The sequence below is a fragment of the Phoca vitulina genome, unplaced genomic scaffold (assembly GCF_004348235.1).
Source record: "Phoca vitulina isolate PV1807 unplaced genomic scaffold, GSC_HSeal_1.0 scaffold5, whole genome shotgun sequence".
Lineage (NCBI taxonomy): Eukaryota > Metazoa > Chordata > Mammalia > Carnivora > Phocidae > Phoca > Phoca vitulina.
In genome coordinates this window covers 22151000-22439357 of record NW_022589708.1, presented here as the reverse complement: position 1 = coordinate 22439357, position 288358 = coordinate 22151000, and positions in this window count along the sequence as shown.

Below are 288358 nucleotides of genomic sequence, written 5' to 3'. Positions count from 1 at the left end.
TGATCCTGGAGTCCCTGGATCGAGTCCCGCATCGGGCTCCCTGCTCGGCAGGGAGTCTGCTTCTCCCTCTGACCCTCCCCCCTCTCATTTGCTGTCTCTCTCATTCTCTCTCTCTCAAATAAATAAATAAAATCTTTAAAAAAAAAAAAAAAAAAAGAATTTCTCATCATAATTATCTGTGGGAAAGTATAAAATTATACTGATAATTACCCCATTAGTTAAAGATTCTTAATAAGGAATTCTGGAATTGGGGAAACCACACAAAAATTCTGCAGGTGTCTTTGTACCTGTCCTCAGTTCAAAGCTACTGGTAAATATGATACAAATCACAGTACTTAATTTTTATGTATTTGTTTTAATTTATTTCTTTATTAATTTTAAAGACTTAGTTTTTAAGTTACCTTTTCACCCAGTGTGGGGCTCAGACTCACAACCCTGAGATCAAGAGTTACATGCTGTACTGACTGAGCCAGCCAGGAGCCCCGTTACCTAATTTTTAAATGAAGAAACTGACGCTCACTTCTACCAAAGCACATCAAGTGTTACCCCAGTCCGTACCAAGACAGTGTGTAGGCTAGCAGTTGCTTTCAGATGTGTGGGCAGCTAAATACAGTGGCTTACACACTTAATTATTTTTCTCACATAAGGAATAATCTGGATGTAAGCAGTTCTAAAGAATTTATGTTCTGTAAACCGTATTTCCTCACTGTACAGAACAAATAATTTCAAAGTAAATAATTATGAATTACTCGCAAGTCATATTTCTAAGTAACTGAAATACTAAAGACCAAATTGTAGTTGGAAAGCTTAAAAAATAAAATTTTTTGCATATCAAATTAAGTAAGTTGCAGCTAAAAGGATACTTGGGGAAAAATTAGTAGCTCTAAATATTCATAGAAAAGGAAAAATCTAAAAATACCCAGACTGACAATTGGGCTTTCTGTCCTGAACAGGCAGACATTGGGGCTTCACCTCCAAGATGGTTCCTCAGGGAAGTCATGGCCAAGGGGACCTTGTAAGTCTAGCACTAGTGGATTTCTGCAGCCACAAGGCAATGGAACAGCTGGAGAAAACCAGCGCCTTTACTGCCTTCACTGATGTTCTCTATACTGGGTGGAGCCCATGGATTTATTTGGTAGTGGAGGATAGATGCCTATACCTGAGATCCCACAAAGTGGTGGAAGAAGTACTCCAAGACTCTCCATCGGGTGGTGGAGAAGTGTTCAGAGTATACTATGATTTGGGAACTCTTAACCTAGAACCATCCACCATCACCCAAATTGATTAAATGCAAAAAAGAATATTAGCCACACCTGGAGTTTCTCATTCTAAAAGGAATCCTTCTATTTATATAAAATATAATATAAACATTATATTTATATATATATAGCGCCTTTGGCTGGGGACAAAGACTCCCCTCCTCCAGTAATTGTTGAATTGTGATGAACCAAAATAGTGGGTTTTTTGTTTTTTGTTTTGTTTTGTTTTGAGGGAGGGAGGGGCGTTCAAAAAACAAAGATAGGAGAGAAGAGATTTAGGGGTAAAAGTAACAAAACAAAAATTAAGGATTCTTTATTCTAATCAATGTGTCAAAGTTGGTTTTGGTTAAGAATTCCCCAATGATTTTTGTGTTGCTGCTCATTTTAAAAAGTCTGTTTTTAGTTTTTCCATCCCCTTCCCTTATCTGCAGTGTTCCCAAAAGTTCTCTTTAAAGCAGCTTAATTTATAAGCTCGGCCTTGAATTATAAGAGAATCTTGAATCTGCCCTTGGGATTGAAGTTTTCAAATCACTGTTATAAGAACTATTATTATCCCCACATATATTAACCCACTTCTGGTGCATGTGTATGTGTATATTTTGTAACTTCAGGAAGCAGAAAAAGAGAAGTAAAATAAATCTTTGAAAATGGAGGAAAGGCCTAATGTAGTTCAGAACATGCCCTTAAAAAAAAAAAATGCCCTTTTAAAAAAATACTCTTAACCCTTATTATCTTTTGCAAAGGCTGTATAAACTTGATTCTTGAAACAAACTGGGACAGTATGTACAAGGAAAAACAACAGTGAAGCAATTACATTCACAGACATACATGTAAAAATCCTAAACATTTGGTATTGAGCGCCACGTCGGGCTCTGCGCTCAGTGCAGAGTCTGCTTGAGATTCTCTCTCTCTCCCTCTGCCCCTTCCACTCATGCTGTCTCTCTCTCTTTCTCTCTCTAAAATAAATAAATAAGTCTTTAAAAATAAATAAAATTCATCATGAAAAATTGATTAATTCATTCATGTTTTGACTTAAATTTTCTATGAATCTGAATCAACACTTTAACCTATTCATTTAACAATACATATTCAGGATTGATTATATTCTAAGTAGTGAAACAAGAGATGAAGAGTAATAGATTAACAGAGATTAACAAACTACAAAAGAAATAAATGATCATCTAAATATAAGAATAATATTAAAAGACTGTTAACACCTGTTGATGAAAAAACTCAGCAAAGAGGAGTAGAAAAGACTCATACAGGGGCGCCTGGGTGGCTCAGTTGGTTAAGCGACTGCCTTCGGCTCAGGTCATGATCCTGGAGTCCCAGGATCGAGTCCCACATCGGGCTCCCTGTTGTCAGCAGGGAGTCTGCTTCTCCCTCTGACCCTCCCCCCTCATGCTCTCTCTATCTCATTCTCTCTCTCAAATAAATAAATAAAATCTTTAAAAAAAAAAAAAAAAAGACTCATACAATTCATTAAGTTCAGCTACCAGAATGTATATCAATAATCAGAATAATCCAGCAGAGTGATCATAGTCATGAAATCTTCACTATATTGAGTTTATAGTAAGAAGTATTTTCATTAAGTTATTTAAAAACAAACAAAATAAGGAAAATAAATATGTCATGGACATAAATGAGGATCAAATAGTGCTTCTGTAGAAAAGTAAAAGCATACACAAAATGGTGTCATATAATTGAGACCATGAAAAACCATATTTTCATATATATATATATATATATATATATATTTTTTTTTTTTTTTTTAACAAAAGCTGAGAGAACAAGGCTCAGCTCACAAAGAGTCTTATAGCTTACGGTGAGAATTTCCATTCTTTTTACAAAAAGAAGCAATAGCAGGTTGACTTTTTAAAGGAAAGAGATTTAATTTAATATAGAAAAACCATTCAGGCCACTTGTATCTGTTCTTTAAAGCTGTGTATTTTCTGACTGTAACATGTTTTATTATTTGTAAATCTTGAAGTTGTTATCACATTTGACATATACCTTGATTTTATTGTTGTGTTTTATTTTTCTGTTAATATAATGAGAAATTTTATTTTAAATTTAACACTTTCTTCAGAAGTGGATAAGCTACACTGTTCAATAATGCTAAACTACCAAGGCATTCAGATAACATAAATCAGCACATTAGAGAGATGATTACATATTTTTGTTTGTTAAATATATGGCTCCAGGGATCTAAGCATTACCATTATTTGACATATTAGTCATCTGGAATCATCATGAATTCATTAAAAAAATGTCCCCAGGGTTAATTTTATAAGCCTCAATCGTTCAGTAAGTCTTATCTTGTCATATTTTGTATGGTTTTAACACTTATCATAGAATATAGTTATAATTGTTTATCCATTTAGGGCAAAGTAGAACCCAGAGAAATACAAGAGTTAGAACCTGTATAAGTAAAAAAAGAATAGTGTTTTGAATAAATAGATATAAGCATTTAATTTGTCTTAATATTCACAGAGAATTCCATAAGCAACAAGTAAGAATATACTAATTTTTCAATTGCTACCCACAAAGAACATCAAAAATTAAGAACACATAAAAATAAAAATTTAAAGCAGATGAGTAATAATATTAATGATATATTTCATGTAAAGTTTGTAAGAGTTTTTTTTTTTTTTTTTTTTAAAGATTTTATTTATTTATTTGACAGAGAGAGACACAGCGAGAGAGGGAATACAAGCAGGGGGGGTGGGAGAGGGAGAAGCAGGCTTCCCACCGAGCAGGGAGCCTGATGCGGGGCTCGATCCCAGGACCTGGAATCATGACCTGAGCCGAAGGCAGACGCTTAACGACTGAGCCACCCAGGCGCCCCAAGTTTGTAAGAGTTTTAAAAATCCCTATTGAAGGTAGGTTTTCTTTTTGTATCTTTACTAAGTAGTGGAAGATAATAAATTCATGTCAGATGCATTTGATTTGCAAAGATAAAGGGTCAAAACATTGAACCTCTTTCTCTCCCCTTCTTCCTCCTTCCTTTCTCCTCTCTCAATCTGATAACTGTAGTAAGATATCTAGTTGAGACGGAGATTTTGCTATTTACAAAAACTACAAAAAATTTACAAAAACAAAAACTAGTGCATTTATTTGGAGGGATAATCTGATAAGTGGATTGGAAAAGAATTTTGAAGATATGCTCAAGTCAGCAAGAATGATTATTAAGTCGTTCTTCTAATGATCTCACAATGGTAGCAAACTGACAGAACAATAGCAACAAACAAAAAGACAAACTGGATTTCTTCTAAAAGGGAGGAGAACCAAGGAGAGAGGATTGAATAAAAAAGAAAAAAAAGTGAGAGAATGGGGGTCAGAAACATGGCAGAAACCCCACTTTTGGTGGGCTGTTACCTCTTCTTGTGCTTACCTGAAATTTAGTTACACATGAAGAGTTGTGTAAATCAATGTTTAATTTTATGAGTCAATTTGTGGGTCGTTATACTTGGCAGTATTTTTGTTTTAAATATTTGCTGGAATTCAACAGTAAAGCCATATCGGCCTGGAGGTTTATTGGAAAAATTTAACTACAGATTTAACTTCTTAATAAATATATATATTTTTTCCTATCCAAGAAATAATTGAAGTTACTGATTGTGTTAGTATACCTCTTTCATCTCCTTTAATTAGAAAGGACACACTGGTGTTTTTGTTTGTTTTTATGACATTGACCTTTTTGCCTATTTTTTTTTTTTTTTTTTTTTTGTAGAACGCCCCACCTTTTAAAAATATCTGAATGTTTTCCTGTGCTTAGTCTTTTCATACATTTGGTGACAGTAACTAATAAAGTTGCTTAATTGTTGTTGCATCATATCAGCTGGTGCGCGATTTCAGTTTATATGCAAAAGGTGAGGCTAATTTTTCCACTGGACAAAAATGGTGTCTGATCTTCAGTGTGTGTGTGTGTGTGTGTGTGTGTAAATTGTCCTTGTTGTTGTTATAAAATAATGTGTGAGATGATATTTTTAAACAATGTGAATAATCTCTGCCCCAGTATCTTTCTATTTATGCTATTTGCTTCCATTTATAATCATTGCACTAATTAGTTATTGCATTAAAATTTGCAAAAGAGTGATCTTCAGTCTTTCAACTACCTGAATGAAATGGCTTCTCCTGTAAAATGTGTTTCCCTAATGTCTCTTTCCTTCTTTCCTTTTGAGTATTTCTTTGAGCTAGTAAATTGGTGTGTGAAAAATTACAGTATTTGCTGCTAATTTCAGGACAATAATAAAATTCTCACCACCTCTACTATTGCAATGAAAACAGTAGGCAACACAGATACAAAACAGAACTCCACAAATAATTCCATTTTATCTAATATTTTAATAAAATTTTGCATATTATCCTTTCACTTTTAGTCTCACTTTATTTTGATCATATTTCTTAAAAATTACTTCTGTATTTTATTTTTTTACATTTTAATTTGATGCAGTTTTCCAAAATATTTATATACAAATTTACTTATATTACTAATTTTATAATTTTCTACTTTTAGCATCTATACTATTGTATTTTGGAGCATTTCCATAATTGCATTATGAATTAACAAATTGTTTATTGCAAGCTCACTGTTGAAAATATAATGGTAACAAAATTAAATATAGAATCTGCCTTCTTTAAATTTCCGTCCTATTGGAATAATAATCTAATCAAATAAGTAAATGACTCTAATATATGCTATTTGGAAATAGCACGTAAAGATCTACATGGAAGTAAAATAGAAGGAATTGACCTAGGAGGGATTATAAAGCAGTTGTATTTGACATAATTCTGTAAACAAGAAAATCAGAGTTTTTGAAAGAGATGGATGAGTTTGCACAGTGATCCTATTGTAGGGAGCATTGGAATTACAAAAGATGCAGTAAAACCTGTGGAATTACACTAGACAGCAGTAGCATTATGGAAGATGGTACTAGAATCATAGACTGAATAAATCTGTGGAAAGGTAGTCATGGCATATACTTTTTTCACAGTTCTAAGAAAGCTCAGAGGCATTATATAACATAGTCATAGCTTAGATTTTGAAAAAACAATAACATCAATGCTGAAAACAGGACATCAGATAAAGATTATTTTTAATTTTGTCACTGTGATGATGGTAGTAATATACAGTACAGTTAGCAAGTTGAAGCTAAGCTTAGAAGTAAAGACTTAAATATAAAAGGTTGATTGTTAAATTCATATAGGAAAGTGTTTAACCAATCTTCCTATAACAAAGTTCATTAAGAAAAGGTCTGATGTATTCATCTTTGCAAAGTGTCAAATGGCCAACATAGCCTAAGATAGCATATACATAATTACAGTGACACGATATTGGGTGAAGATAGAGAACATATACTTAATTAGAAAAAGAAATGTATGAACAAAAAATGCAAAAGAAAAAAGCTATTTTCTAATAAATATATGAAAACATTTTCATCTCACTAGTATTTTTCCTTACTCTGCTACAGTGTTCTTTTAAGTTAGTTGTATAACTTCAAGGACTAAACTTCCATTAAAGTAGAAATCTAGTAGCTGACCCTTGTGAGGCTTGGTGGGGAATGACAGAAATCTACCTGTTCTGCTTTCTTTTCCAGTAGAAGAAGGCGCTGATTTAAAGAATCACTACACCAGTGCGCTCCAAGTGGCAGACTACTGTGTTTAGTAAAGTCAGAAATAGAAGTCACCCACGATTTTATGAGAACTTTCTAATGATTGCTGATGAAAATAAACAGGATGACCATTCTTGTATCCACTGGTCAGCAATGTATTCTGCAAATAGGAACATCAGTGGTGGGAAGGGTGGTACAATATATTCAGAGTTGTACAGGTTCTGTATTTCAGTCATCAGGAATATTTTATCTCTCTTGCACCTCCAAGTGTTACATGCTCCCTTTTTTTTCTTGTCTGGGATAATTTAAAAGTGGCATTTGTTAATCACAAATCTGTGAAGATTTTACCACACTTAGTACCTTACCTACCTACCTACCTCTGATGGTAATAGAATAATGGCCCCACCAAATATGTCCACATCATAATTCCCATAACTTGTGATGTGTTACCTTATGTCACAAAAGGGCTTTGCATATGTAATTAAGTTAAAGACCTTGAGATGGGCATATATTCCTGAATTATCAGTGTGGGCCCAATCTAAAGAAGTGTCAGAGACATTGTAATGTTGCCTGCTTTGAAGATAGAGGAAGGAGACCATAAATCCAAGAATATGAGTGTCTTCTAGAAGTTGGAAAGTGCAAATAAAAGGGATTCCCACATAGAGTTTCCAGAAAAGAGTGCAGATGTGTCAGAAACTTTCATTTTAGCCTAGTTAGACTTCTGACACACAGAATTGTAATAGGTGTATTTTAAGACACTAAGTGATTATTTGTTACATCAGCAAAAATAGATTGGCAGATGAATGTGTATATGTACAGAGATACGTACACACAAACACTGAATCTCTGGGTCGGAGATCAGATTTCTTATTATTGTTACTTAGAGCAATAACAGCAACCGTAACAATTCCAGAGCGCTAGCTTTCCCTATCTCGAGCCTCCACCGTGCGGTATAACGTGAGCCAGATGGCACCCGTGTTGGCGCACTACAGGAGAGGAATCCTGGAATTATGGAAGTAGCTTATATGGGACAGAGAGCACATTTATACTCCTACCCTGTGAGGAGAGAGACATCTTTACTGTAGAATGTAAACAGATTTGTTCAGGAGAGAGGACAAGGTCTACAGCTTTCCCACACTACCCAGAAAGCTCTGCAAAGATAAATTCTCAAATCTTACCAGAGTGTCAGGCAGTTAGTTAGGCAGGAGTAGGAGAGGTAAAGCAGATGCCGGCCACACCCTCGGAGCCACCCCCGAAGGTTACCAGGCGCGCCTTCAGAGCCCCCTCTAAGGGCCCCAGAACAGAAAGGCCTCGCAACAGAGCAGGCTCAAAAACCGCAAGGGGACTTAAGAGCTAAGCATGCGCACAAAAGGTGCACCTTGCCCTTGGGTACCTTTAAGGTCACAGCAAAAGCTTATCAGACACTCATAAATACACGATACATAAATAAATACAATTATAACAGAAAGCATCAAGGGTAGGCGCATGCGCAGAAGCCAAAACGTTATATAACCACCAGCTGTCAATCAAAAATGTCAATCAAAGCCAAATTTACACATGCTGAAAGCAGACTTAAAAGGATGTAGCTAGAGCTTCTAGGTGCCATTGCCACTCTTGCTGCGGCAATGGCCCACTTTCTCTTGAAAGTGTACTACACTCATCTACTCAATAAACTGTCGCCGCATTCTGATCTTCAGTCTCCAATTCTTTGGTACATCTGGGAGAGGAACCGAGTGACCCGGTAACAAGAGCAATACAAAATCTATAATTTCCAAAGTATGTTTGTCATTCAGATATTCTTTAACCCACATGCTAGTGCTCTTTGAAAAAAGCTGTTGATACAAAGAAAAAGACAGAAAGACAGAAAGAAAAAGAATGGAGTATAGCACCAAGCTAGTAATTAGCCTTTTTCTGATTTTTAATTTGTATTCATGCCTCTTATTTTCCAAAAATCTCATATTCACAGAAGGCATTGTGGATAATAGAATTTATAAATATATTTGGGGATTAGAGGAAGATAATATAACCTATTTTTCAGAACCTTCTCCATTGAGGATTTGATTTTTATATTGCTTTTATGTTTTGTTTTGTTTTTTTTTTAAGATTTTATTTATTTGACAGAGAGAGACACAGTGAGAGAGGGAACACAAGCAGGGGGTTGTGGAAGAGGGAGAAGCAGGCTTCCTGCTGAGCGGGGAGCCCAATGCGGGACTCGATCCCAGGACCCTGGGATCATGACCTGAGCCGAAGGCAGACGCTTAACGACTGAGCCACCCAGGCGCCCCAATATATTGCTTTTATGTTTTAGGTCTTTTATCCCAGGGTTTCTTACTCTCCAGAAGGAAAACTAGAATTTCAGTTTCCCTTAATTTACTGTAGAAAAAAATTAACTTCCAATTACTAAAAAAAATTAACTTCCAATTACTACTACTATATTCTCAGAATTTTTTGTACTTGTAACACATAATATTTGACACATATGAAAAAATATTTGTGATTTATAAAGAGTTATAGTATAATTAGCACACATGACCCAATCACTCAAATCAACTCCTCTCACATTCCATCCTCTATCATGAATGTTTTGCTTACCATCTTCTTTTATCTTACATATTTTAATCTCATATGTTCATAAATGTAAATTAATTTTCTAATTTTTTTAAATAATGCTAGTCTCGTACTATACGTAGTGTTCAAAGACCTTGTCATTTAAGTATCTAATATGAATTTGTATTGTGTGGTGAAAGTGCAGTTTATTTTCTGTGTATAACACATTCATTTTCTCTGTATAATATCTCATTGAACAAATATACGGTTCTTTATTTAATCATTATCTTTTAGATGCATATTTGGGCTGTTTCTTAGTTTTCCCTATTATAGATGTTGCTTTTTATGACTATTCTGGCACATTTTGTTAGTGTTCATATGCAAAGTTTCTTTTTAAAATATACCTTAAAGTATTGTTTTGTGGGTTTTGGTATGTTAAGACTGTATTACAAAATTATGGATTTTGTTTTGCTTTAGTAAAGGCTAGTACATTAGTTCTTCCAGCAGTTAGTATCAGTCTTCCAACCATAAAGGAAGAAAGAGAAGAGGAAAGGAACAGAGAAAAATTACAAAAACAGCCAGAAAACAATTAACAAAATGGCAGTAACTACATACTTATCAATACTTACTTTAGATGTATATTGACAAAATTCACCAATCAAAAGACATAGAGTAGCTGAGTGGATAAAAAAAAAAAAAAAAATAAGACCTATCTATATGTTGTCTATAAGAGACTAACTTTACATTAAAAGGCGCATGTTATTCCATGCAAATGAAAATAAAAGAAAGCTAGCATAGCTACTATACTTGTATCAAATAAAATAGACTTTAACTGGAAGACTGTAATAAGGGACAAAATGGGCATTACATAATGATAAAGAGGTCAGTTCAACAATAAGATATAATATTTGTAAATATTTATTTATCCATCATAGGAACATCTAAATATACAAACCAGATATTAAGAAACCTGAAGGGAAAGACAAACAGAAATACAATGATAGTAGTGGACAATAATACCCTACTTACATCAATGAACAGATCATCCAAATAGAAAATCAATAAGGAAACATCAGCCTTAAATGATGTGTTAGGCAAGATGAACCTAATAGATATATTCAGAATATTCCATCCAAAAGCAACAGAATACACTTCCTCTCAATAGCACAAGAAACATTTTCTAGGATAGATCATATGTTAGGCCATAAAACAAGTCCTAAGAGAATTGAAATTGTATCAAGCATCTTTTCCAACCACAATGATATGAAACTAGAAATTAGTTACATGAAGAAAACTGGGAAATTCACAAGTATGTGGAGATTAAACAACATGCTACTGAACATCCAGTGGGTCAAAGAAGAAATCAAAAGGCAAATTAAAAAAATACCTTAAGACAAACAAAAATGGAAATATAACCTACCAAAATTTGTGGGATGCAGCAAAAGCAGTTCTAGGGAAGTTGCTAGTGATAAATTCCTACCTCAAGAATATTTTTAAATACGCAACCTACCTTTGTACTTTTTCTAGTTCCTTGAGGTATAAACAAGGCCCAAACTTAATAGAAGGTAGGAAATAGCAAAGATTAGAGAATAACTAAATGAGACCAAATTGATTTGTCCTTTAATTTTCTGATGGTTTTTAAAATAACTATAATAATATTTAGGTACTTGAAAATATTCAAATCTGGATCAGTTAAGGGAAACATTGTGTTGGAAACTAATAAATTGTGGTCCAAAATATGACACACTAAAAATTACAGTTATTTTTATATTCCTGAAGCAAGATGCATACTTAACAGTCATTTTGTTTGGATTGAGGAATTTGGATTTATTAAAGAGATCTTTAAGTATGTCTCCCTGCCAATAGAGGATAGGAATAAGTTATATCTTAAAGACTTAATAAAGCTATGATCACATTGTTTTGGACATAATATAGCTAAATTAAATGAAGACAGTCAGGGTCTTTTCTAGTGGATTTTTTTTTTTTTTTTTTTTTTTTAAGCTCTTGGTTCTTCCCTAATTTGCCCAACACACATTAGGGCCTGATGTCCTTCACGCCTGAGTGGGTGTTCTAAAAGAGTTGTTCTGGTATTTTAGTTGCATCAGAATTGCCTGGAAGACAATAAAACACAGACTGTTGGGCACAACTATAAGTTACAGGACTTCTCATTCAATAGGTCTGGGCGGATGTTTAAGCATTTGTTTCTAACGAATTACGAAGGGACGCCACTACCTCTGGTCTTAGAACTAAATTTGGAAATCCACAGTCCTGGAGAGACCCATCACTTCCATTTGTACTGAATCTCAAGTGTGTATAATAATTAATGGATGTTAAGCCAGTTCAATAATTGATCTTGAGGTTGTAACCCTTTTGACCAAATATAAGCACCTTCGATTATTCTTCTGCAAGTATCCAAAATATGTGGGCAAAATCAAACACCTCTGGGTTCTGCCATTTCATATGTTCCTCTTAGGAAAATCATTTTTTCATTTCTTTTAATCCTAACATACTTACATGAACAGCAAGAATTTGGGGTCCATGCCCTACTGAGTTTCTAACTAATATTTTGCTGTAAGTTGATCCTGTAGCATCTTGCATTACATTCCCAGCATTTCCAAAATACCTATAGGGACAACTATTATGGCTTAAAAAAAAAAAAATCCCTTGAATTATAAAATATATGTATGGCATTTTCCTTTCTCTCTAATTTTTCCTTCTAGTTATAGATCTGTTCTCAGAAAGGTTGACAGATATAGTCTAACAACTATGAATAGCATCAAATATCTGTTCATATTCTGCCAGAGAAATGTGTACAATAATATCTTTGAGGGACCTATAAAAGCTAATTGATGCCCTCTAATCTTTTTGTTATTGCCAGTGAGTCTCAAACTTTAAGGTGTGCATTCATATAGCAATTCAATAGCATGTGATATATGAAGTTTCAATAGCTCTGCCCCTTGAGTATGTTCTGTCTTATATGTGATAGTTTGTAACTCTGACTAGAAACTTCAATGTCTACTTGATTGCCAACTCCCTTATGGCAATCTGGTATCCAGAAAACTCTGTCTCGGTAGGTAAATAAGATCCAAGATTAGTTGCCTCATTTCTCTTTTTGTGTTTTAGGATGTGGCAGAGACTGGTAGTTGCCTCTCATATGAATAGAATTATCCCTGTGTTCATGGCTGTCAGCGTGAAGAACAAATTGATAGTCACGTGACTAAATTTTGCCAGTAAGGTTTTGTCAGAAATGATGTATGCAACATCTAGGTCATGCCCTTGGAAAGTAACTTTCACTTCTTATTTCCCTGTCCTTTTGGGACATATATGCTGGTGAGCCATCTTAAACTACATCATGAATGGTGACTAGCCATTGAAGAGCAGAGCCACTTATGTGTTAAATATTTTATATGGCAGAGAAACATACTATTCTCTTTAAGCTTCTGTGATTTGGGTTACCTGTCACAAAAGTAAAGTACATATTCTGCTCGATATGCAGGAAAACCTCGTGCAAACCTATATATATCAGAAATAGTTTAAAGAAAAACATAGAAATAAAATTCCATGTTGAATTATGAATTCAAACAGAATGGGAGAAAAAACTTAATGTCTAAGGTATTTTGTTCCTAAATTACTTTATGTTAGAATGTTTTATATTTTTATAGTAAATTTAGTAGGATGAATATATTGCCTATCAAATCTCTATAAGTTAATCTTGTAAGATTGTGGAGCTCGTGGCAAATACCAGTTTCTGGAGCCATACTACCTGGATTGAAATCCTAGTCCCAAATATTTAAGGTCTGTATGACCTAGGAATCATTATTTAGCCTATCTTGCCCTGGTTTCATTGTCTATAAAATTAAGATTATTGTATCTTCTTTCTATAGTCATTTGATAATTATCAACACATCAATACGTTAGTATGTGGCAGGTACCAACATATTAGAATCATCATTTACAATAAAAAAAAAAAAAAAAAAAAAAAAACGTTCTCTGGTTGTGCAGTGACATTACAAAAGTTTGTTTTGGGGGCACCTGGGTGGCACAGCTGGTTAAGCGTCCAACTCTTACTTTCAGCTCAGATGGTGATTCAGGGTCCTGAGATCCAGCCCCTTGTCAGGCCCTGGGCTCAGCGCGGAGTCTAAGACTGTCTCTCCCTCTGTGCCCCGCCCCCGCCACTCTCTCAAATAAAAAAACAGATCTTAAAAAAAAAAAAAAAAATGTTTGTTTCAGAATATTAGAAAAATATTGTCTCAAACATCCAGTTGCATATCTTACGATTCCCATGTCTTCCCTACAATTTCAGATAATTCTTTACCTCAAGTTCCATGTTTTCAGTTCTGAAATGTGTGCTTTAATGTTAATGCTAGCCAGTAAACCCATTTGAGAATATTCATTTCCCTAAAAAAATAGAAGTTAAGCTCAAGGCACCTCACTAATATTTCAGGAGTTTTGGGGAGAGATTCCCCTCTTTCCAAGTCTTTTAGCACCCAGATAGCCCTGAACCTTTCATTCTGTTTCCTTACAGGAGTGCATGCTTCTGACCCATGACACTTCCAATAATGCATTCATCACCAGGTTGGTTATCCAGACAGCCCACAGTGGTTGGTTTTGTTTTGCCCTGACGTCATTTAATCAGGCTCTTCTGACTTTTCCAACCATATCCTGCAAATCCATACATGAAAATTTGAAACATCATCGTATTTATTGAGAGAGGAATTCCTATTTTTTATAATTGACTCTGTGATCTTTGATCAGATATTTAACTTCATTTCTTCATCTGTATATTGGAAATAATAGTTGTGGAGAGAATCATATAAGTCAAAATATGTAATATATACAATAAGCATTATATAATTGCTATTATCATCATTATGCTGATCACCATTTTACAAAAAAGGACATTGAAGCAGAAATACATTAGCGATATGTTCATGAGTCTATATTTGAAAAAAGTCTGGCCTCAGGACATACTTTTAAACATTGTGTTGTCCAATAAAAGTGTATCTTCTCGTTAAATTAATATTTAACTTTCTTAAAAAAAAACAGTGCAATATTTACACTGTAAAGGCAGGTGAAGTAGTTGGTTGTTGGTTATTTACCTGAAAAAGGTACTCTCTACTTAGTATTATTGATTTGTCTCACACATGAGTTTGCTTGCTTCTTGCTTTACAAACCATGTTATCAGTCACAAATGTCTTAATTTTTGTATTATTATGCCCTTGATCAAAAATGTTGTAAGAATCTAAAACAATATGCTGCCTCTATCAATAGATGTGGTTTTTTTAATATGTCACAAAATAGTATTTTATTCTATTTAATTTAATTCAGGCAAAGATTCTAGATGCATTGCTGCAGCCCTTTTTCTTATTATGATGAACTCTGTGTCAAAGGCATATTTGTTGTGTATAACTTGTGCTTTCTGTATGTGTAAAAATAAGACTCTGTTTTAAAATGCCAATGATAAAGTGTAAAGGTCATCGTTTATTCTGTAAATAACAGTGTACCAACTTCTCAGCATTAGTAAGTTAGTACCTTAATAATAACCTGCCAGTATTGAATGTTTATATTTGGATATATTTAAGTAAATCTTCAGTGATAAAAGACTAAACATCTTTTTTTATTTGAAGTAGAAATATTTCATTATAATTTGAAAAGGAATTTTAATTATAACATATAAAAGAATAGTTTGCCTGAGTAAATAATCATGTACATCTTAACTAAAATGAAAACTGGCAAAATAAACTCATTTATTTGAGGCGAGACTGCTAATTTTATTCAACTCTTTATAATATATATTATATACTTGAAAAGAAAGTCTAGTACTTACTTTCATAGTTTCAATATTGAGATCTGCTTTCTTCATTTTCCTTCAAATATTACATTTATATCCATTACTGTTTTCTATTTTTACATATATAGTATTGCATTTTTATATTTGGGGAGTTTTTTTCCTTCAATACCTTTCAAACAAAATTTAACTCTAAACAAATTATAGCTCATAAGTAATCAGGAAATATCAGGGTTTTGTTTATTTATTTTTCATATGTTCGGTTACCTCATTCCCCTTTTTCTCTTAATTGTGAATAAATTTTGAGGGTCAGGTTTTTTATTTTTACCATTTATTTCTGATTGATCTTTTTATATTTGTGTTTTCAGGTACATGAAAATATTCTGTGATATATCAATACGTTTTCATTTTTCCTTTTCATTTGGCTCTAAGGAGTGATTGCAAAATAAAGTCCCTTAAATTCTTGAGACCTTACTTTAACCTTACTTAATCTTCAGTTCACCATATGAACACCCGAATGATGGTCTAGAACAGAAAATTGTTAGATTCGATACCCATTGACTAGAACCTGAAAAGAGAAGTTTCTTCCTTTTTTAAGTTTATTCAAAATCCTGGAAAATCCTGGTGAGTTAATTATACACTGTTATATCACACTGTCCTAAATTCTCTTGTGTCTACATAATACAAAGAGCTAACTACATGCATGTGCATGCACCTCTTTCCTTGGAACAAAATATATAATATTTACTAAACAGATTCAGAAATCACATGATAGTTTCAACAATAGAAACGTCCTCAACAGTGTTAAATGAATGACACGATAGTCCATGACATGGGATACTCAATTTAGAAGAGTAATAGAGTTTTAAATTGTCCAGTGTAGAAATTGCATGTAATCTCAATGAATTTTGTTCTTTCAGATATAAGTGCTTATTTAAAAAAAAAATAATAAGTAAACCCTTTAAGAAATTACTGGATTCTCTGAACTCCAGTTTCATGTCCTGTATATAAAGAGTTCAGAAATTTTTACATCCATTCTTATAAGAAAAAGTTGAATAAGCTGAAAAATCAATGAATTTCTCAAAGTCATGACAGAATTGAGGTAACAAGGAAAACTACCATCCCCAAATCTGTAGAAAAAAGCATCTAGAAAGTCACAGCTTAGATCTGGTTACCTGGAGAAGAATCCTTTGGAACCTAGACTGGGAAGAACAATTTACATGTGATTTTGACAAAATGCCAGAAAATAATTGTGGAATAAGTGGAGAGTGAAAAATTTTGGAGGCAGTCTTAAAGGAGCACCCTCAGACTTCCTGTGGGTTTTACCTTCTGGTACCTTACCAGGGTCTCACAGTGAAAAACCAACAAAAATGTCATCATGGCCCTAGTATGGGGAAGAGGAAGAGTAATTACTGTGAAATGCTACCAGAGCATTCTCCATAAAGTGACAGACTCTCCAAGGAAAAGGACTTTATCAGTTTATTATAGGACTAGAAGGTCAGATATTCTCCCACCCTAGTGCTCTCAAATTTTTTATGTATCACCTAACAAGCAAAAGAAATGTTAAAAAAACACTGAAGGTCACAGCTTATAGACTAAAGCTCAGTGGATATGGAAATTGTATCATAAGACTGTAGAATATTTTCCCTTCTCTCCCCTTATCACCTCATCAATAGAAGTCTAGAATCAGTGAATTAACAGAGGTGAAAGAGTGGTCAAATGCAGATGCAGGCGTACTTAAGGAAGCCCTAAGTCAACAGAGGAGAGAAAAACAGAAATGAGAGGATTTGAGGCCTCTGGTGTCTGTATCTAAAGCAAACATTAAACATAGGCCAACTCCTTGCCAAATAAATAGAAAGCCTTTGACTAAAAGTCTATTTATATCATCTCTTGTTATCTAATATATCATGTCTAGCTTGCAACAAAAAGTTTAAGGCAATATGAAAAGAGAGGACAAAAAATAATTTGAAGGAACAGTAAATATCAGAAACAGATTCTGATATGATATAGATATTGAGATTGTGATGAAATTTTAAATAATTTAAAATTTAAAATGATTACTATGTTAAGAACCCTCTTGGAAAATATATACAACAAGTGCATTATGTGAGCAAAAAGAGAAACCTATCAGAAAGAATCAAAGGGAAATGCTAGAAAACAAAATCTACCATGATGAAAATATGTAAAAATTACAGTAAACTTCTCATGAGAAGTCATGCAAACAAGAAGAGAGGGGAGTGAAATACATGATGAGTTGTATTTTATATCCAGTGAAATGATCCTCAGAAGTGAAGGAGAAATTAAGACAATTTCAGTCAAACCAAAGCCCAGTGAGTACATTACCATCTGATCTGCCAGGGTGAGAACAAAACGGTGGTACAGCCACTTTGGAAGACAGTTGGCAGTTTCTTATATAGCTATATATAGTCTCATCATATGATGCATCTTCTCTACTCATGAATATTTAACCAAGTGATTTGAGAAGTTATGTCTACACAAAAGCCTATCTATGGATATTTTTAGCCACTTTAGTCATAAATGCCAAAAACTGGAAATAACTATGATGGCCTTCAATAGGTCAAAGGATAAACAAATTGTACAGCCATACTATGGACCATAATTCAACAATAAAATTGATAAGATCAAGCCATGGAAAGACATGGAGAAATCTTAAATGCCTATTGTTAACTTTAAGAAACAAGTCTGAAAAGAATTCAAGACTACATACTGTATGATTTCAATTATAAGACATTCTGGAAAAGGCAAAACTATAATGATGTTAAGATCAATGGTTGCCGGGGTTACAGGGGGAGCAAGGAAGTTTGAATAAGTGAAGCACAGCAGAGGTGTTAATCCTGCCAGCGGGGCAATTCTATTCTATAATAATAATAATAATTCCTTAATGGTGGATAAATGACACTATGCATTTGTCAAAACTCATGGGACTTTACAGCAGAGAAAAATCTTAGTTTAAGGAACATCTTAAAAAAAATGTTGGGGGATCTCAGGAATGAATGAAAACTAGGAGAAAAGAATTTATATTACAAATTCAAAAAATAGCCTTATTGAAGGGGTTAGGAAAGGTGTGGACATAAGTAATTTTGGAAATGAATGGAATCTAAAGCTAAAAACAAAAGAACTCTAATCTAGTTGATACAGAGATTTACTATAGGTGTATAAGCCAACAGTTCTGATACTACATACGGACTGGAATCGAACAGTTTCATAAACGGATGGCCTGTGGTGGGAGACAGGTTTCCCAATATTGGTGTCAAGATTTACAAAAAAACAAAAGGAGTGGAGGCTAGAGTAATCCATGTAGTCATGGATTCAAGCTTAATTCATTTGTATAAACTTATCTTTAGGTTAATATACATATAGATGTTTAAATATAGTAATATTAATATATGTGTATATGTACATTTTAGATCATACACATATCCCATTGCTCTCTCCTCTGAGAATCTAGAAGGAATGATAATCCCATAGCAAGTCTCATGCCAAGCACACGGAGCACGTAGAGCCCCTACATCTTAGGTTTCAGTACCGTTCTTCGTTCAGCCAATTGAAGGGACTCACAGAACAGAGGCTATAGGTACAGCAACAAAGTAAGAATTATTGGATTATATCCCAGAGTATTAAACAAATGCCATGGCTTTATGCATACCCATATATCAGGTACATGCCTTACATTCCATTAGAGGTGTTTTCTTCTTTTATTTTATAATAAATGTATGTTTGTGGGGGAAATAATTTAATACAATTAAGATTAACACTGATTACAAATGTAAATAGCACTACGCATGGGAAAGTACAAGAATTAGTCAAAATAGCATCGTGTATTCTAAGTAATTAGGACCATTTAAGAAATTAAATTGCTACCAATAAGCTTTTGAAATGAAACATATTCTCACAATTTCCTTCATGTTAATATCTAACACACCTGCTGAAATAAAAATCCTGTAAGCTGCCACAAACAAGTTATGTTAATTTTAAAGAAGATATTTTCCAGGTGTCATAAGACATTAAATATTTATACGAAAGTAACAATTGTTATGAATAAATATCCTTGATATTAAGTATAATTGAAATATTTAATGGAGTAATTCAAGCAACTTTATTTTTTTAAAAGCTGGACAAAGAAAAATAATTTTTAATTAGTTAAGTGTAGTAATTTAGGCATTTAGCTTTAAGTATTTAAAAGTTTATCTAATTAAAATGCATGTATAAATTTCAACCTTGTTTTAAAAAGCTGTAGCATGCTTATTTGAAGAGATTAAAATGTTAAAAGGAAGTTACTAAAAAGTAATATCCTTAAACAGAATAAGAAAATACTGTGTTTTGGAAAATTTCTCATTGCTGAATATCTACTTGACTACAAGAGTAGATAATACTGAAAACTGTAAGAAATATTGAAAGCTTGCAAACACTTAAGTTTCAGGCAACAGTGTCACAGAGACTAGAATTTGCACTTGTCTAGGATTTAATACATCAAGTAGCATCAAAGAGTTATACTTAAGAAAATAACACAATAAGACCAAAAATGATCTCTGTAAATATTTAAAGTATAGAAATTGTAGCATCCAGCAAATCTCAACTCCTTTTTCCGTCTTGTTAAAGGTTTGGTTTTTCATGAGGATATGTTGAAATGTAGACAGTATTCAATCTTTCAATTTATCTTGATCATTTTCAAGTTTAAATGAAGTAAAGGAAGAGATTAAGCATGGTGAAATGAGACCAGGAAAAAACTTCATATTAGATTTAAACCATTGGCTCTCACAATAATTTAGATTCTAGTATGAATAAAATTGGTGCAGATTTAGACTATGAAACAAAATAAAAATTTGAATACTGTATGAGCTGGAGTTTATTTTTCACTTGAGGGATTTGAAATATCTGATCAGTGCAGTTTCATTTCATTACCTAAAAGATATATGCATTGTACTATTAAAGATAACTATTCAATAAAGTATCCAAAGTGATGCAGCAGGCTTGAATTCACTAAAAGAGACAGTGTGAAATGTATAAAAATTATTATGATATCCTCTTGCAAGGTTATTCTCCTTTCCCCCTCTTGTTGAATTTAATATCTCAAATACTTTAAGTGCCCACATCAAATTATGCTGTTAAATAAATAAGCAAGCTCCATTTCTATAATATATTTCAGTGCAGTCAAATATGATATGTCTTTGATAATAGGTTAATAGAGAAAATAATTTTCAGTGAATTCTCAGAAGTAATAGTGATTTTTGTTTTACCTTCTCTCTTTCCACTACATACATTTTTGTTTTACCTTCTCTCTTTCCACTAAAAGTGTGAAAAGGACAGAGGAGAAAGTAGTATCTAGAATTACAAGTTATAATTATTGCCAGATCTTAATGTGTAAATGAGCAAAGATTGAGAAGTGCTCAGAATACTAAATGAAGATGGCAAATACCTCTACCAGCTGTCTAAACTAAAATAATTATAATGTGAAGCAGCATATAAGTTAATGAGTCCATCAATCTAGGAATATAACCATTTAAACAAGAGTGCCAGAGAGGCTCAAATGTTAGGAATTCATAAAAGGTATTTTAAAATCAGACCAAATTTACATAAAACAGAACAGGAAAGATTTGAGAGAATAATAATGTTTCAGAAGAGTTATAAGTAGGAGTGAAGAGTAAGTCACTTAAAGATCTATATACATATATAAGGGTGATTTGTGTCAGAGCATCTATTTGGACATACAAATCATGTTGTGTTTTATGGTATGGTATGGATAGTAGTTCAGGTTTTTCCAAGCCAGTGGATAATTTTTGAAGATGTCATCTGTTATCAATGGAAAGCTACAGAGCAATGAATGTGAACAAACAACTTTAAAAAAGCAAAATGATGCATCTCCATACATTCTACTAAAAAAAGAAACCATGCAGAAAAGATTACTTACCATATAATTTCATCTTTAAGAAAAAGAAATGTTTGCATTTTTGCAAGAAACAATACATGCAGAATTTTCATAGGAGCGATAATCCTAGTAACTTGGGGTGCACCCCAAGTGGATTTTTGGATAAAATCAACCAAACCAATTTCTCAGGAGAAATTTTTGTGGAAAGCAGGAAGGCTAATCTAATATTAATATGAAAATGTAAAGGAATGCAGATAGCTAGAAATATTGTCAAGGTGAAGAAAGATTTAGAGTGTTTTACAGGGGGAATTTCAGGGGGAAAAAGCCCTTAGATATGACAATACAGAAATTAAGACATGATTTTGTGCAGTAATTGGCAAGTTAACCAATGGAAATGATACACTCATAAAATAACTCTGTTTTTGACAAGTTGGCACTGAAAAACAATAGGGAAATGAAAAGCTATCAAATAATGTTGGATTGATTGGGTTATCAATATTAGGTAAGAGGGCAACATGATATTGTCCATAAACAAAATCAATTCCAGGTAAATTGTAGATCAAAAAGTGTAAGGTTAAATAATAGACTCTGGAAGTTAATGTGGGAAAATATCTTCCTTATTTTACCATTTTGTGATATTGCCTAAATAGGTCATATAAAAATAATAGACATAAAAAATAAAGAATACCTGTTCACTAGAATAAAAAGAACAACATACAACAATTTTTATAGTGTAGAATTATATCCCCCAAATATCAAGCCCTTGAAGAAGAAAAATAAGTATATATTCATACATTTTAAAAAAAACATTGACTTCAAATGTATTCTTTTTGGGAAAGAACTCATTTTAAGACACCCTCTAGCAAAATGAAAATAGAACCTAAATAAGAGGTAGTCATGGTTTCAAGGAGAGTATAATTATATAAAGAGGGCAGTGACAGTCATTCCAGAATAAGCATCCTTTCTGCTGAAAAATAAATCAGAATATATATAATTCCACATATAGTAGTACTAAAGGGTTGGAACTTACAAATGATATGTTCATGCAGATTGAAAGATGGTGATCTAAACTTGGTTAAGGGAACTATATAAGAAACTAATGGCTCAAAGATGAAGCAAACTAACTTATAGAATATTTCTGAGATTTTTTTTGACATGGGAGAGAAGAGAAAGCTTTTGATATGTATGCTTTGGTTTTCTCCTCTAAAAGTCATTTTTCATGATATCACTTTATTTACAGATCCAGTAAAACCATGTGGTAGTTGATATTTTCATAAACTGATGCATGTAATTATTATTAATTTTTGTAATTGACATAAAGGTACAGCACTGAAGAATTAATCAATTTGAGAAGAATGTAAATATAATAAAAATTAATAAGGAAAATTAATATTATAGCTAATAATTTAGAAATAGGGGAGATACAAAAAGAAAATTAAGGGGGAGATGAAGAGCAAAACTTTTCTGGTATATATCAGGATACTTAAATGTTATGGTTTGCAAATGCAATTTTAAAAGGTAATATGGAAGTATAGATATAAATATCTCTTTCCAAAATAAATATATATGTATATGTGATTTATGATAGCATGTAACTATCTCTTCACAAATAACCTATATTTTATGCTACGGTATTTTATTTGAGTTCTCATTTCCAAGTGCAAGGCTTTAAAGACATCAGCGGATTTTCTATAGGAAAAAATCTGTGTATTTTCTCTTGTACTGTTTTGCCTTAACAGTCTAGCTCCACAGCAATTTATCCAAATTCAAAGTTAGCCAGAACACCTCACAGAGTGAGGGCGACTTTGGGGTTATATTTCTTTCACTGTGGCATTCTATTTCTGAGAGCTTGTAATAATATGTACCTGAAGTTATTTCATTTAATATGATGCTGTTCTCTAACTTAAGTCTTATTTTCAAATTTTTGCTGAGTTTAAATACAGTGCTCTTTTTAATCCTCCTTTAATTTCCACTCTTCTCCCCATGTTTCAGATGAGAAGAATGCATTTTAGTGGTGTTAGTCCCTGAAATATATCAGTCATAATCCTTCATCTCATTGTTCATCATCATTATGTTCATCATCCATCTTTACCCATAGAAATACATTCTATGTTTGCATAAAATGAACAAAAGCACAAAATATAATCTTCAAACTGTTTCAAAAATAACATGTCTTTTTAATGAAATGGGGATGTATTTTTCAGGCTGAGCAATTTTCAAGCCAAAAAAAAAAAAATTCAAATTTCTTAATTTGAAGCCCTGGCTGTATTTATTCTAGGCATTGGTGGAATTCAGTATAATTTAAGATTGTCAAATTGTTTTTGAGATGGAAGTAGATATTATACTTTCAATTTACATGCAAGATTCTGAGAATCCAAACTCAGAAATCAAGTTTTTTTCATTAGAAGGTGCCATTTCCGCAGGTGGCATGGGATTCTCTCAGAGTCATTTGCTTGAGAAGCACATGATGTTATATTAACAGCCATCATCAAGACATGAAAAGTAATTGTTTTTTTTTTTTTTTTTAGAGTGTCTTTCTATTAACATAAAGTAAATGGCTCCAGGTTTATTTAAAACAAACAAAAATGTGATAGAAAAACAAAATGTTGCCACCACACTGTATGGTTTTGTTTCATCATAGTTATTTCTTACTTTGATGGTAGATTGAACAGTTCCCCAATATGACTAGTTGGTTCATATTTATCCATAAGGGGGGGGGAAGAACTCCCTCTGGGTGGGGCCATGCAGGAAAATTCCCCTAGACCACTCTGAATCTTGAAGCCGAGAATTGAATAAAGCCCAGAGTGAGCCATGTGCACAGGTGGAGGAAATTGAAACGCACACTGGATGTTTTTTTGTTTACAATTTGTGCGTGCCACTTCTGAATATGGTGTGTTTCTACCTCCAAACAATGTGTGTAGTCATGCTGCTGTGACTATCTACTGATTCTCTCTGCCTGAGGGATTAAGCTCAGTTACAATCCAAAAGCTGTATAATTCAGGAAGAATTTATCTTATAAAACTAGAAGTTTCTTTTTTTGTAAATAACTATCTCATTAGTTTATTATAGGAATTATATAATATTATGTATAAAGTGTCATTATATATAATAGGTAATTAATACAATTTTATACAGAATAGCGAAAGTTACAAAATGCAAAACATGGTCTCTAAGCAGAAAGTGATATATTTCTGTATGTTCATAGGAAGAATGTGTTAATAAATAAAATATTACATATCTAATGGGCAATTATAGTGGGTAATTTAAAATTACTAGTGTTACTTTATTCTAGTATTGTAGTATAAAGAAACAATTTCCACTCACTCAAAGCAACACTTCTCCCATCCATATTCATCTTCATCCTCCCCAAATGACAGCAATAAGCTCATTACATTTCCTCCTATGAATGCTTCCCTGGACTATAAGTCTTATCTTGTATTTTATTCTGCTGGTGAGTTCTTTCTTCTAGTGTCATTGCTGTATCCTATAATTATGACTACATATCACAAAACCATTTACAAACACTTATAATATGGAAAGTCTAGTTGTTACTCTACCTACATAGTGTAATCCTAGGATCAAAATCAGTCTACATACCTTATTATGTTGATTTGAATTCGAAGGGAAAAACGGATAGACGGAGGAGAGGAGGTATGTATTTGTGTGCTATGTATGGGTTGTAGATGGACCTGTAATTTTCTTGTATAATTAAAAGCAATATGGTAGAGATTCTACAATTTAGTAGTTATAATTTATAGATTCATATTTCTAATAGAAAGGATTAAGTGTTATATTTGTAATTGAATTAACATCAATTGTGAAAAATTCTTTCTGCCTTATTGTATATTTTTTCTTTTAATAACATTGAATCTAATATACCCCCAAATTAATTAGCAATATTGAAAAATCAGGACATATTCAAGGAACTTATTCTCATATGATGAGAAATACAGAAGACGATTTGGTGCCATTTAGGACTATATTTGATTTGGCTGATTAGAGTATGGCTGGCATTCCTAAACATTTTAGATGGAAAATCCATTTAGAGGTAAAGTATATTTATTATTAGATTTTTTTTTTTTAAAGATTTTATTTATTTATTTGAGAGAGAGAATTAGAGACAGAGAGCATGAGAGGGAAGAGGGTCAGAGGGAGAAGCAGACCCCCCGCTGAGCAGGGAGCCCGATGCGGGACTCGATCCAGGGACTCCAGGATCATGACCTGAGCCGAAGGCAGTCGCTTAACCAACTGAGCCACCCAGGCGCCCTATTATTAGATTTTTTTAAAAGGAGAAAAAGAAAAGTAAGCTCATTCACATTTATCATCATTTATGTATATTTTAATATGCATTATGTTGAGTTTCAAAAAAGTTTCAGGAGTATTAACATATAGACATAAGTCAAATAAGACATTAGAACTACCAAAAGTAAAGTTCTCCAAGGTTTAAAATTGTATCATTCAGAATACTACTTCAACATTTATTCTCCATCAAGTTTAGTAACAAATTATATGAAGAAAGTAGGCTTTAACCATCTTATTCTTCCATAATTATGGATGTCTGTGCATAAATTTATTCTGTATTCATATAAGCATTCAATCACTAACTCAACTAAGTCTGTTGAAAAATTCTCTGGAAATCATTGCATAGAAAGTGGTACAAGAAAAATTTCTAAGTTCAAGGAGCATACCAGCCCCCCCCAAAAAAGAGAAGTATTAATAAAAATTTCATTAAAGGATTTTAGTACCTTATCAAGCTGATTTTGTTTTTAAATCATGGAAAATGAACTTGATTGAAAGTTGCTATATTTTTTTTATTTTCTGAACTCTACGCTTACAGCTTTTTAGTCAGTTATTTCTTAAGTATCTACACTTGACCATTCTCTACACAGACAAAGCATAGGGGATGCTGAATAAAAGGAGATAACTTATGAATTCATCACCTATTGAGGAGATAAAATCAATAGAATTTGGTTGAGAATTAATTTTGGCCAGGGATAGAGTTGTGATGAGCAAAATAAGCAGGAAGGATGATTTCTGTGATTTTTGTTTGTTTGTTTTTTTGTTTGCCAAAATGGATAGGGATGCCAGTCAGTCATGTGGGAGACTTTGGTGATGAATGGGCTCATGGAGGAAGAACTGAACTTGTAGGAATGGCAGTAGACTAAAGGAAAGAACTGGAATCAGAAACTGCTGCAGTGTAACCAAGAGTCTTTTAGTGCACATTTCAGGCATCAAAATCAGCCTGTGTTTTTCAATTCCTGTTTGAGCACCCACAGACATAAACTAGACATCTTCTCTTACCAGGGGTTCAAATACAAGGGGAGTGGATGCACTAGTAGAACTGGAGCAGGTTTTGTCAACCAAAGTGAAAACTAGTTAATTTTTGCACTTGCTGGACACCAATGGAAGAGGGATAAGTTAAGGGCCTCAGAGAATGGGAATGGTCATGGCGGGAGGGCCGTAGTTATCCACAAAACAGAGTATTCTGAGGGTTTTGTGAGAATCGAAGAATACACAAAGTGAGACCAGTGAGTAAATAATTGTTTATTTCACAGTTCTGATCTTGCAGTGTTTCACGTTTCGCTCTCATTTAGTATACCTGAATTTTACTCTGTTGTTGTTTTCAACCATTGTCTATACCATCCTAGGTTAATGGATTTTTATTTCCCTATTTCCCAAACTTTATAGTATTTGTTGGAGGTCCTCCACCTTTCACATCCCTGCATTGCTCCACTCCTAGTTGAACAGGCATCGTTCAGTTGATACTTCTATATGGAAAATCTAATATAGCAAGGATGCCTCCCAGTTGAAACATTTCAAAATATCAATACAATATTATGATCTATCCCCTACTCATAATTAAGGTGAAATATGTAGAATATTTTTTCTTCCTGGCCAACCCTACTCCCATCTATTTGCTTATCCTAAGGACAGGTAGAAATAATTGAAAATGCTATTATGATTTCCCTTATGAGAACTGTTTGTACTTGAGGAATTTTTCTAGCACTTATATTACAGTGCACACACTCATTGTTTTAATTTTTGTTCATTTTTAGATTTAGGCCATAATATTAGAAATACTAATCCTTTTTATGTATTTTTGTCTTCAGTTAACTTCTTTTTCTGATTTGATCTCCATTTGATTATAGTATGACAAGTAATTATGTAGCTTAGCTGTCTGATACTTGCATGTAACAGAAGTTTCTTACCTCTGCTCTGGCAGATGAACAATACTTTGGCTGAATATATTTCTTGATAATATTTCTTTTATTTCAAAAAACTGTAATGTTTTTACATTTCATCCTAGCCTCTCTCCTTTCCTCCCTCCTTCCCTTCCTTCCATGCTTCTTTCCTTTCTTCTCTTTCTCTGTAAGATTAGTGGGACAATTACCAAAACTTGAATGGGATTTGTAATTAAGAATGTATCTTGGATCAAATCTAATTTCCTCATTTTGATGCATTCTGATTATTTAAATCCTCCTTGTTTGTTGAAAATGCACACTAAAGAGTTGGGAAATGGCAGGGCTTAATGTCAATGACTTATACTTATATTGCTTAAGCATGTGGAAGGTCCTTTGTACAAATATTGCAACAATTTTTTATGTTGGTAATTATTTTGAAATAAAAACAAAACGTTGTGACATTAAGTTCTAGTTTTCATTTTTTAAAGATGTAACTCTACATGAGTTTGATTGTCTTTCTTTTGTAAGTACCACTATCTATGGACACATGCTGTAAGAATTCCTTTTTATACATGGAATTCAGAAATGCCATCCAAACAATTCTAGAACTTTGTCTTTTTGCAGTAATTTTGCCTGGGTCTCTGTGCAGCATTGTTGCAAAGGAAAACTCAAGCCTTTATTTATGTAAGATTTCTGATATTTTCTCTTTTCTTTTCTCTCATGGAAATCATAATGTGTGTCTCTTATAATCCTGTATCTGTTTTCCATATCTCTGCTGATACTAGTGGTTATGATTTTTCTTCAATCTGTCTCTGTACATATACTACTCTATAATTTAAGCACTAATACAAGTTCATTATATACAGCATCAAATGCATAATAAAGCAGTATTTTTTTTAAAAAATGATACATTCGGTTTGAGAGGATACTATTTTGCAGCATTTAGCTCTTTCTGTCATATATATGTATCTTATAAAGGCCTCTGGTTAGGACATGAAACATGAATAAAATGAAAACTGTAATTTTTTCAGCACAGAAGATTTAAAAAATATAGCTGAAATTTCCTTTTAATTATTACTCTCTTTTCACATTTACAGAGCTTTGAAATATTATCTCTCTTATTAGCCCTCAGTGATGACAGGAGCCATATACTGATTTACTTTTCAAAAGGTTTGTGGATTATCAACAACATAGTAATTCAAAATGCTATTACAATGCACTACGTATCATGAAAAGATTATGTAAACGATCAAAATATAATAACTGTCCACTCTTCCATATAATCAGTTTACTGATTTGACCTTTTATTGAATGTATATGGCTCTTACTCAGAGTAAAAATTTAATACACACAGTGTTTAAAAATTCAATTATTTAATCAGAGGTTTTTTTTAATGTAATTGTTCTTTATTTTTTTTCCTTTTTTATGATTTTCTTTCTAAAACCCTACTCCCAATAATCTTTGGCTTACTGTTATATATTAAAGGCAGTTATAGAAATAAAACTGCTATTAAATGAGGAACAGGTAACAGTGTTAATGCTAATGGTAGAAGTCCAGGAAACAAGATGATGATTTTATATGCTTCCATTCACTTAATTGTCCAGTGGGTATTTGTTACAGGCACTGTTGTAAATGGTGATGACATTGCAGGACCTCAAACAAAACGCAGCCCTACTTTTCTTAACTGACATAATAATAATAATAAACCAATTATGACATTAAAAATAAAGACAGCTTTAAATTGATGCTATTCATTCAGTAATAACGAGAAAAGTATTGAAATAAAGTATGGAAGCTTAAAATATAATTTAAATGCTAAGCAAGACCGTAATAAATTTCTCACCTTTATAAATTAACTCAAATTAAATTATTATTTATCAAATTTCACTTAAAATGCATTATGTATTTAATTTCATATAACATAGTTATAATATTCCTTCTTTTTCAAATGTAGCATTAAGGACTTATTTAGGTCAATACATGACCCAAAATGCACACACTTTCCTTCATCCCAGTTCTTTTCCTTGTCCCTTTCCTTCAATCCCTTGCTTCCAAGCAGGCCATTAGACCTAAATGAGTTCGGGGAAGACCTCTGAAAAGGTTTTAGTTGCATTATAAAAGGGATGGACTAGAGTAGAAAATGTGTTCTTACTGCAATCACCTTCTTCTTCCTGTCTTTAGTATGAATGAGACACAACACAGGAAGATAATCTTAAGACCATAAATTTATGTGAAAAAAAATACAGTCAATATTTGAAAGATGAGAAAAAGGGAAAGATCCCAAAATATTTTTAAAGAAACAATAAATGTCCTTTAAAAAAATCACTATTAAAAAAATAACTATCAGACTTTTTTGAGATATATTAGAAAATTATATATAACTAATATAAAATATAAATAATCCATTATATAATTAATCATTAAGTATAATATGTGATTAATATATAATTATAGCTAACATGTAATGCAATTATAACAATAATTATATATATATATAATCATTTTCCATAAAATTTAAATATACTTGATCAAATTTATTCCTTGCAAAGAACAAATAAGAAATTAGGTCAAATTTGATTTTCAAGGTGAATTATGTTTATTTTAGCAAAATTTACAGTTACTTATATATATATTCATGTGTTTGCAATAGTAAAACAAATCCCCAAAGTATTTGAAATAAACATTGGACTATAGCTAATTTACATTTTTCTTCAGAGTTTTGTCTCAACATATCTTCATTTCTCTGCACAGCTTTGATCGCTAATTTTATTTTATTTCATAAAATAGCATTATTTTAATTTTTAGTTAATCAAAATGAGGAAACATGCAACAATAACATAAAGTGGAAGTTACCAGTTATGTAAAATAATATAATTTGGCTACAGATCCTCTCATAAGAGTCTAGAAAAATATCAAAAAAGAGGGTTTTTTTTTTTTCAGGGCACCTGGGTGGCTCAGTCATTAAGTGTCTGCCTTCGGCTCAGGTCTTGATCCCAGGGTCCTGGGATCGAGCCCCTAATCGGGCTCCCTGCTCGGCGAGAAGCCTGCTTCTCCTCCCACTCCCCCTGCTTGTGTTCCTCTCTTGCTGTCTCTGTCAAATAAATAAAAATCTTTATTAAAAAAAGAAAAGAGGTACTTTTGTCCCACCAGATTTTGTATTATATTTACATGCTTTTTTTAATAGTCTTCGCTATATAAATATAATTGTGGTCATTTTCCAGTATGCAAATTTAACATACACTATTTAGGGCCTGGATATAATTCCATTGTATCATATTTAATTAATTGTATGTATTTTTAGATACCAAATTTGTGTCCAATTTTGATGTTACAAAAATTAAAACAACATTATTGCAGGATATTTTCCCAAAACATGTAGCAGCTACACAGTTAAGAATGAAATTGTATTACCTATCTCAGGAGAAACGTTCAGAGTTGCATTAGTAGTAGATAAGATATCCAAGATGTAAGTAAAAATAGCAAATCAGAAATAACAGTAATATTAGCACAACAGGCATTTCTGTTGAAGATGTGAGCTTACTCCAAGGGCATGTGAGTCTTTTCAGGAATGGCAAAAGTAATCACAAATTAATGGGGTAACATATAGGGTCATATAGGGTTTCATAAATAAGTTGAGTAGCAGTTTTTCTCAGAAATATCTTTTGCAGGTTCTGAGAGTGATTATAGGACTTTTGAGGACCAACTAAGTTCTTATAGAGGTCCAAGATTCTTGTGGATACTCAGGAAAAAAAGTGACACAAAATCATTGCTCATAATTTTTATCTATTTTAAAATGATTCAGTGCAGCAAAACCCAGAATTGGTTTTCAATTCTTAATATGTTTTCAAAAGAAAGCAATATGAACAAAATTCTACTAATAACAAGTTACTTCATTTCACCCAGGTAAGAATCAAGAGACCAGAGAATATCAAATATGGCATGGCTCCTGAGAAAAGCTCATTTTTCATGTATTTCATGCTAGGTTCCATTATGAGAAATAGAAAGATTTTGAAAGTCTGTTTTTAAAGCAAAATGTTTTAAGTTGAAGGAAACAGAGTGTCTTCAAATAACCCCTTCATTCCCAAAGGGAATTCCATCCTGAGAGAGATAAAAGAACCCCATTAAACATGCTGGTAACCTTCTGCTTGGAATAGAAAGACTGTGTGGCACTCTATGTGACTTCCTGGCCCATGCATACAGATAAGCTTATTGAATGAACTGAACTACATAGGGGGCCCACATAAAGCAACTTTATTCTTTTTTAAAATCATGTTGCCATTTACTCTCCCAAGTTGTTTTTCTCACCCAGGACGGATTAACTGTTTTGTCAGTCAAGAGAAGACAATAAATAGTATATAGTTCAAATAATAAAATATAGTCTAGAAAAATATGAAAACTACACACTTGTTTAATTGAAGTTCAAGGCTATCCTCAGCCAGCAAAATCACAGTGTGGGGAAGAACATGTTTGGACTTTTTTCTTCATTTAAGATCATTTTCTGGTCTAGCTGTTGTGGGGTTCAGAACATTTGGAACAAGAGGCAGACAGAGGTAGGGGATATAACTGTCAGAGATACTTGACTCTTCACCGGTGGTTTCTAGTTATGGCATATTTGAAATAATGATGTGTGTGTACATGTGTGTGTGTATGTGTGTGTGTGTAGTATTTTCTATAGGTTCTTCAGAGAACCCCCACCCGTGAGAACTCTCATTTGTTGTCTCCTTGATGTACGCAATGTCTTTCAAAAATGGGATGACTCTTTAGTTCCTCAGATGGTTCACAGGAAATATATCTTTGTTCTGTTGCAATCTAGAAGCTGCCTTCCTCAGAACAGCCCCTTGTTCTATCTAGGCTGACTAGGAGGCCAATAATCCACTTTTATTTCAATATCCTGCATTTCTCCTCCATAAATATATTACACAAAACAAAATAAATTAAAGAACAGATGCATTGATGTGCTTGTGCTAATTATGTCTATTCAACATATATATCACAGAAAAAGTAAAAAAAAAAAAAAGTGTTGAAAGGTGATAATTGCAACTCATATAAACACAAAGCATAGGTATCCAGTATCTCTCTCTCTCACTCCCTCTCTATCTCCATCTCTCCAAATCTCTATCAATAAAGTGGGGGTAACTCATTATAAAGAATGAAAGAATGGATAGAAGTTATAAATTGATAATGTGTAGAAGATAAATAACAATGAATATAATCTACCTCACTTCATTTCAGAGAAATGAAAATTCTATTAGTATATAATTTCAAACATATAAAACATTAAGGTAAATGGTAAATTTAAATGATGACCTCTTGGAAAAATTAGAATTGTCATACTTGATAGGTATGTAAATAATAAAAATTGGAAAACAATATGCCAACATCTCGTAAATGTGAAGCCATGCATTATCACTTGGTCCATTGTTGTACTCCTTTATTTATACATAGGGATGCCCTTCCATATGTGCCAAAAGAGGGTAAAACCAAGTATGTGAATATTCATTGCAGCATTGTTTTCAATAGCCAAAAATACTGAGACAGTAGAAATATTCATCAGTATAAGATGGTATAGCCATATTATTAACCGTGGATCAACATAAATGGAAGCATATCTACTAATGTATATGCTATCAAATGATATAGTGACAGATAAGAAAGTTTTGTTACATATTTAGTTAAATGTTAAAATACACATTAGGGTAGTGAACACCATATTCAAAATGCAATGCAGGGAAATATAGGAGGGAAATTAGTTTGAAGACTTCAAATATATCTGGAAAACCTTCATACTTAAATTATAATAAAGGAAATATGACAAAAGTTAAGATATGGCAAAACAAGGTGGTGGATACATAACCATTCTTACATTATTTGGTTATGTACAGTATGCTTAAAAATATATCAAGATAAAGTAAAAAAATGCATATAAAATGCCTAATGAAAATTCTCATTTATATATTTTAAGTACTTTTCTTGTCTGATTGTCTTTCTCCCTAAAAACCTATATTTATTTTAGAAATGAAAATTTTCTTAAATATATCAAAGAATATTAGCATGTTTTCTTATTTAGCATCTTGTACAGATTACCACATTTTATTTTGTTATGAGTATATGCATTAGTTTTTTATTGTTACCATAAAAAATTACCTGACAGAGTACCAGGATATTTTTTGATTAAACATCTTATACAACCTATCACATTTGATTTTCTCTGTGGATATATGCATTAGTTTTCTATGGCCATTTATTATCTCACCATTCTCTAGGTTTTTCCAGATGTTCTGACTTGGGTCTCACTGGGCCAAAATCAAGTTGGTGGCAAGTCTCCTTTTTGGAGCTTCTAACTAATCTATTCCCTTGCTCATTAAGGTTGTTGACTGACTTTAGTTCCTTGTGATTACAAGATGAAGATCCCCATTCCTTCTGGCTATTGGCTGAGGACTGTTCCTAGCTTCTAGAGACCAGAGCATTTCTTGTCTACGGCCCCCCATTCTCTTTGTATTTAGCCCACAACAGAGATAGAGTCCTTCTCATGCTCCCAATGTGTTTTTGAATCTGGAAAAACTTTACTTATCAGAACATCCATGCAAAGATTTGTGGTGTGTTGTACACTCTTCTATATTTTCGTGGACTGAATGTTTGTGCCCTTTATTGATATGTTGAAGCCCTAATTTCCAGTGTGATGATGTTTGGAGGTGGGGCCTTTGGGAAGTAAATATGGGATCATGGGGAGATTGTCCTCCTAATGGGATTAGTGTCCTTATAAGAAGAGGAAAGGAGACCAGAGCTCTCTCTCTTTCCCTCTGTCTCTTTTCTTTCTGTCTCTCTGTCTCTCGTTCTCTCTCTGCCACAGAGGGCACAATAAGGGGGCTATTCAAAAGCCAGAAAGAGGGTTCTTACCAAGAACCAAATCTGCCTGCACCTTGATCTTGGAGTTCCCAGCTATCAGAACTGTGAGAAATAAATGTCTGTTGTTTAAGCCATTTGGTTTATGGTATTTTGTTACAGCAGCCTGAACTAAGACAATTTTCCATTTCTGTCCTATTCCCCAAATCAAATAATACCTTTTTCCCATACACTTTCTACATTTATATGATGATTTCCCTTATTTGAAGAGGCATTTGGGTTTGCTGAAGATATCTGATCTTTCAGTTGCAACTTTTAATGAAACTGTTTTAGCTATTGAAATTGTCCACTTTTCTGTTGGTGTTGATGCTCATATTGTTACTGAATTTACTGAAGCTGAATTCTATCTCATACTTCAGAGACTTGCTAAAGGTTCTCATGTATAATTTCAAAAGAAGACCTTTTATGCCTTAAACCTCATCCTTTCTGTAAAATACAGTGGATAAACTGAGGCTGACATTTTACAGTTATATTGTAGAATATTATCACTATAATATGAAATATTTATATTCTCATTTGTAATCAATATTTTGTATTTAAAATTATGTCTGATATACTTAATCTAAAATATATAGTTTTGTTCTTCTCTTATACTACATGAAATTTTACAAATAAATGAGTATTCAATTAATGATAAACTCAGAATTAAAATCACACAGGATATTTGATATTTAACTTGAAATTGATAACCTCAAGAAAGAATCTGTGCCACTAACATAGATCCTTCACTTTTCAAATAAATTATATTCTGGAAGAAAATTATTAGGTCATTTTATAATAAATACATTATGAATGAATGAAGTTATTGCAAAGACAAAAAGTATATAATTGGTGATACGTTGCATTTTAATTATTTCCTAAGAAATGCTGATTACATTGGGTTTCCTTAGTCTTGCATTTTTTTTTCGATTTTGTAATCTTTTTTTTCTCTCTTTTCTAAAATGGAGACCATTTGAGTGGCAGTTCAATTGAATCTTCTGCCAGATAATCAAATAATACATTTCACATGATGACTGGAAGGATATTGCACGCATGACATGGGAAATCAGACTTGGGGTTATGGGAGTACAGGGAAATAATGAATTATATGAGATGGGGTGGATGGTACTGTAATAGTTATTTTGTGAACAGAAACTTCAATAGATCAAGGTACCTTATTCATTCATTATAAAACATACTGCTCCTTGACTTATTTAAGAGCTATTTATTTTGAATTATATGGCTAATTTTAAGTAAGCTATTTCTTTTTTTTTTTTTTTTTTTTTTTTAAAGATTTTGTTTATTTATTTGACAGAGAGAGATACACAGCGAGAGAGAGAACACAAGCAGGGGGAGTGGGAGAGGGAGAAGCAGGCCTCCCGCAGAGCAGGGAGCCCGATGCGGGGCTCGATCCCAGGACTCCGGGACCATGACCTGAGCCGAAGGCAGACGCTTAACGACTGAGCCACCCAGGCGCCACCAAGTAAGCTATTTCTATAGTATATTTTTGAGAACTTATTTGTACAAGTAGAATCCATTAATATATAAACTTTATAAATATTTTTTAGTAAAACATTTCTTTCCAAAATTCTGATATTTTCTTGATAAAAAATAGCTTTATTCTAAGAACCAAATGAATGCACAATCATATAGGTACCTACTTGAGAAAAGTTAACTGAATAAAAATAAGTAATAAATATAAACATAAAAATTCCAGCTTCTCCTATTATTGTCCACATAGAAATCTGATTGTATTTACCTATTGAGTCATTCTTTATTGTCAAAACTTGTAGAAATTTTTTACTTTACTTCAGTCTTCCACAAATAATATTATGTGTCTTACTAAGTTTAGTTATTCAAGTTTTGAACTAAACTGCTATATGGGAAATAGGAACATTTAGTGTTCTATTTGATTTTGTTATATGTTGGAGACCTAATCTATATTAACAAATAATTATAAGGATCTAAACTATCCTTTTAGTTCCGTATTCATTGGGAATACATTTTATATGAAATTTTCCACAAATCTGAATATTTTAAAACTTGTACTGTGTCATTAATAACTAATTTTTTTTTACACAATTTGAGAGTGTGGTATCATTTTAATTTTTGGTAGGGCATATATTCATCATTTAAAAAATAAATTAGAGACAAATAAATTAAAAATTATGTGTTTGCTCTACTGGGATATAACTCAACCTCTTTCATGACACAAGTACAGATTTAAATCTCTTATCTTCACCAAGACTTAAATTCTCCTTTAAGAATTAAAGATTGCAGCAGGATAGTAGGAATTTACTCTAGATTATGGGTTTTTCCAACTGCATTTTTAGTGATTGATCAATAATTCCATGAGTCTGATGCCTTTGCAAATAGATTTATTAAAAAGTTTCTGTAAGTATCACAAAATAAATAATTACAGTACACCTATCAGTGTCTCATGAAAAAAAGAATAAATATTAAATTCTTTTTTAGAAATAAGCAATAAACAATAACCAACTTAGGTGATACACTTTTAAAAAGAAAATTAACAATCTACAATGTTGCATGGAGCTTAGAAGTTGCATCTACTCGGGGCGCCTGGGTGGCTCAGATGGTTAAGCGTCTGCCTTCGGCTCAGGTCATGATCCCAGGGTCCTGGGATCGAGTCCCACATCGGGCTCCCTGCTGGGCGGGGAGCCTGCTTCTCCCTCTGCCTCTGCCTCTCTCTCTCTCTCTCTCTCTCTCTCTCTGACTCTCATGAATAAATAAATAAAACATTAAAAAAAAAAAAAAGAAGTTGCATCTACTCCTAGATACCACAGAACATATCCATATTTTGAATTAATTAGTATAAAAATATTCATGGCATATTATTTCTCCCTACAAAGTATAAAAATGTATTTTGATATGAAGGAACATTATTAAATGCATTATTTTCATAATATTATGAATTTAGTTTTACATATTAAATTTCATATTATATTTATAAATGCATAAAAGCTTAGTTTTTAGAGACCATGATGTAATGTTTGGTTTTAAACACAAAAAGAAAACACAGAAGCAAAAATCAAAGAAGTACACTTAGATTCAAAGGTGAAAATTTCTTACAATTAGAGTATATAATAATATTTTTAGATACTCAAAAGATTCAGTAATTCTTCCAAATATAATGACAAAGATTTGTAAAACTTGGTTTTGAATAATCTTTATTGGTTCTGTTTTGAGACCTATATTTTTTATAGTTTGTAAATTAATTTGGGCAGTTTTTAAATACCTTAAAACCCAAATAAGAAATTATCTTTGAGGCAATGTAAAGAGAGAATTTTCTTCTTATATGTCAATGAAGGAAACTACTAACTTTTTGACCTATCTCCTGATCGGAGGTAGGTAAACCACATTCTGTGGCCAAATCCAATATGCCACCTGTTTTGTGAGCAAAGAATGTTTTGTTTTATTTTAACATGTTAAAATGTCTCATTTTAAATGGCTATGTAAACAGTTATATAATATTCTGTCTCTTGGCCTCTTGGCCTATAAGCCTGATTTTTTTTTTTTTATAAGTCTGATATATTTAATGTCTGGCTCTTTATAGAAAATGTTTGTTAACCCCTGGATCCCTAAGCATAAAGTGATGCCCTGTATAGAGATTGAAATCCATATGTTGACATATTGACAATACAACTTTCTTAGATATTTTTTTAGTTCCTATAAAAAAACTGCAAACAAGTATTTGCATCTCTCTTTTGTTGTTGTTGTTGCTTTTTACTATTACCATTATCTGAAACTGATATCTATTATAATATATATGAAAGCAATCTATATTATAATATTACCTGTTGTAAAATTGCTAGCAGATTAACATAATAAAAATATCATTTATAAAAGTAATTAAATGATACAAATATATGGAATGATTAGATTTGTGTATTTCTTTTTAATAAATAATTTTTTAGTGACATCTAGAGATTAAAAAATACTTAAGCCATGAAAATGTATCATAATAATCCAATGCAATGAAAAAAATGTACATAGTAAAATGATGTAACCATAAAGTCAGTGATGATGTATCATACACAAATTCAAGAAAGCGTAGGCTACATTATCTCAATACATACCTGAAGTCCTTTGGAAAAGTTATACACTGTATAAAGTTGGGTTAATTCATGGGTGCATCAGAATTTTCCATAAAAACATGAAAATATTATTCCAATATAGCATATGTTATAATGTGTGTAACAAAAAGTTATTATTCTTATTCTTGAAGGTACTTTCAAATATTAATATTTTATATGCTATATAGAGTCATGAAAATACAAAGAAGGCTAATAAATTATTTTTAAGGATTATTATAAAATAATGAAAGTTAAAATGTTTTGCTATCTTAAGCTCCAGTGCATAATTTATTTCTTTTTATTCTAGAAGATGTGCTAACCCCCTTTTTGTCGCCTCTATACCATTTTGTACATTGACATGCTTGTATGCAATTTTAGTTATTGGCTTTACAAAGGAGTAAAGAGATAGTCTTTTGAGACTGTATTCAAATCCAGAATCCAAAATTTCTTACCTATATAAGCTTGGAGAAGTTATTTAGCCTCTCAGTGCCTCAGTTTCTCATCTATAAAATAAGATTATTTACTGATATATACCTGAAACAGTTGGTACATAGGTTGAAGAATTGACACACAATAATCACTTACAACATGACCCTGCCCAGAACATTAGCCAAAAATCACAAATTGAATTTCAACAGGTGTGTATGTGTAATTATTGTGAAATGATGGTATATCATGTGGAATTCCTCTTATGTAGTAACATCCATGCTACTAATAATATAGCCATTTCACTTATGATTATCTTAATGGAAAGAAAACTCTCTTGACTATCAGTAATAATGATTAATTAAATTAAATGTGATATACAAATGTGATTCTTTCGGCAAACAAATGTTTAGCAATGGGAGAGCTTTTAAAAATTCATTCGAAGTTGCATTTCACTTTTAATTTCTCGGTTTTATATGGAACTTGAGCCTCTAGCAAAACAGCTGCTTCCAGGAATAGACCATACCTGTAAATGTTAATCTTTTTCCCCCACTAATGCTATATCTTTAGGTCAAAACATCAGTAGGAAAATTGAAAGATGAAAGTATCGGATACTTATTTTTTTCTAAAATTTTCTGATATATTTTATTGCTGGAAAAAATAATTTTATGTCTATAAAATTAGCATTTTTCCGCAGTACATTTCAATTATCCCAGTGAAGTCAAAATGATTACTTTCTTTGTAAATATGAATTCAATGATAAAAGTCTGAAACAAATTATTAGATATATCCAGACATCTGCTTAGATAAAGGCAATATACTTTTAATACTTGGGGCAACATGATTAATTAGAGTATTGAGAGTTAGTAAGTTAGAATCATGGTTGTACTTTTTTTTTTTTTTTAATCTTTCACACTGATGCTCCTGTGCCTACCCAAGTTGGTATGCAATATTTGTTAAAGAGAAGACTGAATGAATGAAATAATGAATTAATTATACTGTTACACTGTTTGGAATCCAGTTTTCTGTGTTTTTAAAGTAAAACACAAAATGGAAACCAAAATTGAAAATTCCCTGAGCAGATAAAACCATTTAAGACACATAAGCAAAACATAATGTGGCTCGGTCTGCAAAAACAAGAGAAACTTAGGCTGCATCTTATAAATGCCTCTGAGAATCATTAACAAAACTTAATCTGTTCCTCAAAATTAACGTGCGTTAACCACTTTTAACCAATCCACAATCATTAGGAAAATTGTAATGCTATAACCAGTCATTGCAAAGAAAGAACAAGGTCTGCATTCTCACTGTATAGCCTCATTCTATTGTTAGTTTGAGAGCTCTCTGTTTGCCAGACAGCTCTCTGTTTGTTCTTATATGCACAACAAACTCTTAACTAAATACTACTTTATGTATCTGGTGGTTTTAATAGTGCTATTTCTGGCCAGTGTTAAATTATTTTATGTCATAGTTTCTGTTTTAAATTTTCTTACATTTTACTTTTCACATCAAAGATAAGAAATTAAAGCTATCATACTTGTTATAACCACATTAACTTTTTAATTAGAATAGCTTTTTAATCAACCAGTGGTCATTTAGGCCAGCACAATTTCAGTGCACCACCACAAAATAATACACTTGATGTACACATAAGAAACACAAAATAAAATATTATTAATTTTAATACAATAATATATGCTATGTATGTATTTATAGTTCCCATGAGTGTGGTTAATGTGACTTCAGATATATCTTTCTATTTCTGTGATAAACTTATTTTTGATTACAGGGGTATTAATATTTATGTTAATATTATTTAATATTAATGTGCAAGAAAATACATTTTTCTTCTTTGCATTTATAATCAAACCTCTAAGGATTGCATTTTTGTTCCAATCCACATCTCTCTACCGTTTAAACCATGCATTTTCAATTCTGTTGCCCCTGCTTCCACCTGCTTTTATTTTTAATTCAAGTATAATTAATAAACAGTGTTATGTTGGTTTCAGATACGTAATGTAATGATTCAACAATTCTATACATTTCTCAGTGCTCATTGAGATAAGTGTACTCTCAATCCCCTTCATCTATTTTACTCATCTCCCCGCCCACTTCCCTTCTGGCAACCACAAGTTTGTTCTCTGTTATTTAAATATTTTTTTGGTCTCTTTTTTCTTTGTTTGTTCCTTTGGTTTGTTTCTTAAATTCTACCTGCTTTTATTTTATTTTTTTTTAAGATTTTATTTATTTATTTATTTGAGAGAGTGCGCGTGAGCAGGGGTGGGGGGAAGTGGCAGAGGGAGAAGCAAACTCCCCGCTGAGCGGGGAGCCTGATGTGGGACTGGATCCCAGGACCCCGGAATCATGAGGGGACCAGGACCTGAGCTGAAGGCAGCTGCCTAACCAACTGAGCCACCCAGGCACCCCTACCTGCTTTTAAACCTGTTCCTTTCAATTCCTAGTAGCCAACTTCTTCATATCTGTTCTCAATATGTTTTCATTCAGGAGTTTCTTTGTATCTAAACTTTGCTATGTTTCTGTTTCTCTGCACAGTCTTCACCTAATCCCAGATCAGGCACAGACTCAGTAGTTTGCTCTTCTGGCTTCAGATATTTACTTTCCTATGTATATACAAAATAATATTTGTTCTCTTACCTTCTTCCTAACTAGATACAGATATTGAGTTATGGGTGGTTTTCTTCCTCTCCTTGTAAATGTGTGTGTTTTGAAGTATTTGTGAAAGGATTCAGATTTGGCAGCCACTGCTCTGCTGTGGAGTTGGCAGCTTAGCTAATGATAGTCCCACCAAGACTGTCCACAACGTAAACCAGGTAACTCAACAAAGGAAGATCAACCTGTGTTGTCGAGAAATAGCAAAGAATAGATATTTTTGTCTGAAAATACATAATTAACCACTACATATATTACTTCACCATTGGCATTTCTGACTAAAATACAGATATAAGTCAATTACTTAAACTGGGACTCTGCCATTTGACGGCCATTATTACTTATGTCTGACACACTTCACTGACTTCTTTGGAATGCAGGTTCCCATCTCATGGGCACTCTCTGCTGTTAGTAGGCTACTGGCCCAGAATAATGAATCACTGGCTCAACCAATGGCCATCCTTATGAAGTTGAAGCTATTTTACTAGTCATTTGCTTTTTGTCAGGTGATTTTGATTCTTCCCTCAGGCCTCTGTGAAAGTGGTTTCAGTGTATCACATGGAGAAGCTATTAACTCATTCTTTTAGTGTAAAAATTTAGAAAATCATAATCATGAATTACTTATTACTTATACTGTATAATAATAATAAATCTGAAAGTTGGAATGAACTAATCCCCTAACTGCCACTCAGCTTTTAAAGGTGAGGGCTAATTCTCATTTATCTGTTTTACTGACAATCCACAAAATCCACTTTAAGGATATTTGTTAAATTTAGAGTAAAATTACATGTGAAATGACTTTTCTGCTCTTCATGCAGTATGAAACAGAATGGAGCACCATAAAGCTCTGTGTGTTTTGATTGAAGTATTTCCCAGAGAAGACAGTAGCATAAACCAGTTCTTCCACTTTGACATTTTGTTGTTGTTGCTGTTGTTTAAACTCTCCTATTTTACCTCTACTGTGTATTATAAGTCATTTTTTGGAATCTGATCCAAGTGGGCAATGTATCTCAACATTAATAGGCTAATTTTCTGTAACTTGCTGTTTTTCTTTTCTAATGATTTCATGATACTCTCCACTTTCTTATGAAAATAAAAGGTATAAGTTCAAAGAAGAGGAACAGAATTAGCCTTGAAGAGCATGCAGAAAAGGAGAGATCCTGGAAAGGAGAAAAACCACAGGGTAAAAATTGTGGATATCAAAAGGATAAGCTATAAAAAAGAAGATACAAATAGAAGACATCTCTGTGTTTGCTTGGAGAGTAAGATTAAGGAGGGGAACAAGAGATCAGAGTTGACCAAGCATTTGGAGGATTTTGTATGTATCAGCGGATAATCGAGTAAAAGAAGAATAAGCAGGATCTATTAATTTTGAATATAGATATGGTCCCTCAGTACATGAACTAGATTTTAGATTTTAGAACATGAATTTTCTATTCTCTGCAGAATAGAAAATGCTATTCTGCAGAGAAATTGAGTCCAGGAAGATAGCAATTGTATAAGCAATCTAGATGGCTTTAAGGCATTTGTTTCATATTTGTAGAAAACAATGAATTAATAAATGGCAAATTGAAAGTAAGATTTACAAGATTTATACCTGTACTTAAAAAAAAATTGAAGCTTCTCTCTGTCTTTGTCTCTGTCCCTGTCTGTCTGTCTGTATATTTTTTTCTGCTGCTAGTTTCACTTTAATTTTGTTTCCAGCTGTGAATCTGTTGTTTTCTCTTCTTTATAGACAGGATGTTTCTCCTTACTTGCATTGCCAATACAGGATTTAAAATCATTCAAATCCTTGGACATCAGTGAGCCTCAAAGATGGAAAGATCAGAATTAGGGAGAAAGGTAAAACTGTTGTTTTTGAAAATTTTAAAAGCTGAATCTGAAGCAGCAAATTGTAGAGTTATAAAGAAGCATCATGATCATCATAAAACCTAGTAGCATTCATTTGTGTTACAGCACTAATGAACTTGGGTAATTTATATTAATGTATCTTAGATGATTAACAAATGTGAAGATACTCTATTCACTCACTTTTCAACACACAAATATATATTGTGTTCACATAAACCCTGCCCTCCCCAAATTCACAGTACAAAAAATAGTAGCATTTAATCAACCTAATTTACAGGAATATTGTGAATTTTTAATGAGATAATATATAGAAAAAGTGCTTTAAAACCTACACGGTGGGGGGGCGCCTGGTGGCTCAGTCAGTTAAGCGTCTGCCTTTGGCTCGGGTCGCAGTCCCAGAGTCGCTGATCAAGTGCCAGGATCAAGTCCCTCATAGTGTTCCGGGCTCCCTGCTCAGCGGGGAGTCTGCTTCTCCCTCTGCCCTTCACTCCACTTGTGCACTCTCTCTCTCTGTCTCTGTCTGTCTCTCAAATAAATAAATAAAATCTTTTAAAAAATAAAAAAAAATTTAAAAACCCACAAAGGGTACAAGACAATGTTATAGATTATTATATTTTAGGAATTATCTTTTCTTGAGAATAACTGTACTAGTAGCAGCTATATAATGTGTAGGACGCAGTGCAAAATGAAAGTGTGGGGGACATTACGTTTTTCTTTCTTCAGTCTCTCTCTTCAACTGTCATTTTGATTTTTTAATTTATTATTAAGTGTCATGCAGTCTTGCATACGAGGACACTCACTCAGGGTGAATGTAGAACCTTCACAGATGGACTCTGGTCCCACCCTATAATTCCACCTGTGCCAGCACGGGACGTGCTAGTCATTCTCTCTAATAATTCGTGGACCCACGATCCTAAAGAGTTTGCAGCCTCCTTGCTGAGATACACTCAGAACCTGAATCGGAGGTGGGTGAGAGGCTTACCTCACCTAATTGTTTGCTGAAAGCCTTTGGCATTGCCAGTCAGGCTTAGGACAGCCCCTGGAATGCCCCATCCAAGGTATTCTTGCCAATCCTTCCTGAGCCCACATGCACGCCCCAGGGATGGCAGAACATGAGCTAACTCACTATCTCTTCCTCCTTCAACCTTTTCCTCCTGTGTCTCTTCATTCATCAACTCAGGGTTCACCCAGGTGCAGGGCAGCAGAGGTGATGGGCAGGAGGGAGGCATGAGGAAAGGGTGGTGGGCCTGGGTGTGTCCATTCGCGCACCAGGATACTGGGAACAGTCCCAACCCTTTCAGGGAGACAGGGAGGAGTAGGAAGCAGGACGCGCAGGAGGAAATCCACCTGTGCATGCAACATCTTCCCTTCAGACTTCACTTAATTAATTTTTTTTTTTTTTTACTTTATTATGATATATGGTTGTTTATCGTATATGTTTTCAAAAATGGATAACCAGTATATGGCATAAAATAACTACAAAAACTGGAATATATCAGGTAAATGTTATTTGATATGTGCCTAATTTGAAGTGAGTTTTGAAATACATCTAACAAATGAATTTAATAAGTTATCAAAATGTAGGATGTGTCCTAGTGACTAGAATGTAAAAGGCATTCCAGAAATATTTGATGAAAAAAATTAGCAGGAAAATGCTATTCTGCAGAGAAATTGAGTCCAGGAAGATAGCAAAATATATACATGGAGATCACTATGCACTAAAAAATAAAGTGGATTTTCTTTGCAAAATGTTTAGGGGAAAAAAATTCAGTAATAACATTAACTACAAGAATATTTTCTTTTAAGAAATTTAAAATCTATCCAAATCTCAAAAAAGAGCTTGGAAGTAAGTTATTATTGCTGTTATTATTACTATTAACAGTATTTTAATTATGAAATATAAATGAGTAGTGGAAAGAACGTAAGATTCAAAACCCAAGAATTAGTTCTGAATCCTTATTCTCTCATAGATTTGTCTTCTATGATATTGAACAAGCTGCATACTTTCTCTGTGATTTAAGTACTTCATCAGTCAAAAAGTATTAAATGATATAACTTTCAATGTTGTTATGAAAAGAGAATGAGATATGTTTTTAGATTTTCAGATATACATCGTTGAATTATTATGCAGTTTTCCCCAATTAGAAGGAGTGCCCCTAAACATGGTACTTAACTATAAGAATAAAAATCAGTAGTTGCATAAGCTTAGGAGAAGATAATCTTGAAAACCTTCCTTTTTCACCTAACCTCTCTCCCACAAAGCCATTTTGACAGATATCTCAAAGATGAACATCTTATTAGAAGACATATCTTCATGGGACATAAAAAGGATAGTCAGCAAATGATTTAGTATATTTTCTTCACACAGAATCGTGGCCTATGATACAAGGAAAACTTGGATAGAAACTACTAAATCACATCTTGACTTTGTCCTTGTACATGCCTCATAACAAAAAAAGCATTTAAGCATTTATTGTTTGGCATTAATTCTCAAAACGGACATTCTGGGAGTTTTCAGAATTTCAGCACTCAGCCCTAGTAAACAATGAAATTAATAGTTGATAAATGAAGATCTGGCATGATCCTCACTATTTTCAGTTCATTGTTATAAGCATGGTCTAATATTCCTTACCAACAGAAATAAACTAAGTAGTTATTTGTCCTAAGTCAATTAAGATGTGTCTAAACAATGAAATAGCTTTATATATGTTTAAACATTTCTTTGCAATTCAGTATTTGCTATAGGGGTATGTTTTCTATCACTGCCGATTTTCCTTACCTTTTTGATTCCTAGATCAATCTTCTAACATGTCCAAAACAAAGCATTTATTTTCCTCCAAATTTGTTTTACTTCCGTTGTTCCAAACCTAGTAAAAAACAACAAAAAAAACCCCAGAAAATCTCCAGTTGATTATGCCATGATATCAGAAGTCATTCCTATTTTGTCCCTTACTTTCAGATGCCCCAAAATTAAGAATATAAATTCTGACTCAAAATATATTGCTTGACTCAGCCAATCCCCTCCCATTTCTTTTGCCTCCTACTTCATCTAAGAAACTAGCATGTCTTCTAAAGTACAGCAAAATAAACTCGGTTGGCCATCTTACTTCCAATTTTGCCTTGCAGCCACTATAATATACTTTCCACAAGCAGTTGGAGTACCTTTGTAAAGTGGCAAATATAGGTATGTAAATTTACTACTTAAAAGCCATCTGTAGATTTCCACTGTCCTTAGAATACTTCCCAAACATCTTGATCCTGAAAGTGAATAGCATCTGCACCTTGACTACTGCTATTCCAGTCTTCCTCTTTCCTGGTTCTCACATGATCAATAGCCTCCAGTATTGCGAGCCTTGTTTTATTTCATTCAATAAACCATTTTCCCTGCTGCTGCTGCCGCCCCTTCTCCTCCACCACCTTCTCCTCCTTCTCCTTTCTCTTCTTCCTCCTCCTCGTCTTCTTCTGGCACACAGCCAGGGCACTGCAGGCTCTGAAGGGAACTAAAGCCAAGCACTCAGCCCTCTCTGTCAGGTCATGCTCTTTTGCATATTTGCATTTCTAGCCCAGACACCTCTGTTCCTAGGTCCCTTTATCTGAGGCGTTAGCCAGAGGTCTTCTTCAGACACCTCGACTGAAGTTAATGGAAGGATGGGGGAACCGTGAAGACATTTCCCCACTCTGACTTAGCGGACAGCATTTTTCCACTCCTACCTCTTTCTCTCCACACTCCCTGCAATTCCAGGGTCCATAAAACTGCCAGAGACCATAGTCCTGGGCTCCGTTAAAGGGAGAAGGCTCCCAGGTTTTCACGGACCAATTGACCCTCAACCTATGCGCCAGCCCATGGAGGAAAATGGGACGAGGTGGCTCAGTGAGTCATCTGGTTTTTAGCTTCTTGCTTATGCCATCAGAGTAGGAGTCAGAAAGACAGCAGCTTCACTTTGGTCTTTAACTGGCTGCCCTCTCACCCAGCAGCTCAGTGTTCTCTCTTTGGTGAAATGTCTGCTCCTTACTTTCCCAATTTCTAATTGAATTGTTTATTGCTGATTTTTTTTCTTTACTGGTGAATGTGGAGAACTCTTTATATATTTACTGAAGTCTTTTTCAGATATGTGATTTGTAAGTATTTTTTCCCAGTCAATAGCTTTCCTTTTTATCCTCATAAAAGGTTCTTTAACAGACATTATTTTTGTAAGTTCCAACCTACCAAAATTTCCTTTTATAAATGGTACTTTGGGTGTCAATTTGGAGAATTCTTTGCCTAGACTTAGATCCAATTTTTTCTCCTAATTACAAAAAAAATTAGTTTTAAATTTGCATTTATGTGTATAATCCATTTTAAACAATTTTATGTATAACATGTGAGACTTAGATTAAGGTTCGTTGGGCTTTTTGTTTTGTTATGTTTTCCCTGTGAATGTCCTATTGCTCCAGAATCATTTGCTGGAAAGTTTATCTTTCCTCTGTTGAATTGCCTTGAAAAAATAGATCTAAAGTTAGAAAGAGATAAATCTTTCTCACCAAATTTTGGGGGTGAATAGAAGGAAAATATCTCTGTACTTCACCTATTAGTTTATGCAGAATTGAACCTTTATTTAAACACTTGAGTGTCCATAAGTCTACTCTGTGCAGTAAGGTGAAGGGCTGCCCCTCGCAGTAATCTGTAGACAGACTGCTTATTGGGGGTGATTACGCACCTGATAGTGAACAAATGCATGGGGAGAAGCTCACTCTAGGTGCCAGATTAGAAAATGGGCAGCAAGAAACAACTAAGTGGAGGAAAACTGCATAAAAGAGTAAGCATCCCAAATCCCTCCTTCACCGGAGTGCCCAGTTGTCCTACTACATAGATTACAATTTTAGTAATTATATTTTCAAAGCAAAGTTATAGCAGAAGTGCATCCATGTGTGAGTGTGTATGTTTGTGTGTTTCTTTTTTAGGACAAATAAAGTATACACAAGGACTATAGCAGCATAGTCAAACCCCCCTGTCACAACACTATATACATTATAAGAATAAGAACAGAAACGGGGTGCCTGGGTGGCTCAGTCATTAAGCGTCTGCCTTCGGCTCGGGTCATGATCCCAGGATCCTGGGATCAAGCCTCGCATCAGGTTCCCTGCTTGGCGGGAGGCCTGCTTCTCCCTCTCCCACTCCCCCTGCTTGTGTTCCCTCTCTCGCTGTGTCTCTCTCTCTCAGATAAATAAATAAAATCTTTAAAAAAAAAAAAAAAGAATAGGAACAGAGACTAATTTTCATTGGGAACCTAATACCTAGCTCAATGACATATATATATTAAGATGCATTTTCTTAAAGACATTAGAGTCCTACTTTGAATTTTTGTTTCCTTATATTTTGACATAGTCTATGTTGCATAAACTCTCAAGGAAGAATTACATAGTGTTTTTTTTTTTTTTCATTTCAAGAATGGGTGCATAAACTTTAAACTATCATCATAAAGCTCTATTTTACATGACCATAATTACCATAAGGAATAGAAGAAAAGTTGGCTTTCTTTCTAGATTTCAAAGCATCCTCAAGGATGTTAGGACCTTCAGAATTATCATTTCTTGAATACTTGCAGCCTAGGTATGGAGGACATTTTGTGAGTTAATTTTTCCTTCTTTTTCCTTCTCTTCTCTTTCTTTCTGATTTCTTCTGCTTATAGAAGCAATTGCAATACCTCAAATACATTCCAATATTTAGGGTCACAAAATGTGTGCTTGTATTTTTCTTAATGGTAGTCCAATAAATGATATCTGATCGTCTTTTTGCTGAATATACATTTTTTTTTAAATTACAGGACAAGGTAAAGATATTTCCTATTACATATGAGTGTAACTACAAATATTTATGAGCATGTGTGTACACACGCTCATATGCATGTACATGTATGTATGTGGATGTGCACAGAGAAAGAGTTACCAGGCTACCACGGGCATGAGAATGAAATAAGAAAAGCTTGGCTTTGTCAGTTTATACTACAGGGTAATTGAGTGAATTTTCTTGGCTTAAATCTTCTATCAAAGGCCTCATTAGCTTTTAAGAGCTCTCCACAGATTTTAGAAGATAATTTGAAGTAATGATAGATGTGATTTAAGGCACAGTGAACAGAATTTACAAAATAAGGTCATTGCTTCTAAATATTTTTTCACCATTGGCACCAAAAACAGTCCACTTTATTTTTAGTTATATTGTCTTTTAATTGAATAATATTTTAAACAGAATAATATTTTAACAGCTATTTGGTAGGTCTCAAATGAAAGAATTTCAGCAAAGGTAAATTTATTAGGATTGAAAATTAAAAATTTCAAATATATTATGTAAGCTTTTTTCCCCAAACGTTATGTTGTTGTTGTTGTTTTTTATGTTATGTTAATCACCATACATTACATCATTAGTTTTTGATGTAGTGTTCCATGATTCATTATTTGCGTATAACACCCAGTGCTCCATGCAGAACATGCCCTCTTTAATACCCGTCACCAGGTTAACCCATCCCCCCACCCCCCTCCCCTCTAGAACCCTCAGTTTGTTTCTCAGAGTCTATAGTATGTAAGCTTTAATACAGATAAAAACACTGAGCGATTTTGAATGAGTTTACTGAGCAAGTGAAGTGGCAAATCAAGGGAGTTATCTGGGAAACATAGGCTTTAAAATGTTTAATAACTTTTAGTTTAAAATATCTAGGGCTCCTAGAATGTTTGTCAGCTACCCCAGTATTTCTCAAATATATATATATTTATATATCCCAAGAAACACAGGAAATTAGTGGATCTGAATTTTCGTTAGTAGAAATATGCAATATTTCCCCCTGAAGGGATACAAACCCACACAGACAGGTAAATAGATAGATATACAAATGTGGTGGAAAACAATTAAATCTTGGTAATTATGGTAAAGCTATTGTTATATATAGACTATATATAAAGAGTGTATATATATGTGTGTGTGTATATATATATAGAAAGAGAGAGAGAGAGAGTCCTACTGACTTAGCAGGATCCACACTTTATCATCCCCTGGTTTTTAGTTTCAGAGTTGTCTAAGCCTTCTCCTTTGCTTTCCCATGAAGTGAGTGTGTGTTGATGGTGTGAGGCTGGGATCTCAAAACTATAAAGAATACCTTGCAGTAATTTGCCTCTCTCTTCTGAGCTCCTGCACATTCTAACCAAAACCAGACACCCAGTCTGCATCTGACTAATTTAAAATTCTTGTGACTATAGGAAATATTTTCTCATTACATTTTCTATCATTTATTATTGGCATAAAAGAACAGTGGCTACTTCTGTTGTATTTATCATTTATCTTGACAATTTCCTAGGCATTATAACTAGCTTAATTATTGTTTTTGTTTATCTTCCTAGATGTTTAAGGTAGAAAAATGATAAACATTGTGAGATTGTGAGTTTTTATACTAGTATATTTACAAATTTTTTGTGATCTTATTGCAATGAATAGGACCTACAAAGGAAGATGTATATTAGCTGTGATTGTAAGCATTCTTGTCTTTTTTCTGACTCTAGTGATATTGGTAATATTTAATCTCTGATACATATTTGCAGTAGAAATCTAGTATATTTTTGACAAATGTGGAATTTACTCTTATTTTTAAGTTTTACGTATTGGATGGATGAAGTGCTTGTTTTTCCTTTATTGGATGGATAAAGTACTCGTTTTTCCTTTATCTGCTTAATTTAAGGAAATAAAACATTATAATTTATACTACTAATCCACCCTTGCATTTCTGGAATACAGCCTACTTATGAACTTATTAATCAGAAATCTTAATAACAGGTAACTCTGTCAGTTAATTTGAACACTAATGAACGTAATGTGCTGCATTATGCAGTTGTTGAAACTTCAGTGAGAGCGAGAAAACCAAGCTGCGTGCTTCTTTTCCAGTAACAATGCAGCAGGAAGAAACACTTAACTAGCCCACTGTCCTCTTTAGTAGAAAGGCATTCCTACTGTTTCCTCTTTCTTTCTGACATGATATTAGAGACTGGGTAGTAGTCCCTTTACCATAGGTAGCCCAAGATCACCAAACACTATTTTTGCAAGAAACAATCTCCCCATATGTGGCCACCAATCCATATTGCTCAATTCTATATTTTTAATCTTTCTCTTGTATTTCTGCTTGGCAAAACCCAGATCATGTGAACTCAAGCTACAAGGGATTTATAATCAATACCAAGTGAGCCAGTCTGCAGTAATCAACAATAAAGCCAAACATTTGCCTTTGAAACCTCCATAGATAGACTACTTCCTACGTCACAGTTTCTCACTACAAATGTAGAAACAGCAGCATGCTCCCACAGGTATATCATCTCATTTCTTCAAGTAATTATAAGCATATTAGCTCTTTAATAGTGAAAATCCAAGTATTATCAGTCACCACACTCATCTTTAGGCAATGCCCATACCTTATCTGTTAAAAATCACAGTCTAACATGTTGGAATCTATGAACTAAATTACAGTCTTTACCAGCAAGCCTTAAGTTAAAGAGTAAGTGAAATGAAGAAGGAGTCACGAAATTGAATGTAGTTACAGTGCCAAAAATGTTCAAAAACCATCAAGCTCTTTCTTACTGTTGGGGATACAAGGTGTATTTAGTCAACTTTTATTCTTTCAGAAGGCATCCTGATGTACTCTAAACAGCTAGATCCTCCATAGAGGTGGGTCATGCAGGTGGCAAGACCCTAAATTTCATGGGGTATATATCCCACCCTCTAAGACAAAGATGTTTTATGGAGGCACCCTGAGTAGCTTATACTTTCTGCCTAGCAGGCTCTGCAAAAGTCAATTCATCACTTAGTGGACCAGCATGATTTCTCAAAATCCCTGTGAATAAATTATAGCACATGCTGGAGCTGTTGTGGCACTGAGACAAAACAATTAAAGTATACTTCCTGCACTGTTAGGTAAAATTAACCTTATTTTACTTTTCACTGAAAGAGGATTTGGCACTCAGAACTGCAAAGCAGAGTCCTGGGGACTGTTTTGATGTTCTCCAGCAAAGAGAACCTAACTAATTATGGGAACTACTACAGTTGGATACACCATCTGATTAAGATTATAATAACTCATTGCCAGAATCTAAGGACCATCTGATATCAGAACAGGCCAAATTGGAGCAAAGTAATCAGGTAAGAGATAGAAACTGCCACTTCTGAATCCTTCATGTTTTTAATAGTGAGGCTTACATTGGAAGTTTCTTTAGGGATATGATATTGCTTCTATGGTAGCAAAGATTTGGATGTAATTCGGCTTAAGCTAATATCTTGAAAACAGGGTATAAATGTACACGTATTTATAAATTGTGGGGTGGCCTAAATTTAGTTTCCTGATCTAGTTTACTTAGCAGAAATTATAGAAATATCGAAGTTTTTTGGAACATAAACTTTTAGTTCTGAGTTTGCTTGGCCATTAGTTGTCTGTGCTAGGCTGAGATTTATTTATTTGAATGGGTCTGCAGGAATGAGGGTGGTGAGGTTGTAAGTGAGGAGTTAAGCATCTGAGGTGAGGTAGCTAATGATTTTTTAGGAAAGATAGCAATATCATTATAGGAGAGAGAAAGCGCTCCATTAGTTCTCAATTGGATCTTATTAGTGTGAGGGGAGGTCTGGCTAGTCAAAACCACCTGAATTTTAATAAATTTCTCCATTTGGAATTCCAAATTCTTTCAATTAATGTTTCAAATTTTACTTACCAGTTTTGTGAGGCTTTGAATATAGCTAGTTTAAGTCAGTACCTTTAAGACTAGGCTCTCCAGAATCAGATTCTTAATTATGGAAACTCAGTGATTTTAAATGATATAAGATATTTTGAAGCAGCCATTGGAAATGCCAAGTTCTCTGGCCAGGGCTTAAGCAGAAATTTTAAATATTGAAAATAGAGTTTCTTTCTTTTTTTAAAGTACTATTTTAAATTATATAAATTATAATACACCTAGGTAAATTGTATAAAATGTAATAAATAAAGCAGGTGTGTCCAAATGAACATTTTTGCCTCTTTAAGGATTCGTGTGTTCAGGGGATGATTAATCCGTACCCTCACTGAATATAATAATAATTTTCTTCTGATCCAAGCCATATTTTCTTGTAAATATATATTTTATTCCTAGGAAGCATATACCTTTTATTCCAGTGCTCAAGTAACAAGATAACATTCATTATCCTTATAACAGAAATTATATTAAGCCTTAAGAGAGCTCAAGCAGTGAGAGAGAATGTCTAAGTTATTCTGTGTGAGTGTCTGAATAGTATATATGTGAATAATGCATATGTGTGAATAATATATGTATGTATGTAACATAATGCATATATCTAGTTTATTAAAGGCAAATATTCATTTAATAATTTATAGCAACTTTTTTCAGTTAGATTTAGCTAATATAAAAGTATTATCTTTCATAATGTCATACTTTTTTTTAAAGTTGTTGCATGCATATAGAATTTCATATTGATTGATTGATTGTGAGATATCATTTACATATAACATTATATTAGTTTCAGGTGTACAACATAATTAGTCAATATTTGTATGCATTGCAGAATGATTACCACAACTCTAATTAACATCTATCACCACACATAATTACAATTTTGTTTTCTTGTGATGAGGACTTTAAGTTTTTATTTAAATTCCAGTCAGTTGTCATGAAGTGTAATATTAGTTTCAAGTGTACAATATAGTGATTCAACACTTCCATACCAACACCTGGTGCTCATCAGGACAAGTGCACTCCTTAATCTCCATCACCTATTTAACCTGTCCCCCTCACTTACTTCCCCTCTGGTAATTTGTTCTCTATAGTTAAGAGTCTGTTTCTTGGTTTGCCTCTTTCTCTTTTTTTTTCCTTTGCTCATTTCTTTTCTTTCTTAAATTCCACGTATGAATGAAATCATATGGTATTTGTCTTTCTCTGACTGACTTATTTCGCTTAGCTTAATACTCTTTAGCTCCATCCATGTCATGCAAAAGGCAAGATGTCATTCTTTTTTATGGCTGAGGAATAGTCCATTATATATATATATATATATATATAAAATATATATTTATATATATATATATATATATATAAAATCCACCTCTTGTTTATCTGTTCCTCAGTTGATGGACACTTGGGCCGTCTCCATGAATTGGCTATTGTAGATAATGCTGTTATAAACATCAGGGTGCATGTATTCCTTTGAATTAGTATTTTTGTATTCTTTGGGTAAATACTAACTAGTATGATTGCTGTACCTTAGGGTAGTTCTGCTTTTAACTTTTTGAGGACACTTCATATTGTTTTCCAGAATGGCTGCACCAGTTTGCATTCCTACCAACAGTGCAAGTGGGTTCCCCTATTTCCACATCCTCACGAACACCTCTTGTTTCTTGTTTTGTTGATTTTAGCCATTCTGATAGGTATGAGGTGATATCTAATTGTACTTTTGATTTGTATTTCCCTGATGATCAGTGATGAGGAACATCTTTTCATGTGTCTGTTGGCTATCTGTATGTCTTTGAAAAAATGTCTATTTATGTCTTCTGCCCAGGTTTTATGGATTATTCATTTTTAGGGGTGTTGAGTTTTAGGAGTTCTTTATATATTTTGGATACTAACCCTTTATTAGATATGCCATTCGCAAGTACCTTCTCCCATTCTGTAAGTTGTCTTTTAGTTTTGCTTATTGTTTCCTTCACTATCCAGAAGACTTTTATTTTGATGAAGTCCCAGTCGTTTTATTTTTGTTTTTGTTTCTCTTGCCTCAGGAGATATCTAGTAAGAGGTTTCTATGGCTTATGTCAAAGGGGTTGCTCCCTGTGTTCTACTCAAGGATTTTGGTGGTTTCCTGTCTGCAATGTAGGTCTTTAATGCATTTTGAATTTATTTTTGTGTATGGTGTAAGAAAGTGGTCTAGTTTCATTCTTTTGCATGTGGCTGTCCAGTTTTCCCAACACCATTTGTGTTTTTCCCATTGGATATTCTTTCCTGCTTTGTGAAAGATTAGTTGACCATATAATTGCAGGTCCACTTCTGGGTTTTCTGTTCTGTTCTATTGATCTATGTGTCTGTTTTTGTACCAGTACTATACTGTTTTGATTACTGCAGCTGTGTAGTATAATTTGAAGTCTGGAATTGTGATGCCTCCAGCTTTGTTTTTCTCTTTCAAAGTTGCTTTGGCTATTTGGGATCTTATGTGGTTCCATAATTTTAGGATTGTTTTTTCTAACTCTGTGAAAAATACTATTGGTATTTTAGTAGGGATTACATTATATGTGTAGACTGCTTTGGATAGTATAGACATTTTAACAATATTTATTCTTCTAATCCATGAGCATGGAATGTCTTCCCATTTTTTTGTGTCATCTTCAATTTCTTTCATCAGTATTTTATAGTTTTCAGAGTATAGGTCTTTCACCTCTTTAAATTTATTTCTAGGTATCATATGGGTTTTGGTGCAATGATAAATGGGATTGATTTCTTAATTTCTCTTTCTCTGCTTCATTATTGGTGTATAGAAATGCAACAGATTTCAGTCAACTGATTTTGTATCCTGTGACCTTATTGAATTCATTTATCAGTTCTAGCGTTTTTTGGTGGAGTCGTTCAGGTTTTCTATACATAGTATCATGTCATCTGCAAAATGAAAGTTTTACTTCTTCCTTGCCCTTTTGGATGCCTTTTATTTCTTTTGTTACCTGATTGCTGTGGCTAGGACTTCTAGTACTATGTTGAATAAAAGCAGTGAGAGTGAATATCACTGTCTTGTTCTTGACCATAGACGAAAAGCTTTCATTTTTTCCCCATTTATGATGAATTTAGTTGTGGGTTTTTCATATATGGCCTTTATTATGTTGAGCTATATTCCCTCTAAACACACTTGGTTGAGAGTTTTTATCTTTAACGGATGTTATACTTTGTCAAATGCTTTTTCTGCATCTATTGAAATGATCTTACAGTTCTTATACTTTCTTTTATTAATGTGATATATCACATTGATTGATTTACAAATATTGAACCACCCTCACCACCCAGTAGTAAATCCCACTTGATCGTGGTGAATGATTTTTTTTTAAAGATTTTATTTACTTATTTGAGAGAGAGAGCCAGAGATAGAGAGAGCACAAGCAGGGGGAGCAGCAGAGGGAGAGGGAGAAACAGGCTCTCTGAGCAGGGAGCCCGATGTGAGGCTTGATCCCAGGACCCTGGGATTAGGACCTGAGCCAAAGGCAGAGGCTTTAACCAACTAAGCACCCAGGCACCCCTCATTTTTTAAATGTATTGTTGGATTCACTTTGCTAATATTTTGTTGAGAATTTTTGCATCCGTGTTCATCAAAGATATTGGCCTGTAATCCTCTTCTTCTTCTTCTTTTTTTTTTTTTTTTTTTTTCTGGTGTCTTTATCTGTTTTGGTATCGATATTCCTGGCCTCATAGACTGAATTTGGAAGTTTTCCTTCCTTTTCTATTTTTTAGAATAGTTTGAGAAGAACAGGTATTAACTATTATTTAAATGTTTGGTAGAATTTGCCTCTGAAACCATCTGGTTTTCTTTGTTGGGAATTTTTGGTTACTGATTCAGTCTCTTTGCTGGTGATCAATCTTTTCAAGTTTTCTATGTCTTCCTGTTTCAGTTTTTGTAATTTATATGCTTCTAGAAATTTATCAATTTCTTCTAGGTTGTCCAATTTTTTGGCATATAGTTTTTCATAATATTCTCTTATAATTGTTTGTATTTCTGGGTATTTTTTGTTATTTCTCCTTTCTCGTTTGTGGTTTTATTCATTTGGGTCCTTTCCCTTTTCCTTTTGATAAGTCTGGCTAGAGCTTTATCATTTTTATTAATTTTCAAAGAACCAGCTCCTGATTTCATTGATCTAGATTGGGTTTTTTTGGTTTTTTGTTTTGTTTTGTTTTGTTTTGTTTTTAGATTCTGTATCACTTATTTCTGCTCTAATCTTTATTATTTCCTTACTTCTACTGGCTTTAGGCTTCTTTTTTGTTCCTTTTCTCAGACCTTTAAGGGTAAGGTTAGATTGTTTATTTGAGATTTTTCATGCTTCTCAAGAAAGGCCTGTATTGCCATATGCTTCCACTGCAGGACGCGTTTTGCTGCATTCCAAAGGTTTTGGACCACAGTGTTTTCATTTTCATTTCTTTCCACGTATTTTTTTTAAAATTTCTTGCTTGATTTCCTGGTTGACCTCTTTATTGTTCAGTAGGATGTTCTTTAACCTTCACGTATTTGTAGTCTTTCCAGATTTTTTCTTGTTGTTGACTTCTAGTTTCATAGTGTTGTGGTCAGAAAAGGTGTATGGTATGACTTCAGACTTTTTGTATTTGTTGAGGCCTTTTTTTGTGACCTAATATATGATCTCTTCTGGAGAATGGCCCATGTGCACTTGAAAAGAATTGTATTTGGTGTCTTAGGAAAGGATGTTCTGAATATTTCTGTTAAGCCTATGTGGTCCAGTCTGTCATTGAAAGCCATTGTTTTCTTGTTTATTTTCTGTTTAGATGATGTGTCCATTGATGTAACTTGAGTGGTAAAGTCCCCTACTATTATTGTGTTATTATCAGTTAGTTCCTTTATGTTTGTTATTAATTGTTTTATATATTTGGGTGCTACCATGTCAGGTGCATGAATATTTACAAAGGTCATATCTTCTTGTTGGATTGTCCCCTTTATTATTATATTGTGCCCTTTTTTGTCTCTGCCTTTACAGTCTTTGTTTTAAAGTCTGTTTTGTCCAATATAAATATTGCTCCTCAAGCTTTCTTTTAACATCCATTTGCATGATAAATGTTTCTCCATTCCCTCTCTTCCAATCTGCAGTGTCTTTAGGGCTAAAGTGAGTCTTTTAAAGGCAGCATATAAATGGGTCTTGATTTTTATCCATTCTGACACCCTATATCTTTTGATTGGAACATTTAATCCATTTAAATTCCAAGTAATTATTGATAGATATATATTTATTGCCATTTTATTACTTGTTTTGTGCTTGTTGCTGGAGATTTTCTCTGATCCTTTCTTGTTTTTCTCTCTTTCATGGTTTGATGATTTCCTGTAGTGATATATTTGGATTTCTTTCTCTTTATTCTTTGCATGTTTATTAGTGTTTTTTGATATATGGTTACCATTAGGTTTGTATATAACCTCTTCTGCAAATAGCAGTCTATATTAATTGATGGTCATTCGAGGTTGAACCCATCCTTTTCTCCTCTCCTCCCCATGTTTTAGGTATATGTTATTATATTTTATATCCTTTTTTGTGTGTGTGAGTTCCTTGACTTAATTTTACAGATATTCATTTTTACTACTTTTTTGTTTCTGCCTTTGTAATGTCACTTTGGTCTCTCCTTTCTACTCAAGAGTCCCTTTTAATATTTGTTCCAGGGTTGGTTTAGTGGTTACAAACTCTAGGTTTTTTTTGTCTGGGAAACTCTTTATCTCTCTTTCTGTTCTGAATGATAGTCTTGCTGAATAGAGTATTCTTGGCTGCAGAATTTTCCCATTCAGCACTTTGGATATATCATGCCACTCCCTCTGGCTTGCCAAGTTTCTGTTGAAAATCTCCCACTAGCCTTATGGGTTTTCCCTTATAAGTTAATTACTTCCTTTATCTTGCTATTTTTAAGAGTTTTTCTTTATCACTTCATTTTGCAAATTTAATTACAATATGTCTTGGTGTTGACCTGCTTTTGTTGAATTTGATGGGAGTTCTCTGTGCCTCCTGGATCTGGATGTCTGTTTCCTTCCCTGGATTCAGGAAGTTTTTCAGCTATTTTTTCTTCAAATAAATTTTCTGCTCCCTTTTCTCTCTTCTTCTAAGAGTCCTACAATATGAATGTTATTATGTTTAATGGAGTCACCGAGTTACCTAAGTCTGTTCTCGTTTTGCATAATTTTTCTTTCTCTCTTTTGTGCAGCTTCATTGCTTTCCATTACTTTGTCTCCCAGCTCATTAATTTTTTTTTTCTTCTTCCAGCCTGCTGTTCATTGCATCAAACATGTTTCTAACCTCATTTATTGCACGCTTCATCACAGACTGATTGTTTTTTAACTCTTTTATCTCTGTGGTAAGGGTCTCACTGATATCTTCTATTCTTTCTCAAGCCCAGTGACTATCCTTATGATCCTTGCTTTAAATTCTCTTTCAGGCATGTTACTTATATCTGTTTGACTTAGATCTCTGGTCATGGCCTTATCTTGCTTTTTCATTTGGGATAAATTTCTCTGTCCTTAATCTGGATGCCTGTTTCCTTCCCCAGATTAGGGAAATTTTCAGCTATCATTTATTCAAATAAATTTTCTGCCCCCTTTTCTCTCTTTTTCTTCTGGGATTCCTATGATATGAACGTTATTACATTTGAGGGAGTCACTGAGTTCCCTAAGTCTATTGTCGTGTTCTATAATTCTTTTTTCTCTCTTTTGTTCAGTTTCGTTATTTTCCATTATTTTATCTTCTATATCACTATTCATTCCTCTGCTGCTTCTATCCTTGTGTTCATTACATCCAGTCTATTTTGAATCTCAGTTATTGTATTTTTCATTTCTGATTGTTTTTTAGCTCTTTTATCTCTGTGGTAAGGGCCTCCCTGAAGTCTTCCATTCTTTTCTCAAACCCCATGAGTATCCTTATGATTGTTGCTTTAAATTCTCCGTCAGCTTATTATTTACATCTGTTTTGATTAGATCTCTGGACCTTTTCTTGTTTCATTTGGGATGAATTCCTCCATCTTGGCATTTTGTCTAAGTCTTTGTCTTCTGTGTGTTAGAAAAGCCTGTTATGTCTCCTGCTCCTGAACGTAATGGCCTCATGCAGAAGAGGCCATGTAGCGTCCAGGGCCTGGTGCTTCAGAGCGTGTCCATAGCGTGTGCTGTGTGGGCTCTGCTATTTTGTTTTGGCTGCTCTATCCTTCAGGCCAGTCATCTGCAGAGGTTCTCCTTTCCTGCTGTGGGTAGTGTTTAATTCTTGGCTTGAATGTGATGAGTTTTAAGTAATTGCACTCTGGTCTGCTTGTGAAATGAGTCATCACCACCTCCACTAAAACTGAGGCCCTGCAGAACTCTGTGGTCCAGAAACTTGGTGTGGGTGTAACATTTGTGCTGGTCTTCTATGGGAAGGGCCTGCTGTCCTGGAACTGAGGCAAGCTGGACTAAGAAGGGCAGTTCCACAGGAGTGCAGGGGTGTGTTGCATGTTGTAAGGAAGTTAGGCAGCCAGCGTCAGTGCTGCTCTACTTCCTGCAGGTCGCTCTGTGTTTATGCTGAGGAATGGGGGGCGGAAATGGTGGTGGCCAGCTTCTTTGTTCCTGGAGAAATGTATCCGTATCCATGAACACTGCCTCTCAGAGATGCACTCTGAGAAGAGCAAATAATCTCCCACTGTGTGCCCCAGGCACTCTTCAGATCCCTGTTTCCAGACTGTCTGGCCCCTTGTTGTTTGCCTGACTTCTCTCCAAGAGCAGTGCAGTACTCTCTGGACACTATCCCTGTGAAGCCTGCTGACCTTCAAATCTCTAGGCTTTAAGCCCCGCTGGGTGCAAGAACTCACAAAATTCAGCCTCTCGCATTTTCCAAGCCAATGGCTTTGGAGAAACCTTCTCCTTGTGTTGCCCCTGTGTGCTCCTCTCTCTTGCCCTTCTTCAGGACCATGGTTCCCTCCCCTCTGCAGAAGCCACTATCTGTTTCTCCCCTAAACCATATGTCCATACTTTCTACCTTCTTCAGTGTGGCCTCTTCTCTCCCTTTTGTTGAATTTGTTCTATCAGTCTTCAGGTTGATTTCTGGGGTATTTAAGATGATTTGATAGTTATCTAGTTGTGTTCATGGGACAAGGCAAGCTTAGGGTCTTCCTACTCAGCTACTATCTTCCTGCCCCTGTAGCAAATTTAATTGTAATCATTTTTTACTAATTTCAAAAGAACTTTAATTTCTGGTAATCCATTTCATAAATGGGTGTTCTAAAAATTCTCTTTAAAATCTGTAGATGTATATATACTAAATAAATGGTTGTTAATAAAATTGTATAAGTTCACATATCCAAGGCTTAAAATATTTTCGAATGTTTATACTATGTATGTTAAAAGCATTCTGACCATATTTTAATTTAATCATTAATCTCTTATTATTTAGTAAGAATGGTATGTGTGACTGAGTTATTTTTTTCTAGGAGAAAGTCAGGCCCCTCTTGGTGAGTTACATTCTTTGAAGCAAACACTGTGATGTGAGAGGAGAGGAAAGTCCATGTCTAAGAGATGCAGTCCTATTATCTTTGGGGTAAAGGATTTAGATTCTTCCATATGGAACAGATATACAATGACTTTAATATTTCTTTGAGTTAATATATGCTGAGTGAGAAATGTACTTGTTTAGTAAACCACCTTATATTTATGTCAGCCACTTCTAAGTAAATTTATAGGAAGATCTTCAATGTAAACTATAATATTCTATTTGTCCAAGGTATACTGCCACCATAAGCAGTGTTTTCATATGTCGCTCGAAGTTTTCTGTCTGTGAATGTACAGAAATAAAGACAGAGTAAAGAACTTATATAGGCGAGACTGCTTTAAATCCCAGGTTTCCATTTAATAGCACCCTGTCAGGTCATGCTAGGAGAGAGTGAAGGACTGAATTGGGATGGGAACTAAGGAAAACAGGAATATTTCAAGAAATATTCAAGAAATCAATGGAATGAATAAGTCATGGGAGTAAAAAGCACTGCAGAGGGAATATAGAATATAGAGATGTATGGTTGACAGGGTAGCCTCACATAGCATAACACATAGAGAAGTTGAAGCACTATGCTGTACATCTGAAAATAATGTAACATTGTGGGTCAACTATACTCAAAACAGTATAGAAAAGAAATCAGTAGAAATATGAAAGGTTGATGAGAATATAAAAATACAAATAGATTTATAAGTTATACAATAGATATGCTTTATTTATTTTATTATATTTTAATCTCCTTTAATTTGAGAGATTAAAGTCTTGGAGATACTCTAGTTCTCATGTTATTAAAGGAAAAGTTTCTGTTCTAGTACAATTCACCTCTTGGTCTTGCACCATACACTGCAAACTAAATGCCCCTTACAATTCACACCCTTTACCATCTGGAAGACTTTCTCTTCATTTTTCCAAAGTGTCAAAAATGATTACATGAATCTACAGTTACTTCATTAAAAAATGCTCAACATTCACACTTTGAGTCATTACTTTTTTTTGTTATTGCTGTGCTTACTTTACAGCTAAACAAATGTTGGGATTGAAGAAATGTATCAGTGTTTAATGTATCTAAAAGTTGCCACTTTTTTCCTCTGGGGTTTCCATTGAGTGTCAAGAGTTCTATAATACTGACATTTTGTGGGAAAAGAATAACTTCTAGTCAGATGCAGACAAAATACTCCTGAATTCTAGTCTCCTACATTCAAATTATTGATTCAGATAATGCATAATTCTTGTCAATTTATTAAACAATTTTCTTGTTGCAGCTACTTGGGGTTCTTAATGCCATTGTGCACGTGTGTGTGTGTGTGTGTGTGTGTGTAATCTCACTGGGTGATGTAATGGGATAAATAGCTCATCATCAAAAGTATATAAGTAAATAGTATTAAAAGGAAAACTAAAACTTTATCAAGAGAAGCTGTGTGTCTTGGTTCTCAAGACTCTGTTTCTGAAATCAAACTGAATGGTTTTAAATTCTGTTTTTAGAAATTCATTAGTTACCTGAACTTGGCCAAATTACTCAAAATTTTTATTTTTTAAATTTTTTTAAAGGTTTATTTATTTATCTTTAGAGAGAGCATGGGGGAGAGGGTTAGAGGGAGAGAGAGAAAGAAAATCTCAAGTACATTCCCTGCTGAGTACAGGGGCTCAATCTCACGACCTGATCCAAAATCAAGAGTCAGACACTTAACCGACTGATCCATGTAGTCTGTATAAATATTTGCAGATAATTTTTCGTTACATAACCTTAGTTATGTACGTATAACAGATATAATCTGTTCTTATACACCCCCTCCTTTTGTGGCTCCTTGGTTCATATTTGCATCTAACAGAAGGTTCCATACATTTTTGTCAATAACTCTACTAGAGCTTTTTAAATTTTTATGTTACCTTGCAGTGTGTGAAATACTTTCACACAAAATCACTATTTCTCATGACAGCCATCTGAATTTGTGAGATTATTGATATCCAGTTTTAAAATTAGGCACATTAAGACTCAGATTTACTGGATTTTCTGAGTTCTCAGCACAGAAATAAAAGGAATCCACAATTCTAATTCCTAATTAAATTCCTTTATCATGGGTGGAATTAATAAGCAAATTCATGCTAAGTAGTGGCATGGTTTCTAACACATGTAGCTCTTATGATGACTATGATTCTATATTCACTACCATTACTTTTACTATTTTTCCCATTCTTGTAAAATGAAATATTTTTCTTGGATAATGATTATGTATGATAAAATACTATACCACCACTTCACCTTTCCTACCTCATAATATCAATTGTTTATGAATAGGGAATATCTTATCCATATGCATATTTCTAATATATTAGAGCATATCACATCATATGTATATCACGAGTAACAATAAATAATAACTGAGTCAAGTACTTAATATGTGTCAAGGATTCTAATTACTATTGTTTCCCAGCTAGACTTTAAAAAGCATGTTAAATTACAAAAACAAGAAGATAGCATAACCAGGCAGAGGATAGCAAATATATGTTTCTGTGCTTTCCTGGGGTTAAAATTAGAAAAGCAAAAGAAAAGTTGAATCTCAGTATTTTTCTACCCCAGTGCATTAATTTTATATGCAGAAAGGTTGAAATGGTCTTAATAAACATCTCAGGCCAAAGAGCAGTAAGAATAGCTCCAAGGACATTAAAAAAAAATTAAAAACAGTTACTATTCACATATTCAAAAAAAAAAGATATCAATATAAATGATAATGATTATAAAAAAGTACGAACTATTGGAAAATAATAAAAGAACCCTAAGGAAAAGAATAAAGAAATGATCACAGTCTTCCATTTAACTCTGTGTTTGATTATTGGAAGTTTTAGAAATCATGTTACAAAGGTGATTTTTTTTTTTTTCTTTTGATATGTTCCTAACCAGCTGGGACAGTAAAACTATTAGGACAGTAACTGCTGAGTAATTGAATGCTTTGTTTTTAGAAAAAGGTCAGGAATTTTGCCCCACAGTAGTAAGGCTGGGTGTTCATTCAAAAGGGGACAGAGGGTTTCACGGAAGTGAATAGAGATTAGATTCCTTGTCTGGCTCTGACAAATCATGCAAAGATGTGAAATGCTCTCAGATTCTCAGATGAAGGGCAACGCCAAGTGAGGAGGGATGCTTTGAAAGTGAATCTTAATTTGTATTATAATTTTATAGTTTAAAAAACACTTTAGGGGAAAAAAAGTGAAAACTGGAATAAATAGATATTTTTCAAGCTAATTTTTATTTATATGTTTTGACTAATTAAAATGAAAATGACCATTTTTAGAAGTCCTTTAATATTAGTTCTCCCGTTTATATACATTTATATAAGACATTTTAGAAGTGATTTACATAATCCCCGGGCATGGTTTATTTTTATGATGCTAAATGAGACAGCCACTATTTAAAAAGTGTGGCAGAACTTCAAGGGCCTTACAGGTAGTCTAGCTTATTTCTCACTTTATAGATGAGAAAAGCAATACTTAGAATGTTTCTCATATTCACATAGTTATTAGTTGCATAACTGATAATCTTTCAGTCACATCAGTACCTGTTTCCCTATACCTTGGATATTTTCCTGAATTAGTCTGAATGCAATGGTGATTTTAATGATTTGAGGCCATAATATTTGTCCTCAATGTTCTGACATATTTTTCTTATAGGGTATATTTAGCCAAATGAGTAAGGACAGAAATCCCTTATACCCATGATTTGAGCAGATTTCTACATCCGTTTCACCTAGATCTCATTTCCTTAGTTAAGTTCACTTAATGTGAGTTTAGGTGAAGTGTTTTTGTTTTCCATCAAGGAAAACCAAAGAAATGTGGAATAGCCCCAAACCGTCTAATATGGGTTTATGACCCTTTGTACATTTAATTCATGCCAATTTTAAATAAGATTTTGAACTACTCTTACTAAATTATCCAGTTCTTAAGCTGTTTTGATTAAAGTGTTAGTCCTTTGTCTCTGTATTGAATCTCCATCAATCCGTGTTCAAGCCAGTTGCCTAGGAACTATCCTTGATTCTTCACTCTCTGACAACACTTTCTTTTCATTGTCGTTAGATAACAGGACTTGGGAAGACTATCTAAAGTTCACTAGTCATACTAACACTATATCTAAATATATAATAATTATATATACTTCTTTCTATTTCCACAGCTATGCTATAGAAAAATCATTAACTGCAATACTAAAATAGCCTGAAAATAAATTATTTTATACATGCAACCCAAGTGATACACATAATGCATGTACATGAACACACACATACACACACGACAGCTTTCTTAATATGTTTAAATATAAGTTTTATTTAACCATAACTTTGTAGATGTTGAACTTCACAGATTGGATTTGAAGGTTATAACCTGCATGTAGGAATATGTTTTGGTTTCCTATTGCTTCTGCAATGAATTACTACAAACTTAGTGCCCTAAAACAACACGTGTAGATTATTTTACAGACACCTAAAATGGACTTTTCTAGGCTATAACTAAAGTGTTGGCAGGGCTGCACTCCTTTCTGAAGGCCTAAGGGTGAACCATCTTCTTGCCTTTCCCAGCTTTTACAGGCTGCCCACATCCGTGCCCCCTTCGATCTTCAAAGTCAGCAATGGCCAGCCAATCAACTCTTTCCACATCACATTTTCCTGCCACCCTCTTCCACATTTAAGAACGCTTTTTATTCCATTGGATCGACAGGATAATCCAGGATATCTTACCTATTTTAAGGTCAGTTGACAGCAGGCTAAATTCCATCTGTTACCTTAATTCTCCTATGCCATGTACTGTAACATATTTACAGGTTCCAGGGATTAGCAGGTGGGCATTTTTGGGAGGCTATTGTTCTGCCTATCATGGCACATATGATTAAAACCCACAAACCGGGGCGCCTGGGTGGCTCATTCAGTTAAGCGTCTGCCTTCGGTTCAGGTCATGACCCCAGGGTCCTGAGAACGAGCCCCATGTCAGGCTCCCTGCTCATCAGGGAGCCTACTTCTCCCTCTCCCTTGGCCACTCCTGCTTGTGCTCTCTCTCTCTCTCTCTCTAAACTAAATAAATAAAATCTTAAAAAAAAAACAAACCAGAAACCACAATATGAAAATGTGAAGTTATTATTCTCAATGTTCCCTTCCCAGCTACCTATGTGACTTTGTCCCATACCCCTTTAAAGTTTTCCTGCTTACTAAAATATAGGAAGAAATGAGAGATAAAATCTTCACTTTGCGATAGGACTGTAGAGTTAGCAGATAAGAAGAGAGTAGCAATAATAAAACTAATAATAAAAAAAAACTGCCAATGACTAAGTTCAGACTCCTTTTTAATCTTTCCCCTACCTAGAAAGATGGATAAGAGAACTGTCAAGAACAGTGAAGTGCCTAAGACACATTCAGGTGTCAAAGCAACAACAAAATTACATTTAATTAGCCAAAAAGAAACAACACATAAAATCATATTAACCTCCTTTTCCAACTGTGAACGCTATTAGTTAAATTTGAGTAGTTTGGACATTAGAGTGTAGAGTCACATGCTAAATTCTGTTCCACACAGAATATTATATTGGGTATCTTGCCAAGTAAATGCAAGCTGATTGTCATCTTCTATTGCTAAGGATATGATAAAGATATTGGCAATGTCCAAAAAACCCAAGGACCTTCCATTTTTTTAATGGTTCAGTTATAATCACAGTGTCTAGAACAATCAGAATTATAATAGAAACAAATTAATTCAGTAGGAGATAATCCACTGTAATCCGTCAGTTCCTGTTAGTCTTTCTTCCTAGCCACAGAGGCGTGTGAAATTAACATACTGCATCTCTTATACCCCTATATATTTTAAGTCCTGGTCAAGCCTGTGAGTTTCCTTTCTTCCTATGAGAGTCTATATTAATTTTGTTCGACTACCTGGGTGGGGACAGGGAGGAAGTTGGGGAGCAATTCATGTCTCACCAGCATTTCTTTACGTAGGACTCTTCCCAATCAGAATTCCCTCTGGCAGTTATGGGACTGGGAAGTTCACACATATAACACATCAATTACAACTACACATTAAGATGTAGAAGAAATAAAAACAGTACATGGAATTTGACCATGGGCCCCACCCGCAAGTTCTCCCTAACTTTGTTTCCCCACTGTGACTCATGCACAAACCCTATTAGCTAAATGCTCTTGCCTCTTCCTTCCATAGTCCTGATTTTTCTGCTCATATGCAATGGGTCCATATGTTTGAGTCTGTCCCTCCTTGAAATTCCCCGATATACTCAGATAAGTCTGTGTGATCTTTAATCTTCCTTGAGCACAGAGGAATCTCAGCCACAGTTCTAATTAATTATCTTTGTCCTTAAAGTGGCTGAAATCAGGATAGAGGGCAGGCGAGGGATCACGGGTGAAGAGAGTAGCTCCATGCCCTGAAACAAGGCTTTCAGATACACTTTTGGTTGCAAGTGGTGGGATGGACCTTTGTGACTTAACCAAATAAACTTCCAAATATTTTTGACTTTCCATTCACTATTCATCGGGAGTTAAGATACTCATGCCCGTCACCATCTGTTTTTAACTTTGGACATCAGTAGTTTGGACGTTATTTTGTACTTGTGAAACAGCAGCTATGGTTACATTGCTCTGACCGAAGCCACAAGGTTAGTGCCTTGTAACTTACATGAACTCGATTCACACTGAAGGAACTTCTTGAACAACTACTAAATCCAAGGCCCTTGCAGTCCCATTACCAAAGTGGTATCTCTTAAGTTCTTGCCTGATAACCAAATGATTGAGGGAGTGTTTCTGGGCAGAGGGACTGACTGTAAAATTTTATCCATATTTCTTTGTGTCAGCTTCTCATTATTCAGTGCGTCAGTTTAATCAGCATAGTAAACCTGATCTGGGGCAATAGGAACAGTTACTAGTCAATGCCTCCTCTATATTTCCCCACAGGAGTTCATTTTGTCTCAGGGGAAGTCAAGAGAAGACAAGACCTCCCTTGTATCAACTAGGTCCCTCTGGGAAGGCAAGCAAGCAAACGAACACCACCACCAAAAACACACAGAAGAACACTTAAGGAGAAAAAAGAAAAGTGAGATGTTCACTCTCGCCTTTTAGTTGGTAGACTGTTGGTGTGATAGACTGCAGGAGAGATGAAGCAGTAAGATTTCCCAGTTGTTGTATTTTTCTTTAACACACATCACACACTCTTCCCCCTTATTTCCCAAACTATCTAAAGTGCTAATAACTGGCCTGGTTTCTGCCCTCAGCAGTCATGGATTTTCTTCCTTTTGCATGCAGTATAAGTGTTATGTCTGTAATTTGATCTGAAAATCGGTCACAGACTTCTCACTTAGGATAAACCTGTGCCCTATTTGATAGAATGGGGTGGACCTGAGACTGACTGCCAGACTATCAAGAAAGACCTCAGACCCCAACGAGAGTGAACAGAGCCAAAGTGACATTTTGCAACATTTGTGTTGCACCTTCTTCCAATAATCTGCCACATCCATTTCCCCCATTCCTGCTCACCAGAAAACAAAATATTCAAGGACAATGTATTGCCTGGTTGAGGATACAACTTGATCAATATGTTCACTACGTGTTCCCTGATTTTCTCTCAAATCCCAATAATTGGCCTAGAAGGCCCTCAAACTTGCTTTTCTGGAAGGCCATATTTCTTACGGCATCCTGTCATTATCACCAAACTGTCAAAGACTGTGAAGGATTTGAGACCTTACCTACTTATACACTAACAATTCAGCCTCCTCTAGTCTCATGAATACTGGTAGAAGAAAGAGGTCTCCAGGGTCAGAGATGAAGTTCAGTTTATTATTTGCCACACTCGCATAGCAGTGGGTGGAGTATATCAGCATTTTAGCCTGGTTTCCTGAGCCCAAATTCCACATGGCTGTAAGAGACGGGTCAGATGGCACCTGCAGACACTTGTTTGTTACAGGAGAGGGAGATGAAGCTTAGGGAACTTGAATCTTTTATAATGGGCAATATACATGTCTGTCCTTTCCCCTGGTGGAATATTTTACCTTTATTAAGGTAAAGTAAACCACCTGCCATTTACTCTGGAGAGAGGTACTCTTTCTTTGCTCCATGGCTGTTTGCTCTAAAAACATCTTTCAAAAAAAAAATTTTTTTTTAAGATTTATTTATTTGAGAGAGAGAATGAGATAGAGAGAGAGAGCATGAGAGGGGGGAGGGTCAGAGGGAGAAGCAGGCTCCCCGCTGAGCAGGGAGCCCGATGCGGGACTCAATCCTGGGACTCCAGGATCATGACCCCAGCCGAAGGCAGTCGCTTAACCAACTAAGCCACCCAGGTGCCCCACATCTTTGAAAATTTAATCTGAGACAAAGGACAGTCAATACCTCACTTGCATGATATGAAGAAATGTAAGAGTCCTATGGAGAATTGCCTCACATGGACTCATAAAATCACAGAGCAGGAGGGAAGCCTCACTGGTGATGAATATTTGTATACTGTGAGTGCAACACTGTTTACCTGAGTGTGAATACTTGTTAAAAATTATAAAATAGTGCTCTTAAAAAGGATTAATTTTCCCATATGCAAATTATACCTTGGGAGTTATAGTAAAAAGTTGTAAGTAGATGAGCTGAAGAACTTTTTGTAATAAAGCTTTCAAATTGGAATCTCAGAACAACAGAGTTCAGCTATCACTGTTTCAAACTTGCACTATATTGACTTAAGTGATTATTAATAGAAGTGTACATAGAATATGTCTAAAGTTAGATGGCTCCAATAATTCATTTATTTAATTTAAATCTAGATGATCCGGTACTTTCAATACTTCTGTGATTTTTTTAGGCACTGCTTCATGACATTGACAGGGCACCCATCCCACCCCTTATCTCCACATACATAATTTATATTCATCATGTAGAATGCAGGTTACAATAGTACTTTCCAGTAAAAGAGTTTCTTTACAAGCCTGTTGCATCTTCCCTAAGGCTATCTTAGGTATGTTCTCAAAGAATATCTCATTTCTTCTTTACATCACTTATTCTAATGGTACCTAATTCTTTTTTTATTGTTGGCTTTACAAAAAAAAGTCTTCTGCACCTAAAGTCATTCCTGGATCATACCTAAGACTCAACAAATAGTTTTAAAATAATAAATTGGTACCACACTATATGCACACTCTTAAAGCCTTTTCTGATTAATATTTTTGCCCTGTTAACGATTGTTTTCTCCTGGAAAAGTGTTGGCCTCTATGGCCATGGTGTCCAGAGCCCCTGCTTTGCAGGATTGCTCATGAATGACCTACTCAAAGTTCATGTTTTAGTAAGAAGAGCCATTTATATCAGAACATAGCAACTTGGAAGACATTTATGAGATCATTTTCTAAAAAGGGAAACAAAAATTCTCTCTTACTGATGACCTTATTCAATGTAGAATTCTAAATGACACATTTATGGTATGACATTTCCTTGTCAAAAGAACATTATAGTCATTATCATTGTCTGCATAATCTCTGAGATTCTTCAGGGAATATTACCATTACCTAATGCATGAATACCTTACACTTGAAGGTGGGTGTTAATGAAACTTAGTATGTATATAAACAAGATATCCTGAACATTTGACAATTAACTGTAATATAGAAAACGTAATATATAAACTCCTTTAAGGCAACTAATTAAACAACCCTTACAACCATAATAAAAAAGCATATAACTGATAAAAATTTAGGCAGATTTTTTCTTTTTCTCCTAAGAATTTAAAAATATTTCTAAAAGTTACATTCTTGTGACACTAGCAGACAACAGTTTACTGCCCCAGTATTTGAAGCATAACAAGATAGTCATGTGCTTTAAAATAATTAGGTTAATTTTATCACTTTCCAATTCCATTATTCCCTTGGTGATGAATCACTTGAGATTAATAATTAATTTCTACATTGAAAAACAAAAAGGTTTATGTCAATATGAACCAGCAGATTGATAACTTTTTACTTTGATTTGATGCTGTATAATAATGTATTACACCAACAGATGACACAAATTATGTATATTTTACAGCCATTTTTTTATTAGCCTTAAAATGTAAGCTATTTAAGATTTTAATTGGAAATGTTTCCAGTTTGCATGGATTTTAATTAATTCCATATCAGAGAGTGGAGAATTGGTGGGGTAGAGAAAGCAAAGAAGAAATAACATAATCACAACTTTTAAATTTACATTTTAGTTTACAGTTTGCATTCATTTATTTTCATGTCTTTATTTGTTTTTAATATTTATTGAATGCCTAGTTGTCTGGTGCTGGTTACATAGTGGTAAAGACATATGATAGCACTTCTGCCCAAAAGGTGCTTATTACTTACACAGATAAATTACAAATACGATGATAGTTTAGGGGCGCCTGAGTGGCTCAGCTGGTTTGAGCATCCGACTCTTAATTTTGGCTCAGGTCATGATCTCAGGGTCCTGAAATCGAGCCCAGTGTCTGGCTCCACACTGAGCACAGAACTTGCTTAAGAATCTCTTCCTCTTCCTCTGCCCCTCCCCCCACCCTGCCGCATGCTTGCATGTGCTCTCTCAAAAAAAAAAAAAAAAAAAAAAAAGATGATAGCTTAAAAAAAAAAGCAAAGCAGAGTTGAGAATAATTAAAATAATAGATATATTTTCCTTATGTCAATGTATTCATTTTTTTATTTATCCTTTTATTGATTAAATCAACAACTATATTTTGAGAAGTGTATGGTAGGTAATGTGTTAAGCACTGAATATATATTGCTGAGAAAAATGCAGAAACAATGTTTTGACTCACTGAACTTACTGTCAAGTACACTGCAGTTAAGGTTAATAAAGAAAGTTGTAAATGCAAGCCATGATATATGCAGTGGAAAGACAAAAGAAATGAGGGAGATGATTAAAACATAAGCATTTTTCCTATGTATTTGGCTGTCTAGAAAGGAGACCCAAATGATGAAGAGACATCACTTATTTCAAATAAATGAAGCCACGTCTATTACTTGAGTGTTGCAGGTGTGGAGAAAGCAGATGAAAAATAAAATCTTTTTTAAAGGGATTGAGAGACAAGGCACTGAATACTTTCAAAGCATGAATTAAGGTGATTTAATTTATAAATTAAACTAGATAGTCTTGTGGCCCTGTGGAGAGGGATTTGGTGAGTGAAATAACAAAAATAGAGAAACCGGTAAGTGTAATGTGCATACATGTTTTAGTTATACACTTTTGGGAGTTAAAAATATCTATCCACCCATGTAACCAGAAGATATGGAGTATTTCTTTCACTTCAAAGTATTTGCTTATGCCCTTTTGCAGTCAAAATCACTCCCTTTCCCAATGTTGGGAACCTATGATCTGCTTTCTATTACCACAGATAATTTCTGCACATTCTAGAATATCTTATAAATGGAAATACAAAGTATGTACTTTTGTTTCTGCCTCTTTCACTCAGCAAAATGTTGTTGAGATTAACCTCTATAGAAATAAGCTCCCTGCTTCTTTGGTGTCTGTCAGCTGATGGCTTCCCTTAGCTCTAGAAACCTCTCTCTAGTCCTTACACATTGACCCCTATTTCAGGTTCAACAATGATGCATCAAATTCTTTCCACACATGGAATCTGTCTGACTCCACTTTTTGCCATGTCTTATCTTCTCCAGGCTGAGAAAGTTCTCTGCCTTTAAGAGCTCACCTGGATAATCCACAGTTGTCCCTGTATTTAAAGCTCTATAATTTTAAATCTGCAAAGTTCCTTTATCCATGTAACACATATATTCACAGGCATCAGGGATTAGGGCATGGACACTTCTGTGGACCATTATTGGGTCTACCATGCCTTCTTCCTTTGTGCTATTTATTGTATGATGATGGAGTTTAGCAGGGTTCTGAAAAATACATCATTTTCTGTTGTAGATGCAAGATACAAGGAATTACAGTGAGTGCCTTGCAATGGTTGAAATTGCATATAACAATTCCCATGGATTTCCTTTCTTGAAAGGCTAGGGATTTAGAGTTGTAGCTGTGTGTATTTTCAATAGAATTAAAATTTCTTCTTTATGTGATTTCGCATATTTATTTTAACTAAATAATAATATTTCTATAAACTTGTAAATTTCTTAAAGCAAATTTTTATGACATTTTTACTTACAGTACTTAGCCTAGAAAGTAAATGTTCATTAATATATTATTTTGACAATTAATTATCTAAATAACTGATTGATAATTAATGCTTATTTATGACTGGAGTAGAAAATAAAGTGTTTTATTCAGGGTAATTGATGGTATTTGATATGGTTGTCTAAATATAGGTGAGAGATCTCTAAGGAATAGATTCTCTTTTTTGCAAAAATCAGCCCTGCATCTCTGTTCTTAATTTCATCTCATTCAATTAACTGTTCATTAAAAAAATATATATTCAGTTTCTCCATTTCCACTGCTTTGTTTCCTCAAATAAAAACATACCTGTTTTACCTATCCTAAATAATTGTAGCAGGCCATATAATATCACTAGTTACTGCCCCCCTCCACCCAAATGCCCATGTTCTACCCCCCAGAATTTGTGAATGTTATATTATATGGCGAGGGAGAATTAAAATTACAGATGGAATTAATAGTGCTAATCTTTAAAATAAGATGATCATCCTGGATTATTATGGCAGACTTAATGTAATCACAGGGTTCATAAATGGAGAAGTAACTGGACACAAGTAAGGATTAGCTGTTCCAGATTTTTTATGAGTGCTTGCCCATCAAAGCCTCTTCTTGCAAATCCATGTTTATGCATGTCTTAGTTCGCACTTAAGTTTCATTTTTGTTTAATGATTTTGTTTTATCATTTGCCTTATTGATTCATTTTATCTTTTCTCCTGATATCTCTACTGAAGTGTGCATTATGTTTGATTATTTATTGGAAATGTATGGATTGTGCTTAATATTGTTCAGATTTACACTTGATCTTAGCCAAAAGGCCGAGAAGCGATGTTCAGGTTATGTCTTTAAAAGAATCACTTTGTGTTTTGTTTAACAAAATATGTAGCCTCAATTTCCATTCTTAGCTAAGAAGTATTGATTTGTTGAAATGGTTTTTCTTGTGTGTCAATTACCCTCCTTTTTAATTCTCCATACTTACTGTTCTAAGCCCCTAATTTCTTGCTTACCAAAATAGCCTCCTAACTATTTTTCTCCCTACCAATCCAAGCATTCTCCATATTTAGAATGAAATTCTAGTTAGAGAAAGTCATCGTTATATGCTATTGTCCTTAAAATAAATTTTAAGTCTTTATATAACAAACCTTTTCTTGCACCTCACTTTGCAGCACCCTCATGTTAATTTCTTTCTTTCTTTTTTTTTTTTTTTTTTTTTGGTGTTTTTTCTCACAGACTTTAAACAAACTAAGTTCCCTGGGACAGAGGATTTTGCATATTTTCTAAAATTTTATAAAACAGAAAACAGCAAACTTTAAGAACCCATTAATTACTTACAAAATAAACCATTCTTTCTTAGGATAGAATCTGACTTTTCTAGATATTATGCCTACACTGGAAAAAAAATTTACCTGTTACCTAATAAGTTTTTTTTAGCTAAAACAAAATTTCAGTGTCCCTAAGATTAAAGCTTTTGTCTACCACCACAAATATTCTTTTTTGAGTAAATATTTGCTAGGTATGAAATATTTTCCCCTTTGGGGGCTGGATTTACTGACCCTGGATGGATGAACATTTATGTACAGCTTTGACTGACCAGTGATTTTCCCAGATTGAAGTCAAATGACCTTGGCTTCTTCGTCTGATCATGGCCAATAAAGTCATTAGGAATGAGAATGATTGGGTAGTTTATGATGTCTACCAACATTTCTTCTTTTATGGCTCAACATTTTAAACCGTAATTTATTGTTTGAGTTTAAATTTCACCAAGCTTCAAGATAAGTTTTATACATTCTGAGTGAGTTAGTTTCCCAGCAGTTATTCCTTGAGGAGTCTCCTGCTCTTTACTTGATTGCAATATAAGCACTCCACATTGAAAGACCTGGGTCACCTTTTGAATGGTTAAAAAAAAAAAAAATTAAACTCTTATACTGAATTTCTCCTGACAGTTCAGGGTCTCCTCAGATGATAACTAATCTATCCTCTGGTACATGAAGAAGATTATTATAGAACTCACTTATGCTTCAATATACAATGGGACAATGAGTCACTTCATCTTCACACTGTCTTCTGCATTGCAACTCACTTATTCAAAAATCACATTTCACTCCACTATGAAATATTCTTCACACTTTGCTTCTTTCTGGCTCATATTTCTTTTTGTCTTTCCCATCAATAAATAAACTTTATTGATAGTACTTTCCACGTTTCCTATTGAAAAACATAGGTTTTTACATTTTATATCTATTTTTGTCTAATAAGATGTTATATTTTGTATTGGTCTCAAACATTTCTGAACTTGCATATGTTTAAAAATACTTTGTACTTTGAATTCACAATACTATTCAAAATCACTTTAAGTTACTTTTTAAAAATAATTTGGTATGTCAATATTTTATAATCTCATTAAAATTAATGAAATATGCTATGCTTACTAAATTATACTTTTGACTATCCAATAATAGTACATAATAATTATTGTAGTGTTTTCCTCCCATTTTGAAATCAAATCACTGAATATTTCAAAATAAGTAATCTAGCCAAATTTATAGGTCACAACCAAATATCAGATTTCTCTATAAACTATTGTCTTAATTTGACAGAAGAAAACAGAAAAATTAAAATATGTAGATAGGCAAATTCATTTCCAAAATGTGTTTACAAATCTCACAGGGAGCACAGTTTACCAATAACTAGTTTTAGAGATAATATTTGGAATTTCTTTTTTTTTTTTTTGCTTTTATGTCTTTCTTAGCTCCAAAGACTGAAGATTTGTGGTGGATTTATAGGTGATGATATAATAGCGTGGGGTATGCTATACCACAAGCATAGGGATGTAGTGAATAAATAAAAACTTAAACTAGAAATACAATATTAGTAAATTCATGACTAATAATACTGTAATGTAAAATTTGCAACTACTCACTCCATCGATGTTTACGACCAATCATCCTCTATCAGATCCTATTTGACCGGGAGGAATCTTTTTGAGATGTTCTAGTTTTTATTTGAAAGACAAGTGACCACACTTTCAATATTAACAATAGTGGGGTGCCTGGGTGGCTCAGATGGTTAAGCATCTGCCTTCGGCTCAGGTCATGATCTCTAGGTCTTGGGATCGAGCCCCATGTCGGGCTCCCAGCTCAGCGGGGAGGCTGCTTCTTCCTCTCCCTCTGCCTCTCCCCCTGCTTGTGCTCTCTCTCTCTCTGTCTCTCTGTCTCTGTATCTCTTTCAAATGAATAAATAAAATCTTTAAAAAAATTAAAAAAAATATTAACAATAGTAATAATAATAACACTGATAAATTTTATTTAGCCCTTACTATGTGTCAGTCATAATTCTAAGCATTTACCATGAATTAGCACATCTAGTCTTCACAACAACTCTTTGAGTTTGGATATGATCCTCATTTTAGAAATGGAAAACCGAGGTATGGAATTTACTTAACTTGTCATATCAGTGAGGAAGGGTCAGATCCTGATTCACACAAAGGCAGTCTTACTCTACTGGAGGTCTTCCATCTATCTTAAAAGAACTCTCTTAGTATTCACATAGGATATGTTTGGGAAATACAGTTCCATATGCACAGTGTTTTGACCTCTGCTTAGCTACATAAAAATAGCTCTTGGGCCTGGAACACTTTCTTACCAAGAGATAAAGAGCACACAGACCCTGTACCCAGTTTATTGCCTTGTGTGGGGATATCTTTCCCTGTTTCTAGCTCACTGTATACTTCTGGGTTCTATGGAAGGATATATGTCCATGGTGCTCAGGCATGCCCCCAGCTTTCAGTATTTCACATTCCACGGGGGAGAGGTCAGCCCTGTGAAGCACTGGGGCTTCAGAGGGTATGTCTAGGCAAATAGGCAAATTGCCTTGTGTCAGTTGCTAAGAAGACCGGATGGTCATCAGAGACCAATGCCCATGATTGAAGCTGATCTTGCTATGTCTCTTCTCTATGTAACTAAAGTTTCCATTCAGTGCTTGCCTGTGTTTTGTGTGTTTCTTTGTTTCTTTGTTTGTTTTACCTTGGTGACTCTTATAGTATGCAACGGTCAGAAGTATTTGGGATCTACCACTGGGATTAGTAAACAGTACAATGTTCTGCTCCCTAGGATTAGTAACTGGTGCATGGTACTCTGTTAATGCATAGCTGGACTTTGGAAAGGAGATTATTACATAGCAATGTTGAAGACTCCTGGAAGAAAAGATGTCTAAAATTTGAATACTTCTATTTGGATGTTCAACATTAATAATAACACCTCTGCACTGAGGTTCTCTCAAGTCAAGTACACTGGAATTGAACAACACTTCAAAAAAAGAATTTCCCTTGCCAGATAAGGAAGTCTTGTCTGGTAATTCAGCATGAATTCCAGGGTCTAAGTACTTTGGGCTAACTCTAATTCTTGAAAACTGTGAGGTGGAGCCTGGACACCCATAGTAAGTCAATAAAAGTTCAAAGTTTTTACTTTTAAACAAATGGCTAAAATTGTGAATGCAAATTATAAAGTTTTACTGTCAGATTTTTAAACATGGAAGATATCTTGCTGAGCTTGACATTACTTGAGCAGAGTCTCCCTCTCTTAAGAACTATCGTGACTTACGCAGAAAAGTATAATGACAATGGGACTGGAATAGAAACTTATGAGAATACAATCGACGATGCCAGACCAGGTTTCTTCTGAAACACCATGCACTGACACAATAATCACAGTGCCCCTAAAGCTATGCCTGGTGCAGGACTCATCTGAGCCTCTGATTCTCTTTCCATGAAACATTTCAGTAAGGAATGGTTCCCACTGAAATAAGTAATCGTCTGGAATTCAGAAAACACCTCTTACCCACAATAAGCATGTACAAATGAAAAATAAACCTTTGTCTTTTTAATCCACTGAAATTTTAGTCCACACTTAAAGCACCAAGCCTGTGAATCAATTTACTTTGTATGAACCACAGGCATCACATTTACAAGTCCCAAACTTGGTGCTCTAACTGTCCCAAACTAAACCTCCTTCTCTCCAGGTTGCCCTATGTCAGTGAATGATACCACTCTCCAGTTAGTTGACCAGTTCAGAAACCGAGATGCCATTTTGACTCTCCTTTTACCTAGTCCTGGGTCTAACCACTCACTAAATTCTATGATACTAGTATTTTCATTTCTCTCTATCTCCACTGACCTTATACTTGTTTTGTCATTGTTTTGTTGTTGTTGTTGTTGTTGACACACAACTCCACCATCTTCTCCATTTTCTGTAGTACGGATTAATTCAAATCCATTTCCTGATTTAAAATTTCAACGACTCCATGTTATTCTCCTATTTTCTTTTACACGGCATACAGAGCTTTTCAAGGTGGCCTCTCTTTCTTCAACATCTCCTTTCCCCCACTCCTTACACACGCCCTTTGCTTTAGCCATGCAGAGCAGCTTTTGTCTCTCCACATCCTTCATTCTGTCCTTCTCAATCCTAAACCATTCAGGCAAACACAGATTAGACCTCCACCCCAGGGCCTCTGAAGCTTATGGAAGTATTTTCTGCATACTGTTGTTATTTTTCTTTATTACAACTCTGTCTAATGTGGTTGAAGTCTCTGAGCAGCAGGTTTTTCTGGTTGTCTAGTTTGTTATTGTGGCCTTAACATCAAAATGGAGGCAGGCTTTGGATAACAGGATGTGGCATGGTAAGAGAACCCGCTAACTCTAAGTGCTGAGTCAAATCTAATGATTTCAATTCAGTATTTAAATGATCTATCTTGCATTGTTCAAAACGGTGGCTTTGTTTGTTTTACCCACTGAAGAGCCATCACTATCATTCTAGGTCTGTAGCTTGATAATTCTAGCTCCTGCTTTTACTTGGGCGCCTGGGTTTGCTAAGTAGCATCAGCATTCTTTCTGTGGTTATGGGAATGAGAGGGGAATGTTAAGCACTCTCTGAAAGAAGTTGTTACTTTCTAATAAGAGTACATGTCAGAATTATGTTCCCTGGTTTTGTACTGCCATGGTATTTCAATTTACCCTTTCTAGGAAGAACAGCTCGTGGGCCATTACTGTTTAAAAACTCAATGCCGTGTCCTACACGACCTCTACCTCAATTTAACTAAGATATATGCAAGTCTTTATTATTATTAAAAGACATAACATAACCTGATTTCCCAAATAGGGAGCATTTTATTGCAATGTTCAGAAAGTTTATATATAAAGCCAATATTGTGAATCTTACTACTTTGCTTTTGATAGTTACTGTGTCTAACACTAAATTCTTAATTTAAACTCATTTTTTAGTGAAAAAAAACTTCTGTACTCTGCAAACTATATCGTGCATGAGAGAAAGAGAAACATTGATTTATGTATTAAAGACACATGACTTTTGTATTTAAATATAGGACAGACATTTGGCTACTTTTCTGACATTTTAACCAAGCCCACAGAGATTACGAGAAATGGAAATGCAAAATAAATACGTTATCTTACTGAAATTAAGCCCATTTTAAAGGGGCTATAAAATTCAAATTTTAACTCCACTGCTTTCAGGAATTATTTAAAAAAAAATTTTTTGAGTCTTCCTGGAGTTAAAGGACCCAGAGGATTTGATCCCTCTGACTTGCTGAGCTCATCTCTTTCTCCTTTTAAATCCACAGTTGGCACTCTTTGAATACCATGGTTTCCACTAAGCCGGTGCTCACTCTCACCTAGCCATGCTTCCACAGTGGGCAGAGAGTGCTTGATCCATGCTGCCCTCCTATTAGTGGGATCATCTTGCAGGGAAAATTCACTAAGCCTCATTTCAAATCATGTTTTAAGATGCTTGTCATGTAACCCCAGCCCTCCATCTAATAAACATCCCAGTGCTTCAAGCTTAGCTTATGTGCACAGGCATTTCTTCTGGGCTTTGTTTTGTTCTATCTTTGTAAAGGGATTGCAAAAATCACAGCTATCTTTTTTATTCAGTTGGAAAAAGAAACTATCAGTAATGTCACTTCTATTAAATTAAAAGAAAGAGGAAAATAAATACTTCGATCTTCTGTTTGTCTTGCCTTCGCTTTCTTTTTGAGTTGTCTTGTAGCATCGCGTTGTATACACCAAAAAGCAATAGATCTAAGAAACACAGGTGTTGTGACTGGAGAAAATCATCTGGAAGTAAAATGAAAGTTTAAAATAATCAATTTCAGTAGTGTTAATTTGATGCTGCATTGGTAATGAAAATAAGATAGGACGCATAGGAATATAGGAAGGGGAATAAGAATAGTGATTTAAAAATCAAGCAGAGAGTGGTAACTTTTATACAGATTTTTTTTTATCATTTCTATATAAACACAGGGATCTTTCACCTCTGCTTTTTGTAGCCGCTTATATTTCTGAAAAGCAAAAATGACTGTTATACGCCAGAGGAATCATTGTCTTATTTTCAATGACAAAAAGAGTAACTGACAATAATAAACTTTTTTGTTTTAAAATATAATGCACTAAACGTCTAATTTGAATAAGTGATACATATAACATGATACACATAGGTTGCCAGATAAAATGCAGGATATTCAACCAAATTTGAATTTCAAATAAACCACACATAATTTTTCCTTTTTTTCTTATTGGGGTGAAATTCACAGAACATTAAAGTCACCATTTTAAACTGTATGTTACTTTTTTAAAAAAGATTTTATGTATCTACTAGAGAGAGAGAGAGAACACAAGTGGGAGTAGGGGCAGAGGGAGAGGGACAAGCAGACTCCCTGCTGAGTGGGGAACCTGACTATCCCAGGACCCTGAAACCTGAGCCAAAGTCAGATGCTTAACTGACAGAGCCACCAGGCACCCCTAAACTGTACATTTCTATAGCATTTATACATCAACAGTGTTCTGCAGCTATCACTTAAATAAGTTCTAATACATTTTCATCACCTTACAAGATAATCTCATGCTTATTAAACAGTTCCTCCTTAATCTTCCCTCCCTCCGGCCCCACAGGACTACCAATTTGCTTTCTGTCTGTATGAATTTATCTATTCTTGATATGTCATGTACATGGAATTAGAAAACCTGAGACCCTTTGTATTTGGATCTCTTCATGTAACATAATGTTTCAAGATTCATCCATGATGTGGCATCCTTTTCTTGGCTGAGAAATATTCCATTGTATACATATACTACCATTTACTTATTTATTTGCCCTTTGATGGACAATTATTTGGATTGTTTTGGCCTTTTGGCTATTGTGAATAGTGTTCCTATGAACATGTATGCACAGGTACTTACCTGAGTATTTGTTTTCAATTCTTTTCAGTATATGGCTTAGAATTATAGGGCTACATGGTCATTCTGTGATTAAAATTCCGAGTAAGTGCAAAACTGTTTTCCACAAGTGTGCCATTTTACATTTTCACCAAAAATATATAAATGTTCCAGTTTCTCCACATCTTTTCCAACACTTACTTCCCCTTGTTGTTGTTGTTTATTATAGCTATCTTAATAGGTGAGAAGTTGTATTGCATTGTGGTTGTGATTTGCATTGATGATGTTAAACATCTTTCTTTAAAAGATTTTAGTTATTTATTTGAGAGAGAGACAGAGAGAGCAGGAGCTGGGGGAGGGGCAGAGGGAGAGAGACAAGCAGACTCCACTCTGAGTGGGCAGCCTGACACAGGGCTCAATCCCAGGACACCAGGATCATAACCTGTGCCGAAATCAGACGCTTAACCAACTTAGCCACCCATGCACCACTTGACCATCTTTTTAAGTTCTTGTTCTCTGTTTTTCTTTCTATGTCCTCTTTGGAGAAATGTCTATTCAAGTTTTTGCCCTTTTTAAAATTGGATTTTTGTTGTTCTTGTTGTCCTTAAATTGTAACTGTTCTTTATAGACTCTGGATGTTAGACCCTTATCAGACATATGACCTGCAAATAGGTTCTATTCTGTAGATCGTGTCGTATTTTCTTGATATCATCCTTTGGTGCTCATAAGTTTTAATTTTTTTTTTTTTGAAAGAGAGCATGAGCGGAGAGGGGGAGAGAGAGAGAGAAAATCAAGCGGGCTCCACAGCCAGCACGGAGCTCAACATATTATAACTTTAGGTTAATATACACAAGATATAAACTGTGATTTGTGGTAACAGCATGAATGTAAGGAGATGGTAATGTGTAGGGCATAGTTCTTTAATAATTGAAACTAATGTGATATTAATTAAAATAGAGAGGAACCCTCAAGTAAATTACCTGGCTTCATTTTTCCAACAAAAACTAATGTGAGACAGCTAAAATGTTCTACAAGAGAAGTTTAAAAGAAAAAAGAAAAACACAGAAAATTCAGAATGTACAAAAAAAAATCATAAGCCAGTTAAAAATTAAACTAGTACTGACTATAGTTATAGCTTTTAAAAGTAGTTCATGTTTTTATTTATAAGATCAGTCTTCTCTTTGAAATAGTACCCTGGGAAGGAAATAGTACTATCTAAACAAATTTAAAATCTTAAATCATTTCAGAGTTTTACGGGAGCTTTTATTTTTTCAAAACACACTCATAAAAACGATAGAAGCTCATTGATTGCTGAAAGCAAAAAGCTAAATTATGTGATAATTTCACTAAATTGTCGTGTTCAGAGAATACTATATTATTATTAAGACATTAGATTTTCATTAAAGGTTAAGAAATTGAATGTTTCAGAAAGTGGCTTGCATTAAGCAAATTATGTAAATTAATAACTAAATTAGCCTACATTAAAGAAATATGCTAATTTTTAACCTGCTGACTCACTCTTAGAAAATTGCTAAATGCTGAAAATGTCTAAACATTTCAATTTGAGTACATTATTAAAAGTGCAATGATAGATTTCTTCACTCAATTTGTACTTAACAACTGAAAATTTTATTTTATGTAAGTGTAATTAAGCTCCCTAAAGCTTTCGTTGATAAGCAGTCCATCTGTAGTTATTACTTTATTAAAGCCAAGTAAGAAATTACATGATACTTGAAGTACTTTCATGTGTAAATGTTTCTATTTATTATCCATGGATTTTGGAATTCTCCATTCACTCTTCTACTTTTTTCTTATTTTGATTGCTTATTACATCTAGGAATCATATTTCTTCACAAAATTAGTTATATTTTAACTTATCAAATGGCTTATTATCTCCATTAAACTGTTACATTTTCACTTCATCACAGGCTAGAAACTCAGAGAAATAGAATTGCCAAGGGTAACATCTAATCCCAGCATGTTCTCAGGTGTGTTAATATGGAACTGCCTCCTAATTGTTACTTATACCAAGTTGATGTTACTTTTCTTATTTTTTTAGGATTTCATTTATTTATTTGTGTCAGAGAAAGAGAGAGAGAGTGCAGGTGCACCCATGTGCACAGGCATCAGAGCAGGATAAGGGCTGAGGGGGAGGGAGTGACAAGCAGACACCCCACTGAGTGCAGAGCTAGATGCAGGGCTCCATCCCACAACCCTGAGATCATGACCTGAGCCAGCGAAAAACAAGAGTTGATCACTTAACCAATTGAGTCACCCAGGTGCCCCCCAAGTTGATATTACTTTTCAAAGTAAGTGACATATTATTTCAATTCTGGAAGATGGCATTTATTTATAAATAAGCTAAATTCTTTAAAAATATTCTGTCAAAACAATTAAACCAAAATAACCTCATATTTTATACAGCATAATTTGTCAAAACATTTATACTCGTGACATAAACATTAAGATCTTCTATGATTTTTAAAAGAAAAGATCAAAGTGTATATTTGCATAAATTAACTTCAGAGTAGAGTTGTTATGTATTTCCAAAACAGGAAAAATAATGATATAAAATTAATTAAACAATTCAAACTTATATGGCACTCTAGATTAAATGTGCATAAAATTAATTGATATTTCCATCTTATAATTATTCTAATTCATTTGTAGATACATTTTGATCATCATGGAGCCATTACAGAATACAATGGGAAAGTTCTTTTATAATTTTCTTTTGCTATTTATATTCAGTTCATGGTACGCATGTTAATTCCTTTAAGGCAGAACTGTAATTCCCTGAGTTAATGGTTTATTAAAATAATTCAGCCTTTCCATTTCAAAATGGCAGACTTTTCTCAACTTGAGACTATATTAAAATGAAAATATAGGGGCACCTGGGTGGCTCAGTCAGTTAAGCGTCTGCCTTCAGCTCAGGTTATGATCCCGGAGTCCTGGGATCAGCTCACATCAGGCTCCTTGCTCAGTGGGGAGCCTGCTTCTCCCTCTCCCTCTGCCTGCAGCTTCCGCCGCTTGTGCGTGATCTCTCTCAAATAAATAAATAAAACCTTTAAAAAACATTCTGAAAATAAAAAAAAAATGAAAATATGGGTATATAAAATAGTATAAGTTAATAAAAAAAGGGTAGGGGGAGAGAGAAAATTGTCTAATAATTCATTTTTAAATAGAAAATTAAAAATATGTGGTATGGAAAAGAGAAACAAAGGAAAACTTCATAGTGGACAAAAACAAAACTTCAGCCAGTTGATCACCTTTAACATCACCAGTGCTGTCATGCTGATAGTATGCACCCTTGATATAATGTGATGAAAACAGCACTTCATCTTTGTAGTCTTCCTCTAAAAATCCATAACCCCAGCCCAGTCATAATAAGAGCATCAGACTAATCCAACTAAGGGACGTTCTACAAATACATGATCAGTACTCTTCCAAACTCTTAATGTTATCAAAAACAAAGAAAGCTCTAGAAACTATCATAGCCAAGAGAGGCCTAAGGAGACATGACAATTAAATGTAATGTGGTATCCTGAAATAGATATTGGAACAGGAAAAAGGACAGTAGGGGGCACTTGGGTGGCTCAATCAGTTGAGCACCTGACTCTTGGTTTTGGCTCAGGTCATGATCTCAGGGTTGTGAGACTGAGTCCCGAGTCAAGCTCCCCGCTCAGCAGAGTCTGCTTGAGATCCCCTACCTATCCCTCTCCCCCCACCCCTGCTTGTGTGCTCTCTCTCTGTCTCTCTAAAATAAATAAATAAATCTTAAAAAAACAGAAAGAAAAAGAAAAAGGACATTAAGTACAACTAAGGAAGTTAATAATGATGTATCAATATTGGTTCATTAATTATCTTACAAATATATCATAATAAGATAAAATGTTAATAAATGGGGACCTGCATGTGTGTTATCTAGGAACTCTCTATACTATGTTGTGTGTGTGTGTTTTTTTTTTTTTTTGTAAATCTAAAACTATTATAAGCAATAAATTTTATTTAAAAAATTAATTGTAAAGCACATGAATCACACAGACATAACTATTAATTTGACAGTAGAGTTTTCATTGATCATACTTTTAGAGACAAATTAAGAAGGAAATTATTTTCAATGTATAAGTGAATATACCAATAAATCATCCCTATCTTATGCTTTTGTACCCCACATTCACTCTGAAGATGAATTTATATAAGGATATATTCAAGCCACATACTGGAGAAAAATAGAGACAAAATTGTGTTGGGGAAAAAAAAAAACAATATCTAGAAATGTATTCTAGCCAAGAATTGCAGTGAAAGGAAGTGCCAGAATGATACTTTTGCAGAAGACCATAAATGAGCCTTGACTGGTTGAAGAAGAGGATCAGAGTACTCTGAAGAGTAATCAGCAAATAGATTCACACACGTAGACAGTATCACTCAATGATAGGTACATCAAAGACCTGGTGACTACGTATTTGTCAACAATGTAAAAGTAAATTTTATAAAATTAAATACTAGGAAATAAAAAAATTAGTACCCAAATTATGGTCTCATTATGACCGAAATTGAATTATGTCATTATTTCCAATATTAATGAGTTATTGCTATAAACATTTTTTTCTGTAAGTAAAGTGTTATGACATTGGACCTTGGGAGAAGGAATTATATTACTAATATTCTACTTTCTATAGTAAGATATATTTACAAAATAGCATAAACCACGTTTATTTTTGTATATTGGCATCAATCTTCATGCAAAACAGGGATGAGTACTTCGACAATTCTATAAAAATCATAACAAAAAATCACAAAATCCTGAACCATACAATCTTTAACATATTTAGATTATTGTCTTTTTATAGTTAGAATTTTGATTAACCACGTAGCACACACTGTTGGGGATTCCAAGAATAATCACTTTTTTAAATTTGGAGATGAAAATACACATGCACAGATCTGTAGTTGGAAAACTTAAAATTCATTATGTATCATCATTTCATTAGAAAGAAATACATATCTCAGTTCCTATGAAATTTTATTTTCCAAACTGCATTCCCAAAATATATTTTTAGTAGGCTAACCTTTATTGTACATAAGGAAAAGGTGCCCTATTACTTTATTTTATATCTCAGGTTTTAAAAATGATGCCATCAATACATAGGTAATAAAACCCAAAACAAATCTTCTTATGTGTCAGCAATCTTTTCTAGATAAATGGGATTCGGCAGCGTCAAAGTAGATAGTGAATTTAGGAGAAGAATCAGCAATGGGTGAAAATTAGTAATGAGACTGAGGACATACCATTCTTTCTGACTTTGCCAGTGTATAGGATTGAATTCAAAACACATAATTGTGAATGACCACTTGTGCCAGATGTTGTAATCATTAAAAAGATGCTCAGACCTTTTCTTCAAAATGAGATAAACAGTGGAGGTGGACATGTAAAACATTTGTATAGTCCATTATGGTGGATGTTAATGTCCCCCAGACTTTAGCTGGGATCACTGACAGTTGAGATCTCTATATGATTTAATTAACCCCATTCGTTTTCTGTGCAAGGTTTCTCCAAATGCCTAAGTCCATAGGTTCTCATGGTCACCTCTGCCTTCTGCTTGCTTGCTCCCTTATCTGAGTGTATATCCTCCAAATCCACAACTTGTCTTTTTACTTACTCTATGATTTGGCATAGAGTAAGATTTGGATCTTAGCCCTTTTATATAATTAATATAGTCAAATATCCTCCAAATAAACACACAACAAAGACAAAATCAACTACCAGTCCCTGTATGTGCCACACATCCTTAAGTTTATTTTGGGGGTGAGATGGGGCATTTAGACAGCTGCAAACCAAATCATTTAAATTTGAGTTTTAGACATCTCATCTCTCAAAACAACTGCAGCCAGCTTGCCATGATGCTCAACCAATCCACTACTCTGCTTTTTTTCTTTTCTCAAAGCCACTTCTAAATCCTTTTTCCTTTTTAATGCAAAAGGGCTTATCTATCTCTTTATTGTTATTTCCTTAAGAGTATTACTTCATATCCATGATACTTTTTATTTCAGTTGATTTATAAAAGTGTTTTTCTAAGGAACAAGTGTTCCATACTTATAAGAATTTTTCTTAAAAGCATTAACAGGAACTGGGGGCGCCTGGGTGGCTTAGTCGGTTAAGCATCTGACTCTTGGTTTTGGCTCAGGTCATAATCTCAGGGTCGTGAGATCAAGCCCACAGCGGGCTCTGTGCTGGGCGTGCGGCTTGCTTAAGATTCTCTCCCTCTGCTGCTGCTCCACTGCTCACGTAAAAAGGAAAGAAGGAAGGAAGGAAGGAAGGAAGGAAGGAAGGAAGGAAGGAAGGAAGGGAAGGAAGGAAGGAAGGAAGGAAGGAAGGAAAGGAAGAAAGGAAGGAAACGAAGGAAGGAAGGATGGAAGGAAGGAAGGAAGGAAGAAAGAAAAGACAAAAAAAGTCTTTAAAAAACATTACAGGAACTTTCTCATACAGCTGCAAGTTAATATAAATAAATACATGAACATAAACACTAACAAAGAAACAATAATATTAACATACATTGCACTATTAAAAATTTGCCAGGCAATTGTACAAGCACATCATATGAATTGTATACACTCCATGATATAGATATTCCTATAATATTTCCATTTCATACATGATTTTTTAATGCATTGAAATTATAGGGAAGTTTATAAAATCTACTCCAGCTAAGCAAAATTACAGTGGAGTTTAGGGGCATGATGTCCTTCTAAATGTGGCACATCTCTCTTTAATCTTGAAATATACTGGGATTGGTCAAAGGATACAGAATGGAGGTGGGAATTTGTAAAGACAGAAAAAGTAATTCTAAGTACACAGATACTGAAACACGAAATACCATGGAGACGCATAAAGATCTTAAAATTGGTACATTACTGGGCGTCTGCGTGGCTCAGTTGGTTAAGCGACTGCCTTCAGCTCAGGTCACGATCCTGGAGTCCCAGGATCGAGTCCCACATCGGACTCCCTGCTCAGTGGGGAGTCTGCTTCTCCCTCTGACCCTACCCCCTCTCGTGTACTCTCTCTCACTCTCTCTCTCTCAAATAAATAAATAAAATCTTTAAAAAAAAAAATTGGTACATTTTTATAATTGGTAAATGAGTAACAGGTGGCAAGGGGTATAGATTTGAGAAGCAGAGGCCAGAGCATACTAGACTTAGAAGGTAACATTAAGTATATTGAAATTTATCTTGTAAACTCTTCAAAGACTGAGCAAGGGATTTATGCCACATACAAAAACTTAGAGAATATTGTCATGAAACAAATCTACTTAAGTGTGGAAAAAACTAGCAGAAAAGCAAGATAGCATTCAAATAATGTCATCATAGAAGATGGTATCAAACAAGAATATTTGAGACTATTATGGTATAGTTTAAGGGAGTGATGGCAGAGGCCAGAATATAGATAATGATGATGTGGGATACCGATAGATTTAAGATAGATTTAATTTGCTCTTTGCCTGCTAACAATTGATTATCTGATGCTAAAAGCAATATCCTCAGTGCCACAAGGAAAACAAAACAAAAAAAGCAAAACAAAACAAAACCCCAAAACTGTCGTTCAGAGGCGGCTGATAAGGAATAATATAGGAAAGTGAATAGTAGAGTACAGTAACTTAGCAGCTGTTACTTTAGTCCATGAAAGAAATAATGGCAGTTGGGAATACAGTGCTAGCTGAGGAAGCAATGGAAAATGTACAGAGTCTGATTTTATTTAAAAAGCAGGGCCAAAAGGAAGGTAGATTGCATGTGGATTACAGAAAACAAAGGCTTAAGGCTGCCAAGCTTTTGAGACCAAGAAACTGAGTGATATACATTGATGGGAAAAACAGGCTTTGTGAGTTGGGGTTGGAAACAAGATCAGTTTTGGACATGGTGAGTTGGAGACACATTTGATAATTAAAAGAAGATGTCAAGAATCCAGTTTGAGGTAGAAGGCTGGAGTTCAATGAAGGAGTTGCCTGATTGATAAAAGCTTTGTGTTAGAATTTAATTAAAGCCATATGGCTATAATTTAAAACAGAATGAAAGCCTATGACTCTAAGATTACTTAAGGGATAAGAATAGAGAGGAGAGAAGAGATCAGAAAAGTTGAGTTATATATTTGAGGTTGGGAAATTGAAGAAAGTAGCAAAGGTGACCAAGAAATAGTGTCTTGTATGATGTCTCAGAAGTCAAGTAAAGAAAATGCTTCAACATGAATGGACAGGCCTCCCATGTTCAATGCTGATAAGAAGTGGCAAATGATTTTTATAAAGAATCAATACAGATTTTGAAACGTAAACATCTCTGATGATTTGGGGAAATTTTATGATTTTATTGTAGTGTTATGTTGAGAATAACTAATTGGAATGCATTCAAAAGGTCAGGGAGATGAAGAAACAGAGACTTGCAAGTGTAGAAAACATTCTAAGAGTTTGGTTGTAAAAGTGAGCAAAGAAATGAAATAATAGCTGGGGATGAAGGTGGGGTCAGGGAGAATCCCTGTCTGTGCATGTGTGCATATGTGCACACTGTTGGAAATTATTCAAAAGAGAAGAAAAAATGATAATATAAGATATATCCAAGTATGTATTGTCCACAGAACTAACGTCCTTGTGATCATTCACTAACGCTATAAAAAAGCCAGTATATACATTTAATATCAGTTATGCTGTGTTATCAGTGGTATTGCAATACATAAATATTTACATTATTTTCTAAGTTAAAGAATTCCACATTCCAAAACAGGATTTACAAGGGCACTTTCTTCCATTTTACTATTGGATATTGCAGGTAGTAATAATTTGGACTTTGAAATATTGAGTATACATTAAATAAAAATACCATGTATTATTTCTATGAAACTCAGAAATATTACTCCCATTTGCAAGTAATACAATGGAAATATTAGTACTTCATTTAAATTACGAAAATGTCAAAATTCTTGTAGTTTGTAGAGAATATTAAGTTATGGCAAATTGAGAGTGTGAATTTCATGTCCACAACATTTTTGTGTGAAGTTCTAAGATTTTTGCTCTTAGTTTTTCTCATCTGTAGCTGTTGCTTCTTAGGTAAGAATTTAAATCAAGCAGGGGCAAGGGCGCCCGGGTGGCTCAGTCCTTAAGTGTCTGCCTTTGGCTTAGGTCATGATCCCGGGGTCCTGGGATGGAGCCCCGCATCGGGCTCCCTGCTCGGCGGGAAGCCTGCTTCTCCCTCTCCCACTCCCCCGGCTTGTGTTCCCTCTCTCGCTGTGTCTCTCTCTGTCAAATAAACAAGTAAAATCTTAAAAAAAAAGAATTTAAATTAAACAGACTTATACATAATTAGCATATCATTATTCATTGATTCAAATTTTCAGTAAAATCTGAGTCCATATACTGTGTAGTTTCTTGCATAGTTATAAAAACTATTTGAATAGGATTATTTTTTCATAGGCTTTTTTGGTAACGTGGTAAACTTTTACGTTTCAAATGATAAATTTATTTAATAAAATTAAAATGGTAATTGAAATCTATATCCATATTCATATGGAAATTCTTTTAGAATTTGTGTGGTTGATAGTTTGAACACTCATATATTGAATTGCCATGTCATTGTTATTTTTCTAAAGCAGTGATTCATATGTGGGAAATCATTGCTCCCCAAGGAGGCACAGCTGCCATTCCATGTGTCATAAACTTGTATAGGATCAAAATAAAATTTAAAATCATGTGGATAGTTACTATGAACTAGACATATTAATAGAGGAGACTTTCACATTTAATTCGAGCACAAAACAAATTGCACACAATATTGTCTAATATACTAACTCAACAAGAAAACTCCAGCACTAGTACTGATGCTATGCACATCTTCAGGGATTAGCATATCCGTACTGTTTTAAGGAATAGTGAATTTGAAAGACTAAGAAATTATTGAAAATGTGTAGCCTGACTCTTTTGTATAACATTTCCTCAGTCTAGTGGCTGTTTTTAGCTAGAATCTGACTTTTTTCTTAATAGTTTTTCAAGTTCAAAGAAACAGTAAATATTGATGAAAGGTGGGAATAAGGAAGGGCAGAGATTTAGGAGCAATGTTTCAGAAACTGATGTGATGTGAACAGATTGTCCAGCCTGGGCTCAAACAGAGAACATATCTGAATGTCATAGTTTCTCATGGTGAATTTTGATTAATTAATCTTAATTTAGGATTTCGAGTCTTTGAATACTCAATGCTGGACCTGATTCAGGAGTGTTGAAACCTAATAAGGTAATTTGGTAGGTTTTTTGTGGCCTGTCACTCAATTTCAACGTGTATTCACCTATATGCAACAGAGAAATGTCAAGTGCTAACATTTACTCCAAAATAGAGGATTGGAAAAAAATGCATTAAAATTCAGAGCCAAATTAGCACTTGGCTGATGAAGGAGTTAATGAAAAACAATTTCAAATGATACAAATTAAACACACTACTGGATTATTTATTTTTATTTAATTATTAATTAGTCCTTGGATTTTTTCTTTCTAGCCTAAGGAGTTAATGAAAAACAATTTCAAATGATACAAATTAAACACACTACTGGATTATTTATTTTTATTTGATTATTAATTAGTCCTTGGATTTTTTCTTTCTAGCCTAATTTATAAAATTACTTATGTATTACTTACCAAGTAATTGCTTACCAAGGGTCATGCATTATTCCAAGTGTGTTATATTTTCTCACTTCCTCTGTATAATAGGTATCATTATTATCCTAGGTTTATACATGAATAAAGTAGAAAAGAGATGTTACATAAATTGCTGGACGGCACACAGATAGGAAGTGGTAAGGCTGAAGTTAAAATCCAAGCAATCTGTCTCTAGAACATCGCGATGTGAGTGTGGTTGTGCATACGCGTGCGCACACACAGCCCCCAAAACAAATATACACATTTTATGTGTATAACAAAGCAACATAGCATATAGCAACAGTTTGAGTTAATTTTCTCCCCTTTCTCAACCTGTTGGCTTAGTTTAATATTAATTAATTTCTTCCACAGAGATAGCTTTCAGTACTGACCACCATTTGAAATATCCTAAATCACCAAGCATATGCATACTATCTTGCACTTTTAAGATTTATTTGGATAAAGTATATATAAATATATACAATAGGGTTTCAACCAGTACTTTATCCCTACAGAAGACTAGAACTATACAAATTTTTCCTTCTAGAGAATTTTAAATAAAGTTTGTAAAACTAGTGCCTGCATTGTATTATGTTTGCATATAGAAGAATTTCAATATTTTATATAGAGCTATACAAATTTCATTTTAGTGTATTATCAGTTTCACCCAGTGAATTTCTTGTATTTTTGCATACATCACCAAAATCAAAGTTATTTTTTGTTTGTTTGTTTTAAAGATTTTATTTATTTATTTAATTGACAGAGAGAGAGAGAGAGACACAGCGAGAGAGGGAACACAAGCAGGGGGAGTGGGAGAGGCAGAAGCAGACTTCCCGCGGAGCAGGGAGCCTGATGTGGGGCTCGATCCCAGGACCCTGGGATCATGACCAGAGCCGAAGGCAGACGCTTAATGACTGAGCCACCCAGGTGCCCCAAAATCAAAGTTATTTTTAAGACCCAAGTTTCCCAAGACTCACCATGTTATGACCTTGTAAAACTTAAAATACTTTGATTGAAATGAATTGCAACCTATAAATTAAATATGTTTTCGTATTAAAATAAATAAATTTTTTTGCAATTCTAATTATTATAAGAATTGGTACATAGATTAAAATATATATATTTTAATTTAATGCTAGAGAAAAATATTACCACAAAATTCTTTTCATTTATTACAGTAACCAAATCATCCCAGGAATGCTCAACACTTTAATATCTTTATTATAAAATGACATACACAGACCACTATTGTTCATGGAAACAGTTTTTGTTTTATCACTGATATCTGTAATATTATGAAGGAGGAGAAGGTGCCAGATCATCAGATCAGCTGCAGCATCAGTTATTTTCCTAAACTCAGCTTTCATCCCAGCATGAAATGAAAAGCCAATTTTGAACATGCACCTTGAAGCCAGTTTTTCTTCTCTACGAACTGTGGGCGTTTAATTTTTGTGTTCCAAGAAACTTCATCATGAATAGCTATCTCCAACATTGTTTTTAGAAATAAAAGATGCATATTTTAATGTACAAGTTAACACGTTTTTATGTATGAATAAGGAATAGTTTTCTTGAATTCAGACATGTTTCATCCATCAATCCATGGAAAACAATTGTAAAATAAGTAAGTGTTTTGATATGAAGGGAAAATTAGAGTTTTTATTAGAATGGCAAAAAAAAAAGTTTATGTCCCTAACTTAAAAGGAAGGGTGGAATTATGAAATCTTAATTTGGGGGAATTTTATACATAACCAGAAAAATAATTTAAAACATAGGTAGAGCTGTGGTATATATTACATTTATTTTTCCATTATACTGAGGCAATCCAAAGCAATCTCCTAATTAGTAAAGACTGAAAGTCACAACCACAGCATTCCTGGTTGCCATAGCAATGGCCATCTGTCCTACATTAATGACATTATAATGAACATGAAAATGAAGTAAATCATAATTAAAATGAAGATTAATTAGTTATCTTGAGCTTGGGGGACAGTTTGGGAATGTACTTGGAAGGGTTTCTGATGAAGAGCAAGATTGAGGTCATGCTGTAAGAAATGCAGGTAATGTTACAGGTTTAATCTGTGATTGCATGCTCAACAGAAATTGAGATTCTATTATAGCACATGAATTTGTTTCTACTTCTGACTCTGTTTGAAGACACTGTAGATAATAAAATATGTTGTTGCTTAACCTATCTTCCTGTCACTCATTTCTTCCAGAAGAACCACTGGTCTGGAAAATAGTTGATTTTGAACCTACGAACATTGTCCTGAGATTGAACTGCTTGTAACAGCCATCTTTGTGAATTGTACATTTTGTACTAAAAGTATGGTTTGGATCTGATGGCACAGATATTTATCATTTATTAATTTGATTCATGTTTAATGATGATAAAAATTAAAATTTATGTCACACATATGGCTTATAAAGCCTTTTACCACTCATGAATATCAGCAGTGCAAAACAAGAATTTAAAAACAATTACAAAAAAATAATGACTCAAATAATCAACTAATATATCAATCAGTGAATTTATGTGATAAGAATGTGTATTTGAATTGAAAGGGGCAACACATATAAATAGTATTAGCATTGGAATTACAGCGTTTAATTGTTTAAATGCCAAGTATTAGAGTTCTAACGATATATTATTGTTTAAGTTACTACAAATTTTAGTAGCCTGAAGGAATCATTATGTTTTTGCTCTTGATTTTGTGGATCAATATTTTAAAAAAGATGCAGGGAGGCCATTAATCTACACATATATTCAGCTGGTGACCAGTCTTGAATGGGGGATTCAGGATGGCTCACACCAATATTGTAATGGCTAGGACAACTGGAAATTGGACAGAATCAGTGTCTCTCCTTATGGCTTCTCTGTGTATCTACCTTGAGCTTCCTCACAGATGAGATCTCTTCAGGATATTTGTACTTCTTACATGGCAATTTAAAAGTTTCCAGGAGATCATCATGGAGGTGACAAAGTGTTCTATAACCTAGTTTCAGACTCCATTCTTGCACTTCCACTAGGAACCTTTGGTTCTAGTCACAAGACTAGGCCAAGTGAATATTGGGAGTTGTGATTAACTGGGGACCATTGGAGATTAGCTATCTCAATCTTCCTTCTGGCTTCTAATAATTTGCATACTTCCCAGATGCAGAATATACTTACCCCTACAGAAGCCCCCAAAAGTCTCATGCCATTATGAAATCAGTTCAGTTGTTGCTGAGCTTGGGATCTTGTTAATATGCCAATGACTTTCCTTGGGTATATTTTCTAAACCAGAGTTTCTATTAATCTACAGTTTTGTGAACTAAAAAAAAAAAAAAAAAACACAGGTTATTTTTAACCCAGAGATCCAATATACAACCTTGAGATAGAAATGAGATAACACAATAGACAGACCCAATCAAAAAGTGGGGATGGGTGACTTATTTCACTTAGCGTAATACCTTCTAGTTCCATCCACGTCATTGCAAATGGCAAGATTTCATTCTTTTTGATGCTGACTAAAATTCCATTACACACACACACACACACACACCATATATATTTATACACACCACATCTTTATCCACTGGAGAGGAGTTGGGTGAGGAGAAGAGATAACTGGGTGATGGGTATTAAGGAGGGCACTTGATGTAATGAGTACTGGGTATTATATGCAACTGATGAATCACTAAACTCTACCTCTGAAACTAATAAAAGAAAGTGGGGATGGGTGGTAAATGGAGGTACATAGAAATCATTGGATACAGCAGAGAATATGTTCCTGGTTCAGTGATTAGAGCCCCGTCTTGCTTCCTAATAGTGATTTATTTGGCTACTGGATCTGTTTTCTGTTTTCTTCTACCTTTTCACTAAAGTATCTTTACTTTTTCATTAAAAATGACCCCATTTTCAAATGAGTAGCTTTTCAGCTTACTTCTTGGTTGTCGAAGTTTGGATGTCTAAAGGCCTCTTTTCATTTTGTATTTTTAATTGAACAAGTATAATTACTTAAAAAAATAGTTTGTGCTTCCTGTGTACCTGATTATAATCCATGTTATTATTTTTTCACCTTTTGTTTAAAGACCAACTCATCTTTACCTTGGGCTGAGAGTCAGGGTGCTGTTTTACAATACCCTTCAGAGTCCTAAGAGCCCTATTAGATGTACCCGTCTATTTTACAGGCACTCACCTGACATCTTAGCCCTGAGGCCATGTTTTGTCAGCATCTTGGACTTAATCTCTACCTTGATACCATCCCTTAGTTTGAAAATCTTTTGCTACAAGGAAATGGAGATGAAAACCTATTATACTTTCAAGACCAGCAAAAGTCATGCTTTCATAAATCCTCTAATATTTTTCTCAGGAACTGAACCAGTACCTATTCAGCTTATTCTTTTTCATATTTTATTATTGTCAGAAGTCAATGGTCATTTTCTTTATCCTGCCTGAAATCTACTCTGTCAGGTACAGGACTTCAGGAGATTTGCTTTCCATTTCCTGTGTTACTCCAGTAAATGGTGTTGCCAAATTTTCACTACTGCATAAAACATTTCCTGCTTATTCCAGACTGCAAAGGCATCCACCTCTTCAGGCTCTCAGCAGCCTTACTGAGGCCTCCACTTTCCATGAACACTGTTAGTTTCTGCCTACCACCATTATGAAACAATGCTACATGTTTAAGTAACATTCTCCTATTGAATTATCAAATTCTGCTCCACTTACCTATTGTGGCATAGCAAACGAATGCCAAATGTAATGTTTTTAAAAAAGAATTATGATTGACACTTTATTTGATATGTCAGGAGCTTGGGAAAAGCTCAGGTGAACAATTATTTGGATCCATGTGTTATCAACAGTAGTCACTTGGTAATATTCATTCAATGGCTGTGCTGGTAGAAAGGGTCCGAGGGGGCTTAAGTTCCCTGAATTGGAATGACCGATAAAGCCAGGACTTGGCTAGAATTGGTATATCTCAATGTAGCCTTTTTGTATAACAAGCTTGGGCTTCCAAGGAGGAGGGGACATCAATGCGGGATGTAGTCAGAAGGATCACAACTATTGCATAAGGTATAGCAAAAAAAGCACAGAGGGAGAAAAATTGAAATACCTGGCTTCACCCTCCTTCTTATTTTTATTTTTTTTCTGATGTTTGTGCTTGGTCCATCCCAAATAGAAGCCACACAGCGAGCATGCCCATTACAACAGCCTACGTGGGTCTAAAGAGTAGAGTTGATCTAAAAAAAAAAAAAAAAAAAAAAAAAAAAGAGTAGAGTTGATCTAAACAGTTAAAGAAAAACCAGAGAAGTCCACCAATTTTGCTGTTTAGCAACTATTCATTCCCTTTTCTCAGTTGAAGAAAACCTTATTCCCATTACCACAGAGATAAAAAAAATATTGGTAGGCACCATATAATTGGGCTGATGTTGATTCAGTTGGTACCTCTAGTTCACAGCTTGTGGTGCTGGCAAAAAGTGTTGTGAGGAGGCACATATTTATCTGGATTATGTAAATACCCCTTTGAGGACAGATTACAGCCTCTTACATAAAAAAAAAAAAAGGATATAATCAATCCCCTGGTATTTGGGGACTTCACATTGGTTTCTGCTGTGGGCAGGCTGGACTCAAAAGTGGAGGCAGCCAGCTTTTCCTTGCTCAGCACAAACGCATATTGTTTCAAAATGTTTGCTTCCATTACCACAATTTTGAGACCATGTGCATAGAAGGACTTATTCCCCCAAAATAACACCCCAGTGAGCAAAGCTATGGTTCCCTTAAGTTGACCCAGCCCCACAAAGGAAAAAAAAAATGGTTATTCAAGTTGTTCAAGTCGATCTGAAAGCTTAAAAATGAGGTTATTACTAGCTGGGATGAATGATTCTGATAAACAAGATAAACGATGGTTACGGTGGCAGATAAGACTATGCTTGTTACGTTCCGTCGCGTTCATCCATGTTTCCGGTTGTGCCACTGTGGCCACGTTGTTCTTGTGCCTATTGAATAACTTGGGTAACTAAATAAAGATGACATTCACAGGAAGGTATGTCTTATCCACACGATTATTGAGAGATGATTATGCAGAGAATGTCCTTTAATGGGAATCTCTATGGAAAAAAAACACATAACTTTGTGTGTATTCTAGGATGTATATCCAAATGACCCTACTCCGTATCTCCTAGTTATCAATATTTTAATCTTGATTTGTTAAGATTCTAACTAGCCAATCAATCCATTAGCACTGCCCATCAATCATTGCCCAAGACCTCTGGCTCTGGCCACCTTTCCTTCCTAACAAAGTACAAATCATAATATTTAGCTTTAAGTTCTGACATTTTGTTTTCAACGTTGCTTTTCATAATCACCCCTGCATAGGACTGATTTTCAGCAGGCACCCACTTCTACATAATACCAGTTTAAGATGCAGACTCAGCTGCAAACCAAGCCCACAGTTTTCCCCCTCTTGTGCTAATAGTCATAGTGGACCACCCCAGAGGTCAGACCAGTGTTGTGAGGGAGATGTGGCAGAACGGCAGGAGTCTGAGTAGTATTATGGTAGTCTGAGCCACCTGCTCATGTAATTTATTTGCATCGTTTCAGACCTTTTTGGATCCAGTTTGTATATACCATTTCTATTTAAAGTTGGAATGCTGCTGTGCACACATCACATAACATTCAATTTATGATTGGTAGCTAAGTTAAAAGAGACTTTTTCCATGGTCAGGGATTCGTGATTCCTAAAATAGTTACTTATACATCTACAGAGAAATACAGTCAACAGTATGAGGTCTGAATAACCATTAAAAGCACAAGAAAATTACATGTATGTATTATTTTCACATTCAAACTGTCTCCTGGAATTGTATGGCTACTAGTTGGATTTCTTAAACCCTCATTTATGTTTCTGCGTAGAATTTACTACCAGGTTCCTGTAAATTTTAAAACAAACCAACAACAACAACAACAAAAAACAACAACAAACCAAGAAAACCAGGAAGCAAAGGCATTATCATCCCTGTTTCTTTTTTTTTTAATTTTTTTGAGAGTAAAATCTTCTTTTTTAAAAAAAAAAAATATTTTATTTATTTATTTGAGAGAGAGAGAGAGAGCATGAGCAGGGGGAGGGGCAGAGGGAGAAGCAGACTCCCTGCCTAGCAGGAAGCCCAATGCGGGGCTGGATCCCAGGACCCTGAGATCCTGACCTGAGCCAAAGGCAGATGCTTATGGGCTGAGCCACCCAGGTGCCCCCATCCCTGTTTCATAAAGGTTTTGTGTAACGTGACCGCTTTAGCTCACAGTCATCCTCTCAAGGGCTCCTCTCATGTTTTGTAGTCTTAGTGATAGAACATCAAGGTCAGGGGTGAAAAAGAAAAAAAAAAAATCTCATGGTTGACAGAATCTGACTAATTATGAAGATAGATGATCGACAGACAGACAGATAGATGATAGTTGATAGATACATAGATAGATGATAGGTAGATGGATAGATGATAGATAGATAGATAGATAGATAGATAGATAGATAGATAGATGATAGATAGATAGATATTCTATGTATTTACATACAGAGCATGCACTTATATAGTTATTTTACATGAAGCAAAGTTATCCAATACATAATTTTCTGGCTAGATGATCAGAGATTTCAAAGGAATACTTCACCAGAATCACAAAGATGTCAAAACAAGGGGTATTTGGATATAAATTAAATAATTACTTGAAATATTTCCTACATAGTTCATGTTAGTGGAAAATGACCACCAAGATATCAGTGCAAGAATTTGTTCTAAAGACGTATTCCTTCCTTGATTTAAAGTGTGAATTGTTTTATTTGTCAAAGAATCTTCTGCTCCTGAGATGCTGAGCAAAGGAAAGGGTTGTATATGACATGTAGGGGAGGATGGAAGGCAGGCACATCAACTACTGCTGTGTCATCATATAATGAATGTTATCGGATTTGCTTTTATTAAGGATTACATTTATTTTTGTTTATCATTATTAGTTTTTACTCTTCTATTCTCTTTATATGGCTTTTTCATTAATTTTCCCTGAATCAAATTTATTATAGCACTCTAAATATTTTTTTTTCAAAATTATTTCTGCAATTATAATTCTGGGCACTTTCTTGATTTTGGTCTCCTAAATTCCAGGTTGATTTTCTACTTCCTCATTTTTTATGATTCACCCAGGATCATTTTAATAATTTTTGCTTTGTTTTGTTGTGCCTTTGCTTTAATTATTTGTTTGTTCTCTAGTTAGTGAGACTCCATATCTGTTATAAGAAAAGAACTTTGAAAGATAAAATCTGTGAATTATCATAAACTCCTACCATTCTTCTCATTTGGCAAACATTTATAATTTGGTATAAATAGTGAGTCAGGAAATAAGAATTGAGGTGGGAATTAGCTTCACTGATCAGAAAGAAAAAAAAAAAAACAAAAACCTTAGATTCTTCCTAGGGGCGCCTGGGTGGCTCAGTTTTTAAGCGTCTGCCTTCAGCTTGGGTCATGATCCCAGGGACCTGGGATCGAGCCCCGCATCGGGGTCCCTGCTCCGCGGGAAGCCTGCTTCTCCCTCTCCCACTCCCCCGGCTTGTGTTCCCTCTCTCGCTGTGTCTCTCTCTGTCAAATAAATAAAATCTTTAAAAAAAAAACCTTAGATTTTTCCATTTAGCAACAAAGCATATGATGTGGTCTGTGAAAGTTCAATAGTATCTATGTCAGAATCTAGAGCTTTGCCTATTTTGAAAAGGCTTTTTGTGATATAGTTTACATATCACTTTTAAATAATATGTAGAACAAACACTTAGTAATAGCACTTAGCCATTTCTCATGTTATATGCTTTTCTGCACAAATTTTGAATTCTTCATTTCTTTTATTCAGCACCATAATGGGAAGTGTTCATCCACTATGATGTTATATTTTTCATTTATACAATATTTGTTGGGTACCTACAGTGTGCCAAGCACAATTCTGAGTGGAGTATGTAGTGAAAGTATAAACATGCTTATAGGAACAACATTATCTTTCCAATATATAAATAGTTTATACTTTCTCATTTAAAATGTTATACATGATAGTCACAAACAGTTCAAAGAAATCACAAGACATAAATTATAATTCTACTACTAAGAAACAATGGTTTGGGGCGCCTGGGTGGCTCAGTGTTAAGCGTCTGCCTTCGGCTCAGGTCATGGTCCCAGGGTCCTGGGATCGAGTCCCACATCGGGTTCCCTGCTCGGCGGGAAGCCTGCTTCTCTCTCTCCCACTCCCCCTGATTGTGTTCCCTCTCTCGCTGTGTCTCTATCAAATAAATAAATAAAATCTTTAAAAAAAAAAAAAGAAACAATGGTTTATTTTCACAAATATTTTAAGAAAATTATATATGTAAGAAAATATTCATTCTCACTAGAGAATGATAAATTCATCCCATATGCCTTGGTTGTGTGCTGAATTTATTACTTAAAACCTAGCATATATTTCCGTGAATTCACTCATGATTATGACAAGAATGGTTATAAAACTATACTTAGCATAAAACACTTTCAAGTGGCAGGTAATCAGTAAAGAATCATTACCATTATTGTTAGAATTTCAATGCCTGCTTTGTCTTCCATTTTATGAATTTACCCTAATTTATTTTACCTAGCCACTCTAATCATGTATTTAGACTATTTTGTACCATAGTTAAAGATCTTAGACTTTCAAATCAGCTGTATGTGATCATATATTTAATCTCTTTGAGCCACAGTGTCCTCATCATCAAATGTGGATAATTATACAACTAATATTGTGGTGTCCTTGGGAAAAATAAATGAAACAATGCAAGGAAGTATTTATTACAAAAAATGGTACATAGTTACTACTAAGCAATTTAAGTTTTTATTATTACATTTTCATTATTTTTAATGTATACCCATGTTTCATTATATATCTAGTACACAAAATTGCATGTTATTTTTTTCTAATATTTATTTTAACTAGTCTTTTATTTTGCTCTACTCAATTTATTTTGCTCTACTCAAATTGGGAAAAAAATCCCAAAAAAAGCTGACAGATGTGCTGATATTTGGATAATAGAGTGTGTGGGTAGAGTGGGATAATAATGTAGTAATAATGTTTACTTAAAGAAAATAAAACAAAACAAAATAAAACACTGAATGTTGTTCTCTCTGTCAAGTGTTTTAAATATACAATATTGTGTATTTTCAAAATATCCCCATGGAGAAAATATAACTATTTATACTTTGCAGAAAAGTAAAATAGGGCCCACATGAGGTCTATTTAAATTGAAGATTAGAACTCAGGTTAAAGTTCAATTCCTGCACATCCTCTACAACACTTGGTATGGTCAGTCATTTTAATTTAAGCCATTTAAATAAATATGCAATATCATCTCAAGGGGATTTAATTTGCATTTTCCTAATGACTAATAATGATGAATTTCTTTTCATGTGTTTATTTGCATTTTTGGCAGAGTCTATTCAAATACGTTTCCATTTTCTTTTTTTCTGATTATTGAGTTTTGAGATTTATTTTTATATTCTGCATACAAATAATTTATGAAACCCTTTATTTACAAATAAGAACAGTTTTACCTCTCCCTTTCCAATCTAGATGTCTTGACTGGTCTTCCCTTAAGTTAGACATGATGGATTGCATTGATTGATTTTTGTTGTTTTTTTTGTTTGTTTTGTTTTTAAAGATTTTATTTATTTATTTGACAGAGAGAGAGGCAGCGAGAGCAGGAACACAAGCAGGGGGAGTGGGAGAGGGAGAAGCAGGCTTCCCGCCGAGCAGGGAGCCCAATGTGGGGCTCGATCCCAGGACCCTGGGATCACGACCTGAGCTGAAGGCAGACGCCCAACGACTGAGCCACCCAGGCGCCCCTGCATTGATTGATTTTTGAAAGCTAAACTAAACTCTCGTTTCCTACATAACCTTAATTGATCATGACATAAAATAATTTTTATATATTATTGATTCCTGTTTGATAAAATTTTGTTTATAGATTTTTTTGCATTATAAGATATATTGGTCTGTGGTATTCTTTCCTTGTAATTTGTCTAGTTTTGTTGGCTTCATAATGTGAGTTGTAAAATACTGTCATCTTTTCAATTTTCTGGAAGATATGTTGACAAACTGATATGATTTATCCCCGAAAATTTGGTAGTTGCCGTAAATTTAGCCATCTGAGCCTGGGGTTACCATATTGGGAAAGTTTAACAAGTTAAATATTTTAAATAGGGGGCGCCTGGGTGGCTCAGTTGGTTAAGCGACTGCCTTCGGCTCAGGTCATGATCCTGGAGTCCCTGGATCGAGTCCCGCATCGGGCTCCCTGCTCGGCAGGGAGTCTGCTTCGTCCTCTGACCCTATCCCCTCTCATGTGTTCTCTCTCTCTCATTCTCTCTCTCTCAAATAAATAAATAAAATCTTTAAAAAAATAAAAAATAAATAAAATAAAATAAATTTTTTAAATAGGTTATAAGATTATGAATTTCTTCTTTTGGAATTCTTTGGAATTTATGTTATGTATCCTTCAAGGAGTTTGTCTATTTCATGTAAGTTGTTAAATTTATTGGCATAAAGATATTTTTAAGTAATCTTAATACTCTGCAGAAACTCCAGTGATGACCCTTCTTTCTTTTTTTTTTTTTTTTAAAGATTTTATTTATTTATTTGACAGAGAGAGACACAGCGAGAGAGGGAACACAATCAGGGGGAGTGGGAGAGAGAGAAGCAGGCTTCCCGCTGAGCGGGGAGCCCAATGTGGGGCTCGATCCCAGGACCCTGGGACCATGACCTGAGCCGAAGGCAGACGCTTAACGACTGAGCCACCCAGGCGCCCCATGACCCTTCTTTCTTTCCTAATATTGGCATTGAAATAAACTCCTTTGTCCAGATTAGTCTGATTAGAAAATAACAATTATTACTATTTTCAAAATACCATTTTTGACATCATTTATTTTCTCTATTGTTTTTTTCTATATCAGTGATTTATGCCCTCATCTTTATTATTTTATTTCATTAGTTTATTTTGTATATTATTCCAGTTTTTGCTTTGTTTTATTTTTAATTTAGAAACTGAGGTCATAAATTATAGACTAATCTTATAGGTGTTTGGTACTATGAAATTCGTAAGTACTGTCTTAGCTATATCCTCCAAATTTGGATTTGATGTGTTTTTATTTTCAGTTTTAAAATACTTTATTTTTCCTTTTACCTTCTTCTTTGGTATTAGGTTGCTTACAGGCGTGCTCTTTAGTTGCCAAATATTTTTGGATTTTGCTAATATGTTATTGGTTCTAATAAAATTCTCCTGTAGCGTGCTTCAGTATCCACAAATCAATCAATGCGATACACCACATTAATAAAAGAAAGGACAAGAACCATATGATCTTCTCAATAGATGCAGAAAAAGCATTTAATAAAATACAGCATCCTTTCTTGATAAAAGCCCTCAACAAAGTAGGGATAGAGGGAACATAACTCAATATCATAAAGACTGTATATGAAAGGCCCACAACTAATATCATCCTCAATGGGGAAACACTGAGAGCCTTTCCCCTAAGGTCGGAAACACGACAGGGATGTCAACTCTCACCACTGTTCAACACAGTACTGAAAGTCCTAGCCACAGCAATCAGAAAACAAAAAGAAATAAAAAGCATCCGAATCAGTAAGAAAGAAGTCAAACTTTCACTATTTGGAGATGACATGATACTCTATGTAGAAAACCTGAAAAACTCCACCAAAAATTTGCTAGAACTGATACATGAGTTGAGGAAAGTCTCAGGATATGACCTCAAGATACAGAAATCTGTTGCATTTCTATATACAAATAATGAAGCAGCAGAAAGAGAAATCAAGGAATGGATTCCATTTACAATTGCACCAAAAATCATAAGATACCTAGGAATAAACCTAACCAAAAAGGTAAAAGATCTCTAAGCTCTAAACTATAGAACACTTATGAAAGAAATTGAAGACACAAAGAAATGGAAAAACATTCCATGCTCTTGGATTGGAAGAACAAATATTGTTAAAATGTCTGTACTACCCAAGGCAATCTACACATTCAGTGTAATCCCTGTCAAAATAACACCAGCATTTTTCACAGAGCTAAAACAAACACTTCTAAAATTTGTATGGAACCAGAAAATAGCCAAAAGAATGTTGAAAAAGAAAAGCAAAGCTGGTGGCATCACAATTCTGGACTTCAAGCTCTATTACAAAGCTGTAATCATCAAGATAGTATAGTACTGGCACAAAAACGGATCAATGGAATGCAATAGAGAAACCAGAAATGGACCCTCAACTCTATGGTCAACTAGTCTTTGACAAAGCAGGAAAGAATATCCAATGGAAAATAGTCTCTTCAACAAATGGTGTTGGGAAAACTGGACAGTGACATGCAGAAGAATGAAACTGGACCACTTTCTTACACCACACACAAAAATTAATTCAAAATGGATCAAAGACCTAAATGTGAGACAGGAAACAATCAAAATCCTAGAAGAGAAAGCAGGCAGAACCTCTTTGACCTCAGCCACAGCAACTTCTTACTAGAGAGGTCTCCAGAGGCAAGAGAAACAAAAGCAAAAATGAATTATTGGGATTTCTTCAAGATAAAAAGCTTCTGCACAGCAAAGGAAACAATCAACCAAACCAAAAGGCAACCAATGGAATGGGAGAAGATATTTGCAAAAAACATCAGATAAAGGGTTAGTTTCCAAAATCTATATCAACAATAGCCAAATTATGGAAAGAGCACAAATGTCCATCAACTGATGAATGAATAAAGAAGTTGTGGTATATATATATATATATATATATATATATATATATATATATATAGTATGGTATATGTATATGTATATATATACATATACACACACAATGGAATATTACTTGGCTATAAAAAACAATGAAATCTTGCCATTTGCAACAACGTGGATGGAATTAGAGTGTTTCAGGCTAAGCGAAGTAAGTCAGAGAAAGACAAGTATCATATGATTTCACTCAAATGTGGAATTTAAGAAACAAAACAGATGAACTTAGGGGAAGGGAAGGAAAAATAAGATAAAAACAGAGAGGGAGGCAAACCATAAGAGACTCTTAAATATAAAGTACAAACTGAGGGTTGCTGGAGGGGAGGGGAGTGGGGGAATGGGCTAAATGGGTGATAGGCATTAAGGAGGGCACTTGTTGGGATGAGCACTGGGTGTTATATGTAAGCGATGAATCACTAAATTCTATTCCTGAAACCAATACTACACTATATATTAACTAACTTGAATTTAAATTAAAAATAAATAAATAAAATAAAATAGGGGCGAATGGGTCACTCAGTTGGTTGAGTGTAGAACTCTTGATTTCAGCTCAGGTCTGATCTCAGGCTCTGTGCTGGGTGTGCGGCCTACTTAAGATTCTCTCTCTCCTTCTCCCTCTGCCCCTCCCCACTAAAATTAATTAATCAACTAATTAATTAATTAAAATAAAATAAAATTCTCTTGCTTAAGATTCTCTCACACCCTCCCTGCCCCCCTGTTTGAATGAATGAATGAATGAATGAATGAATTAAAATTCTCCTGTAGTCAGAGAACATATTTGTATGATTTCACTGATTTTGTATTTGTTGAGACTCTTTTAGTCCAGATTATGTTCTGTCCTGGTAAATGTTCCTTGTGTACTTGAAAAAAATGTATATTCTGCTCTTGTTGGGTGGATTGTTCCATAAATGTTAAATGATGGAAGTGTTGCCAGATTCTTCTATGACATTACTGATATTCTATCTGTTCGGTCAATTATTGGGAATATTTTGAAATATTCAAAAATACTTGTGAATTGATACTTCATTTACATTAACTTATTAAAGTTGTCCTATAGCTCAGCAGTGTTCCTTACTTCCTTTTCTATGGGGAGGATAAATCCTGTCTTTGATATTTCATTTTGGTCCAAACCTAAGTATTGTGTTTCCAATCATTTACCTACCCTGGATGTCTACAGAGGAAAAGCAAACCAGGTCAACGTACTCACAAGATATCTCCCTTATTTCATTTTAATAACTTTGTATCACTTATTGTTTTGTGCTCTATGTATTTAAAAAAAATCGTATGTTATAGTTTCCATCCTTTATTTTTTGTTTTTAGAAGAGCCACATAAAATTTCAATACTACCTTTGAGGATTTTCATAGAGGTATGCACATAAGGACATAAAGAGTGTTATTGGCATTCAAGGCAGGTTTAATTGGGAACTGGGCAGATATTCAGCAAATGCTACCTAGAAGAGTTGATTACAGAATTACATTTGAATTGATGATTTGGAGTTCTCAATGGAAGAAGACACAGCATGAAAACATTTCAGACATGGGTAATATGAAAAAATGTGCAAAGGTATGAATAGAGTATAATGTGTTTGCAAAATCTCAAATAGACTGCTATTTCTGGATTATGAAGTGGCGTTATGGAATGTTAATTCAACTTTGAAAGATGAGGTTGAGCTAGCAGGCTGTTGCCAGATCAAAAAGAGCTTGCACAATAGCCAAAGCATAGCTGACCATGGTCCTTTGATGAGGGTAGGATAAAAAACTAAATAAGGAAAATAAAGTCTTTGAGAAGCCATATTGAATATCCAAAAAACACTAGAACACATAATTTGTAGAGTCAATTATTCATATAGTTATGAGATTTTGGCCTAGTATCTTTAAGTCATCATGAAAACACTCTAGCGAAGGACAGACAATAGGTTTATTCTAGGTGTGGGTTTGTAAAGGCTATATATACAACTGATGAAGCAGAGTCAGGGGTTTTATGGATGATGCTATGAAACTATGAAATGATCAGTCATGAATTTCAGAGTTAGCAAAAAATGAAAATAATGATTGTAGTAGAAGTAGGTTATAGCTGGAAAAATAGGAACTTGTTTTCTGAAAGTTGAACAGAAGAACGTAAGATTTTGGAATTCAGCAGTCTTATTACAGTGACGTTAAACAAGATCAAAAAACTGTTAACCAGCTTCTCTCTTATGAGTTTGTGTCCTGGAAAATAGTATTATCCATTGCTAGTGCTATAGTAATTTGTGGCAAGTATCAATGGAGTAAAGCATGATTTCTATAAAACTTTCATGCCTAAAATCAGCCTTTATATTGTGGCCTCCTCCAATCTTCTAATCCTAAATATGACCACCTACAGTTCAAAATGCGTAGAAACTTTCCATCCCTCCCTTGTGTCACTAGCACTCTCTAATCTGAATCTCAGGGCACATAACAGTGCATATTGGGGCACTCCTCACAATCACCTCCTCTTTTTTTTGATGAACTCCTGCTCATCCTTGAGGTTTCAGCTTTAATGTTACATTTTCCATGAAGCCGCATTTGCACCTTTCTGTGCTACCCTCTCAGCGAGCTTAGTGTGGCTGCTGTATAACCAGGAAACACCTATAACTACGCAGTTATTTTGCTGTGGTATTGCCAGATTTCCTAGTTCTATGTTCAAAGCCAATATTTAGAGCGAACATTAGCATTCTTTCTGAAAATCACCAGTGTAAGTATTGATAGGCTGTTCACAGATCCTCCGTGAACAATAATTGCTCGTGACCTCGTTGAAGGAATCTTTTTTCGAGAAGGAGCTTTTCCATTGAATATCTGTATTTTTGTTTTCAAATAGTCCTTAAAAGGCACTGAGAGATTCACCACGGATTGCATGTTATGGACCCTGGAATCCTTGAACTGTCTTCTGATATCTCTCTGTCACCTGTGTTTGCTCTGCTATTAGTAGCCTAGGGAAAATATTATACTTTCACTGGCACAGTGGCAAATGTGATTTCTCCGTTTTTGTCAGTGTCTGGGATTGGAGACTTACAGGGCTCCTTAAGCATTTCTATCCAACATTGCTGCCTGAGGCTAACTTTTATATGCTCACAATCACCACTGTCAGCACCCACTTTCTGGATCCGCTGTTTTCCTGTTTGTATTTCTCTTTTGGTTCTGGCTGCTATTCCCTGTGGTTGTAGTTACTGCAGAGCATACATCTTTACTGCTGCAGCGGCTGCGTCACGTTGCTGCGTTAATGCCTACAGACTTGCCAAGAGTGCCAGTGCAGATCTGTGTGGACGCTGGTCCCCTGTGCCTCCGTGGCTTTGTGGTGTGCTGCCGTTCACAATGGCTTCATTCAGCCCCCAGCAGTGACCCTGGGATTCTAATGATTCAGGAACTCTTCAGTGAAACACATCTTTCTTGTTTTCACTTGCTGTTATCTCTCCCAGGAATTCTGATCTCAGTCTATAGGCATTAGAATGGGGAATTAAATGTATCCATTTGTCTAGTCATTTGCTCATTCCATCAGCATATTTTTATCGAGTTCCTATTAAGTGCTAGGTGCATGGCTAAGCAGTGAGAATGCAACAAAGGTATTGTTCGCTGCCAAATCCAGTGGACAGTCTAATCTGGTGGAGGAGATAAAGATTCAAGGTGTTTTTTTTTTTTTTTTTTCCATTTACCCCAAATATTTAAAGAATACTTATATGTCTCCATTCAGAATGGAGTAATAAATAAAATTGACCAAGACCTTGCTGTCTTGAAAGTGAAGTCTTTCTCCTCTTGAAGAGAGTTAATGAACAATAAAAACATCAATGAGTAGTGATAACTGTTATGAAGAGAAACAGCAGAAAAATAAAACCATATTATATATGATGAATGTATAGGGGAATAGGTTTTAGAAAGAACATCCTCTCTAAGAATTTGTCATGTAAGCAGAGATCTAAATAAGGATAAGGAAAATAGACTAATCAAGAGGACAATAGGCAATTACAGTAAAAAAATTCAAAGCCACTGTTATTATTGCATTTTAAATAATATCTTCTATAACTAAATTTTATTTTGATTGTTGCCACATTTACTGAGGCATAACTAAATTTTATTTTGATTATTGCCACATTTACTGAGGCATTGTGTTCCTCTTTCCATGTTGAGTATATGTACTAAAATTATTCTCAAATGTCTTTTGCCTCTTCTTTGTCCCTCCACAGTTAAAACTATATCACAAATGAACTTAGGCAGCAAAAAACAAGTGAATTCAATCAAGCAGTTTTTCAATTTAAAACACCGAGTTAGTTACTAGTTACTAAACACGGATTTAAATGTAGTCAATCTATTCTTTCCAAAATCATTAATTCTTTGATTGAAGTCAATAGGCAGAGGCAATCTAAACATGCACAGTGATTAATCATCAACTAACAGGAGTGATTCCATCAATGAAGTTACAGATAATCCAGCCATTTGTAATAGGTAATTAGATTCGTTTAATGCCAAAGGAAAAGAAAAAAGTTCAGATATAGTTCTTTTTTTTTAAGATTTTATTTATTTATTTGACAGAGAGAGTGAGAGAGAGCACAAAGCAGGGGGAGTGGCAGGCAACCCGAGCCAAAGGCAGACGCTTAACCTGCTGAGCTACCCAGGTGCCCCCAGATCTAGTTCTTTAGGAATAGTTTACTCTGAGAGACTGATCATGTTTGCATGTTGTTGTTATTCTAAAGGGATACTACACAGACTGACACATATTTGTTATGGTGTGCGCATATATATGTATATGTATTTATATGGGATATACCTATATATCAGAAAACTCTTATTCTTATTTTGTCAATGCAATGCAATATATAAGATCCCAGAGTGTACAAAATTAATACTAGGTTTTTTTAATCCATGATAATTTTGGAGATTATAGGTAGATAGATAGATAGATAGAGCCAGAATACATTTTATTACCTTAGGAAACTTAGTATTGTATGTGATTTTTGTCCCAGTAGTAATTTTTTTCCAACTGTTAAGTAATTGACTCGTTAGTTAAAATTAAGAAACACATCTATAAATTTGGAGCTACCTATATATATATATACATATATATGTATATATCCATATCCATATATATGTATATAGAGGGAGAGAGAGAGAGAATCTTAAGCATGCTCCATGCTTATTCATTCTCATTCTCACGACCCTGAGATCATGACCTGAGCTGAAATCAAAGAGTCAGATGCTTAACCAACTGAGCCACCCAGGCACCCCTGGAGCTACTTATATTTTTAATGAGTAAGATAAACAGTATTTTTAGCTATAATTTATCATACCTCTTTGTTTCTTCATATTTAATAATGTGTGTTTAAAAAGACTGCCCAAACATTGTGTGGTGTATCCAAAAGTTTGAAGTGCTAGACATATTTATGATCTTTTGAATAGACACATAAGTGTATGCAAACTCCTGTAATCTACCTCAGAGGTGTTTAATGACTAAATATAAAGTCAGTGTATAAGTTCTCAGAGAATTTCAAGTAGCATAATCCTATAGTTAATTTTCAATTTTGGTTCTATTCAATTGGGTTTATGTCTGTCTTTATACTAGGATGAGGTAAGGAGGTTCTGATTTCCTAGGTCCAGCTCAAGGGTAAACTAGCAGTCACATACTTTGAATGACCTCTTCCAACAGTAAAATAATAAAAATATAAATTTTTTAGAATGTTTCAAAAGGTTAAATTTGACTTGCAAAATCAAATTTTAATCATGAATCTTAAAAATATATTTCCTAAGCTTCATCACTGAGAAAACCTAGAAAAAATTCCTCAGAAGCAATGTACCATATTTCACCTAGATCTTCATGTGAATAAGGGATCCAAGACTGAAGATTTGGAAGAGCTATGTGATTGTAGGACATCTTGTGCCAGAGATCAAGGAGGTACACAATAAATAATAGGATTTTTGATCTGATACCTAAACTAATATAAGGACATTCCACTACCTGAATTTTGAAGAATATGTGCATAGAACTAAATATTAATTGTCCACTGGAATATTCAAGAGAGGAAAATATTTCCACCATTGTAGGTACTATGATCTTCACTTCTTCTGAGAAACAAGTCATAGATGAAATAAAAATTTGATCCAGCATTTAAAAAAAAAACCAAAAAACTGTTGTTCATTCACATTTAATGGCATTTCTAATGTAAGGCTGTCAAGTAATAAAGAAAAACTATAGTATTATAAAAATAATTATTTTGCTATCTTTAATGAAATAATAGATTCAAAATTATCAATAATTGTTGCATTAGTTGAAAGGTGATATCTTATTAATCCATATATTACCTTCTAATTGAAAAAGGGACATATTTTTACAATGGAGAAAGCTGACAGTCATCATTTTGACTAAATGATTAAAATTAGCATCACTAAAAATTAGATTACCTATAATAGGTGCTGCCTTAATGAATGTAACATTAAGTACCCAGAATCACTATGAAGAATGCCAAAAATATTTAACCTGATTCCAATTAAAGTTTAGAGTTATCCTCCTCTTTGGACAAAATTAAATTATACCACAAGGAAATAGGTAAAGCCAGAATGTTTAACTTTTATGAAAACTTGCTTGATTGCTTTAAAAATCCAAGTCATTGAAACAAAAAAGGGTGACAGATACCATTTTAGTTTAAAAGAAATGTAGAATCATAACAGCAATATACATTGGAAGAATCTGGATCCTGGATTTTGACTTTTGAAAAAAAAAGAGCCATTGTAAAAGCCAAATGCAGAAACTCAATGTTAATAAACATTTCTTTTGGTATGAAAATGATACAGGGTTGTTGATGTAGACCAGGATTCAACAAACTACTATGGCCTTGAGCCAAGGGTGGGTATGCTTGCTTACCATTATAAAAATGTGGTTTCCTAAATTCAAAATTCTCAACCTGTTGCATGTTCATCTGGACACATCTGCATTGCACTTCCATGTAGCACTAAGAGGAGAACCTAATTAAAATAGTTCCATCATTTAAAGGAAAATGAGAAATGAAGACAAACTATATTGAATCATTTGAGTAGTATGAAGAGTGCAGAAAATAGAAGGTTTTGTTTTGTTGTTTTTTTTGTTGTTGTTGTTAGTCTGTTTTACTTATAAAGAACAATTCCTTAGTAAAATATTATCAAGTCACTCCTGGCGATGGTGTGATTCCTTCAGTGTATTTCAAGAATAATATACTTTGGCTAATTATGTTTTATTTCACAAATTCCACAGAGGTCTTCTTTACAGAGACTTTATTATAAATATTTATATCTATAGATAAGTGATCAAAAAGAAGGCAGCAATTTTGATGAATTAAAATCATTAAACAAAAAAATAAAACTTTCCATTTGGTTATGTAAACATAACTAAAAGTCTGTCTCAAATTATCTTTTCATCAAAGGAATTCAAAAGATACCCCTTTGTTCAAGAACAAGAAAATATGTCTGCTTTTACCATTATTTCATATTCTTTTGGAAATTTACTTCATGTAGTAAATAGTAAAAATAAATACTAGAAGGTGACTGTTTCACCATTTTTCCTACATGTAACTATTATTGGCTGATAAACAATACAAGAAAATAAGAACATCAAACATTGGAACAAATATTGAGATTATATTGGTACAAAACTTGTGTAGAGCAATGTAGAAATAGCTATCAAAAATTTAAATAAGTATTACTTTTACCTCAACAGGTCCAATTTTAGGATACATATATCTAAATTCAGATATCTAGATAGCTATATCTATAGATATATCCATATCTTCTAGATATAAATATATATCAACATTATTTGGGTAGGAAGTTATTTAAATAATTTGAGTATGAAATAATGAAGACCATAACTCAAGCAATATACAATGCATATGAAGAATTTAATGCACTTATGAAATATTTTGGAGTTGGAATAAAAAATACTTCTTGTCTGCTTTAATGTGAATAATGAGTAGAATATGTAACCTTAGATTTCTTCTGGGCTTTTTCTTATTATCACTGGTAATGGGGAATGCTAATGGTAGAATATAGAATACGTATAGCAGAACTTATTTGTAAAGGATTGTCGTGAGTTTAGATTTGGACTAGTTGAATGTGTGATGCTCAGACCACATCCAGGTTACAAATACCCAGGGCACAATTAAGGAAAAAATATTATAAAACAAATAAATAAATTATTAAACGATGTTCCAGGTTAGAGGTCAGGGTGATGATTTATTCTGAGGATATGGATTTTGGTATCAGCATCATATAAATGATTGTTTAAACCATGACTATGAATGAGGACACCAATCTGCATAACTTTTCCTTTTTCTGCAGTAATGTTGGGAAGCAAATGTGTAGGAGTAGAGAAATCAAATATTTGTATGTGTGATTTATGGCTACAACTTGACTTAATATAGCATCTGAATCCTGAGAGCACAGTCTTTTCTTATGCATTAAGCATGCATTTCACCAAACCTCGTTGATGACTTTTCAATGTATTGGTATATTAAAATATACCAATTAAATTAAAATACTTGTGTGCACACAAGCACACACACACACACACACACACACACACCATGTAGAATATAGAACATGCTATTCTCATTTCCTCTGTAGAATACAGTGATCTTGGAAATGACCTTAGCATTTTATTATTTCTAAAGCAATGTCACTTCTAGTATAAATCTCCCTACATTTAAGTATAAAAATCATTTGAGGTTAAAAATCATTAAAATTTATTTTTATATTGATAAAGCAAAATAGTGGGCTCTTATAGTCCACCAAATGCTTACAGAGTCTGACATGTCATTAAATGTTCTCTTCAGACCATTTGGCTCAGCCTGTACTTGGATATTGGAAATATTCCACTTTCCAAAACTCATATTAACATTTAGATACATGCGGTGAATTTGTATATTGCTCAGTAGATAATATTTTATGGCCCTCAGTGGTTTCCAATTTTACCCAATATATCAAAAGTGGAGAAAACTATGTAAAACATTATGAAGAATCTCATATGCCAGGGATAATTCAAAAGTCTGTGACCAAATTGGTAATTTAAATATGTGAAGTGGCAAGTAGAATACTCTTGTGAGCTTTGATCACTGTTCTACCAGAAAAAATAGAATCCCACCTTGAGGTATCAAAATTTCACTTGCAGGGAGCCATGGGCAGACAGGGAGCCATGGCTTACTAAAGGTTCTCATGAGTGTAAAAAGCCATGGGGACCAGTGCTGGGTCAAGAAACCTGAACTGTAATTGATAAATTTCTAGAGCCACATTGTGGACAAGTCTAATAGTTAAAACTTTAGAACCCAGGCATGGGGTAGAGGGGGACACACTTTTGTGAGTCTTACCTCCAGGAGCCTGACCATCTTCAATAGGAAATATTGGAGAAAATTCCCCTCATGCTTCCAGCAGGGGGAGGAGAAAAGGAATTATCTTGAAAATGCTCCAGAGCACTCTGTTCTTAACAAGGCCTGCCCTCAGGAGAAACTAGTTAACCAGAGCCTAACCTGCTGGGGTGTTTTCAGAGCAAAACTGACCTGGGAGAAGGGAGATACCCAACACCAGCCCACTCTAACCATTGTCTTCCACCAGAGTGGGGAAGAAAAAAACTTTGCTCCACCTATTCATTCCTCCCTCTACTGCAACCTCTGGCAACCACTGATCTTTTTACTGTATTTTCAGTTTTGCCTTTACTAGAATGCCATAGAGTTGGAATGTTACAATACGTAGCCTTTTCAGGGGTGCCTGGGTGGCTCAGGCAGTTAAGCATCTGCCTTCCGCTCAGGTCATGATCTCAGGGTCCTGGGATCGAGTCCTGCATCAGGCTCTCTGCTCTGCGGAGAGCCTGTTTCTCCCTCTCCCTCTGCTGCTCCCCCTGCTCTTCTCTCTCTCTCTCTCTCTGTCAAATAAATAAATAAATAATCTTAAAAAAAAAAACCCAGTATGTAGCCTTTTCAGATTTGATTGTTTCACCTAGCAATATGCATTTATGGTTCCTCCATGTCTTTTCATGGCTTGATAGCTTGTTTCTTTATAGTGCTGAATAATATTCCATTGTCTGGAGGTATCAGAGATTATTTATCCATTCAACTTGGTTGCTTCCAAGTTTTGGCAATTATGAATAAACCTGCTGGTATAAATTTCTATGTACAGGTTTTTGGGTGGAAATAAGTTTTCAGCCTCTGTGTGGAAATGCCAAAAAGTGAGATTGTTGGATCATATGGTAACAGTATGTTTAGGTTGGGAGCAGGGGAGAAACGTGCCAAATTGCCATCCAAAGTGTCTGTACATTTTACCATCCCACCAGCAATGAATGAGAACACCTGGTATTCCATGTCCTCTCCAGCATTCAGTGTTATCAATGTTTGGATTTGGGCAATTCTAATAAGTATATAGGGGCATCTCATTGTTTTTATTTGCATTTCCCTAGTGATGTATAATGTGGAGCACCTTTTCATATGCTTATTTGCCGTCTGTTTATCTTCTTTGATCAGGTGTCTGTTAAGGTCTTTGGCCCATTGTTTTAGTCAGATTGTTTATTTTCTTTCATTGAGTTTTTTGTTTGTTTGTTAACTGGCTGAGATCCCAAGCAGGATCTGGTGTGGTCTCAGACATGTTGTCTGCCTGAGACTAGGCAGGCTTTGATTGGTCTGGGCTGAACAAGGCAGACCCCCATGTTCTGCATTGTGGTAAATGCCTTGGTTAGGAATAAGAAGAGGAATAGGTTCTCATAAAGCTTGCTTCAAAACAAAAACCTGAAAAGAAGGGTAATGAACCAGGATAAACTGAGATAAATATGGAGGCTGATTCCTGAAATTATGCTATTATATGTATGTTTATACAATTTTGGCTTCAGTGCACACAAATATATAATATTTTTATTATATAGACTGGTTGTTATAGTTGTCTTTACTTTAAATCTTCAACCTCTTTTATATAGCATCAACAACCATGAGATACTGTTTTTTTTTTATTTTTTTTTTTCTGATTCAGCTCATATTCATTTTGAACAAACTTAGGGCATTCATTTTTCCTTCATTTCTCTTAAAGATAAGCCTCTCAGCATTACCTAAATCACCATTATTGTGTCCATTATTATTTTTCCTTTTTTTTCATTTGTTTGCCTTTCATGAACACTCTCCTTGGTTTTACTGGTATCAGTTCCAATGTTTTCAGGTTCACTATCTGCCATCCTATCTGATTTATCATTCAGCTTGCTCCTGTATTATTAGGGAACACATTATTAATTTTATTGTTCTGTTACTCCTAGCTGGCATATTTAACAAGATTAGATAAAATTTTCTTTTCTTTCATTTAAGATGAAGACTCACTATGTTTTTCACTAGTAATGACTTCCTTGCTATATCACTTCATTATTATTAATTTTGTTCAGTATCCTGGGCAGTGGCAATTTGACTGATTATCAACCAGAGTTTTGTTTGTGATCCCCAGTGTGTCTATGATTAAAATCCATGTATTCTTCCCCAGGTAATTCAATATTAATTTAATATATAGCTTAACACAGTATAATTTTATTTCCTGCTTTCCTGATTTATCTAGTATTTGGTGCAAGCTATGGCTTTGTTTAGATTGTTTATAAGTTGTTGTCACAGGTTAATCTTATGTTTATAATTGACTCAATAATTTATCTTATAGTATTGGGGAGAAAACAATATTGTAATTTGCTAATTTCTTATTTATCATATTTATTATAGATATACACAAATGTAAAAGTCATAGTTGAAGATCTTAAAATCATACAGATTTATTAATTTATTAATGAACTGAAGATGAAAAGAAACAAGATCAAAGTTAGAGCAGTTTACTGTTGCCCAATAAAAGGAAAGATGAGTTGGCCCAAGTAGACTTCAGAAAGATTCTGGGCTCAGAGTCAGCAAGCGGGAGAGAGTTGTAATGAAATTCATGTCAAAACTAAAGGAATCAACTCAGTCTGTATTAGAAAGGCTGTTCTAATCTGTAGTGCTATACCCTCTCACCAGGAACAGACAGAGAATAGGGAGCCTAAGTTATCCGCAGACATCTAATGCTGTTGTGAATGCCTCTAAATAAGGATTTCCTATATTAGCACTTGTGGTGTCATTAGGAAGTGTCCATAACCCAACGGCGTTCACATCTCCTCATCTTAAAGTGAGTTCTGCCAGTTGCTTTTCAAAGGTGATCCCTGGAAAGCTCATAGCATGGTACCCCCACTTAGGAATAGTCTAACCTTTAACAGATCCACTTACCCAACAATAAAGAAGAAAAATTCCATCTATACCATCCCTGGGCTTAATTTATGAATTAAGGACAATTAATTATCCTCATACTTAAAGGAGAATTCTAAGCATTATAAATGACAACTAAACAAACAAAAAAGAAAAGCAATAAATAAATACATATCTGAACCAAGAGAAACGGAGATTGTTGAGAAAAATGAAAATTTTACAATAAGCTAAATTTAAATTTAATCAATTAAAATGCATTCCTTAAAAATAAGATGCCATGGAAAAATAAAAGTTAAAAAAAGAAACCTCAAAAACTAAAAATATAAGGGCACCTGGGTGGCTCAGTTGGTTAAGCGTCCAACTCTTGATTTTAGCTCAGATCATGATCTCAGGGTTGTGGGATTGAGCCCCACCTCAGGCTTTCTGCTCAGCGGAGAGTCTGCTTGGGATTCTCTCTCTTCCCTCTCCCTCTGCTCCTCCCCCTGCTCTCTCTCTCTCTCTCTGTGTGTCCCTCTAAAGTAAATAAATCTAAAAAAAAAAAAAAAAAAACTCTCCTCTAAAATGTAGAGAAAAATATTGAAATAAAACCTATGAAAGAAAAGATGGACATAAATCATAAATTTCAGGAAATGTACAAACTAAGTGTCAGTTTGGATGATTCCAATCACATGTATGAGGAAATCTCACTTATACAAACAATGAATCATGGAACACTACATCAAAAACTAAAGATGTAATGTATGGTGATTAACATAACATAATAATAAGAAAAAAAAAAAAGAATGTGTTTTCTCCTGTATCTGAAATGTCCAGAGATGAGATAAGTAATGGAAGTTCTGTGGAGAAAGCTCAACCTCTTTTTCTGGGACTGTCTTAGCTTTGCGCTCCTCCCGTGACCTTTGTCCTCTGGCTATCTTCTCTGGCTGCAACAGCAGTTCCTCATGTTGCATCTATACACTACTATCCAGATGAGTGAGTATCTTTCCAAGCAGATTCAGCAGAACGGAAAGAAAGCTTCTTTTCCAGAAGCCCTAGCCAGAGCCAACTTCAGAAGCCTGCAAGAATATTTCAGAGAAGGTTCACAGTGACAGTTTTTCTGGCCTTAGCCTGGGAGCCCATGGTGTGTTGAAGCTTGTGATTCAGCAAAACCTTTTGCCCACTTCTCATGTAGGTACCCAGAATACCCTGGAGTGGAGTTTGCAAAACCATGGAGATCGCCTACCTGCTATTGGTTGAGGCTGCAGAGAGTGGAAAGGGGAGGTTGACATCTTGATCCCAGGAGGGCACACCACCCATGGTCTGCTGTCTGGCAGGAGGAGGGACCAGCAGCTGGTGTGCTGCATGAGCAGAGTCTTACTGTAGGTCAATGGGGCATCTGTCAGAGTTTCTCCTCGCCCTACAAATATCCTGAGTGTTCAGTGCCAAAGGGAGCATGATATTAAAGAGCAAATAAAATCACATAACAAATCAAGAAAGAGACAAAGAAAGAAAGAAAGGAAAATGTGTTATATTGTGATACCTTTCATGGCGCGTTTCCCCCTTGCTTTCTGAAGAGATCCTATGTTTTCGTTTTGCCATAAGCCCTGCAAATTAATTATCTGGCTGTGGCCTCAGCATGTATTTTTTCATGGTATGCATTGGCTAAATTGTTCCATACTTCGAACCCTGAATTAAATAGGATAGCAAAGAGAATTACGTGTAAATGTGAAAGAAAAAATAAAGATGGGGGTAGGATAACTACCCTGAATTTCATTGTTATATTGTCTTGTTGTAATAACCTCAATAAAACTAGAAGTTCTATTTACAAGAGGGCATTCACTGCTGAGCAAATGTCCACAACAATCTATGCAATAAAATAGCTATAAAAAGAAGAGAAAAAAATGGATGTGATTCAGCTATCAAATAAAAAAAAAGAAATTTACTTAAGACGTTAAGTAACACAAAAGAGTTATTTTAAGATGAACAAAATAAATGAAAAAAAATACTCATATCTATATACATGTTTATAGAATTTCAAAACACAAAAGATATATAGAAAATCCTTAAGGCAAAAGAGAGAGGGGAAAAAATATATTTCCCAATAATAAGAACCAAAATAACATCAGGAAGCACTTGACATTACAGATACTGGAGTCTCACTGTCAAATTTCTGAGGGAAAAGATGTTTTGGGATCATTATCTAAAATTCTGCTCTCTGCTAAATTAATAGTTAACAGTGAAGCCATAAAAGATGTTTTCATACAGAAAGGGCAATGAAAATTTGCTTCTGATGACTTTTTTATGCTCTACCCAAATTGCAGTGGCAAAGGCAACAGGGTGACCATAGAGAAGGTATGGCCCAGGGAATGATGACTCCATATATAAAGCATTGGATAAATAACTTGCAGTAGTCTTGTGAGTGTCTTCTCAAAAGCATGCAGAGGATTTAAAAGGGATATTTCTAAAGAATAAGGGATCAGGATAAAGAATTAAGTATGATTGAAAGCTGAGAAAAAGATGATGCTGATAAAGGCAGAAAAATGAAAAATTAAGAAGAGCAATCAGAAGCTCCAGTAAAAAATATTTATGTATAAAATTTGCAGTGCAAAGAGGAAAGAAGATAAAAGATGTGATGGAGAGATTAAAAAAATACAAGGATATAATAAATTTGAAATATTTGTTTTTGAAGCTAAGGATGGTATAGTTGAGTATCTATAGTGATAACAGCCATATATAAATGAGAATAGAATATTTAAATTATTGGCACATAATTAAGCATAATTTTCTAGTGACAATAATGCAAAAATTATATTGCTTCATAATCTTAATCTAGGGACACATAATTAAAAATCAATTTTGAAGGTAGAACGTAAAATAACTCTAAAAATCTTGAAAATGCTAATTTAAACATATTACTGATAGATACTGGGGAGATTAGAAGGAAAAAAAATATTCTCAGTACAGGCCTGAAATTCTGTTAGCAGTTGATTGAAATAGATATAAAATTTTATGTTGATTTTAAATTTGAAACCATAATCAGTAATCAAATGATTCAAAGGAATCAAAGGACACAGTGATATAAGTAAATATTATTCAGGAGGGAAGAAAAGAGGTTAGAATAAATGTACTATGTTTTATAGGAGGGAATCAGTGCAAATTTTCTTACAATGATAAATGGAAAAATAGGTTAAGCATGTTCAAAAAAAAAAAAAACAGAAAAAAATTAAGAATTTGCCTTTGAGGAGTTGAACCGAGATGTACAAGGAAGGTTTTGTAGAGATCATGGTATTTGTCCATGAAACTTAGTCATTTTTACCCTGTGTATATAAAAAAGACAATTTTCAAATCTTCATGCCTCCATTTGGTATAATGCAACTAGTTCAGCACAATGGGAAATGAATATAAGTAGGACTTCAGCCCATGAACAGCTCCCCACTTACCCTTTTTTCTATTTTCTCCTATCTGCAGCAAGAACCACTTAAAGTAGGGCTGCCTACCACAGAAACCCTTCTAGGATATCCATATCAGTTTGAAAGAGCAAGAAACATTTTATGTGTTAAGCTGCAGAAATTTGGGATTTGTATTTTATACCAGCTAGATATAATTCCACTGAATAATTTAGACAAGAAAACTGTTTTGTGATAAACTCTTCTAAGTGCAAATGATATGTTATCATGTGTATGTATCATTCTGATGAAAATTATTTTTAAAATGTCAAATAAAACAAAAAAGAAAGAAACATTTGCTCTTGTTTCACTGCTCTTGTTTCACTGTGGACATATTATATCTACCATGCCAGGTTTCAGAATTACACTATATGGAAAGCCTATGATTTTGATGTCTTTGAAATTTATAAAATCCATATTTTTCTGAAGGAAGTGAAAACACTAATTTGAAAAGATACATGCACCCCCATGTTTGTTGCAGCATTATTTATAATAAACAAGACATGGAATCATCCTAAATGTCCATCAATGGATGTATGGATAAAGAAAATGTGGTATATATACACAAAGGAATAATATTCAGCCATAACAAGGAAGGAAATCTTTCCATGTATGACAACATGAATGAACCTTGTGGACATTATGCTAAGTGAAATAGGTTAGATGGACAAAGACAAATACCATATTATCTCACTTACATGGAATCTTAAAACAAAACAGAACTCATAGATACAGAGAGCAGATTGGTGGTTATCAAAGGCAGAGATAAGAGGGTAGGTGAAATGAGTGATAGTAGTCAAAGATATATACTTCTAGTTATAAAATAAATAAGAGCTGGAGATGTAATGTACAGCATGATGACTATAATTAATAACAATGTATATTTGAAAGTGCTGAGTGTAGGTATTAAAATTTCTCATCACAAGAAAAAGTATTTGTAATTATGGATAGTGATGGATGTTAACTAGATTTATTGTGGTGATCATTTCACAATATATGCAAAGAATGAATCATTATTGGGTGCCTGGGTGGCTCAGTTGGTTAAGCGACTGCCTTCGGCTCAGGTCATGATCCTGGAGTCCCGGGATCGAGTCCCGCATCGGGCTCCCTGCTTGGCAGGGAGTCTGCTTCTCCCTCTGACCCTCCTCCCTCTCATGCTCTCTGTCTCTCATTCTCTCTCTCTCAAATAAATAAATAAAATCTTAAAAAAAAAAAAAAAGAATGAATCATTATCTTGTACGTCTGAAACTGATGTATTGACATAATGTTATATGTCAGTTATATGTCAATAAAAATAAAGTAAAATAAATGATGATGTATGTGTATATTTAAACTTAACTAAAATGTTATAAAATAATTAAATAATATGCATACTCATAAGTGAGCGTCTTCACAAGAAACAAGGTAAGGCCATTTATTTGGCCAAAAATACATTGAATAAAAGGGACCAAAAAATCAGCATAGAGCTCAAACAGACCTCAAAAATGAACACTGTATGGGTGCTTTTTGAGGAACTCACAAAAATGCATACAATAATTTAAACCTAGTGGACTATAATAATGCTACAAAACTGTTTTATTAATGCAGGAGAGTGTGAAAGAAATGTTTTTGAGTACATATTTACAAAACCATAGAATGATGACTGATTATTCTGCAGTGTACTCTGGCATATTAGTAAGCCTACTTTGATATTCATGTGATATATTAGCTTCACACTACCCCATCATAAGTTAACCTTTTAAAAAGAAGTGCTACCCCAGACTACTTTTGTTTACAAAGTATAAAAGCATCAAGAGTGCATCAGTCAGATTTTCCTGCATGGCAAACTACTACAAATTTAGTAGCTTAAAGTAAAATCATTTTATTTTGCCCGTAATTCTGTGGTTCAGCTGTGTGATTCTTCTGAGGCAGCTCAGCTGATATATGTTGGGTTCTCCCATGCACCTGTTGACAGCTGATGAGTCACCCAGCTGCTAGATGTTCGTGGATGGCCTGACTCAAGTGTTAGGCAGTTGGCAGCATGATGGAATAGGGAGGTATGCTGGGACAACACATTTCTGCACCTCATGGTTCCTTGTCACCCATTAGGCTAGCCTGGACTTCTTCCTGTGATATTTCATGGTAGTCTCAGAATTTCAAAGGGCAGCAAGAAATCGTGTTAATATGCAAACACTTTTACAATCTAACAGAAATGGTAACTTTCAAAAAACTAAATGTCAGAGTTTAAATATACTTCATATAGGTATATGCATTTCTATTTGTGTATTTGTGCAAATGATACATACATGCACTGTTACATGTACACAAAACATATGCATAAACATATTATTTAGGCTCTTCTTAAAGCATAAATTGATGACATTATGGAGTCCTCTCTTTTAGGTTGCCTGAATGAGCCATCACCCAATCCCTAGAAATCATACCATTCTGGGATTCACCTGTTCAGGACTTGGATAACCCATATTATTCTCTAGTTCAGGAACAGTTCATGAATATCTACTGAGCACCTATAAGGTGTAAGCAGTATTCTATACACTAGATATTTAGCAATGATAGAAACTGGTAAGTCTGTGAACTAATTTTTTAACACAAGTAGGAGATAGAAAAGTTAAAAACATATCAATGCTGAGAAAGTGTTTTCAGACTTTGCTGTGTAGATTCTGGCTTAGTGGATCCACAAAAGATCTAGAATGTGAGTTTATTCTAGGATAATGAATATAGAGGCATTCCTTTGCTGATATTTGATTACAAGTACTTTCCTATGGCACCATATTTTCCTTTTTACCACTACTCCTTTTATAAGGAGATGATTTGAATTTTCTGTAGTACAAGACTTCGGTACTTGTGTGCTACTGAGAAGTGATTAAAGTGAAATGTACTAAGTAATTTAAAATTTTACAGTAGCACCAAGCATCTCTTTCTTCCTATAATAATACTATGACACCCATGTCTTGTAATAGTGTTATACCCGTATATAGTAAAAAATACTCTTGTCCTTCTAAATATTTTAGCATAATTGTATTTAAATATCTTCGGCTTTCTGTGTAGATCAAATAGTTCAAATATACAGTTACTATACCAGTTGTTGGTTTACATGATTATAGCACTTTTACTAGTACATTCCTGCAGATCTTAAATTTTTTGATTTAAACACAAAGGATACTTGGTTTAAAATACTTATGAAAGGCAAAAGTAATCATTAAAATAAATATATATAACTTTATGGTAAGCACAAAATAAACATATAAGCTTTATTTAAAATATCTAAAACTTGCAAGCAACCAAAATATCTCTCAGTAGGTGAATTGCTAAACAAACTGTAGTGCATCCAAACAATGGAAATATTATTCAGTGATAAAAAGAAATGAGCTATCAAGCCACTAAAATGCATGGAGGAAATTTAATACATATTAAATACTCTAGAAAGTAGCTTTCGAAAAAAGCTAAATACTATGTGATTCCAACCATATGACATTGTGGAAAAGGCAAAAGACAATGGAAAAGGATCAGTGGTTTCCAGTGGGTTGAGGACAAGGTAAGAAGGGCTGGTAAGCGGGGCACCGGACATTTTTAGGGCGGTGATACTGTTCTGTATGATACTGTAATGGTGGGTATATGTCATTATGCATTTGTCAAAACCCAAAGAATGAAGGGGGGAAATCGGTGGGGGAGATGAACCATGAGAGACTATGGACTCTGAGAAACAAACTGAGGGTTCTAGAGGGGAGGGGAGTCGGGGGATGGGTTAGCCTGGTGATGGGTATTAAAGAGGGCACATATTGAATGGAGCACTGGGTGTTATACACCAACAATGAATCATGGAACACTACATCAAAAACAAACAATGTAATGTATGGTGATTAACATAACATACTAAATAAATAAATAAATGAATAAATGAATAAATAAATAAAAATTAAAAAAAAAACCCATAGAATGTGTGACACAAAGAGTGACCTTAATAGAACTTGGACTTTAGTTAGTAATATTGTATCAATATTGTATAATGAAGTATAACAAACGTACCTCACTAATACAAGATGTTAATAATGTAAACTGTGTGTGTGTGTCTGAGTGTGTGTGTGTGTGTGTGTGTGTGTGTGTTGGGGGAAAGGGGTATATGAAAACTCTGTACTCTGCTCGTTTATTTTGTAAACTTTTAAGTATTCTAAAAAAAATAGATTCTATTAATTTAAAAATGACATTTCTATAACGTAGGCCCCCAGCTAAGCCAAATAACATGCAAAGAAACACACAAAACACACACAAAATTGTAGTTAAAGGGTAGAGACTCATGTTAAGAAGGAAATACGACAGCTCTTATTTTTTTCAGAGTATGCAGAGTCATATTTATTTGGACCTCAATTGGAAAAGCATAATTCCTGCTAAAAGGATTAGGTCATAACAGTCCCTTCAGCTCAGTGCACAAGATATTGCATCACAGAGATGAAGTCAGGGAGTTTGCCCAAAACTACTGTTACCATAGTACTGCTAACAGTTCTATTGGCCCTACTAATGATGGTGGTGAGGATGAGGAAGAGAACAACAATGATGATACCAACATTAACTTAGCTTTTAGTATATGACAAGTACTTTATGAGTCCGTTTCATAACTGGTCTCATTTTATCCTAACAACTCTGTGATGCAAATCCCTAGATTACAAGGGAATAAAAGGAAAAACAGAAACTGAAAACAAATACTCTGATTAGAGCCAGAATTTGTAATAGATATGGTAGTGATACAAAGTCTTCATTAAACATAGAGGAAAAAACAAGCAGAACTTGGCAAAGAAATAATAAAAGTATGTCAAAAAACGATGTTTCTTAGCCATACCAGAGTAATAATTTTAATATATACTTCATAAGAAAGGACTTTTTAATTGATATTGTATTGCTACAAACCACAGTAAGTTAATTATAATATTGACTTATAATTTTCTTGCTTCAGAGGGAATATTTAATGTGTATCTATATTTTCTGTGTCCTTTATTTAAATATATATGCATACCGATAAATATGTCATGTGGTAATAATATGTATTGCATATATACATATGCATTAATATATAGATGTAAGTACATACACATATACACATGCATACCTATATGTATATTTACAAATATACGATATTCTGAAATGCTCCTAGTTCTTATCATGTAATGTTTTAAAGTATTATCAACAAATAACTGCATGATTTAAATTATTCTCACTGTAGTTAAGATTCAGGACCCCAAATTAGAAATATAAGACAAATACTAGTCATTTATAAAATATCTCTTTAACTTAATATTTTTAATTCTCTTTGGAATGCTAAGCAGTACAAAAGCAGAGCAAACAATTCTAACAAACAAAAAACATGGTATATATTAAAAACCCATGAGCTAAACTTCAGTTGATTTTTTTTCTGAAGGTAAAATCTCACATTCTAATAGCAACATTTGACTCTCACTTTACAGTTATTTCTAATATATTTAATTATGTATTTACAAGGAGTGATTAGTGAGAATGGAGGTGAATGTGTTTGGGTTTTTATTGTCTCTGCACTCATTCCCTAAATAGGTTCAATCATTGCTTATTATTTTAGATAACTAAGAAAATAAACACTTATTATAATAATGTTTAGTGATTGTTGCATTTACCTAAAATACAATTCTGTCATATGTGTTTTGTGTCTATGTGTGAATATAGTTATGGTTATTTGGTTATAGTTATTTAAAAAAAATAATAATAATAATAAGCTTACCTATGCATCGATCTCCAATCTATCAATTAGTAACAGAATGTGATTTGCATGTTTCTGTTTTAAGTATAATTGTTTAAAATTTCTCTTTCCAAAATAATAAATAATTGTTGCCCAATATTTCAACTAACCATGAAAGACTACTCTCGTCTTTAAAAAGTAGATTTTTTTATAATATAATATTTGCAGCCATTCTTCTTTAATTATAATATATTTTTAATCTCTAGAAAATACCAAAAGGACATGTTAGCTCTTAGGGGAATTGAATATGCTGATAAATTAACATCTTCAAACTTCTCAAATAATTGGATATTCCTTACCTTCACTATGTCTGCTTCAAAATTATAGCTGCATGTAATAAATATAAAGAAAAAAATATTAGAACATTTTCCAGTTCTAAGATATATCATTTAAATGGGATTTCTGTTCTGTAAATTGAATCAAACCATTTACAAAGTAGTGCTTTCATACTTTTCTCGATGGATGTGAATGAATGCTTTATCATTGTTGCTATCATACCATAGTAGAGAAATCTAAACAGATAGAGTTTTCACTAAGAACAAGATCAATTTCACTTTTTGGCAGTTTCTAAATTGTGTTTGTCAATTGTTAGTGAAATTATGGAGATGGATGATCATTGGTCCTGACCTTTCATTACTCCAAGGCCACGGTATGAAGGAGCAGGTTGCTGCTGTAAAGTTTTCTTGCCTTGTTTCAATTTACAGGATCTCAGGGTTATTTCTCAAAGCACAGAACGAGATAACTGGAAATGCTTATGGAACTTCCATTCCAACATTTAAATATGAGATCTAACTTCCAGATTTCTACAAGTCTGTTCATCCTATTGTACCCACTTACAGCTCAATTTGTTTAATTACACATTTATATACTCAGATTTTTTTTTTTGATATAACTGCACCCGTCCCTTTTACTTATTACACTTATTTATTGAATTTACTTCATTGTAAATGAAATTTCCTTTGTATGCAATATCTAGGTGTGCCCTTTTTTCTGAAAAGTGTTTCAAGCTTAAATTTTTAGCAGGAAAAATACTTCCAGATGCCACAGATCCCCAAATTAATTTTCTGTTAGGCAGATTTATTTTAAAATCAGGAATTAATGCAAAAAATGATCAAATGGTAACCCTGAAACAACTCTGGACTCTTCTATAAACACCCTTGATTTTGAGTGACAGTACCACTATGAAATATAATGTGTATTGTGATCTTTATTGCTGAAATAAATCCAATATGTATGCACTGGTATCATCCAGTCATCTGTAGGATGGAAAAATAAATAAATAAGCCACTAGTCATTTAAAGATTTCATATATGTGGACTTACGTTTTAATTTTGAGAGCAACACTTATCACCATCCTTCTGCCCATCCACAGCTCCCACCCCCCAAACACAAACACACACACACACACACACACACACACACACACACACACACACACACTTCAAGGAAACCTATTTTGAAGAAAACTATACCCTTCATTGAATATTTTATACTCATGAATCACTTCCTAGGGAAACAGATAATATCTGCAATGCCTGAATTCTCCATCTACATTGCAAAGGCAGACAAACTGATTATAATCTGAGGTTTGAGGGTTATTGCAAAAGGACCCTACTTCTTTCAAAAAATTTTCATTTATGTTGAAACCATTCAGTTATTATTTGGACTAAGGTATTCTCATTCCAAGAACTTTCTATTAAATTCAAATAACCCTAGGTAATAGTATTCTTATTTATTTCCATCCATTTTCATCACTGAGACAGATTTATTATCAGATATTTTAATATTCACCAGGAATCAAGTTCAGTGTCCTAAGGAATGTGATAGGACCATTCTTGAATATAAGAAAGTGCTATGTGGATCCTATTGCACAACAGACATTGAGAAGGATAAGAACTACGATGGTTTCCTTATACTTTGTTTGGGCAGATGGTAGCTAGGTAAGGTTGAGGTTTAATCTTTCTTATCTCAAGTTTTATTTGCTAATGCTTTATTATTTTATACATTTATTTTTCTGTTGCAGCTTCATATCATTATATTGCTGTCCACACCTTAAGCCTTGGATGCTATTTATCTTGGGTTTCCAGTGTCATAACAAATAGAAAAAATGAGGAGTTTCCTCCAAAATGATGGAAGAGAATACAGTGAATTTTTATCCAGATAGACTCCAAACTCTGAGTACCTGGGTTTTTCACACCCATTCAGTTAATTGGAGCTCCTACTCTTTCATATACAGTAGAGAAAGCTAGTAAGATTTTTTGCCCTTGCCTATGGCTACTTTAAGCTTGTGTAGTTGGCCATTTCAATAAAATTCTTTGGAGGCAACAATCCTATTATTATTATTACTATTATTAATAAATTATTTTAAATATATCATGTGTTTTGGCCTGTTTTGCCCTGTAAGTTGTAGACTGTTGGAAGATGTATCTATTTTTTTTGTTATCATTTGTCATTTTTTATTTTTAAAAATTTTTATTGAAGTACAGTTGGCATACAATGTTAGTGTACAACATAGTGATTCAACAATTCTATACATTACTCAGTGCTCATCACAATAAGTGTAGTCACCATCTGTCACCATAGAATGTTATTATACATTATTGACTATATGCTCTATGCTGTACTTTTCATCCTCATGATTTTTTTTATTATGTTATGTTAATCACCATACATTACATCATTAGTTTTTGATGTACTGTTGCATGAGTCATTGTTTGCGTGTAACACACAGTGCTCCATGTAATACGTGCTCTCCTTAATACCCATCACCGGGCTAACCCATCCCTTCACCCCACCCCTCTCTAAAACCCTCAGTTCGCTTCTCAGAGTCCGTAGTCTCTCATGGTTCGTCTCCCCCTCCGATTTCCCCCCTTCATTTTTCCCTTCCTGCTACCTTCTTCTTTTCTTTTTTAACATATAATGTATTATTTGTTTCAGAGGTATAGGTCTGTGATTCAACAGTCTTACACTTTTTTTTTTTAAGACTTTATTTATTTATTAGAGAGAGAGTGCCCATGAGCCAGAGGACAGGGGGTGGGTGAAGGGAGAAGGAGAAGCAGGCTCCCTGCTGCGCAGGGAACCCCCTCCAACTCTGTCTCCATCCCAGGACCCTGGGACCATGACCTGAGCCGAAGGCAGATGCTTAACTGAGACACCAGGCATCCCTCTGCCTTTTTTTTTAAATCGGAAATGTTAACTTCACTGTCACTTAATAAAAATTCAATTAATATGTCAAATGAATGGGAAGACTTTTGAAAAATTTCAGTCCATGTTTGTCTTCTATAGATCTATAGCTATACAAATGCAAAGATTGTTTTCTAGTTAACTGTCAAACTTATTCTTCAATGTTTCCATAACCTAAGAAACCAAAGCATTTTACTTCTTACTCTAAAAAAGCTGAATAAAGAAAACTATGTTAGAGCAATTTACTTCTCATCATATTTTTAACATTCTACTATGTGCTTAAAAGAAACAACTGTGTTTTACTCTTTTCAATTTATGCTCCTAGTTTTCACTTACATGTAAATTTTCTTTCTATTTAGATTTTGTGTTATTTTTTCCATCTATCTGTAATGGAAAGCAAGACATATTGTGTGCTTTCCATAATTTTGTTATGGCCTCTTTACACTATCTGTTAGAAAATGGAGAAAAAAATACTTTAAAATGTGGCAAAGGGGAATGGGGACAATATGACAACCGATAAAGTGGAAGCTGGATGCTTTGCTTGGAAGGAATTTACATATATCACAACACTGGGAAGACTATAGTTTGTGGCCATTACCCAAATGGAATTCGGTATGTAATGGCATTATGCTATGGTTACTTTTTGTATCTAGCCTCTTTTGTTCAACATTATATTTAGAAGTTCATTCATGTTGTTGCATGTAGTAATAGTACATTCTTTTTCTTTTTTTTTTTTTCTTTTTTAACATTTCATTTTGAAATAATTATAGATTCAAAGGAAATTTCAGTATTCAGTGTCTCCTGTAGTGCAGCTAAATTTTTGAGACTATGTAATATTGACCAAAGTCGTTATAAGACTTTATATTTATTCATAGAGTTATATGCAAACATGCACAGCTAAATTTTTGGGACTATATAATATTGATGCCCAAATCAATTATAAGACATTATATTTATTCATAGATTTATATGCAAACATACAAAGATAATATATTGGTAAATTAAATCTAGAAACAAGTTTAAAAAATAGAATTGTGGTTAAGTAGAGTTGATACTGTGAATCTAAGAATGTGCCAATATTAGAAAGCCTCTCAATACAACTCAACACAATTCCAAATTCCAAAATTAGTGGAAAATAAGCATACAATTGTATCAATACATTCATGAAAAACATTTATAATATTATATTGGTTATAATAAAGTTTTTATATAAACTTGAAGTAAACAGGAACTTAAATTTCAAATACAATTTATTAGTTAAAATCTTTGGTACTCATGAAAAATTTCTGGAGTTAGCATTAATGTGGTGGATTTTTACTGTCACTGTGGCTATTTTTTATTATCCTGGAGTTTTGGTTATCTCAATAAATATGGAAATACCATTAAAAAAAATTACCTGTTTATGACCAAGGCACTTTATAAAATAGGAATAAAAGGAAACCTTTTTTCTTAGCAAGACAGTAAACTCAGGAAACTCAGAATTCTTACATGAAAATACTGCTAAATATGACTTCATAAAAAATGAGAAAAATTTTAGCAAAAATACCTTAAACTAAAAAAAAGTGATTAACAGGATTAGTAACTTTTATGCTTAACACTTATCCAAATTTTTTGATATCTTCAAAGGTTTTTATACATCATCCAGCAGTATTTTTTTTTTTAGCAGTATTGTTTTTAAATTATACATCAATCATTTTATATAAAAAGTAAATTTAAGTTACTTTTACATCCATGACACAATATTGAATTTGGTAATAATCAAGTAAATGTAAATTAAAATAAAAATGAGGTGTCATTTTAAAATGTCAGTATAGCAAAACCAAATAATTTATAATACACATTCCCCGAGAGATTACAAGAAAGCCTGAACTCCCATATGCTCTTTGTTGATATTCTGAATTGCTTCTACAGTTCTCTAGGGCTTGGGTGTGGGGAGAAATAGCCAATCTTTGGCCTTTTTTAAAAAACTACATTGCTGTGATTCACAAATTACATCTCTAGTAATTTACCTTATACATATATTGACATGTGAGGGCAAATAATAAATGGTAATGTGCTATTTTCAAAAAAGCAATATCGGGGCGCCTGGGTGGCTCAGTCTGTTAAGCGTCCAATTCTTGATTTCGGCTTAGGTCATGATCTTAGGGTCCTGAGATTGAGCCCTGAGTCATTCTCTGCACTGACCATGGAGCCTGATTGGGATTCTCTTTCTCTCTCTCCCCCTCTGCCCCTTCCCCTATTTGCTCTTGCAGGCTCACATGCACACTCTCTTTCTCTCAAAAAATTTATTAAAAAGGCAGTATCTGTTATTGCAAATATATTTATACTAGCAAATGACTTCAAACAACAATTTGTTCACATTAAAAATGCCATATATCATCATGACCCAATGCATTATAAATATAGTAAAGCCAGTGAAGAGAAATAAAAATAATTATATGTAATGCACTTACTTTTTAGCAATATCTAATGATCCTATCAAATTCTCTCCCTTGCCAATCCATTAGTTTACTTATATTCCTCTAGTAGTGGAATATTAAATGTTTATAACTAATCAATGCTTCATAGAGAGAAGCTAAACTTAATTATCACCTCTGTGAGGGTAAAAAGATAATGCTGAAAATCCAGAGGTCTTAAAACCCTCAGTTATATTCAATAAGATATATCTACGTAATTTTTTTCTCATGTTTACCACAATTATATGATTATATCTATATTAGTGATCCAAAACTATAGAATCAACTGCCTAGGCAAACAGGATAAGCATTGTCAAATGAATGAGCTTAAAATTAGCATCATTTCACTTAATATATCTAGATAAATCTATTTAGATGATTTACTTTGCAAACACACTGCATTGTTTATCCTTGTGAAAGCTGCAAATTATAAACCATATGGCTTGTTAATATGGTTTGAGAGCATGTAAGCTGTACCGTTTTTACTAAAATGTGTATCAATAATGTATTAAGCTTTTTTAAAGAAGTTTTAATTAAAGGGTAAAAGCACTATATAATGTTATCTATTTAGAATGAATCTAAAATACTAACAAGAGATCTTTACCTTTACAGTGCTTTTGGTCACCTCCAGCTATGAATCTGCAGAAATATGTGTTCTCCTACTATTATTATTTCATAGTGGAAAAAATTCATCATAAAGATTTTAGGGAGTTCTCTATTTAAATCTCTAATCTTCTTTCATTCTATTGGTATATCAATTTACTCTAATTTTCAACAATTGACTGCTTAATGACAATCGAATATTTTTGTGAGTATATATCTTTTATTTATAAGAATGTTTAAAGCATTTTTTATCAAAACAAGGGACATACATGTGGTTCAGTGCATTTTTTAATTGCTCTTTTTCTTTAAAAGAGATTTCTTTGGCATTTCCAATAATTATCCTTTCCTCTGTGGGGTTTCTGTTATTCTCTGAGTCCTGGCACTGTCCAACTGCCTTGATAATTATTGCTGCTAAATACTGTGATTATGTTTCTTGGTTTTAGAGAGTATTTTTTTAATCACAAGAGAATATCTAAATTAAAACTAAAAGAAAATTACTTTCTCAATGTTTCCACTTATATTCTAAGTATCTACCTATGTATCTAGATATAAATAATATAATATTTGGAAATTTAAAATATAAAATGTTTAATTATCCAAGAGTATTTGATCTTGGGGTGCCTGGGTGGCTCAGTCAGTTGGGCATCTGCCTTCAGCTCAGGTCATGATCCCGGAGTCCCGGGATCGAGCCCTTCCTCGGGCTCCCTGCTCAGTGGGGAACTTGCTTCTACCTCTGCCCCTCACCCCAGTTGTGCTCTCTCTCTCTCTCAAATAAATAAGTAGAATCTTAAAAAAAAAAAAAAAAAAAAGAAGGAAAAAGGAGTATTTGATGTTAGTTCTAAGCATAGTGGACCCTACACTAGGTTCAAAGTAATTACGTACCCTGATCAGTTAGTGTCAGTTGGATTAAATATACAAAGAGTTGAAGAGTGAATAAATATTTAATGGTAGAATGAGTAGCTCTTTACTTATGCAACTTACAGAAAAAAAAAATCCTGAACTAAGTACTGGATCAGGAAAATGGCAATAGCTTACTATTCCTTCAACTAAGATATAATTAAAGGAGTTCGTGTTTTCCCATTATATTGGTTAGGGGAAATGCTCATGTTGATCACTTTCCAATTTAATCATTTCAGTAGAAAACATTAGTATTTCCAAACTCACAAGAATCTGATGGCTTGAATTTCTGTCTTCTTAATTATAATTTCATTATTTTTGCTATGACATTCACTGCCCAATGTTTATTAATCTCACTAACATCTCAGAGTTAGATGCAGGTTCCTGATTCCTCAGTGGTCTGTTTTCCAGAAGGCTGCATTCAAGCATCTTCTTTTTTTTATTATTATTTTTGATTAGATGATTAAACAATATCAATAGAGAAGATATATGTATGACACAAATGCCAAGAAATGAAAGGAGGTAATAATGCAAAAAATAAGTTTTCTTGAGGTGCCTGGGTGACTCAGTTGGTTAAGCGGCCAACACTTGATTTTGACTCAGGTCATGATCTCAGGGTCATTGGATGGAGCCCTGTCTTGGACTCCATGCTCAACTGGGAGTCTGCTTGAGAATCTCCCTCTGTCCCTCCCCCTGTTTGCTCTCTCTCTCTCTCTCCCACTCTCTTTCTCTCAAATAAATAAATAAATCTAAAAAAAAAGAAGATACCCTATATACATACTCTTCCATATTTCCTGAAATTAAAAACCTGTCTTGAAATTACTGTCATATTAGTACCTATTGCACTATAAGGCTGAATTTAGAAATCAACATGCTCCACTGACCTTAAGCAAGATGTTTGCTAAATGATTACCTGTGTTATTTGTGTACTTTGGACTTTGTTCAGATGATCAATCTATCCATTTCCAGGGTAGGGATTCTATATATAATGATAGGAATCACAATTGTGATTGATCTATTATCAGAGTTATAAATATATATATATATAATAAATATATATATATATACATAATATATTATATATATTATAAATATAAATAATATAAATTAATATATAATGTATAAATATATAAATATATTAAATTAATATAAATATAAAATAAATGCTATAAATATATATTATAAATATACATTATATATTTTATATATATTAGAAATATATATACTGAATTATAAATTCAGTATTTCTGAATCTCTTTATAAACTTGTAACTGGAGAACTGACACAAATTACCTCGGGGCGCCTGGGTGGCTCAGTTGTTTCTTTTTTTTTTTTTTTTTTAAAGATTTTATTTATTTATTTGAGAGAGAGAATGAGATAGAGAGAGCATGAGGGGGGAGGGTCAGAGGGAGAAGCAGACTCCCTGCTGACAACAGGGAGCCCGATGCGGGACTCGATCCTGGAGGCGCCCCAGGACTCGATCCACCCAGGCGCCCCAGTGGCTCAGTTGTTAAGCATCTGCCTTCGACTCCGGTCATGATCCCAGGGTCCTGGGATCGAGCCCCGCATCGGTCTCCCTGCTCCGCGGGAAGCCTGCTTTTCCCTCTCCCACTCCCCCTGCTTGTGTTCCTTCTCTCGCTGTGTCTCTCTCTGTCAAATAAATAAATAAAATCTTTAAAAATATTACCTTAAGCTTGCTCTTTGATGAAGCCAATTTGTAATAAATCATGTAAGTAAGACACAATAGCTATAAATGAATAGATTGTAAATAACTTATTCCTTGTCTCCTGTAGCCCTTTAGAAAGCTGACCTACGTGGCATCATTCAGAAATGATTTTGCTTCAATGTGTGTAATCATGATCTAAAATCCACTTTCGATTTTTGGCACACTGTCTGTCATCCTACCAGAAACTATTCCATGTGATGCATGTTTATCTCCCTAGTATTATAACTCATCATCTATACAACCAAATCCAGATCTTTGCTGTATCTTTTATTGAGTAAATTTCTGCAATACATATCTCCTATCAGGCACTAAATGATAGTCTGGAAACCCTGACTTGATTAAATACTCATATCTTACATTTTCCATCATATCAAGTTTTTTAAAAAGCAATTAAACAATATTTTGTTACCTACTTTTCTGTTATTTTTCATATATAAAATATCAGTTGCTAAAAAGACACTCTATTTTTCTTATAATTACAGTTGTTCCAGAAATAGAGAAAGTGAACTGAATTGTGTTTTGGCAAATTCTACTTAAACCTTGAACAAAGACAAGGCATGTATGTGATAAGTCTAACAAACCAGCCTCAATTATATATATAACCTTTTTCAGATTTACCCTAAAAAAGTTGCTGCCTCTAACCTGTTGCCTTAACAGCAAAATAGTCATCAGGCAAACACAAACCCTTTGTAGCTTCTTGAATGAACTTTGCTCACCTATCCCTGTACATTTTGCAAGATCTGTTGGAGAATGGTGTGAATACTTTTTTAGGACATTCTGGCAGCCTCAGGTAAACCATCCAACTGCATTAGATCCCAGGACCTTGATATACCATTCAGTACAATCCTCCTCCTGGTTGGTCCCTCTGTTACATCTGTCTGGGCATTTGACACCTAAATCACAGCTGTCTCTTCATTGCAAACTAGTAACAGGATACTCAGATAATCATATGTATTATCCATCCAATCCTCCAGAATTGGTTCCCCAACTTCCTTATCATCAATAACTTCCATTTATACTTTACTTCAGTAATTCAGTAGCAGGTCCATTCTGAATTGGCGGTCTTTGGACCTTGCCACCACTATTTTGCCATCTGCGCAAATTACTTAAGCACATTGTAAATCAGTTCCCTTACCTGTAATGCTGGGGATGATCAAATAATAGCACTAAGTTCATGTTCATGTAATGAACTTCTATTCAATTGTTTCATATAAATAATTCCCAGGGTTTTATTCTTGATTCTTTTGCCTACTGATTCTGTATAAATTAAATGACTTCATATTTCCTAAAGAATAAGATAGGCACTTGTGGATTTGGGATTGAGAGACAACTCTTAGTCTGCCACCTGCTTTCCTTTCTTAATTCCTACTGAGCCACACTCCTGCATCCACCTTATATTATAGCTACACTGAGCATTTTCAATGCTTTTTCATATCTCTAGTCAGTGTGCCCTAAAATGCTCAACTTTCTTTCTGGAAATCCTCAAATCATTCTTCATATGCAAACTGAAGTATATTATAAGCAAAACTTCTACAGATCCACCTTAGTAAATTTGAGAACTTCCCCACTATGCATCCACATTTATTGTTCCTGTTTTTAATTTTTAAAATATCTTCCGTTAAACTTGTTACTGATATACAACATACTACATAGAACTAGGGAGTTTATAAGTGCACAGCCTCTTGAAATATCACACCTATGTAACCACCAATCAGGCCAAGAAGTTGACTAATACCTAGACCCATTAAATATCCATTTCCCTGCTCTTAACTCAATCCTGTGAGTATAACATCGTATCTGAAACAGCTTATCCATTTGAAAGATACATATAGTTTAGCTTCTTCCTACTTCTAAAATTTGCAGCTAAGTTATGATCCCCATTCATTTTTCAAATTCCTATTACCTCTACCAGGAACTTTCCTGAATATTTCTCCCAAATTCTTTTTCATGTCTTAGAAGGACATCTTACCAAGTAATCCAGAGGAAAAAAAAAATATATATATATATTGTTGTATTGCTTACTCAACCTGATTTGTATTTATAATATGATCTGTAATTAGCTTTAAGACCCTTTGGCATAGATGATCAAGAGGACTTTGTTGGCTTTTGAAGGACTCAGAAATTTCTTTACTTGGGAACGCAGCCTAAAGACTGGCATACCACATCCCAAGTACAAATATGAAAATATTTTTGTGTAATTTAACTAGAAAGTGAATTGAATGCCACTACTAGATTTATTGTAAAGTCTTGTTAGCGCAGCCAAAAGGCCAGAGAGCTGGTGACTTCTTGAAGCTTATAAATTGGGTTCAATAACTATTTCCTTGTTTGCTAATAAATGTTTGCAGGTGTGACAGAATTCAGTCTGATATTCACTTTACTTATGTCTTACTGTCTGATAGCATGCTTGGAGGAAGGAGGCTTAGAGTAAGAATTTAAAAATATCCATTACAAGCGAACAACCCTTAGGTCAGTTCACAGCAGCACAGCAAGCCAATCTTGGTTTTAGAATAAATATTGCATATTTGTATCCCCCCCTCCCTTCCTGCCCCGATTTGTCCTTGTTAACAGGAAGCTTATTTTTCGTAAAGACCTCTCTTAATTGACCAAAATTCCAGGGCTTTCTGTATATCCAGCTAAGGTCAACCGTGCTTCCAAATATTAGAGAGAAAATTCTGGCATAGCTACTGCTTTGCAGTGACTTGAGTTAGCTGCTGGGAAACTAGACCTGCCCTTTGTAATGGACATTCATTCCCTGCTAATGTGATCTTTTGCTTGTTTCAAATCCCTGAGCACTGTGGGCGTAATTGAGCACAGCAGCCCATACACATGCAAATAATCATCCTTTTATATTCCCCAAAGCACTGTGGTCCTCCTTAGCCACATGCTTTGCTGAAGCAAACCCTCCTCCAGGAAAACTCAGTCTATTCTATTGACCACAAGTCAATCACCCTGAGGCTCCTATCCTTCCTGAAGTGCTCCTCTCATCTGTGTCTTCTCCTCCAAACACTTCAGCCCATCAGAGGGGCCCTGCAGATTTGAACAATAAGGGTGGGAAGAGTGAGAGTAGCAACCCCGGTGCTCCCAGGAGGCTACTTGCTCTGCAGTAGACGGTCCCACTCCTACCCTAGTGAGGGCTGGCAGCCGGAAGCATTTGTGAGGAACTCCTTTTGTGAGGACACAATAGGTCCTTTTACACCCTCACCCTGTCTAAATGTGCCTTCTGGCATAACATTTGCATGAATAAAAAAGGAAAATCATGTATCTTCTTAGCAGAACAAAGATGATATGCCTCAAGGTGACTTTCTGTCTCAAGATATAGAGGACAAAGAAGAACTTGACATAAAGGTTAATCTCCTGAAAGCAATAAGGCAGAATACTTTGTGTCTATTCTTTTCCCATTTAAAATCATCTTGCATGCTGAATGATTCATTTTCCTTCAAATTAACTTTTTAAATAAATAGATGTAATTACTAAACTTCATTTTTTGAAATTATCTTTTTGTCATCAAGCGTATCTAAATGATATTATTTATTAAACTTTTTAAATGAATTATATACATATATATTAAACATGATTTTTGAAGGAAAGAAAATGACTTTATTAGGTAACACTTAAAAGATTGATTGCACTTGATTATGTATTGTAGATTTAAAACACAGGTATTCAGCTTTTCTGTTTGTGTCACCATTATACGGACACCAAATATACCTGCATAAACAGGTTATCTTAAACATTTAGCATTTAGGGGCTCCTGGGTGGCTCAGTCAATTAAGCGTTTGCATTCGGCTCAGGTCATGATCCCAGGGTCCTGGGATCTAGTCCCGCGTCAGGCTCCCTGCTCAATGCGAGGCCTGCTTCTCCCTCTGCCTGCCACTCCCTCTGTTTGTGCTCTCTCTCTCTCTCTCTGACAAATAAATAAAATCTTTAAAAAAAAAAAAACAAAAACAACGTTTATACTGCCATTTGAACAATTTAAACATTGTAGAGAAAGACTTGTCTGTGCATTATTAATTTATCCACCTACATTGAAATGCCATTTTTCAGCAGTTTTTTTATTGTGTTACTACTTATGGAGGAAAAACAGATTGGAGACCATGGCCTGACATATTTCAAAACCAACAATATCCTTTCTGGAGTCTTCAAGCTTGGTTTTATTCTGTAGCTCAATATTTTCATTCCTGAGTAATCTCTGCATTGCTAATTATCTAATTCCATAGCAGAGCCTGATCAATATCAGGATTGTTTCTGGATATGCCTCAGAATTTTCCAGCTGAAATTTAGTTTTCAGCCATGTCCTATCTCTAGTTACAATTCTTTCAAAAGATTATCTTTCCTGGAGGTAATTTCCACTTTACATTGTACTCCATAGACATCAAGCTGCATGGGCATGCACTGTCCGTAGAAAAATAGATCTCTTGTTTCTGATATTCTCATGGTTACAGAGCCTTCTATACTGACAATAACCAGGTTCTTACAATGCATCTTTGCTGGATCCAGTAACAACCTGAAGTCCACGTTTGCCCACAACTTCCTTAGTTTATCTTGCTATCCCAAGGTTCTACCTGGTTCAGAATTCAGGTCAAAATTTTCTCTCTACAATCATGAAATATAATTTAAAGTTATATTAACAGTCAGGGTGGGCTTGCATTGTATTTCCAGTTTCTGCTGTGGTGCACAACGCATATCCATAGAGCAGAGTTCTTACTTTAACACATGGCCTAACCTCAAAACGTACGACTAGTAACCCTTCCTTCTTTTCCTGGATATATTCAGGTTCCACATAACTAAAAACTCCCTTTCTGGGTCTGCAATTACTGATAAAATGCAGTGTTCTTGGACCGAAGTGGTTACAAGCAGCTAATCCCATTCAGTGTGATGGGAAAAGCATTAAATATGGTTGTCCTGAGGGTCACTTGTTGAAATGGCTAGAAAACGGGCTTCTAGTCTATGAGGTCAGTAAGAAATGTAGAAACTTAGAGTAAAGGTGTAGATACAGTGTAATGCATCTAAAAATGTCTGCCCATTTACAAGGGCAAAGAGAGAGTTTTCCCCGACCAAGACTTCCTTAGTGTTCCTTCAGCTTGATTCAACTTTAGAGAGGTTTCTTCCTAAGTCTAGGCCCCTGACCTCCCTTTACTTAGTGTTCACTTTAGGAAATGTACTATGTAAATCCATTCTCCACTCATTGAGATGCAAATTTCCTCCCAGGCTTTTGCTAGTTTTATAACCCAAGAATGTCTTTCTCAAGGAACTGGGAGCAATCCCTTAGAAATGTAATCATGAGAAAGATAGAGCCCCCCTCACCCAATCTCTGTGGGAGGATAAGAGCCTAACTTTGGTAAGTACCAATTAGCGAGCATACCTGGTCTAGTCACATTGACCTACCTCCCCGAAGTGTCATCCAGGACTTTTCCACCAGCTGAACCCAGCACTTGCAAGCTCTCCCACATTTACTTTCAGCAGAGCGGAGTTCAGTCCCTCCTTCCTATTGGCAGTAGTCTTGAGTAAATTCTTTCTTGCCTGTTAATTCAATCAGGTACCATTTTTTCTTTGGCATTCCCTTCCACTTTTGCTTAGACTGCTTCCTTGAAGTAACATATCAGTCTGAGTCCTTTCTCTGACCAGTGGAATAAGAGATCTCCCTGGAGACTGAGCTTGTTTTCCAGGTTTTACAGTATAGGGTTACCTTCAAGTTTGTAGACCAGATAACCTCTAGATACGTAAAAACGCACCACTGGAATTAGCTCACTATTCTTTCAGAAGACGTAAAGAGAACTGTTAGGAGGTATAGGTTTTGATCTCTCAAGAAGTTTAGGGAATTTATTTTTTTCTTCTGCTGTGCTGTATAAAGTTTCTGAGATCTTGTTTCAATTCTGTATTCCCTTTTGTGCAAACTTACATGCATGTTAGTAATGTTTACTTAGGTAGAAAGAATAATGATTTCAAAAAGATCCCTAGTCCTAATCCCCAGAACTGGTGAATGTGTTACATAGTAAAAGGGATTTTGCAGATGTGAATAAATTAAGGATTTGATATGAAGGATTACCCAGGTGTGCCCCATGTCACAAGAATCCGTGTAAGGGGAAGAGAAGCAGACGAGGCAGAGGCAGGATAGGAGCTACGATGACAGAAGCAGAGGTTGGAGGAATGAAAGTCTCTGAGCCAATGTGGGTAAGCATCCAGAAGCTGAAAAAAGCAAGGAAACAGCTTTCCCCACTACAGTCCACCAAGTATGCAGCCCTGCAGACATCCTGATTTTAGGATTTCTGACACGCAGAACTGTAACTGAATACCTTTATATGGCTTGATACACTAAGTATATAGTATTTTGTCACAGCAGAATAAGCAATAAATATACATACTCAATTATCAGTTGTGTTCTTTTTCTCTTCTACACTGTTACAGAAGAGTCTTTGGGCTGGCAGGATTGTTTTATTTCCCTGACAGTGTAGAAATAGAGGATGTATCATCATATGATGAATGTAAATAATAGTCTGCAAGCTCCTGTGATGGTTGTACTGAATGTTTGTCTCCCCAAAATTCATTTATTGCAATTATAACCCCGAAGTGGTGATGTTAGGAGGTCAGGACTGAGAGGAGATCAACTCATAAGGGTGGAATACTCATGAATGGGATTACTGCCCTTATCAAAGAGATCCCAGAGAACTCTCTCATCCTTTTTTATACCCTGTGAGGACACAGTGAGAAGACCTTCTCTGAATTGAGCCCTCACCAGACACTGAATCTGCTGGCAACTTGATCTTGGAGTTCCCAGCCCATAGGACTATGAGAAATACATTTTGTTGCTTAGGCCACCCAGTGTATGATGCTTTGTTAGAGCAGCCCGAACCGACTAGACTATGGTGTTTCATCATTTCTTCTATAATACAAGTCTAAAGTTACTTGTCTTTTATTGGTTAATAAAACACTTAAAATTCTGGAGTGAGCCCCTTTGGTAATAGTAGCTAGCAAAACATAGTGCGTTTTAAAAGAAATATATGTACAGCATTTTCTTTTTTGGTAGCTCATGATGAACAAATTATTTGTTGACATTAGGCATCTACCATGACAGAGAAAGGTAGTGGGTATATCATTGGTGTCATGAGACCAGACAACTCAAATCTGCTGAAGAAACATCACCATCCACTCCAACAGTAAGTACTTATTGTAAGAACATGGTGAAAATATTGCAAGTGCAAGTGCAGAAATAACTTTCATATCACGCTGAAGATCCATTTTTTATTTAGGTCAAATGATTCTTTTTCTAAATTCATTCTGATCATTTTAATCAAAGTTTTTTTAAGTGTACTTAGAAAATTGAATTGGTATTTGTGAATTTATTAGCATAAGAAAATATTTGCAAACAGGTAAAGGCAGACAGTTTTATAACAGTATCATCTAAAGCATTAAGTAAAAAATCGGATAACTGCAAAAATGGTTCAAATATATTCATCCAATTTATGAAATCAAAGTAAATCTTTTGAAAGAACATTTCATTAAAGGTGGATTATATGACATTTTAAAATGTTATAAATTTAGTTAAAAATTACATCAATAATAAAATTATTTTCGTAATGATAAAATGCATTCTAAATTTGGTGAGACAGACAACATTTTTTATTAAATTCAGAAAACTGTAGAGCCAAATGACTCTGCGATAGGTTGTGGAAAATACGTAACTCCTGATTCTATCCAAACAAGATGTAATGTTCTACCAATCAATGAGAAGCTTAAGTTATTAAAAGTTACATGCACACACCACAACTTTATTTTTTTGCTTTCATTTCAATCAATTAATTTTTTATTATGTACAGTTAGCCACCATATAGTACATCATTAGTTTTTGATGTAGTGTTAAGTGATTCATCAGTTGTGACAACACCCAGTATTCATCACAACACATGCCCTCCTTAATACCCATCACTGGTTACCCCATACCCCCACCCCCCTCCCTTCTGCAAGCCTCAGTTTGGACTCCGGGAAACAACTTGTTTATTTTAATAGGAGAAACAGCTTGTTTATTTTAATAGAAGGAGCCTAATGCTGATGCTGAATAAACAAAAATACTCCAGCATAAGAATGTTCACTTTCTGTTTTTGCTGCTCATTGTTAATCAGAATTTAAGAAATTATAAAACTTGGATGAATTAGTGACATGCAGTGGCATTCAATTTTTTTTTTTTTTCCTAAATCGTCTTTAAAGATTCCTTTGGTGGGGTAGAGGTAGGGATTGTGGCATGATTTACAATGAAAACACAGCATTGAATAGATAAAGTTGTACTGAAATCACTGATTAGTGGAGAATACACATGAATTTAAATAAGTTCTTCCTTTTTATGCTTTCTTTCCACAGGGATATTTCTTTTTTGCCACACTTCTAGAGTTTTTGGTTCCATCCAGTCATTCCTTTGTCCTCTGTAACTCTTGAGATATCTCTTGATGTATTTTTATTAAAGGTACATTAAGAATAAACAATCAATATGCAGAATATAGGAGAATTTTCATTAGTTATAACTATTTAACCAATAGTCATTACATGTGTAAAGAAAGATGGTTAAATTTGAATATATCGAATGCAATTGGCAAAAGCCAATTTTCCTTTTCCTCTCCTCCATGATTTCTGTTCAACACAATATGGTTTTAGATACTCTGAGCTAAATGCTATCAGTATTTATGGACAGAAAAATTCAATTTTTCCAGTTACAATTTTCATGAGTTTGATATGCAGTAGGGAAAGAAATAGGAGGGGCATCTGGGTGGCTCAGTCGTTAAGCATCTGCCTTTGGCTCAGGTCATGATCCCAGGGTCCTGTGATCAAGCCCTGCATTGGGCTCCCTGCTTGGAGGGAAGCCTGCTTTCCATCTCCCACTCCCCCTGCTTGTGTTCCCTCTCGCTGTGTCTCTCTCTGTCAAATAAATAAATAAAATCTTAAAAAAAAAAAAAAAGAAATAGGAAACTACATCAAATGTATAGGGCTACAAAAATTAAATCACGGTCATGCAAGGGAAAAAAGAATCAAGGAAGGGTGCAGCACAGTCTCCTTTTGTCTTTCAAGTCTCTGTGGTGTTTCTCTGGCTTTCAGGCTGTGAAATCATTCTTCATTCCTTCTTTCAGCTGGACAATTATTCACTCCAGGGAGTAAGTCCACATGGGGTCAAACCCGGAGGTGTGCAGAAAGAGAATCCGTGTAGATTTTTTTTGTTTTTCTCCAAAAGTCTCACTCTGGTTTTTGACTGAAGGTGGAGGGGGGAGGGGAACACACCTGACAATTATCCTGAGAGTATTTTTTTAAAAGGAAAAATTTGACTAGAAGGAAAAAAAAAATTAAAAAGATACACTTCCCCAGTCTCTCTTTAATTAAAGATTTCACATTTTTGTTGATTGTTAGAATCACCTAAAATATCCTTTGAAGTTATTAAGTAGAAATTTATCCTGTGGATTAAGATAAGAAAAATTCCTAAGAGACAGAACTTAACTCCAGAATTTTAACTTTGGACAACAAAAAATACCTATATATCCAAGGCATTCAGAAATGCAGTGTCAAAAATTAATAAATCTTTTATAAAAACATATATATGATTGCATGCTACAATCAATTATTTTGAAATATCATGGTGATAAAAAATTTTTATGGTGATAGAAATTTGTACAGAGATATACACAAGTAATATAAATACGTGTTTGCTTTTTGACTTTTTTTCAGTATTATCCTCTTATATAGGAAGCAGCAGCCTCTAAGGTTTTTATCTCTTTATAAATAAGAGTGTTAAATAATACATTTGTTTCATAACAATGGAAAATCTGAATGATTTGAAATTTATTAGTGGAGGAAATGGGGATTGCTGGTTCTGGTCTGTTTGGTTACTAGGAAAATTATCCAGTAAAAACTTAGATATACTAAATAAAGAAGAATAGGAGCGCCTGGGTGGCTCAGTCGTTAAGTGTCTGCCTTCGGCTCAGGTCATGATCCCGGGGTCCTGGGATCGAGCCCCGCATCGGGCTCCCTGCTCAGCGGGAGGCCTGCTTCTCCCTCTTCCACTCCCCCTGCTTGTGTTCCCTCTCTCGCTGTGTCTCTCTCTGTCAAATAAATAAATAAAATCTTTAAAAAAAAAAAAAAGAATAAACATTGAGTAAACTATACCATGCTCATGGATGGAAAGATATAATGGTGTTACCAAGATTTATTGCCCCCAAAATAGTTCTATAAAATAAATGGGATTCCAAAACCCAAAAACTTTTGTAACAGACTTCTCCAAAAACTCATATGAATAAATGAAGGCCCTCACATAATCAAGTATATTTAAAGGTTTAAAAAAAGAGTGACTCCCCCAGTAAGATATTTGGATTTATTATCAAAATGTAATACTTAAAACTGTACATCGTTGGCACTAAAAACTTACAGAAACATGCCCATGTATAATTAGAATTTTGGTATATAACATTAGGCATGTCCCATATAATCTAAAATCACAATATCAGTATTATTACAGCAATTACATTATAATTATGAAAACTCAAAACTTTATTCAACAGATGTCTTCTCCCTCACACTTTCAGTGTTGCTCCTCACTGAAAGCCTATCGTGAAAATAAAAGGATATAATATGCGAGGTGCTTTCCTCTATTCTAACTGCACCCCTCCAACCTTGGTTTAATACCATCCAGGATAGAGTAAGAATTGATTAGGGGGGAGGAGAAAGCCTTATTGGTGGCTAGAGTTGTAATGCTTCACTAGGTCCTTTTTGGATATAGAGACTGGCATCAGTCCTAGCCAGATACTATTTTAAATACATCTGCTTTCTCTTCTTTTGTATCATCGCTTCCCTTCTTGAAGTTTGCTAATCATGTACTCATCCATTTTGCTGACTTTTTGGTTAGGAACACATTTTGTGGTTTGGGAATTTTTGGATGACACAGGTAATCTGAATCTGGAACACAAGTGCACTTGAGGGGGGAGCCTGGGTGGCTCAGTCATTAAGCATCTGCCTTCAGCTCAGGTCATGATCCCAGGGTCCTGGGATTGAGCCCCACATCGGGCTCCCTGCTCTGCAGGAAGCCTGCTTCTCCCTCTCCCACTCCCCCTGCTTGTGTTCCCTCTCTCGCTGTGTCTGACTCTGTCAAATAAATAAATAAAATCTTAAAAAAAAAAAAATGCACTTGACGCCCAGTTTGTGGTTACATATTCTTGCTTGGTTTGTTTCCTTCACCCAATACCTGTTTTCAGGCAGGAAAATTCTCTTTGCGGATCATTCTGCAGGATGAACTTATATTTATTTCACCCTTATTTGAGGTTTGGACCTTTTTGGTCCATATTCATGTGAAAGCTTTTATTTGACCCTGAACTTTGGGCAGGTTCCAGATTTTACCTCCTTTTTTCTCAATTCCATGTGACCTTATATATATAAGTTCACTATTGCTCAGCAGAGGTTTCAAATGTAATATCAAGGTCAGAAATAAGCACCACTCAACATTCACAGTCCTATTTGTTTTTGGCTTCTGAGCATATTTACTTTTTTTTTAAAATCATTTTTCTTTTTTCTCTGTCTCCATATCCATCTCTCATTTTCACTGTATTTAGTGATTGTATTTGTATTAGTGATCGTATTTGTGATAAAATTAAGGGTGCCATTCTGCAGGACACGGACGTCTTTTGCCCTGTTGTTATTATACTTTGTGGTAAACAATCCAGATTCTGACAAAAGATTCAGATAATAATTACTCTTTTAATTTATTATTATAAATATTCCAGAGGACACACATGATAAGATGAAGTAAGTACTAGTCACATGCTATTTTAAATACATCCACTTTTCTTCTTCTGCATTATTTCCTCCATTACTGAAGTTAATCACATGCTCATTTTTATTTCCATGTAGGTTGAATGAAACAACATGAACCCAGTTTTAAAAATGTACCTGTTCATTGTTTTGAGAAATGCCATATTTAACATTGGCTATGCTGGGGAAAAGCGATCCGGAAAATCACAGCACTCTTATGAACTTGGGAGGAATATAATAGAAGGCTAAATCTATCCTCCTACTAAGTTATATTTTAAATCTTTTTTGTTCATGTCCCTGAAGACAGTAATGTAATTAGTGTCAAAGTTTTCAAGCAAGGCTACTTGCTATTAACAAGCCAAAGGGCAATAATTCCTATCAGTCAATGGTTAAAAATAACAATTGTTCTATTCAGCAACACTGATCTCAAGTTTTATACATCCCTATGTTGTAGTAATATAACAGACTTAAAATTCTACCTAGAATATAATGCTTACACTAATACAAAAAGATCTTGGAAAGTGAATATTTTCTTTGTGAAACACTATAATAGCCAAGATATGGAAACAATCTAAATGTCCATGGATGGATGACTGGATAAAGAAGGTGTGTTATACATATACAATGGAATACTACTCAACCATAAAGAGAATGAAATCTTGCCATTGCAACAACTTGGATGGATGTTGAGGGTATTATGCTGACTGAAATAAATCAGACAGAGAAAGACAAATACTGCCTGATTTCACTTATATGTGTAATCTAAAACAAAGAAACAAAATGAAACCCAGACCCATACAGAGACCAAGTTGGTGGTTGCCAGAGGGTAAGAGGGTTGGAGAGGGGATCAAAATGGGTAAAGGAGATTAAGAGGTACAAAGTTCCATTTATAAGATAAATAAATCATGGGAATGTAATGTACAGCAATAAATTGTATTAATTTTATAAAGTGACAGATGTTACCAAGACTTATTGTGGTGATCATTTAAAAATGTATACAAATATATACAAATGTGGAACCACTGTGTTTTATACCCAAAACTAATATAATATTATATCTCAGTTATACCTCAATAAGAAAAAAAATAAAACTCATTGAATGAAAAAAGTAAAAAAAAAAGGATACACTTTGGTTTCTTTAGGATCAAAGGAGTTGCAACAGAAGACGTTATTTACATGGTCTAAAAAAAACAAAATTTGCTTGTAGCATTTCTGGAAGAACCACATTTGGTCCTATCCCTGGTTCTGCATTAGATTTTATAATAAATTTCATTATTTGCTTGATTCTGCTACATATATTCCTGGTCTGATGCCACGATAAACTAAACTTTGTTCATTGATAATCTAATGCTTTTCAAATATCCAATTGTAGTATATAAACACACTGAATTTTGTTACATCTCATCTATTTTCTCATAGAGTAATTAAGAATGCAGATTAACAATATAAAAAGAAAACATTGTTCTAGTAGGTCTGATGTATATTCTTTTCTTTAAAAAAATTTTTTTTATGGGGCACCTGGGTGGCTCAGTCATTAAGCGTCTGCCTTCGGCTCAGTTCATGATCCCAGGGTCCTGGAATCAAGCCCATCGGGCTCTCTGCTCAGCGGGAAGTCTGCTTCTCCCTCTCCCACTGCCCCTGCTTGTGTTCCCTCTCTGTGTTTCTCTGTCTAATAAATAAATAAAATCTTAAAATAAAAAAGAATTTTTTTTAAATTTATTCATTAGAGAGAGTGCGTGCGCGAGTGAGAGTATAAGCGGGGGGTGGGGGTGGAGAGGGTCAGAGGGAGAGGGAGAAGCAGACAGGGAGTCCGGCCTGGGGCTGATCCCAAGACCCTGGGATCATGACCTGAGCCGAAGAGAGATGCTTAACTGACTGAGCCACCCAGGCCCACCTTGATATGTATTCTTATTCTTATGCTGTTGGGTGGAAAGTAGGGAATTGGCTAGATTTGGAGACCAAAAGAAAATGCCATCAAAAAAATTGCTTTGACTAATGCCCCTGTACCTGATATTTCCCACCCCCCACCATTCAAAGCTTGATTCCAATGGTTCATCATCTCATTGCCTATTAATGTGACCGACCAGATTTCTCTTGGTCAGATTAATTATACTGTGTCAGTTTTGCTTTTATTTAGACCAACTAACCAACCTTCTGTATGTTCCGAGTAGCAACTATGACCACATTATTTCTAAGAAAATGCCCCTATGTGCACATTTGCATTTTATTGGATACTTCCACACCTGTCCTTGCCTATCCCATTATACAGGTGTTCTCATCTATTCTGAGATCCATACCATTCCTTTTAAAAACTACTCTCCTCTTACCTCCATGAATATGCAGTTCTTCCTAATTTCTCCAATTTGTCTAGGACAAAAGTATTGCAAACGATTAATTAGTGCTTGATGTTTATTTTTCCAATAAATGAATTTTCAAAGTTATTTTATTTCTAAATGGTAAAGGCAATAGCAAAAAGAATGAACAATATTGAATGAATTGCCGATATGTATCTACTATCTATGGTATGGAGGGCAATTTTGCCTTTTATGTATTTATATATTTCTTGATATCTGAGATTTTTATGTTGGAAAAAAAGACAGTTACAATTTTATCACATGATATTAGCAATCAATTTGTTAAACCTTTCAAGTGGTTTGTCTCTCTAAATGTCACCAACAGGTTCACTGAAACCACATCTAATAACCATTAGTTGCTATTTCCAGGTATTATTTATTTCATAGAGATTTTATCTACTTTAAAGTAAAAGCATCTAAGAATTTCCATTTTTTAGTCTACAATATAATGAGGAGAACTGAGCACAAGGTGCATTTTCATCCAGAATACATAGAGGTAACTTTATTTTTTTTTAATTTTTTTTATTTAAATTCAATTAGCCAACATATGGTACATCGTTAGTTTCATATGTTGTGTTCAATAATTCATCAGTTGCATATAACACCCAGGGCTCATCATATCATGTGCCCTCCTTAATGCCCATCACCCAATTACCCCATCCCTCCACCAACTCCCTCTCCAGCAACCCTCAGTTTGTTTCGATAGTTAAGAGTCTCATAGTTTTTCTCCCTCTCTGATAACTTCCCATTCATTTTCCCTCCCTTCCCCTATGATCTTCTGCACTGTTTCTTATATTCAACATATGAGTGAAACCATATGATAATTGTCTTTCTCTGATGGACTTATTTTGTTTAGCATAATACCCTCCAGTTCCATCAATGAAAATGTAAGTAATTATCCTTTCTGATGGCTGAGTAATATTCCATTGTATATATATATACACCACTTTTTCTTTATCCATTCATCTATTGATGGGTATTTCAGCTCTTCCCACAGTTTGGCTGTTGTGGGCATTGCTGCTATAAACATTGGGGTGCAGATGCCCCTTCAGATCAATACATTTTATCTTTGGGGTAAATACCTAATAGTGTAATTCCTGGGTTTAGGGTAGTTCTGTTTTTAACTCTCATTGAGGTTTTGATTTGGATTTCCCTGATGCCGAGTGATGTTGAGCTCTTGTGGACATTGCTGCTATAAACATCGGGGTGCATGTACCCTTTCTGATCCCTACTTTTGTATCTTTGGGGTAAATACCCAGTAGTGCAATTGCTGGATCGTATGGTAGCTCTCTTTTTAACTTTTTGAGGAACCTCCATACTGTTTTCCAGAGTGGATGCACCAGCTTACATTCCCACCAACAGTGTAGGAGGGTTCCCCATTCTCCGCATCCCCGCCAACATCTGTCATTTCCTGACTTGTTAATTTTAGCCATTCTGACTGGTGTGAGGTGGTATCTCATTGTGGTTTTGATTTGCCAAGTGATGTGGAGCATTTTTTCATGTGTCTGTTGGCCATTTGTATGTCTTCTTTGGAGAAATGTCTGTTCATGTCTTCTGCTCATTTCTTCACTGGATTATTGTTTTTTGGGTGTTGAATTTGATAAGCTCTTTATAGATCTTGGATACTAGCCCTTTATCTGATATGTCATTTGCAAATATCTTCTCCCATTCTGTAGGTTGCCTTTTAGTTTTGTTGACCATTTTCTTTGCTTGCAGAAGCTTTTTATCTTGATGAAGTCCCAATAGTTCACTTTTGCTTTTGTTTCCCTTGCCTTTGGAGACATGTCTAGCAAGAAGTTGCTGTGGCTGATGTTGAAGAGATTGCTGCCTGTGTTCTCCTCTAGGATTTTGATGGCTTCCTTTCTCACATTTAGGTCGTTCATCCATTTTGAGTTTATCTTTGTTTATGGTGTAAGAAAATGGTCCAGTTTCATTCTTCCACATGTGGCTGTCCAGTTTTCCCAACTACATTTGTTGAAGAGACTGTGTCCTTTTCCATTGGATATTCTTTCCAGCTTCATCAAAGATTAGTTGACCATAGAGTTGAGGGTCCATTTCTGGGTTCTCTGTTCTGTTCCATTGATCTATGTGTCTGTTTTTGTGCCAGTACCATACTGTCTTGATGATGACAGCTTTGTAATAGAGCTTGAAGTCCGGCATTGTGATGCCACCAGCTTTTCTTTTTCAACATTCCTGTGGCTATTCAGGGTCTTTTCTGGTTCCATACAAATTTCAGGATTATTTTTTCCAGCTCTGTGAAAAATGTTGATGGTGTTTTGATAGGGATTGCATTGAATATGTAGATTGCTCTGGGTTGCATAGACATTTCAACAATATTCTTCCAATCCATAAGCATGGAATGTTTTTCCATTTCTTTGTGTCTCCAATTTCTTTCATAAGAGTTCTGTAGTTTTCAGATTACAGATATTTTACCTCTTTGGTTAGGTTTATTCTTAGGTATCTTATGGTTTTTAGGGCATTGTAAATGGGAGTGATTCCTTAATTTCTCTTCCTTCTGTCTCATTGTTAGTGTATAGAAATGCAACTGTGGGGCGCCTGGGTGGTTCAGTTGGTTAAGCGACTGCCTTCGGCTCAGGTCATGATCCTGGAGTCCCGGGATTGAGTCCCGCATCGGACTCCCTGCTCAGCAGGGAGTCTGCTTCTCCCTCTGATCCTCCCCCCTCTCATGTTCTCTCTCTCTGCCTCATTCTCTCTCTCAAATAAATAAATAAAAATCTTAAAAAAAAAAAAAAAAAGAAATGCAACTGATTTCTGTGTATTGATTTTATATCCCATCATGTTGCTGAATTCCTGTATGAGTTCTAGAAATTTTGGGGTGGAGCCTTTTGGGTTTTCGACATAAAGTATCATGTCATCTGCAAAGAGTGAGAGTTTGACTTCTTTTTTGCTGATTTGAATGCCTTTTAATTCTTTTTGTTGTCTGATTGCTGAGGTTAGGACTTCTAATACTATGTTGAACAACAGTGGTGAGAGGGGACATCCTTGTGTTTCCTGACAGAGGTAAACAAATATCACATTTATTCGAGAAACAGAAGGATGGGCTTTTCAAAGAAATAACTTTTTCCAATTCTAATTACTTACATATCAACACCATCAAAACGTTGAGAGCAAACATAAACACATGGACACACACACACAACACACACACAGAAATATAGAATTCTAAGTTCTTCTCAGAAATGAGTAAGCCTGAAGTAAGCATCTGATTAGTGATGTGTTTGGTAATAGTGTTTCCATAAAGGGAATAGGTTATTTTTAGGAGTGGTTGCTCCTCTAGATGGCATAAAAAAAATATTCAAAATGCAATTTTCTGAAATATAGTATGGGTTTTCCTTTTATTTAAATGTATTTACATACTCAACTAATTTTTATATGTTTTATTGACCAATATTATTTTATATTTTATATATAAATATATATAATTATATATAAATATAAATATATTATATATTTATATATAAATATATATTATATTTTATAATATTGGTCAATGTGCAAATGCTTGTCTTTTAGGAATAATGCAGCTAAATCTATTTTGTTATTGTTTTGATAATTTATTATTTGTTTTGATAATTGAATGTGAGAATTATTATAAAGTGCATAAAACAATACATTATAAAAATATATGTTCAGTGTATTCTCCACATGCGAAATTAATTATTGAAAAAATAAGATACCACCCCCAGAGTAGAGAGTAAACATTATATCTCATATGATTTCTTTTAAACTTAAGCCTTGGGTGCCTGGGTGACTCGGTTGAGTGTCCAACTCTTGGTTTGGGCTCATGTCATGATCTCATGGGTGGTGGGATTGAGACCCATGTTGAGCTCTGTGCTCAGTGGAGAGTCTGCTTGAAGATTCTCTCTTTCTGCACCTCCCCCACTCTCTCTCTCTCTCTCAAATAAATAAATAAGTCTTTTAAAAAATAAATAAATTTAAGCCTTTATTAATTATTTGGAATGTTAAACAATATTCTCTGATTTCTACTTTTTAAAACTTTTCTAGCTTTAGTGAGATATAATTGACACAGGACTTGATTTTTTTTTGAATAGGGAGTATATTAGCAATACAATATATTGAATATTGAACATGGTGTCTAACTTATTTTATGACCTTTTTACATTTTGAAAGATTTATTGGAATTATTTATCATTTTTTAAATGATTCTGGGCATGTTTAACAATGGCACTCCCTTTGTCCTACCCGTTCAGATGGGATCTTTCTGAACTCTTTACCATAACTACCTGGTAGAGTTATTGGTGGTAAAATTCATGAAAGTATGGGGACCCCTAAGTCTATGCCTCCAGGAATTACTCATTTTCAATTTAATCCACACTCACCTTTCATAATAATTGTCAAATTATAATTTATATGTTCCTAACATTTTATAGTTCTAGGAACTTTTGTTCCAGATAAGCAAAATCTCAGTTGTATTTTTCTGGATATGCATGTCTCTAAATGTTGGGATGACAGTTTACCTTTGACTTCAGATTGCTGAGAGGCCAAGACTTTCAGTTTGACTATTTTTTCCTTTTTGTAAGGACAGGATTAATGTCTTCTGAGTTCTTTACATATCAGAGGTGAAACTGGAAGATTGTTTTATTTTTCATTACTGCTATACAAAACAAAAAGTATCAGCAGAGGGTTTGAATTTTTTTTTTGTTATTAAATAAATACATATAGTTGTGCTCTTGTATCTGTTTCTTTTTTATTTTATATTTTCTTTAGCAAGAAAGCATAAATTTTACTGTTAAATATGTAGATCCAAATGATGAGGGAAAGTCTGAGTAGATCAGTATTGCATCAGCCCAAATGTATTTTTTATTATTAAACAATGTGCGCTATTTTAATGTTGAATAACATTAAAGTATGAATAAAGTATGGCCTGCAGTATAACAGTTATTTTAGAGAGATAGAAGAAAAGTGGATAAGTAATAAATTTAAGAAAATGACAAAAAGTCATTAAAAATACTACTAAGATGATTTTCAGATTTCTGTCATTAAAAAATACAATAGCCCATATTTTTCAAATATGTATTGGTTAACTAACTGTGGTTTTCAGGTATTATTATTTTCATAGAAGATGAATACTTTAGGGATGCCTGGGTGGCACAGTCATTAAGCGTCTGCCTTTGGCTCAGGTCATGATCCCAGAGTCCTGGGAGCCCCGCGTCAGGCTCCCTGCTCAGCGGGAAGCCTGCTTCTCCCTCTCCCACTCCCCCTGCGTGTGTTCGTACTCTCACTATCTCTCTCTCTGTCAAATAAATAAATAAAATCTTTAAAAAAAAAAGAATACTTTAAAAGGTCTTCCCTTTGTCATCACATGAACTATATATACTCATGTCTAAATAGCTTGAATCTATTAATGCTATTTATAAATAAAATTCACAATTTCTAAATTGACAAACCAAATGGAACAACTTTTTTAAAAGTTGTTTAATTATTTTTATATACTGTTACTTGTGCTTTTAATATATTTCTGTCTTCCTTATTCCCAGGAGCTTAACCTATATATTGTTATCCAAATATTTTCACCCAGTTACCCACATGTAACACATGATCTGGACTAGCCCATTCAGAGCTTCTTTGTCCCCTAATGACATGTTAACATGAATATTAAATCTGGCCATTCAGAGAAAAACCACAGGACTTCTACTTGTAATTATGCTTCACATACACTTTTCAAGCTTATGGCGAATATGGCTGGATATTTAGTGGGTATTCAAATTTATCTTGAGAACTTTAAAGCCAGGAAAAAGTCAAACTGCAGAAAACAGATTAAAGAAATTGAAAGAATCTGGGACTGGAGTGACATCACTGATTTCTTTTGATCTTCTGAACACACAGATACATTGACCGAAATATTGTCCTTAATTTTCATGCATACAAGTCAGTTTGAATCAAGCGTCTTGCTATCAAACATATCTGTTCAAAGATGACTATTTCAACAAAGATAAAATCATGACTTGCCTCCTACAGATCTGAAATGAGCATGTATTAAAAGTTTTTTTTAGCTCATTATTAATGATGAAATGAAGCAGACGTTTACATAAAATTTAAAGAATGCAAAAAGCAGACACAGTTATGGACCAAGCATATTAAACTAAACTTGCTAATGTCGGCTAAACTTTTTTTTTTTTTTTCTTTTTCCCATGGGGAAGGAGTGTGAATCTCTTCACAGGACAGAATTATTTGCATCTGCATTGCCATTAATTCTCCATAAAATACCTAGTTTAATATAGTTCAAAGGCAGCAAAAGTCTAGAAGCAGATAAGCCAGAAGTATGTGACTATTATAAACAGTGACTGATTTTACATTGCAGACATTGTAAGGGTAAATGAAAACTATTTCTCTGATTATAAATGGATAGATCACTTTCCCTGTTTCTCCATCCTCTTGAAGTGTTTCCCTGTAGACATAGTGAATCTGACTGTAACATAGTATATAGAGATAAATCTCATTAAAGACTAAGCCCTGTCTCCAGTTTTTACAATGTATATTTATCTCCAAGTTTTCAGGCCAGATAACTTCTAGATATGTTAAAATGTTCCACCAGAATTAGCTCTGAGAAGTCTCTAAGGAGATGTACCGGAGACTCTCAAAAAGCCTTTGTCTCTTGAGAAGATAAAAGAAATTTCATTGTTCTTTCTTCTGTTTTACTGTTTAAACTTGTGTGATTGTCTGTTTCATATGAATGAAAATATGAATGCTTACTGAGTAATTAACTGTTTCTTTATCTCTCTTCCACGTTGGTACAGAAGTGTTTTTTGCTAGCAGAAATATTTTATTTCTCCAACAATATACAGAAATAATTTTTGCTTATTCCATATTTACTTACATATCTTAGTTGATACATATGCTTTAGGGATTATAATTTTTAGAGTAATATATTTGAATATCTCAAATCAAGAGATTGTTTTCTAAGACACATAGCAATAAAATAAAGTCAAAATAAGAACATCATAACTAATAACAAAAGAGTAAATTAATTTTTAAAGAACTACATCAAGATGAAAATTTGGCAAAAATTGATCCATAGTCACCTCTCTTTTTTTTAAAGACATCTAAAAATTAAGTTAAGGCACCTTGCTTCATGGGGAAGCCTTGTCTGTTATTGCCACCACTGATGTGGACCATATAACCCTTCCATTCTTCACCCAGAGCATCAGTAGCAAGTTCTGTGACCATACACTTCTCTGCGACGTTTACATTTATCATCCAATTCATTGAATTTCTGGCAGCCAGGAGCTGAGAAAGAGATGTTCAGCTTAATCCTAAAGCAGCCTACCACCTCTGGGATGCCACAAGAAAGAGCTTAAATTCTTAATTTTACTTCATCACACTGTGGTATGGAATAAAAAAGTATTACTTCAAGAGTTCAAAATCTATTTTATGTTTCCTTTTCCTTGATTTTTTTTTTTTTTTTTTTTGGCCTGGAATATGATGGATCCTATGAATCTACATTAATTACTTTTTTTCAAACCAGAAAATAATGATTTTCATTAGAGTAATAATATAAATATTTAAATGTATAATAACAAAATACAACCAGAAAGCTTTACAATGAAAAATAGCAGACATTCCTTGTTCTCTTCAATTTTTGCTCTGCAGATGAAGCAGTGTGTGGTTCTTTATATGTTCCATGTGACTTTTGTTTCTGTATTTTCAGTATCATGTTTAAATGGCTATTCCTTGTGTTTTGAATTCTCAACCACGTTGACTTAAAACAATGAATGATAAGTAGTATCCCTTATAAATCACCCAGTACTGTTTCTCACATATTTATAACTTCCTTATATTTAATTAATGTTTTCATGTACTAATCACCAGTTCATCATCAAAATACCAAATATGCAGTGTCTTTAATATAGTTAAAATCATTTATAAACTTCATGATTTCTTTAAAAATATCTTTCCTGCATCTTTCCATCTCCATGTGTGTGGTTTTTTTTAAGATTTTATTTTATTTATTTATTTGAGAGAGAGAAAGAGAGCATGCAAGTGGGGAGAAGGAGGACAAGCAGATTCCATGCTGAACATGGAGCCTGACTAGAGGCTCGATTCCACGACCCTGAGATCATGACCTAAGCTGAAATCAACAGTCAGGTACTCAACCAACTGAGATTTTTGATTTGCTAGTTTTGCTGATTTGCTATATAACAATATCCTGGCCCTAATACTTTAGAGAAAGCCACACAATTTTAGCTAAAGCAGTAATTCTCAGCCTTAATTATTTGACTCTTAAGACATAATGTGAGTTGATTTCCCCTCTTTGAGAATTATGTGAGCCTGACTTTCAAATTATTCTACTGTCGTTACTGCTTTTAATATCCCAGTAATGAAACATTTGCAACTAATTAACATTTTTGACTTAGTGGCTTTTAGAGTTAAACCACCTGGCATTTTTATACTTTACTTAACCAGCTTCACATATTGAGATTACTTCTAAAATGGTTTGTACTCTTCTTTTATCTATTATGGTTTTTATCTCCATTTTCGGTAATATTAGATGGTACCATTAAAAACATTTATTTTTCTTTCAATTCACACCAGTGTTAAAAGAGATGCACTAATCTAAGCAGTTTTTTGTGAATTCTAGTAAATAAAATAAGTACAGGTGTTTCAGGAATCTATTTGTCACTGTTTCTCACTTTTAGAAGTATTTGGTGCACATGTATGCTTGAGTTGTGTCTTGGAAAAGCAAATGATTTTGCAATATTGGTGTGAAGGACATTTCTAGAAGTAACAGACACTGTAAGTGTCCTGCCAATATCTCTGGAACTTACTGTTTTTTTTTCTTCCTGTATATTAGTCAGAATCTAAATGTGAGTGATAAGGAAAAATCTGTGTCCTAAGATGGCCCACCGAACCAGCAAGGGAGTCCCAGTCCTTGCCCTGGGGCTCTTCCGGGTTCTCTCTGCTCTCCTTCCCGCACGCGCCAATCCGGGTTCCTCTCCTTGCTCTGCTTCACGCATGCGCCTAGTGCTCAGTATATAAATTACCCCATTTTTTCTGGGGGCTCAGACCTTTCGAGATCATTCTCCTCTGAGCCTGCGGACATTAAATAAACCTCCTATCCTCCAAGATCTCCGAGTGCTGCTTGGTTCTTCTGTCCTGTGATCCAGTCCTGGTTCCGTAACATTTGGTTCCCTGACCCGGAAACCCAACCACTCTGGCCCCCTGTTGCCACTGGTTTGGGGCCAAAGGCAAGGTGGTGATGGAACGAGGGATCCTAATGGAGAAGGCGCGCCCTGCCTAATTTTCGGCAGTCTCCCACCCCAGTTGCCTCGGGCGGGCCCCACTCCATTGTTCCCGCAGGACTTGAGGAGACTTGGCAGGTGAGGACCTGGTCCCGAGCATTGGATTACGGTAAGGCTTGGGGCCCCAGGACCCAGACAGGCCCACCTGTCAGGGTGGAAGGGGAGCCTGATCACCTCCCAGAGACCTCTTAGAGGTCTCACAGGTAGGGATTCCCAGGGAGGGAATGTAATAAATATGGAGTGAATGTGTGAGTCAATGTGCAGTCCGACCTGGCTTGCTCAAGTGGACTGATGCTGTGACTCCACGGGAGGGCCCCCTTAAGGTCCCCAGAAGCCTACGGAATCTGAGTGGGCCCGTCTGTGATTCTGTGGTGAACGGCATACAGTCTATGGCGGCATCGGAATAGTTTCCGATCATTAAGTCACAACTCTGAGACCGCTATGGCTAAGCCTCACTTGAGCTCTTTCAGGACATGGCCAGACGAGCATCTGATTGGTCTCCTTACCTCAGGAGGCACCTGTCCCCTTGGTCTCTGTGCCACTGCACACGGGAACATCACCATGGGGTCAGAGCAGAGTAAACCTATGGTTCTAGAGACCATGATCAAAAATTTCAAGGTTTTTTTTGGGAGACTATGGAGTCAGGATGAACCCTGGCAAGTTGAGAACCCTATGTGAATTGGAATGGCCCACCTTTAATGTTGGGTGGCCTTCAGAAGGGACATTAGATGTCCCAACGATTTGTCAAGTATGGCGAGTCATAACAGGAGAACCAGGACAACCTGACCAGTTTCCAAACATTGACTCCTGGCTAGGAATTGCCCAGACCGTTCCCCCTTGGGTGCGATCTGCTTGCAATAGGCAGGGACAGGCCAGAGTGTTAATCACCTCATCCAAGGGACCTAAAGAAGATTAGCAAAAGCCCCAGCCTCCACAAATCCTAGCAGGAGAGCCCGAGGATGAACCGATCTTGCCCCCACTGTATGCACCCCCAAGGCCATCTACACCTGGCCCTTCAGCTCCAGACACTCCACCGCCATCGGTCTCACCAGCACTTCCAGGCCCAGAGGATCCACCGGAACCCCCAGGCCCAAAGGATCCACTTTCTCCAGGTCCAGCAGCCAGGCTGTGCCCCAGGCCGGGTGCAAGCACCCTCCAAATGCTAGTATAAGAGACACGGAAGCAGAGAGGCACGATGAAGATGGGACGGTTCAACCCAGCCATTCCATGATGTATTATCAGCCCTTCTCCACCACCGGCCTCCTCAACTGGGAACATAACACACCATCCTACTCTGAGAGACCACAGGCTATGGTAGACCTCATAGATTCCTTCTTCCAGACTCATTGGCCACCCTGGGAAGACTGCCAACAGTTACTCCGCACCCTGTTTAACACAGAGGAAAGGAGGAGAATAATGAAAGGTGCACAGCAGTACTTAGAAGAACACGCACCAGCGGGAGTCATCAACCCTGCTGCCTGGGCTAATACAGCCGCACCCGAAGAAAGCCCAGCATGGGACTTCACCACAACCGAGGGACAGACCCACATCTGCTGGTACCAGGAGGCCCTCCTCCGGGGAATCCAGGCAGGAGCTAAGGAACCCATGAACATGACTAAGATCCTCCTCGGTCACTCAACAACCAGGGGAGTCCCCTGGGGACTACTATGAAAGACTATGTGAAACCTACAGGATATACACACATTTCACTCTGAAGCACAGGAAAGCCAACAGATGGTAAACACTTCCTTCGTGGCTCAGGCCGCCCCAGACATCAGAAAAAAACTTCAGAAACTAGAGGGTTTCCCCGGGATGAACTAATAGAGATTGCCAATAAGGTCTATATGAACAGGGAGGTCGCAGCTGAACTGGAAGCCGACAAAAAGATGAAAAAGAAAGTCAGCCTCCTCACTGCCACCCTGAAAGAAAAGGACGACACAGAGGCGGGGAGACCCTGGCCACCGAAAGGGGGGAGACCCAGAACCCCCTTGGCAATGTGGGACCAATGTGCCAACTGTAAGGAGAAAGGGCATTGGAAAAATGAGTGTCCCAACTGGGGAAAGGCTCAAAAGCCCAACCGCTACATGGAAGAATCCCGAGAGGAGGACCTCATAGGCCTTGCGGGAATAGACTCAGACTGAGAGGGACTCTTTCCTCCTTGGCCCCCATGAGCCCACAATCAGAATGAAGGTGGGGGGCCAACCAGTGACTTTTATGGTTGATACTGGGGCTGAGCACTGTTGTCACCTCCCGAGTGGCCCCTTTCAGCAAAAGGACTGCGACCATCCTTGGAGCCACCGGGACACGGGTGATACAACAGCACTTTTGCCAGGCTCACCAGTGTGAACTTGGGGGCCACAAGGTCCGGCATGAATTCCTTTATCTACCTGATTGCCCCATCCCCCTCCTGGGCCGAGACATACTCTCCAAGCTTGGGGCTCAGATAACCTTTGAGCCCACTAGACACACTAGCATCCAACTGAACCCAAGGCAAAAGGAGACAGGGTCTCTGGTACTAACAATTACCATGCTGGGGGAAGAAAAATGGAGGCTATTCTGTGCCCAGGCCCAACCGAGCAACATGCCGGAGTTCAGACTTGCCTTCCTTTCAGTATGGGCTGAAGACAACCCACCTGGAGTAGCCTGGAATCGGGCCCCTATCATTGTTGAACTGATCCCAGGAGCCCAACCTCAGAGGCAAAGACAATACCCCCTTCCACAAGAAGCTAAGTCCAAGAACATCTGCCCGAACTCAGAGAAGCAGGTATTCTAGTCAAGTGCCAGTCGGCCTGGAATACCCCACTCCTGCCAGTCAAGAAGCCAGGAGGGGGATACCGACCAGTTCAAGACCTGTGGGCCATCAACAAAGGGACCATCTCTGTGCACCCAGTGGTCCCGAATCCATACACCCTCCTCAGCCAAATCCCAGGGTCAGCCAGATGGTTCACTTGCCTAGATTTAAAATGGATGCCTTCTTCTGCCTCCGCTTAGCTCCCCAGAGCCAGCCACTGTTTGCCTTTGAATGGACTGGACCTGATACAGGGCGCCAGATGGAACTGACTTGGACGTGCCTCCCGCAGGGGTTTAAAAACTCACCAACCCTTTTTGAGGAAGCACTGGCTCCAGACCTCGCCAGCTTCCCAAGAGAGGCCTCTAGTATGTGGATGACCTCCTCCTCACCAGTGACACACAAGAAGACTGCACAAAAGGCACAAAGACCCTCCTACAGCTCCTGTCAGACTCAGGATACCAGTCTCATGGAAGAAGGCACAAATCTGCCAAAAACAGGTCTGATACCTTGGTTTCCTCCTCACCCAAGGGAAGAAAGAACTAGGGCCAGAAAGAAAAAAAGTCATCATCTCCCCGCCACAGCCCCAGACAAAAAGGGGCCTATGAGAATTCCTGGGGGCTGCAGGATTCTGTTGCATCTGGATCCCTGGGTTCTCAGCAATAGCAAGACCCCTCTATGATCACTTAGGGGGACCAGATTGAGAACGCCCTGCCTGGACTGAGGAAGCAGAAGCTGCCTTCACAGAGATAACTCCTGGGGCGGACTCCAGCCCTGGCCTTACCAGATATAGAAAAACACTTCAATCTCTTTGTACAGGAGAAAGAAAAGATAGTGCTCAGGGTACTCACCCAGACTATTGGGCCCTGGCAATGGCCAGTTGAATATCTGTCAAAAAAGCTGGACTCTGTGGCAGTAGGATGGCCACCGTGCCTCAGGGAGTGGGCAGGCACAGTTCTATTCAAGGAGGCAAAGAAGCTCACCCTGGGGCAAGAACTTACTGTCAAGGTCCCTCATGCAGTTGTGTCCCTCATGAACGCACAGGGGCACTGCTTCCTTTCCAACTCTCGGCTAGCACAATACCAAGGGCTCCTCTGCGAAAACCCATGCGTCACCCTCGAAACAGTAAGGACATTAAACCCAGCCACCTTTCTCCCCACAGAAGAGGGGGAACCAGACCATGACTGCTCCAAAGTAACTGATGAAGTCTACTCGAGCCGTCCAGATCTATGGGATCAAACTACAAAGAATCCAGAGCTCACGCTATTTAGCAATGGCAGCAGTTACCTACAAGAGGGTGCCCGAAAAGTGGGTTATGCAGTGACCACAACCACTGAAGTCCCAGAGGCTAAGGCATTACCAGCTGGATGGTTAGCACAATGTGCTGAACTATATATGCCTTAGTCCAAGCCCTCACCCTCGGTGAAGGCAAGTGACTCAACATCTATACTGACTCTCAGTACACCTTTGCTATTGTGCACATACATGGGGCCATCTACAAGGAAAGGGGCCTCCTTACCACCACAGAAAAAGCTATCAAGAACAAGGAGGAGCTACTAAAACTCCTTGAAGCTGTCTGGCTTCCAAAGAAAGTAGCAATCCTGCACTGTAAGGGACACCAGAAAGGAGATGACCCCATAGTGTGGGGAAATCATCTGGCAGATGAGGCAAGACTGCAGCCAGTGAGGACATGGACAGAGCCCCTTCCCTCACCATGGCCCTGTCACCACTGGAAGAAGTCCCTCCACCTAGGTACACTAAAAAGGAAAAAGAATAGGCCATGGCTGAAGGGCCACCCTGACTGAAAAGGGATGGTGGATGACTTCGGATGGGAGTGCCTTCGTTCCAACAGCAACTGGAGGGTATCTAGTCAAGGAATACCACTAACTCACTCATCTGGGAAAAACTGCATTAGAGGCCCTTCTCAAGAAGCATTACTACATCAGTCAGCTGCCAGCACTGTTCCAAGCAACGAGTGAATGGTGCATAACATGTGCTAATAATAATGCTCGGTCTGCACCATGGCCCCCGCCCGGTGTCCAGAGGATGGGAGCAACTCCCTTCGAAGATCTAGAGGTAGACTTCACAGATGTGCAGCCAAGCAGGGGGTTCAGATATCTTCCAGTAATAGTATGCACATAGTCTGGGTGGGTCGAAGCCTTCCCAACCAGGACGGAGCAAAGCCGGGAAGTAGCTAAAGTCCTCTTGTGGGAGGTTGTGCCCCTGTTCGGCCTGCCATTAACAATCCATAGTGACGATGGACCCGCATTTGTGGCCAACATTGTACAGGTCTTGACCAAATCTCTCAACATCACCTGGAGACTCCACACTGCTTGCCAACCCCAAAGCTCAGGGAAAGTAGATTGATTCACTCACACCCTCAAGGGAACCTTAGCAAAGTTTTGTCAGAAGACTAACCTCCCATGGCTGGATCTGCTACCCCTAGCTCACTGCACGCCTGGCACATTAGGTTTCTCCCCATTTGAATTAATATATGGACGGCCTCCCCCGTGCCTAGGGAGCCTTCCAGGAAACTTACAAGAAGTTGGAGATAAAAAAATAAAGGAGCAGCTTCAGGCCCTGGGACCACCCTAAATAAATTACAAAAGTACACCATTGAGAAGGCCTCAATCTCCTTAGGGTCTCAGGTACACTCCTTCAAGACAGGGGACTCAGTTTGGATCAAAGATTGGACGGGACCCCACTGACTGATGGACACCTGCTCACCGTGGTCCCTAGCTCTCATCGGCGTGATTTCCCTCATTTTGGGAGTTGGACTCTACACTGTTGCCCTCCTGACTGGACTTTCCCCCAGAGGCTTACTATTATCATTGCTTATTGGGTGACCCTAGGGTGAATTACTGCACTTAGTTGTCCACAGGCTTTATCTGCTGTTCGGGTAAGCCACGATGGCTCCCTCTAACTAAGGTCATAGACCCCACTTTTCTGGCCCTCTGCTGTCTACTCCTAAGCACATTTCACCATGGTTTTCCTGGCCCCAGTTGGTCTCGGTCTTCTGCTACCTGGTGTGCTATTCCTCCTCACTGCCTCTAGCTTGCCCGGCCCGGCAAGGGGGAAAACTCTTGTATCACCATTACTGGCAAATGGACTTTCCGGCTTATCCCCTCGATCCTGCACCAGCGCCCCCACTGACTTCTTCCACCTGGGATGGACACACACCAAATGTTGACCGTGTTCGCCCCAAGCCTTGCCATCAACCCTCAGAGTCAGACAGAAAATAACTCACCCTGGCGTATCCCTGGGTCCCCCATCCACACACAGCAGGCATCTATAGCGCAACTGTTGGGTATGATTAATGCCTCCCACCAAGCACTTAACCACTTGAATCCACCCCTAGCATCTGACTGCTGGATCTGTATGAAGCCTGGTCCCATCCAATACCTAGGTGTCATCCTCAACCAGTCCACTGTGTCACCTCCCACCTCGGCACTGGGGACCTCAGATTATGCCTTTCTGGCTCTGGTACTGCTGTATGGAAATTCTTCCTCTCCCGTCATGGGTTACAGTCGGGTCTATGAGCCTAACAGCACTTTTCTGGCTTGTGATCAAGGTGTATATGTCTGTATCACCCCGCACAATCAATCATGCATGCTTGTCAATCTCTTACTCGATCTTTCAGTCCTCCCCAGGAGTGGTGCCCCACTTACATGGAGACCTCCTAGCTGCCCCCAACGCTCCCCTGTGGCCATCCCTCTTATTGGGAGCCTGCTGGCTGCGTCAGGTGTCGCCCTCAGCACCACTGGTGTCAGGATGTCTCAGGTTCAGTACCAGGGGCTAACTCAACAACTCACGGCAGATTTTTCCACCCTCACCCTGGCCCTGTAGCACCAACTCAATTCACTGGCTGCAGTGGTCCTCCAAAACAGGGGCAGGCTCACGACTTGCTCACGGCTGCAAAAGGAGGACTCTGCCTCTTCTTACAGGAGAAATGTTGTTTCTATGCTAATGAGTCGGGGGTGGTCCAAGCAACTCTGACCCAATTACAGGAATGAGTAAATCACCGGTGGGAAGCGCTCCAGCGGACGACTTGGTGGGATTCCCTCTCACAATGGTTCCCTTGGTTCGCCCCTTTCATTGCCCCCCTCCTAATGCTCCTCCTCACAGAAGCATTTGGTCCTTGTATTCTTAATGCCCGTTCTAGGTTTATCACTGCTCAAATTGCTAAGATCAGATTCCAGTTGCTCCTTACTCACTATCACCCCTTAGAGAATGAAAATGATGCCCTCTAAACTAGGTGTTTAAAGGGGCATCAAAGGGGGGAATGATAAGGAAAAATCTGTGTCCTAAGATGGCCGACCGAGCCAGCAAGGGAGTCCCAGCCCCTGCCCTGGGGCTCTTCCGGTTCTTCTCTCTGCTCCGCTTCCCACGCACGCCAATCCGGGTTCCTCTCCCTGTCCTGCTTCGCACACATACCAGGAGTGCCAAGTATGCAGAAATAGAAGTGTATAAATTGCCCCCTTTGTTTGTGCTCAGGGCTCAGACCTTGGGGATCACTCTCCTCTGAGCCCGCCGGCATTAAATAAACCTCCTCTCCTCTAAGATCTCCGGGTGCCACTTGGTTCTTCCGTCAGGCAATCCAGTCCAGGTTCCATAACACAAGGACCTACAAATCTTTGTCTGAGGTTTGGTCTGGCCACCTCAGTCTTGCTGTTTGTAGAGAAGTCTGGAAGTACCATGAGTTTAACCAATTATTGACAAAATTTGTGGGTAAACCATCTAGCTTCTTCTTTCTCAGTGAGCATTGCAATTAGAACTCTCATCTGAGTTGAATTAGGATGGTGCACAGGTAGAAGGAACTGGCCAGTATAATATTTTTGGAATTTTCCAAAAATAAGGAACATTTGAAAATTATCATGGGCAGCTGATTTTTCTTAACTATCATTAACAAACTTAAAAATAAAATAACTTGCATTATCAGGTCAGCCAAATGCCAAACCAAGGAATGGTGTGAAAGTTAAATAGATTTTATATAAACATTGAAAAATCCCGTCTCCTTCAGAGACCAGAGCTAACTGTGATAAAAAATTAGGCTGAGAATCTCACGATTGAGTAGCTAAATTGCTGCAATGGTTGAATTCACAGCCCATGCAAGTCCCAGTATGTACTAGAGTCAGTCCCTGATAGGAAAGGAGTGCATCGCTGCCACATGGGATGCAGACATGTGAGTGAATGTGCTAGACATACTTTAATTCCCAAATTCCCCTGAAACTTCTGGGCAAGCAAAAGTGAATTCTCCTTGTAATAGAGTAGTTACCTTTGTCTGGAGACTGTATGGAGGCCTTACCTGAGTTTAGATACCTTGCTAGGTGATGTTTATTGTATCAAGAATTGTGAAATGTCTGACATTTTCCCTATTTGCCAGCTAACGTGTTAGTATACCACAGTTTTATGGATTCTAGTAAAAAAACACAAGACTCCTGTATCAGAGACAAAACTTTGTATTACTCAAACCATACTAAGTATGAACAGATTTGCCTCTTTCTCTCAGTAAAACAAAAAGAATGCTCTGGACCTATACTCCAGAATGTTTATTTTTCTACTCTACTGTCAGAGCCCTGAGGGGATTGTTTTTCTTGGCTCTTTATCATGAGAAGCTAATGGAATTCATGGAGCTAAAGTCTACAAAAGTATGTGTGTGAAGGGGTGCTATGGTTGTGGTCCCTTGGAGTTTTTCACTGTCATGCTAGCCACACTCAGCCTCCAACAATCCATGAGAATTGTGATTGAGGTGTTCCTACCAGTTTATGGCTCCAGAGGCTTCTCTGTTCCAGGTAAGCAGCTCATAGCTATAATCCTTTTCATTTGCCTATCCTTGATTTTCTGATATTTCCACGAAAAAAATGTTGATTTTTCTCTCCAATTTTCTCAGGTTTTTTTTTTTTTTTTTTTTCCTCTTGTTTTAAGAGTAGGGTTGACAAGTTCTAAGCTCTTACATGTCAGCACTGAAACCAGTAGTATTTGTTTATATCTTGCCTGAACTTAAGTAACAACCTGCTAACTGGCCTGCTTTTACTCTTCCTATCTACCCTGATTTTGCAACACAGAATCTAGAATTGGCTTTCAGAATCATAAATTTCCAATGGATTCTCATCACACCTACAATAAATATGAAATCCTTTCTGCAATCCTCAAGACCTCCATGACCAGGTGTCCTCATCCCCTACTTGTCTCGCCATTCCCCACAATATTGCTTTGTTGTGTTGAACAAGCCAAACTTGTTCCAAATTCTGGACTTTTATACTTTCTGTTTTCTCCACCTTGAATTCTGTCCAGGTAACTCAGTCTCTAAATGAAATGAGGGACTGAGTTACCTGGACAGAATTCAAGGTGGAGAAACTTCTCGAAAGCTGTCTTCATCATCATAGTCTTGCTATCAGTTCTACCTAAAATCAATACCCAAGTAAACCCACTGCATCATTTACTGTTTTATTTTTCTTCATCATATTAACACTTTCAGAAATTAAATGATATAATGAAGTATCTATGTATTCAATGTGCCCTCTAAAATATAAGCTCTATGATGAGGGTAGGGAATTTTTCTCTCTTATTCACTACTTATTGCCAACGTGGCATCTAAAGTATGTGTGACATGTGGTAGGAGATCGATAGTATTGATTATATGAATGAATAAATCTCTGACATCCAGAGTCGTATGCTCTAGAATGTTGGTCAATGAAATTGATGGGAACATAAGATCAGTAAAAGGCCTTTGTATGTGAAATATTCTGAATTTTGTAAGATGAATAGTTTTGTAAATTATTCATCATTCCCTTGGTGTCTCTGTTGCTTATTACAGGATTTGGACTCCTACAGTGTTATCAGAGGTCTTAACTAAAATGGGATTGTAAATATACATGACAACACACATGAGTTAAAGAAATACAAAGTATCATACTACTCTTTGAGGCAAGGTTTTTACTGTTACTTGTCTATCTGCTTCTGTGGGTTATTGAATTAGTAAAGCATTCTAAGATTATACAACTTAAATTGGCCTTGTCTTTCTGTTAGCTCACAAACATTAGGTAAAATATTTTAAAATTCCACCATCACATTCAATGAAGAATGTATGGTGGTCACATTTTAAAATTACATAATAAACTATTTATTTTATAGATATATCTTGCATAATCAGAACTCTGAAGGGAGAATTTCAAATGTTGAAATATTGGATGTGGAAATTGTAGTATTTTTTTTTGCAATTGTTTGAATTATTATTTCTTCACACCCATAAAATTCACAATATGCCAGTGAATTTGATTATTTTAATTCCTTAGAATATATTGCTCTGCCTTTTGACACAAATATTATTTCATCTATGTCTATGTCATTAACATTTATAGCTGATTCATCAATTTTATTTAAATTATAATATGCCATATGTCATACCCTGAAAATATTAGAAATTTTAAAAATGTAACAGTGAAAACTATGGTTTTCCATTTTCTGACGAGGTAAAGAAACAATATCATTCACGCTTTCTTTTCTCCAACTCATTCTTGAAAGTTTCACAGAATTCTCAGACAAAGACAGATCTGTCAAAATAAAGTGAATGTTAGGGGAAAATTTAGGGAGCATTAGAAAGTGGATGGGTTGACATTTATGTGGTAACTGGAACTCAGAGAAGATGGAAGAGTGCCATAGATAGGAAATAATGGAGAGAGTGGGCAAATGTGTTTTGGGTAATCCTTTTAATTCTTTCTGGTAGTGACTAAGGACATTCAGACGTCAGACAGCTGAGTACCTGGCAGATTTAGCAGATTGGCCTCTGATGTCTTTTTGAGCCCTGGTGATGTGTCAATGGTTGACAACATGAGCATAAACCCTGGATGTCCCATTAATAGTCCTTTCTACCAACGAACTTACATATCTCAAGAATTAGAAATATATAATACAACATTTCTACAATATTTTTAATGTCTGTAAAATCAGTCCAAATATTAGCTGAGAAATTTGAACTAGTCTTTGAAAGCTCTCTATTATTTTATAAAGTTAAGAAAATGAATCTCTGGACCATTGGGGGAATATGTTAATTTCTCTTTTATTCCTTTAGAGATAGGTAAGAGCTTTGCTAGAGGGCAGCAGCTAGGAGTGAATTAGAATTGCATAATGACTATTCCATTAAGTTTCCTTTGATGCTTTGATTTTAATTCTTCAATATTAATATTGTTTTTGATGTTAAAAAAGGAACTAAATTTTGCTTGGAAAATACTGTTAGAATATTTGTCTTTACCTGTAGTCCAGCTTGGCAAATTGGATAACTGATTGCTCAGTGTGAAATAAATGTAACTGGATGTTTGGAGAATGCCTATATTCATCAGTTACATCACTAAAAATAGCCACAGGAATTTACATATGTCTTTTTCCATATCCATTCATCAGAAAATTGATACCTAACACCATCCAATTCAATAATTCTCATTTTTTAAATTTTATATAGGTGAACTACAAATATGAGATTGTTTGCCTCTTCTCATTTCCACCATATACAATGTCACAGTCCTAACATTAGTTTTGAATAGCTGAGAGACATAAGAAAAATTGGGATATGAGTTTAGATTGTGATATGTCCCCAATTTTAAGCAGGTCATACTTACTTTCAATTCTGGCTTTGACATATGTACTGGTGGTTTGATGTTGAACAGTTTATTTAACCTATCTTAACCTCAGTTACAAATTTCATTTGTAAAACACAGAATGTGAGTCTAGTTTTCAGAGTTGGCAGGCTGCAGTGAGATTAGTATAGCAAAACAAGGACAAAATCAGGCACTTAGAACTCAAGGCATTGTGTAAAAATTGTTAAGTGAGTTTATTTTATGCAAATTAAAATGGGAATTAACATAAACTATTTAGCAAATTATTGAGCAAAAAAAGTAGTTTTTACATGTCAATAACTGGGCATTACACTTAGATTATATATAACTGCATAGTTATATGTGTGTATAGTGAATACACAATCCTGGAAAGATGAAATAATTCACTGTCAAGAGTATAAATGGAAAATTATTGCATTTAAATTTTATCTAATCAACACATGTAAACCCAAAACATTGTTTATTACACATTATGACATGCTACATGTTGACTTTTATGATTTTTTTAACTGAAAATTTATTAGAATCGAATTAGTTTCACAGATCTTTCATTTTTCTCTCTCTTTCTTGGCTAGTTAAGTACATCTATTTATTTTGGTGTACTTGAGAGCATGCATGCATGATTACTTTGCCCTTAATAAATGTTGCACTACAGATGCTAAATTGGCAACTTTTTTGTCCTACTCTCAAAATTTTTTAGACTATTGAAACTTCTAAGTTGATTGTCCTTTTCTGACAATCTATCAATATCAAAGAAAAATACTGGTTTATGCTCTTTGTGGAATGGTCAGGACATACTGGTTAGAAACACAAGTATATCTATAAACTTTACATGACTTTAACTTGTACCAATAATATGCCATATAGTTCATGAAGAAATCCATTTATGGATTACATAGAGTTATTCATATGATGTTGGATGACACTTAACTTTTAAATAAATGCCTCCAAAATTCCATCCATGCTGTATGAAGACATGAAAGTAAGCTCATTTTTCCATATCTGTATTTTTACTAGTCTGAGCATGTAGGTTTGCCCTTCAGTACTTAGTCCCTTATCTTATTCTGTCTGCTGATTATTTTAGAAAGTAGATATTACTTAATGACCCAAGAGGATTTTGCTCTTATGCCTGGAAACCATGTGATTTATTTTTCTCCAACAGTAATATTTTACCAAAATATGAGTAGATACAAGGGTCCATCAAAATGAAATGATTTTATGGATGGTAAAAGATGATATTTTGACAGCCAAATAATTTCTCCCATGTGTTGATGTAATATATAAAACTTCAATTCTTTTCTGTTTGCAAGTAATCATCTTCTCACTATGTCCTCATATGACAGAGAGAAAAAGAGCTCTGGTCTCTCTTCCTCTTCTTATAAGAACACCAATCCCATCATGAGGGCCTTACCTTCATGACCTTATCTACAATCTAATTACCTCCCAAGGCCTCACTTCTAAATGCCAACACATTGCAGGTTAGGGCTGCAGCATATGAATTGTGGGAGTGGTGCTCCAGCATTCAGTCCTAAAAACAAGTTACTTTGGGATCCCAGAAAAAAAAGGAATACTTTCAGACAGGTTTTAATATACCAGCTAAATGTTTTGGAAATAGAAGGAGGTTTATGGGCACACCAAAAATGGCCTGATAATCCACATAGAAAGAATAAAATGAACACATGGAACAGACATGACACTATGTGGACTGTTCAAAGAATAAGGATAATTTGGTATGTCATGAGCTATTTCTGCATGGGTAAGAGTACTGGCAGGTTTCTTGAAAGGTACCCCTCACTGTGATGGAACTTTCATAACCCTTATATATTAGTCTATTTTCAAATTTCTTTAGTTCTCTATTTATGAAATCTTAGTTTTTCCTTGAAGGACTTTTGGTAAAAAGAAAATATTTCAACACCCTTTCAAAAATGAAATTCAAACAATTTATTTTTGTTACCAATTTCCATGTACAATTAGGTTATAATATAGATTTTCTTTACCCTGGAGGTGGACAGCGGAGGAATGCTCCAGTCTTGGCTAAATCCATGGGGATAATTTTGACCTCTTTGGTTTTCAATGCACTTCTTATGTTAGGGAGAATTATAAGATGACCCCTCAAGCTCCCCTTTTTCTGGTGTACATATACTTTTTCTCCAAGTTTTTAAATCAAACAGCAGATTAGGTGCTGGTATGAAGGGATTTTGAGGACATCTTTAAAGTCACAAATCAGTTACTGATAAAATGGAATATTATCCTTAATGTGTCTACCCTAGTTAGAGGAGCCCTTAAAAGAGACTTAGCTCCTCCTAATGAAAGGGATGTAGGGGTGCCTGGATGGCTCAGTTGGTTGAGCATCTGACTCTTGCTTTTGGCTTAGGTCATGATCTCAAAATCATGAGATTGAGCACAGCATCAGGCTTTGCACTCAGTGCAGAGTCGGCTTCAGATTCTCTCCCTCCCGCTCACTCTTCTCTCTCAAATAAATAAATAAAATCTTAAAAAATGAAAGAAAGAAAGAAAGAGAGAGAGAGAGAAAGAAAGAAAGATGCAAAGCATGAGAAGGAATTAATAGGAGTAAGATTCTCCATTTCTGGCTTTTAATGTCACATAACATTAAAGGGGTCACATGACAAGGAAGTCCCATAACTGCTGGAAACTGAATTTGGACAACTTGAATGAGCTTGAAGTGATTTTTCTTATTGCCTGAAAAAATATGGGCTGGCCTGCACCCTGATTTCAGCCTATGAGTCCTTGAGCATAGAATCTAGTTATTCTGCAACCAGACTCTTGACCTACAGAAATTATGAGATAATAAATGGGTGTTGTTTAAGCCTCTAAAGTAATGTTTCTTTGTGATACAGCAATAGAAACCTAATATGCTCGTCTACATTCTTCACAATGTTCGTGTTAGGAATGATCTTTTTTTTTTTTTTTTGCAGTGCCTGGAAAATAGAATTTCTGATTTTATATCCTTAATATACGGAACCTATTGGTTACAAGTTCATTAGTGACTAAGTTTAAACCAAAAATATTAGAGCTATACTAGGAACAGCTCATAATGAATGGAATTTTGACTGCATGCATTATGCTCTTTGTTTCTATTTATCCTAAAAACCAACATAATTAATTACTTAATTCTTAGGAGTCTCATTACTATTTCCTATGTTTATCACTATTTATGTATTAAAGAATTGCATTAGCGAGTCGCCTGGGTGGCTCTGTTGGTTAAGTGTCTGACTCTTGATCTCAGCTCAGGTCTTGATCTCAGGGTCCTGAGTTCAAGCCCCACATTAGGCTCCATGCTGGGTGTGGAGCCTACTAAGAAAAACAAAGAATTGCATTAGCACTAATCACTATCAATTGCTACTGATAGTAACCCCTTTGGCAACTAACTGACAAAGTAAAATCATTAGTACAAAATCAATTTGTATTTAATTAGCAAAAATATCAAATATCAAAATATCACTTCAAGATACATGATAAGTGAAATTACCTTGACTTCAAAAAGGAACTCTGCTACTCTTTTGTTGGAGACATAGTAGTATAACTCAAGGAAATGGTTGTAATCTGTAGCTAAATTTTTATATATCTGGATATGCTCCCTTTCTCTCTCTCCACTCATATACAGTTGTTTTGACAGTCTCCCCAATTGGAGATGTTATTATTTAATGTTTACTATGTACTTAGCACTAAAAAGAATTAGCTTTGTTTCAGAACTTAGAAACTAATCAGGATCCTGCATTGAGTTTGGGGAGGGGTGAGGGGCAGGGAGGAATCAGTCCCACAGTAACCTTTCAAGTCAACATTTCTATTAGTCCTGCTTAGACAATGTAAATAAACTGTGCCTTTTACTTACTGACCTGGACTATATATTGCAATCTTGCATAAATAGTTAGATCCCTACATTGTTTGCATGTCTGGTACTCTGATCTCCAGAAAATGGTTTCACTTTTACTCAACTCATATCTTTCTTGATAAGACCACCTCTTCTAATAGTACGATTTTTAAAGGTAAAACAGATTTACATACAGTTTCAAATGTTATTGTTTATTGACTCTGCTACTGTTACATAACATTAATTTTCATTTCAAAATCTCCTTTGTTGTCTATCTAATTGTTTGTACCCTGAATTATATACTGGGTGAAAAACAACCTAAGTGCTCCTTACATTTTGCTCTACTCACTGGTAATTAATGTCACTGCTGATTTTTCTCTAGTCATGGACTTCAAATAAATATTTCCTCTGATCTCTAAATAGTAGAAGGAAATTTTCTTTCTTTCTTTCTTTCTTCCTTTCTTCTTTCTTTCTTTCTTTCTTCTTTCTTTTTTCTTTCTTTCTTTCTTTCTCACTCTCTCTCCCTTTCTTTCTTTCCTTTCTTTTCTCTTTCTTTTTCTTTTTCCTTCCTTCCTCCCTCCCTCCCTCTCTTTCTTCTTTCTTTCTTTCTTTCGTCTTGTTTCCTTCTTTCTTTCTTTCTTTCTTTTTTCTTTCTTCTTTCTTTCTTTTTCTTTCTCTCTTCTTTCTTTCTTTCTTTCTTTCTCACTCTCTCTCTCTCCCTTTCTTTCTTTTCTCTTTCTTTTCTTTTCTTTTTCCTTCCTTCCTCCCTCCCTCCCTCCCTCTTTCTTTCTTTCTTTAATTTATTTTCTTTCTTTCTTTCTTTCTCTTTCTTTTCTTTCTTTCTTTCTTCTTTCCTCCTGGTAGAAATAACAGATTCCAAGAAAAGGGAAAGTTAGAATGATAAACTTTTTTTATTTTTATTTTTATTTTTTTTTAAAGATTCTATTTATTTGACAGAGAGAGACACAGCGAGAGAGGGAACATAAGCAGGGGGAGTGGGAGAGGGAGAAGCAGGCTTCCCGCCGAGCAGGGAGCCCGATGTGGGACTTGATCCCAGGATCCTGGGATCATGACCTGAGCCGAAGGCAGACGCTTAACGACTGAGCCACCCAGGCGCCCTGATAAACTTTTTTTAGATATAGTCTTTGAACTTACTACTTTTTCAAAAAATTCTAACTCCCCATTCCAAGCAATAAGATAAAGGATCAACACAACTGTATTTAATGGGTTGAAACAGAAGCACACATTTTCATTTTAGCTAAATGAGATGAAAAGTTAATCTTCACACTTCTATTCCTCTCTGATATGCTGGGAGTTATATTTACACAATGCAAACACAAATAAAGGAAGTTGAAAATTTTGGTCTATTGACCTTCAAGATGATTTCAAAAGTTGTTTTTGAAAAATAAATATAAAGGTAATCAAATGCACTCTCCAAACCTATTTATAGTTTTTATATTCTTGTAGACTAGTACAACTGGTTTAAATAAAATTAATTCTTGTAAATTAAACTCAGTCCAGTACCAAATACCAAATTTTAATTATTTTATTTCAATTACTTCAACATAAACTTGTAAATTCATTCTAAATCAAAAGAGGTTATGAAATGTTGGCTTAATGTTTAACTAAAATGCTTAATAATACATAATATTTTTATTTGCACAGTTGTAATTGTTTAGAGATCATATTTGGTCTCCTCATATGTGTATTTCAATATATATATATATATAAAATATATATTTATATTTCAAATTATATATATATACATACATAATACTTGTTTTTTTCATATATATATAATATTTGAATGTTTTTTGACATTTTTGAAATGTAAAACACTTAAATAATGTTTTGTCTGTCTGTTTCTTTAGTCCTGTATGTCTAGTATTGTATACGGGACATGATGCCTTATAGCAGATATGATTTTTTATTTCAAAAAAATAGTAACTTATCTCAATATATATATATATTTTTTAAAGATTTTATTTATTTGACAGAGAGAGACACAGAGAGAGAGGGAACACAGCAGGGGGAGTGGGAGAGGGAGAAACAGGCTTCCCACTGAGCAGGGAGCCCGATGCGGGGCTCGATCCCAGGACCCCAGGATCATGACCTGAGCCGAAGGCAGACGCTTAATGACTGAGCCACCCAGGTGCCCCTATCTCAATATATTTTTAAAAATGTTTGTGTATTTGGTGCAGATTGGCAGTTTGACTCAGAATATTTGTAAAAATAGAGAAATATAGTGATTATTTTTTGTTTACTCTCCAAATCATTAATGTGTTTCTCACAAAATCTAAAATAATCTCAGTAGTGCACCTACTGATATGATTGTTAAGATATAAATAGGTTACCCCAGAAATTCTCAGTATATTTTTTCTAACAGATGTATTAAATTAAACAGTTAAAGTAAAATCAATTAAGTGCAAGGGGCAGACAAATATTTTCCAAATATGTGTGTAATTACTATGTTAATCTCAATCAAGCTTTTAGTTTATGTCATGCTCTTTTTACCCCTCCAAAAGGACTAAGGACTAAACATTCCTATTATCCCTATTTCACAAGTTTCATTTTCAGCTGAAAACTCATTATGTTGCCATGTCCTTATGACTTTAGATTTTCATTAGAGATCATTATACTATGGGGAAATAACCATATCTCAGAGACGATATAAGCAGGGTCTTCTTAGCTTTGATTACTTAGCATTGTATTTTTAAATTAATGTCTAAACGCTGAGATCAATTAATATTTTCGAAGAAAATATTTTCTGCACAACAAATTGCCTTTAAATTGTCTTGTGGGAAGTTCATTGTCATAATGTGTAATTTAAGAAAATTCCTATCACTGCTTGGTTATGATAAAATGAAAAGTCTGATAAACATTAACCCTTACAAACAGATAAGAAAATAGGAAATGAAAGTTCTCTTTAAGGTGTTGAAATGTTTTAGAATCGATTTTCATGTCAGATGATTCATGTAATAACATGAAGTAAGGCAGAATGCTTAAGGAATAATAAAGGGAAAGTGGAAGTCTGTGTCTTGCATCTCTGGAACGTTTTGTACGATGGCTAACACAGCTTTTCTTAATGCTAAGAAAAAATTCAGAGTACTTTTTTCAAATGGCTTATATCAAGTAGGAACATATATTTAACATATATGAATCAGAGAATGAAACATTATTGAGGAAATTGAAAAAACAAAAACAACCCCCCCCCCCCACTTTACCTAACTATGTGTGAATTCAATTCCGGAAACAGCCGTTGGTCCGAGGCTCCAATGAGCAGATGTTTCAAACACATTTGGGAAGCTTAAATAATTCCAGGAAATGGACACCTCAGCTTTTCACACCAAACCCATCTTCGATTATAATTGGGAAAAGTGCTTTTTTTTCCTCCAATGACATGAATAGATACTGACAACAATACTGAGGATGATGCTGAATGATAGACTGAAAAATAAACCCAAATATCAGCTCAGTGACTCAGCCTAATGTTGGCTTCCAATGCAAGCACTTCGAACTCCATCAGAAGGAAAAATACCAAAGGTGAAAATGAATAAAGCATCCAATAATTAAGAAACAGAGGTAATATTAAAAACCAAATGCACACGAAACTGCCACATCCTCTCTAGAGCTTACATAGAACACATCGTATTATCATTGGCACCAGAGATCAGAAAATGCAGATGTTGTCTGGATCAGGAAATATTTAAAATGCCTTTAAAAAACTCCACTTTTACATTCATTATGTGTTGACTGTTTTTATTCATAAAATGTACCTGGGTAAGGTTCATCTTTTGTTGGTTACACCAACAAATACACAGTGTTGTTAGCTCTTTGTGGCCTGATCTAATACATAGTCTAGATATAGACTGCTCTTTATAACAGGTGCACTGTAACTTCTAAGTTACATACCTGAATATGTGATATTGGATTTGACTAAACTGCATTGTTAAAGGTGGAACTGGATATATGCCAACATATTATTAAATGGGAAATATTGAGTACATATACATTTATAAAGGGTTTGATCTTAAATCTTTGAATGATGAAGTTTAATACTTCATCAGAAAAATTAGAATTTTAGGGGCGCCTGGGTGGCTCAGTCGTTAAACGTCTGCCTTCGGCTCAGGTCATGGTCCCAGGGTCCTGGGATCGAGCCCCGCATCGGGCTCCCTGCTCAGCGGGAAGCCTGCTTCTCCCTCTCCCACTCCCCCTGCTTGTGTTCCCTCTGTCGCTGTGTCTGTCTCTGTCAAATAAATAAATAAAATCTTTAAAAAAAAAAGAGAAAAATTAGAATTTTAGAGAAAAATCTGTAATTCAGGAGTCAAAGCATATGAAAAATATTTTGCTACAGATAGAAAGACAACATTGCTGTTTCTAGATAAGAATACTGAAAAACAGTTACTTTAAATACAGTAATATATTTTAGTGACAGGAATGCTAAAATGAAAATTCAGTGTGGACAAAAAGACCTGAGTTAGAATCACAGATCTGTCCCTAACATGCTTGTATAAAACTTTGCAACTTAATTAACTTCTCCATACCTCAGGATTATTATTATTCTAAATGGTAATGAGAATTCTCACTTCAAACATTTGTTGTGAGTAATTCATGAGTTCATGTAGGAGAAAAGTCCTGGTGGCTGATGAACATGTAAAAGCATGTGTTTGTTTTATCTTACAATTATATAATGCTGCCTTAAAGTCACTTTTTAATTTAAAAAAATCATAAATATGGGTTGTCTGGGTGGCTCAGTCAATTAAGCGTCTGACTTCGGCTCAGGTCATGATCCTCGCTGAGTCTGCTTGTCCCTCTCCCTCTCCCTGCATTCCTTCCCCTGCTTGTGCTCTCTCTGTCTCTCTCTCAAATACATAAATAAATTTTTTTAAAAAATTATAATTATAGGAAAGGTAAAATTAAATTAAACAAGAGATTTAAAATAATCCCATGTATGAATGCATAATAGAAAATAGATTATTAAAATGCAAGCACACAAAAATAATTGCTTTATTTTTATTCACTTTTGATATAATTTTTCTCCATATCATTCTGTATTTAGTCATTAGAAAGGATTAATGAAATTATATATTTCTCCTACATCAATTTTAAAATATAACACATAAAGTGAATAAAATATTATTTACTACAAAATATTAAGTGACCACAACTTTAATTTTTGAATTCAGGTTTTTATTTGTAATGTTTCCCTCTTGAAAGTTGCAATTCAAGTCTACTGGAATATTGTATTTGTGGAATTTACATTTAATGGGTGCAGTTTTATAGATACGTATCAAATCTGGAATGGATTAAAGAATACTTAGCTCTATCAATATTCCAACTGTCTTTCTCATAGATAGCAATGTACTGGTTCTATTAGGTATATGAACACGTAAAGAATTAAAATTGCCATGACATTTTGAATGAAAATAAAGTGGGAGCACTATCCTACCAGAAACCAATAAAAACGTGAGGTTAATTTAGACCTCTTGCAGACAAATTCATATCCAGAGTAAGTGTTCATTTTAGTAAGTACAAAATGCTACTTCTTCTATAATGGAAATGGTCCGTTATAATCAACTTGCCTTCAGGTAGCTGGCCAGTCACCCCAGGAAATGGTGTGTTAATGGGGGCTCACTGCTGGTCTTTGCTGCCGACAGATTAGGCACTTCGCGGTCAGCCTTGGTGAGTGAAAATCCATGTTGTTGAACCCAGGCATAACTTCCATTCTTGCTACCATTGTCACTTTGTTCATCAGCCCATGGGGTAATGACAGAGGTGGCTGGGAAAAGAAGACAACTGGTATCCACAAAATGGATCACCCTAATCACTTGATTATTAAAATTCTTTCCTGCTGAGTTCACCTTTTGGTAAGTATTTACAAAGGTCACAAACATCTTCATTTTCTTTCCCCATTCAAAGCCATTCCATATAACTCTTGCTCAAATTTCTTTGTCCATATTTTCCAGTCATGTTCCTTCGAAGTCCCTGACTAACCAGTCAAGCATAAATCATAACATAAATCAGTGTGGTAATTGCACTTCTGGCTATTTTTCATTTGAAGCAAAGTGAATAACCAGTAGTGCAGCCTGAAGTTCTGCCCACGAGGAGGATTTCTCTCCACACTGTCCTTCAGCAGGATTTCAGAGGTTGTTATCGTGCTCTAGCTTTCCACCTTCAGGTGGTGCCTGCAATGCTGTAGAACCGATCTGTAAACCAGGCCAAAGTCTTCTCTTCCTCTGTCAACTGATTGTAGGGAACTTCCCATGAAATCCTAAGTGTAGGCTGGGAGAGGGCAGGATTTTTTTTTTTTAATTTTTTTATTGTTATGTTAATCCCCATACATTACATCATTAGTTTTAGATATAGTGTTCCATGATTCATTGTTTGTGCATAACACCCAGTGCTCCATGCAGTATGTGCCCTCCTCAATACCCATCACCAGGCTAACCCATCCTCCCAACCCCCTCCCCTCTAGAACCCTCAGTTTGTTTTTCAGAGTCCATCGTCTGTCATGGTTCTTCTCCCCCTGCGATTGGAGAGGGCAGGATTTTTAACAAAAATGAAAAAGATGTTATACAAGAATTTCATACTAGGGGTATTCCTTGGCAATACACAAGAAGAGCAAAGGGCTTTTCATATTGAGCTGAGCAGAGTTTTTTATGGGAAGAAAATAGTTCAAGAATGCTAAGAGCTCAATGGGTATCAGTAAAAATACTAATGAAGATAGATTACTGTAAAGAGTCGTCCCTGAATTTTGATTGAGAAATCAGGTATTAGGCAGGCATGCATGTGGGTAAAAGTAAATTAACCAGCGTCAGGCTTCCCAATATTTCTCAGATTCTCTGACAGCAGTGTTTAAAGGAAAATGTGTTTTGTAAGAGCTAAAGGAGTTTATATGATGGAGAACTGAGTGGGGATTGGAAGCTAAAAGAAATTCTGAATTAGGTATAGAGCTACAGAGATTAGTTTGGACTCTTGTCGCAAATAGTCAAGAGGTCCAGAAATATATGCCACAGCTGCAGCATTTGGCGATCTTGGAAAATGAGAAAAATTTATCAAAGCTATAAATTCAGAGATGATCCTTGCAGAAGTATTGAAATGATCTCCAGTATCCTCAGTTGGCTTTTATTTGTTTTGTTTTTTTTTTTTTCCAGAGGAACTGAACAGAATGCTAGTTGAAGTTAAGGTACCAAAAGGAGAAGAGACAAGGGTTTACAAATGAAATAATGGGATAAAGATGTAATCAAATCTTTGCAAATTCTTCCTTGCCAGATGTGGTGCTCTGCTGATGGTTCATGGTAGGCATTGAGCTGACGAGCCTCATGATAACTCATTGCTCCAGTCACGAGTTCATGTGTCTTTTATTTGCTATCAAAAATGTGTATACTGTCATATGCTATTTAATGCCAAATTCCGTTAGCTTTAATAGTGTTATAATTTTGTATTGATTGATTTATATGACTTATCATGCAATGGATTATTCATAAATTTTAAACAATGAAATAATTGACAAGTAATTTTACTTACTAAAGGAGTGCAAACTTGTGTCACTGAGATCTGAATTCAACTGTTAAGATAACCAATATGCAATTCTGTAATTTAAGTGAGAACTTTCTAGAAAGAATGATTGGTTCATCAAGTATAGATGGAATGGTCCATACTCATTAAATAACACAAATATTTCCAAACGACTTATTTGCATTATCTATGTCCCTATATAAGAAGGGAGGTGCTGGCATTTTTTTAATGTCTCCATTGTTTTATATTATTGCATTCTAAAATACACAGCTCATAGAGGAATATAGTTTTGCAAAAGATTCAAATAATACGCACACTGGCAAATAAAGTAAATGGTGACCGTCCCCTTGGTTCCCAAGCTACCTCCTTCACTCCCACTTCTTTCCAGAGGGATACTACTGCTAACAGTTTGATGTGTATTCCTTCAGAATTTGCGGAGGTGCTGACATTTTTAAGCTTCAATTATCTTTACAGCTCTTCTCCTAACATAGTAACCATAAACAAAAAAATAATTAATGATATGGAGGCTGAAGTTCAAAATTATTGTTTACATGATTTAAAGTTGTAGCCTCAAACTGAATGTTTATCATATTTTTATTAAATATGTATATGTTCCAAGAATCAAAATATTAGTCATATGATTACTTATATTGTTGAAAAGCAAAGTAGCTATGTGACATTAAGCAAGTTGATTAAAGCCTTTGGGCCTCTGTTTCCAAATGTTTAAAATAAGGATAATAAGATACTTCTCTTATAAGATTATCCTGAGTATTAGAGAAATTAATATTTGTAAAATGCTAACAAGTGTTTCTAACAAATGTTAAGTACCGAATGCATTAAAACAGATAAACAAATAGGGGCACCTGGATGGTGCAGTCAGTTGAGCGGCTGACTCTTGGTTTTGGCTCAGGTCATCTCAGGATTGTAAGATTGCTGAGGATGGAGTCTGCTGGGATTCTCTCTTCCTCTCCCTCTGCCCTCCCCGCCCCCCAAATAAGTAAATCTTTAAAAAAAATACAGACAAATTACTTGAAGATGCTTCTTGGTTTCAGGTATTTACTTAACAAACCAACAACGCTCAATTTACCAAGATCAAAATAAACCATACTTTTTATTTCCTATGATACTATGGTATCAACATACTATTATGATATATTTATTATATTATACAAAATATGAAAATACATTGCAATGACTTACAAACCAGGTTCTTAACATCTGTCTTTTTAAAATGTAACTTATATAACATATATTAACTTGGGAAAAAGACAAGACATGGTAGAATAATTAAGAATGTTTTCTTTAATTAGAAATGTTAAGCACAATTAATTTCTCTTCATGAGGAAATCAGAGTTGATAAAAACTGTGACTACTTTTTATTAATTTGGGAAAGAAGAAAGAAAACTTTTTATCACATACTTGTTTATTTACATTTTCATCCCTAATTGATAATAAGACCATATTATTGAACATAATTTTTATGCTATAAAATTTGATCACATAAAGAGTATCTTTTAATACGATAATATAATCCCTCAAATTAATGCATTAATCTAAGACATCCATTAACCAATCCTGACAGAATGTTAGTCTCATCTCCTTTCTACTTAATCAACCAAATTTTGTTCACAGTAAGGATATTTATATATACATAAATGTTTTATACAGAAGGCCTATCTGACCACATTTCTAGGAATCTATTTGAATAAAGGATCAAAGTGCCTTCAGGGAATATGTGAAGAGAAGAGAAAACCATGGTTCACAAAGTTTGCTGAGCACAATGGGCCAGTTATAAGAAGGGAGGTTACTTTTAAAAGCTTTTGATGTGATATAACTTTAAACTTACATCAAAATTTTAAGAATAACATAATAAATTTTCATGCACACTGTATGCAATCTTATAATTTTTAATAGTTTGTCTCATTTGTAATTCTATTTCTAAATTTACATGTATGCAAATATTTATTTTTCAGAACCATTTGTGAGCAAGTTGGAAGTATTGTGTCCCTTTATCCCAAATAATGCAGTTTGCATTTTCAAGGAAAAAGAGAAATTTCTTGCATAACTACATAGTTATAAAAATTGGAAAACTTAACATTCAAATAATACCATCAGATAGTTTAGAGTTCATATTTAAATATCCATTTTCCAAACAATGACCTTTATGGTTTATAGGTCATGTTTTACTTTCAGGATCCAGTGCAGAATCACACAGTGTATTTAGCTGTCTAATCTCTGCAGCCTCCTTTAATACAGCATAGTACCACAGCCATCTTTTCTCTTTCTCAACCTTGACATTGTTGAAAAGTACAGGCAACTTATTTTGTACAATGTCTCCAAGCTGACTTTGTCTGATGTTTCCTAATGATTAGATTCACATCATGCTCTTCCTTAGACATACCATACCATCGATACAGTAATGTTAGTTTTGATCACTTGGTTAAGGAGATGCCCACAGGGTTTCTCTTCTTTAAAGTTAACTAATAAGTACATTAACCAACAAGCACGTTGGAGCTGTCTAATTTGAGATTATATCAATATGCTGTTCTTCATCAAACTTTAACCCAATAACTTTAGCCTAAATTTGAGGATTTACATATATATATACACATATATATGTATGTATATATATATAGTATATATAATGCATATTGTATATTATATATACATAATATACTGCATATCATATATATTAATATGTAATGTATATTAGAGAATCCTCAAATAAAATAAATTAAATGTAATAATATATAACATAAGTATTACGTATATAATATATAGCATATATACATATTAAAAACCCTCAAATTAAATATATAAGTATATATATGTAAAATTTTGTATTCTATAAAGAAGATCCTTCTTTTCTTTTTATTTAATGAGTTATACAATACACTGTGATGTTATTTATTTTGATGCTCAATTTGTGAGGAACATTATTATGAATAGAACTTAGAATATTCCCTCAAATTATGTTCTTCCCCATCTTCCATGGACTATGTTTGAGTCTAGGTATAGGAATTTGCAAATGATAGCTAAAAGAATTTAATGATACAGGTTTCCCCCCTATCAGAAAGTAGAACATTCCTGTGAAACCTTTCATAGGCCAAAGTGGCATAAATTGAAGAGTATCCCGCTTTCAGAGTTCCCGCCATGACATTTCACTTTTATGAAAGGCCTACATTTGTATCTCTTTTTACTAGCTGAAAGAAATCCTAAAAAGATTTTGCTTTGAAAAAAAAAAAAAAAAAACAACCCTTAGGTGAACTTTAAGAAAACGGGGATGCCTGTGTCTGAAAGAATAAAGGCAATATACCTTGACCATTTTCCTGAAAGAATATTTCCAAAGGCTAAAGAAAAGAGCTCTGAGTTCCAGAGAGAAAGGGATGATGAAGATGAGATGATGGTCATCCCACACCAAAGGACCAAAGGACACCAGGCTGATACCTTGGATAGCCAATCAGGGTACCATTAGACAAGATCCTAGCTCCTTTGATACCAAGCTTTGATTGCCATGAAAAAAATATGGAGGAACATTTACAGCACATACTTCTGGAAATCACCTGAACTCCATGAATTGTGGCACCTCTAGCAATCATGGCCTTTAGTGGCCATTTGTGGGCCTCTGGAGTCACCGCCATTCGACTATGAACTGTGAACATAGTGAACTAAAATAAGAGAGAAGAAAATCAGTGGCAGACAGCAGTGGTATGAGCAGTACCTCCAAGGTCTAAAATTCTACATTTATGCAAATATGATACCAACAAACAAATGAAAAACGACACGTCAAAATATTTGTATAAATCAGCAATTTGGTTGTGAAACATATTGTGTAACCATTTTGTGAAAACATACGTTTTTTAATCAAAGAAGCCGTTGCCTCAGGCTCCACTTTCTGCAAAACTACCTGAGAAAATATGAAAGCCTTTACAAATATTTTTAACTGGCTTGGATTTAATCAGCATGAACAATTTTAGTTTGGATAAAATGCTGAAAAATAAGGCATAAGCTACACTGAAGAATTTTTTTTTAATTCCTTGAATTCTTTTTTTTTTTTTTTTGCCTTCTCCTAAGATATTCTTTTGACATAATGAAAAAATGCATGACTAATAAGTAGTCTTTTTAAAGTGCCTTTTGCCTTTAATCAGTATTGTACTAATTATGTTTCTGAGTATATAATTGTCTGCTCTCCTGAAAAGGAAAAAGAATCAGTTTTCATGAGACAAAGATTTTGTCCCCAAATGTGAAAAAAAAACCCACAATTTCTTTAAATTCCTCAAATTATAATCATATACGTTTCTTTGCAAACCATAATTACACAGTGTCCCTATAATTTCTCTCAGTACAGATTTAGCTCAAGTCATGTGTATGATCATTGTAGAGCAATAATACAATAGTTTCTCCTCACGTGACTCTATCGTGGCTAAGATTCCCTGGCCCACATTTGCAAAGAAGTCATGAGAAGCCAAGAAGCTGGAAAAACCAAGGAGATAGCTATTTTTTTCTTTTTTAAATGAACAGTTCTGCAAGCCACACTTACATTTAATACTTGCATCTCTTATAAAAATACCCTCTCAGTGTGCATACTTTTCTGAGTTCCTTTATATACAAATCTTTTATTTTAATACCAAGTTCTTAAAGCAGCTATGGAAAATAGAGAATTTTTGTTATAAAAATACTTGCTAGCATTTCTTATTTTCCTTCATTGAATATATTTATATGTTTTAAAGAAGCATAGACTCTAAGAAAAGCATGCTAACTTTCCTGACAGAACATGAACTGCTTTATTAAAATAACTTAAAACTTAATTATGTAAGCTTCCTGCAAAACTCATATTAAAATCTGTTTTGTCATCTCTTTTTAGTTCTCTGTCATACCAGCAGGTGGCAGGATTAGGCACAAAATTTCTGAATCTGAGAAAGGCAGAAAAATACTCCTTTTCAATGTCTGGGGATGGCAGTTATTTTAATTTCTGTTCATGCAGTTGACTCAATCCACCCAGCTCTACGCCTTAGCAGATGCAGCTCTTTCCTGGAACTAGTTGAGGCTATGATCACAGTCTCAATAATGTTCAGCCTTTACCATAAAGCAGGTCCAAAGCATACGGGCACTTCAATTTGGATCTTTTTAATACCAGGTTACACCAGTTACACTTTCTGGGAGAATGACTCTAGTCATATTACGAGAAATGGACTGAAATTAAACAATCTTGCCTTTTAAAATCAAAGATTTTTTTAATGAGTCATGCATTTTTGCCTTGTTTTTGAACAAACTAGATGATAAATGTATAGATTACATAACTTTTGGAAAATGATTAAAAGGCTTAGGTTACTTAAATCTGGTGGGTTTTTTTCCGCTGAAATTCTCTCATATGTCCCTGCTTCTATTTCCTCTGTCAACAAATGCACCCATTTTGGTGTTAGAAATGTTACTAACTGGTTTTCCTGTATTGAATGGGCTGCATAATTTCTATATTTACTTTTACATTTCTATTCTCTGAGTTCTCTTATTAGGTCACTTCTCTTAAAGGGATACCCATCCCTTTATAGCTTCCTTGCAATCCTTCTGAAAAGTGTATAATCAAATCAGAATACAATATGATATACTAAACTAATAAAGGAATTGCTCTGATAAAAATATATTTCATAATTGATTATTAATTAAAGGAATTGAGAGAAATTACATTTTAGTATTACCAGTTCTAAAATCTTTGTAAAAATTTGCCTAAGAATTCAAATGAGATGGTGAATTTAAAATGCCTGGCACATAATCAATATGTATGCATTACATTTTAATATGCTTCTCCCATATTAAGTGTGTATTCAAAATTCTTGTTTTATCAGAGTAAAAATATGTTCTTAAAATACCATGGAAAGAAGTTAACCATACACTTTCTATGTTATAAAATAAAAGGAAAACATCTTGAAAGGATTAACTGGAGGGGTGTTCAGGTGTTCACAATATTAGCAATTGCAATATAAGATAAATACATATGGTAAGTAAAGAAAAACAGTGTGAAGATTTACCCACTGGTCATTGTGAGGAGGCTGGGGTAAGAATGAGTAAGGCAATGAGAGGCCAGTACACAAGAAAACAGCAAAGCACGAGGATAAGAATATTATAACGTATACTTTTTATGGATTTCTTATGGATCACAACACAGAAGGTAAAGATATTTTCCTCAGTTTAATTAAATAAAAGTTCTCAGTCATAAGGTAACATATCAATAATTACCCAATCTACAGAAGGAAGGACTGGTATTGAAACCTTGGAGGATACAAGTAAAAGCTGGTGTTCTTTCCTTTCCTTTGCCAATGTCACCATTCTTGATAATATGTAGCTCTGTATTTATGCATTTACTTTATATTCTGTTTTGCATCCCTGCAATTTCAGCCAGTCACATAGTCTGCTACATTATTTAAATTTCAGCCTGAACTTATTCCATGTGAATTTGTTTCATGGTAATAATGATATTAGCATTATTAACATTTCCTGTTACTCCTATATTATAATATAGTACTGTTATGATTAGCAAAATAATAATGTTATTAGTATGCAAGAGCCATAGTTCTAATTTTAGTTTTGGTTTTATGCACATTATATAGTCCAATTCTTACAGCAGCCCTATTGGGTAACGCTGTTGTTATCCCCAATTTACAGTCAAGGCTTGTGAGCACAGAGAAATGCAGGACCTTGATCAAGATCACACAGCCAGAGTAGAACAAAAATTTGAACGTAGGCTGAGTCTTTTGTCCTGTCAAAGAAAATCTCAGTAGTACAGATGCTATGTTTGTAGGGGTTATTGACAGAGCATCTTTTGTTAGACCTGATAACTCTGAGACTGCTTCTAAAAGAGTTAGGCAATCATCACAGCAGAATTTGCAGGCATTGAGGGCAGGAGTAAAGTAGGAATCAACAGGAAGGAACAGAAAGGAGGTCATGGTTGCCTCATGTGGAAGAAGAGTTATATGACAAAAGCATGAAGCAGATGACTGCCAAGACAGTGAACTCCATTTTTTCACCCTCTTCTGACCTTGGAAAATGGCAAGGCCATTTGATTAGGAAGAAAGAAAAGAATCATTGCCAGTCTTAATCATGTGGTAATCTGACAAGGCAAGCTGTGAAATGTGATTTCTGAATCGGCATGTAATTGGTTTTATAAATAATGAGAAAAAACTTGCAGTGGTATAAACTCTATTAGAATAACCATGCTATATATAGTCCATGTCACATTCTGTTCTAAAGTCACTTTACATATAATTTTTCTACTTTGGAATCCCGTGAGTATGATTATTGCTTTTCTGCATCAGAAGTGTGGTGTCTGAAGATAAAAAAATAATATTTAAATTCATTTTTCCTTAGGGCGCCTGGGTGGCTCAGTTGGTTAAGCGACTGCCTTCGGCTCAGGTCATGATCCTGGAGTCCCTGGATCGAGTCCCGCATCAGGCTCCCTGCTCGGCGGGGAGTCTGCTTCTCCCTCTGACCCTCCCCCCTCTCATGTGCTCTCTCTTTCATTCTCTCTCTCTCAAATAAATAAATAAAATCTTAAAAAAATAAAAAATAAAAAAAATAAATTCATTTTTCCTTAAATTTTCTTTTTTTAAAATTTCTAATGTCAGACTTAAATAATCCCTCAAAGGAACATAGAAATCAAAGAAAGTCTTGCTGGCATTTAAGAGTATCCAAATGCCACAGGGTATAAGAATAATGCCTAAAGTTGGTATTTACAAAAAAATGTATGATTGTTTTTAAATTTTTGCTTGAGCTGGCTTGTAAAACTTTTGGGAATTCCCAGTCCATTTAAGTTCCTATAGAGACTTGATTTTAGTAATTTCAAGCCTAGCAGATTTGACCTTAAATATTTCCAGTTTACTTACATCTAAATTTTTTCTTTAGTAAATTAAACATATCAATGTAAAGGTTTTCAAGATAAGCATATGTCAATATAAATACATTCCTTATAATGATTCTTTTTTTTTTTTATCAAGAAGCAGTGTGAGTATATATAAATAATTTACAAGTGAGATGCACATTGAGATGAAATACTTGAAACCATTAAACTTTTTGGTCCAAGACTAACTGGGATGCTCCAATCAAGTATTTTCACCAGATTTTTAAAAACATTTCATATATCACAGTAAACTTTCCAGGAAAAAATTAACAATTCAATAGATGGACTTATCTCTGTGCTAAATCTGTGTTTTAACCATTCCCTTTCTATTTGGGCTCTAGTAAAATTATAGAAAATCTGGAAGGAGTGAGGACTAGAACCATAAATATAAAGTATATAGATATTATAATCTTTATAAATACACCTTTAAAGGACAAATATTGATATATTCTGATATTACAGATGTCATTTAAAGAGGATAGGAAAATATACCACCTAGAACAAAATTAAAAGATCAAAAGGATTTTGTTTTCTTTAATGTGACTAAAACTATGTATGAATATTTATTGCAATATATTGATATCAGATTTCTGCTGCCGGTAACTGATTTATCAAAAGTGTTTCTTTATCTCACCTAAACACAACAATGCCTTGATATTGAGCAATCCAGGACTGACCGTGTATCTTGATGATGTCCTCAATATATCTGTACCTTGTGTCTTTGTATTCTCCCTACATTCAAATGGAGGTTAGGCCTCATATTCACAAAATGATCTGGGATCTCTAGTTTGCTACCACACTCCAAACAAGAAGAATAAAGACGGAGAAAGAGGGAGAAAATGTGCATGCTAGCTGAATCTACCTTTCAGTCAGGAGAACAATCAGGTTTTCTGGCAACCCAACCAGTAGACTCCACTTACATCTTTTTTTTTATTTTTTTATTTTTTTTATTTTTTATTTTTTTTAAAGATTTTATGTATTTATTTGAGAGAGAGAGAATGAGAGAGAGCGAGTACATGAGAGGGGGGAGGGTCAGAGGGAGAAGCAGACTCCCTGCCGAGCAGGGAGCCCGATGCGGGACTCGATCCAGGGACTCCAGGATCATGACCTGAGCCGAAGGCAGACGCTTAACCAACTGAGCCACCCAGGCGCCCTCCACTTACATCTTATTTGTCACAAGTATGTTGCATTTCCATTCATTATTTCATGGAAGCCTAGGAAACTGTCGATCTGGGCCCTTTACTTCCCCAAAGAAATTTAGGATTCTAGTAATAAAAAATAAGGAAATGATGGATTCTACGAAGGCATGTAACTGGATTTGACGCAAAATAGCTCCTACTTGTAAGATTAAAAATGTAAGCAGAATGTGAAAGCAGCAAACAGATTCATAAATACTTGCATGATGAAAAACGTAATATGTTTTTGTATGTCTTGTTATGTAAGTCAATTTCTCTTTCTCTTTAGTTGTCTCTTATCTTGATTTTATATTTGATTTTAATAAGTCTTTTCTTCCTAATTTTCAAAATGATTAGTACTGACTTAAATTATAACTTTTGTTTAAGATACAATGTAGGTAACATCTATTCCATCTAAAATAGTTTTTTCCCTGAAGTATATCAATTATCCAATATTCTGTACATACAAAAACATTGTATGTTACATTGGGTTACAATGAAAATACAATGTCAAAACATGTTGCCATTTTAGTTAATTTCCCTGAAATTTGGTTTCCTACAGCCAAATTATATTAAATACTAGATTATATATTTTCATTTATCTATTTTATTTTTTTGCGGTAAGAACACTTAACAGGACACTTACCATCTCAACACATTTTTAAGCATACAGTGCACTATTTTCTACCCTAGAGGTACAATATTGTACAAGAGATCTCTAGAGTTTATTCATCTTGCTATTGAAGCTTTGTGCCTTTTGATTAGTAATCCTCCATTTCTTCCTCCCTCCAGCCTGTGACAACCATCATTCCATTCTTTGATCCTATAAATTTGACTAATTTGGATAAATCATATAAATGGAGTCATACAATATTTGCTTTTTTGTGACTAGCTTATTTCATTTATCATGATGTCTTTAAGATTCATCCATGTCATATATTGCAGAATGTCTTTCTCCTTAAAAGTTGAATAGTATTCCATTGAATGTATATATAGATTTTCTGCATCCATTCATCTGTTGATGAACATTTAGATTGCTTCCATATCTTGACTATTGTGAATAGTGCCGCAATGACTATTGCGAACAGTGTTAGTACCTGTTTGAGATCCTGATTTCAATTCCTTTGGACACTAGTCAGCAATGATTCATGAATTTGACACCAAAAACAAGAATAGCAAGAACAAAAATAAACAAGTGAGACCACATCAAACTGAAAAGCTTCTGTACAACAAAGGAAACAATCAACAGGGTGAAAAGACAACTAATGGAATGGGAGAACATATTTGCAAACCATATATGTGATGAGGTGTTAATCTCCAAAATATATAAGGAACACATGCAACTCACTAGCTAAAAAAATAATAACCCAATTTAAAAAATGCGCTAAGGACTTGAAAAGTTATTTTTCCAAAAACAAAACAAAACAAAACAAAAACATACAAATGGCTGAGGTTGTGGAGTAATTGGAACCCTTGCAGACTTTTGGTGGGAATGAAAATTGGTGCAGCCTCTGTGGAAAACAGCATGAAGATTCCTCAAAATAAATAAATAAATAAATAAATAAATAAATAAATAAATAAAATAAAAAGAGAACTACCTTATGATCCAGCAATCCCACTTCCGGGTATTTATCTAAAAGAATTGAATTCATTCATTTATATTGAATGTGTTCAATGTCTCTGAAATTTTATATTAATTATTCATTTTTTAAAAAAACTAACTCTTCTATCCTGCAGTCAGTCTGCTATATACTTCTTTTGGGAATATTGTGACACCATCCAAGAAAGCACACTAAGAGATTTATCTTCATGTCTTTGAAGAAAAATACAGAGACTTATTGAAACTAAAATTCTGTCCCAATCTGGAATATTATTATGGCTTATGTTCTTTCATCTGAAAATATAAATAATACTATTTTACCTATTGAATTATAGTTAGATATATAATAAATATTTTGAAAATGTTGAATATTAAGAAGAAAAAAGACAAGGATATTGAGAAAGAGAAGGAAACTGAAAAAAGAGTAGGAGAAAGTGAGAAAAAAAAAGTAAATAGTTTTAGGAAGTTTTTTTTTAATTTTGTGTACTTGGATAATATTACCAATATTTAATTTTCAAAGTCATTATTCATATGAGCACAAAGGTCATCTTTTGTTTTACTCTTGAATGGGAGTTCTCAGTCTTGCAAATAAGAAACTTCTTTCACTTTGCATTTTTGACATGCACTTCTAAGATTTTGAACACCCAACACTTTCAAAAGAGCATAAGCATTCATATTTCAACAAGATTTTTAAAAATTTATGTGAATTTAATGCCTTATGAATTATGCCATACCTTTGCATGTTTTGTATAACTTGCCTTTTTGAGGGTTTCATTTATTTATTTCACGTCACTGTTACTGTAGCAACCGATTACTGTACTATTTAGTTTTATGGGTTTTTTGATAAGGCTATCTCCAAATTACAGCATGACTAGAACTTGTTGGATCATAATTTAACTTTCATTGTGAAGAAACAACATATTAGTCCTATCTTGGCAGATTTATATTGGCTTCCTGTTTCAACTAGAATTATCTCCAAGCTATTAATTCTGGAGGAATTTTATTTTTCTTTTGGTGATTAACTGGACTAGAATCCCCATATCTGTCAGGGGATTGTGCAGAGAAAAATATTATTTCTGCAACCTTACCTTTCTGATGAATGTTTTTGCGAATTATATTTTCAATAACAAAATGCATGTTTCAAAGGCTTTTGTTGTTGTTCTGGCTATTTTTTTTTTTTTCATTTACTTTGGAACCCTCATCTTCATTACACAGAAACTAAGAATTATAGGTCATTCAGATTTTAAAAGAAAATTTCTACTACTTTGAGTATCACTAGATTTTCATATGCATTATCAAAATGAAAGATTATGCAGAATGATTATTTTGGTTTGATGGGTTTACTTAATCACAACATCATAACCTCAACTTAGATTTTATTAAGGAGATATTTCATATGATGTATATACGCAGTCTTAATATACAGAAAAATACATATTTGAAATCCAGGTTACATGTAAGTGAGGGAAACACCAACTTGTGAAGCTCCCGAAACATTCTATATGTCCAGAAATGTCTACAAGAACCACACCTAACCAGTAAATTGTGCTTTATTGCCTAGATAGGGTAATGGAAACTTAGTTTTTATAAGAATGGTAGCCATATTTTTCTACTTTGTTTTGGATAAATATTTAGAGATCATGATAGAACAGATATGGCTCTACTATAGAATAATCTTTTATCCCAAATTACAATTAGTTCTGGGTAAATCCTGTATGATTTAAATCTCATCTTGGCCTTTTCTTCCACTCTACTCTTTTTGAAAAAAAAAAAACAGATTTCTATATTGAATAATGACAAAGAAATGAGAAGAAGTTGTCTAGCTTCCCTTCAGAGATGGCCAAAAGAAAAGTGAGAGAGAGAAAAGTTGAATTACAAAGGTTATCAAAGGAGGGTTGCAGTACTGGCTTGCAAAATAAATAAATAAAATAAAAAATAAAAGGTTATTAGGTTTACTGAATTTCTTTTTTAAAAAAGATTTATTTATTTTATTTTTTTAAAAGATTTTATGTATTTATTTGACAGAGAAAGACACAGCGAGAGAGGGAACACAAGCAGGGGGAATGGAAGAGGGAGAAGCAGGCCTCCCGCAGAGCAGGGAGCCCGATGCGGGGCTGGATCCCAGGACCCTGGGATCATGACCCGAGCCGAAGGCAGTCGCACAATGACTGAACCACCCAGGCACCCCAAGGTTTACTGAATTTCTCTATTTTGTCTATTCATGGTGGAAAAATGGCAATTTTTTTTCCATGATTATGATATTTGTAAAGGTTGTAACCTATCCTCGAACACCAGCACTGCAAAATGGTTGTACTCTTTTGTCAGAAAATTTGTTCAAGATTCTATTCTATTCTATTTATTTTGGATACAGGAATACACATTTGACCAAGTTTTTTTTTATTTCTCTAAGTGAGCAAAATGCTTCTTTTCCTTGTTTCTGGGAGAGGTAATATACATGTTTATTCAAAATGGAGTCAGGTCTAAGTGTCAGTTTTGTATCCTCATATATCATTCTGTTAATTTCTCTCTATTGTTTTGTTCTTTTTACTGCTGTCCCAATTTTGACACGGATAGGTGCTCACTCAGTCTATAGCTGTTCATCTTCTGGATATATTGGACAAAGTGCCCTTGACAGAATGCTGATCCATCTAAATGGATGTCAGCAGAGAAATTAATATTGGGCTGGGTTTATATCCCTTTGTTATTCCTTCCTATTTTCCACATGGCACACAAAGGAAGATAAGGCACTTCAGACTTTACTGAAGTTTGAGGAAATATGAAATTATTATATAGGTAGTGAAAAAAGGAATTATATGTTAAATATCACTTATTTTACATACTAAATAAATTGAATTACCTAAGTCAAACTATCATTCTCACAAATGCCTCCATTGCAGACCTTGAACTTTGTCTTCAGGCTTGCCTGAGAGCATTCTGAAATCTTCTTTTAACCTCAAAAGTCCCACCTAACATATAAACCACCCTCCTCCCAACTTTGCTTACACGCTGTAATCCCTTCATCTCACAATACATTTCCCTTAACTATTTGTTGTAGAATTTCTCTCAAGACCCTCCAAAAAGATTTTCAAAATGTTAAAACAGCCATGGATATGTATATCCAGGTCACTTTATTGTTCCAATAGGCCGGAAGGTAAATAATATGAAAGACAGATATACACAAATACACAAAACAATCCCAGTCCCAACTACACACACACACACACACACACACACACACACACACCAGTCTCAAAGAAAAATATTCTTTAATATAATAAATATAGTAGAATTCTCCACATGGAGGACTTAACATCCAATTTTAAGGACCACTTATCAAAATGGAATTAGTTCCTATAATGAATATTTGTCATGAACAGCTATCTACCTTCTCTTGTAAATCATCCCATATTTTTACAGATTTGAATTTTTATGCCTGACTTTCAAATGTAGTATCTAATAAATAGTATTTTCCAAAGTCCTTCCTAACTTAAGTTCTACCAGTCAGATCCACTTGCACTTTGGTTTACATGGGAGTTATTTAAGGGTAAAGATTCTGCCCAGGGCATTTGTGTACCGAAGTGAGATGCTTTGAGGAGTCTGACATCCAAACCATTAATAGAGATTATAGTAACATTTTATAGGAATGTTAGCCATTTTTTTTTCTATTTTGTTTGACTATTTCAGAATGTTTATGACTTTTTTTTTTGTATTCATGACTTTCATTTATTTTCCCTTTGAGCCCATTTGGATAAATATTTAGAGATCATGATAGATCCGATATGGCTCTGTTATAGAATAATGGTTTAGTCCAAATTATAATTAGTTCTGGGTAAATCCTGTACAATATAAACCTCATGTTGGTCTTTTCTCCCACTCTACTCTTATAAAAAATCAATTTCTATATTGAATAATGATGAAGAAATGGAAGAAAGCTGTCTAGCTTCCCTTCAGAGATTGCCAAAGGAAAATAGACAAGTGAGAGAAAACAAGTATTTTGTCTCACTATCATATTTCTGGGAATTGTAGAGGTTTTATGAAAGTTGCATTATAAGATTAAGATAGCAAGGCATTGTTATCTTTCAAATCAGTTCATGGTGTTATTATGATTGTCATTTATTGAAGTTTTCAATGGGCCTTGTCTCCAGCTCGAATGATTCTGTGAGCAAATACAAATACACATTAATCAATTTATTTTTCAATCAAAATGACTTGAATTGTCTGCAAGTCAGAATCCTGACACAATAATTTGTAAATAAAATTATTTTAAGAAACAGATTAAGGGCACCTGGGTGGCTCAGTGGTTAAGACTCTTCCTTCAGCTCAGGTGATGATCTGTGGGTCCTGGGATTGAGCCCACATCAGGCTCCCTGCTCAGCAGGGAGTCTGCATCTACCTCTGTCTCTCCCCCCGATTAGTGCTCTCTCTCTCTCTCTCCTTTCTCTCTCTCAAATAAATAAATAAAATCTTAAAAAAACAAAACAAAAGAAACAGATCATAATGAAAATGGAACATGGATTGTAAACTCGTCTGGTTAAGTTTAAAAATATTTCCTATGAATAGATGTAACCATGGTGGTCCATAGTATATAGTAGTAAAACATCTACTGAAATAATTTCCTGTAGTTATTGAGAGTAAATACCATTTTGAAACTGAGACCTTAGTTATCCAAATACATAGCTGTTGCCATGAAACACTATAAAAGACAAAAAATAGAAGGTGGAGCGAGCTGATTCTTCTGATTATACTGAGAACTTTAAAAAACTGTAAATCATATGCCAGAAATTTAAAATTCTCAGCTCAAGGAAAATCAGTTTTAAATAAGAGTTACAAATGAAATCATTCTTGTCTCATTATCATGGAGCTAAAATAGTTAAAATAAATTTATAATTAGACACTGTAGGTTATAAAATTATTATATTAATTGAATTTAACACCTTACCAGCTCCCTTACATGAAAGTAAGAGAATTGGTTAGAAAAAATGAAATGTGAGAATTACAGTAGAGACTTTTGGGGGAGATTTGGAATATGGAGAGCACCCCAGTTCCTAACCTGTATTGAGACTCCCTTGCTAGCTGAAGGATCCCCTCTTGCTTATCTCTTTTGTATCTTTTACTATTGCCCGAGACAATTGCTTTCCAATTGGAAGATAGCTGCCCTCATTTCTTATCTCTACCAACCTTCTTATTCAGACCTAAGTATTCAGAGAGGCCTTATTTTGATGTAAACCCTAAAGTTAAGGTACAGTATTATGTATATTGCATTACTATCTGGTGAAATCAGTAGAGCCTCAAGTGGTTTAAGGACAATTTCCCATTATCACTTGACTCCAATGGATAAGGTCCCCTAGCCAACAACTCTCTTTATTGAAAGGACAAGACAAAGTTCCTGCTTATTCTTGAGAGGAGAGTTTCAGTTCTCTTTTAGCCCTTGGATATATAAATCAGTTACATTTTTTTCCTAGAGAACTGGTGGAACTCATCTTGAAATGCTAAGACTGACTGCCATAGCTCCTGGTTTTGCACTCTGTTCTGGCATGCAACCTCCATGTGGTCCTGCATATTGTGCTACTGTGGCCTCCACCTTCAGATTGTCAGTAAATGTGACTAATAAACTGCTGTCAATTCCATCTGTCCAATGTTGGGTGCTGCGCGTTCAGCCATCCCCACTACCTGGGGCAGGAATCCCTCCCTCATGAAAAGGTGAACAGGAGGTGAATAAAACACTAGTTAATAAGTCAAACTCAGAATGAGAAATAGAAAAAATTTAAAAATATGATTAATTTTAGGTGTGACATAAATCAGCAGGACATGTTTTACAGTATGTTTTTAGGGTACTACATCATGAGTTTATATTTAGGGTATTAAATTGAAATTTAGGTAGGGATGAATATATAAGTATTTCTGCATTGTTCAGAGATTCTGGCTTCTGAAACATGTATTCAGTGATGGCTTATGATAAATAAGGATAAATGAGAGATATTTTTTAATAATATAGAAGAAGTATCCTGAATACTTTGAACTAAAATGATAAATTTATTTACTTACTCCCTAGCTATGACCCATGAGAGGGACCACAAAATCTTTATCACACCAAAGCACTAAAAAGGATATTGCTGATAAAAAGGTCAGTTTCATTGAAAAACAAACTTTTGGCTACCCTTCATAAACCAGAGATGATTCTGCCATCCCTTGAACACAGCTAGATAAATATCAAATCATTCTGAATACCCAAGAGATCTGAATGCTAAGAGAACAAACTGAAGAACTAGAGGGAGAAGAGAAACCACATCATGGAAGGTAGGAAGTGAGGCGATATTATTCTGGGGATAAAAGAATCTCAAGTAATGAGGAGGGGACAGAACTTTGATGTCAGAGAGAGAAGAGACAAATAGAAAGAAACAGAAAGGGATGCACAAGGGGTAGCACAAGAGGAACACTTGCCCAAAACTATTGACTGAGAAAAGGAGAAAGCCTGATTATTGCAAGTTTTTACAAGGAGTAGAGCTCAAAGTCTGAAGTTTTAGAAGTCTGTGCCATCGCTGGAATCATGCCTGGTGGGCTTATTAGTGTTCGTGTGGGGAAGGAGGGCAGAGGCTTGGCAGCAGACAATGTGGTTTGAAGATCCCCTGGCTCACACTGGAAGAGATAATTCCCCTTCTTGGAGTGCATTTGGGTGAGGTGGCATGATGTCTCAGGGGACAAAAGAGCTGACAGGCACCAACATGCTGCCCTATTGAATAGCATAGGAATGGAGACAGCTGCGAGGGCAGCAAACCTTGGTACCAGCTTTTTGCTGAGCTTTAACATAACACACACATAAAAAAAAACAGTGACCTAGACAAAATGATAAGACAGAATAATTCACCCCAAAAGAAAAAAAATAGGAAGAGGTCACGGCCAGGGTCCAATCAAAATAGATATAAGTAATATGCCTGAACCAGAATTTAAAACAACAATCATAAGGATACAAGCTGGGCTTGAGAAAAGCACAGAAGACACTAGAAAATCCTTTACTGCAGAGATGAAAGAACTAAAAACCAGTCAGGCCAAAATAAAAATTGCTATACCTGAAGTGCAAAACTGGATGTAATGACAACAAGAATGGATGAAACAGAGGAACAAATCAGTGATATAAAAGATAAAATTATGGAAAATAATGAAGCTGAAAAGAAGAGGGAAATAAAAATATTGGATCATGAATGTAGATTTAGGGAACTCAGCGACTCCGTAAAGTGTAATAACATTTATATCATACAAGTACCAGAAAAAGAGAGGGAGAAAGGGGCAGGTTTATTTGAGCAAATTATAGATGAAAACTTCCTTTATCTGGAGAAGGAAACAGTCAACCAAATCCAGGAAGCACAGTGAAGTCCCATCAAATTCAACAAAAGCCAACCAACACCAAGACATATTGTAGTAAAATTTGCAAAATATAGAGGTGTGGAAAGAATCCTGAAAGATAGGGAAAAGAAATGGCCAACCTACAAGGGAATACAAATCAGATTAGCAAAAGATCTCTCCACAGAAACCTGGCAGGCCAGAAGGCAATGACATGATATATTCAACGTGCTGAAGGGGAAAAATATGCAGCCAAGAATACTTAATCCAGCAAGGCTGTCCTTCAGAATAGAAGGAAAGATAAAAAGTTTCCCAGAAAAACAAAAACTAAAGGAGTTTGTGACCACTAAACCAGCCTTGCAAGAAATATTAAAGAAGACACTTTGGGAAAGAAAGACCAAAAGCAATACAGATAAGAAAGAAACAGAGAAAATCTCCAGAAACAGCAAGTTTACAAGTAATACAATGGCACTAAATTCTTATCTATCAATAATTATTCTGAATGTAAATGGACTAAATGCTCCATTTAAAAGATATAGGGTAGGGCGCCTGGGTGGCTCAGTTGGTTAAGCGACTGCCTTCGGCTCAGGTCATGATCCTGGAGTCCCGGGATTGAGTCCCACGTCGGGCTCCCTGCTCAGCAGGGAGTCTGCTTCTCTCTCTGACCCTCCCCCTCTCATGCTCTCTCTTTCAAATAAATAAATAAAATCTTTAAAATAAATAAATAAATAAATAAAAGATATAGGGTATCAGAATGGATAAAAAAAACAAGACCCATTTATACGCTGCTTACAAGAGACTCATTTTAAACTTAAAGACACTTCCAGATTGAAAGTGAGGGGATGGAGAACCATCTATCATGCTAATGGATGTCGAAAGAAAGCCAGAGTAGCCATACTTATGTCAGACAAACTAGGTTTTAAACCAAAGACTGTAACAAAAGATGAAGAAGGACATTATATCATAATAAAGGGGTCTATCCAACAAGAAGATCTAACAATTATAAATATTTATGCCCTCAACTTGGGAGGACCTAAATATATAAATCAATTAATAATAAACATAAACTCATTGATAATAATACAATAATACCGGGGGCCTCTAACACCCCACACACTGCAGTGGACATATCATCTAAGCAGAAAATCAACAAGGAAACAATGGCTTTGTGTGACACACTGTACCAGATGGACTGAATAGATATATTCAGAACATTTCATCCTAAAGCAGCAGAATACACTTTCTTTTCGAGTGCACATGGAACATTCTCCAGGATAGATAACATCCTGGATCACAAATCAGGCCTCAACCAGTACAAAAAGCCTGAGATCATACCATGCATGTTTTCAGACCTCAATGCTATGAAACTTGAACTCAACCACAAGAAAAAACTTGGAAAGACCACACATACATGGAGGTCAAATAACATCCTACTAAAGAATTAAAGGGTTAACCAGGAAATTAAAGAAGACATAAAAAAATACATGGAAACAAATGAAAATGAAAACACAACGGTCCAAAATCTCTGGGATGCTTCAAAGGTGGTCATAAGAGGGGAAGTCTATAGCAATAGATGCTTACTTCAAGAAGCAAGAAAAGTCCCAAATATACAGTCTAACCTTACACCTAAAGAAGCAAGAAAAGGAAGAGTAAATACAGCCTAAAGCCAGCAGAATAAGGGAAATAATAAAGATTAGAGCAGAAATAAATGATATAGAAACAAACAAACAAACGAACGAATAGTAGAACAGATCAGTGAAACTGAGAGCCGGTTCTTTGAAAGAATTAATAAAATTGATAAACCCCTAGCCAGACTTATCAAGAAGAAAAGAGAAAAGACCCAAATAAATAAAATCATGAATGAAAGAGATCATGACGAACACCACAGAAATACAAACAATTATAAAAGAATATTATGAAAAATTATATGCCAACAAACAGGGCAATCTAGAAGAAATGGACAAATTACTAGAAACATACAAACTCCAAAACTGAATTAGGAAGAAAGAAAATTTGAGCAGACCCATAACCGGCAAAGAAATTGAATCAGTAAGCAAAAATCTCCCCATAAAACCAGAGTCCAGGGTAGGATGGCTTCCCAGGGGAATTCTATCAGACATTTAAAGAAGAATTAATACCAATTTTTCTCAGTATATGCAGAAAAAGCATTTGGCAGAATACAGCATCCATTATTGATAAAAGCCTCAACAAAGTAGGGATAGAGGGAACATACTTCAATATAATAAAGGCCATATATGAAAGATCCACAACCAATATCATCCTCAATGGGGAAAAACTGAGAGCTTTTCCTCTATGGGCAGGAACAAGACAGGGATGTCCACCCTCACCATTGTTATTTACCTAGTACTGAGATTTCTAGCCTCAGCAATAAGACAACAAAAAGAAATAAAAAACATCCAAATAAGCAAGAAAGAAGTCAAACTTTCAATATTGGCAGACAACATGATACTTTATGTAGAAAACCTGAAAGACTCCACAAAAAATTGCTAGAACTGATACACGAATTCAACAAAGTCCCATGATATAAAATCAAATACAGAAACCAGTTGCATTTCTATACACCAATAATGAAGCAGCAGAAAGAGAAATCAAGGAATTGATCCCATTTACAATTGCACAAAAACCCATAAGATACCTAAGAATAAACCTAACCAAAGAGGTAAAAGATCTTTATGCTGAAAACTATAGAACACTTAGAAATTGAAGAGAACACAAAGAAATGGAAAAATATTCCAAGCTCATGGATTAGAACAAATATTGTTAAAATGTCTATGCTACCCAAAGTGATCTACACATTTAAAGCAATCCCTATCAAAATACCACCAGCATTTTTCACAGAACTAGAACAAACCATCCTAAAATTTATGTGGAGCCAGAAAAGAGCCGGAATAGCCAAAGCAATCTTGAAAAATAAAAAAAAAAGCTGGAGGCATCACAATGCCAGATTTCAAGTTATATTACAAAGCTATAGTCATCAAAACAGTATGGTCCTGGGTGGAGTGCCTGGGTGGCTTAGTTGTTTAAGCGTCCAACTCTTAATTTTGGCTCAGGTCATGATCTCAGGGTCATGAGACAGAGCCCTATGGCAGGCTCTGTGCTCAAAGGGTAGTCTCCTTGAGATTTTCTCTCTCCCTCTCCCAAATAAATAAATACATCTTTTAAAAAAAGAAGAACAGTATGATACTGGCACAAAAACAGACACATAGATCACTGGAACAGAATAGAAGAAAACCCAGACCTGGAACCACAATTATATGGTCAACTAATCTTTGACAAAGCAGGAAAGAATATCCATTGGAAAAAAGACAGTCTCTTCAACAAATGATGTTGGGAAAAGTGGACAGCACATGCAGAAGAATGAAACTGGATCACTTTCTTACACCATACACAAAAATAAATTCGAAATGGATGAAAGAACTAAATGTGAAACAAGAAACCATCAAAATCCTGGAGGAGAAAGCAGGCAGCAACCTTTGACCTTGGCTGCAGCAACTTCTTACTATACACATTGCTGGAGGCAAGGGAAACAAAAGCAAAAATGAGCTATTAGTACTTCATCAAGATAAAAAGCTTCTGCACAGCAAAGCAAACAATCAACAAGACTAAAAGGCAACCTATGGAATGGGAGAAGATATTTGCAAATGATATATCTGATAAACAGTATCCAAAATCCATAAATAATTTGTTAAACCCAACACCCAAAAAAGAAATAATCCAGTTAAGAAATGGGCAGAAGACATGAATAGACATTTTTCCAAAGAAGACATTCAGATGGCCAACAGACACATGAATAGATGCTCAATATCACTAATCATCAGGGAAATAGAAACCAAAACCACGATGAGATATCATCTCACACCTGCTAAAATGGCTAATATTAAGGAGGGCACGTGTTGTGATGAGCACTGGGTATTATACGTAACTAATGAATCGTTGAACACTACATAAAAAACTAATGATGTACTATACAGTGGCTAACTGATTATAATAAAAAATAAAAAATAAAAAATAAATTTAAAAAATGGCTAAAGTTAACATCTCAGGAAACAACAGATGTTGGAGAGGATGCAGAGAAAGGGAAACTCTTTCACACTTTTGGTGGGAATGCAAACTGGGGCAGCCACTCTGGAAAACAGTATGGAGGTTCCTCAAAAATTTAAAAATAGAACTACCCTATGATCCAGGAATTACACTACTAGGTACTTACCCAAAGGATACAAAAATACTGATCTGAAGGGACACATGCACCCGGATATTTATAGCAGCATTTTCAATAATAGCCAAATTATGGAAAGATTTCAAATGTCCATCAGTCGAGAAGGTGTGGTATATATATATACAATGGAATATTAGTCATCAAAAAGAATGAAATCTTGCCATTTACAATGATACGGATGGAGCTAGAGTTTATTATGTTAAGTGAAATTAGTCAGTCAGAGAAAGACAAGTACCGTATGATTTCACTCATGTGGAATTTAAGAAACAAAACAGATGAACATAGTGGAAGGGGGGAAAAAAAGAGAGAGGGAAGGAAACCCATAAGAGAATCTCAACTATAGAGAACGAATTGAGGGTTGATGGAGAGGAAGTGGGCAGGGGATGGACTAAATGGGTAATGGGTATTCAGGAGGGTACTTGCTGTGTTGAGCGTTAGGTGTTACATGTAAGTGATGAATCACTAAATTCTACTTCTGAAACCAATATTACACTGTATGTCAACTAAGTAGAATTTAAATAAAAATTTGGAAAAAAAAGACAATGGACATAATTAGTAGAATACTACACAGATTTGCATTATTATTTAGGAAGATTAGATATGGTTATGAAGCAGTAGATACCATGATTCATTGTGTTTTAAGGTTTATATGTGTAGGAAAATCATCCAGTGTTAATTATATGAAACTTAAATTATTAACTCTAATAAATAAAAATATAATTGTTTTTATTTTTTGATTTATTTTAGTGAGGTTGCACTATTCAATTACTTTTCTAGCTACTGGTTTATATATTTTTTCTATAACTATATTATGGGGTGTTCTTTTTCTTATTAGCTTATTTTAAACTGAGAAATATTCCATTATAATTTCTCTTCAGGTACTCATTTGTTTATTTTTGCTTTTCACTTTGTTAATGTTAGTTTTTCTCTTTTTTTTTAAGATTTATTTTATCCATTTTAGAGCGATAAAGAAAGAGCATGAGCTGGAGGGACAGAGGAGCTGGAGGGGCAGAGGGAGAGGGAGAGAGACCCTCAAGCAGACTCCATGTTGAGCATGGAGCCGATGTGGGGCTTGATTTCACGACCCTGAGATCATGACCTGAGCCGAAATCAAGAGTCCGATGCTTAACCGACTGTACCACCCAGGCGCTCCAATGTTAGTCTTTCTATAAAAATTGATTTAGCTGTTATGCTGTGAAATCTGTCAGTTTTTCTTAACAAAATTTATTTTTTAATTTTGTTTAGAAAAGCTTTTGACAACGTAAGGTTTTCAATAAAATCACTATAGTCATCTTGATATTATTTTTATTTTTTAATATTAAATCTTCAGTCCTAATTATTATCAGGAAAATTAGTACAGTGTGGTGATTTTACTTCACCATACAAAATTATTTTCCCATTCTTCTTTAGCAATAAGAACTCACTCGGCAGAGGCAGACTTAAGGCTACTACCAAATTTTCTATTTAAATAAAAATAATGGTTATGATGAAAGAAAAATACAAATAAATTTTTTTTAAGTGAGCATAAAATTTTTAAAACTGAGAGATTTGCTTTTCATTGGCTGACACACCATTTAGACGAGTGTAAAACAGGTTCTTGGTAAGAGAGCTGTAACTTTTATGAAACTAAGGGATGAGGGGAATTATTCCTATAGGTCTGATTAAAGCAGATATTTGTGATTGAGAACACCATGTTTTTACATACATATTGATAGTACAATATACATATATATTGGGTTTTTGAAATTACTTTTCTGTGACCTCAAGATATAGGTAGAGGGCATAACTCCAAAATATTACTAAGTGGAAAATAGTACTGTAGATTTCTTTGATGATTCTATTTGAGAAAATAGTAAATTAAAATTTTAGGTTGTCCAGAAGAATGAGTGAATGACATAGAGCTCAGATAATACTCCAAGAGTATTCCTTCATGAAACTAATTTTTTTTTTAATGTTTTTTATTTATTTATTTATCCATGAGAGTCAGAGAGAGAGAGAGAGAGGCAGAGGCAGAGGGAGAAGCAGGCTCCCCGCCTAGCAGGGAGCCCGATGCGGGACTCGATCCCGGGACCCCGGGATCATGACCTGAGCCGAAGGCAGACGCTTAACCATCTGAGCCACCCAGGCGCCCCGAAACTAATTTTTTTTAACATGAGAAAGACAACAGAATATTTTAGATTTTTTTACATATGTGTAATTTTTCAATTTAGTTCATAGCTTTGTGCATTAAGAAATAGCAAGTAAAAGCCAAGTTTGATCACCAATCTTATGGTTGAAAGATCTAACCAATACATATCCAGAAATGCATAGCTTACTGAACTTCACAGTGAAGTGTAGCTAGAATTCTGCAGAATGAACCAAGATTTTAACAAGGAGCATGTCTATGACGGTTTTGATTTTGAATCAATGTGTGTCTGAGATGTTCTATGAAAGCAGTAATTTTAGTCCGCAACTTTATCTGGTGAGGTGACAAAAATACCTCACTGCAGCCTTAAAATCATTATTGCCAGTTTTCAAGTCTACTGTAAGAGAACCTTTATAAAAACCTTATCTCCTATTTTCCAATGTTGCATGAAAGCTTACTAATTCCGACATTAAATCTTCTGCATCTGTGTGCTAACTAGGAATCGTCTTGTGCTGCTTGTGGAAATCCACGTTCTTTTCATTAGCTGAGTCCAACTCTACTTTCACTTCCTCAGTGAAATCTTCTCAGATTACTTCAAGTCTTGTTTCCCCCCTCAACTGAGCGTTTGATGAATAGATCCTTGCTTAGCACACACAGACCTTTTTTTTTAAATTGCAATATCACATCTATCATATAGCATTGCATGAAATGGATGCTCACCATATGCTTATGAGTTGAACCAAATTTTAATAGGATCAAAAATTTACAATTGCTTGATATAATGAAACCTTTGTTTTGTTCACCTCTATTTGATTTATGGTTCTCTTGACTTCTGGTATGGAATAGGAGTTGTTCAGGGAGATATGCAATGATTTTTATTCTGTGTATTATCTCCTTTTTCCACATTAGCACAAAGATGAATTTATAGTCATTTCTTGTTTATTGATCATTGGCGGATTACAAAACAAGTAAATAAATATTCAGAAATAATAAGCACATTTAACTCAAGATATGGTTAAAGTAGAAGAAATATGTAATCTTCAAGAAATTGATATTATGGCTGTCTATTATCAATTCAGTTTTAGGTTATGTAAATACATCTTAATATATCTTACCTTATGAAGTTTATCAATAGGAAATATTTAGAAAATGAATGGCATACCAGCAAGTGAGGGAAGATAGAAAATTTATAACTAACATAGATGTCATATTTCTAACTCATAAAGAGGTCTTACATATAAATAAATACAAGACAGATAACAACAAAAAGAGTACAAAAACCATGAACAAGCACATCACAAATGATCCTATCCAACCGGTCAATAAACATTTGAAAACATGCTCAAACCCATTATTCATCAAGGGGATGCAAAGTGAAAACTTAGAAATATTACTACTCACTGGGGCGCCTGGGTGGCTCAGTCGTTAAGCATCTGCCTTCGGCTCAGGTCATGATCCCAGAGTCCTGGGATTGAGCCCCGCATCGGGCTCCCTGTTCAGCGGGAAGCCTGCTTCTAGTTCTCCCCCTCCCTCTGCTTGTGTTCCCTCTCTTGCTGTGTCTCTCTCTGTCAAATAAATAAAATCTTAAAAAAAAAAAAAAAGAAAGAAATATTACTACTCACTTACAAAAATAGTTAAATTTAAAGATTAACTGCTAGGGGTATCTGGGTGGCTCAGTCAGTTAAACATCTCACTTAATCTCAGCTCAGGTCTTGATCTTAGGGTCATGAGTTTAAAAAAATAAAGATAAAAAAATAAAGATTGCTAATGGGAGTATAAATTGGTTTAAAAATTTTGGAAATTGGGGTGCCTGGATGGCTCAGTAGGGTAAGCGTCTGCCTTCGGCTCAGGTCATGATTGATCCCAGGGTCCTGGGATCGAGCCCTGCATCGGGCTCCTGGCTCAACGGGAAGCCTGCTTCTCCCTCTCCCACTCCCCCTGCTTGTGTTCCCTCTCTTGCTGTCTCTCTCTCTCTGTCAAATAAATAAAATCTTTAAAAAAAATTTTGGAAATCATTTTGACAGTTTATACTAAAATTGAACATAAGCATAACCCGTCACTCAATTTTATTCATAGGACAACAAAACAACTGTACAAGAATGTTCATAGCAGAATTACCTATAATAGAAGAACAACCTGAAAAAAACCTACATCTCTAACTGTAATTAAATAAATAAATTTAGTATTGAATGGTAGAATGTTTAGCAATAAAAATGACTTAACCACTGTTACACCAGCACTATGACTGAAACTCACAAGCATAATGTTGACAGAAAGATCCCCAAATATATAGTTCTAACTGCATGGTTCATTTATATAAATTTAAGGCAAATATATTTATGGTGTTAGAATTGGGGATAGTAATTAGCTTTGGAGAATGGGAGTGATTAGCAGTTGGGAGAGCATTGGAAGGGCGAAACTGAGCTGCTGGACTCATGTGGTAGTGTGTGCTAATTCATCAAACTGTATACCTGTGATATGTGTACTTTTTTCTACACATAAGCCACACAACAATGAAATAGTTAATATAACAAAATGAAGAAAAATGTATTATGTGTCACTATAAAATAACCTCATAGTTCAAAGTGCAGATTCTGTATGTATTATGAGTTCATTGCATCCAGGGTCTGCCATTTACTATATGGATAATCAGAAATGCATACTTCTCAGCTTCTTCACCTGTGTCACCATCTATAAACCGAGGGTAAAGTAATTCATATTTGTTTTGAAGATTAAATGAGTTAATATTTGTAAAGCCACTGCACAGCACCCAGCACATGTAAAGTTCTAATTAAATGTCAACTATTTCTGCTTATTAAGATTCAACTCTAACAATGGAGTGACTTATTGAGTAAGTCTCTGTAAGGAAGCTGATTGGTTGAGATTTCTTCTCCAACTGAGTCTATTGGAGAATGGAGGATATAAGGAGGGTATGGTACTGGCATTAACTGGATTAGAAAATAGAAATGCTTTTTCTGTTTTTATGGGCAGGAGAGTGAAAATGGGATAACCATATAAGAGATTGGAGCCACTCTAGTGGCCACTGATTCATCCAATCAAACACAGTTCTCAAAAACTCCCCAATTAGGGGCGCTTGGGTGGCTCAGTCGTTAAGCGTCTGCCTTCGGCTCAGGTCATGATCCCAGGGTCCTGGAATCGAGCCCCGCATCGGGCTCCCTGCTCAGCGGCAAGCCTGCTTCTCCCTCTCCCACTCCCCCTGCTTGTGTTCCCTCTCTCGCTGTGTCTCTCTCTGTCAAATAAATAAATAAAATCTTAAAAAAAAAAAAAAGAAACTCCCCAATTAGGACTACTGGTTTCACAGGTATGTGACCTATCCAACACCAGAGGGCCCCACACATGGTTTAATGTTCTGCTCTTAGCGTCTTTAAATTCTTAATAATTTTTAAACAAAAGTCCCTGCATTTTCATGTAGCAGCTGGCCCTGCAAGTTATGTAGCTGGTTCTGCTGAGAAGTGTGTGGTTATGTGCCTAATCAATGTCCCATATACTGATTTGTGCGAAGAAATCTGTAAGGAGTAGGGACAATGTCTAGAGTTGAGGGAAAATGGTTTCATTTTCTGCCTATTTGGCAATTAGTATGATCCCTATCCACAGCCACCTATAAAGAATCCTAGTGCTCATGAAACAGTATGCATGTTCTTGAATACCCTCACTATCTCTCTTTTTGTTTTATGTATTTATGTATTTATTTATTTATTATTATGTTATGTTAGTCACCATACAGTACTTCATTTTTTTTTTTTTTGATGTAGTGTCCCATGATTCATTATTTGCATGTAACACCCAGTGCTCATTGCAATATGTGCCCTCCTTAATACCATCACAGGTCTAACCCATGCCCCCCAACTCCCCTCCCCTCTGAAACCCTCAGTTTGTTTCCCAGAGTCCATAGTCTCTCATGGTTCGTCTGCGCCCTCTGATTTCCAACCCCCTTCATTTTTCCCTTCCTTCTCCTAATGTCCTCCATGTTATTCCTTATGTTCCACATATAAGTGAAACCATATGATAATTGTCTTTCTCTGCTTGACTTGAATACCCTCTCTTTTTATGGGAGAATGACTCTAATCTCCATGAAAAAACTGTGGGAGTTCTTTACTAAGAGCTGATTATTAAAGAAGACTATATCTTGAATATAAATCTCAGGTTTTACAAGAACAGGTGTAGAGAACATATCTAAATGTATTTGATTGATATGTTTACTTTTGTAAAAGATTGCTAACAATGTGAAAAGTTCAGTGAGAAACAGTGTGAATATTTCTTTCATAATAAGTTCCAGATAATAATTAGAACTGACTCTATTACAAGTCTAGCTTCTTTTTAAATGCAGTATTTCACCAATTATTTTGATGTCATAAAAACACAACGAAAATCTACAAGGTCACAAAGTTAAGGTCTAAAGAATTGCTTACATTTTGAAATAAGACAGAGGAGCTTAAAATCTAAGATTTCTCATTAAGAAACTGAAATCTGCTCATTTTCTGTAAGTATATTATTGCTTAAATTTTGTCACCTATACTAAAAACTATAATTTAAATATCATGTTTGTTAGTTTCCTAGGGCTATCATAACAAAGTACCGCAAACTAGATGACTTAAAACAAAATCAATGTATTGTCTCAGAGTTCTGGAGATGGGAAGTTTGAAATCAAGGTGTCAAGAAGTTTGGCTCCTTCTGGGAGAACCCATTCCATGCCTGTCTCCTAGCTTCTGGCAGTTAGCAACAAAACTTCCTGTTCTTTGCCTTGTATAAATATATGACTCCAATCTTTGCCTTTGTCATTACATGATATTCTCTCCCTCTGTGTCTGCATGTTCTCTTCTCTTTTTATAAGAACACCAGTTATATTGGATTTGTACCCACCCCAGTTCAGTGTGACCTCATCTTAAACTGATTACATCTGCAAAGACCCTATTTGCAAATAAGGTCATATTTACAGGTACTGGGAATTAGAACTTCAGCTTGTTTTTGGTGTACACAATTCAACCCACAACACTGTATTGTAGTCACCTAATAAAAAATAAAACCCAAAATAACAGTTAACACATGAGCATATATTATACATCAGAAACTCTTCTGAACACTTCACATATAATATGAAGTATTTCTTACAACAAATCTAGAGAATAGATATTATTGTGATAATCCCTATGTCACAGTTGAATAAAGGGCTGTGTAAGAATGCTTATTGCCTAAAGTCACAGAATTCATAGAGTTTCACAATGGCTGTAACCTTAACATCTATATCATAAGCTTCTCAAAATTTATAGATAGCACTATGTTTATGCCAAAATCTAGCTAAACACTTTTCTAAGCATGAAATATATCTAAAAATCAAATGTGTTACATCTAATATTAAATTTTACATTACTTTTCCCCCAAATTTCTATTTAAATTCTAGTTAGTTAACATATAGTGTAATATTGGTTTTAGGAGTAGAATTTAGTGATTCATCACATACATATAACACCCAGGGCTCATCATGAAAGTGCCCTTCTTAATGCCCATCACCCATTTAGCTCATCTCCCACCACCTCCCTCCGTCAACTCTCAGTTTGTTCTCTATCATTAAGAATCCCTTATGGGAGCACCTGGGTGGCTCAGTCAGTTGAGTGTCCAACTTGTGATTTTGGCCTAGGTCATGATCTCAGGGTCACGGGATTGAGCCCGATGCCCAGCATGAGCTTGCGATTCTCCCCCTCCCTCTCCCTCTGCCCATCCCTCCCTGCTCAGTCACATGCTGTCTTTCTCTAAAAAAAAAAAAAAAAAAGAGTCCCTTATGGTTTTCTTCCCTCTTTTATTAATTTTTCTCTTCCCATATGTTCATAAATTTTTATACAGTATTTATATCTGATTTATTATCTGTAATTATTCCTCCTAAATAACAGTTTGTTCAGACCAATTTTAATGTTAGAATATATTTTCTATGTCAACTATATAATGAGAGAGAAAAATTTTTGGTAAGGACAAATAATTTAAAATTGCAAGGAAATATAAGTCAAAAATTTTGAGTCTAGGAATAAAACAAATATATACAGTTGTGTATGTATGTATATGTGTGTGATTGTAAATTGGAGAAAAGGGTCCCAAACCCAATTAAGAAAACATAAAATGTAAAATCCAAAGCGAACACAAAGGTAATATATACCAATTTATGTAGTAAAACATGAATGGCCAGAAATTCAATCTATCACACATATCAAAATTGAAGCATCTTCCAGAATACATAAAAAATCTGAATACATCCAACATAAGAAATTACATTCTTAAAATCCACAGACAGAAAAGGAAATGCTTAAAATTGTATGTCGCACTGATTCGGAATGAAATTGAATTTCTTCAGTAACTGACCAAGGTATATCCAAATCAGCGAACAATACATCATGCACTTCAAAAGAGGGACCTTTCAACTGATGAATAAAAATGTCTTATTTCAGCCAAAATATGAGAAGATATTTTGATATGAGACTGTTCTCTACTTGCCAGTCTGTCTCATTTCTAATGATAGCCAAATCTTCTGTCATTATCTAAGGATCAGAATCACTGGAGAATATTAATGAAAATATTTTGCAAAGCCCCTCCTTTAAGATGATAACTTATTGTTTCTTCTCAAAGGACTGATGCAAAATGTGAATATAGTTTCCTAATTTTAATGGAAAATTTTAAGTGTTTATAGTCGCCATAAAAGCATTTGTGTCTTTAGTCACACTACAGTTTTTTTCTATTTTTCCTGAAGGATATTACATTACAATACATTTTCCTCCTCAACAGCTTTTGATTCATGAACCAAGATCATAAGTTGGTTTAATCTCATCTGAAAACAGAGTAGATCTTACCATCATTGAAATGGGAAACAGCCGTAGGTGTCCTGCTTAGTTTCCTTGTACTAAAATAAACTGGGTAATAATTGTAGAATTTTCCCTCTGGAAGAGGGGCACTTTTTTTTTTTTTAATTATTCTTGTCAGTAGATGCGAAAGATGAGTTGTTTGAAAAATAAATATATATACACATATATATGAAAAATCAGCATAGAATTAGTAATTTTCTGCATAACTAGTATATATTTTCCCTATTTTTAAGCATTCTTAACTTCTCTTGTTCCACAAAAATTCTCTCATGGTTCATTTTAAAGTTATTTATATATAGACAAGCCAGTCAGGTGTACCAGAAAGCTACAGAGATGTGCATGATTCTCAAGTTCTGAAGCTTTGAATACATAGTCCTTTTGAAATATATGCAGTTTAACAAGAAGCACATCAGGTAATGTGGTCAAAAAATAAAATCTAAATAAGAGGAGACAGTCTCGTGGCTGTACTGGGACCTGTTTGAGCTTTTATCAAATAATTAGACACCTGGCATGTATTAATTATGGTTTTATAAATGAATTGCAACTTGGGTTCCAAACAAGGATATTGTATATACATGAGGATCATTTATTAGAACGAGTGAAATTTGTTTTTAAAGCTGCTTAGCTTTGATGACTCATAAACAAAATTATGTGGAAGGGGAAAATAATTGAAATACTTAGACCTAACACCCACTCAGTGAAATGTGATTAATCCTGTTTTAGAAGAAAAAAATATAGAATCTCAGAACTGAAGGTCACCTCCAGGCACAGTTATGCTTATCTACTTGGAGCAGATTTTTTAAATCCCATATTTAAAGATATCTCTGATTGATATCTCATACCTTTCTTTAGAAACATACCCTCTGTTTAGTCAACTGTCCAATTAATAACATCTCCTCAGGTCTAAGGGCCTTCAATTTTATTAGACATAAGAGTCACCTGAGAAGCCTGTTAAGAATGCTGATCGCCAAGACCCACTCCAAGAATTCCTTTTCAATTTAATGAATTTGGAAGGTGCAGTAATAGATATTATAGCTGCTTTCCAGGTGATTCTGGCACAGGTGGTTTGTAGGCCATGGTTTGGGAAAAAAATTGCATCAGGTTACTCAAACCTCTTTAAAACCCTGACCTACTAAATTCCTGACTCTGAAATATAGCCATACTAAATATCCAAATATCCTTTATTACCTGTATAAGTATAGGCATATTATAAAGACTAAGGAAGCCGTGATACTAGTGGGAGATATATTAAGCAAATTAGACTAAAAGACCTGGTGACTCAGCTTTAGGACAGTCTTGCTCTTCATCTTTTTTCTGTTGTAATTTTCCATTTACTTCATTCCTATGATCAGTTTCATCTCTGTATCCTATTTCCAATATTTCCAATGTAAATATTAAGTCCCTTATTAACTTGCCAAAAGGATCTAGTATTTCTTGAACTTTAGGTCTTCCTCTCTTTTTCTAATGCCCTCCTATAAGGTTGTGTTTGTATTTGCTCCTGAGTTATTGGCAGATCCTTTTCCATCAATTCTCAATGGCACAATATTGACCACCTTTGAGCCAGCAACTCAGCACATTAACATATGTCAGCACTCCTTAAATGTCCATCCTACGACCTGAAATGATTCCCAACTGTTATCATCACAAAGCCCGAGAATTCCATGTATGTACTAATATATTTACATAGTACCTCTACTATAAGTTATTTTATATTAGTCCTCAAATCAGGGTCACAGAAGTAAGGTCAAATACCTTCCTGAATATCATACCGTTTGTTTTGAGAAATAGACTTTATTGGGTCAAGGGTAATAGAAGGTACAGGTCTTCCAATCCATTTTTCATCCCAAAGAGGTATGAATTCATTGGACAGGACTCTCCCCATACCATTGTTCTCCCTTACAGGGCAGCCAAGAGAGCAACATTGTCTATCAGAAGATTAACAGAATTCTTGGGCACTAAGTTGTTTAGGTATTTCTAGGAGTTGTCGCAAAAAATCCAGCTGCCCAGAACTTGGAGAATTTGAGCTGCATGGGAAGTGGCAATCATTCTTGTCACAGAGGAGAAAGCCATTAATACCATTAGAAGTGAAATAATGTGCCTGACCTCCGAGAAAAGGGAGTAGCTCCATCCTAGTTAGCTGACTCTACAAGTAAGCCAGAATGATCTACTATGGTCATTTAATACCGTTCAGTTAGCACTGGTTTATTTATGTTACACAGACTATCTTCCAGCTACTTTAGGAGAATTGAGACAGGAAATTTTACAAAATCACAGTATTTGTGATATAATGGATTTTTCAGTGAGTTTATTATATAAATTAGATAAATATATAGCCATTATACTTTTCAAGTATACATTCAATAATCAAATAAACAAAACCTTTCAAATATGTCAATTAAAACTGCCTTGTTCATAATCTTTTTGGAAATAGGCAAATAGTTGAATAAACAGAGGACTAAGAGGCAAATATGTGACCTCTAGACTGAGTTTGCACATTAGAATATAGATTTCAGATCACCTGATATTTTAAAATTTTTATTTAATTAAGTTTTTAATAAAGTGAACAAATTGGATTTTATGTTCTCACAATCACTTAAAGCATTACATTGTATGTCCCTGAGTTGATCTGTTAATGTAAACACCTAAATTTGCTATATGCCAGTTAGCTGGTATTTTTCACCATATCTTTAGGTGTTTTATATGCCTTCATAACAAATTTCTCCAACTTCCATAAGATGGGTTTTTTTCTGGTATGTATCTGTACACAATATAAAAGCTCTACCCTATCGGGCATTCTGATTTTCAGTTACAATTCCTTTTAAGTTGGTTTATTTTGCCTGCAGCTATTTGGTCATTCTGAAACATTTTGAGTGTTTTTTCCTTGCTCAACTCTGTATTGAGATTAATAACAGCTGACTGTTGTCCTCTTCCTTAATATTTCACATGATTGAACAAGTTAATATCACCTATTTTCATATTCTTCTTGAGGAGAAAAGCTCTCGGCTCATTGAGATGTTATGGACCATTCTATTTTACTAATTTATCAATTTAAACTTACCCATTTCCTTAGGGAAAAATGTGAAAAATTAATATTCTAATGAGGATTTTACAATATAAATTATTTCAGTGACAATATATCCAGGATGAAATAAACTACCCTAAGTATTTAAAATAGTGGGGATTTAATGTACATTAAAGTGATATTGCTGGAGCTCAAAGGACAGATCCAACAGGCAAAAGCTGTAATTACAAAGATCTGCTTTAAGATCTGCTAGTTACCGAAAGAGACAGTGATGACAAGAATCAGCTAGATACAAAGAAGAGAAAATAATAAGCTTCTCTTATCTTTTCATGCTCTAACATCCTACGGCACTTCAGATTGAACAAACCCAGGCAGGATATGAGTTGGCCTGGGCTACTGAGAAACCCACTGGGACACATGGCCTCTAGGGTCATCCCCACTGGGCTGTTAAGCAGCACAGATAATAGGGCATAGAAAGTATCTGAGAGCAAAAGGTTCACAACTGTCACACAGAGTATGCATAATGCCACACTCTCATAAACATTAGTAGATAATACTGATGACAATAATAATTGAATAAAAATAATTTTTTGTTTTTGCAAGACTAATTTCAGGATTTGAAGTTATTTTTCTCGTATTTTGATCTTACGCAATTGCATATAATATTACTATTTATGGGTAAAGAGGCAGCTAATAGAAACAGTCAAATAATATAATTATGAGGTATTTGGAGGATACAGGAAAATCTGAGTTAAATCTTCACATGTAATTGCACAGCGTCAGTAGGTATTGCATGGATTTGCCAAATCAATAGCTGATGGTAGTGGATATATATATCCACTTTTATATACATATATATCCATATATATGTATGTATATATGAAACATAATATAATATGTAATCTGAAAAAAATGCCCTTAGTGCTGAGTCATGTGGAAGGTTGATCTAACATAATTTTTTCTCCAGGAAAAATGGCATAAAATTTATAGCTAAAAAATACATAGTACTGTAAAATGAAAATATAATATTGGGCTTGAAAAAGAGAAATTCCATGGTGACAAGTGTCAAGGGAGGACCACATAGAGCTTTGAAGTGTGGGGTCTAACAGCTCCAACCTTCTACTGCCTTCCCTACGTATTCTAAAATCATTATTTCATTATTTTGCAGGAATGCACTTTAAAATAGCTTTGTTTATGTCTGGGAATAACTCTTTTTGAATTAGGTTTGGAAATGCATTGGATTTAGAAGTTAACTTAAGGCCACTTGGCATGTACACTGTCGAGTCTTCATGTCAGAGAGCAGAGCTGGAAGTCCAAGGAGTTTAAGGCCGTGAGAGTTCACAGGGAAAAGCATCAGAGAGGAGAGAGCTGCCCAGGTCTGCAGGGGTTGGTTCCCCCTAAGCGGAAGGTGGGCAAGGCCAGTGAATTAATCTACTAAGCTGCCATAACAAAGTGCCACAGAATGGGTGGATCAGACAGCAGAAATTTATTTTCTGACAGTTCTAGAGGCTGAAAATCCTCTGGTTCAGTTTCTCCTGAGCCCTCTTTGATTTGCAGACAACTGCCATCCTGCCGCTGGCTTTTTCTCTGTGCGCAAAAATCCCTGATGTCCCTCCTTCTTCTTAGAAGGATACCATGCATATTGGGTTAGAGCTTTACCTTTATGAGCTCATTTAACATTAATTTTCTAGTTTATGTCTCTTATAGCCAGAGTAGAGAATCTCCTAATTTGTACCGTACGGGATAGAATACTCATAAAGATACTCCCTCATTAGTAAAACAAAATGGTTCTAGACAAACAAGGATTAAAAGTAAGCCTAACATCATCAAATTAAATTTAAATAACATAATCATATCCCAGAACAAAGCTCTGGAGTATTTATAGGATACAGTATGTCCAGTACTCAAAAAGCTAAAATTGAAAATAACTGTCATTCAATCAAAAATTACCACGCATGCAAAGGAACAGAAAAATGTGACTCATAATGAGGTTAAAAAAAATCAGAGAGACACAGAAATGACATAAATTATACAATTTTTAGGAAAAGGCATTTGAAAATTCTTATAACTCTATTCCTTATGCTCAAAATGGGAAAGGAATATATTAAATAGGAATGTAGAAATTACAATAAAGAACCATCACATTTCTAGAGATGATAAATAGACTGGATGGGACGGTAGTGGGCTAAATGGTGGCTCCCAAAATGATATGTCCACATCCTAATCCTTGGACCCTGTGAATGTTACCTCATTTGTAAAAACAAGGTAATGTCAATTATATCTTTGCAGCAGTAATTAAGGATCTTGAGACAGTCATCTAGGTTGTACGAAATCCAATGACAAGTGTCCTTATAAGAGACACATAGAAAAGAAGGTGGCATGAGGAAGAAGCAGAGATGCAGTCACAAGCCAAAGAATGCCCATAGCTTACCCAAAACTGAAAGAGGAAAGGAATAATTCTCCCGTAGAGCCTCCAGGGGCAGCAAGGCCCTGCTGACACCTTGATTTTGGATTCTGGCCTCCAGAACTGTGACAAATTAAAAGTCTGCTCTTTTGGGGTGCCTGGGTGGCTCAGTTGGTTAAGCAACTGCCTTCGGCTCAGGTCATGATCCTGGAGTCCCTGGATCGAGTCCCGCATCGGGTTCCCTGCTCAGCGAGGAGCCTGCTTCTCCCTCTAACCCTCCCCCCTCTCATGTATTCTTTCTCTCTCTCATTCTCGGTCTCTCAAATAAATAAATAAATCTTTAAAAATAAAAAATAAAAAAAAAATAAAAGTCTGCTCTTTTAAGCCACTTGGATTGTGGTAATTGATTACAGCAGCCTATGAAAACTAATACAGGTGTTAGCAGGAGATTATATACTGGAGAAAAAACCAAATCTTAATGAGAGCAATAGAAATCTCCCAAAATGAAACAAATACAGAATGGAAAACAAAACAAAATAAAATAAACAAATAAAAAAAAAAAAACAAAACAAAAGGAGAAAGCACCAGTGACTTCACAGAAAACTGCAGGCCAGCTACTATGAGGATTGCTCAGGATCCTGCAGAAGTAGTTTTGCATATCTGGAATTTAGTAATGATGTCAGAAGTAGTTTCACAGACTTTCTCAGCCCAAGATGCAGTCTCCAGAAGGAAAAAAAATTTATTTCTAAATTTAAATTTCAAATTATTATAAACAGAATGGGAATATAAGTAGTATCCTGATAACAGGACCCAAAAAATACAAAACAAAAAAAAAAAATAAGAAAGAAAAAAATAAACCTACAGATCAATATGCTTATTCAATGTAGATGCAACAATTCTCGACAAAATATGAAGATACTGAGTACAGAAATATATTGTTAAGAATACAGTATTTATCATATTTTAGTATGCAGGAGAAATGCGTTCTGTATTGACACATTTTTGTCACAGCCAATATTAAAAAAGTAAAGATGTGTACTCAGAATCCAGAATTTGTAAAATTAATAATTTTAATACTTTGCTGGGGACATTTAACATGTATTGACTTTATTTGTGATGATGGTGTGATCACTGCCTTCCCACCATCAGTGTAAATGTCAGCACCATGGAAAAGGCAAATAATGTCTTAGTACTATTATGAAAATAGTTTTGACCTCACACATTTCTTAAAGATTTAATATTTCCTTTAGGCAGAAACACTTATCAGTAATTTGATTAGACTTGCTTTAGTTTCTTTTTAATCCCCCACATTCTGATGAAAATATTTGCATTTTAAAATAGCAGTTTTAATGTTCCTCTCTTTAAACAATTTTTTAAAAATCTAATATATTTATCTGCCTAGCCAACATTATATATAAGTGATCCTAGTAAGTTAATGCTTCTTATGATGAAAAATTGTGCATTTTTTTCTCATTGCTAAGAATTAAAATGAAGTATGTTTTTTTGTTGTTGTTGATGTTATATGCATTGAGAAAGGAATTCTTCTACTTTTATAAAAGATATCGTACAATGTTGTGGAAAAGACCCTTGCAGAAAAACAATAGCAATTAGGCCATGATATATAACAGCTACTTTTGGTAGAAGTGTTCTGAGAACTTGTCAGCCCAGCATGATTATTTCAGTTCCCCAATGGACTGAAGAGTATCACAGCTCAATTCAAAGCCAGCTGTGCCAAGCCCTTCAGACTTGCTTCTCATTTAACAACTAAAGTTATCTAAATTGGTATATTCCCACTTGCCACAATTGATGGTCAGAAAGCGTGTTTTGGCTCTTTCTTTGCCCTTTTAATAGCTGCATTCATCAAACATGTATTGCATCTACTGTTTACCAGGCACTTTGCTAGGCACTAGGGATGAAGAAATCAAATAAGGCTTTGTCCCTGACTGTGAAGAGCTTGTAACCTAATTTACAAGTTTGAATATGAGTTCTGAGCCCCATAACCCTATGGTTCCTCTCAGGATAAGAAGGGATTAACTACGTTCTGTCACCTAATTCATCATAACACTGCTTTTGGTAAACATGAGTTTAATCTTGGGAGTCTAGTGGTCAATGATTAGTCACCATGTATTACATATTTTCTATGTACCAGACATTAAGTTAAGTACTTTACAATTGTTTAAAATTTTATTTTATATTTATAAATAACCTGTGAGAGACATTTGAACCTCTTGGTGTTCATCAGTGAAAGCTGAGACCTAGCGAAGAAAATTTTCCCAAAGTGCCCAACACACGCACAGCAAGTGATGTCCAGTTTACGTTCTGCGCAGTGCAGGCTCGGCCCCGTTCTATCCTCCTGCCAGGCTGCACAGTTACTCAGAGACAAACCCCTTCTGCCGATGAGAGTGAAGCCATCTCTAACATATTCCCAGAAATAGTGAAGATTTATTGTAATCCTTTACTCAATATGCACCAGGAATGGGGAAGAAGAAGAGTCACCAGAAGCAAGTTTGTTAATGTGATTGATGCCAGACAAGTGTCAGAGCGACTAAGAGCCTTATCAGAACCGTATGGAGGATAGCTGACATCATAATGCATGCTGTTTACAATCACCGGATTTCATATAATCCCCACATATATATGTATTTGGAAATAATCTGAAACTAAAGATTACATTGAAACTTGGAAAATCACAGTTTCCTTCTGGCTTCAACCTGTTCTTCAATCGGATCCGGAAATAGATACAAATAACATGAAATCTTGCTTATTTTTTTCTCTGCTTGTTTCTATCTTTTGGGTTTTTGTTTGTTTGTTTTTTATCTTTTTTTGATCAGAGGCCACTGAGAAAACTGTGATTTTCAGGAATGAAATTCATTCTCAAATCCTACAGACTGTGGTCTGTGGGGACTTTATGACTAATTCAATCTTCACTTTTTTTTTTTTTATCAGTTTCAGCTGATTTATTTTTCATATATTATTCATAAACCAGGCCTTGATTTTTTTCTCCTGCCTTATTTATAAAGGTCTCTCTCTCTGTCTGTCTCCCCATTCCCTCCCTCCCTCTCTCTCTCTTTTGCAAAATATGTGTTCTACAAACTATTTAATGGCCAACTCAAGATAAACCTGACCTCTGATGTCTTCTCTGATCTATCAGGACTCAGACAGAGTTCTTTCCTAATTTACATCTATTACCACTTCCTTAAAACCTTTTCATTGTCTTTGAAGCCTCAAGTTATTTCATATGTGTATATTTGATCTACCCTAATACATGAATTCTTTTTGATATCTGCTATCTTAGACTCCTTTATTCAGTCAATGAAAATTCAAGACATTTTTAGGAAGTACTCTTTACAAAAATGATTTTAAAAAACCCAAAATACTTATCCACTTTAATAACTATCCAACATTGTCCCAAATGTTCCATTTTTTATTATGTTCTAATTTAATTTAGTAAAATTGCAGCTTATTTACCTCACTTTATAGTTTATAAACTAAAACAGGTTTACATGTGTTATTTCAATTGAGCTTAACTAAATTTCTGGAAACTAACACAGGTAGATGTATTTTTTTCAGTTGCATAGCTTATGGGACCAAAACTAAAAAAAAAAAAAAAAAAAAAAAAAAAAGTCAATTGACTTCTCCAGAATCATATAGTTTTTAGGTTATAAAACTGACACAAGAAATCAAATCTTCCAACGGTCAAGCCTAGCCAAGTGTCTTTGTAATTTTCTTTGATATTCCCCACTTACTTCTTCAGGGATATTGCCATATTTTTGTTTGTTACTCAGCTTATAAAATATGAAAAACATTTAAACATAGCTTTGTCTTAAAAAACTTTTGTAAACCAATATCATGAAACTGTATTTTATAGATATTACAGGTTTGAATTGGTAAAAATCCCATCAATAAAGTAAAATACTGAAACCTTCATCATGGATTGTAGACTACTCCATTACAAGCCAGCCCCTCCCAAAGTTGGAAAAGAATTCCATTAAAATGTCAAACACTTGTCGATCTTTTCATCATTCCATTAGTACTGAGCAGGGTAGATGTAACCCAGCAGCTCAGCTTTTATAGTAAGCCATTGTGCTTTCCTAATTGTGAGAGTGAGATGTGAGAAAACTGTTATCCTGCAAAACTGCCCCTGGATAAGTATGATGAAAAAGAACTGACAATATTTGATCTTATTGCAACACAAATCATTTGTAAAACAAACTGTGTTGCCCTGACAAGCACATTTACAGATTCTCACCTTCCGTTTTTTTTCATTTGTGTTTATGGGCACAATACATGAGCTATTCTACATCCACAAATGATATCCTAAAGGGAAATGATCTGAACCCCTTTTTCAAGGAATTTCAAAGTGCTGGGGAACTATAACTTTAATTGTTATGAGAGTCAGTTACCCTGTAAAATGGTGAGTCCTCGCTTTGCTAAAGCTGAGGTATGGTATTAGAAAGATATTAGCACTTGGAGGCAGGAGAAGGGTTCTGCCAATCAGTCCCTGAAATGTACACGTGTTCTAAATCTAGTTGGGAAGATCTAAAAAGGAATTAAAAAAAAAAAAAAAAAAGCTCCTGCTCTCTCAAGGAGCTTGGCCTAACAGATGAATTAATAAGAAATGTAGATATAGAATTATCTACATCCTAGAACGATACAGAGTAGGTATTATGAAAGTTCAGATAAGGGAGAAATGTAGCAGCACAATATTAGGGAGTGTGGGAAATCTTTGCAAACGACAAGACAGTTATTTGGTGGGCTTAAGTCACATATGATTTTTTTTTTAGTCACACATGATTTTAACTTGTGCAGAGTAAAAAAGGGAATTCTAGATAAAGAGAACTAAATAAGCAGAAGAATAGATATAAGAAATTGTGGGACATATTTGGTGCAAAGTATGGAAGTCAATTTAACTAGTAGAAAGTTTGCATAAGGAGGAGACTTAGACTTCAATGAGGCCAATTATTTAGGAAAATAAATACAACAAAACATCATGAATGTGGAACTAAAGAATTGGATCTTACCATAAAAATAAGGAGCCATTGAAAGTTTTGAACAGAATAGAATTGATCTTAGGGAAGTCTTGTCTGGAATTGACATAAACATTTGTTTAAATGAGTTAGAGACTGACAGTAAGAAAATTAGCTTTGAGCCACTACAAATTCATTATTATAGATTAGAGATAAAGTACAGAAGATGAAGGGCTGCTGAGGATTAGTCTCTAGAATGTTCTGGAAGGAATCTTGACAATGCATGGCAAAAGATTGAAAAATCACAACAATTCTTATTTTATTAAGTTTCCTTCATCAAAAATCTGGTGGAATTTAATATGAGACAACAGGAGACCAAAAAAAAAAAAAAAAAACCCACAAAACAAAAGAAAATCACTAATTATTAATAAAAATGGTTGTCATTCCATATTTTATAGGCCAGAAACTTTGGTAAGTATTATACATATATTATTTGGCTAACAATTCTGAAATATTTATGAAATTATTTTATCCATATTTTATAGTAAGGAAATAAGGACTCAAAGAAAATAAATATGCTGCTCACATATCAGAAAGTGCATATGGCAGATCCAAGATTCAATTTTTAGTTCTTCAATCCCAGAAAGACCAAACAATGCTCATTTTGACTCTTTAAGGTTATTTATCCACTAGTACTCTTTCCATCCATCTTTTAAACAGACTGTTCAATCAATGACTACTAATGTGCAACACCAGTTGTGACAACCTTTGTACTATGATTAATGCTAAGTATTTTTATACCTTCCAAGAGTTTGAATAGTGAACAGCTGTCAGAACAAAACTGTACTTGACCTTTCTCAATCTTCCCTATAAAATCTGAAATCCCTCTGTGTTCCCTATGACATTCACTTTAGAGCTGTTCTTATGTTGTAACATTTTAATAAAGGCTTAAGCTAGTGGCTTTGGTTGGTTTTTCTCTTTCCGCTGTCTGATTCCATAATAGAGTTTCTTAGAGGAAAAGTACTGAAAAGTAACACAGTGAAGGGCAGAAAGGGAACTGGTATAGAAGAGGCAGGATGGAGAATCATGCTTGGAAAACTGACTTATAGAGATGTTCTCTAAGGAGTCTGAAGGTCACCGTCCGGTATTCCAAATAATGTTAGCAACTTTAGGCTTCTACTGGGAGAAGATTAATAAATAAGACTATGCATTCTATTGGAGTGTGATACGGAAAATAAGAAGTTTCAAAGACAAGAGCATGATATAGTTGGGCATATGGGAGCATCATGATCAGAGCTGATCATTCTATTTAGAATAAGAAACTAGAGAACCAAGTTCCTATGAATGCTTGATGTCTGAACTAATGGTCCTAATGTTTTGTTTGAATGTCTGATTTTAATATCTCCTTATTTTCTCTACATTTGTGTAAGTTAAACTAACCACTTGCATTTGAGCCATAATATTTAATTTTTTGCTTTTTGTGGTATGTTTGCAAATTCGTTCCGTGTTCTATTTTGTTAGCTCTATTAACTTTGAACATTACAGCAATTGAATTTCCACAATTTGAAACAAACTTTATAATGAATGAGGAGACCAAATTTGAAGATTCCAGAATATTTTAATAGCATAAATGTGTTAAAAATTTTCTGTGAGGGTATTAAGAAGTCTTATTTTAGCATTAATATTTGAATTTCATTCAGTTTATTGAATGGGTAAGTTGGTCATCTTCTATAGACGTGTACTTTGATTTACTAGGTTAATATAGGTCCATTGTAAAGATAATTTTCATTTATAATGGACAATCTAACGTTTTCCATTGTGAAAATGGTGGACACAATATCAGCCCATTCATATTGATGGTCTAATAATTGTATAGTTTGGATTACTCAAATAGTATCATTATTAAACTACACAAGTTATAAGTTTACTTTAAATATAATAATAATAGTTATTATTATTGCTTATCTTTCAGACTTTGTTTATTTAGTAGTTGCTTTCAATTTGTGCAATGAAAACTTTATCCTTAGGACAAAAATAATAGGAAATTCTACTTAAGTGTTTTGTTTTTGTTTTTGTTTTCTCCCCGAAAACTCTACTCAAAACTTAACTAATCAGTAGATAACTGAATCAGATACCTAATCAGTAGAAAACTTTAACCAAATTGAGAAACAAATCCCAGCTTTCATGGATAGAGTAAATAAGATAATGCCCATTATGTCTCATTAAATTAAAGCCATACACTCAAGATAATGTATTCTCCAAATAGTGAAGATTTTTCATTAAGATTTTGTTTTTCCATAAGATCCTTGAAAATTATTTTGGTAATAATTGATTGATTGAAATTCCTGTTCCTCCCCCCAGGAATAATAAAAGATCATTTACAATGGATAAAGGGATTGGCCTAGTTATTATTGACAATATATTTTATGTATTGTAAATAAAATTAAATAATACCATAGTCTTTAATTTTTTTAATAAAGATATCAACAAAGTAGAGAAAAATTATGATGCTTCAAATTCAGTGATGGTTTTGAATTGTAATCCACTTATTTACTCATTCTAATACTCATTTACACGTAGTTATTATGAATATCTAGATATATGTTATTAAAGCAAAAAAAAACCTGTCTTCATGTAATTTCAAGTAATGGAAGGATAAAATATTTAACTTATAGTTAAAGCAAAGCTTAGTACCCAGTTGTCATGACAAATGCTAACTCACGTAAAACAAAAACAAAACAAAGATTGCCAGTCTCGATTAGCAAGTAAGGTTCAGCTATGGCTTATATAGTTTTAAAATTGGACACAAAATATTGAAAGTAAAATGATGAAAAATATATACCAAACAAATATTAACCCAAAGTTAAAGCTTATGCACCTATTAGACACAATATATTATAGAGCTATAGTTATTCACAGTGATAAATAGGATAACTACACAATGAGAAAATATATTTTGTCACCACAAAGAAATAACAATTACACAATGATATGGTTTCAGAAGTTTAGCTTCAGATATATACAGCAGAAATGACAGAACTAAACAGGTAATTTTTTGTATTTTTTTGTGTATTTTTTCCAAGTTTTCGTTTAAATTCTAGTTAGTAAATATATAGTGTAATATTGGATCAGGAGTAGAATTCAGTGATTCATCACTTACATATAACACCCAGTGCTCATCACAACAAGTGCTAAGTGGATAATACTTTGAATCACCTATGCATGGTTATAGTTTGAAACATCTCTATGGATTAAGGAGATAAACGATGTAAAAGGATAGAGATTTGAAAACCTCTTGGCAGCATTGACCTAATGGATACATTGAACACTGTATTCAACAAATGGGGATACTTTTTTACTGGACACTAGCTAAATAAAAAGACATCTTACTAGATAGTGTGAATGAAAGAAATGTGTGTCACCAACCACCCATACTATTCCTCATTTTCCTTTCATAGTTGCACAGTAAGATTTTCTCATGTAGAAAACACATCCATACCTTTCAAATAGATGTGACTAATGGTTGACATCATTCCAAAGGAACCAAAATAGTGTTTGCAAATGTCCTGAATACAAGTATAAACTATATTTCATACTGGTACATTACAACCTAACACATTTGATATTTAATTATAAAAATAGTACCAACACTTATTGACTTCTTTCTCTACACATGCAATCATAATTGCCCATATATCTGGTGAATGTTTTAACTTTATACAGCAACTATATATACAAGAAAAAATAATTTATCTTGTCCCAAATTAATTTCTTAACTCTTTACCTTACAGGTTAGGTTATTCAAATATTCTGAATATTTGTTTCATTATTTCTCATATGAGATTAATAGACCCTAGATAACAGGTGTTGTAAATACTAATGGGGCTCATATGTTCAATATAGGTAACACATTTATTCCCTAAAATGCATAAGAGATTTTTCTGGATCCCGGGGTGGAGGTGAGGTTATGGCAGGGAATAAAATTCAAAAAAGCCCTTTTTCAACATTCAAATGAAGCATGTGTGAAGCAATAGATAGTTAAAATGTTAAGTTGTGCTAATGGTTATAGTGAAAACTGAAAGTATACTAAGGTGAAATAGAGACTGATTGATGTATGCACTTAAAGGTGTGGTCATGGAAAGACTGTGATGAGATAAGCCTGAAAGAATTGAAAGAACATGCATCTAGAAAAAGTTGATAGCCGCTTGTTATGTCTGAGTGACAAAGAACATGCCAGGGTAAGTGAAGGAAAATGAATATGGGGAAGTGATAACCCAGTATTAGAAGGGGCTCAAAGTGTAGGGGAAAGACTGCGTTTTCCTCTGCATAGATGGGAAACAATCGGGGCGGGGGGGGTGGTTTGACCAAAAATATATGTAATGAAAAATGTTTTATGGGTGTTACTCTAACTGCTGTGAGGATAATTAAATCAAAGGCAGCAAATGTGGATGCAGAAATACCAATAAGCATTTTTTTTTCATTCTATATAAGTAATGATATTGACTTAAAGCAGCATTAGGAGAATATGATGTAAAACTGTCAAGTCTTGATATATTAGATAATAGATCCCATAGAATTTGTTCATGGATTAGATCTGAATGCCTGGATATAGGTATGAGAAAGAAGCAGAAAGTCCCTCAGTATGAGTACGTAAAAACAAGGAGTTATGATTTTATGAAAATGGAAGACTAGGAGAGAAACAGATAGTGAAAACCAATACAAGACACTTCTGACCAAGGTGAATTAACAGGGAAGAAATTTACACTACTACTTGAAACCACTGAAAAATGAAAACTGAAAAAATATATAAAAGAACAGGTTTTAAATTTTGGAAATTATGGACTGAAGGACAGTGATCCTGGAGAGACAGGAAACAAACAAGATGAGCCCTATGATTGGTAAGCTTATTGCCTTGAGAGAGTTTCCAGAGCGTGGCTCAGGGAGATATAACCCAATGAAGTCCCTGAGTAGAAGAGACCTAGTTGATGAGTCTAGGGGCAAGAAGGTAGAGATTGTAGAACAGAGTAGCAAAGAGAAAAGAGAAGCACAAAGGGCAAGATGGAGATCTGCAGAGGCTCTCACACTATTACTCAGCACAATACTGATCAGTACATGCATGTGAGAAAATAGTCGAGGATGGGGGGATTACAGGCCAATGGAATTAAAGGGGAGTGGAATCGAGAGTTAACATTCATTTCTCTTAAAATGGCTGGATCATAAAGTAGGTGAGTGCATATTTTTTTCTAAGAAAAAACAAACCGTTTTCCAAAGTGGGCATATTATTTTACATTCCCAAGAGCAGTGAAAGAGTTCAAGTTTTTCTGCATCCTCACCAATACTTGGCATGATCAGTCTTTAAAATATCAATCTTTAAAATATCAGTCTTTAAAATATTAATTTTATTAAGTACAATGGTATCTCATTCTGGTTTGAATTTGTATTTCCCTAATTGTAGATTTTTAAAAATTTTTTTAATTAAAATTCAATTAGCCAACTTATAGTACATCATTAGTTTCAGATGTACTGTTCAGTAATTTATCAGTTGCATATAACACCCAGTGCTCATCACATCACATGCCCTCCTTAATGCCCATCACCCAATTACCCACTCCCCGCACCCACCTCCCTTCCAGCAACCCTCAGTTTGTTTATATTAAGCTTCTTTTCAGGAGGGTATTTGCCACACAGAAACACACACACACACACACACACACACACACACTTGGGTGAAGTGTCTGTTCTTACAGAAATAAAAACAGGCATAAACCAATTCTTCTTTTCTGTGAAAATTAATTTTCCTGTTTATTTTCCTTCTTTTGTGAGGATGAGGTTTTTGAAAATTATTGCCCGCTTCACTTAGTCATTTTCAGAATCCCTAGCATAATGGTTATTTAATTACATTAAGTTTCTCACAATACTAATTGTTCATGGAACTCAATATTTTTGGTCTCTGCTGGATTAGAAAGCAAGGTGTGTACTACTAGCATCTCTCACCTCAGGGTAAATCTGTCTCATTCAGATTGCAGAGAGGAAAGTTAAGAAAGAAAATCTATTGCCTCAGATCAAAGCCTTTTGAGCCTGAAGGCAGGGTATCACTTTTTCCTAAACTGGTACCTATTGCATCAGAAAATCATCTGCTTTCTCTACCTCCTTTAACTGCAGACATTTGTCAGTTCAAGCCTGGGCTTGCATTTTAATTTTTTTATATTATTTCATTTCACAACAGTAACAGGTATATGAATATGTGTGTGTGTAAATAAATTTCTATGAGAGAGCTTAAATTTCTATGTGTGTGCAAACACATATGTGGAACATACAAGTACACAGTGCAGTGCTACACAATAAATTAATTCATTTTCAGAAAACACTTGCAAATATCTAGTTCAAATTATAGAGATATTATTAGTATGTACTATCCATTTTTAATAAGTACTATCTTAGATTTCATTAACATTCAAAATCAATTTGTAAATAATTTGAATATTAAAATGATTTGCAATATATACATTCAAACACACACATATGCACACACAATAATGTCTAATGTGTGCACAATTAACTTTTTAATTATATATTATGGTTAAGAACAAATTAATGGCTAGATCTCAAAGAGTATGCCTACTAGTGTTCTTTTTAAATACATTTCCCAACATTTTTCAAGCTACAGATGCTTCAATATTTTAACAAAGTATTGGATAGTTCAGTGAAAAGTTATATTTCTCTTTTATTATCCATATACAGATTGTACATTTGTATTTGTTTAGCTCTTTCACAAGAGCAAAACCGAATATAAATGGATAGTCAGATGAATTTGACTTCCATTGGGATGTCTATATCAAGCTTCTCTCTTAGATTCCTATTTCTGCACCCACTGATGGCTGGACAGTCTGCATTCTTCTTCTCCAAGGTTAGAACTGAGCAGAATCAGTTAGCTTGTGGTAGGGTACAAAGAAATCATTTGCTTCTGAAGCTTAGATATTAGAGGAGAAAATTTTTATTTTTTAAATTTTCTTCTTAAAATTTTATTTCTTTGTCTATTTATTTTTGAATTTTAATTCCAGTATAGTTAACATACACTGTTATATTAGTTTCAGGTGTAAAATATAGTTATTCAGCAATTCTGTACATTACTCAGTGCTTACCATGATAAGTGTACTCTTTAATCCCCATCGCCAATTTTACCCATCCCCCCACACTACCTCTGCTCTGGTAACCATCAGAGGAGGAAACTTTTTTTTTTAAATTAATTAATTAATTAGTATTATTTTTAAAAGATTTTATTTATTTGACAGAGAGAGACACAGCGAGAGAGGGAACACAAACAGGGGGAGTGGGAGAGGGAGAAGCAGGCTCCCCACTGAGCAGATAGCCCAATGCTGGGCTTGATCCCAGGATCCTGAGATCATGAACTGAGCCGAAGGCAGACATTTAATGACTGAGCCACCCAGGCCTTGAGGAGGAAATTTTTAAATCTGAAGACAGACTACTGAATGGTAGAGTAAGCAAATTCCTTTGAGTTCTTCTGAGTAGCCACAGTTTCTAATTTCTAGAAGTTGATATTTTTACTCTTCCATGAAATAGGTGAGATTAACTAGAATCTTCCTATAAATTCTTCCTATAAATTCTAGTTTTTCATAAGTGAGATAAAAGTGTAACTTTTTGTGAGAAAAAAAAGTAAATTTGTTAAAACAAATTTAACACAGATTTTAATTAAAATCACAAATTAAAGCGAAAATCATCACAAATAAATATAACTATAAATTATGACTATAAATATTAATATAATATTAACCCCTTGAATAACATTGTGGAACTGCATATGTGCTTTCTTAATTTTTTTTTCAAAAAGTGTAATCATACTACACAGACTAGTATACTATCACCCAAATTTCTTACATAACTTCATAGGTTATGTGTAGCAATCTAGACTATCCTTTCATGTCAATAAATATAAATCTATATAAATAATATAATGCCATATTACTACATTGCATATAAGTACCAACAATAAAGAAAAAAAACAATTCCCTACTGTTGGACATTTGGCTTTCTTTCAATTTTAATTATCACTATGAAATATATTACTACAAAGAGCGTTGCAAATGAATCTTTGACTAATATTGAATTTTGTTCAAAGTGCGGATGTTTAATTAATTATTAAAAGAAAAGATGTAAGAAAAGATGTAATCAGGTAACATATAAACATATAATGTTGTTCTAAAATTTGCATACCAATTTACATTTCTAACAATATTACATAAAAAGAATCGTTTAATGCAGCATCATTATCGGTAATAGTGATTTTCATTCTTTTAAAAGTTTCACTAACAAAAAAATTTTCACTAACAGAATTTCTTGAATCTTGCATCATAATGCTTTGTTGTTTTCTTAATTACTGGTTAGTTTGATAATATTTAAATATCTATTGGCTGTTGTTTCAAATATGATCTCTTCATAACTTTTATCTACTTCTTCTTTGAATACTTTCCTTATTCCCATATATTTTTTAAACTATGTGTATATTATGGATATTAACCCTTAGAGTATAATTTGTAATTTGATGTTTGTAGTACCACAAACATATGGAATTTGTCAATTTTCATGTAGTCAGACCTATCAGTCTTTTTTTTTCAAGTTTTTATTTGAATTCCAGTTAACATACAGTGTAATATTATTTTCAGGTGTACAATTTAGTGATCCAACACTTCCGTTCAACACCTGGTGCTCAATACAAGTGCATTCCTTAATCCCCATCACCTATTTAACCCATCCCCCTCACCCACCTCCCCTTTGATAACCATCAGTTTGTTCCCAAAATTAAGAGTCTTTTTCTAGGTTTGCATCTCTCTTTTATCCTCCTATGATCATTTGTTTTGTTTCTTAAATTCCACATATGAGTGAAATCCTATGGTATTTATCTTCCTCTGACTGACTTACTTTGCTTAGCATAACTCTCTAGCTCCATCCATGTTGTTCCATACAGCAAGATTCCATTCTTTTTGATGGCTGAGTATTATTCCATTGTATGTATATATACCACATCTTTTTTATCCATTCATCAGTTGATGGACAACTGGAATCTCTCCATAATTTGGCTATTGTTGATAATGCTGCTATAAACATCGGGGTGCATGTATCCCTTTGGATCAGTATTTTTGTATTCTTTGGGTAAATAAGTACCTAGTAGTCCAATAGTTGAATGGTAGTGTAGCTCTATGTGGTCAATTAATCTTTGACAAAGCAGGAAAGAATATCCAATGGAAAAAAAGGCAGTCTCTTCAACAAATGGTGTTGGGAAAATTGGACAGCAGCATGAAAAAGAATGAGACTGGAGCACTTTCTTACACCATACACAAAAATAAATTCAAAATGGATTAAAGACCTAACTGTGAGACAGGAAAACATTAAAATCCTAGAGGAGAAGACAGGCAATAACTTCTTTGACATTGACAGACCTATCACTATTGTTCATTTTTTATTGTTTTTTTAACTCCCATTTTTAATGTAAATTTATATCAAATATTTGTACTCCACCACCTTTAAATAAGAAAAAATACCCTTTAAAACAATGAAAACACTATCTCAAGATCATGTGTTTAATAACTGTTTTATAAGTATATAAATAAGTCAATTATATTTTGATAATTTATTTTGCATCTAAATTTTTAATACATTTGAAATTAACTTTGTTAATATATCAGGTAGAGGAGTTATTTTATTTCCTTTTCCCCAAATACTTTCACCAATGTTCCAAACATCATTACTAAAATTGTATTCTTATTCTATGCCCCAATCCCATTGGTTTGCTTGGGATTTAGTATGTTAGTAAATACTCCAAAGCATTTGTAGATTAGCTGAAGGATAGTTGGCATTCTTTCAACATTTGCTCTTCTTGTGAGGACAGAGTACATATCTATTTTTGTGTCCTTTTTATATATTTTAATAGTACATAAGTGTGTGTGTGCACACATGTATTGTCTGTTACTCATTGTTTAATCTTAAGATTATGTGGGTTTTTTGTTTTTGTTTAATGTACACTTGGCAGTTTCTTCCACCTGGGGTGTGAAGTACAACTAATAGCAGTGAATCACTTTTGTTTTCCTCCCTTCATGCCCTTTTAATAAAGGCAGGTCTAAACCTCACACATAGTGTCTCCAATTTATGCCAGTATATATATTTATAGAGGGCATCTGATTTATTTTCCCTTATAAGTAATGTCATTTACAAGTTATATCTCCAGAATATTTATAGAAACCTATTTCTAGGATATATCTGCTGAACACTGCTAACTGTTCTGTGAATAAGTCTCTCAAACTGAGCATCTACCCAGGTTCTACACGACAATCAGGTTCTACCTGAACCCTAGGGGACATTTCCCCGCTTCACTTAAGGCAATGGAATCTGGGGAATGGCGGAACTGCAAGGTGAAAGGAAGGACATCTCTTTCTAATACATCTAATACATGAAGCAGTTTTGCTTGTGCCTAACTATTGTAGAGAGTTTTACAAGTACACCTTTCTCTCCTCTCTTTTTTCATTCAAATGGTTATTCACCTCTTCATTTGTTATCTTATTAATTCTCCAAAGCATATAGGATTCTGACAACCTGTATGACTTAAAAGCAATTTAATGGCAGCCATCTTCTACAGAATGACCCATCCACTCACTACCTGTCCCCCTCTCTCCAGCCCTGTGACTAAGGATTTCTATTTTTTTTTTAAAGATTTTATTTATTTTTTATTTGACAGAGAGAGACACAGCGAGAGAGGGAACACAAGCAGGGCGGGTGGGAGAGGGAGAAGCAGGCTTCCTGCCAAGCAGAGAGCCTGATGTGGGGCTCGATCCCAGGACCCTGGGACCATGAACTGAGCTGAAGGCAGAGGCTTAACGACTGAGCCACCCAGGCGCCCCAATGACTAAGGATTCCTAAATGAACCAAAGTAACATGTTGAGTTCAATGCTTCTGTCTTAAGGTGTTTTTTTTTTTTTAATTGTACATCATTAGTTTTTGTTGTAGTGTTCAACAATTTATTAGTTGCATATAACACCCATTGCTCAATCGAACACATGCCCTCTTTAATACCCATCACCAGGTTTGTTTGTTTGTTTGTTGTTGTTGTTTTCCCTTTTCTCACAGTAGAGTTTCCAGTCTCTTGTTAGGACATTCTATCAATGTCCAGTATGTATCCAGACCCAAAGCAGTAGATAAGAGGTCTTTGTTGGCTTCCAACAAATTTTCCTGAAATGAACCTACATGCTTGAATCTCACCTATGCTTGAAATATACCTGCTACATGACTGTTATAGTATTAAAATTTAAATTATATTTCCAAACTAGGTAGAGTGAGTATATTGAAAAACTGTTGTTTTTTATATATTTGGTTTAAGGAGAACAATTTACAAAATTATTAATTCTAATAGGTATACTTCTGTCTTTTTGTAAGTTATACTTCCTTCTATAAATTTGGTTGCTCATTTTACTTGAATTAATTAATTTGGAGGTACTTTGTTTATGGTGAAGGGTGAATTCACTTCCAGGTTTTCCATTTTAGAATTCATCTCATTTTTGCCTCTTTTACTAATTGTCATCACATATTAAGCCCTCTATCCTGAAATACAACAAAGCAACAGATAAGAAAACTGAATTTTTGCTACTAAGGAATTCCTCTTGTCTCCCCTCTATCCTTCTGTCTAATTAGATATTAAAGTTCAAATACTTCTGTGAACACAGCTATAAGATTCTACATTTTGAAATGTTATATAATATGCCAAGAAAAATTAAATAAAAACAGTTAACTCTCTATTACATTCAGATAATGCCATTGGACTCTAAAGATAAAAGGTATCAAGTTTTGTTATGTTTTGGAATAACATTACTTATAAGGGAAAATAAATCAGCTGGTTTCAGTTTTCTCAAAAGCAACATTCAATAACACAGTCCAACTAAGCAACTCCTACTAGATAGAGAAGGAAAGTGTGATCCATGGGTTTTATAATCAGTTTAAAATTATTCACGTACAAAGCCAATATAAAAATGGTTTTAAACATGAAAGAGCTCATCTTGTGCCCTTGAGTCTGTTTTGAGAAATTACTGGAGGATGAGCTTCAAACAATGAAGAAATGATTTGAGAAATTATAGCTAAAGGACTATCAGTGATAATTGAATATATTTATATGAAGAGTAAATATTAAAACTAATATGAGTATTAGAGCAACAGAAATATTGCAAATGTTATGTCTTCCAACCATGTAGATATGATCAAATTAAAACAAATTAGCTGAGGAAGAACGAAGAAAATGGGAAATAGTCCACAGATTGTCTCATCTATAATACTGAGAGTCAAATGATATCATTTAGCTGGAATATCAACTACTGAAAGAATAAAAAAAAAAAAAAAAAGAGGAAATATAAATGTGCCTATGTGAGCATTTCCCTGCCCTGGATAGACACACAAGATTGTAATTGTAGTACCTATAATTTTGAAAATGTACTTGAGATTAGTATATCACAACTTAAAAATTCATGCATCAACATACTACTGTGTATTTCATTTTGTATTTATCCATTATAACCTTGATAAGGTATTTCTATTTATATTAGATATATAATAATACACAGCATATATTATGCACATGACATACCTTTATAACCATTGTATTATAACATTTGACTTGTTCACAGTTTGAGCTATTAGTATGTATGCCTCTAAAACATTCTTGTACATGTCTTCTTCTGCACCTACTTATAAATATGCATGTACACATAGCAATGTAATTACTGGGTGAAAGAATAGGTCTATATTCTAATACAAAACAGTATTCTAAAATAGTTGGATTTTGGGGAGCCTGGTTGGCTCAGTTGTTAAGCGTCTGCCTTCAACTCAGGTCATGATCCCAGGGTCCTGGGATTGAGCCCCACATCGGGCTCCCTGCTCGACGGGAAACCTGCTTCTCCCTCTCCCGCTCCCCTTGCTTGTGTTCGCTTTCTCACTGTCTCTCTCTGTCAAATAAATATTTAAAAAATAGTTGGATTTAGTAAAACAGTTTGATAATTGTTTTAAAACTGTACTAAATTTCATTCAGTTATTTTTATAATAGATATACAATTGAAATAGCAAGCAATGGTTGATTACTTACTGCATACTGAATGTAACTATTACAAAACTGAATACAATATGGTACCTTCAAGGAGGTCACAGATTTGTTACAATTAATGGAATTACAGTAATGTATTCAGGTTGCGTGTGTCATTAACATGTTTTCTGTATTACTAGCATAGCTCTTCATTGTAAGATCTCAACAGCAGACAGTTATGTGTGCTAAAACTAGGAATATCAGCATGAAGAAAAACTCTTTTACATTTGGTCTAGGTACCCACTTTGTACAAACCATATTGCATCATATTTTTTATTAGATTTTAATTTGGGCATCTTTATTTAATTGCAGACTTCACGAAAATCAGCAACAAAAGGGAGCCTGGGTGGCTCAGTCGTTAAGCGTCTGCCTTCGGCTCAGGTCATGGTCCCAGGGTCCTGGGATCGAGCCCTGCATCGGGCTCCTTGCTCTGCGGGAAGCCTGCTCTCCCTCTCCCGCTCCCCCTGCCTGTGTTCCTCCTCTCGCTGTATCTTTCTCTGTCAAATAAATAAATTTAAAAATAAAATAAAATAAAATAAAATCAGCAACAAAAATAAAGAAATAATAGCTAAGCTATTGATAAATAAATATAGCTGGATAGAAGATAGATAACCACATACAGAGCAAATGAAAGCACAAAAAATACTCCATCTGAAATTCAAACCTTTATGTTCTATACAACTATTTCTTCATTGTCATGATACTTAATATTGAGAGCTATTTAACCAAGCCTTGAAAATAATTTAGGAAATTAATTAGACTCACAAAATTTCATTAGCTTAGATTTTTTTCGTAAGCTTCAATTGGAATCACAACTAGTCCTAAGCCCTGTCAGATACAGGCGCATACTCAGGCAAAATTATATCACGTGGAGCCATATAATCTCATACGTTCTCACCGCTATACGAGAGAGCTACATTTCCTCCAGATCCTTCATCCATTTGCACCTGGGATTTTGCATATTTCAACTGATTAGCAGAAAGGGAATTCATTGGAGGTGCCTGGGTGACTCAATCAGTTAAGCAGCTGACTCTTGATTTTGGCTCAGGACATGATCTCAGGGTCATGAGATCAAGCCTGGCTTGGGGCCCCACGCTCAGTTCAGAGTCTGCTTGAGATTCTCTTTCTCCTCCCCCTGCCCCTCCCCCTGATCACTCTCTCTTTCTAAAAAAAAAAAAAAAAACTTTAAAAAAAAAAAAAAAAAAGAAGGGAATTCATTGGAATCACCTCTTCTTCACTGCCTTAACTTGAGACCTCCTGACTTTTGTAAAATTGCATCAAATTCCTGATTGATCTATTCTCTACAGTCCTCCCTTCTTCAACTTCATTTCTTCATATCTTCTGCTATAATCATTCTGAAATACGGGTATAATTAAATTTTAAGTTCTTAAAACACTTAGGTAACTCCCACTTCATTTAAGTATTGTTCATACTCCAATGCTTCACACAGTTTCAAACACCAATTATGGATAGAAAAATGTTTGCTAGAGGAATGAATGTATTATTATCTGGAAAGATAAGCATGGGAAATACTTGCAAATTATATCTTTCATTTTGAGTTTCAATCTCTCTCATATAACATGGAGAATTCCAATTTTCTTTTAGCCGTCCACCTTACAGAAAAGCTTTTCAGTTACTGCTCAATTCCCAGGTAAATCTTTGCTACATGCCAAAAATTTGACACTATCAAAATTTCAAACTTTGTCATCTTTTAGACAACACTGAGTTAGACTATGATTAGGATTAGTGTATATATTTAAAAATATATTTACAAATCTATTTTATAAAAGAGTTAAAATTGAGTTAGAGTTGTGATTTTTCCTAAAGTCACATTTTTAAAAATTTTGCAATGACTTTGAATAAGAATACTGTATGCCGGGCACCTGGGTGGCTCAGTCATTAAGCGTCTGCCTTCGGCTCAGGTCATGATCCCAGGGTCCTGGGATCGAGTCCCACATCAGGCTCCCTGCTCAGTGGGAAGCCTGCTTCTCCCTCTCGTACTCCCCCTGCTTGTGTTCCTGCTCTCACTATGTCTCTCTCTGTCAAATAAATAAATAAAATCTTTAAAAAAAAAAAAAAGAGTACTGTATGCCAATGGTATTTACTAGAATTTAGATAAGATCAATCATATTTAGCATATTTTGTGTAGGATGTTGAATCCATATTTTATGCTTATTAACTTACTAATTGAGTAGTTATTGTGTGTCAGGCATTATCCATGTCAGAATTCATACTATGATTGAACACTTAATTACCATACTAAGTGACATCTTTGCGTCTCCAAACAGAATCAGAAGAAAAATACAAATAAAATATTCTCAGATGTCAATGAGCTGCAAAGACTGAGAACATTACAAAAATAATTTCTATGTCTACAAATTTCTATCATTTTATTTTATTCTTTGAGTTCTAAAGAGTTCAGACAAGCAAAAATTCTTTATCATCAACCAACTGTTTTTCTCCAGGAGGTATTATTTGTTATGGTTGTTTTTTAAAATTATTATTATTCCAATTTGATTGCTTAGAATGTGGCAGGAGGATCAGATATTTGAAAATATGTTAGGAGAGAAATAAAGAAGAATCTAATCAGCACAAATTCATGGAAAGTATTATTGATTTGATTAAACATTTAGGTAGTTTTAACAAAATAATTTGCAATTCCCCAAACTAAAAGAGGTCATTAGTTTTATGGATGCATAACAGGAGTTTGGGATTTGTGTGCCAGATTTTCACAGCTGTATACTGTATGGTCCTCCCCTGATCTATCTGCATAATGTATTACCCCAGTTGTTTAGAAGAACTGAGTTAGAAAAATATCCCTTTGGGAAAGCCGATTTTACATTGAAGTTGGACATATTCTATTTATATTTTGTTTCTATGTATTTTCATCTTAACAGCTAAAAGATTACTAAATGTCACTGAGACTAAAGTAAAAAAAGAGCATGTTGATTATATTTTATTATGACAAAATTATTTAAATTTTCCATATGCTTATATTGGTGAATGTTAATAGCTTTGAGAAATAAAAAGAAAAATACTGTACACCCCTCAATTGCTTTCATACAAAGTTTATTTTAAATTTTACTGAGTATTAGGATCAATTTTAGCTGTAATTTAAGTCATTTAAAAATACTTCATATTAAATATAGCTGATATGTTGTATTTTCTTATCTTTCTTAGCAAAATTATTTTTATGTGATCATCAGATATCTAAGAAATAAGACATACACTAACCTTACGTTCTTATGTTTTCATTTTATCCACAGAAAAAAGTAATTAAGAAATACACAAATTCTTGTAAACAGATTATAAATAATTATGTTTATGTTATAGCTGAATTGATGTTGTTTTAATTATTTATAGAAACAGTGCTGAACCTTTGAAATTTTGTGATTATATAACAGCTGAGGTTGATTAATATCCATTTTCTTAAGTTTTAAATAAACGAGAGTGGGGCGCCTGGGTGGCTCAGTCGTTAAGCGTCTGCCTTCGGCTCAGGTCATGGTCCCAGGGTCCTGGGATCAAGCCCCGCATCGGGCTCCCTGCTCAGCGGGAAGCCTGCTTCTCCCTCTCCCACTCCCCCTGCTTGTGTTCCCTCTCTCGGTGTCTCTCTCTCTGTCAAATAAATAAATACAATCTTTAAAAATAAATAAATAAATAAATAAACAAGAGCACATTAACTTTATAATAGTACTCAACTTATTAAGATATCTAATCATAGCAGCAAACCTTTACATATCAAAAACATTTACTATAGCAGATGATGAAAAAGTTTTATCAGAGAAAGTTAAAAAAAAAATGTCAAAGTCCACTACCACTCTTTTGGGAAATGGAATAAAATATATAATCATATATCAAATATTTGTCAACATCACAAAGACTACAGAGCTTTTTCATTTGGTAACTGTGAAATTGGACAAGTTTCTCAATCTCAATTTGCCAACAGAAAAGGCATCACAAACTACCAAAGTTTACTGCTGATCCCTCTGGAGTGTAGCACCCTTGCCTGTGCCATACAGAGGCGAGCAGAGCCACACCTGGGGTGGCTGGTTGTTGTTCCAGATGCAGGGAGTGGAGTCTGCCATGTAAGGAGGTGCCATGAATGCCAGCACCCCTCTTTGGAAACCACTCTGCCTGTTGGACCTTGCACTCTGAGCCTGTGATAGGATGGACAGCCCTGATGATCTCTGAATTGCATTTAGGGTCATTCTTCCACTGCCTGGGACAGTAGCTTCTGGCTTCGTGTCGAAATGGCTGATTAATCTCCTTATCAAATGGTCATTTGGCCACACCCTTGGTGTTCTCTCCCAAACAGGCTTTCATATTCTTTTCAATATAAATAGGCTGAGAATTCCCCCCAGATCTTTAAGTTCTGGTTCCTTTTTGATGAGTAATTCCATCTTTAAGCTATTTCTCTCTTACCACATTTCACTACAAGCAATCAGGAAGAATGAGGTCACTTGTTCAACACTTTGCTTAAAGATTTCCTCAGCCAAATATCCAATTTCATTTCTTGCAATTTCTATTTTCCACAAAGCATCAGAACATGAACACAATTCAGCCAAGTTCTTTTTCAATTTGTAACAAGGATCACCTCTCATCCAGCATCCAATAACCTCTTCCTCATTTCTGCCTGAGACCTCATCAGAATGGCCTTTATTGTCCATATTTCTTCCAACATTCTGTTTAGGATTACTTAGGTATTCTCTAAGAGACTGAGGATTTCTCTACAGCTGCCCTCTTTTCTTCCTGGGCATTTATCAGAGAGGTGTTTGAAGATCTGTTCATGTCGATGTAAGCTGTAGATGCACCTCCATACTTTTCCAGCCCTGATCAAGAGTTTGAAAGCTGCTTCCACATTTTTAAGTATTTGTTACAGCAGTATACCTACTTCTTGGTACCAATTTCTCTCTTAAAATGTTCAGGTTTCTGTAACAAAATGCCATAGAGTTTGTGGCTTATGAACAACAGAAACATTCCTCACAATTCTGAAGCCCAGGAGGTCTGAGATCAAAGCACCTACAGATTCCATGTCTGGTGAGCTCCTGCCTCCTCCTTCGTAGACAGCTCTTTTTATCCTGTTCTTGTGTGGCAGAGGGAGGAGGGAGCTAGCTCTCTGGGCATTTTTATAAGGGCACTAATCTCATTCTTGAAGCCTTCCCTTCATGGCCTAATCATCTCCCAAAGGCCTCATCTCCAAATATCATCACACTGGGGAATAGGTTTCAACATGTGCATTTTAGGGCAGACACAGTCTATATCACAGAGCTCCCTGTTGGCCAAATAAACTGGGATCCAGAGAGTAAGGGTGGTAGTTAGTGTGACCTACATAGGTCAGACTCTTAATACATAGGAAATGATGAAAAAGAATGAAAGATAGATCCCAGATGCAAAAGGAAAAAATCATGGAACATCATTTTTAATTAAAATTTAAATTATCAGTTCAATCAATAATATCAATTTATAGATATTTATTAAAAGTTAGCAATAAGCAAGTTATTGGGTTTGACTAAATAAAAGATTAGCATATGGTATCTTTACTTTCAAGAAATAGAAAATACATAAAGGAAATGTAACGAATATAAGTATTATAACAAGACTGGAGATGTAAAAATACTGTGAGAACTATAAACAGAATGTGAAAGAACTGATGACAGAGTAAATAACTCCCCATGTGTAAGTAGCAAAACATTTACAGGAGGGAGAAAGCAAGTTGAAATGAAAACTTCTTAACAATTTTAAGGAACATTAGGAATTTGAGAAGAAGGTAATAGCTGAAGCAAAAGAACAGAGGTAGATCTGCAATGTAATGACATATTTTCTTTTTCTTATTCACTCCAAAACTAGGTTTCTACAATTGTTCCTGTTTTGCTTAATTTACCTGCCTTGCCAATCTTGTAAGTTGCTAGTATCGTCCTGAGTCCCACTTTCCTCAACTATCCATTCTACAGCTGGACATTCACTACATAATCAGAAATTAATTAATATTTGTCTCCTTGACTTTACTGTCTCAGCTAGCTTCCTATTTATTTGTCTCTGTATATCTGATTGAATAGCTTTGAGTTGAATAACATGGCCATAGAATGAAAGTTTGTGGTCCCCCAAATGCATGTGTTAAAACCTTAGCCCCCAATTTGATGTATTTGGAGGCGGGATCTTTGGGAGGAATTAAGTTATGAGAGCCAGCCCTCATGAGTGGGATCGATGCCTTTATAAAGGGACTCCAGAGAGCGCTCTCATCCCTTCCACCATGTGAGGACATAGCAATAAGAGGGCTGTCTGTGACCTGGAAAGTGGGCTCTCATCAGATGCCAAAGTTGCCAGTGCCCTGATCTTGGACTTCCCACATCAGGAACTGGGAGAAATAATTTATTTTGTTTACATGCCATCCAATCTATAGTATTTTTTATAGCAACCCAAACAGACTAAGAAAGTGATGTTTTCCCCATAGTAGTGCTTTTTTTTGTGAAAATGCTTCTGTTGACTTAGTCAGTCTTGTCTGCCATGCTGGTAAGTTTTCTCCCTATTTTCAACAAATGTCAAGGAATTAAAACTTGCCAAGTTGCGATTTGTTCCTTTTCTGGTTTTATCTGTTGTATCCAAATATTTCACAACTTCTGCCAAAGTGGCAATGATGAGAATATAAAAATAATCTCAAATTTAGATCCAAAGAGTTTGTAGTTAACTTATCAGGTAGTAAGGAAATACATAATATTTTGAAGTCATGTTAGGAGCTGAGCTTTATAAAGGTGGTTAAATTATTAAGTATGTAGAAATGTTGAGTAAGTACAGAAGGGAGGTTGGTATAGAAACTAAATCAGGGAAGATTTGATTATGTGACAGAAACAAAGACCATCCAAATCTCGATGGATTAAAACAACTGTAATTACTTCTTCATACCACATATCTATCACAGATCAGCCACAAATCTCTGTTTATCATGGTCAATCAGAAATTCAGGCTGACAGGCTGCATCTCAAAACATGTTACCATGATTACAGAGGCAGGGAATAGAGAATGAATTGAGCAACACCCAAGGATCTGCCCAGAAGTGTCGAAATCTACTTCAGTTCATGGTTTATTGGGTAAAGAAAGTAACATGACTGAATCTAGTTCTTGTGGGAAAAGGCAAAATTGAACGTGCAAGAAAAGAAAAATCAAGCAGAGAATGAGAATTAATGACTACCACACACAAGTAATAAAGGGCGTTGATTGCATTGATAATATGAAGAATAAAATTGGATAGGAATTTTTAACGTAGGATCTATAGGACAGTTAGAGATGAGATACTGTTTCCATTATTGCTTACATTTGTTTTTAGTAAGGTACCTGTATTTCCTCTTTTGCTTCTTAAAGATTTTTTATTTTTTTCTTTTTTGTCAGCATCTAATACAGACTTGATTATAGGGTGTGAGTCGAATAGAAGCAAAGTAATTCAAAAGTCTTTGCACTTCTAAACCTGACGATCCAAAAGGTTATTGAGACAATTTATTCAAAAGAAAGCCATAAGCAGGTAGTTGATTTGAGAAAAACATTGCTTTTTTTTTAGGCATCCAAATTGATATGAAAAACAGGATATAGATTTGAATCTAAAGACAAACATTTCAGAGTCAGTAGTCTCAAAGAGATGTTGAATCTCTGATAAAACAAAAGCCTATGTAACCACAATTTAAAATTTCATTAAGCAATGATATGGAAATCTAGGCAGAGATAATGAACAATTGAATTAGTGACCTACAGTTTTATCATTTTATTTCACTAAAAATAGGGAGGAGAGATTTCTTAGATTTGAAATTAAAACATAAACTCTGACCAGAATACAACAGGGGCAAAATGACATGAATTACATCTCTTATCCACCCACTTGCTTGAGAGTTAAACAAAATACTCTATGAAGGTAAAGATAACTTTACTTTTATATTCTAATTTAATACTCAGATAGTTGGAACCACCTGTTTAAATGTTAAAAAAAGTAAGAAACAAGTGTAACAACTGAAATTATAATAAGAAAATTTAGAAAAAGATTGTGTTTTCATCTAATTACTATACAAAATCTTACTACTACACCTTTTAAAAGGTACTGTATAATGACAATAACAACAACAAAAAAGCCATCTGATAATCACTGTTATCATTTTATTTTATGTATATTTGCTAGTTAATTAGTTCCGCTGAAAACCACTTACTTGACAGTAGAAATCAGCTTCTATTTAGGCCATACTTTAGATAACAGTAAATGACAAGAAAATGGATTTGTTAAGCTATTAAGATATGTTGATTAAAAAAATGATAACATGACATAACATTCCTTTCTAAAGAAAATGGTATCTGAAGTTATTGCTTTAGTGTTTGGTGTAGCTTTTACTGGATATCTATCCTGAAAATTTTTTTTTTTTATTTTTTTATTTTTTTATTTTTTTTAAAGATTTTATTTATTTATTTGAGAGAGAGAGAATGAGAGACAGAGAGCATGAGAGGGAGGAGGGTCAGAGGGAGAAGCAGACTCCCCGCTGAGCAGGGAGCCCGATGCGGGACTCGATCCCGGGACTCCAGGATCATGACCTGAGCCGAAGGCAGTCGCTTAACCAACTGAGCCACCCAGGCGCCCTATCCTGAAAATTTTGCATATACTAAGCCAATGCAAGCACTATTTGTTTTCAATCTTTTCCCTCATCGGTTAAATACCTCATGAAGAAAATTTCAAACGTATGTATAAAGCATAACCTTATTAATTTATGGTTTTCAAACTCAATTAGGCCAGTTTTTCTGTCTTTAGTCCTCCTAATGTACTTTCAGCATGCTTATTCTGACAGCACAATAAATGTAGGAGTAATGCAGGTCAAGAGAGGTGTAAAGCATGTTCTGCACGGAGCACTGGGTGTTATATGCAAACAATGAATCATGGAACACTACATCAAAAACTAATGATGTAATGTATGGTGATTAACATTACATAATAAAAAAAGAGAGAGGTGTAAAGTAAAAGATTTAGAATACTGTATATATGTGAAAACCTAAAGGTAAGACAGAATAATGTGTTGGAAGATATCCAAAGAATCTGGAACATGAAATATGGTGGAATTATTGATGAGTTTTTGTGCATGTCCTGGTAAATAATTCAACCTTTATTCCACATGTAAAAGGAAATCATTAGATAACTTTAAGGAGAACCACAATTCAATCCAAACTTTCATAAAAAATATATAAATTTATCTACTTAGAGAAGAATTAATTGAAGAGGAGTAAGAGAGCTGAAGACAGTAGGGAAGGAACCAAAGTAGAGGGGTTAGAGAGATATCTGAGAGCTAAGTGACACAACTTGGTGATTGATTAGAAGGGGAAAGATGAAGGATAAGATGGCATCAAAAATGGGTTTTTAGTTTAAAGATTTTACTTATTTATTTGAGAGAGAGAGAGTACACGAGTGGAGGTAGGGTCAGAGGGAGAAGCAGACTCCCCACTGAGCTGGGAGCCCGATGTAGGACTCGATCCTGGGACTCCAGGATCATGACCTGAGCCAAAGGCAGTTGCTTAACCAACTGAGCCACCCAGGTGCCCCGGAAAAATTGGTTTTTAGTTTAAACATTCATTTGTACATCATTTGATGAGAGAAGGAACCCTGGAATGAACAAGTAATGAGCAAAATATTAATTAATTTAATGTGTAATGAGTGTGAATTGTGGGGTATATGGTTGGAAAGACATTTGTTTTGGTCATGTGCAATATGAGCCACTATGTGGCAGTAAATCCATACAAGAGGGTGTTTTTTGCTTAGGAGGTCCAAGTAAAGTAAAATTAAAAAAAAGAGAGAGAGAGAGAAGTCCTGGAAATGAACTTCTCATTATACTGATATATATTATATTTTCAGAATAGATAAAGGCTGAAATGTCAGCAAAGTAGAATGAATATAAATTTGCTGTAGAGATAAGAGAGAAAAATCAGGAAAACGTAATCAAAGAAATAAAAGTTGGTACAATCATGAAGACAGATATAGAGTTGTATGTTCAAATAGCACAAGGCTCAAAACAGATATCAAATTTACCAACATGGTAGAAAACTCAACCACTTGGATACTGCCTTTCAACCAGAAGGGCAGAGCATGAAGTGGAGCATGTTGATTAAAAACAAACAAACAAAAAAACTCCATGAAAAATTTATCCATAGAGTGTTTGAATAAAAGATGAGTTCAGTTCCAACTAAAAATATGAAATCCACAAATAAAAATATGAAATCCACATGTTATCTCAAAGTCAAATTTATAATTTTATTTCTTATAGTTTATAATGCTTGGATAATTGGTTTCCATAACAAAATTATTGGCTAGTAATAGATTAAACAATGTGCCTATAAAAATGCATAATTAAATGCTATTTTTCCATCAAATTATTATACCAATAAATAGTGAAAAACTCAAGTTAACAAAATTATCTCAATGTACCTAATGTGTTGGGCAATTCTTATTGAGTTACTGAATTTTAATATGGAAACTACTTTCCACTAAAATGAATTATTAAAGATAATTAATAACTAGATTAAAAATCAACATTCTTACAGATTATCAATCTGTGTGATATATCTGAGTATGTATAATTCATACTTGATTTTATTTTTCATGTACAAGTTACAATGAAGACTTTCATTTGGTTGAGAGTTCTATACAAAATATCAAATATTTGAGCTTGAATCTTATTTACCTAAATGACTCTCATCTTTCAACTAGCAATAAAGCCATGCGTACATTTGTACGGTTTTTGTAAAAATCAAATGTAAATATTATAAAGTGTTCTATGAGCTGTAATGTCAAACACACAAATATATACCAATATACATATTTATGTATTATTTATATGCATTATTTGATTTAATTTTAATAAGGAAATATAAGGTAAAATGTCACATATGTTAGATAAACTTGTTTTCTCAAATGCAGTAATGACAAACATAAAAGTATAAAATTATAGTGAAGTGAATATTTATAAAATGCTTACTTTAATACTGAAATAATTTTATTATATGCTTTATAATTATAATGTAGGGTATTAATTGATGGTAAATGAACAGAAGTAGAAATTTCAACATTCTAGATCTTATTGATGAATAATGCCAATATAAATGCATGTTTCTGATCTGCCTAAGCAAAGTCAGGAAAAAATTGTTACTTGCAATCTTCATCCCCAAATCTGATATTACTTATTTATCATTCTAGACCTGTAATGATTATTAAACGATTACTTATTAACCATTCACTTTTAAAGCATTTCAAAAATGATAGCCAATTTGTTTTTTAAATATTGTATAAAAGAGCAGAATTGACTTGGTATTGCCTACTTTCTCAATGGCTTTACACTATAATTAATTCCCACTGGCATATTCTGTATGTCTGGGCAATTGAATATTTCTGGCTTTGAGAATATATAGTTCAATATTTTTTTATGTTGAGAATAATAAATGTCATTGCTAAACTTCACTATCTTTTTATGCATTGCAAGTGCATTATTTGTAAGTTCTACCCTGTGTAAAAGGCACTGTAATTAAGTAGCAAAAAATTGCTTAATGATAATTTATAAATTTTGAATATAATAGTACAAAATATAGAAACATTCCTTGTTAGCACAGTATTTTTAAAGCAAAATCTCCCAATCTATGATCTATGGGGGACAAAATGCAAGATATATTAATGAAATCATTGCGAAAAAGAGGATTTCACAGACAAACTGGTAAACAATACATATTCTATCCCCTCTTGATAATTTACAAAATTCACTTGCTACTATTAAAATACCATATGATTTCACTGATATATGAAATTTAATAAACAAAACAAATGAGCAAAGGGGGAAAAAAGAGAGAGGCAAACCAAGAAACAAACTCTTGACGATAGAGAACAAACTGATGGTTACCAGAGGGAAGGGGGGGTTTGGGTTAAATAGTGATGGGAGTAAGGAATGCACTTGTGATGAGCACTGAGTGATGTATGGAAGTGGTAAATCACTATATTGTACACCTGAAACTAATATTAGGCTGTATGTTAACTAACTGGAATTTAAATACAAAACTTAAAACCTATAATAAATCACTAGACAAAAAAAAATACTTAATATTGTTAATATAGTGTATCTTAAATGCGATTCAGTACAGAAATTTTGTCTTAATGTGGCTATAGTTATTTTGTAGAACATTATTTTGCCGTCCTATGGGATGGCAATTTCAAAGATGAGAAAACTGATGCACAGACAGCTAAATTAAATTGTCCTTGATCACACAAATAACAAAATTCTAGATTTAGGATCTGGACCCAGAGGATGTGGTTCTGGCGTCCAGCTCAATTTAGTTCACTAGATAGCATTTCCATTCTATTTTTGTTTATTTCATTTTATCTCATTTCATTTTACAGACTGTAGAGACTAGAATTGAGTCTATCTATCCACACTTGCATCCCTAGTGGGAGAGCACTGCATCTGCACAATGGTGATTCATTCTACAGGAGAAAGTAGCTTCAAATAGAGCATGGGCTGAAATGATAAGAAATTCCCATGACAACAGAGCAATAGCAGATACCACTGAGAGCTAACATACATAGTGAGAGAGGTTGGAACTCTGAGTATGACTCTGAATATGAGTGGGCATATTTGTGATCCTGAAAAGGACATCACTGGAGATTTTTAAAGTGGCGATTGAGTAGGAGGCTAGAGATTCAGTATTAAGAGTAAGAAAAGCAGCCAATAAAACAAGTGATTGCAGTAGCTATCTGCATGCAACTGTATTCATAGTCGAGGGAATTTGTGGAGATTTTAGTAACTTGCTCTTCTTTGTTCTTCTCAAACTAAAACATATACAAAGGGAATAATGTTCATAGGTGAGGGAGGCATTAATTCTAGTCTAAATTAAAAGGGTGTTAGATGAACTGCAATTGAAAAATGGATTATGTAAGGTTTGTTTTGTTTAAAGATTTATTTAATTATTTGAGAGAGAGAAAGAGAGAGCACTCGCCCACATAAGTGGGGGGAGGGGCAGCGGGAGAGACTCTTCAAGCATACTCCCAGCTGAGCGTGGAGCCCAGTGACATGACCCATGAGATCATGACCTGAGCAGAAACCAAGAGCCAGATGCTCAACCAACTGAGTCACCCAGGTGCCCCGCATTATGCAGGTTTTTAAAATGAATACAGTGTAATTCTTATTCAAAATTTGAATCCAGACTGCCTAGACTGACTTGTAATTAGGTTACAGTGCTAGCAGTCCGACCAGCAGGGCAAGAATTGAGGGTTTTGCATTAAGGATATTCTTGTTATGAAATAAATAGGTCAATACTTTCTGAAAAAGTTAAATTCACCAAACTTGGACTCAGGAGACTGATTTTGTTCGATGTTAGATCTTTCAGTTACTGGTGATTTGATTTTTTTTGTTATAGAATTCTTACGTTATTTAATTCCTTCCCCTTAGAGTGTGAAACTGTGTAATTTGTGAAGTGTTTAAAAAGCTTAAGATTGTTTTGGGGTCAAATACTAAAAGATGCACTCATGTGTTTGCAATCACATGTCCTCTCTACAAATGGCCAGGCACCAAAGAAGGTTAAAAGGAAGTTTCCTTGAGCATCCTGTGTTGAGACTCAGTGTGTTTCATAGAAATTGTCATATACAGTAGCGGTTAGGTTAGGTTGCCTCCCATGTACTAGGTATTATTTTAGCCTTAGAAAAACATCAGCAAGGCAGACATAGTCCAACTTTCCTTATAGTTCCACAGTGTTTGTGAAATCTGACGCAGGAGATTTTACAGCTAAGAGCTATCAATGCTAAGGCGGGGATAAACACAGGGAAAGGGTAGACTAGGTGAGATGGCCCAGGCTTTATGAATCACTAAAAATTTGTTTCCATAAGTAGTGACATAGAAACTCAGACATGAAGGATGCATAATCATTATCCAGGTGAAGAAAGAAGGGCACTACCAGATGAGGAAAACAAATGCAAAGACATGGAAGTAAGACGGATGAGGGATTTGGGAATTACTATTAAGGTTTGGTCTGAGCGTAATGTTTAAGAATAAGAAATAGTACTGATGAGACAGGACCCAGACTATTATAGAAATTTCCCCAGCAAAGGCATTTAATGCTGGAAAACAGTGACAACACTTGTTCTTGATTTCTAGCATTCTTTCCAAGCCATATGAGGTTGAAAAAATTAAGTTCTGTCAACATAGAGCATTACTCCCATTCTCTTTTTGCCTTCCTTCCAACCTTTGTCCTAAAGATGCAGGACTTCTCATGGCCATATCTCTGCTGTTTTTGAATGTTCTTGATGCAGAAATGGATGTGATGGTATTGGTCTCGCTCGTTAATGTTAAATTGCCTAGACTACATCTGTGTTCCAGGCATAGTTGTCTATTGGGCACACCAAAGAATGTAGTCTCAGCAGGAATCTCTGGAACAATCAGAGGACCTTCATGACAGTGGTCTCATGTGCCTCGTTTAGTCTGGAGAATCCCCTACTGTTTCTTCATTATCACAATGGGAACATTCTAAGATCCTTCAACCGATAGATGTTCTTAATTCTCTGAAGTCCCCTTTTCACATTTACTTATGGAAAAAAAAGATGATTTGAACCCAACCACATTTGTTTGATATATTGCACTTTCTTAAAATTTCACTTCATCTAAGGTGTTACAAGACATGCATACAATTTAGTCTGTCAATATTTTCCTTACACTGTCTCTTCCAATTTTGCAAGTAAAATATTGATCATTTTAATTAAGTATATTTTATCAAATATGAATAACTCAAGCAGTGAGGCAGTAGAGAGAATGATTGCTTTCTAAATCATTTATTCCATTATAATCAGACATATGTTTTATAATAATCACAATTCAGGGGTAAAATATATAAATTGGGCCAAATTTTGGGAAGCACTGGAGAGAGTAAAGACTTTTAAACACAGTTGATGTGATTAATAATGATCAATTGATATTTTAAACCTGATTGGGTAGCATAACTGCTATTAATTACAGTGTTAAGAATTCATGATGGCTTTAGGCTCTTTCAGGGAATAAATCTCAGGTTTGATGGAAAAATATTTTCTTACACTAAAAATAGTCAAAATAATACATTTATAGGAGCAATTACACAGGAGTTTAAAAAGCTCTGTTGAAAAGCTGACCTACTTATTTGGGTCAATATATTCTTTTAAGTATCTCTTTGAAGAGGGCAATACTCTAGGAAACTGAATTTACCAACTTTTGGTGTCAAACATTAATATCAATAATTAAAATGTTAAAATGCATTTCATATAAATGTTCTTTAGAAACTTGCTCAAGCATAAAGAAATGAAAGGAAAAGTTTTACTTTGAGATGTCAATTATAGATTCTATTGAAAATTCGACATAGCTTATTAAAATATTCAAAATCTCATTTAAGTTGAAATTATTATGTAAAATGCCATTAAAATCACCAGCTCTCATGGTAATCAATGTTCATTGGAAGAATGGATAAGCTCAACATTTAAAGAATCTTTCAATTTGCTACCAATCTTCAAAATAAAAACTTTTAATTATTTTGGCACACCCCAATTTATTATTTAATACAGAAAAGAAAATGACCGGTGTAATACAATTGGTTCCAGTATCTTTGGACATTATATATAGAGGGAGTATAAAGTATGAGAAGTGGCAATTGTTAGGAGTCTTAAAGCAAATGTTAATAAGGAATCTTAAATTTTTCTTGGGCCCCAGCAAAGTAACTTTGCTTCGGTGTTTCTTAATCTGCAAAATGAAAATGATGAAGCTATTTCATAGGTCACTATGAGTTTAAAATGAGAAAATTATGGATGAAAGCATTTATGAGACACAGAGCAAACCATATGATTTATTTTCATGATAATTGGTAAAATGAACATAATGCTACATGGTAGGATAATTTTGAAGATTAAATGAGATAACTTAAAGTAAATAACAAGTGTCTGACATACTGTAATTGCTAAATAAAGGTATCTGTTACAGTAAGATAATAACATACCATTTTGAACTTAATTATAATGTCATTTTTATAAAGTCAAACATGTTAAAATATGACATATGCCATTTAATGAAGGCAGAATGTATTGTTGAGAATGAATTCTTTAGATTTATTAACTTAAATTTTCTGTGCCAAACCTAAAAAGTTGCATTGAATAGTCAACAATTCATCGTGACCTACAATTTGTTTTTTCATATAGTACTTAGCCTTTCTCATAGTCTTTTTGGTGTCTGTCACAGACACATTGACATATACTGTTTAAAAAATAAATCTATCAATCTCAGGTCAACATTTAACAACTATCTCACACACATAATAAAGATGCTGTGAGTGCTGCTTACTATATTGCAAACTGTTATATAAGGGAATGGATGTGAAAGCTATTCTGTAATGCATGCAGAAAAATGTGTTAAAACACATGTAATAAAGATGGTTATGAGAGAAAAACATTAAAATTTGTATCTCAGTGTTGTTTTATTTTATTTTTATTTTTTATTTTTTATTTTTTTTAAGATTTTTTATTTATTTATTTGAGAGAGAGAGAATGAGAGAGAGCACATGAGAGGGGGGAGGGTCAGAGGGAGAAGCAGACTCCCTGCCGAGCAGGGAGCCCGATGCGGGACTCGATCCAGGGACTCCAGGATCATGACCTGAGCCGAAGGCAGTTGCTTAACCAACTGAGCCACCCAGGTGCCCATCAGTGTTGTTTTAAATGTATGCTCGAGAACATACCCTTTATTCAATAAATACTGAGACACTTAACATGCAGGGACTAAAGGAGGTAGCAACAAAGTTGCTTTCTCTATCAGTGTAACTGAAATATGAGTTTGCCAAGGAATTAGAATAGTTCTGGGTTTCTAAACTATCTTGAACAAGTTGCATTTAACTTTGATGAGATAATACTGCAAATATAGAAAAAAATGTAATTTTGCTGCTGGGGCCCATTCCCTTAAAGCCGAAGGCCTATTAAACATTGCATAATGTAAACTGTGAAGCAATCTATTCAAAAAAAGAAGAAGAGAGAGATTTCTGTTATGTCTTCACTGCTCTAAGACTGATTTTCAACGTGGCTCTCTATCCACGAACTTCAAAGTCAGGTCAGAGCTGGATCAGTCTTGTCTTTCTCTTCCCTGGTGGAGGAACATTTATAAAACTAGAGGAGACTCTGAACTAAAGTGACAATTACAATTTCAAAGTGCAAAATCCAGTAAAATAGGTATTGAGTGAAGAATTCAATAAAGCCAATTTGTTTTGAAATTAATAAAAAAAGAGAAACTACAAAATGAAAAATGAAGACATTCAAGGTTAGAAAAGAAGTTTATCTGAGCTTTTTCACTGAGGGTCGCAGTGACTTTTGTAGTTCTAGCACGGTGATAAATAGGGATTATGAAATAAGTGATGATAAAAGTCATAAGAAAAAGAAAGAACCCTGTCACATTTGCCCTATCTCTGTTTCTATCAGACTCAGCACAAATGACAATAACAGACAGATGTTTTGCTTGCTGTTTGTTCTTTTGTGAGAAATAAAAAAGTTAGGGAATAAATATGAATAGCTGGACTGAAAAGAAATCAAAATGATAGATTTTGAGCAAGACACTAAGTAAGTCATGTTAAGGTTAAGGCCCTCTGAAGAATTTTCATTAGTATGAGTTATAAGACAAAAGGGTCCGTATTAATGTAACAATTTTTAGACATACATTTTTAATATCTGAGGAAAATAATGGTAAACCATGCGAACAATGCAATTAAATAAAATCTCAGCTCTTTGTTAGTCTTTTTAAATACATGTTTGATATTTTGTAAAAGATGTTAAAGAGGTCAGGTGTCCATTATGTTATGCCTCTCTATTAATGAGAAAACCCGGAATACACTATATAAAATATACAGTTAGAGATTCAATTTACTCTAAAAACTCTTTTTTTATTTTTTATTTTTTATTTTTTTATTTTTTTTAAAGATTTTGTTTATTTATTTGAGAGAGAGAATGAGACAGAGAGAGAGGGCATGAGATGGGGGAGGATCAGAGGGAGAAGCAGACTCCCTGCCGAGCAGGGAGCCCGATGCGGGACTCGATCCCGGGACTCCAGGATCATGACCTGAGCCGAAGGCAGTCGCCTAACCAACTGAGCCACCCAGGCGCCCTCTAAAAACTCTTTTTGAAGAGCGGTAATTGGTATAAAATTGTGAAACTGGGTTAAAATTTTCTGCATCTATGATTGTAATTCATGTACATTAGTCAGTGGAAATAGCCATTATTAAAACCCCTAAAGTTTAAATCATTCATTTAGAGTTAATTATGACCTAAAACTTCATCAGTATGATGCTAGGTCTATGGATAAATGAAGGAGAGGCCCTGTTCTTAAACAACTCAAAATATTTGTGGAGGAGAAAAACAAACAAGAAATAAAAATGCTGTGTAAACAAGGATGCGTGAACAAGAAAATAGCTCAGCATGGGAAGAAATGCATGATTTCAATCCACAGTGACCTCTAATGAATTTAAGATAAGTCACAAATCATCAACATGGCTGTCAGGATTCTGCCTGATTTGGGCCCCAAGTGATATGATCCTTGGTTATCCTTTTAGCTATATTAAATTACATGCACTCACAAATTCCCAGCCACACTGTCTTTCAGTCAATTGCCTATTCTATTGGCTGGGATTGTTTCCCTTACTTAGAGCTTTTGCATTTGGCATTCCTTTATACTAAAATGATTTCATTACAATTCTTTCCATAAGTGGTTCTTTATTTTCCTCCAAGTCTCATTATGAGTGTCAACTCCTCATAAAAGCTTTCTCTACCTTGTTATTTAAAGCACCATCTCTGTCTGTAATTTTGTACTTTTATAACCTTTTTGTTTGTCTTGAAATTCTTTATTTATTTGTTTCCTCACTTGTTGGTGTTGGCTGTCTTCCCCTCTAGAAGAGATGAACTGCGGAGCCAAAGAACATATTTGCATTCTTTGTCATGCTATCCTCAGCCATACTAGCAGCCCCAGTTCCCTCATCTGTAAAATGGGGATAAATTATAATTTGATTTCAGGGGGGTGATTTTGTGAATTAAGTAAGAAAATGCATCCAAATATTTTAAAAGAGTCCTAGTCTATAGTGGATGCTAAAAAAAAAAAAAAAAAAAAAAAAAAAAAAAAAGGTTAGTTATATAGTTTTTCACACTTAAAATTTTGTACTGATTAGCTTCTACATGCTACAAGTGTTTGGCTATGGAGGGGAATAAATATTATGTTTGAAATACACTCAGTTTACAGAAATACAAAAGTTTCATATTTTATATATAGTGGATACCAACGATATTATTTATAGACATAATGGAAATAATTTGTCTTTTACTAAATTTTCAATTTGGGGATGACGTCTTCTCATTATCAGAATTTCTGTAAAAATTAAATGAGTATAATGATGAGCAACTACAGAATGAGATATCTTTGGACATCAAATTAGCCTGTATCATTACTGCTTTCTTGAAAAACTGATGTTAGAATAATGTATGAACCTGTGGCAATCTTAGGATCTTGGGACGACAAAGGAAAAAGGAAATGAGAGCAGTTACAGATATTACACTAGTCTCTCACAAGAAATGAAAAGAAAAAACAAGATGCAATTAAAATAGTAAATTTGAAGAATAGAAAAATTCCACTACTTTTTAAAAGAGCTTTTTGTAAAGAAGGGCATAATTTCCATTACTGCACCTTATAATTGCCTTTAGAATTCGAAAAATAGTGATTTTAAATGGGAGAGAAATTTAAAATGAAGGAACAGTCCTAGGTTGAAACGACGTAAAGCAAAGCAGGGGACTCTTTTGACAGCAGAGAATGTCAGTAAAGGAGCTAGGGGAGCGGAAGGAAGATTTGTGGAAATGCCTTAAATGCACTTTTTATACCAAAAAACTCTAAGTACATAATTAGACAACTTGCGCCGAACAATCTTTTCTGAAACCGAATGCTTTACAATGTATTCAAGCTGTCATTCTTTCATTTGAACATTATTAAAGTCATGGCATTTAATTTTCCTAACTTCATAAAAAGGGATGAAATTAACGACATTCTGTGTTTTATCTTTCCCCCATCTTCACCTCTATCATAGTTCATATAATCATTTCCTAAATAACACTCTTTACTTCTGTTGATTGCTCTCTCAATTAATTAAGTTTTCTTGTGATTTTAAATATTAGTTCTCTATGCTTCTTTAGTAATTTTATGCTCCATTTTCTCAATTAGGAGTTATAGCTATGGGCAACATGCCATTACAAGGCAGGTTCATAGGTCACATACTACGATTTTCTTCTAAATGTGAGCTGACTGTAGATGCCATCTGCATGGTAAAAAAGAAAGAGAGGGCTGGATTTATTGTAACCTTTCCTTGTTTATATCTTCCTTCAGGTTTGTATCAGACTTAATTATGTCAGTACCACACATACTTTCAAGTACAAAATGCCTTTGAGGAAACTAGGAGAGAAGCAGTTGATAACTTAAAAAGTCAGTCTAGTATTTACTTTTTTAAAGAAGTTTTTACTTAAACACACAGCGCTGTATTAGTTTCAGCTGTACAATATAGTGATTCAACACTTCCATACATTGCTCAGCGCTCATCACGATAAATGTACTCTCAATCCCCATCACCTATTTCACCCCATATCCCCGCCCACCTCCCCTCTGGTAGCCATCAGTTTGTTCTCTATAGCATTTACTTTTAAAAAATATCTGCATTTATGGAACTGGAGCAATGGGATCGAAAATTTTCCTTTATGGAATCTTACTTTGTTAATCTGATGCAGATCTGATCACAGAATATAGGGTAGGACTATTTTTCCTTTTAATCTCTGTAGAATTAGTTTTATACCACATTTTAATTAAAATGAAAACAAAGGGTCATTGCAAGTGGTTTAAACAATGCTGTACTTTGTAAGAAGATCTTTTGTTAAAAATAGTGGGCAATTAACTAAATTTGTGGCAAAGCTAAAATTCTGACAGGAGCTAGAGATCAGAGCTTGTAGGAAAAACTCATCATAATGGATAAGGACCAACCATTTTCAAACTCACTTTCCTGAGAATACACTTTCATCATCTTTTTATTTATTATTATTATTATAGTTCTTCCCACTGTTCAAGAAAAGAAGTGTACCTTGATTAACTTCTTTCAGGGTATGCACAATAGAGTGAAAAGCAATTCTCTACCCAAGAGGAAATTTAAATATTTTTAGTAAAAGATAGTTCAGGGCTACTAAAAATAATTCACTACCATAATAACTTCTCACTTTCATACATCCTTTCAAATTATCATCTCTGGTATTTAATGAATGACACAATCACTTATTCTCTTGGTGACTATAGCAGGGTTTTTAAAATTTATTTTATTTTATTATTATTTTTCTACTGTGCAGTCAGCATAAAAAGACTCAGATAAAATTCAACAGAAAATAACTTCATATGTTATTGGTGAATTAACCAAAATACCAGTAAACTAGTAAATAAAAAATCTCAGGTGCTAATTGGCAGAATTCCAACCAAAATAACACCAAGGAATTAGTCTGGTGAAGACACAATTGCAACTAATGTTGAACTCTGTACCTTGCAGATTTTAGCAGGTGAATTAAATATGAAATCCTGCTGCAGACCGCATACTGCAACCCACAAATACCTGATGCTATTGCAACAGTACAGCTATGATATCAAATAGACAAGCAATAAAAGAAAAAAATGAATAAATTAGATTACATTGAATTTAAAATATTTTGTGCTTTAAAAGCTACCATCAAAAAAAGAAAGAGTTGCTACTATCAAAAAAGTGAAAATGGGAATTTATTTTCCAAACCATGTATCTCATAAGGGAATTGGATCCAGAACATGAAAAGAACTCTTACAATTCAATAATAAAAAGAGAAACCAATAAAAAAATAGGCAAATGATTTGAATCAACATTTCTCCAAGAAAGAAATACAAATGGCCAGAAAACACGTGAAATGATATTCATTGTCATTAGTCTTCAATGAAATGCAAACCAAAACACAATGCAAATGCTACTTCACATGCACTGAAACGGTTAAAGTCAAAAGACAGAATATAACAAGTGTTGCTGACAATGTGGAAAATTTGAAACATTCACATTTTACCAGTGGAATGTAAACCGATGCAACTAAAACGGAAAACAATTTGACAGTTCTTAAAAATTTTAAACCTAGGATGCAGCAGTTCTACTCTTATGTATATATTCAAGATAAATGAAAGCAGATGTCTACAAAATGTCTTATACACAAGTACTTATATGGTCATTATTCATAACAGCATATAAGTGAAAATAATCCAAATGTCCATCAATGGGTGAATGGATAAACAAAATGTGGTATAGCCATAAGATGGAATGTTACTCAGCAATAAAAATGAATGAAGTACTAATACATACTATAACCTGGATGAGCTTTGAAAATATCATGCGGAGTTCAAGAAGTCAGTCAAAAGATGATATACTGTATAACTGTATTTATATGAAATTTCCAGAATAGGCAAATCTATAGAGAAATAAAGTAATTAGATTTGTGGTTGCCTACGGCTGGAGAGAGAATACAGGAGTGACTGCTAATGGGCACAACAGGAATGATGAAAATATTCTAATATTTTAATATATTATATATATTTTAATATTAATTAATTAATATTTTAATATTCTAATATTCTAATATTTTATTCTATTAGGTTTTGGTGATGATTATACAACTCTATGAATATACGAAGAAAATATTGAATTGTATACTTTAAATGACTGAATTTTATACTATTATATCTCAATAAAGATGTTAAAAATCACATGGTCCATAAGAAAAGAGGTCATTTATTGAAAATATATAAAAATAGTATTGTAATATTAATTGATATATGGTATGCAAAATGAGATTTTAATCTTTCTGCAATAGATAAAGAATATAATAAAGCTTATTTGTAAGCTTATTAAAATAATTAAATGGGGGCACCTAGGTGGCTCAATCAGCTAAGCATCTGCCTTCAGCTCAGGTCATGATGTCAGGGTCCTGGGATCGAGCTCCATGTTGGCCTCCCTCCTCAACTGGGAGTCTGCTTCTCCCTCTCCCTCTGCCCCTCCCCTGCTCCTCGTGCTCTCTCTTTTTCTCTCTCTCAAATAAATAAATAAAATCTTTAAAAAAAAAAGAATTAAATGAAAATCAGACTTATGTACACAATGTTATTTGCATATAGTTTATTACTATTCCATCTTCCTGATGAATTGACACTTTAATCCTTATAAAATGACTTTTTCCCCTAGAAATATTTATTTTGGGGTGCCTGTGTGGCTCAGTCAGTCAAGCAACTCTTGGTTTCTGCTCAGGTCATGATCTCAGGGTCATGAAATCAAGCCTTGCAGGCTCCTCGCTGGGTGTGAAGCCTGCTTGGAATTCTCTCTCTCTCTCTCCCTCTGCCCCACCCTTCTGCCCCCTTGTGCATGTGCACACTTTCTCTCTCTCTGAAAAATATTTAAAAAGAAGAAATATTCATTTTATTAAGATCAATTTTATTTGATATAAGTTTAGCCATTCCAACTCTCTTTTGGTTACTGTTTCCATATTATATAGTTTCCTATTCTTTTACTTTCAAGCAGGGTATTTAAGTTTGAGTGTATCGCAGGTAGAAAGAGTAAATGATATATCATGAGATCATGTTTTCATATTTCTCCAGTCTGACATTTGCTTTTCGAATAAAATGCTTTTTTTTTTTTTACTTTCATTTGATGTAACTACCTGTATATTTGAATATTTGGTTATATATGTATAGAATATATGTATTGGGTAAATATGCATATTCATATATATAAACAGTCTTATATTTACCAACATGTGTATGACATTTCTGGTGTTCTCAATTCCTTCCTGTGGATTCCAATAAAAATCTCTTTTCTACAATTAACTTTTCTTTTTTTTTTTTTTTTTACAATTAACTTTTCTAACTTTGTATTGATTTTTAATCTTCCATAAACACCCACACCTCTTGCACATTAGATTTCTTGTCATTTTAAAATTTTGACTTACTTTTATATCTCCCAAGTCTTATTTATTTGCTTCTCCAAGTTGGGATGCAGAGGGAGTATTCCTATCATCTTGTAAAATTCTGTATACACTTCAAGATTCAGATCAAATATATTTCATTCATTAACACTAACAGATCCTCAGAGGTGAAATTAGTCTCACCATTATTCTACCTTCGTAGTAATTTATTTGCATCTATACAGTATTACTTATTTTTGTTGGTCATATTTGTGTATATTACTGCTTTTCTTTTGAAAGCAGGAAAAATACTTCGGCTCTCACTTTTTATGAGCTTTGTATTTCACAACAATCAAACAATGTACTGTAAATATAGAAGTTCAATAAATTCGAAGAATTAAATCCATCATACCCATACCCAGTACTATTTTTTTTTTTTAATTTTATTTATTTATTTGACAGAGAGAGACAGCGAGAGAGGGAACACAAGCAGGGGGAGTGGGAGAGGGAGAAGCAGGCTTCCCGCTAAGCGGGGAGCCCGATGTGGGGCTCGATCCCAGGTCCCTGGGACCATGACCTGAGCCGAAGGCAGACGTTTAATGACTGAGCCACCCAGGCGCCCCCCCCCCCCAGTACTATTTAATACACCAAGATATATTATCTCACACCCATAGCAGTCAATAATGTTAGTTATTATGGTGATTACCAGCGTGAATCTGATGATGAGGCAGAAGAAGCAAACATGGTGAGGGCGGTACTGAGGCTGCAAAGTCCGTTTCATTAAGTTTGTGAGACATACATAAACAAAGGATGCAACACAGAGTTTGAAAGGCTGTGCCTGAGTTATTCATAAGGTATATGGGACACTAAGGTAATACGTTTTCACTTCCATTGGTCTGTGGATAAGCAGTAGAACCTCATAAAAGGAGAATTTTTGAAAGATGAGGAGGATTTTCCAGCTAGAGAAAGTTAAAACCTGGAGGAATATAATAACATGATGTGTTTGAGGTTCTGTATGCTAATGATTATGGCTGGGGCGCAGGTTACAAGGAATGGGTAATTATAAAATCTTGTACACCGTAGTACAGAGTGTTTATTATACTGTATTTTTTGTTAACTGATCAGGTTTCCCTCTCATTAAATAAAAGTTCCCATTATAAACTGTTAAAATAATACAGGTAAAAGATGAAAGATATTAAGGTGTTTTAGAAAAGAGACTTTTTTTAAAAAAGAGGAAAACCAAGAAACAGACTCCTTTTTTTTTTCCTTTGCAAGTTTTTATTTAAATTCCTGTTAGTTAACAGACAGTGCAATATTAGTTTCATGTGTAGAATTTAGTGGTTCATCACTTACATACCACACCCAGTGCTCATGACAACCACTGCCCTCCTTAATACCCATCACCAATTAAACCCATCCCCCGCCCACCTCCCCTTCAGTAACCATCAATTTGTTCTTTATAGTTGAGAGTCTGTTTCTTGGCAAAACAGATGAACACGGGAGGGGGGGAGGAGAGGGAGGCAAATCAGGAAACAGACTCTTAACTATAGAGAACGACAGAGAGATGCTGGAGGGGAGGTGGGTGGGGGATGGGTTAAATGGGTGATGGGCATTAAGGAGGGCACTTGTGATGAGCCCTGGGTGTTGTATGTAAGTGATGAATCAGTAAATTCTACTCCTGAAACTTATATTACACTGTTAACTAACTGGAATTTAAATAAAAACTTGAAACTACAAAAAAAAATAATTGAACCTGACTTTTTTTTTACAAGTTTCTGTCATAATGTCCATTTTTTCAAATCTTTTATTTTTTAATTATTTTTTGTCCACTTGAGAATAATACCTTAATGTATACTTTGTTCATAAACACTATACATGTTATAACTGTGCTTTGAAAAAAATCTCCTTTCCAAAGATGTAGGATTTAACCAATATTTCTTGGTTGAAACAAGGGGTATAAAATAAATATTTCCAATATGTAATTGTAACAAAAATTCATCTGATCTATATTTTTAAAGAAAGTAATCTCACAATGTTCATTACCAGGCCATGGCATGATATAATGTATTCATAAACTTCCATGATTTTAGTTTTAATTAAATATACATAAAATATTTTTTTTAAATCATTGATGTGTTAATCTTTTCCAAAAACACCCTCACAGACACACCCACGAATGTTTTATTAGCTATCTGAACATCTCTTAGCTCAGTCAGGTTGACACACATAATATTAGTCACACATAGCATAGTTTTTTCTTTGTTTTGTTTTGTGTTTTTTTGTTTTTGTTTTTTTTTTAAAGATTTTTATTTATTTGTCAGAGAGAGAGAGCACAAGCAGGGGGAGCAGCAGAGGGAGAGGGAGAAGCAAGCTCCTCACTGAGCAAGGAGCCTGATGTGGGACTCGATCCCAGGACCCTGGGATCATGACCTGAGCCGAAGGCAGACGCTTAATGACTGAGCCACCCAGTCATCCCTGTTTTGTGTTGTTTTAGAGAGAGAGAGAGCAGGGGGGTGGTGCAGAGGGAGAGGGAGAGAGAGAATCCCAAGCAGGGGATCCATGCTGAGCGCAGATCCTGACCCTGGGCTAGATCTCATGGCCCTGATATCATGACCTGAGCTGAAATCAAGAGTCCAACAATTAACCAACTGAGAAACTCAGGCACCTCACACTTCATAATTTTTTTTTTCTTTCTTTTTTAAAATTTTTTTGGATTATTTCCTTAAAATGAATTCCTAAAAGTAAGATTATTTGTCCAAGCAGTGTAAATATTGTGTGTCTTTTTAAAAATTTCAACCTAAACATTTATATTTATTCCTCAGTATTGAATCATCCTTCCACTCAGTAGTCCTTTTGCAGTGTCCAATGGGTTGAATAAGCATATTATTTAAACCAAATTGTTTGCAACAATAATATTTTATATGCTAGGATAATTAAGTATTTTCAGATATATATTTTTTGGTATATAGTTTTTAGTGTAATAATTTTTATAAAATATAAGAAATGCCACCTAGACAAATTAATAGGATTTATATTCTAGCCTTCCATGAATGACTACATCTTCGTAGAATGAAAATACACTTTGTCAAGGTTCATGTCAAAAATTGTAATTCATATTATAAGTCTATGTGCAAAAAAAAACCTGTTTTTTTTAACAAATACTTATAAATTCATGTTATTTTGTTTTATTTTTTATTCCAGAAATGTATCTGAATTTATTTTTTAAGAAGTTCAACATAAAATTATATATTTTGTTCATTTGCCCCATGTTCTGAAGTTGTTGACTTTAAAATTTATTTTCTTAAGTAGTTAATTTTAAGAAGATCCATTTAAAAAGATGTAATAAAATATTGCACATTGTCCTTTTCTACTTACTGTATCAGGGATAGAATATTTTTATAGTGATTTTCTTAGATTTTTCTCACAAAATAATGTGATTTGAAACTAACTGTCATGAACATGAAAAGCTAGTAATAAGCCATTTAAAATTATTGGGACCTCTTTGAGTAAGAACAAATATTTTTACTATGAACATCTATTTTTTTTGGAGCCAATCAGTTGATTGTAAATTTTTCATGTATAATTTTGTTATTTTAAATTTTAATTAGATGCATATTTATAATATTTAATTTGAAGTATTATCATAAGAATACTCTGACTTTTTATCATATCTAGGAGATGAGGACTATGAGGCTGTGTTCCATAATATTTACATATAAAGATAATTTTATTAACAATCATATTTTAGCTTATATCTCATTAAGTATTTATATGATTTATTTTTGCATTGAAAGGCAGTTTTGAGCATAAATGACAGAAAGATGTATTAAGACGAACACAATGCAATACATCTATTTTAAAGAAAGAATAATCAATTATTTTTCTTATATTTTTCACTAAATATATCTGTTTCGTATCTGTGTAGGTTAATATATGTGGGTCCACTACCAAGAATGCAATAGATGTATATATCTTCATATGATTCCCAGTTCTCTAATATTAATATCTAGGTCCGTGCCTACTGTGTATGATAACAAATACCATTGCACTGCATATCCGTATCCTTGTAGGGGTGCCAGGGTGGCTCAGTCCGTTAAGCGTCTGCCTTCCGCTCAGATTGTGATCTCTGGGTCCTGGGATGAGCCCCCCTAGGGGGGGCCTATTTCTCCCACTTGCTCGGGCTCTCCCCTCTGCTTGTTCTCTCTTTCAAGTAATAAATAAATAAAATCTTTTTAAAAATTTTTTTAAAATGTCTCCTTGCAAATGGGTGCCTTTCTCATGAGAATGAATAGCAGGAAAATTGATTCTTGGATCTCAGTGGATAAATATATGCCATCGACCATGTATTTATAGACTTATACATTATATGCTCTCCTGAAGCAGTTATCCCAAATTTTCATTGATATTCGGTATTATTCAACTTTTTTTTTTTTTTTTAAGATTTTATTTATTTATTTGAGAGAGAGAGAATGAGAGAGACAGCACATGAGAGGGGGGAGGGTCACAGGGAGAAGCAGACTCCCCGCCAAGCAGGGAGCCCGATGCGGGACTCGATCCAGGGACTCCAGGATCATGACCTGAGCCGAAGGCAGCCGCTCAACCAACTGAGCCACCCAGGCGCCCCGGTATTATTCAACTTTTTGACCTTTTCAAATTCAAAGGGCCAAAGTCTGTATCTTTTAAAAATTCAGTCCATACAAACTCATAAGGTTATGATCTCTTTATCAATTACCTTCGTAGTATGGAACTCTATGAACAGCTAATTCACATTTACTGCTCATTTTTAATTTTTTTTTTTAAGATTTTATTTATTTATTTGAGAGAGAGAGAGAGCATGAGGCAGAGGAAGCACAAGACAGAGGAGGGTCAGAGGGAGAAGCAGACTCCCCACTGAGCAGGGAGCCGGATGCAGGACTAGATCCTGGGACTCTAAGATCATGACCTGAGCCTGAGGCCGACTCTTACCAACTGAGCCACCCAGGTGCCCTCATTTTTTATTCTAATTCCTTATATTATTTAATTTTCAGGAATTTATCAGATAGTGTAGACAGCAATATTTTATCAATTATATTTTTTTGTAAAAATTTCTCTGTCTACTCTGCCAAGGAGCAGAAACAAAAAAGGTGGGATTGGCATACTCAAATGTTTAAAACATTGACTCCAGTTTCAAACACCATATTCATACTGCCTCAGTCTGAGTCCTTACGTAAATAAAAGGCACACGATATCCAATTATCTGTTTTCCATTCAAAGGGAACATTTTTTCCTCCTCCTTCCACTGTCTCCCAACCAAAATCCTCTTGTGATTTTATTTTACATGAATATATTATATAATATTGCTCAGGAATCATTAATCTATTTGAACAGCTTTACAAGGCCTACATGTTCAATTAAATAAAATGGTGTCAGTATGTATATAATACATATGAATATAAACAATATATGTATTATTTAGAATACACACACACACAGAATTTATCCTTATGGCCATCTATATTATTGAGATTTCTTATTTCTTTTTCAGACAACCTAGTAGACACACTGTTAACAATCTGGGAAAGTTTTAGTAAAATTTCTTAATCATGATTTCTTAATCATACATTATTGAGGTAAAGAGTAACTTTTTAACACAAGTGACAGAATCTGCAGAGGCAATATGTAAATAGTTTGAAAATTAAAATTTTAATACCTATTATGCTTCCAAATTAAAACAAAAATTTCACATAAATTAAGCTAAAGTGACCTTTTAAAAATAATTTTACATAAACCTATCCTGTAAGCTAAACAATGAGGTTGAAATGCATTTAATACACCTAACCTACTGAACATCATAGTTTACCTAAGCCTACCTTAATATGATCAGAACATTTACATTACCCTACGGTTGGGCAAAATCATCTAGCGCAAAGCCTATTTCATAATAAAGTTCTGAATATCTCATAAATTTATTGAATATTGTACTGAAAGTGAAAAACAGAACGGCCACATGGGGACAGAATGGTTTAACTCTACAGGTTGTTTACCCTCGTGATTCTATGGTTGACTTGGAGCTGCAGCTGGCTGCCCACTGCCCAACATCATGAGAGAGTATTGTTATTATTATTATTATTATTTTTATTTTTAAAATTTTATCTATCTATTTGACAGAGAGATACACAGCGAGAGAGGGAACACAAACAGGGGGAGTGAGAGAGGGAGAAGCAGGCTTCCTGCTGAGCAAGGACCCCGATGCGGGGCTCCATCCCAGGACCGTGGGATCATGACCTGAGCGGAAGGCAGACGCTTAACGACTGAGCCACCTAGGCGCCCTGTTATTATTATTTTAATGATAGTTAAAATACTAATTTTTAAGTGAGAATTCAGTCATAAAATATTTTTAATTTACTTACAAATTTTTTTTACACAGTGTAATTGTTCCTTTGGCAATGTATATCAAAAGCCTTAAATATATTTCTATCCCTATATTCTATTCTATTCTACTAACCATCTATCCCTCTATCCCTTCTATTCTATCCCTCCCTTGGAAGTGGGAGACTGGTTAATTAAATTATAGTAATATTAAATATCAAGTTGTTAATGGCACTGAAAAGTTATGTTATATTTTAATTGGTAAGAGAAGTTTATATAAAATTCAAACATTTCCTTTAGATTATAAAATAGCTTTATTTCTTTTTTTTGTTTCTTTTTTAAAATTTTTTTTTTATTTTACTATGTTATGTTAATCACCATACATTGCATCATTAGTTTTTGATGTAGTGTTCCATGATTCATTGTTTGCGCATAACACCCAGTGCTCCATTCACTTCGTGCCCTCCTTAATACCCATCACCAGGCTAACCCATCCCCCCACCCCTCCCCTCTAGAACCCTCAGTTGGTTTCTCAGAGTCCATAGTCTCTCATGGTTCATCTCCCCCTCCGATTTCCCCCCCTTCATTTTTCCCTTCCTGCTATCTTCTTCTTCTTCTTTTTTTTTTAACATATAATGTATTAAAATAGCTTTATTTCTGTTTTCCCTCTTAGTGGCCTGTGATCCTCAGCTGATCATGCTGCATCTTTTCTCAATGACCTCATCTCACATACCTCTCAGGAAACAGTTCAGTTAAAGATTAGGTGAGTGTTGATTAAGGAGGCAGCTAAGGAAACATTTGCCATTAGCTGAATGGTTCTAGAGAGTCCTTTGTGGTTCAGGCTTTGTTGGGTGTGATATTCTCCTGCTGGCCCATACAAAATAAAATGATACCTTGTTTATTGGCAAAGACAAACTAGCAAAATACTGTCAGTATTGAGAATTGCAGTTTAGAATTATGACCCAGCATGTATAAGGTGGCCGTCATGTAGTATTAAAAGCAACAGTCAACATTTTGTGAATTTTTTATAAACATAAAGATAGAAACAAAAAGCAATATAAATTGTGCAATGGTAGTTTATAACATATTCAGATTCTATGTTGCTCTAATAGGTGTGGAAAATTAATGGAAGATCTTTCTGACAATACAGTGCCACTTAAAAACTTTAGTTCATTATATCTATACAATCAATAATATTTTTGTTATGAATATGTTCACCTCTTACTTTTATAGTATGTAAAATTCTTGTTGGTCCAGAGGAAAGCTCACTGAAAAATGACCCAACTAAGCTAGCAAAGATTCCAAATACACATTTTATACATTATTCTTACAATAGTCTATAAATAGAATATAAATTGCTATCATAATTCATTGCATATTATTAAATACATAGTGTATTTTAACTTTATAAATGCTATATTATTTATTGATTCCTTTTATGTAGTATGCCACATATATATATATTTTTTTTCCTTTTATAAAAGTGCGGCTTGAACTCACCACCCTGAGTTCAAGACCTGAGCAGAGATCAAGAGTCAGACTCTTAACCAACGGAGCCACCCAGGTACTTCTATTATTTCTTTATATATAAAAGGAAAAATCATTGAAAATGATCAATGATTTAGTTGAGTGGTAAAGAGTACTGGCTCTGGAGTCAGATTTTGTTGGTAGAATATTGGCTTTATGTGAGAAATTGACCAAACAACTTGTCTTTCTTTGCTTGGTTTTCTCAACAGTAAAATGGAATAATAATTTCTGAATCATGGAATTGTTAAAAATGTTAAATCATAAATCATAAATGTATAAAGACAGAAGACTATATAATAGATCCAAAGTACAATAAATATATCCAGAGATAAATTAAACATTACAAGTGAGGAGACAATTATTTTACTTTACATTTACTGAGACATAGGGGCCTAGTTTATTATATATATACCTTAGGTAAATGAACACTAATTTTCCATTTTTGATATTCTTTTTCATACTCAGAAAGACACTTCCTTCCATTGATAGTATACAATGAGTCAGACAAATTGACTTTCCACATTCTAACTTATTTAGCATCTCTTCAAGAGTTTGAAAAAGAGTAAATAGTTACTCGTGTGAGATTTAGCAATAAAAACGTGATTTCTCCTTTGACTTTCTTTTTTTTTTTTTTTTTTTTTTTAGATTTTATTTATTTATATATATAGAGAGAGGCAGAGGCAGAGGGAGAAGCAGGCTCCCAGTGGAGCAGGGAGCCCGATGCGGGACTCGATCCCAGGACCCTGAGATCATGACCTGAGCCGAAGGCAGACGTTTAACCGACTGAGCCACCCAGGCGTCCCTCTCCTTTGACTTTCTTCTCTATTCCTAAAATTCTATGATATTTCTGTGACCCAAAGATCTTCTCCTCTAAATAAAAGTCCTGGTAAATATAATTGGACCAATATTAACGTTTAGATTATGTTTGTAAAATACAGCAGAAAGGAAATATGAAGTTGAAATTAATATAGCTGTGAGGTAATAAACACATTTTATTGTGAAAGGAATTTCCAAGTTTATATAATAACAAAATCTCCATGAAACATTATTTAATTTAACTTAAATTATTATAGAAATGTTCTAAGGGAAAGAAAGACTGACTTCTAAGAGTCCATGTTCTAACATATTATCCTGCTACTGAATTCACTTTATATTCCTGTTAACTCTATGTTTAGGTTAACTTTTAACATGGAGGGATAATTGAGACATGGATGAAGAGAATACCTAGCCCTCCAAAACAGGGGTAGATATGGGAAAAAGGATTTTAAACTGCCCCTTCCCAGTAGAGCAATATTTCCCCAACACCTGCTACCATCACAAAGCTGACACTTAGGGTTTTTGTGTATTTTTTCTTCAAATTTTTAAATCAATTTGTGAAATTCAAGTTAATCTAGGTACTAAGGACGAGTGAAAGCTTTAATGTGTTTTTGTTCCATTTATATTATCACCGTTAGGAAAGTTTAAGGTACCAGGGGAACAAAAGGGTATTGTGTTGTCTACTTTAAAACTCAAAGAAAACCATGTAGGCATTTTTTTATCCAACATAAAATGGGACATAACCCTACTTACCTTCACAAATTGTTTCACTTGCACTGGTTCTTGGAACGTCTGTGCTTTAGAAGTTACTTCTGCAATACTTCCAATATTAATTTATGTAAAAATGTGCAAATTTTAACAATTTGTTCTTGTTAATTTATTACTTCCACATAACTAAATAGATATTTTAATTTTATGTCCCCCATGCCTGCTAATTCCTCTGGGAATTAATAATGCATTTTTCTATTGAAAACTTCTATTTTTTAGGTGACTGTTTCAATTTCTTGAATTAAGAGAGGATTTAACCAGCATGATCTATTTCATTAATGATGTCAGCAGGAGATAGCTATTAAATTATCCATGACTAAAAACAAATTAAAATTGTCAACAGTACATAAAAAGTGTACACTGACAAAATATTTCTAATCACAGAAATATTAATTAGAAAATTTGAATAATTGTGTTTATGGAAGATTAACTGTAGGATAAAAATTCATTTATACCCATTTTAAAATGAGAGCTAAATAATATAATTTACATTCCTCTTCTGCTTCAGAGTAGAGAATAAGATGAATCACTTATTGCTTATCGAGTTTCTATCTGGAGTACCCATGCCATACCATATGATTTTCTTCATTAACTGTCTATTATCTGCTTGTTATTATATATTTAATTTTCTCCCATAGAAGGAAACATTTCTTTTTCATATTTTATTTCATATCTTATTTTCTTCTACTCCCTAGATCTATCTGGCACATAGTGATTACTTAATAAAAATTTCAGAAAAAGAAATGTAGGGGTGCCAGGGTGGCTCAGTCAGTTAAGTGTCTGCCTTTGGCTCGGGTCATGATCTCAGGGTCCTGGGATGGAGCCCTGCATCAGGTCTTCTTCTCAGTGGAAAGCCTGCTTCTCCTTCTCCCTCTGTAGCTCCTCTTGCTTCTGCTGCTTTCTCTCTGTCAAATAAATAAATCAAATCTTTTAAAAAAAGAAAGAAATGCAGTTCATTTATGCCTCAGTACATTTGTCTATAAACTTGGAATCAGAGTTACCAGAAAAACTGTATTCTATTTTCTGATCTACAAGGCATTTTTTTTTTAAAGTACGTTTCAGCTTTAGGGTCGACTTGTTCTTACTGACAATTAGTTTGAGATCAGTCTTAAGCTTGTTGTGATGTCCCACAATTTTTATCATTTTGTGTCAGCTTTCCAGGAAACTTTGTGGCAGGATGGATACCTGAGTGAGTGTTTCCTGGGATTAGAAGTGTTTACTTTTTAATCCTATTTCAATAGAAAGTGTTCTTTATATACCATGTAAAAAAAATCTGTGTTGGTTTTAGATATTATCTGCCATCATTTTGTTTCAGTAAATATTGGTACTAATCTTGAGGCATACAGAAGAATAATTTTGTTTGCAAACCTTTTATGTTGCAACTAACAACTGAGAATGGATCATTGGTAATATAACCTATTTGAACAAATTTTTGATATATACATTTTAATAGCAATCTAATACTGTAGATTTGGGGCAATAAAAATCTTTTAAATTTTTTCAATTTATTATCATCTAACGTTAATTATATTACATCCATATTTATGATTTTATTTTTGTTATTTTCTTAAATACAGATGAAATTTTTATCACTACTCTATACCTGATAGCAATTTTATTATTTCATAAAAATAAACAAAATATAATTTTTCCAGATAAAAATGTTTTATCATAAGAAGTAAAGCAAATTTCTTCTATTTATTTTGATAAATAATCATATAGAAATTCAACGAAACATATATATTTGTGTATCTCATGCCTCATAATAAAGTCACATCAGTTTAGACATATCTATATACATTTATCCATGAAATCTCTTGAACTTGAAATGTTTGATAGTTCTTTATGATTAAGAAAATAATGGAATAAACCTCATTGATATCTGAAAACATTAATTTATTTGTTATAATTATAACTAAAATAAATTTTAGTAGTATTTGATTAAAAAATCATTATTGTTCAGCAAAAATATATCCCTGGGGATTTGACTTTGAATATTTTTTTATTTTTTAACATAATTCTATATAGCTCTGTAGAAATACAAACTTTTTATTTTATTATTTTTTATTTACACTCCAAATGGCAAGAATTATTTTCTATGTCCTATGCCAAACAGATTGCTTTATTCCGATAAGACACACTATATTTTGTCTTCATGTTGCTTCATTAGTTCTATAAGCTTCTTAATGCTATCGTATCTAGTCCATGTGGGTCCATGAAAATAGCACAAAGCAATACCTTGAAAATAATCTATGACATTTTACAAATTCATAAAATTTTGATCACAATTAATATATGTTTCCTTCATATAAGTATTTATTCAAATTATTTAAATGAATTTGCAAAACAAATATTCTAGGTTATGCTCAGTGCAGGGTTGTGGCCACCCTTCTGTCAAAAAACTATAAAAATTCAACAAATTTCATATAAATGATGAACATGTGTCAGGGACTACACATGCTAGAAAACAAAGATAAATAATTGTAGGGGACTATATGAGAAATTTGAAAAGATTAGAATTGAAGAAGTAATCCACTAATAACTGAAAATGGGAATAGACAAATACACAGGAGATTTTAACACTCCTCTTTCAATACTCAAGGTAACTAGTAGACAGAAAATGAGCAAAGACATAGAACTGAACAATGTCATCAACCAACTGGATCTAATTGCCGTTTATAATATAACCACCAACAACCAAAGAATACACATTATTTTCACGTATAAATGAAATGTTCACCAGGAGATATCATATCATGGGTCAAAAAATCTAAATAGTTTTAAATCATGCAAAGTATGTTCCCAAATAATAAAAGAATTAAATTATAAATATTTAGAATTATTCTTATAATAATATATAATTCATTTATTTTTAATTTTATTTTCTAGATACTTTTTGCTAATATAAAGAATTAAAATAGATTTCTATATATTGAACTTATATGAACAAAAGATAAGGTTTAACTCTAAATTTCACTCATTATTGTTAAATTTACTTATTAAAAGTATTGATTTTTCAACCCATTCTTCTAGATTTTCGAAGTGCACAATTCTGTAATGTGAGAATAATGTTTATTTCTTTGTTTCTTTGTTTTTCTTTGTTTTTTTATACATTTAATTGTTTTTTCATGTTTTACTACATTGTTGAATAAAAATTATTGTAAGAGGCCTCCTTGGTTCAATTTCAGAGATAAGGCTATCGTATTTGATCATTAAGTATAACCTTTGACTTTTTAAAAGCTATTAATTATTGAATTAATACTGTTTTCTTTCTAGTTTGCCAAGAGTTGAAGAATCAAACTTTATCTCTCTTTCCACTGATATCTACTGTCATTTTTATGCTATAATAAATCATCTTTTATATTGAATCTAGTCCTTGTCTTTTTGTTTTTTAGTTTTTTGTTTTTTAAGATTTTATTTATTTATTTGACAGAGAGAGATACAGTGAGAGAAGGAGCACAAGCAGGGGGAGTGGGAGAGGGAGAAGCAGGCTTCCCGCTGAGCAGGGAGCCCGAGGTGGCTCGATCCCAGGACCCTGGGACCATTACCTGAGCCGAAGGCAGATGCTTAACGACTGAGCCACCCAGGCGCCCCTTTGTTTTTTAGTCTTAATCTGTTTGTCTTATCCTTGTTATGACACGATCTTTCTTGTCATATCTTACAAATACCCCGCAGTTCTACTCACCTATCTCCATATTATTTTTCTTCTCAGAATATTTCTGTATCAGCTTGCTTATTTATATTTGTATATGAACTTTAAACTGAGTTCCAAATGCACTATTTGTTATATATTCATAAGTGATATTTTTCTAAGTATTATTGGCCTCTAATTTTTATTTTATTGCTTTCTTTTTCAGGTTTACTATCAATGTTGGATAGCTTACAGGAATCATGTTAGTATTCTTTCTCTATGCTCTGTAATTACTTAAATATTATATATTGGCTCTCTTCTCTAAACATTTCATATAATGTATTTATGAAATATTTCTTACCCAGAGGTATTCATTAGGTATATTAGCTTGTTACAAAACCTCTAATTCAGTAATGACAATCAGTTTCTTTGTTTTAGAAAGTACTCTGGTAAATTATCTTTTCGTAGGATATTAAATTAACCCAATTTCTACAGAGTTAAAAAACATTGTCATGAGATATGCTTGGTCAACTTTTTCATTATTTTGTATTTTTAAATATGTATTTAAAGGTATGAATTTTATGCTGATTAATGTTTTAAAGTATTTTTTAAAGATTTGTTTATTAGAGAGAGAGAGCACAGGTGGGGTGAGGGGCAGAGGGAGAAGTAGGCTCCCTGCTAAGCAGGGTGCTCAATGCAGGACTGGAACTGAGGACTTGATCTGGGACTCCGGGATCATCACCTGAGCCAAAGCCAGTCGCTTAACAACTGAGCCACCCAGGCACCCCTGTTTTAAAGTATCTTATTAGTTCTTACATATTTTTCAATTTACTTTCTCCTGTTTTAAAACACATTATTTGTGTCATTTAGTAATTTTCTCTGGGACCCGAGTTGAGTTTTTGTTTTATTATTTTTCTTATTTAATCATTAAGGAATTTTTTGTTTATTTTATTTTATTTTTTTAAAGATTTTATTTATTTATTTGACAGAGAGAGAGAGATAGCGAGAGAGGGAACACAAGCAGGGGGAGTGGGAGAGGGATAAACAGGCTTCCCCCTTAACAGGAGCCCGATGCGGGGCTCGATCTCAGGACCCTGGGATCATGACTTGAGCTGAAGGCAGATGCTTAATGACTGAGCCACCCAGGCGCTCCTACTTATTTTTAATTTCTTGTTTTGGTAATCTTATTAGATGGTTTGTACTTTTTCTATCTTTATTTATTAATATTTTATTTATGGCCTAATATAACCTTCTTAGCAGATTGTCTTTATGTAACTGGGTAGAATGAAAAACAACAATTTCAGCTTACATACTGGGAGGCAATCATGAAAGAAGAATGTGGATAATGTTGTTAATTGTCAGCCCCATGCTGGATGGATGACTACATGGTGATTTTGACTATGTTTGTACTAGTGACTATGTTTGTACTAATGAATTTAAAAAAAACTGTATTGATTTAATGTTTTTGAGGTAGAATTAGGATTTTTAGATTTAGACTTGGATATTAGGCTTACAGAAAATAAAGAAAATTAGACTAGAATTGGACTAATAGACAAGATGGTAGTATCTTCCATTGATAGGAGAATGGAGAAGACTCACACCCCTATGCTAAATGCTCAAAGGGAATTAAGTAAGACTTTATATTTTAACATGTTAATTCTGGAAATTATTCAAGATATAGTACTGAAACCAGACCTGGAGATATAAGGTAGAAGAAGAAATAATGAAAAAATTGACCAAGCATAACTCGTGACAAGAAGAAGAAGAAATACAGCATTGAAATGTTGAATTTAAAGATGAGGCTAGAATAGATCATCAGTGGAGACATTTCTGATGGACAAGAGAAGACAGACTAGTACACAACCCTTCACAATTCCCAAATAAAGTCTCTAATTGGAGGAACAACCTTGAAAAAAATATGTGTATGAATGGCTGGTAAGGTAGGTGAAAAGTCAGAAAATACTGTGTAAACAAAGGGAATAAAATAAAATATCTTGAGAAGGCAAACCTTAAAATATGCATTCAACATTGCTTAGAGGGTGAATAAGATGAGGCTAGGTGAGTGGATTTGCCAACATCATAATTAGTGGCTTTAGTAAGATTCATTTTTTGGTGTTTCCCTGATTTAAGTGGAATGGAAAGGATTATACACAGAAGTATAAAGAGCAAATATAAGTCTTGTTAGAAGCTTCTGGGAAAGGAGAGGAAAAGATACAGATCAGTTGCTAGACTGAGTTATGAGTTAAAGGAGGCTATTTCATAAGTGGGTAGGTAGATAAATAATGAGAGAAAATGGAGCATATTTGTGTGCTGATATGAATGACGTATATATAGGGTGAAAAACAATTCATCTTGCAAGAGATAAAGGGGATGACTGTTGGAAAAACTTCCTTGAAGAGAAACGATATGCAATTCAGTGTGGGAAAAGGGGTTGGCTTTGGCAGGGGTCTGTTCATTTTATCTAGTAATATAGGACGAAGAGAGAGTAGCACCATGTGTCTACAGACATTTATTACTTCATAATTTTGATTGGAGGTAAATGAAATTTGCCTTGCCTTTCTTATTTTCAGTGAAGTTTAAGCCAAAATTATTTGTTGATAGCAAGGAAGAGGGAGAGAAAATGGAAATTTCCACTAAAGAAGTGAAGGTTATAGGGGCGCCTGGGTGGCTCAGTCATTAAGCGTCTGCCTTCAGCTCAGGTCATGATCCCAGGGTCCTGGGATCGAGCCCCGCATCGGGCTCCCTGCTCCACGGGAAGCCTGCTTCTCCCTCTCCCACTCCCCCTGCTTGTGTTCCCTCTCTCGCTGTCTCTCTCTCTGTCAAATAAATAAATAAAATCTTTAAAAAGAAGTGAGGGTTATAAATTGTCATTTCAGGAAGTGGCAAAACAGAACTATAACTAAATGCTGTACTCTTGGTAGTTGTGTCCGTCTGAGATTTATAATAATAAATTTAAATTAAGACTGGTTAGCAGCTTTGCATGATTTTTTTTCAACAGTATTTAGTTGTTCATTTGTATTAGGGAATAATTCTTTTTGTACAGAAGTGTTTGTCCCAAGGAAGATAACCACAATAAAGAGTGGCTAAGCCTTTAAGAATGTTCTTTATTTTTTATTTTATTTTTTTTTAAAGAATGTTCTAAGGAATAATTTTAGTGGTTGGGATAAATAAAAGTCTCTTTCCTGAATTCTGAACCAGTGGTGGGGACAATAGAGTCAGGAAGCTGAAGATAAAACTACTAGCTTTATTATTGGTGAAAGCTGCATGGAGACACGGTTTCCACGTGTGAGGCACAATATGCTTTTTAAAATCCATAGTTTACACCATAAAACAACACAGCAGAGTGCATTTTAAGGAAAGAAAGAAGTAGCTGATCTTTTCCTTCAGGGCTACTTACCAGGAATTTTAAAAACTGCTTAAAAAAAGAAAAAAAGTTATCAGAATGAAAAAAAATCTTAAAATTATCAAATTTTCGCCTCAGCCAGCACTAAATACCCCCGGGGGGGGGGGGGGAATCTCTGAATTTCTTTGAAAAGTCATGTGTTTCCCCAATTGTCATTTTGTAGATTTTTTTTTCCTGTTGCCCCAAGTGATTGTTTTAGGATATACTGAGTGTTAATTTTACTTCTCTTACGAAACTAATATATAGATTTAGTTTAACTGCCTTCTTTAAACTCAATTAATGAGATCATTCTTTGCCCTCCCTCCCTTCTCCGTTTTTACTTCAGATGGTGCTTGCTGCCCAATCAGAAAACTGTGGGGTAACAAGCACCAGAACACTTCTTTTTTCTTTTTTCTTTTTATTTATTTAGTTATTTTTAAAGATTTTATTTATTTATTTGTCAGCGAGAGAGAGAGCACAAGCAGGGGGACCGGCAGGCAGAGGGAGAGGGAGAAGCGGGCTCCCCGCTGAGCAAGGAGCCCCATGCGGGGCTTGATCCCAGGACCCTGGGATTGTGACCTGAGCCAAAGGCAGCCACCCAAGTGACTGAGCCACCCAGGCGTCCCTCCCAGAACACTTCTGTCATGATATCCATCTACTCCATTTGCCCTTGGTTTACATACATTATTTATATACTGTATTTACAACATGGGTAGTTATTTACACTTCTGCTCTGAGACTATTCTCTGAACTGATAAAAGACTCAGATTTCTCTTCAGGGTGGGTAAGTAAGTACCGGCATGTCATTACAAATAATGATGGGCCATCGATAGCCTTGTTTTGAGCAACTTTGCATACATGAGAATGAATGTATCTGAATTATATGTAAAGGCATGAGTATAGACATCTCAATATTTGTATCAACTTGAATATATGCATGTGTGCCTGCAGAAGTATTTTGTTATTGTGTCAGTACAAATGCAATTATTATAAATATAAACTGTTATGAATAGCCAGTTCAAATTTATGTTAATGACATTTATATGCATTCATGTGTGTGTTTAAGAAACATCAGGAAGTGAAGTGGAACTTTTTCTCTGTAGAATTAAAAAAAAACCTAATTCCAATAAAGTGTATAAACAAGGTCATTAAAAGGTTTAGTCTAATATTTTGTACATTAACTTTATATCAAAATAAATGAAATAGAATATTTCATAAAATATTTTCTTAGCATTTGACAAATGATGGAAAAATCAGAAGATGATTAATTGGAAAATCTGATTTAAAACTTAAATTAACTTAGGGCGCCTGGGTGGCTCAGTTGGTTAAACGACTGCCTTCGGCTCAGGTCATGATCCTGGAGTCCCTGGATCGAGTCCCGCATCGGGCTCCCTGCTCGGCAGGGAGTCTGCTTCTCCCTCTGACCCTCCCCCCTCTCATGTGCTCTCTCTCATTCTCTCTCTCTCAAATAAATAAATAAAATCTTTAAAAAAAAAAAAATAAATAAAATAAAATAAAATAAAACTTAAATTAACTTACATATTTATTATCTCTATTTATTTACCTATTTATCTATCATTTACCTTTGTGTGTATGTTTTGAAACCCAAATGCTAATATACAATATGTTTATAACAGTGTAAATAAAAATATGTTAATAAATGTTTTAAGTTCAGACAGTAGAATACGTTAAAGTAAATCACATAGCATGGAGACAAGAATGAACAATTTTTCAATATAATTTTTATATAGTGTTAGGATGATTGATGTACTCTATATAGGAATAATTTAATGGTATCATTTACCTATATAATACATCATGGAATGTAAACCAAAGTTATTTCCAGATCCTGTTCAGATTAAAACAAATGAAAAAATAGACATTAAAACAGTATGAAGTAAATAGGAGATATTATATTAAAAAAATTTTACTCCTGCTGTATCTGTTATTAAGGGGGAAAGAAAAAAAGAAACAAAAAAATGAGTTTAAGTAATATAGTCAATAATCATATAGTCAATTATCATAATCATTGATTTATATTGGGAGAGGATTAGACCTGCTTTAATAGTTACTCAGAGAAAAATATACATTCTTGAAGATTTATGAATAAATTTCAGCCATACTATAGTAATATTTTCCACTATTTTATCAAGTAGTAAGTTATACTTTAGTATGGTTCCTCACTTTTGGTCTATTACAGACTCATTTGGCAGTCTGGTAAGGTTGATGGATTTTTTTTTTTAAGTGTACAAACTAAAATATACGTGATTACGAAGAACATTATCTAACACACTATTATCAAAATATAAAAAAAACACATAAAATCCTGTATTAATACATCAAATAATGTCTATTAATACATCAAATAATATGTCTAACATCAAAAACTTCAATTGCTTTGATTTCTACTGTTGATAAAACTGTGTCTCTCTAATGCTATTATAGTTTGCTGCAACATTCATAATTAAGTGAGTGGCTAGAGATTTATAGGGATGGGGTGACTGGGTGATGGACACTGGGGAGGGTATGTGTTCTGGTAAGCGCTGTGAATTGTGCAGGACTGTTGAATCTCAGATCTGTACCTCTGAAACAAATAATGCAATATATGTTAAGAAAGAAAAAAAGAAGAAGAATGTAGCAGGAGGGGAAGAATGAAGGGGGGGAAATCGGAGGGGGAGAAGAACCATGAGAGACAATGGACTCTGAAAAACAAACTGAGGGTTCTAGAGGGGAGGGGGTTGGGAGGATGGGTTAGCCTGGTGATGGGTATTGAGGAGGGCACGTTCTGCATGGAGCACTGGGTGTTATGCACAAACAATGAATCATGGAACACTATATCTAAAACTAATGATGTAATGTACGGGGATTAACATAACAATAAAAAAATTTAAAAAAAAAAAAAAGTGTAGTTTTCCCCATCCAAGTTCACAGATCCCCCGAATTCTGTAATAAACTCATAATTATATTCCACAATAAATTCAACTCCTACAGGGCCTTAACAAGAAAATTTACACACACATAATTAACATATTTCTGGTGTTTTATGATTTACAAGCATCAAAATTTTAGAGAAGAAATTCCTGAGGCTTTTAGCATTTCTGTCTTCTAAAAATATGTTTATCAAAAACTGTTCCTATACCTCCATAATTCTTATTTACATTAGTTTTATTTTACTTTCTTTATATTTTTTCTTTAAAATATTTTTAAATCTTAAAAATTATCTTCTTGGGTGCCTGGGTGGCTCAGTTGGTTGAGCATTGACTCTTGATTTTGGCTCAGGTAACGATCTCAGGGTTCTGGGATCGAGCCCCATATTAGGCTCCCTGTCAGCTAGGAGTCTGCTTGTCCCTCTCTCTCCCCTTCTGTTCCTCCCCCCCTCTCGGGTGCTCTCTCTCTCTCAAATAAATAAATACATCTTAAAAAAAATAATCTTGATGATTTATTTTAGGAAATTTCTGTATATCTACTAGCTTCTGGAACCTATACCCTATGAGACAAAAGTCTGTATTCTTTTTGAGAACAACACCAAAAATAAGGGATGCATTTAATACATTTTCTCACCTGCTGAAATAAAGTTATGCAAAAAATAAAACATTATGTAATTTACCATGAGCATTCTAAAACATAGTATTATTTTTAGTCGTATTTGCAAATTTGAAACTCATTTATTATTTGATTTTTCTATCATTTAGGTGTGAATTCTAATGCAGTTTCATTGCCTTGGCAATATGACTAATATTTGATGTCATAAGTAATTGATACGATATGCCCAATTGAGGTACATTTTAAAATCGATGTATCATTTATATATATATCCAGAATTTGTTTTTTAAGAAAATCTACCTTGAAATTACTTATATATTTATTCTGCATTTTTATCTATCATCTATCTATCATCTATTTATCTATATCTGTCTATCATCTATCATCTATCTATTGTTTACTATGTGAGTGGAAGTAATGTTAGAGATTATTAACATGTATTAAATTTAAAAAGTGAAAATATGAATACTCACATTTATACATAAAAATACCCCAAATTAAAATAAAACTGGAATATAAAATAGAAATAATAGAAATAAATAAAACATAGAATAAGGAGGGCACTGTTAGTAGTGTTGTCGCACATTTAATTCTGTATTTCCTGGAAGATAAATAAAAATAAATGCAAAATTAAATGACTTAAATATTTTTTAATAACTTTGAAGACAACATACTTGTCTAAAATAATACTTTGTATGCATAATTACAATGATATATTCACAGGAAAATATCTTTACCAGCTCCCTTGAATAAATAAAGCATCAGGTTTCCTAAGGCTGTTTTTGTAGTGAGACTTTGATGAATTCTGAGTACATAATCCCAAGAACAATAATATAGAAAGATAATATCTTCTAGATATGCAACTTTCTTCTCTGGTGGATTCCTTCAAACATTAGATCTAAATCAGTTGTTCTCAAATTTTGGTGTACATAACAATTAAAAGCTTTTTTCTTCAATACAAAACTCATTTCTATCGATTATTTTTCCACAAGTGTGTGATGAGAAGGGGAAAATAATTTTTAATAGTCTTCCCAGGTAGTGCTAATGCAAGTGGTCCCTGAATGTCACTTAAAATAAAAATATCCCATAGGAAATGTTGTATTATTTCTCTCCCAAACAAACCTCCATAAATGTAACTGCTCTCAACTGAGTTTTAGTATTTTGAAAAAAAAGTATGAAAATTCAAAATCTATTAAAAAAAAATGAGTACCTACTGTCTATCATTCCCATCTCTTCCTGTTTTTGCTAGTAATAACAGAATATCTTTGTGTATCAGGTCATTCTTTTTCTGTATTTATGTGCATATGTTTATTTGAGGCATTAAGTAGTATCATATTATATATATATATATATATATATATATATATATATATATATTTCACTAACATATCTTACTTCATATTTTGTAGATCTATTTTCATACCAACAATTTATTTTAGTGTATGTGTTTTATTATAAATGGTTGCTTACTGAGATATCCTTAGTTTGGATATAGCATGATTAAACAGTTTTTTTGTTTATGGCTTCTGATGCAGCCCTCAAAAACAAAACTCTTTTTTTTTGTTTTCACTATTATAAACAATAAAGCAATCTTATCCTGTTCATGCATCTATATTGAATTATTTTCAAGTAGAAGTTCTAGAAGTAAAACTGCTGAGGCAAAGGTTATGCACATTTTATATTTAATAGTTACTGCCAAATTGGCTTTAAAAATATATCCTCCTATCAATATTGTATGAGTATTCTCATTTCCCCAAATTTCCCTGCACTAGTTATTATAATCATTTTATTTTTTGCCAATCTCATTGTTGCATCAATATTCATTTTCTTGATTTTTGGTGAAATTGAGCAGTACTTCATATGTTTAAAGTCATTTAAATAGGGGCCTGTGTGGCTCAGTTGATTAAGCATCTGCCTTTGGCTCAGGTCATGATCCCAGGGTCCTGGAATGAGTCTTGCATCGGGCTCCCTGCTTTTCCCTTTCCTCCCTGCTCGTGCTCTCTCTCACTATCTCTGTCTGTCTCTCTCTCAAATAAATAATAAATAAAATCTTTAAAAAAATAAAGTCATTTAAATAATTTTGTAAAATAATAGATTTATACTTATAATTTTTCTACAAAATTCCTTATATTTTATTTACTCATTTGTCCATCCTTTATAAATGATGAAAATTAATCCCCAATTGGTTGTGCATATTTAAAATTTTCCCTGTCTCCTAACATTATTCATGATAATTCCAAGATAAATCCCATTGAGATTTTAATTGGTATTTTACTGAATGTATAGGTGTATTGGAGGGAGAATCAATGTCCGTTTAATATTATATCTGTGCATTTAGGGAATTATATACCTGTCTATTTAGGTCTTCATATATATCTCAAATGGATTTTATAGTTTCACTTATATGCGATGGACATTACTGTTAGGTATATTCTGATATATTTTATAATCATTGTTGCTAACATGAATGGGATATTTAGCATATGTCATTTATACTTTTTAATTGTGGTGATGGAGAGAGTTGATGAATTTCACATATTGAAATCTTCAAGGGAAGTTTCTTCCCTTGAAGAAAAGGTAGGACACCTTTTCTTAATATTGGTCAAGGGACCCGCAGAGCACCCCACAGCAGGGGACACGATGGAGGGCTTGTCCAGTCATTACCTGGCCGCGAAGCTAATAAAGCAGAGACTTAGTGGCCACATGTGGCAAAAACACAGATCTTACAGAATTAACCCAGAAAAGTCACTAAACAGGCAGCAAAAGCAACAAAGCAGGTAGGCTCTGACTTCCGGAATTTGCCGCATTATATTATTTTAAATCTTCAGGTTTCATCAAAAGCCATGTAATGCATGAAGAGCCGAGCGCGTGGCCCCTTCCCGCGGCAGGCTGGGGAGCACCCGGTAGCAGGTGTCTCTGAGGAGTCCCAGGGGAATAAAAAGCGGTGCCTCTTTGTCTTCCAGTCCCATGTGGTGAAGTCGGCTCTCAACTGAAAGGGGGAGCATCAATGGAAAGAAACAACTTTTCATCTTATCTTACTCTAAACAGCACTGACATTCTAGAAAGCATTCCTTTGATGGCAAGTCTTAACAAATGTAGGCTACAGCCATTTTCATACAGGCTGTTTCGTTATAGTCCATTTGCTGACACACAGCTTTGGCACCAGTCATTTTGATGCCAGGATCATCTTGATGTGGCCGCCTTGAAGTGGTTGTTTTGATATGGGAACATTTTGACTCTGCCTAAAAACAAACCAATAAACTTTTCACTCAGAAACCATGATTACCAAGTGATGTGCATCTACCCAAGTGCCTGCCCACTGCTTGACCCTCTGACGGAGGGTCATAACACATATTTTCCTCCCCACCAGGGAGATTGTGTATAAAGATAGTTAAGAGCATGTCTATAGATCAAGCTGCCTTGGGTTTCATCCTGTTGGGGCCACTCTCTAGGTGAATATCCTTGGGCAAATTAGCTTAGCCAACCTAATCCTCAGTCTCACCATCTATAAAATTAAACTACACATAGAATCAGGTTTCCCAGAATACGTATTTCAATATGCTGTTAATATTTTATCCTTAGGAATGATGTTTTCTATAGAATTTTTACAGATATTATTTAAGAGAAAAATTAAATGTTAAATTTAAATTTAGTTTCTATCTTACCAAAGATTTTGTTTTTAATTATTTTTGTGCTATTTGCTGAGATTTGCCTGGCTAAAAATATGAATGCCGAGATTATAGGTATGCTGGAATGTTTAATACAAACAAATTGCTTTTATTTTTAAAAATAAAATAGAAATATTGCACACTTTGGGAAGGTATGCTTTTGTATATATTTGAGAAATGCTGAAAATTTATGATGAATTCTTGATTTTATTCTTTTTCAAAAACTGAGAATTAAGCAAGCAATGACAAGTCTTTGATCTGCTTCCTTAATTAAATTTAGTCACCATAAAAATGCATTTAGATTTTCATTTAGATATGCATGATACTATTCAGGTTATAGGTTCCATAATATATATAGCCTCATTTAATCTTTACAGCAACTTATGAGATGGACACTATTCATAGCTTTTTTGGTTGGCCTCTAATGGGCTATAAATCTCTTTTCCCTGCACTCCTACAAATTCCAGTCTTACATAAAAGAGGTATTTATGTGGATGTGTCAAGGACAAGAAAAAAGAATTTCTGAGGGCTGTGAGAGAGAATTATATGTGATTAGAATACAAAAGAGTTTCTACACTCCTAGGAAACCCAGGTCATTCCATCACAACAGCAATGTCGCAAGAGATAACCACCTAGAGCCAGTCAATCTATCACCACAATTTGAATGAGTAAAAACATTTTAACCAACCAAACAATCGGTGGTAAACTCTTGGTTTTAAAATCACTAAATCTTGGACAACCTCATTCCAATTAACAAGCCTCTGGCTATATATCAATCAACCAGCAAAATAATCATGGTTCTACAGATGACATCAACCCTTTTACACCTCTGAGAGTCCTTCAATCCCCTATCTCCATGATTCCTCAAAACCCCATATTGGATTAGCCATCAGTTCTCAGAAAGGCTGTGCAGTTCCTTGAGTATAGCTTCTTGAATACAGTTTCTTTTTATCTGAAGACATGAGAGGTGAGTTATCTACCCAACTGGTGAATAGACGTTTCCATTCTAAAGGCAGAAAACAGAAAAAAGTAGGAGCTGCTGGTTCACAACAATTATGAAATCTGACTGGCACATGTTACCAGTCTCTGGATTAGTTCTAGCCTTATTGCCTAGCAATGAGTCACTGTGGTCCTTGGCTCTGCTTCTTGGCCTTTGGTCCTTCCTTTGTAGGCTTCTTTTTTTTCCAACAAAAACTAACAGGTATTTGCAGCTGAGAAGTGTCTTCAGCCAATTACTTGTCTATAATACTTTGAGTCCAATGTCTCTATCTGTTCATTTTACTTTTAGCTGGAGGAAATTAGTATATTTTGCATGTGGGAAGCATATGATTTGTGGTCAGAGGGAAAACTGGCCTATTTTATTTTCCAAAAGTGGCTGCACAAATATGTATTCTACACACTAGCTTCCAATTTGACTTTCAAAATGACTTTGACATTCCTCCTTTGAGATGGGATCTATGTTTCCTATTCGTAAGTCTGACAAAGTCCTTACAGCTGACTTAACCCCTAAAATATGGCAGAAGTCATGATTTGTGAATTTAAAGCCTTGGTCATAAAAGGTACTGCAGCTTCTACCTTCGACTTTTGGCTCACTCACTCAGGGGGGAAGCCAACTGCCATATAATTAGACTCCTCAAGCATCCCCTTGGTTAGGTCCAAAAACAGAGGTATTAAGCCCAAACGAGAACCAGCCCTAAATTTCCAGAAATTTGAGTCAGCTAATTTGGAAAAGAATTCCCCAGACCAATCAAACCTTCTGATAACTGCAGTACTCACACTAACAATGCAAATTCATGACATGACTGATCTCAAATAAAAACTGCCTTACCAAGCCCTTCCTGGATTTTGATTCCTTAGGGAGAGCATAAAATTTTATATTCAAGACACTATATTTTAGAGTAATTGTTATGCTACTTTAAGTAACCAGAACATTCATTTAAAACATAAAACAAATAAATTTAAAAAGATAGAAATCATATCATGCATCTTTTCTGACCACAATGATATGAAACTAGAAATCAATCACAAGAAAAGAACACAACACAAATACATGGATGCTAATTAGCATGCTACTAAACAATGAATGGGACAATCAAGAAATCAAGGAGAAATTAAAAAAAAAATACAAGAAGACAAATGAAAAGGAAAACTCAATGGTCCAAACACTTTGGGATGCACCAAAAGCTGTTCTAAGAGGGGAGTTTATAGTAATAGAGGCCTACCCCAAGAAATAAGAAAAATCTCAAATAAATAATCTAACCTTATACCAAAAGGAACTGGACAAAGAATAATAAACAAAGCCTAAGACCAGTAGAAGGAAAGAATTAATAATGATTAAAGCAGAAATAAATGAAATGAAAGTTAAAAATCAATAGAACAGATCAAGAAAACCAGGAGCTGGTTCTCTGAAAAAATAAACAAAATTGATAAAACTTTAGCCAGGCTTATCAAGAAAAACAGGGGACTCAAATAAAAATCAGAAATGAAAGAGAAGAGGGGTGCCTGGGTGGCTCAGCTGTTTAAGCAATTGCCTTTAGCTCAGGTCATGATCTCCAGCTCCTGGGATCAAGCTCCGGCTTGAGGGGGAGTCTGCTTCTCCCTCACCCTCTGGCTCTCCCCGTGCTTGTGCTTTCTCTGTCTCTCTCAAATGAATGAATAAAATCTTTAAAAAAAAATAAAAGAAATGAAAAAGGAGACATAACAATTGACACCAAAGAAATACAAAGTATTATAAGGGAATATAATGAAAAATTACATGCCAACAAATTGGACAACCTAGAAGAAATAGGTAAATTCCTAGAAACATATACATTCCAAAACTGTATTAGGAAGAAATAGAAAATTTGAATAGACCAATTACTAGCAATGAAATTGATCAATAATTAGAAAACTCCCAACAAACAAAAGTCTAGAATCAGATGGTATCATAGGTGAATTCTACCAAACATTTAAAGAGTTAATACCTATTCTTCTCAAAGTATTCCAAAAAAACAAAGGAAGGAGAAGTTCCAAAATTCATTCTACGAGGCCAGCATCACCCTGATGCCAAAACTAGATAAAGATACCACAAAAAAGAAGAGAACTACAAACCAGTATCTCTGATGAACATGCAAAAATTCTCAACAAAATATTAGCAAACCAAATTCAGCAATATATTAAAAAAATCATTCACCATAATCAAATAGGATTTATTCCAGAGATTCAAGGATGACTCAATTTT